Raw genomic sequence first — 264,135 nt, 5'->3', positions numbered from 1 at the left:
CTTTATAGACTAGCTCAATCCGAGGGGAAACACGTTTTTAAATCGTCCAGTAAACCAATGTGATTTGTCTTCATTTTCGAAAATTACATGTAAGAAGTAAATGGCTTTAGACTTACGGAAAATGGCCGCCGCTACGTGCTAGTGTACCGGGGACATTGTGTCAGAGTTCACGCTAGTGATTGATTCTTTTCCTGCATCACATGATGCTGTGCGCCACATGTTTGTTAATGTTTGTGATATGTCTCGCGTGTGATTGGCTGCATTTATACAGCGACCTTGACTACCAAGAAGCAGCAGAGAACGTCACTCATAACAATGGGGCAGCTCTGTACTTCTCTAGTTCTATGTTCTGATGTTATATTGCAAGATCACCCTGTAGTTTACCTAAAATGAAGTATTTGCATATGAAGGATTGATAGGCTTGGAAATTATACAATTATAGGTATTCCATCTCAGACATTTATGGCATATACACAGGATATGGCATAAATGATTGATGCGGGTGACGGGTCCCACTTCTGGAAGTTTAGAAAACCCAGCTACTTTGTAAACCAGTGTCCGGAGCCCGCGGCAGAACGGCGGTCAGGGGTCCCAGAACCGGTATATAGATATCCGAGTTAGGAATAAGTTTTTAATTATGTTTAACCTTTTAAGGACCAGGTACATTTCGGGTTTAAAGAGGCTCTGTCACCCCATTATAAGTGCCCTATCTACTACATAAGGAGATTAGCGCTATAATGTTGGTGACAGCAGTGCTTTTTATTTAGAAAAACGATCTATTTTTACCACGTTAGGAGCGATTTTAGCTTTATGCTAATTAGTTTCTTAATGCCCAACTGGGCGTGTTTTTACTTTAGACCAAGTGGGAGTTGTACAGAGGAGTGTATGACGCTGACCAATCAGTGACCAAACAGCGTCATGCCCTTCTCTCCATTCATTTACACAGCGCATAGGGATTCTGCTAGATCACTGTGCTGTCTTATACTGACACATTAACATCAGGGTATGTTCACCCGCAGTGTTTAATTCTGGTGTTTTACGCCTCGAATTATGCCTGAAAAAACGCCCCTAATACGCCTACAAACATCTGCCCATTGCTTTCAATGGGTTTTACGGTGTTCTGTTCCCACGAGCCTTAATTTTACGCGTCTCTGTCAAAATACGGTGCGTAAAAAGACGCCAGCGAAAAAGAAGTGCATGTCACTTCTTGGGACGTTTTTGGAGGCGTTTTTCATTGACTCCATTGAAAAACAGCTCCAATAACGGCCGTAAAATATGCCGCGAAAAACACGAGTTGCTACAAAAACGTCTGAAAATCAGGAGCTGTTACGCCTGAAAACACCTCCGTATTTTCAGATGTTTTTGGTCACTGCGTGTGAACATACCCTCACTGAAGTGTTTAGACAGTGAATAGACATTCCTTCCAGCCAGGACGAGAGTCTATTCACAATCCCGACACTTCGGTAACGTTTCTGTGCTACTTACAGCAGAGCAAAGCGTAATCTTGTGAGATCACGCTGTGAATGACAGGTTACAGCGAGATTACGCTTGCTCTGCTGTAAGCATGGCCGGCCTTAGCAATGTTCGACCAGTGCGGTCGCACAGGGCGCCAGCCGCCATACGGCAAGAGGGGCGCCAGCGGGTGTGTGTATCCCCGCGCCGTTGCAACTACCAGCGGGGATACACACACTAACTGCAGTCGCACCCGGGCGCTTCTTCACTTAGTGGCTACCACTGTAGCAGCCATAGCGGCTGCTAGCGGTGACACCGGGCATGAGGGCGGTGGCGCCGCTAGCAGCTGCTGTGGCTGCTATAGCGGTAGCGACGGCACTATAGCAGAGCAGGGAGATATCTCCCTGCTCTGCTGTCTTCTAGCGCCACTGTAGCTCCCTTCAGCTACAGCGGCGCTAGTAGACAGCAGAGAAGGGAGATACAATTGAGTACAATTTTTGTTTGGGGGCACTGTCTACAAGGGGGAGGTGCGGGGACTGTATGGCACGATCTACAAGGGGGATGTGGGGGGGCTGTATGGCACTGTCTACAAGGGAAGGTGTGGGGGGCTGTATGGCACGATCTACAAAAAGGAGGTGGGGGATTATGGCACTGTCTACAGGGAGGCTATATGGCAAAATCTACAGGGGGGCATTATACTGTGTGGGGGCCACTAAGCGGACATTATACTGTGTAAGGGCCACTAAGCGGACATTATACTGTGTAGGGGTACTACAGGGGGCATAATACTGTGGGCACAATTAGAGGACAAAATACTGTGTCCTTGAAGGGGTTATAATATATTATATTATTAAATATTATTATTATACTGTATGGGGGCACTAAAGGGGCATTCTAATTTTTTTATGGGGCATTTTTTTTTAATGATGGGGTGGGGCGCCAAAAGATTATTTCGCACAGGGCGCCATCTATCCTAGGGCCGGCCCTGGCTGTAAGTACCACACAAACGTTACCGAAGTGTCGGGATTGTGAATAGACATCCCGTCCTGGCTGGAAGGAATGTCTATTCACTGTTTAAACACTTCAGTAACGTTAATGTGTCAGTATAAGACAGCCCATACTGATCTAGCAGGATCTCTATGCGCGGATTAATGAATGGAGAGAAGTCTATGACGCTGATTGGTCATACACTTCTCTGTACAATGCCCACTTGGTCTAAAGTAAAAACACGCCCACTTGGGCATTAAGAAACAAATAAGCATAAAGCTAAAATCGCTCCAAATGTGGTAAAAATAGATCGTTTTTCTAAATAAAAAGCACTGCTGTCACCTACATTATAGCGCCAATCTCCTTATGTAGGAGATAGGGCACTTATAATGTGGTGACAGTCTCTTTAAGCTTTAGTAGAAATAGTGCTGGCTTAATTTTTGTATTCTTGTACAAATAGGACTAGACACACTTTTTGTTTTTTTCATTTTGTTATTCCAGATTGTATAACTTTCTTATTTTTGAATTGACACGGCTGAACGAAGCTTTGTTTTTTCCAACATGTGCTTTCTTTTCACACTACTTTGGAATATGTATACGTTAGGGTTTAATTTTTATTTTCATTTTGTGGGTACAAGCAAAAAAAAAAATCCTACATTTCCTCCATGTATTTTTTTTTACCGTGTTCATCGCTAGCCTACACAATGTGTATTTTTAACCCCTTCCCATGGTTGGGCGTGACTGTACGTCCCGAATCAAAATGATTTCCCACAATAGGGTGTACAGTTACGCCCAAGCTTTAACCCCTTCCCGGCATTTTTTCCATATGGATAGGTCATGGAAAGCTAGTGCTTTCCGCATTTTGCCGTATCCATACGACAAATGCATTGCACCGGCTCAGAAGATGAGTCTGTGTCATCATCTCCGGATGTCAGCGGTGTATTACAGCTGAAATCTGGCTGTAATGGCGGGGATAGGAATTAGCTTAGATCCCCGCCATTAACCCCTTAAATGCAGCGGTCAAACGCGATCGTTGTATTTAAGTTGCTTACAGCTCATCGGAACCCCAGCAATGAAATTGCCAGGGTTCCAGTGACTGCAATGGCAACCGGAGGCCTAACACTGGCCTCCCGGTATGTCTAGCACAAAAGTTTTCCAGGCCCCACCCGGAAGCGGATCCTAAAAGGCTTCTGTAGCTGACGGCAAAATGGTGTCGGCTCAGGAGCTGAGTGGCGTCATCAGTGGTGAATGTCAGCTGTATGTTACAGCTGACACCCACCTGTAACGGCAGGAACCGGAGCTAGCTCCCATTCCTGCCAGTAACCCCTTAGATACAGTGATCGGAAACGATCGCTGCATCTTAGAGGTTGCTAGCAGATCGCCAGCACTGCCATGCAATAAGGGCTACCGATGCTGCTATGACAGCAGGAAGCCTAACAATGGCCTCCTGCTCTGCCATTATGGAAGCTGATTAGGCCCCGCCGGGATGCGAAGCCTAATCGGCTTGCTGTCCGGCCCCATGCACACGATCGTATTTTTCCCTCCCGTAAATACTGGCCGTAAATACGGGTCCTTTGTCACACGTTTTTAACCCGTATTTACGGACCCGTGCCCGTAAATACGGGTCTGTTGTCGTCCATATTCCACCCGTATTTACAGACCCGTAAAAAAAGGGGGGCTGGAAATGATGTCACAATCATGTCCCAACCCCTTAAAAGGGTCAAATGATCCCTCAGACTCCATTTTCTCTGTTTCTCTTTATTCAACAATTTAAATCCCCTGATGTCGCCTAGCAACGCTCCCGTAATTACAGGTGCACACACGTAGCTACCCGTAATTATGGGAGCCCCATAGACTTCTATGGGCCTGCCCGTGCCGTAATTATGGCCTGAAATAGGACATGTTCTGTATTTTTCAACGGCCCAGGCACCTTCCCGTACGCAAACGGGAAGGTACCAATAGAAGTCTATTTGCCCGTAATCACGGGCATTTTTACGGTCGTGTGCATGGGGCCTCAGTGAATGACTGACAAATCTAATACATTGCACAACATAGGTAGTGCAATGTATTAGAAAAAAAAAAAGGTCTGACAGTTGGACCTTCAAGTCCCCTAATGGGACTTGAAAAAAAAGTGTAAAAAAGTGTAAAAAACAAAGTTCTAAAACATATAATAAAAGTTTCAAGTAATAAAATAAAACACAATTGCCCTTTTCCCTTATCAAGTCAATTACTATTGAAAAAATAAAAATAAACCATACATATTTGGTATCGCCACGTCCATAACGGCCTAAACTATAAAAATATTATGTTATTTATTCCACGCGGTGAACGGCGTAAAAAAACCCATAAAAAACTATACCAACATTTCTGTTTTTTGGTCACTTTGCCCTACAAATATTGGAATAAAAAGTAATCAAAAAGTCGCACGTATCCAAAAATGGTACCTATATAAACTATAGCTTGTCTCGCAAAAAACAAGCCCTCATACAGCTCAGTCGACGAAAAAATTAAAACGTTATGGTTCTCACAACTTGGTGACAGAAAAAATACATTCTTTTTACAAAAGTAATTTTATTGTGCAAAAAGTTGTAAAACATAAAAAAAAGTGCTATAAATTAGGTATCGCCGGAATCGGACTGACCTGCAGAATAAAGGTAACACGTGATTTATAACGCACAGTGAACGCTGTATAAAAAAAAAACTATGCCAGAATTGCAGTTTTTTGGTCACCTTGCCTCCCAAAAAATAGGATAAAAAGTGATCAAAAAGTCGCATGTACCACTAAATGGTACCAATAAAAACTACAGCTCGTCCCACAAAAAACCTCATACACCTGTGTATATGAAAAAATAAAATTAGTTAAAGCTCCAATAAGCCAGGGGAACATTTCTTGTTTCAAGAGTCGAATTATCAAGGCCCTAAAAATTAGGGAACCAGGAAGGGTAGGGCCCAAACATGTCTGCTGGAAGTGAGGGCGCCCGCATTATACCAGGACAACGCTTCCCAGCAAAATTCCCCAAACTGCAAAGGTGCGGAGTATGGACCAAAAAGGGGATAAGGAAAGACATGTATCAGTGCGACACTGGCCTGTGCAGAAAGTATTGTGTCACAATGTAACACACATCTATGGATTATTTTACTGTTTTTTTAACCCAATTATTAGACCACCTGACTATGCCCCTGATGTAGTCTGCCCGGCTTACAAGTGCCCACACATTATAAACAGAAACACCAGCAATACTCAAACAAAATTACTACCAAGCAAGTCCATGCTCCAAAAGCCTAATTGTGCTCCCTCCCCTCTGAAGCCTACAGCGTGCCCAAACAGCTGTTTACTTCCACATATATGGCATTGCCATACCCGGGAGAACCCTTTTAACAATTTTTGGGGTGTGTGTCTCCAGTGGCATAAGCTAGGAATGACATATTTGACACTGAATTGGCATATCTAGGGAAAAAAAAATAATTTTTATTTTGCACCATCCGAAGCACAATCATTTATGGAAAAAGACATGTAGGGTGAAAATTCTCACTACGCCCCTTAATAAATGCCTTAACGGGTGGTATTTCCAAAATGAGGTCACTTCTCAGGGGTTTCTATTATTATTTCACATCAGAACCTCTGCAATTGTGAACCAATTGTCATGACGGGGGTGGGGAGACAGACAAGTGAGCCCTAATCTACCCACCACTCAGTCCCTGCCTACTTGCAACGACCCGCCCTAGGCGACGGGGTACAACTGGGCGACGCTCAATAAGTGCAAGACAGACAAACAGACAAGGGTACACAGAGCTAGGGGGAGAAAGGGGCAGTTGCCCACGGCAACACCGTGAGCAACAAGAGAAGTGAACAAGCCGAGTCAAACCAGGAGAGTACGAGGTGCCAAACGCAGAGCAGAAGAGTAGTAAACAAGCCGAGTCAAACCAGGAGTGTACGAGGTACCAAACGCAGAGCAGGAGAGTACTCAGCAAGCCGAGGTCAATATGAAGCAAGGACAATGGTACAAGAAGCTGCAGCAGGGCCAGGAAACCAAACGAGAAGAATCACAAGCAAAGGAGGAACAGGAAAGGCAGGTATAAATAGACAGAGGGCGGGAGCTAGCTCCGTCTGGCCAGGCTGTGATAGGTTCTCCCACTCCTAAGCCTGCCACCCTGAGTGGTGGAAGATGGAGTCAGTCTCACAGACATAGAAGCAGGTGCAGACTGATTATCTATGGGCGTTAACCCCAAAGCTGTGCCTGGCAGATCCTTTACACCAATACTTTGTAAATCACCAAATTAGGCCTCAATTTTACATGGTACTTTTTCACTCCTGAGCCCTGTCAAATGTCCAGGCAAAAGATTTGGGCCACATGTAGGGTGTTTCTAAAACCGAGAAACACTGTATAATAATTAGAGAGCTGTCTTGTTATGGTGGCACAAGCTGGGCACCACATATTGGCATATCTATAGAAAAATTCCCATTTTCACTCTGCAACATCAAGTGCACACTAATTTCTGCAAAACACCTGCAGGGTTAACATGCTCACTACACCCCTAGGTGAATACCTTTAGGGGTGTAGTTTCCAAAATGAGGTCACTTCTGGGGGGTTTCCACTGTTCTGGTCCCACAGGGGCTTTGCAAATGCGACATAGAGCCCAGAAACCAATCCAGCAAAATCTGCAGCCCAAATGCCGCTCCATCCCTTCTGAGCTCTGCCGTGTGGCCAAACAGCAGTTTATGACCACATAATGCGGTATTGCCGTACTTGGGAGAAGTTGCTTTACAAATATTGGGGTTATTTTTTTCCTTTATTTGTTGAGAAAATGAAAAATTTGGAGCTAAAGCTATGTCTTATTGAAGGAAAGGGATTGTTTTTATTTTCACTGCCCAATTCTAATACATTTTATAAAAAACATGGGGTCAAAATGCTCACTACACCCTAGATCAATTCCTCAAGGGGTGTAGTTTCCTAAATGGAGTCACTTTTTGGGCGTTTTCATTGTTTTGTCCCCTTAGGAGGTTTGCAAATGCGACATGGCCTCCACAAACCGTTAATGTTAAAGAGGCTCTGTCACCACATTATAAGTGCCCTATCTCCTACATAAGAAGATCGGCGCTATAATGTAGGTGACAGCAGTGGTTTTTATTTAGAAAAACTATCTATTTTAAACCACTTTATTAGCGATTTTTAGCTTTATGCTAATGAGTTTCTTAATGCCCATGTGGGCGTGTTTTTACTTTCGACCAAGTGGGCGTTGTACAGAGGAGTGTATGACGCTGACCAATCAGTGACCAGTCAGCGTCATACACACCTCCCCATTCATTTACACAGCAACATCGCGTTCTTACTAGAACACGATGTGCAGCCACATACACAGACATTAACGTTAATCAAGTGTCCTGATAATGAATATACATTACCTCCAGCCTGGACGTCATGTGTATTCAGAATCCTGACACTTCTGAATCTTTTCTGTGAGATTCCAGCAAGCCACGCGTAATCTCGCCAGATTACGATGTAAATGAGATTTCGTTTCCCTTGCTGGAAATCTAACAGAAAAGATTCAGAAGTGTCAGGATTCTGAATACTCATGACGTCCAGGCTGGAGGTAATGTATATTCATTATCAGGACACTTGATTAACGTTAATGTCTGTGTATGTGGCTGCACATCGTGTTCTAGTAAGAACGCGATGCTGCTGTGTAAATTAATGGAGAGGAGTGCATGACGCTGATTGGTCAGCGTCATACACTACTCTGTACAATGTCCACTTGGTCGAAAGTAAAAACACGCCCACTTGGGCATTAAGAAACTCATTAGCATAAACCAAAATCGATAATAAAGTGGCAAAAAAAGATCGTTGTTTTTAATTAAAAGCACTGCTGTCACCTACATTATAGCGCCCATCTCCTTATATAGGAGCTAGGGCACTTATAATGTGGTGACAGAGCCTCTTTAAATGTGATCTCCAATGACCAAATAGCACTCTTTCCCTTCGAAGCCCTGCTGTGTGTCCAAACAGCCGGTTATTACCACATGTGGGGTATTGTTTTACTCGGGAGAAATTGCTTTACAAATTTTGTGGTCGTTTTTCTCCTTTCGTGCTTGTGGAAATGAGAATTTTTTTTTAATTTTCACGTCCTAAATCCAATAATTTCTGAAAAAAACCTGTGCTGTCAAAACGCTCACTATACCTCTAGATAATTTCCTCAATGGGTGTAGTTTCCAAAATGGGGTCACCTGTGGGGGGTTTCCACTGTTTTGTCCCCTCAGGGGCTTTGCAAATGTGACATAGGCAGAGTTACTAAATGGGTTCTTCCGCTCTGTATATACAACAGAAGAAGGAGCAGCTGATGTAGCCGCTGCCAGTGCTGTTAATATATCAGTTGATATACTGAATTGGATGAATGTAGATATGGTGCAAGCTAAATTAAATAAAATAAATGTACACAAGGCCCCGGGACCAGATGGGTTACACCCTAGAGTTCTTAAGGAGCTTAGTTCAGTTATTTCTGTCCCCCTCTTCATAATATTTAGAGAGTCTCTCATGACTGGTATAGTGCCAAGGGACTGGCGCAGGGCAAATGTGGTGCCTATTTTAAAAAAGGGCTCCAGGTCTTCGCCGGGTAATTATAGACCAGCAAGCTTAACATCAATTGTGGGGAAAATGTTTGAGGGGCTATTGAGGGACTATATACAGAATTATGTGACAATAAATAGTATTATAAGTGACAGCCAGCACGGTTTTACAAAGGACAGACGCTGTCAAACCAACCTGATTTGTTTTTATGAAGAGGTAAGCAGAAGCCTAGACAGAGGGGCCGCTGTGGATATAGTGTTTGTGGACTTTGCAAAGGCATTTGACACTGTCCCCCATAGACGTCTAATGGGTAAATTAAGGACTATAGGTTTAGAAAGTATAGTTTGTAATTGGATTGAGAATTGGCTCAAGAACCATATCCAGAGAGTTGTGGTCAATGATTCCTACTCTGAATGGTCCCCAGTTATAAGTGGTGTACCCAGGGTTCAGTGCTGGGACCACTATTATTCAACTTATTTATTAATGATATAGAGGATGGGATTAATAGCACTATTTCTATTTTTGCAGATGACACCAAGCTATGCAATATAGTTCAGACTATGGAAGATGTTTGTGAATTGCAGGCAGATTTAAACAAACTAAGTGTTTGGGCGTCCACTTGGCAGATGAAGTTTAATGTAGATAAATGTAAAGTTATGCACCTGGGTACGAACAACCTGCATGCATCATATGTCCTAGGGGGAGCTACACTTGGGGAGTCACTTGTTGAGAAGGATCTGGGTGTACTTGTAAATCATAAACTAAATAACAGCATGCAGTGTCAATCAGCTGCTTCAAAGGCCAGCAAAATATTGTCGTGTATCAAAAGAGGCATGGACTCACGGGACAGGTATGTAATATTACCACTTTACAAAGCATTAGTGAGGCCTCATCTAGAATATGCAGTCCAGTTCTGGGCTCCAGTTCATAGAAAGGATGCCCTGGAGTTGGAAAAAATACAAAGAAGAGCAACGAAGCTAATAAGGGGCATGGAGAATCTAAGTTATGAGGAAAGATTAAAAGAACTAAACCTATTTAGCCTTGAGAAAAGACGACTAAGGGGGGACATGATTAACTTATATAAATATATGAATGGCACATACAAAAAATATGGTGAAATCCTGTTCCATGTAAAACCCCCTCAAAAAACAAGGGGGCACTCCCTCCGTCTGGAAAAAGAAAGGTTCAACCTGCAGAGGCGACAAGCCTTCTTTACTGTGAGAACAATGAATTTATGGAATAGCCTACCGCAGGAGCTGGTCACAGCAGGGACAGTAGATGGCTTTAAAAAAAAGGCTTAGATAATTTCCTAGAACAAAATTATTAGCAATATTAGCTCCTATGTGTAGAAATTTTTTACTTCCCCTTTCCCATCCCACTTCCCCTTTCCCATCCCTTGGTTGAACTTGATGCATATGTGTCTTTTTTCAACCCTACAAACTATGTAACTATGTAACATGGCTTCCACAAACCATTCCTGCTAAATATGTGCTCCAAAAGCCAAATGGTTCTCTTTCCCTTCTAAGCCCTGCCGTGTGTCCAAACAGCCGTTTATGACCACATGTGGTATATTGTTTTACGCGGGAGAAATTGCTTTACAAATTTTGTGGGGGGTTTTCTCCTTTAGTCCTTGTGGAAATGAGAAAAAATTAGCTAAACTTACATTTTCTTTGAAAAAAGTTAGATTTTAATTTTTACAGCCTACTTCCAATAATTTCTGCAATAAACCTGTTGGGTCAAAATGCTCACTATACCCCTAGATAGTTTCCTTGAGGTGTGTAGTTTCCCAAATGGGGTCAGTTTTGGGGGATTTCCACTGTTTTGGCACCGCAAGAGCCCTTCAAACCTGACATGGTGCCTAAAATATTTTCTAATCAAAAGAAGGCCCAAAAATCCTCTAGGTGCTCCTTTGCTTCTGAGGCTGGTGCTTCAGTCCAGTAGCACGCTAGGGCCACATCTGCAGCACCTGGGCAATAAATATTGAGTTGCATTTCTCTGGTAAAACTTTCTGTGTTACAAAAAAAATAGATTAAAAATGAATTTCTGCAAAAATTTCACCTCTACTTTAATTCCTGTGAAACGTCTAAAGGGTGAAGAAATGTTCTTAAATGCTGTTTTGAATACTTCGAGGGGTGAAGGTTTTAACATGGGGTGACTTATTGGGGGTTTCTAATATATAAGGCCCTCAAAGCCACTTCACAACTAAACTGGTCCCTGAATAAATAGCCTTTTGAAATTTTCTTGAAAATGGGAGAAATTGCTGCTAAAGTTCTAAGCCTTGTAATGTTCTAGAAAAAGAAAAGTATATTCAAAAAACGATGTAAATCTAAAGTAGACACATGGGGGATGTTAATTAGCAACAATTTTGTGCTGTATAACTGCCTGTCTTACAAGCAGATAAATTTAAGTTGAGAAAAATGCTAATTTTCGAAATTTTTAGCTAAATTTTGGTGTTTTTCACAATTAAATACTGAATGAATCGAGCAAATTTTGGCAGTAACAAAAATCCCAATGAGTCACGAGAAAAAAAATCTCAGAATCGCTTGGATAGGTAAAAGAATTGAGAAGGTATTACCACATAAAGTGAAACATGTCAGATTTGAAAAATGAGGCTCTGTCAGGAAGGTCAAAAGTGGCCAAAGAGGGAAGGAATTAAACTGTCACCTTGTCAATAGACACGATGACAGCGTCCTGATCACAACTGTCATAGACAGTGGCCAAGCAGGACTCACGGCACAGGACCAATCAGAATGGTCCCGTGCCGGGAAGCGCTGTGATTGGCCAGTCAGTACTGACTGACAAATCACAGCGCAGGATGCTTGTTTTGCCGTTATCTCCGGCTCTGACAAGCTCATTTCTGTCAGAGAGCTTGTCAGAGTCGGAAGCCAGTGGAAAAGTGTTATAAATGGTTATCAAATATATAATTTTAGTCACCCACAGTGTCCTTCTGCCGTGCTGTGATCTGTGCCCAGCGATCACCTGTCGCCATCACCCTGCTGTGTCCCTAGATTGCCCACTGCCCAAGTTCCCTGTTAGGTAGCAATGCCAAATCTCATTTAGTTTTTCGCCTGGTAGGTAGTGTAGCCTTACTCATTGAATACAGCAGGGTCGCTGGTCGTCGGTCTCGTCTTACTCCCCAGTTGGGAGTAGCGCTGTTTATTTTTTGTTAAAAAAAGTTTTAAAAAAAATTGTTAGTAGCTGAACTAAATTATTCAATATGGCCAAAAGAGTCTTCTCAGCCGAGGAAGCATATCAAATGATGTGTTCCAATACGGACAGCGCAACTGAAGGTGAAGCGCAGTTCATGCTTTCATCCGTATCGTGACTCTGAGTCTGCACCCCCACCGTCAGCGCAGAAGAGCCGTAGGTCCTGCTCTGCCTGAGCTGACATGGGTAGCTGTGGACAATTATACCCCCGAGGTGCCTGATTTACAGCCCCCTCAGGCATTCAAATTGACACTACGGGTTTCAGCCGCATTGATTATTTTAAAGGTTTTTTTTCGGACGCCCTTTTAGATTTAATGGTCCAGCAGACCAACATTTATGCGGAACAGTTTATCCCCCAGAACCCCGACTCTTTTTATGGGAGAAGCCAAAATTGGACCCCCACAAGCGCAGTGGAATTGCGGAAGTTTTGGAGATTATTTTTAAGCTTTGATCTCGTAAAAAAGCCCAGTATTAGAGACTATTGGTCCCCTGATATTTTATACAACTGAACAGTAATGACAAGGATGCGATTCGAAGCCATCCTAAAGTTCCTGCATTACAATGACAATAGTCACTGCCCACTCTCTATAAAATAAGACCATTAATTGCCCACTACTCCCAAAGTTTTTCCCAAGTTTATACCCCCCCAACAAAACATTTCGGTGGATACGTCATTGGTAAGCTTCAAGGGTAGACTACACTTCAGGCAGCATCTACCCAATAAAAAAGCCCGGTACGGCATAAAACTGTACAAATTATGTGAAAATGCCACCGGTTACACCTACTCTTTCAACCTCTTCCCGCGCTGCGCCGCAACTATACGTCCTGGAGAGGGTTTGCTTTCCGCACCAGGACGTACAGTTGCGGAGCGCTTCCCGGCGCACACTGTCTTAACGGACAGTGTCCGGGAACCGGGAGGTCAACTGTCCCCGACAGCTGACATTCCAGTCTTGCCAGTCAGCGGACCATCGCCGCTGATTTAGGCAATTAACCCCATAAATGCGGCGACCGATTGCGATCGCCGCATTTAAGGGGTTTGAAGCACATCGGCAGCCCCCACGAAGATGCTTGACGTGACAATCGGAGGCCAGACAATGGCCTCCGTGTTGCCATGTACAGATGCCTCGGCGGAGCAGCCTCTGGCCGGTCGTCCTAGGCTTCCTGTCAGTGTGACTGTCACGTCACAATGACAGTTAGAATACATTACACTACGTACACTACCGTTCAAAAGTTTAGGGTCACTTAGAAATTTCCTTATTTTTGAAAGAAAAGCACAGTTTTTTTCAATGAAGATAACATAAATTAATGAGAAATACACTCTATACATTGTTAATGTGCTAAATTTACTATTCTAGCTGCAAACGTCTGGTTTTTAATGCAATATCTACATAGGTGTATAGAGGCCCATTTCCAGCAACCATCACTCCAGTGTTCTAATGATACATTGTGTTTGCTAACTGTGTTAGAAGGCTAATGGATGATTAGAAAACACTTGAAAACCCTTGTGCAATTATGTTAGCACCGCTGTAAACAGTTTTGCTGTTTAGAGGAGCTATAAAACTGACCTTCCTTTGAGCTAGTTGAGAATATGGAGCATTACATTTGTGGGTTCAATTAAACTCTCAAAATGGCTAGAAAAAAGAGCTTTCATGTGAAACTCGACAGTCTATGCTTGTTCTTAGAAATGAAGGCTATTCCATGCGAGAAATTGCCAAGAAACTGAAGATTTCCTACAACGGTGTGTACTACTCCCTTCAGAGGACAGCACACACAGGCTCTAACCAGAGTAGAAAAAGAAGTGGGAGGCCCCGCTGCACAACTGAGCAACAAGACAAGTACATTAAAGTCTCTAGTTTGAGAAATAGACGCCTCACAGGTCCTCAACTAGCAGCTTCATTAAATAGTACCCGCAAAACGCCAGTGTCAACGTCTACAGTGAAGAGGCGACTCCGGGATGCTGGCCTTCAGGGCAGAGTGGCAAAGAAAAAGCCATATCTGAGACTAGCTAATAAAAGGAAAAGATTAATATGGGCAAAAGCACACAGACATTGGACAGAGGAAGATTGGAAAAAAGTGTTATGGACAGACGAATCGAAGTTTGAGGTGTTTGGATAACACAGAAGAACATTTGTGAGACTCAGAACAACTGAAAAGATGCTGGAAGAGTGCCGGACGCTATCTGTCAAGCATGGTGTAGGTAATGTGATGGTCTGGGGTTGCTTTGGTGCTGGTAAAGTGGGAGATTTGTACAAGGTAAAAGGGATTTTGAATAAGGAAGGCTATCACTCCATTTTGCAACGCCATGCCATACCCTGTGGACAGCGCTTGATTGGAGCCAATTTCATCCTACAACAGGACAATGACCCAAAGCACACCTCCAAATTATGCAAGAACTATTTAGGGAAGAAGCAGGCAGCTGGTATTCTATCTGTAATGGAGTGGCCAGCGCAGTCACCAGATCTCAACCCCATAGAGCTGTTGTGGGAGCAGCTTGACCGTATGGTACGCAAGAAGTGCCCATTAAGCCAATCCAACTTGTGGGAGGGGCTTCTGGAAGCATGGGGTGAAATTTCTCCCGATTACTTCAGCAAATTAACAGCTAGAATGCCAAAGGTCTGCAATGCTGTAATTGCTGCAAATGGAGCATTCTTTGACGAAAGCAAAGTTTGAAGGAGAAAATTATTATTTCAAATAAAAATCATTATTTCTAACCTTGTCAATGTCTTGACTATATTTTCTAGTCATTTTGCAACACATTTGATAAATATAAGTGTGAGTTTTCATGGAAAACACAAAATTGTCTGGGTGACCCCAAACTTTTGAACGGTAGTGTAGGTAGTGTAATGTACTCTAGCAGCGATCAAAGCTGCAAGTCTAAATGTCCCCTAGTGGGCCAAGTAAAAAAAGGTAATAAAAATGTTTTTAAAAAAGTGTAAAAATAAACTACATCAGAATCGCTATTTTTTGGTCGCCACCCTTCCCAAAATAGAGAAGAAAAAGTGATCAAAAAGTCGCATGTACCCGAAAATAGTACCGATAAAAACTACAACCCGTCCCGCAAAAAAACAAGCCCGTACACAGCTTTTTTGACTAAAAAATAAAAAAGTTATGGCTTTTATTTTATAACAAAGTGATTTTATTGCGCAAACGCTGCAAAACATAAAGAAACCTACATACATATGGTATCGCCGTAATCGTATCGACCTGCAAATAAAGTAAAATTGTCATTTATAACGCACGGTGAACGCCGCAAAAAAATAAACTAAAAAACAGTGTCAGAATTGCTTGTTTTTGGTCACCCGGCTTGAAAAAAAATTGAATAAAAAGTGATCAAAAAATCGCATATACCCCAAAATGGTACCAATGAAAACTACAGATTGTTCCGCAACAAATAATCCCTCACACAGCTCCGGTGGTGAAAAAATAAAGAAGTTCTGGCTCTCAGAATATGGCGATGCAAAATGTGCAGTGTTCAAAAAGCGGATAAGACAGCAGTTTGCGCCCACATATATGGCATCGCCATACCCGGGAGAACCCGCTTAATGTTTTATGAGGTATTTGTCTTCAGTGGCACAAATTGGGCACATCATATTATGCACTAAAATGGCATATCAGTGGAAAATTGCAATATTCACTTTGAACCATCCGCTGTGCATTAACCCCTTTGCGCACTATGACTTAATTGCACGTCATACACTGCGTACACTCCATACACTGCCGGTGTCAGCTGTGTATTACAGCTGACACCCGGGACTAACGGACAGGAACAGCAATCGTGCTGTTATGCAAAATTCACTCGAACATGTGCGTTTTGCGTGTTGCATTTCCGTGTGTCATAAGTGTTTGGTGCGTGCTGCGTGATTTTCGCGCATATGGCATCATGACACTCTGTTTTTATGTTTAGAAACATAAATGAAGGTGGTGCTTTTATTTTTGCCTTCATTTCTTGAACAACTGTTGCGCGAATCACGCGCAGCACACGGAAGTGCGTCCGCGTGCAGCGCGTGATTTTAAAGTAATGTAAAAAAATAAACAAAATTGGTATTGCTACGTCCGTAAAAGGCCGAACTATTACAATATACAATTATTTAACTCGCACGGTGAACACTGTAAAAAATTAAATAACTGAAACCGCCAAAATCGTTGTTTTTTTTGTCACCTCAGTTCTAAAAAAAAAATATAATACAACTTTTTGATCACTTTTTATGTACCAAAAAATGGTACCAATAAAAACTACAGCTCGTCCCGCAAAAAATAAGACCTCCCACCGCTCAATCAACCGAAAAAAATAAAATAATTTACGGCTCTCAGAATGTGGTGAAACAAAACAATTTTTAGTTTAACAATTTGATTTTTCTTTGTAAAAGTAGTATAATATAAAACCGACGAAACCTGTAAAAACAAAACCCCCAAAAAATGGAATCAGATTTTTTCCAATTTCAGCCCGCAAATAATTTTTTTTCAGTTTCCCAGTACATTTTATGGTACTTTAAATGGTGTCAATAGAAACTACAACTCCTCCCGCAAGAAATAAGCCCTCACAACACTCTACTGACGGAGAAAGAAAAAAGTTATGGCTCTCGGAACGCGGAGAGTGACAAACTAAAATAAGAAAGCAAAAAATGGATCAGTCCTGAAAGGGTTAATTAATTTTCTAATGGAAAAATGCATGACCACATGTGGGGTATTTCCGTACTCGGGAAAAATTGCTTTACAAAAATTGTTTGTTTCTTTTCTCCTTTATCCCTTGTGAAAATGAGAAAATGCAACATTTTAGTGTAAAAAATTGTGATATTCATTTTCGCAGCCTAATTCTAATAAATTCTGCAAAAAACCTGTGGGGTCTAAATGCTAACTATACCCCTAGAAAAATTCCTTGAGGTGTGTTTCCAAAGTGGGGTCACTTTTGGGGTGTTTCCACTGTTTTGGTCCCTCCTGGGCGTTGCAAACGCGACATGGCACCGAAAACCATTCCAGCAAAATATGTGCTCCAAAATCCAAATTGCGCTCCTTCACTTCTGAGCCCAGCTGTGGGTCCAATCAGCCGTTTATTACCACATGTGGGGTATCACCGTAATCGGGAGACATTGCTTTAGAAATGTTGGGGTGAATTTTCTTCGTTATTCCTTGTAAATATTAAAAATTTCTATGTTTTTTCTGAAAAAAAAGTAGATTTTCATTTTTAAAGACTAATTCCAATATATTTCGCGAAAAACCTGTGTGGTCAAAGTGCTAACTATTCCCTTAGATAGGTTGCAAATCTGGGTGAGAGGAATAAATCCAGATGAGATTGGTTTTTGGGCTGGATTTTATTGAATGGTGGGTAGGTTAGCAGTGGGACCTGCCATTCCCTCTCCCTCCATTGCGGGTTTTCCAGGTTGTCCTCTTTACTAAAATGAAAGTATTTCTTATTATACCCCTAGATGAATACCTAGAGGGTTGTCACTTCACAATTTAAATATTCTCACTATACCCCTAGATGAATACCTTGAAAGGTGTTATCTTACAATCTAAATCTTCTCACTATACCGCTAGATGAATTCTTTGAGGGGTTTAGTTTCCTAAATGGGGTCACTTTTCTGGGTTACTAATATTTTGACACCCCAAAGCCTCCGTTTTCATGACACAGGGCAGTATTGCCATCGTAGTAGGCCTCAGATGTTGCATGGTGCTCTTTACCTTCTGAGCCCCGCCACATGCTCAAACAGCAGTTTATCTCCACAAATGGGGTATTGCCGTATTCAGGAGAAATTGCGTAACAAACTGTGGGTGCTTTTTCTCCTTTAACCTCTTGTGAAAATGATGAATTTGGAGCTAAAGCAACATTTTCTTTGAAAAAAAATGAAAATTTTCTTTTTTTACTGCCCAGTGTATCAAACACCTATGGGGTTAAAATGCTCGCTATACCACTTGAAAAATTCCTTGAGGGGTGCAGTTTCCCAAATGGAGTCACTTTTGGGGGGTTTCCACTGTACTGGTACCTTAGGAGCTTTACAAATGCGACATGGTGCAGAGAAATCAATCCAGCAAACGTGTGCTCCAAAAGCTAAATGGCGTGCCTTCCCTTCCGAGTCCTGCCGCTTGCCCAAACAACAGTTTATGACCACATGTTTGGTATTTCCGTACTCTGGAAAAGTTGCTTTACAAATGTTGGGGTGCTTTTCCTCATTTATGTAATGGTGGTTTAAAATGAAGAAAAATCGGACCGACGGCGCTGCTTGGATAGATGTTTAGAGTAATAGGAGAGTTTGGACGACCATCGAGAATAAAGGACTTTTATTGTCAAATAGGCTACGCGTTTCGACACCGAACCGGCGTCTTCCTCAGGCCAATACAGACTTTGCGGTTTCCGGCCCATTTATAATAAAGGGGACAGGAAAAAAGACCGCCAGAATGGACAGGTTAAAGGTCACAGAAAATAAAACATTACAATAACAATAAAAGCATACATGAATAGTAGTTATACATATAAGTGAAAGACAAAAATGATGATGATGATACAAACATACTTCGCGTATTATGAGCGCATATCAATTTCAGCCAGATTCACTATGCCGTAATAATAAGAATTTCTGAACAGGAATGTTCTTATATATACATATTGTGACTAATCGTACAGTCGATTCCATTGATTATATATATGTGTTTAATCTAAAATAATAAAGTAATAAGATATACCAGACTGATGAGTCAAGCGTCGCTTGTTGTCAAAACGACGGCCGAAACTACGGAAGCCGAGGAGGGACGCAAAACATCGTTGGAACGCATATTGAAACGCACACGACCGCGGAGCTTTAGCAGTGGAGGACCGGAATGGAAATAGGATGTAAAGAACGGTGAGTACTAGCAGATCCAAAGCAAATTAGGTGCTAATGGATTGATAGTTCACCCACAGTTAATATGCGGTGTGATACCAAAAAAGAACTTCCATATTTTAGATGCTTCCATATTTGGACATAAGAACTGGCATAATTGCATTAATACAACATGAATCAAAACTGTAACAGTCCTAAAATATATACATAAGAGGATAAAATAAACCCAATACGATTTTTAAAAAAACGGTTATATATAAAAAGCGGATCAGGTTCCTGTTACAACAGAACGGACCCTGGTTGGTAATAAGCTGGAATAAATACATGGGAATCTAAAAGGATATATATAAAAAGAGAATAAAAAGGAAAATAAAACCGAATGAGCAGTTTTTATTCTAAAGAAGATTCTGTAAGGTCATTTAGACCATTTGGATGTAAGGTTTCTAGTTTGTAAATCCAGAAGTTCTCCCTCTGCTTGAGCCTAATAAATCTATCTGTTATATCTGGTGATATTTGTTCAATTGGAGTTACCATAATGTCTGAAAATATGCAATTGTGTTTATGAGTACAGTGACGCGATACACTTTGTTTTAAAAATCCCTTATTGACATTGAACCTGTGTTTGTTAATACGGTTCCTTAACCCGTTAGTGACCGGCCCATCGTGTTTCTACGTCGGTCACTAACGGGCCTTATTCCGATGCCATAGACTTTTTACGTCGCGACATCGGAATAAGTAAACAGAGCAGGGAACTGTCAGATCTCCCTGCTCTCAGCTGCTAGAGGCAGCTGAGGGCTGGGAGCATCCCTGCTCTGCCGTGTGAGATCGATATTAGTATCGATCTCACAATAGCGAGCACCGCATCTGAGTGGTTTTGGAGAGTGGGAGGGAGCTCCCTCTCTCCCCCACCGACACCCGGCGATACGATCGCCGAGTGTCTGTGTCTCTAATTGCAGCCGGGTGTCTAATAAAGGCCCCCAGGCTGCCTAGAGTGAATGCCTGCTAGATCATGCCGCAGGCATGACCTAGCAGATGCCTGTCCGTGTTAAACGGCCAGGCAGTAATACACTGCAATACAAAAGTATTGCAGTGTATTATAAATGCGATCGCAGAATCGCATATTATAGTCCCCTAATGGGACTAGTAAAAAAGTGAAAAAAAAGTTTAATAAAGTTAATTTTAAAAAAAATGTGAAAAAAAATGAAAAACCCAGCTTTTCACCTTACAAACTGCTTTACTATTAAAAAAACAAAATAAAGTTAAAAAGTTACACATATTTGGTATCGCCGCGTCCGTAACGACCCCGACTATAAATCTATTACATTATTTAACCCGCACGGTGAACGCCGTAAAAAAAATAATAAAAAACTATGGAAAAATTGCTGTTTTCTGTGAATACTGACTTTAAAAAAATGTAATAAAAAGTGATCAAAAAGTCGCATCTACTCCAAAATGGTACCAATAAAAACTACAAGTCGCCCTGCAAAAAAAAAGCCCTCATACAACCGCATCGGCAAAAAAATAAAAACGTTATGGCTCTTCAAATATGGAGACACAAAACCAAATAATTTTGAAAAAAAAGCGTTTTTACTGTGTAAAAGTAGTAAAACATACAAAAACTATACAAATTTGGTATCGTTGCAATCGTAACAACCCGCTGAATAAAGTTATTGTGTTATTTATACCACAAGGTAAACGGCGTAGATTTAGGACGCAAAAAAGAGTGGCGAAATTTCAGATTTTTTTCTATTCCGCCCCAAAAAAAAGTTAATAAAAGTTAATCAATAAATAATATGTACCTAAAAATGGTGCTATTAAAAAATACAACTTGTCCCGCAAAAAACAAGACCTTATACAGCTATGTCGACGCAAAAATAAGAAGGTTATAGCTCTTGGAATGCGGCGATTGAAAAACGTAAAAAATAGCTTGGTCATTAAGGTCCAAAATAGGCTGGTCATTAAGGGGTTAACGTTTGTGTAGTGCGACCTACATATTGGAGCTTACATGTGCACTGAAGTAGATAGATGACAAAGGAGCTCCCGCAGTTTAGGAAATCCTTAATCGGGAATTTTTCACCTGTTGTTGTAGAGTGATATTCCATACATTTGTTGGTGATACTCTTGCAGCAAAGGCACCTATTTTGACCACAACGAAACGAACCTTTTAGATCCGTTAATAAGCTATGACTTTTCATTTTTATATTGCGCATTTTGCTGGGGGCTATTATATTTTTAATTGTTTTGGCCCGTCTAAATGTAATATTGGGTTTATCGGGTATCAGAGATTTTAAAAAAGGGTCATTTGTCAGGATGTGCCAGTGTTTTCTAAGGATGGAAGTGATCAGGTTACTTCCTTTATTAAACGAGGTTATAAAGTTGGTTCTACATGCTTCATGATTCGATTTTTTATTCGTACCCGGAGGCTTCAAATGGATGCATTCGTTTTGTGTAAGAGCCCTAGCTTTTGACTCTGCACCCCTAATAAGGCTTTTCGGAAAGCCTTTTTCTAAAAATCTTTGATTGAGAATCCCACACTCTTGGTCAAAGATGGATTCATCGGAGCAATTTTTCCTAATTCTTCGGTATTGACCGAAAGGAACATTTTTTAGCCACGGGGAGTAATGTGCACTTTTGAAATCGAGATAGCTATTCACATCAACCGTTTTGAAATGAGTCCTCGTTGTGAAAAGGCCACTATTCTTTCCGATTGTTAGATCTAGGAAATCAATACTCGTATCTGAAAAACTATGAGTGAAAGTAAGGCCAAAAATATTACTGTTCAAATATTCTATAAAATCATTAGCTGTATTACTGTATTACTCCTTTGTCATCTATCTACTTCAGTGCACATGTAAGCTCCAATATGTAGGTCGCACTACACAAACGTTAAGGAACCGTATTAACAAACACAGGTTCAATGTCAATAAGGGATTTTTAAAACAAAGTGTATCGCGTCACTGTACTCATAAACACAATTGCATATTTTCAGACATTATGGTAACTCCAATTGAACAAATATCACCAGATATACCAGATAGATTTATTAGGCTCAAGCAGAGGGAGAACTTCTGGATTTACAAACTAGAAACCTTACATCCAAATGGTCTAAATGACCTTACAGAATCTTCTTTAGAATAAAAACTGCTCATTCGGTTTTACTTTCCTTTTTATTCTCTTTTTATATATATCCTTTTAGATTCCCATGTATTTATTCCAGCTTATTACCAACCAGGGTCCGTTCTGTTGTAACAGGAACCTGATCCGCTTTGTATATATAACCGTTTTTTTAAAAATCGTATTGGGTTTATTTTATCCTCTTATGTATATATTTTAGGACTGTTACAGTTTTGATTCATGTTGTATTAATGCAATTATGCCAGTTCTTATGTCCAAATATGGAAGCATCTAAAATATGGAAGTTCTTTTTTGGTATCACACCGCATATTAACTGTGGGTGAACTATCAATCCATTAGCACCTAATTTGCTTTGGATCTGCTAGTACTCACCGTTCTTTACATCCTATTTCCATTCCGGTCCTCCACTGCTAAAGCTCCGCGGTCGTGTGCGTTTCAATATGCGTTCCAACTATGTTTTGTGTCCCTCCTCGGCTTCCGTAGTTTCGGCCGTCGTTTTGACAACAAGCGACGCTTGACTCATCAGTCTGGTATATCTTATTACTTTATTATTTTAGATTAAACACATATATATAATCAATGGAATCGACTGTACGATTAGTCACAATATGCATATATAAGAACATTCCTGTTCAGAAATTCTTATTATTACGGCATAGTGAATCTGGCTGAAATTGATATGCGCTCATAATACGCGAAGTATGTTTTTTGTATCATCATCATCATTTTTGTCTTTCACTTATATGTATAACTACTATTCATGTATGCTTTTATTGTTATTGTAATCTTTTATTTTCTGTGACCTTTAACCTGTCCATTCTGGCGGTCTTTTTTCCTGTCCCCTTTATTATAAATGGGCCGGAAACCGCAGAGTCTGTATTGGCCTGAGGAAAACGCCGGTTCGGTGTCGAAACGCGTAGCCTATTTGACAATAAAAGTCCTTTATTCTCGATGGTCGTCCAAACTCGCCTATTACTCTAAACATCTATCCAAGCAGCGCCGTAGGTCAGATTTTTCTTCATTTTAAACCACCCTCCAACTGACATCAAGCTATCAGGATTCTGTTGTACTGCAAAATTACCACTAGTGGCCGCTGTTTTACACTTTGAAGAATTGTGCTGCACTTTTACTCCTTACCACTGGAGGCTGCTGTTTTGCCCTTAAACTTGCCCTTAACCAAGATGGCAAATGTTGCATCGTGTGGAACCACCTTGTTTCCTGTTTGGGCCTACTTCAGACCACATGGAATACCAAACAGTGCTTGAGTATTGTGACTTGTTCCAGTCTCCTGCTCCTGAGAACTGTCTTTGCCAGACTGTTGCTACTTCCTTGCTATCTACTTCTACTCGTGTTCCACCCTCCAAGCACTGTTCCTGGGGACATCTCACCGGGTTCTGCACTGTGCTCCGCTCGCTACTTCTGACCATAGGATTCCAGCAGTGTTCGCCAGTATCGTAACACAAGCTTTGCTTGCTGTGTTCGGACCTGGCTGCAGCTTTCCATGCCTTTCTGACACCCAAGGTGTCCACCATCCGAGGTGAGCGTAATTGTTTCATCCTTCGTACCCTCTAGCCTATCCGGTTTTCATTTGGCATTTTGTGGCGCCGTGTCTTTTTTCTAATTTACTTAGTATCATTTATGTAATGTCAGGGTAGGGAGACAGACAGGTGAGCCCTAATCAACCCGCCACTCAGTCCCTGCCTACTTGCACGGCCCGTCCTAGGCGACGGCGTACAACTGGGCGACGGTCCCTACGCTCAATAAGTGCACCACAGACCAACAGACAAGGGTACACAGAAGCTAAGGGAAATGGGGCAGTTGCCCATAGCAACACCGTGAGCAACAAGAGTAGTGAACGAGTCGAGTCAAACCAGGAGTGTACGAGGTACCAAACGCAGAGCAGGAGAGTAGTCAGTAAAACCAGGGTCAAATTGAAGCAGAGGTCAATAGTACTAGCAGGAACAGCAGAGCCTGGAAACCAGACAGAATCACAGTCAAAGGAAAATCCGGAAATGAAGGTATAAATAGACCGAGGGCGGGAGCTAGCTCCGTCTGGCCAGGCTGTGATAGGTTCTCCCACTCCTCAGCCTGAGTGGTAGCAGATCGAGTCACTCTATCAGACCTAGGAGCAGATGCAGACTGATTAATCACGGGCGTCGACACAGAAGCTGTGTCTGGTAAATCCTTTACAATTTATTTGTTGAAAAAATTAAAAATTTTGAGGTAAAGCTATGCCTTATTGGAAAATAATGTAATTTTTCATTTTCACTGCCCATTTCTAATTAAATCTATGAAACACCTGGGGGTCAAAATGCTTACTACACCCCTAGATGAATTCCTCAAGGGGTGTAGTTTCCAAAATGGGGTCTTTTTTGGGGTGTTTCCTTTGTTTCGGCACCACAAGACCTCTATTAACCTGAGATGGTGCCTGAAATTGTTAGGGATCTGCCAGGTACTTCATCTAGGTATACTCCTGGGATTAATCAATCCACACCTGAGGCCAGACCTGTTCGACTGACACCATCTCCCACCAACCAGGGTGGCAGGCTCAGGAGTGGGAGAGCCTATCGCGGCCTGGTCTGTCGGAGTTAGCTCCGCCCCCTGTCCTTTATTACCTGCCCTGTTCTCTCTCTCAGTGCTTGTAATTCTTTTGGATTCCTGGCCCCACTGCTGCTTGCTCCAGCCTGCTTCTGCCGTGCTTCTGCCTTGCTGCAGTTCTGCTTGACCTGCTTTGCTTTGCCCCTGGCTTGCTTCTGTCTCCGTGCCCGCTTGGGTGTACTCACTTCGTCCTGGTCCTGACTGTTCGTTCGCCGCTCCGTTTCCTCGTGGCGTTCCGTGGCTACTGCCCCTTCCCTTGCGTGTTCCCTGTTTGTTTTCCTGTGCACTTAGACAGCGTAGGGACCGCCGCCCAGTTGTACCTCGTCGCCTAGGGCGGGTCGTTGCAAGTAGGCAGGGACAGGGCGGTGGGTAGATTAGGGCTCACTTTCCCTTCACCTCCTTCCTGCCATTACAGAAATATAATCTAAGAAAAGGAAGGCCCTAAAATCCACTAGGCCCTCCTTTGCTACTGGGGCCTTTGTTTCAGTCCATTAGCACACTAGGCCACATGCGGGATGTTTTTAAAAACTGCCGGATCAGGGCAATAAATATTCAGTTATATTTCTCTGGTAAAACCTTCAGTATTACAGGAAAAAATGATTAAAATGGAATTTCTGCAAAAAACAAATGAAATGTGAAAATTTTCCTTACACTTTGCTTTAATTCCTGTGAAACGCCTAAAGGGTTAAGAAACTTTCTAAATGCTGTTTAATACTTTAAGTGGTTCCGTTTTTAAAATGGGGTGATTTGTGGGGGTTCCTAATATATAAGGCCCTCAAAGCCACTTTACAACTGAACTGTTCCCTAAAAAAATGTGGTTTTGAAATTTTCTTGGAAATGTGAGAAATTGCTGCTAAACTTATAAGCCTTGTAACGTCCTAGAAAAATAAAAGGATGTTCAAAAAAATAATGCAAACATAACGTAGACATATGGGAAATGTTAACTAGTAACTATTTTGTGTGGTATAACTATCTGTCTTAGGGCTTATTCAGACGAACGGGATATACGTCCGTGAAAATCACGCGCGTCGCACGGACCTATATTAGTCTATGGGGCCGTGCAGACATGTGCGTGATTTTTACTTAGCGTGAGTCCGCTGAAAAAAGTCACGACATGTCCGTTCTTTGGGCGTTTTTCGCGCATCACGCACCCATTGAAGTCAATGGGTGCGTGAAAACCACGCATGCCACACCGAGGCACTTCCGTGCGACCAGCGTGATTCGCGCAACAGCTGTGAAAAGGATGAATGAAAACAGAAAAGCACCATGTGCTTTTCTGTTGACAAACATCCAAACGGAGTGTCATAATGATGGCGGCTGCGCGAAAAGCACGCAGCCGCGCATCATATGGGGCTGACACACGGAGCTGTCAAGTGCCTTTTGCGCATGCAAAACGCCGCGTTTTTTGCGCGTGCAAAACGCACACGCTCGTGTGAATCCAGCCTTACAAGCAGATACATTTGAATTTAGAAAAATGCTAATTTTTGCACATTTTCTCTAGATCGACCACATTTTTTCACTAACATAAAGTACAATATGTCACAAGAAAATCCCAGAATCGCTTGGATAGGTAAAAGCATTCCCAAGTTATTACCACATATAGTAACACACGTCAGATTTAAAAAATGAGGCTCTGTCATTTGGTCCAAAAGTGGCTGCGGCGGGAAGGGGTTAAAGTATAGCTTGTTATGCACATGGGGATACCAAATATTTGGTGTTTAGTTTATGGTATATGTATTTGATCATACAAAATATATTTTATAAAAAAAAAAAATTGCATTTATTTTTGTTCTATTATTTATCTTTGCTCTTGCTTATTTATCTTTACAAAAAATTATTATTATTTTTTACATTTTTGTCCCATGTAGGGATCTTAACTTATTTTTTATTAAAGTATGTGCATAAAAATATGCACAGGCACCTATTAACCCTTTAATGACCAGGCCTGAAAAGGCCTAAGGCCTCATGCACACTTCCAAGTGCCGTTGAACGGCCGCTAATGACGGTTCCGTGAATCCCATTGTTTCACGGACGATATCAATGCAAAGGCCGAGGCTGTTCGGTCAAAAACGGGCAGGAGTAGGACCTGCACTACTTTTGACGGAACGGCCGCACGTTTAAGTTAAAACAACGGAAGTGTGCATGGCCCCATTGAAATGAATGTGTCAGGGTGCTATCAGTTAAAAAAACGGATAGCACCCTGACGGAAAAAACTGAAGTGGGCATGAGGCCTTATTGACCAGCAACATTTTTCCTTTTTTGACTCTCTGCCTTTCAGCAGCTATAACTTTTAATTTTTTTCATTTACGTGGCTGTATGGGGCCTTGTTTTATGCGGGAGAAATTGTATTTTGTTTTTGCGCGGTTTGTGGGGGTAGAAAAAATTCACTGTGTAAGACCCCATCCATAATTGTGGACCGCAATTATGGATGCATTCACTTCTATTGTCCACGGACACCTTCCCGTTTATTTACGGGAAGGTGTCCAGGCCGTAGAAGTGTACCGCAAAAGACAGGACATGTCCTATCTTTTGCTTTTTATGGTCCGTGCTCCCATACCTTGTATGGGAGCACGGGCCGAAAATGCGGGTGGCCGTCGGCGACCAGCCATTCCCGCAATCGTGGCCCGTGATTACTAGTGCAGCCGTGTGCATGGGGCCTAAGGCCCTATGCACACGATCGTAAAAAAACGCCCGTAATTACGGGCCGATTCATCCCTATGGCCGATGGACACCTTCCCATATGTCTACGGGAGGGTGTTCGTTCCGCAGAAACCTGCTGAAAAAAATAGGACATGTCCTATTTTTTTATTTTACAGATCGTGCTCCTGTACTTTATAATGTAAAAATGGCCGGCTCGTAATTACGGACACGGTCGTGTGCATGAAGCCTTAGGCCCCATGCATACGACTGTATTTTCATCTATCCCGAAATACTGTCAGTAAATACGGTCCGTATTGCATTCATATTCTATCCGTATATACGGATCCGTAAAAAAAAGAGGGAGAATGCAAATGAGGTCATCGGCATGTTGCATAACAACGCTTCCGTAAATACAGATGCACATCCGTATACCGTCCGTATTTACGGAAGCTCCCATAGACTTCTATGGGAGAGTCCTTGCCGTAATTACTGACAAGAATACGGCCTGTTCTATAATTTTTTCAGCACGGACACACATAAGTAAAAATCCTGAAAGGTGTACTGAAAGGCCAATAGAAATGAATGGGTCTGTGTAAGGGGAAGTGTCCATATATATATATATATATATATATATATATACATATATATAGTGTGTATGTATATGTGTGTATATATACAGTGTATAGTTATCCCCTGTCTCCATTTCAAGTCTCCCGCGCGTACGGATCGTCTCGTGCGGGCGCTCATGAGTCGGCTGGTGATAGATTATCACAATGCCGACGCATGCTAGCCGGGGGCGAGCGCCACATCCCCCGCTGCGAGCGTACCGATAGGGTTAAATAGCCCTGCGTCGGTACGCTCAGGAGCCGAAGCTAGCTGGAGCTAGCAGAACCTCACCACCAGCTGAGAGCTGCCTGCCTGCCTCCCACACCACCACCACCCCGGCTCACCTCTCTCTCCTCCAAAGACCTGGGCTCCTGCTTCTGCCTCTGCTTCTGCTCCACCAAAGTCATGCTAAGTATCAAGTGTAGCAGCAGCTACACTTAACCCTGTCTCTCCCTGTCTCCTCCTGCTGTAATCTTTGAGTCCCTGAGTTAACCCCCTGCTCTCCCTGAGTACTGTCCCTACTGTCCCTGAGTTAACCCCTTGCTCTCTCTGAGTACTGTCCCAGAGTTAACCCTTGCTTCCCTGAGTCCCTGAGTTAATCCCTTGCTCTCCCTGAGTGCTGTCCCTACTCCCCCTGAGTTAATCCCTTGCTCTCCCTGAGTACTGTCCCTACTGTCCCAGAGTTAACCCTTGCTTCCCTGAGTTAACCCCTTGCTCTCGCTGAGTACTGTCCCAGAGTTAACCCTTGCTTCCCTGAGTCCCTGAGTTAACCCCGCGAACCCCTTGCTCTCCCTAAGTTAACCCTTGCTTCCCTGAGTCCCTAAGTTCACCCTTGCTGCCCTAAGTACCCTGCAGTGACCCTTGACCTGCACATCCCCAGGTACAAAGAAACCCATTCCCCTTGTTCCTCCTTATCCCGTATTAACCCTTAGAGTATAGGGAAAGTTATATTAGGAGGGAGTGGGATCGAGATAGTGAGCGCGTGAGAATCACAAGTAACTTATGTGTATTGTGTTGTGTTGTAACGTAACTGTATTCATATGTATGTTTAGGTAAGTGGGCAGCAGTATAATTAGGATTGTGATACCGTGTTTATACTATACTGTGATTAGTTACTGTATTATATATATGAGAGGGATTACTGTATGTTAATAAATATTACCTTTATTTACTATACGGTCTTATTCCCTTGAGTAGCCGCTAAAGCAATTAGATCGACGTTAGTATAAGGAAAAGGTAGGGGAACTAGGCATAACCCTAGTGACCCTGTTTATAAAGGAGGTAGTAATAGTGGGTGACACTAACAAGTGAATCCCGCTATTACTTCACCCCCTTTAACAGTCTGTAATTACTGTCCATAATTACTGATGAAGAATACAGACGTGTGCATGGAGCCTAAGTTATAGAATTTGTTTTTATAGCGTGAATAAAGGAAAAAGCGATTTTCGACATTTGTTCTTTTTTTTTTTTTTCATCCCATGTACTTTTCATGCTTAATAACCCGTTAAATTAATTTTTCAGGTTATTATTGTCATGTAGATACCTAATATGCGTAGGTTTGTTTTTATGTAATGTAGGGGCAGTAAAATTTGTTTTATTCAAAATAATGACTTTTGGGGTACTTTGTTTATTTTTTGTTATATATATTTTTTTAATTCCCATTAACCCCTTTAGGACCCAGCCTGTTTTGGCCTTGTGGACAAACATGATTTTTTCAAATCTGACGTGTCACTTTATGTGGTAATAACTCAGGAATGCTTTTACCTATCCAAGCGATTCTGAGATTGTTTTCTCGTGACATATTGTACTTTTTGTTAGTGAAAAAATGTGGTCGATAAATTCAATATTTATTTGTGAAAAACTTCACATTTTAGCAAAAATTTGCATTTTTCTAAATTTAAATGTATCTGCTTGTAAAACAGATAGTAATACCACACAAAATAGTTACTAGTTAACATCCCCCATATGTCTACTTTATGTTTGCATCGTTTCTTTTCACGTCCTTTTATTTTTCTAGGACGTTACAAGGCTTAGAACTTTAGCAGCAATTTCTCATATTTTCAAGAAAGTTTAAAAAGGCTATTTTTTCAGGGACCAGTTCAGTTCTGAAGTGGCTTTGAGAGCCTTATATATTAGAAAGTCCGCATAAATCACCGCATTTTGAAAACTGCACCCCTCAAAGTATTCAAAACCACATTCAGAAAGTAGTTTAACCCTTTAGGCGTTTCACAGGAATTAAGGCAAAGTAGAGGTGAAATTTACAAATTAATTTTTTTTTGCCGAAATTCATTTGTAATGAAAAAAAATTCTGTAACACAGAAGGTTTTACCAGAGAAACACAACTCAATATTTATTGCCAAGATTCTGCAGTTTTTAGAAATATCCAACATGTGGCCCTTGTGTCATAATGGACTGAAGCACCGGCCTCAGAAGCAAAGGAGCACCTAGTGGATTTTGGGGCCTCCTTTTTTTAGCAATATATCTTAGGCACCATGTTAGGTTTGAAGAGGTCTTGTGGTGCCAAAACAGTCGAATCCCTCCAAAAGTGACCCCATTTTGGAAACTACACCCCTCAAGGCATTTTTCTAGGGGTATAGTAAGCATTTTGACCCCACCGTTTTTTTTGCAGAGTTTAGTGGAATTAGTCTGTGAAGATGAAAATCACCTTTTTTCCTGTGGAAACATAGAATTTTTTACTGATTATGGCAATACCCCATATGTGGTAATAAACTGCTGTTTGGTCCCACTGCAGGGCTCAGAAGGGAAGGAGTGCCTTTTGGATTTTGGAGCGCAGATTTTGCTGGATTGGTTTTCAGTGCCATGTCGGGTTTGCAACGCCCCGGAGGGACCAAAACAGTGGAAACCCCCCAAAAGTGACCCTATTTTGGAAACTACACCCCTCAATGAATTTTTCTAGGGGTATAGTGAGCATTTTGACCCCACAGGTTTTTTGTAGAATTTTGTGGAATTAGTCTGTGAAAATGAATATCAACATTTTTGTCCACTAATTTTCACAAGAGATAAAAGAGGAAAAGAACCCCAGCATTTGTAAAGCAATTTCACCCGATTATGACAGTTTTTTGCTTTTTCATTTTCGTTTTTCACTCCCCGCCTTCCAAGAGCCATAATTTTTTTATTTTTCCGTCAATAGAGCGGTGTGAGGGCTTTTTTTTTTGTGGGAAGAGTTGTAGTTTCTATTAGCACCATTTAAAGTACCATAAAATGTACTGGGAAACTGAAAAAAAAAAAATTTGCAGGCTGAAATTGGAAAAAAACTGTGATTCCTCCATTGTTTTTGGGGTTTTGTTTTTAAAGAGGCTCTGTCACCAGATTTTGCAGCCCCTATCTCCTATTGCAGCAGATCGGCGCTGCAATGTAGATTACAGTAACGTTTTTATTTTTAAAAAACGAGCATTTTTGGCCAAGTTATGACCATTTTTGTATTTATGCAAATGAGGCTTGCAAAAGTCCAAGTGGGCGTGTTTAAAAGTAAAAGTCCAAGTGGGCGTGTATTATGTGCGTACATCGGGGCGTATTTACTACTTTTACTAGCTGGGCGTTCTGACGAGAAGTATCATCCACTTCTCTTCACAACGCCCAGCTTCTGGCAGATCACGCTGTGACGTCACTCTCAGGTCCTGCATCGTGTCGGACACACCGGCACCAGAGGCTACAGTTGATTCTGCAGCAGCATCGGCGTTTGCAGGTAAGTAGCTACATTGATTTACCTGCAAACGCCGATGCTGCTGCAGAATCATCTGTAGCCTCTGGTGCCGATGTGTCCTCGCTCGTCTGACACGATGCAGGACCTGTGAGTGACGTCACAGCGTGATCTCTCGAGAACACGCTGTGTCTGCACTGCCAGAAGCTGGGCGTTGTGAAGAGAAGTGGATGATACTTCTATACACAACGCCCAGCTAGTAAAAGTAGTAAACACTCCCCAATGTACGCACATAATACACGCCCAGTTGTACTTTTACTTTTCAACACGCCCAGTTGTACTTTTGCAAGCCTCATTTGCATAAATATAAAAATGGTCATAACTTGGCCAAAAATGCTCGTTTTTTAAAAATAAAAACGTTACTGTAATCTACATTGCAGCGCCGATCACATGCAATAGCAGATAGGGGTTGCAAAATCTGGTGACAGAGCCTCTTTAAGTCTTTAACCGTGCGGTAAAAATGACAACTTTACTTTTATTCTGCATCTCAATACGATTACGGTGATTTTTTTATATTTTACTACTTTTACAAAGAAAAGACTATTTGTTGAAAAAAACTTAATGTTTTGTATCATCACATTCTGACATCCAGAACTAATTTATTTTTTAGATGACTGAGCAGTCTGGGGGCTTATTTTTGGCAGGACGAGCTGTAGCTTTTATTAATACCATTTTATGGTACATGCATCTTCCTGATCACTTTTTATTACATTTTTTTTAGAGCTAAGGTGACCAAAAAACTGAGATTTTGGAGTTTTAAATTCTTTATTTCTTACAGCGTTCACCGTGCGCAATAAATTACATTTTACTTTATTCTGCGGGTCAGTACGATTACAGCGATACCATATGTATATAGTATTTTTTTACGTTTTGCAGCGTTTGCACAAAAAAAATTACGTTTCTATAAAATAATTTATTTTCTGAGACACCATATTCTGAGCCGTAACTTTTTTATTTTTTAGTCAAAAAAGCTGTGGGAGGTCTTGTTCTTTGCGGGACGGCTTGTAGTTTATATTGGTACTATTTTGGGGTAAATGCAACTTTCTGATCACTTTTTATTCTACATGTTGTGAGGGGTGGTGACCAAAAAATAGCGATGCTGACATAGTTTTCCGTTTATTTTGTTTGCGGCGTTCACCGTGCGGAAAAAATAACATTATAGTTTCATAGTTTGGATCGTTACGAACACGGTGATACCAAATATGTGTAATTTTTTTAACGGTTTCATTTTTTTCCTATAATAATTGCCTTATTATAGGAAAACAAAAACTTTTATTTTTACACTTTTATAAAACATTTTTATTAACTTTTTTTGTACTTTTTACACTTTATTTTTTATACCTGCAGCTCTGATCGCTGCTAGAATACATTACACTACCTAGGTAGTGTAACGTATTCCAACTGTCAGTGTGACGTCACAGGCTGGTCCTCATAGACTTCCATACATGGCAGAACCGGAGGCCATTGCCTGGCCTTTGGATGCCAGCAGAAGCATCAGCAACCCCCACAATTGCATGGGGGCTATTGATGTGCTACAAACCCCCTAAATGTGACGATCGCAATCGAACACCACATTTAACAGGTTAATTGCCGAAATCAGCGGCGATGAGCCGCTGATCGGCAACACTGGAGTGTCAGCGGTGGGGGACAGCTGACTTCCCAGTTCCTGATGCACACCTTGTCGCTGACAGTGTGCATCGGGAACGACACAGTGACTTCCTGTCACTCTGACAGGAAGTCTATCAGGACCAGCCGAAGGTTGGTCCTGATGGGTTTCCGTCCATGGCAGACATGGAGGCTATTGTTTGGCTTTCGTTTGCCGTGCTAACTATCGGCAAACCGGGGTCTGCCGATATGCTAGAAACCCCTAAAATTCGGCGATTGCAACCGAGGGGTTAATTCGCCAAAATCAGCGGCAAAGGACCGCTGGCCGGCAAGAGTGAAGTGTCAGCTGTCGGGGACAGCTGATGTAAAGGATCTGCCAGCCACAGCTTCTGTGTCAACGCCCATAGGTAATCAGTCTGCACCTGCTTCTATGTCTGTGAGACTGACTCCATCTTCGACCACCCAGGATGGCAGGCTTAGTAGTGGGAGAGCCTATCGCAGCCTGGCCAGACGGAGCTAGCTCCCACCCTCTGTCTATTTGTACTTGCCTTTCCTGTTCCTCCTTTGCTTGTGATTCTTCTCTGCCTTCCATCCTGAAACTAATGGCCAAACTGAGAGGACTAATCAGTCTCTAGAACAATATTTAAGGTGTTTTATCTCTAACTGTCAATATGATTGGGTCTCATTCATTCCCCTCGCCGAATTTTCCCTTAATAACCGGGTCAGTAACTCGTCAGGGGTCTCCCCCTTTTTCTGTAATTTTGGGTTTAATCCACGGTTCTCCTCCGTTTCACCTGGTAGTTCCAACAATCCCGAGGTAGAGGTCGTTCATCGGGAACTGTGCACAGTCTGGGCCCAGGTTCAGAAGAACCTAGAGGCGTCCCAGAGCATACAAAAGACTCAGGCAGATAGAAGACGTTCTGCTAACCCCTTGTTTGTGGTCGGGGATCTGGTGTGGCTATTGTCAAAAAATTTGCGCCTTAAAGTCCCATCCAAGAAGTTTGCTCCCCGGTTTATAGGGCCGTACAAGGTCATTGAAGTCCTCAACCCTGTCTCCTTCCGACTGGAGTTGCCCCCGTCTTTTCGAGTACACGACGTGTTTCATGCCTCCCTCCTTAAATGCTGCTCCCCGTCCTTGGCTCCCTCGAGGAAACCTCTGGTCCCTGTTCTCACCCCTGAGGGGGTAGAATTCGAGGTGGCCAAGATTGTGGACAGCAGGATGGTCCAAGGCTCCCTCCAGTACCTGGTCCATTGGAGAGGATACAGGCCTGAGCAGAGGACTTGGGTACCCGCCCGGGATGTTCACGCTGGGGTATTGGTCAGGAGGTTCCACCTTCGTTTCCCCAATAAACCAGGTCCACCTAGAAAGGGTCCGGTGGCCCCTCATAAAAGGGGGGGTACTGTAAAGGATCTGCCAGACGCAGCTTCTGTGTCAACGCCCATAGGTAATCAGTCTGCACCTGCTTCTATGTCTGTGAGACTGACTCCATCTTCCACCACCCAGGATGGCAGGCTTAGGAGTGGGAGAGCCTATCGCAGCCTTGCCAGACGGAGCTAGCTCCCGCCCTCTGTCTATTTGTACCTGCCTTTCCTGTTCCTCCTTTGCTTGTGATTCTCCTCTGCTAGTTTCCTGGCCCTGCTTCTTGAACTACTGACCCTCTGCTCGTTATTGACCTTGGCTTTACTGACCACTCTTCTGCTCTGCTTTTTTGTACCTCGCTCATCTCCTGGTTTGACTCGGCTCGTTTACCTCGCTTGTTGCTCACGGTGTTCCCGTGGGCAACTGCCCCATTTCCCCGGCTTCTTTGTACCCTTGTCTGTTTGTCTGTCGGGCACCTATTAAGTGTAGGGACCGTCGCCCAGTTGTACCCCGTCGCCTAGGGTGGGTCGTTGCAAGTAGGCAGGGACTGAGTGGCGGGTAGATTAGGGCTCACCTGTCTGTCTCCCTACCCCGACATTACAGCTGACCTCCCGGTTCCCGATGCACACTGTCGCCGACAGTGTGCACCGGAAACAACTCAGTAACTATACGTCCTCGTGCGGGAAGTAACCTCCCGCATCGACGTATAGTTACTTACTTGTGCGGTTAGGGGTTAAGGGATAACTTTATTTTTTTACTTATAATGTATTAGCCTACTCTTGTAAGCTAATACATTACACTGTGTCACTATGACACAGGCTGCTGTTAGGGTACACTATGCGCTGCCCTAACAGCAGGCTTACTGAACAGACGGCCCTGGGGTCCTTTCTAGGTTCCCAGGTCTGACTGCAGCGCGATTTCCCAGTCTTTGATCACTTCACCAGGTTTCCAGTGACGCGATCGAAGAGGGGAGTTCCCTTTAATCATGCCACGGTAACGGACCGCGGCTATCAAAGAGTTAATTAGCTGGGGCTGTAAAGTTTTCCCATCCTAGCTGTGTTCAATAGGCTGCTATAAGTTCAGGAGCTGTAAGTTACATGAGAGCGCTCATAACTCTTCTACAGCGACGCCAAAATACGTCTCTGTAGACGAAGCACCCGCACTGCCTGCCGTCAAAAGACGGTGAGCAATCGTTAAAAGGTTAAGGCATACACATCATGTTTGATCACAGCACTAACGAGGTTAACTGCTCTGTAATACACACCCACCACTGAGATCACAAACAAAATGTACGTCACAGAGCTACAACTGACAGCTGCCGATCATGTACATTCTTGGCTCAATTTATAAAGCCCGTCCTAAGTTTAACCCCTACCCGCACGAGGACGCAACTGTATGTCCTGGCGAGAGGTTACTTCCCGCACCAGGATGTACAGTTAATGAGCTATTCCCGATGCGCACTGTCCTATGGACAGTGTCCGGGAATCGGGAGATCAGATGTCCCAGACAGCGGACACTCCCTGGTCACCGGCAATGTACCCATAATAGCGGTCCAATGCAGGCGATCAATGGATCTGGAGAGATGCACCGATCACGCATTGTATCTACGTTTAAAACAGTTCCCGGTGCTTGTAGTAAAGTCCGGGAGTGGTAACCACAATGTCCAGTGTGATCAGCAAAGGACCAATAGCAGTGGTCCATTGCTAGCGATAGCTGTGATTGGTGGGTCTGTTTAAACCCACCAATCGCAGTGTGTTTTTCCCCAGGGTGGGTGAAAAATAATGGTCACAGGCTCTGATCTCTTAGTAGGTAAAGTGAAGTAGAAAAGATCAGAGCCTGTGCCGTTTTGTCTGCCCCTCTGGTCGGATTCACACGAGCATGTTCGCTCCGTGATTTATGGTCCGTATGTCGGCCGCATTTCCTGGACCAAACACACTGCAGGGAGCCGGGCTCCTAGCGTCAAAGTTATCTATGACGCTAGGAGTCCCTACCTCGCTGCGGAACACTGTCCCGTACTGAAAACATGATTACAGCACGGGACAGTTTCCCACAGCGAGGTAGGGACTCCTAGCATCATAGATAACTATGACGATAAGATCCCGGCTCCCTGCAGCGTGTTCGGTCCGGGAAATACTTCCGGCATACGGACCGTATATCATGGACCAAACACGTTCATGTGAATCCGGCCTCAGAGTGTGAAAAACCTCTCATTACCTCCTCCCTGTTCCCAGTGTCTGACCTCACCACCTCCCAGTGTATAAGGGAGAGTTGTTATTTTTTTAATCGTAATTGACAAAAAAGAAATAAAAAATTAGATTTAGTTCTTAGGTAGTTGTCTAGCTCGTCGCGTCAGTTACTCAGAATCAATCTGTCACGTCACTTGTCAGTGTCAATCCGTGAGTTGCGTCACTTGTCAGCATCAGTCCTTTAGCTTGTCAGTCTGTGACCTTGTCAGTAACTGTCAGTTAGTAAGTGTGACGAAGTGTTCTAAAAAATAAATAACGGTTAGTGTTAAATGTAAAGAATTTTAAAAAAACTTAGCGTGAGCTAGCGTTAGTGTTCTATGTAAAAAAAACAAAACTGTTATACAACTGTATGTTACAGTTCATAGAGCGAATGTGTGTATATACACTACGTATATATATATATATATATATATATATATACACACACGTGTATGTGTATGTATATATATATATATATATATATATATATATATATACACACACACATTTATAAAATGGCAATGAGACTTTACACTGCTGAAGAGGCATATGCCATGATCGCGTCTGATACAGACTCAGCGAGCGATGAAGAACCAGAGTTCATTCTCTCATCCTTCTTCTCCAGTGACAAACTTCCTTATAGTCACAGGGGGGTTAGTGCCCAGGTTCTGCCTGACCATGGAACTGCCAGCATTGATTGGTGACCCCCAACCAATTACACACCCCAAATCCAAGAATGTACTGCTTCGGCAGGAATTCATGTGCAGACGGAAGGGCTGCCTGTAATGGGCTTTTTTATATTGTTTTTCTCTGACAATTTGATCCAGCTTATGGTGGACCAAACAAACCTTTATTCCCACCAATTTATTTTAGAACACTCCAACTCCTTTCATACTCAGCCCAATAGGTGGCATTCCACTAATTGTGCAGAAATGCAAAAATATTGGGGCTTAGTCAACAGGGTTCTCACTAAAAAGCCTGAAGTGAGATCCTACTGGTCCACAGACATTTTATATCACTGTCCTCTGTACCGCAATACAACGACCAGACCCCGCTTTGCGGCCCTTCATAAATTTCTTCATTTCAGTGACAACTCCAATGCCCCCCAGGATGACTCCAATTTTGACAGACTTTTTAAAACTAGGCCCTTCCTTAACACTTTTATGCCAAAAATTGTGCATACAGGCATATAACAATTTCATTGGTTGGTTGATCTGAATGATTAGGTTTTATAGTGCCATGAGGAAAAGAAAAATCTGGTACAAGATATTGGCAGTGTACCTTGTCCAGATAGCACTATGCTGATATACAGAAAAAAATTGAGTCTCCAAGGCGCTGCTGCACGGGGAAGCAATAAGCAAGCGAAGTATCAAATATAAGTGATTTATTAGAAACAGGGCTACGCGTTTCAATGCCGCACCGGCATCTTCATCAGGCCATAAAAGAAATAAAACATCTGCACAGTTTAAATACACACTGACCAATTAAAAAAACCCGCCAATGTGACTGGGGTCAAAGTTCTCAGATGACGTCACGAATGAAAAGAAATGTAACAGTTCACACGAGGCAATAGATAGTAAAACAGCAGTCAGGACCATGGACAGCAGTAGTGTCAAACATACGCAACTGTATAGAAAGAAAGCACATAGCCGACAGGATAATAATGGTACATAGGGTAAAAAAATGCGAAATTGCAGAAGGGATAATCAATGATAAAATGCACATAATGTTGAAATAAAAATAATATCTGCCACATATAAAAGAAAAACGAAAAAAGATCCAAATCTACAGTAAAACTTATATAAATAAATAACTGTGCCGCAATAAGATTACTTGGAAGAGACAACATCCAAATGGATGTTTGAATGCTAACATCCAAATGGATGTTGAAAAGAGTATAAATAATTAAGAAGGACAGAATGATGTAAACAGAAAGATGTAGAAAAAATAATACCATGGAAAAGAAGTGAAATGAAAAGAAGAGACAGCGCATTTGCCGATAAAAAGACGGGCATAGAAAAACGTAATGGGCAAATGATATACATAGCGATACAATAAGATACCATTAGAAACTGATGTTATGATGAGATACTATACAATTATGAGATACAATTATGTGGTGATGTACAATTACGGAATCCAATGATATAGATGCAGTACAAAAATAAATCAACGGATAATAGACATAAAAAAACGGGGTAAAAGGGAACAGGTTGCATAAACACCAATATATAGATAGATCATCAGGGGGCTGGGTAAGGAAAAAATAAAGCCTAAATGTGAGGGAGTAATTGGAAAAATAGGGTATCACGAAAATGAAGAGCAGGAAGGGAATAACACTAATAATCTTTATTTAATTGCGAAAAAATGCCGCTACATAGAAATGACCTAAAATTATGAGGCAAACGAATTTAAAGGAGTACATGAAACTAGGAAGTGCAAAACACTCACAAATGTGAGGAAAACACGGACCCAAACGAACGGGCAGAGAAATTAATGATGAATGGATGGACAAAATGTTAATAAATGAACTGTTAATAAATGATAATTAATCTAGGGAAGATTCAGTTAGATCATTTAGACCATATGGTTGTAGAGTCCTGAGTTTAAAGATCCAATAGTTTTCGCGCTGCTTAAGTTTATTAAATCTATTTGCAGTGTTTGATGAGATTAGTTCGATGGGTGTGACCGTTATTTCATTAAACTGATTGTTATGAGTGGAGGCGAAATGACGTGAAACACTATGTTTCATAAAACCAGAGGTGACATTGAACCTGTGACTATTTATTCTGGTTCGTAGACACTGAGTAGTGCGGCCTATATATTGCAAACGACAAGGGCATTCAAGCATATAAACAATATATGAACTCCCACAATTGAGGAAATTATTAATTTTAAAAGATTCATTAGTCACTGTTGATGTATATTTAGTGGCTCTATGAGTGATCACAGTACAGCACATACAGCGTTGATGGCCACATTTAAAAGAGCCTAATAATTTAGGGAGCAATGTGGAGCTAATAGTCGGTGGATTGCTCAGTCTACTTGGGGCCAAAATATTTTTTAGAGATTTAGAACGTCTGAACGTGACTACGGGTTTGATGGGCAATTCATTCTTAAGATAGGGATCACTAGTTAAAATGTGCCAATGCCTCTCTAGGATTTCCCTAATTTTCTTATTACCACTATTGAATGTGGTGATAAAATTATTACTAAAATTTTGGGCAGTCTTATTAACTACTTTTTCCTCAATACAAGATGCTTGGGTTAGTAGGGCAGCTTTACGTCTCGCTCCTTTGATGAGGTTGGTAGGAAAATTCTTCTGTTTAAACCTTTTTTCTAGAACATTACATTCCCTATTAAAATCAATGTTGGTAGTACAATTTTTTCTAATCCTCCTAAACTGACCGAACGGGACATTCTTGATCCATGGCGGATAATGAGCACTATTAAAATTGAGGTAGCTATTGACGTCTACCGTTTTAAAATGAGTTTTCGTGTTAAATTTATTAGAGGCAATATCAAAAGAAATATTTAAGTCAAGAAAATCAATGGACGTGGCTGAAAAAGTATGTGTGAAAGAAAGCCCATATGTGTTCTGATTAAGGAATTTAATAAAGGATGTAGCTTCAGACTCATTACCCATCCAAATGAAGAGAAGATCGTCAATATAGCGTTTATACCATAAAATATTTTTTTGGAAGCGATGATCCTGGTGTATATAATGATCTTCAAAGTTACCCATATAGAGGTTGGCATAGGATGGTGCGAACCTGGAACCCATAGCACACCCCTTTATTTGGTTGTAAAATTTTTTATCGAAGCTAAACGAATTATGGTGGAGAATAAAATGAACGCATTTGGTAATAAAATCAATCTGAACAGAGGGCATGTTAGTTTTGGTGTTTAGAGCAGATTCAATGACTTCAAGGCCTTTGGAGTGAGGGATATTACTGTATAAAGCAGTGACATCTGCAGTCAGAAAATTAATGGGATGCATGAGATTAGTTACATTAATGGCAAGAAGCTCTCTAATAACTTGCGTTGAATCCTTGAGATATGAAGATAGGCCGGCCACTAGGGGTTGTAAATGCAGATCAACGAAATGGGAAAGGTTGCTGGTCAGGGACCCTATCCCAGAAATGATCGGGCGCCCAGGGGGATTAGTGATGGATTTATGTATCTTAGGAAGATGGTACATAAATGGCAGGCTAGGAAATGGCATATGGAGAAAGCCCTTTTCTTTTTTTGTAATGATGCCTTCCTGGAAGGCTGTTTCAATCAGGTTAGCATATTTTAATGAATGGTCGTGTAAGGGGTTCGCTGTTAATGGAACATAGAAATTGGTATCTCCCAAAATTCTGTAGGTCTCACCCAAATATTGGTCTCTGTTCATAACTACAATGCCTCCTCCTTTGTCAGCTGAACGAATCGCGATATTCTCATTTTTTGCCAATGCTTTAAGGGAATTTCTTTCCTGATATGTGAGATTATCAGATTTGTATGCAGGTTTGCCAAGAGTTCTGAACTCATTCCCTACAAGAGTGGAAAAAGTTTCTAAAAGGGAGCCCTGATGGTGCAGGGGATAAAAACAGGATTTAGGTTTGAGATTAGTGGTGATAACTGACGGAGCAGTATCGTATGTGGTAGATTCAGGCGTAGGGACAGATGTTACAGATGAGGGCACCATTTTGGAAAGCGAAAAGTGTCTGGTGAAAGTAAGTTTACGAATTAATCTGTTGAGGTCCATGAAGAGATCAAAATTATTGGGAGATGCGACTGGACAAAATGAAAGGCCTTTATTGAGCAAGCTAATCTCATGTGGATTCAACATGTGAGAGGACAGATTGAAAAGTTTCATTTTTAGTGGTTGGTCCGATGCTTCTTTAGAGTTGTCGAGAGGGGTAGTTTTATTGCGCTTGCGACCTCCTCTTCTTCCTCTGTATCTAATTTTCTTTTTATGGATATTTTCTGTACCAGTGGGAAAAAATGTGTGATAGTTTGGTTTTTCGGGCTTAGAAGGTAAGTCACAAGTAGGTCGTCGCTGTTGATAGTGGGTGTAACAGGTGGCATGGTTAATTGGGAGGGGAGTCCTAAAAAAGAAGTGGTGGTATCCAAAAAGGATATAGGAGCTAAGGTAGGGGGATCATAATTATCATGGGGTGCATCATTGGAGGGTGATGTTATACCAGCGCCTTCTATATTCGTAGGGAAAAAATTATCCAAAAGATTGGTGGAGGTATCATGGGTGGATAATTGTAACAGAGATGTGGATATATCATGTTCTGAGAGTACCATGGAGATATTTGTGGATGGTGAAATAATAATAGGAGTGGAAGGGTTTTCCAGGGTGGCTTGAAATTGTAATAACCGCGTTTCTAATTCAGAGGATCTAAACGCATTGACAGGAATATCCGAAAGATGGTTAATGGAAGGCATATAATCACTAACTTTGGAGCAGGTGGCAGCAGTGCTTTTAGAATTAACCTTTGCTTGAAGAAACACAGATTCAGTAGTGTGGGACATTACTGAAGAATTATCAGAGCGGGTAGGGTTAGTATGGAGCTCAACAGAATTCATATTTCTGTGGCTGTTTTTGAATGTCCTACTATGAGGTGAAAACCTGCGTGATTCAACCTCTGGAAAATCATTGCGGGGGTATCTGCGAGGTCTACCCTCAGTTAGGGGAAAAAAACTCTTTTTTCCAACTCTACCTTTGTTAGTAGTGGATCGATCAATAGCAGTATCAATCATAAGTGCAGAGCCTACAGTATTATCCTCAATAACATTAATTTGATGATGCTCACAGCGATCTCTCTTGAATTTGTTTGATTTACGGAGAATCAGATCTTTCTCGTAGGTACTGAGCCTATTATTAATGGATGATTCTATTTTTGAGAAATCAGGGTGGTCTGAGAAATTCAACAATTTATCCTTAAGCAAGGAGATCTCGGTTTTCAAAGAGTCACTGACAATAGTCCTCTTAGAGAGGAGCAATTTGAGGGCACCTGATTGACAATTGTCTAGCAGTGCCTGCCAATCCGAGCTGAATTCTATGTCGGAGGGATAAGGATTAGTTAACGTAATCATCAGTCCCCTGGGAGTGATGCTTTCGGCGATGTATGTTTAAACATACATCGCCGAAAGCATCACTCCCAGGGGACTGATGATTACGTTAACTAATCCTTATCCCTCCGACATAGAATTCAGCTCGGATTGGCAGGCACTGCTAGACAATTGTCAATCAGGTGCCCTCAAATTGCTCCTCTCTAAGAGGACTATTGTCAGTGACTCTTTGAAAACCGAGATCTCCTTGCTTAAGGATAAATTGTTGAATTTCTCAGACCACCCTGATTTCTCAAAAATAGAATCATCCATTAATAATAGGCTCAGTACCTACGAGAAAGATCTGATTCTCCGTAAATCAAACAAATTCAAGAGAGATCGCTGTGAGCATCATCAAATTAATGTTATTGAGGATAATACTGTAGGCTCTGCACTTATGATTGATACTGCTATTGATCGATCCACTACTAACAAAGGTAGAGTTGGAAAAAAGAGTTTTTTTCCCCTAACTGAGGGTAGACCTCGCAGATACCCCCGCAATGATTTTCCAGAGGTTGAATCACGCAGGTTTTCACCTCATAGTAGGACATTCAAAAACAGCCACAGAAATATGAATTCTGTTGAGCTCCATACTAACCCTACCCGCTCTGATAATTCTTCAGTAATGTCCCACACTACTGAATCTGTGTTTCTTCAAGCAAAGGTTAATTCTAAAAGCACTGCTGCCACCTGCTCCAAAGTTAGTGATTATATGCCTTCCATTAACCATCTTTCGGATATTCCTGTCAATGCGTTTAGATCCTCTGAATTAGAAACGCGGTTATTACAATTTCAAGCCACCCTGGAAAACCCTTCCACTCCTATTATTATTTCACCATCCACAAATATCTCCATGGTACTCTCAGAACATGATATATCCACATCTCTGTTACAATTATCCACCCATGATACCTCCACCAATCTTTTGGATAATTTTTTCCCTACGAATATAGAAGGCGCTGGTATAACATCACCCTCCAATGATGCACCCCATGATAATTATGATCCCCCTACCTTAGCTCCTATATCCTTTTTGGATACCACCACTTCTTTTTTAGGACTCCCCTCCCAATTAACCATGCCACCTGTTACACCCACTATCAACAGCGACGACCTACTTGTGACTTACCTTCTAAGCCCGAAAAACCAAACTATCACACATTTTTTCCCACTGGTACAGAAAATATCCATAAAAAGAAAATTAGATACAGAGGAAGAAGAGGAGGTCGCAAGCGCAATAAAACTACCCCTCTCGACAACTCTAAAGAAGCATCGGACCAACCACTAAAAATGAAACTTTTCAATCTGTCCTCTCACATGTTGAATCCACATGAGATTAGCTTGCTCAATAAAGGCCTTTCATTTTGTCCAGTCGCATCTCCCAATAATTTTGATCTCTTCATGGACCTCAACAGATTCATTCGTAAACTTACTCTCACCAGACACTTTTCGCTTTCCAAAATGGTGCCCTCATCTGTAACATCTGTCCCTACGCCTGAATCTACCACATACGATACTGCTCCGTCAGTTATCACCACTAATCTCAAACCTAAATCCTGTTTTTATCCCCTGCACCATCAGGGCTCCCTTTTAGAAACTTTTTCCACTCTTGTAGGGAATGAGTTCAGAACTCTTGGCAAACCTGCATACAAATCTGATAATCTCACATATCAGGAAAGAAATTCCCTTAAAGCATTGGCAAAAAATGAGAATATCGCGATTCGTTCAGCTGACAAAGGAGGAGGCATTGTAGTTATGAACAGAGACCAATATTTGGGTGAGACCTACAGAATTTTGGGAGATACCAATTTCTATGTTCCATTAACAGCGAACCCCTTACACGACCATTCATTAAAATATGCTAACCTGATTGAAACAGCCTTCCAGGAAGGCATCATTACAAAAAAAGAAAAGGGCTTTCTCCATATGCCATTTCCTAGCCTGCCATTTATGTACCATCTTCCTAAGATACATAAATCCATCACTAATCCCCCTGGGCGCCCGATCATTTCTGGGATAGGGTCCCTGACCAGCAACCTTTCCCATTTCGTTGATCTGCATTTACAACCCCTAGTGGCCGGCCTATCTTCATATCTCAAGGATTCAACGCAAGTTATTAGAGAGCTTCTTGCCATTAATGTAACTAATCTCATGCATCCCATTAATTTTCTGACTGCAGATGTCACTGCTTTATACAGTAATATCCCTCACTCCAAAGGCCTTGAAGTCATTGAATCTGCTCTAAACACCAAAACTAACATGCCCTCTGTTCAGATTGATTTTATTACCAAATGCGTTCATTTTATTCTCCACCATAATTCGTTTAGCTTCGATAAAAATTTTTACAACCAAATAAAGGGGTGTGCTATGGGTTCCAGGTTCGCACCATCCTATGCCAACCTCTATATGGGTAACTTTGAAGATCATTATATACACCAGGATCATCGCTTCCAAAAAAATATTTTATGGTATAAACGCTATATTGACGATCTTCTCTTCATTTGGATGGGTAATGAGTCTGAAGCTACATCCTTTATTAAATTCCTTAATCAGAACACATATGGGCTTTCTTTCACACATACTTTTTCAGCCACGTCCATTGATTTTCTTGACTTAAATATTTCTTTTGATATTGCCTCTAATAAATTTAACACGAAAACTCATTTTAAAACGGTAGACATCAATAGCTACCTCAATTTTAATAGTGCTCATTATCCGCCATGGATCAAGAATGTCCCGTTCGGTCAGTTTAGGAGGATTAGAAAAAATTGTACTACCAACATTGATTTTAATAGGGAATGTAATGTTCTAGAAAAAAGGTTTAAACAGAAGAATTTTCCTACCAACCTCATCAAAGGAGCGAGACGTAAAGCTGCCCTACTAACCCAAGCATCTTGTATTGAGGAAAAAGTAGTTAATAAGACTGCCCAAAATTTTAGTAATAATTTTATCACCACATTCAATAGTGGTAATAAGAAAATTAGGGAAATCCTAGAGAGGCATTGGCACATTTTAACTAGTGATCCCAATCTTAAGAATGAATTGCCCATCAAACCCGTAGTCACGTTCAGACGTTCTAAATCTCTAAAAAATATTTTGGCCCCAAGTAGACTGAGCAATCCACCGACTATTAGCTCCACATTGCTCCCTAAATTATTAGGCTCTTTTAAATGTGGCCATCAACGCTGTATGTGCTGTACTGTGATCACTCATAGAGCCACTAAATATACATCAACAGTGACTAATGAATCTTTTAAAATTAATAATTTCCTCAATTGTGGGAGTTCATATATTGTTTATATGCTTGAATGCCCTTGTCGTTTGCAATATATAGGCCGCACTACTCAGTGCCTACGAACCAGAATAAATAGTCACAGGTTCAATGTCACCTCTGGTTTTATGAAACATAGTGTTTCACGTCATTTCGCCTCCACTCATAACAATCAGTTTAATGAAATAACGGTCACACCCATCGAACTAATCTCATCAAACACTGCAAATAGATTTAATAAACTTAAGCAGCGCGAAAACTATTGGATCTTTAAACTCAGGACTCTACAACCATATGGTCTAAATGATCTAACTGAATCTTCCCTAGATTAATTATCATTTATTAACAGTTCATTTATTAACATTTTGTCCATCCATTCATCATTAATTTCTCTGCCCGTTCGTTTGGGTCCGTGTTTTCCTCACATTTGTGAGTGTTTTGCACTTCCTAGTTTCATGTACTCCTTTAAATTCGTTTGCCTCATAATTTTAGGTCATTTCTATGTAGCGGCATTTTTTCGCAATTAAATAAAGATGATTATTAGTGTTATTCCCTTCCTGCTCTTCATTTTCGTGATACCCTATTTTTCCAATTACTCCCTCACATTTAGGCTTTATTTTTTCCTTACCCAGCCCCCTGATGATCTATCTATATATTGGTGTTTATGCAACCTGTTCCCTTTTACCCCGTTTTTTTATGTCTATTATCCGTTGATTTATTTTTGTACTGCATCTATATCATTGGATTCCGTAATTGTACATCACCACATAATTGTATCTCATAATTGTATAGTATCTCATCATAACATCAGTTTCTAATGGTATCTTATTGTATCGCTATGTATATCATTTGCCCATTACGTTTTTCTATGCCCGTCTTTTTATCGGCAAATGCGCTGTCTCTTCTTTTCATTTCACTTCTTTTCCATGGTATTATTTTTTCTACATCTTTCTGTTTACATCATTCTGTCCTTCTTAATTATTTATACTCTTTTCAACATCCATTTGGATGTTAGCATTCAAACATCCATTTGGATGTTGTCTCTTCCAAGTAATCTTATTGCGGCACAGTTATTTATTTATATAAGTTTTACTGTAGATTTGGATCTTTTTTCGTTTTTCTTTTATATGTGGCAGATATTATTTTTATTTCAACATTATGTGCATTTTATCATTGATTATCCCTTCTGCAATTTCGCATTTTTTTACCCTATGTACCATTATTATCCTGTCGGCTATGTGCTTTCTTTCTATACAGTTGCGTATGTTTGACACTACTGCTGTCCATGGTCCTGACTGCTGTTTTACTATCTATTGCCTCGTGTGAACTGTTACATTTCTTTTCATTCGTGACGTCATCTGAGAACTTTGACCCCAGTCACATTGGCGGGTTTTTTTAATTGGTCAGTGTGTATTTAAACTGTGCAGATGTTTTATTTCTTTTATGGCCTGATGAAGATGCCGGTGCGGCATTGAAACGCGTAGCCCTGTTTCTAATAAATCACTTATATTTGATACTTCGCTTGCTTATTGCTTCCCCGTGCAGCAGCGCCTTGGAGACTCAATTTTTTTCTGTATATCAGCATTACTTTTGCGGTCTTCCGTGGAACACCGGCACCGAGTCCTGGCAGCAGCAGCAACCTTTCTCTCCATCGTTCGTTGTCCTTTGATTCTAGGTGAGCACCTAATTGGACTTTGGGATTTTGCATCCTCTTACCTCTGGTAATCTACACTATGTGGCGCCGTGTTTTGTGTCTCTTTTCAGATAGCACTATATAATTTATTTTCTTTTACAGCTGGCCACCCGTGTATATACTTGGAGTACCACAAAAAAATTATTAAAATTCTTTTGCATGGAGACGACGTGGGGGAAACCTCTGCTGCTCCAAGTAATGCTTCCAGAATTGTTCCTGAGCAGCACTTTCCAAGTGAAGCACCTGCCAAAGCAAAAAAACGTAGGGCACAAAAAAGGTGCCGTGTCTGCACAAGGGATATCCGAAAGGATACCATATATCAGTGCGACACTTGTCCATCCAAGTCCGGACTCTGCATGAAGGACTGCTTCCGCATCTACCACACCTCCCTGGATTAAAAATGTTATACTTTTAAAACACTGACCCCTCCCTTTATCATTCTGGTCTTTTACCCATTTTTTAAATTTGACACTGAAAAAAAACCCTATAACAAAATTAAAAATTCTCATTATACCCCTAGATAAATACCTAATACTCTAACAAATGTGTATGATCTGCACAATTCTTTTAGGCCTATGCTTGTGGCCAAAGATCATCCAAGTAAAAATAAAGCCTCAAAATCCTTGTGCTCCTTCAGTTCACTATGTATTCAGACATCATATTTAGACCACTTTGGGGGTATTTCTGAACTGAAGAAATAGCCCAATAAATGTTGAGGTGCTTTACTTCACTTACATGCTCTGTGTATGAAAAATCTGTCCTATAAACGACGCATGTGAAAAATATAAGATTTTATTTTTCATGCCAGATTTCCACTAAATTCAGCAAAAAAAACTATGGGGTCATAAAAATGATCACACCCCTAGATAAATAATTTGAATGGTGCAGCTTCCAAAATGGGGTCACATACACTAGGGTTGCATTATGCATCAAAATATTGATACTATTTCGATGCCGTGCACCCAGAAACGGTTCAATACAGTGAATTCATGTATTTCGATACTAAGCTGTGCGGCCGCACAGCTTAGTATTGTAACACATGACGTGCGGTCTGCATGACATGATGCGGCCGGCGCTGCACTAATGAACAGGTGCAAAACACCCCCATCTTTTGTCTTCAGTGCTGGCCGCATCACCTCATGCTGACCGCGCGCGCACACTTGCTGTCAGGAGTGGGGCAATGGCTGTAATACACAGCTGCAGCACCGCTCAAACGGCGGAGATGAAAGAAACCTCTGATCTTCGCCGCTCTCCCCTTGTATGCTGAGGTCAAACCCTCCATTGAAGGACCCCAGGGCTGACTGACCATATTTCCTGTTAGGGCATACTTAGGTATGTCCTATCAGTACACAGGCTAATGTATAGATATAGATATATGCCAGTACATTAAATTAAAAAAAAAAAATACAAATTTTTTACAATAAACTTTAAAATAAAAGTTTCAATACATAAAATATACACATATTCGATATCGTCACGACCGTAATAACCTGCACAGCAAATTTATATAATTTATGATGTGTACGCTGCAAAACAAAAAAAAAAAGACCATAAAAACTGCTTTCTACCACTTATTAATGTAAGGGGAAGAAAGTGTAGTGTGACTCACATTAATAGTAATTAACCCCATCATGTACCTCACACATTAAGCCAATGTTGTCTATTATGACTGAGGAACATGATGGGCTTAATTACTATTAATCTTCGGCACATGGAGGTTAAAAATTCATCACACCGCGTGCTTCACATCAGAAAATGGAAGGACGTTGTTTTTATTATTGTTGGTAAAGTATCGTTTTGGTATTGAGAATCGCAATACTACATGAAGTATCGGTATCGAAGTCCAAATTCTGGTATTGTGACAACCCTGGTACTGGTACCTCAGGAGCTCTGCAAACATGACCTGGCCCCCGAAACCCATTCCAGCAAAATCGGTTCTCCAAATGGCGTTTCTTCTCTTATGAGCCCTGCCGTGGGTCCAAACAGCAGTTTATTACCACATATGGGGTATTGCCTTAATCAGGAGAAATTGCTTAAATGTTCGGGTGCTTTTTCTCCTTTATTTCACAGACTAATTCCAGTTAATTCAGCAAAAAAATACAGGTGGGGTCAAAATGCTAACTATACCCTTAAATTCCTTGAGGGGTGTAGTTTCCAAAATGGGGTCACTTTTGGGGGGTTTCCACTGTTTTGGTCCCTCCAGGGCGTTGCAAATGCGACATGGGCCCTGAAAATCATTCCAGCAAAATCTGCGCTCCAAAATCCAAATGCCGCTCCTTCCCTCCTGAGCCCTGACGTGGGTCAAAACAGCAGTTTATTACCACATATGGGGTATTGCCGTAATAGGGAGAAATTTTTTTACAATTGTTGGGGTGCTTTTTCTCCTTTATTTCTTGTAAAAATGTCTGTTTTTTCAGAAAAAAAATAGATTTTAATTTTCACAGACGAATTCCAATGAACTCAGCAAAAAACCTGTAGGGTCAAAATGCTAACTATATCCCTAGATAAATTCATTGAGGGGTGTAGTTTCCAAAATGGGGTCACTTTTGGGGAGTTTCCACTGCTTTGTCTCCACAAAACCTCTTCAAACCTGACATGGTGCCTAAAATATATTGCAATAAAAAAAAAGGCCCCAAAATTCAGTAGGTGCTCCTTTGCTTCTGAGGCCGGTGCTTCAGTCCACACTAGGGCCACATGTGGGATATTTATAGAAACGTTAGAATCTGGGCAATAAATATAGAGTTGCATTTCTCAAATAAAGCCTTCTGTGGTACAAAAAAAAAATGATTACAAATGAATTTCGCCCAAAAAAATGACATTTGTAAATTTCACCTTCACTTTGCATTAATTCCTGTGAAACGCCTAAAGGGTTAAGAAACTTTCTAAATGTTGTTTTGAATACTTTGAGGGGTGCAGTTTTCAAAATGGGGTGATTTATGGGGATTTTCTCACATATAAGGCCCTGACAGCCACTTCAGGGTATGTTCACACGATTAACAAAACACATCTGAAAATACGGAGCTGTTTTCAAGGGAAAACAGCTCCTGATTTTCAGACGTTTTTTGAGCAACTCACATTTTTTACTGCATTTTCTATGGCCGTTTTTGGAGCTGTTTTCAATAGTCTATGAAAAAACGGCTCCAAAAACGTCCCAAGAAGTGCCCTGCACGTCTTTTGACGAGCCGTCATTTTACGCGCCGTATTTTGACAGCGACATGTAAAATAAAGGCTCATGGGAACAGAAAATCTTAAAGGATGGGTGTCGCGAAAAAAAAATGTTTTAGATCAATTTGCTTTTAGTGTTTTATTTAAAAAAAAATTATTTATTTGTGTGTTTGTGTTTTACTTTTTTTATTTTCTAACTTTTTCTTCTCTATGGGGGCTGCCATATTTTTTTTCATCTCTGTATGTGTCGATTAACGACACATACAGAGATGGAATACGACACATACATCCCCATAGAGAATGCAAACGGGAGCCATTCGCATTCACTATGGTGTACGCCGTCTGTGTGGGAACGGCGCATGCCAGGAAATTGATCAGACCCCTATACAAGTTAATTAGAAGCAGTCACATGCCCCCAATTGTGGGCTGGGGGAAAATCAGTGCTCCTGAGTGAGGGAGAGAATCATAGCAGCTAGTGCCCACCAATTCAAAAGTTGACAAATTAGGCCATGTTTACAAGTCCAGGATTCAGGTGCGGATTCCGTAGTACAACACATCCAATGGGTTGATAACACACCCCATTGACTTTAACCCCTTAATGACCGCCAATACGCCTTTTCACGGCGGCCGTTAAGTGTACTTATGCCAGAGAGCCGCCTTTTCGTAGCACTGTGACATAAGCCAGGCACGGGTGTCCTGTGCCGGCTAAAGCAGGTGTCGAGCGGTCTAAAGACAGCCGGGCACCTGCTCTAACGGGCGGGATCGATTTCAACATCGATCTCACCCGTTTCCCCTTGGATGCTCACCCATTTCCCCTTAGATGCGGCACTCAAAAGCGAGCACCGCATGGAAGTGGTTTTTGGGGGAGGGAGCTCCCTCTCTCACCCCACCGGCACCCTGAAATTGCAATCGCAGGTTGTCGATGGCTTCTATGGCAGCCAGGGGCCTAACAAAGGCCCCCAGGTCTGCCTGTAGTGGATGCCTGCTAGGCCATGCCTGAGGCATGACCTAGCAGGTGCCTGTCAGTTTTACACTGACAGGCAATAATACGCTGCAATACAGAAGTATTGCAGTGTATTATAAAAGCGATCAGAAGATCATATAGTGAAGTCCTCTAGTGGGACTAAAAATAGTCATCAAAATGTTTAATAAAGTTAATAATCTATAAATTAAAAAAAAAACAAAAAACACTTTTTCCCTTATAAAACCGCTGCGATTATGCCGAAAAAGACGCAACACTTGGCTTTCTGTTGCAGGTTTTGCATCCCCATTGAATTCAATGGGGAAAACCCGCAACAGAAAAGCAAAGAAAAAGCAGCTTAAATTGACACATTGCAGGTTTCAACTCCGCACCGCAGGTCAGTTAACGTTTCCACAGCGTGGGCATGAGATTCTCTACATCTCATCCACTTTGTTGCTACTGTAAATACTGCGGAATTTCCGCATCGAATTCTCAAGGGCGGATTTACACGAACGTGTAATACGTCCGTGCAACGCTCGTGTTTTTCACGCGCATCGCACGGACCTATGCTAGTCCATGGGGCAGTGCAGACTGTCAGTGATTTTTGCGCAGCGTGAGTCCGCTGCGTAAAACTCACGACATGTCCTATATTTCTGCATTTTTCGCGCATCACGCACCCATTGAAGTCAATCGGTATGTGAAAATCACACGCACCACACGGAAGCACTTCCGTGGGACGCGTGTGAGTCGCGCAACAGCAGTCAAAAGTAGAGTAGCAGTCCAAACAGAGTGTCATAATGATGGCGGCTGCACGAAAATCACGCAGCCGCGCATCCTATGTGATGACTCACGGAGCTGTTAAGTGCCTTTTGCGCACGCAAAACGCCACGTTTTTTGCGTGCACAAAACGCACACGCTCGTGTGAATCCGGCCTAAGTGTGCAGTCACACGCGGCAGATTTTGTTGGAGAATTTTTCTGTGACTGAAAATCAGTTCTATTCATTTGAATGGAACTTGCTGAAGTCCGTGTGCTTGCTGCAGAAACAACCACATTCAGGGTATGTTCACACGGCCGAAAAATCTGAAGAAGAACGGAGCGTTTTTTGCAGCGTTTTTTTTACGCGTAAGAAAACAGCCGCGAAAAAGTGCAGGACACTTCTTGGGACGTTTTTGGAGCAGTCTTCCATAGACTCTATTGAAAAAAGCTCCAAAAACGGCCGTAAAAAACGGCGCGAAAAACGCTGCGAAAATCACAAAACACTTCAATCAGCTGTTTTCTCTTGAAAACAGCTCCGTATTTTGAGCCGTTTTTGACTCTGCGTGTGAATATACCCTCAGACGACGTCATAAAGACATGGTGTGACAAGCTATCAAAAGATCGCATAGTGAAGTTCCCTAGTAGGACTAAAAATAAAGTTATCAAAAAGTTTAATTAAGTTAATAATATATAAATAAAAAGCCAAATAAAAAAAGAATGAAAAACCCACTTTTTCCCTTATAAAATATGTGAATATGAAAAAACGAAAAAAAGACAAAATTAAAAGATTACACATATTTGGTATTTCCGCGTCCGTAATGACCCCACCTATAAATCTATTACTTATTTAACCCGCACGGTGAATCGGGTAAAAAATATAATAAAAAAACAATGCCAGAATTGCTATTTTCTATTCATCCTGCCTTCAAAAAAATTTGATAAAAAGTGACCAAAAAGTCGCATGTTCTACAAAAAACAAGCCCTCATACAGCTGCATCGGCGTAAAAATAAAACAATTATGGCTCTCAAAACATGGCGACACAAAAACAAATCATTTTGAAAAAAAAAAAGGGTTTTTACTGTGTAAAACTAGTAAAACATACAAAATCTATATACATTTTGTATCGCCACAATCGTAATGACCCACTGAATAAAGTTATTATGTTATTTATACCACACAGTAAACGGTGTAAGGCCTGATTTACACGAGCGTGTGCATTTTGCACGCGCAAAAAACGCTGCGTTTTGCGTGCGCAAAAGGCACTTAACAGCTGCGTGTGTCATCAGTGTATGTCATCAGTGTGATTTTCGCGCAGCCGCCATCATTATGACTCTCCGTTTGGATGTTTGTAAACAGAAAAGCACATGGTGCTTTTCTGTTTACATTCAGAGTTTGACAGTTGTTGCGCGAATCACGCAGTTCGCACGGAAGTGCTTCCGTGCGGCATGCGTGGTTTTCACGCACCCATTTACTTCAATGGGTGCGTGATGCGCGAACAGCGCACAAAGAAAGGACATGTCGTGAGTTTTACGCAATGCACTTGCGCTGCGCAAAATTCACGCACTGTCTGCACTGCCCCATAGACTAATATAGGTGCGTACGACACGCGTGAAAAGCACACGCGTATATTACGCTCGTGTAAATGATGCCTAAATCTAAGACGCAAAAAAGAGTGGCAAAATTTATGGTTTTTTTTCCACTGCCCCCCAAAAAAGTTAATAAAAGTTAATAAATAAATTATATGTATCCCAAAATGGTGCTAATAAAAAATACAACTTCTCCCGCAAAAAACAAGACCTTATACAACTATGTCGATGCAAAATAGCTTGGTCATTAAAGGGTTATTCCCAAGTTGATAAATGTAGCTAGGAAGCTTCCCCATGAAAAGTTAATAAGTTTTCTAATTACCTGTCCGTCGCCCAGCGATGTAGTTTTATTGGGATTCTTGATTGAAGTTCACGTCGGTCCCTCTTTGTATCCTGCTCGTTGCCTAGGTTCCCGGCCACCGCTATTTACCTTTAGCGGTGGCCGCGCATGCGTAATGACATCCTCTGCGTCCTGAGCAGAGGATGTAATTTACTCGTGAACGCGCATCTTGGCGCATACGCAGGAGATGCCGAGGAAGACACCCGTCGCGTGGAGAAGTCTGCGCTCCAGTAAAGGTAAGCATATATATATATATATATATATATATATATATATATATATATATATATGTGTGTGTGTGTGTTTGTTTGTGTATGTGTGTGTTTGTGTATATCTGTGTGTTTGTGTGTATCTGTGTTTGTGTATATGTGTGTGTGTTTGTGTATATATGGGTGTGTTTGTGTATATGTGTTTGTGTATATGTTTGTGTGTGTATTTGTGTATATGTGTGTGTGTGTTTATGTGTGTGTATATATATATATATATATATATATATATATGGGTGTATTTGTGTGTATGTGTATGTGTGTGTTGGTGTATATCTGTGTGTTTGTGTATATGTGTGTGTTTATGTGTGTGGGTTTGTGTATATATGGGTGTGTTTGTGCATATGTATATATGTTTGTGTGTATATGTTTGTGTGTGTTTTTGTATATGTGTGTGTGTTTGTGTATATATGGGTGTGTTTGTGTTTGTGTATATGTTTGTGTGTTTATGTGTGTTTGTGTATATGTGTTTGTGTATATGTTTGTGTGTATGTGTGTGTGTATATATGGGTGTGTTTGTGTATATGTTTGTGTGTATATGTGTGTGTGTGTGTGTGTGTGTGTGTTTGGGTATATATGGGTGTGTTTGTGTACATGTGTTTGTGTATATGTGTGTGTTTGTGTGTATATGTGTGTGTGTTTATGTGTGTGTGTTTGTGTATATATGGGTGTGTTTCTGCATATGTGTATATGTTTGTGTGTGTTTTTGTATATGTGTGTTTGTGTATATGTGGGTGTGTTTGTGTATATATGGGTGTGTTTGTGTATATATGGGTGTGTTTGTGTATATGTTTGTGTGTATATGTTTGTGTGTGTTTTTGCATATGTGTGTGTTTGTGTATATGGGTGTGTGTTTGTGTATATATGGGTGTGTTTGTGTACATGTGTTTGTGTGTATATGTGTGTGTGTTTGTGTATAGATGGGTGTGTTTGTGCATATGTGTATATGTTTGTGTGTATATGTTTGTGTGTTTTTGTATATGTTTGTGTGTTTTTGTATGTTTGTGTGTTTTTGTATATGTTTGTGTGTGTTAGTGTAGATGTTTGTGTGTATATGTTTGTGTGTGTGTTTTTGCATATGTGTGTGTTTGTGTATATATGGGTGTGTTTGTGTACATGTGTTTGTGTATATGTTTGTGTGTATATGTGTGTGTGTTTGTGTATATATGGGTGTGTTTGTGCATATGTGTATATGTTTGTGTGTATATGTTTGTGTGTTTTTGTATATGTGGGTGTTTGTGTATATGTGGGTGTGTTTGTGTATATGTGGGTGTGTTTGTGTATATATGGGTGTGTTTGTGTATATATGGGTGTGTTTGTGTATATATGGGTGTGTTTGTGTATATGTTTGTGTGTATATGTTTGTGTGTGTGTGTTTTAGTATATGTGTGTGTTTTAGTATATGTGTGTGTTTGTGTATATATGGGTGTGTTTGTGTTTGTTTGTGTGTGTGTTTGTGTAATATATAGGTGTGTGTGTATATGTTTGTGTGTGGTTGTTTGTGTGTGTGTAGGGGAGTATAAGTATTGTTCACAATGCTAACTTTTTTTTTATGTTGTTGCAGATTTTGATGTACCGATTGGACTACGTCTTCGATTCTTTGGACTACTGCGTAGATCTACGGTTTTTTCAAATTTTAATAAAATGGTTAACGAGGGTTTTGTTGGGGATTTCTTATTTCAATAAAATAAAAATTGTATTTGTGTTTTTTTTTCAAGCTTTATTAGTGCCTAGATAATGGCAGTTGGCTGATTGACAGTGTCCATTATTAAGGCGGTACTTAGTGTTAGCCGGTGCAGAGGCTAGCACTAACCACCCATTATTACCCCGGTACCCACCACCACCAGGGGTGCCGGGAAGAGCTTGGTACGATCCAGTACCCGACCATCTGTTGTGATGGTCGGGCACTGGGGCGGCCGCAGGCTGGTATTATGAGGCTGGGAAGGGCCAAAAATAGTGGACCTTCCCACCCTTGTAATGCTAGGCTGCTGCTGCTGTGTTGTATCGGGCTGGTTATAAAAAAGGGGGACCCCCACGTCGTTTTTTTTAAAATTTAACAATAGACGTTGGGTCCCCCACATTTTTAATAACCAGCCATATACAAGGCCGCATCAGCCTGGCATTACACGGGTGGGAGGGGCCACTGGTTTAGTACATTCCCAGGCTAATAACACTGTGTTGTTTGTGGCTGGTTATGATAAATTGGGTGGAACCCCATGTCTTTTTAATAAAAATAATACTTAAATAAATAATAAAAAAAAATTACGTGGGGTCCCCCCCACTTTTATAACCAGCCAGATACAACACAGCAGCCTAGCATTACAAGGGTGGGAAGGTCCACTATTTTTGGCCCTTCCCAGCCTCATAATACCAGCCTGCGGCCGCCCCAGAGCCCGACCATCACAACAGATGGTCGGGTACTGGATCATACCTGGCTCTTCCCGGCACCCCTGGTGGTGGTGGGTACCGGGGTAATAATGGTGGTTAGTGTTAGCCTCTGCACCGGCTAACACTAAGCCTCGCCTTAGTAATGGACGTAGTCACTCAGACCGTGGCCATTACTAAAGTGGTAGTAATAAAACTTGAAAAGAAAAGACAAAGATATAGATAAAATATTTTATTGAAATAAAGCACCCCCAACACAACCCTCATTAACCATTTTATTGTAGAAAAAAACACGTCATCTACGTAGTCCTCGAAACCGACGTAGTCCAAACACCAAACCTGTAAAAAAAAATATATAAAAAAAAAAAGAAATAAAACAAGTCGTAGGCTTAGTTTCAGTTTCATGTGTGATACTGACTGTTATACCATGTATAGAAGCCTGCCGCCAAGTTGACTTAGATACAGGGCGCCAGCAGACAGTATCATACATGGCCATACAGACATATATACAAACAAACATACATACAAACATACATACATACAAGCATGCATGCAAAAATACATACTAACATGCACATATATACATACATGACATCATACATACATGACAACATACATACATGCAAACATACATACTAACATGCACATATATACATGACAACATACATACATGACAACATACATACATGACAACATACATACATGACAACATACATACATGACAACATACATACATGACAACATACATACTAACATGCACATATATACATACATGACAACATACATACATACATGACAACATACATACATACATGCAAACATACATACTAACATGCACATATATACTAACATGCACATATATACTAACATGCAAACATACACACATACATGCACATATATACATAACAACATACATTACAACATACATACATACATCCAACCATACATACATGCAAACATACATACAAGCAACCATACATACAAGCAACCATACATAAAAACATAAATGCGCCAATATACATACATGCCAACATGCATGCAAGCATACATACATGCACATATACACATACATACATGACTACATACATACATACATGCACATATACACATACATAACAACATACATGCAAACATACATACTAACATGCACATATATACATACATGCAAACATACATACATGCAAACATACATACAAGCAACCATACATACAAATATACATGCACACATACATACATGCCAACATACATGCAAGCATACATACATACAAACATACATGCACATATACACATACATACATGACAACATACATACATACATACATGCACATATACACATACATGACAACACACATACATGACAACATACATACATGCACACATACATACATGACAACATACACACACATATACACATACATAAATGACAACATACATGCAAACATACATACATGTAAACATACATACTAACATGCACATATATACTAACATGCACATATATACATACATGCCAACATACATGCATACATACACATATACACATACATGACAACATACATACATGACAACATACATTCATGCAAACATACATACATGCACATACATACTAACATGCACATACATACATGACAACATACATACATGACAACATACATACATGCAAACATACATACATGCCAACATACATACATGCAAACATACATACATACATGCAAACATACATACTAACATACACATATATACCAACATGCACATATATACTAACATGCACATATATACATACATGCCAACATACATACATACATGCCAACATACATACATATACACATACGGCAACATGCATACATACATACATATACATGGCAACATACATACATGCAAACATACATACATGCAAACATACATACATGCAAACATACATACATGCAAACATACATACATACATGCAAACATACATACATGCAAGCACATATACACATACATACAAAAATAAACTCACCTAAGACGTTCCCACGAAGATCTGAACGGTCCCGTCACTTTTCTTCTTACTGGTCCCATTCACAATAACAGAGCGGTGGGCGCAGATGACGTAATCACGTGTGCCTGATATGATTACGTCATCTACGCCACAACGCATTGTTACTATGAATGCGAGCGGCGCCAAGAAGAAGGAAGATGGCAAGTGACGGGACCGTTCAGAGCTCCGTAGGGACGTCTTAGGTAAGTTTATTTTTTTAATATATTTTTTGTTGTTCGCCGGGTGCTGATGCAGCACGGGTGCGGCGGATACAAACATTACATGTAGTGACAGGGTGGGGGAGGGAAAAGTTGGTTGCCAAAACGGGGTGAATGTACAGGGTGGGCCATTTATATGGATACACCTAAATAAAATGGGAATGGTTGGTGATATTAACTTACTGTTTGTGGCACATTAGTATATGGGAGGGGGGAAACTTTTCAAGCTGGGTGTTGACCATGGCGGCCATTTTGAAGTCGCCCATTTTGTATCCAATTTTAGTTTTTTCAATGGGAAGAGGGTCATGTGACACATCAAACTTATCGAGAATTTCACAAGAAAAACAATGGTGTGCTTGGTTTTAACGTTACTTTATTCTTTCATGAGTTATTTACAAGCTTCTCTTTGTTTACAGCCATTGACATGTCGCAGAGGTTAACACGTGAGGAGCGGATAGAAATTGTGTTGATGTCTGGTGAACGCAGTACCCGGGTCATTGCAGCAGACTTCAATGCAAGACACCCTACGAGACCACCCATCTCCCATGCTACAGTTTGCAAACTGCTTGCGAAGTTTCGTGAAACTGGTTCAGTGTTGGATTTGCCCAAATGTGGACGCATGAAAACTGTCACTAATGAAGAAACATCAGTGGCTGTCCTAGCTTCATTCAGCAAGAGCCCACAGCGTAGCACTCGCCGCATGTCACTGGAGAGTGGCATCAGTCGAACATCCCTTCGGCGGATATTAGCTACTCACAAATTGCACCCTTACAAACTCCAGCTGCAGCAGCATCTCAACGAGGATGACCCAGATCGGCGCACTGAATTTGCAGAATGGGCAAAACAAAAATTGGAACAGGACCCTCAGTTTACACAGAACATTTTGTTCAGTGATGAGGCAAACTTTTATGTGAATGGTGAAGTTAACAAACAAAACCACCGCTATTGGTCTGACACTAACCCACATTGGATAGATCCCTCCAAGACTGTTGGAACACAAAAATTGATGGTAAGGTGTGGTATATGGGGTACAAAGATAGTGGGGCCATTCTTCATCAATGGAAACCTCAAGGCCACGGGATATCTGAAATTGCTACATGATGATGTGTTTCCCTCTTTATGCACTGAAGCTGGCACGTTCCCTGAGTTTTTCCAGCAAGATGGTGCACCACCACATTATGGGTGTCAGGTCCGAGCATTCCTAGATGAACAGTTTCCTGGAAAGTGGATTGGTCGTCGTGGGCCAGTTGAATGGCTCCCTAGGTCTCCCGATCTGACTCCCTTAGACTTTTATCTTTGGGGTCATCTGAAGGCAATTGTCTATGCTGTGAAGATACGAGATGTGCAGCAACTGAAACCACGGATACTGGAAGCCTGTGCTAGCATTTCTTCTGCGGTGTTGCTATCAGTGTGTGAAGAGTGGGAGAAGAGGGTTGCATTGACAATCCAACACAATGGGCAGCACTTTGAACACATTTTATAAGTGGTCAGAAACTTGTAAATAACTCATGAAAGAATAAAGTAACGTTAAAACCAAGCACACCATTGTTTTTCTTCTGAAATTCTCGATAAGTTTGATGTGTCACATGACCCTCTTCCCATTGAAAAAACGAAAGTTGGATACAAAATGGCCGACTTCAAAATGGCCGCCATGGTCAACACCCAGCTTGAAAAGTTTCCCCCCTCCCATATACTAATGTGCCACAAACAGGAAGTTAATATCACCAACCATTCCCATTTTATTTAGGTGTATCCATATAAATGGCCCACCCTGTAGTGTAGTGTAGTGTAGTGTAGTGAAGTGTAGTTGACATTCACGGTAAGTCCGTCTCAATCGGGCTTACCATGCCCGCTTGAGACGAACATTCTCCCGATGTTGCTAGAACTACAGTATCTAGCAACGTCGGGAGCACGCACACTGCAGAGCGGAGCGGCTTGATTGACATCGAGCCGCTCATGCCCCTTTTTTGAAAAGATAACCAGCACTTGCTGAGTTATCAAGTGTAAAGAAAAAGGTACTTAGGGAATGAATTTTTAATTTTTTTTAAAAGCAAATGTTTTAAAATTCATTTCCTGCTTAGAATGTCTAAAAAAAATAAAGTTGAGTCAACTTGGGAATAACCCTTTAAGGTCTAAAATAGGCTGTCCATTAAGGGGTTAAAAGGTGCTCCTATCTCATAAAGCGATGGCATATTGCTAGGATATGCCATCAGTTCATGATCGGTGGGGGTCTGAGGACGAAGAATGAATTTAGCACTGTCTCTCCTTCATGGTTTCTCCCTGCACAGCGGCGTCCTGGCCACCGACTGCAGCACGGCCCCATTCAGGTACATGCAGTTCTGTAATAAAGTGTCATTTTTCATAACAGTTGTGTTTAATAGTTTGACCCAGGCAAGCTTCACTCGACACCTCCTAAAAATAAAGGTCCAGCATCGAAGTGTATAGTTCATACATGTCACTCTATATTTACATTCACACATCTTCACTGATGACACCGTTGACTTATAACGGGGGTCTGCCTGGGTTCCATTGGGGTCTTCATCATTGTGACGGCATAATCAGCACTGAATGCTGTGTCAAATCTGACAAAAACTTGCACTGGAGGCTCCGAACGACTGTGGACAGAGCACACATGCCCTTAAAAAAATAAACATTATTTCTGTTTTCCAAATGGTGGTGGGTGTGTCGTGGTCCATATTAGTATAGAGTTGCCACCTGTCCCACCCAAAAATACACATTGTAGTTAGCGACTCACACAGTGCCATCTGTAGATAACACACCACACAGTGCCCCCTGTGACTCCAGACCCCTGATCAGACCTCAGACCAGGCTAAAAAAAAAGTTATAAAGAAAATAAAAAGATTACTCACCTTTTAGGGTCAATGGACATGATGCGTATTACGTGCGGTTTTGCTGCGTGTATTTGCTTGCGCAAAACTGCAGAGTAATACAGTACCAGCATAGACAATGAGATCCCAGGAAATCTCATGTACACGCTGCAGTATTTTCCCGCACGTAAATTGACCTGCGGTGCGGATTTTAAAATCTGCAGCATCTCAATTTACCTCGCGTTTCTGCTTGCGAATGCTATCTGCAGAGGAAAATCACACCAAAACACTATGAAAATGTCGCCGTTTACGCATCTAAGTGTAACAACCGCACCGAAAACCGCATAAAAAAACGAGCTTTTTTCCTGCGAACTTTATGCAGATTTACTTTTTGTTTTCCGCAGCAAAATTTGCAAAGTGTGCATGTAGCCTTATAGGGACACTGTCTGCAGTTTTGAGGCCAGTTGCATGACGGAGTAACTGATTTTTTGATTCCCCCAGCGCGGTGGTTGCAAGTGCCACTCTTTGCTCTGAATGACGCTCTAGTGGCCAATCCGTAGACAGCTGGTGCTGTCACTAAGAGCAGAGGGGCGGGGCTTGAAGCATGCAGTCAGCAGCACCTGCACATCAAATCCTGCCTAAGTAGCTCTTGTGATTGGTGTGCCAGGAAATTACACATTGAAAAGGTAAGTTTATAATTCCCCTCCCCTACATCGTTCTGTCATCAGTTTTCAGGCCTTAAAACTGCTGGCAGGTTCTCTTTAAAGAGGCTCTGTCACCAGATTTTGCAACCCCTATCTGCTATTGCAGCAGATCGGCGCTGCAATGTAGATTACAGTAACGTTTTTATTTTTAAAAAACGAGCATTTTTGGCCAAGTTATGACCATTTTTGTAGTTATGCAAATGAGGCTTGCAAAAGTCCAACTGGGCGTGTTTAAAAGTAAAAGTCCAAGTGGGCGTGTATTATGTGCGTACATCGGGGCGTTTTTAATACTTTTACTAGCTGGGCGTTCTGATGAGAAGTAACATCCTCTTCTCTTCAGAACGCCCAGCTTCTGCCAGATCACGCTGTGACGTCACTCACAGGTCCTGCATCGTGTCAGACGAGCGAGGACACATCGGCACCAGAGGCTTCAGTTGATTCTGCAGCAGCATCGGCGTTAGCAGGTAAGTCGATCTACTTACCTGCAAACGCTGATGCTGCTGCAGAATCAACTGTAGCTTCTGGTGCCGATGTGTCCTCGCTCGTCTGACAGGATGCAGGAACTGTGAGTGACGTCACAGCGTGATCTGGCAGAAGCTGGGCTTTCTGAAGAGAAGTGGATGATGCTTCTCATCAGAGCGCCCAGCTAGTAAAAGAAGTAAAAACGCCACGATGTACGCACATAATACACGCCCACTTGGACTTTTAAACACGCCCAGTTGTATTTTTGCAAGCCTCATTTGCATAACTACAAAAATGGTCATAACTTGGCCAAAAATGCTCGTTTTTTAAAAATAAAAACGTTACTGTAATCTACATTGCAGCGCCTATCTGCTGCAATAGCAGATAGGGGTTGCAAAATCTGGTGACAGAGCCTCTTTAAATTCCCCTGCCATTCCAATGATCCCGTGGTCCTGCAGTGATGACATCACGTAAATCATTCACGTGACTGCAGCTTTTACGTAAGGCTGGATTCACACGAACGTGGCGTTTTGCGCGCGCAAAAAACACTTGACAGCTCCGTGTGTCATCAGTGTATGATGCGCGGCTGAATGATTTTCGCGCAGCCGCCATCATAGAGATGAGGCTAGTCGACGTCAGTCACTGTCCAGGGTGCTGAAAGAGTTAACTGATCGGCAGTAACTCTTTCAGCACCCTCGACAGTGAATTCCGATCACAATATCGAACAACCTGTTAAAAAAAAAAAAAGACATTCGTACTTACCGAGAACTTCCCTCCCGGCCGTTGCCTTGGTGACGCTCCTCTCTTGACATCTGGCCCCACCTCCCTGGATGACGCGGCAGTCCATGTGACCGCTGCAGCCTGTGCTTGGCCTGTGATTGGCTACAGCTCTCACTTGGACTGAATTGTCATCCCGGGAGGTCAGACTGGAGGAAGAATCCGGGAGTTATCGGTAAGTCAGAACTTCTTTTTTTTTACACGTTCATGTATATTGGGATCGGAAGTCACTGTCGAGGGTGCTGAAACAGTTTAACTCTTTCTGCACCCTGGACAGTGACTATCTCCTGACGTCGCGTACCGGAAATTTTTTTGCCGGGTTCGGTCAAAACGAGTTTGGCCGAACCCGGTGAAGTTCGGTTGTCCGGGTTCGCTCATCTCAAAGACACTCCGTTTGGATGTTTGTAAACAGAAAAGCACGTGGTGCTTTTCTGTTTTCATTCATCCTTTTGACAGCTCTTGCGCGAATCACGCAGTTCGCACGGAAGTGCTTCCGTGCGGCATGCGTGGTTTTCACGCACCCATTGACTTCAATGGGTGCGTGATGCGCGAAAAACGCAGAAAGAACGGACATGTCGTGACTTTTTTTCAGAAGTTTCCGTTGTCATCACCATTGATTTCAATGGTGACTGATCTGGTGCCAATAGTTTCCGTTTGTCTCAGTTGTGCAAGGGTTCCGTCATTTTGACAGAATCAATACCGTAATCGACAGAACCCCTGCACAACTGAGACAAACGGAAACCATTGGCAGCCGATCAGTCACCATTGAAATCTTCTGGTTTCCGTTTGTGTCAGTCAGGGCTCCGTTCTGACGGAAAGTTGGAACGGAGTCCGGACGCAGATGTGAACAAAGTCTAAGTTACACTTGAAGTACCAGAGACATCAAATGACGAACACGAAGGGCCTGTTCACATCAGCGTTGGCTTTCCGTTCAGGGGTTCCGTCTGAGGTTTCAGTCGAGTGAACCCCGCAACGGAATGTCAAACTGAAACCACAGCTTCCTGAATCAATAGCGCAGTCGACTGCGCTATTGATTCCGTTGGAAAAACGGAAACCTGTCGGAACAGTGACAAACGGAAACCATTAGCAATGTTTCCGTCACAATTGATATCAATGGTGATGCAAACGGAAGCTGTGGTTTCCGTTTGACTTTCCGTTGCAGGGTTCCACGACGGAAACCTCCGACGGAACCCATGAACGGAAAGCGAACGGTGATGTGAACAGGCCCTAACCGCACCCGACGGATCGCATTGACTTGAATGGGTTCCGTCATATTTTCTGGACAAAGTAGCAATGAATGTTTCGCTATTTTGTCCAGCAAATATGAAGAAGTCTTCGACGCAGATGTGAATAGAGTCTAACATCCAAAAAAGAAACAAATGCCAGCAAAGGGAGAACCTACATCAAAAAATCCACTACGGGTTTGAAAGAAAGGAAAAAAACAGCACATCTTCCCCGAGCTCGTTTCGGTGCCTGTTCCCGCTTGTGTTCTAGAACAGCCGCCACACAACACGTGTCGCTTTCCCTAGCAGTAGCGGACTATTCCCGCTAGGCGTGCTGGGAGGCCGCTCATACACAGCCGCCGCACGTGGATCAGGAGCCTCACCCCAGTGTACACGTTCTCGGTCAAGGCTACGTTTTCTCCGCCCTCTCCAGGCACAGACCCAATTACCTCACTGCAGAGCAGGCGCCTGCGCAGCGTCCACATGGCTATCTATATAAACATGGCTGCAGCACTAGCATGCTGCTGAGGCGATGGGTCTAGGGAAGGGATAAATGGTAGAGTCGTGGCCGTGTATGAATGAACGTGTGCGTGCTCTGTAACACATTACACTACACTGTGAAGCACACAACTATCAGACAGCCGTGCCCTGTATGCAATGCATGCCAGCAAAGTCCCCTCTACCACAGCTGTGGTGAGCCGTGCAGTGCCTGCTAGCTATGGGGTGACTTCATCAGTACTTACCGGCTGCTACACAGGAGTGTCCAATTCCCACCTCGCAGTCACAGCTTCACAAGCGCCCGCTGTCCCCTCTGAGAATACCGGACTAGTGGCAGCCTCACCGGCAGCTGTGCGCGCTCTGCTGACAAAAGTTCCCCATTCTAACCAGACGGCCGAAGTGACTGCGGGTCCCAAAATGACCGCACCGCAGCAAGGTGCTCCCCTCAAAGCGGCTCCGGCAGCAATCCAGCTACCGGCAAACTTCCAGATCCCCCCCGGTGAGTAGTACCAGAAGTGCCAGTATAATATGGAGATTCACTATGTGGCTCTATTTACAGGATCCTTCATCTGTACCACTAGGATCACAGTACCCAAAGCAATGTCACTCCTTACCCCTGTCAGTCCCATTTAGCAGGTAACCCAAAGCAATGTCACTCCTTACCCCTGTCAGTCCCATGTAGCAGGTAACCCACAGCAATGTCACTCCTTAACCCTGTCAGTCCCATGTAGCAGGTAACCCAAAGCAATGTCACTCCTTAACCCTGTCAGTCCCATGTAGCAGGTAACCCAAAGCAATGTCACTCCTTAACCCTGTCAGTCCCATGTAGCAGGTAACCCAAAGCAATGTCACTCCTTAACCCTGTCAGTCCCATGTAGCAGGTAACCCAAAGCAATGTCACTCCTTAACCCTGTCAGTCCCATGTAGCAGGTAACCCAAAGCAATGTCACTCTTTAACCCTGTCAGTCCCATGTATCAGGTAACCCAAAGTAATGTCACTCCTTAACCCTGTCAGTCCCATGTAGCAGGTAATGGGAGATTATCCGATATGCTGGTATCAGAACCGTAAGGAAATCTTGAAATCTGTTTTACATACACTACCGTTCAAAAGTTTAGGGTCACTTAGAAATTTCCTTATTTTTGCAAGAAAAGCACAGTTTTTTTTCAATGAAGATAACATTAAATTAATCAGAAATACACTCTATACATTGTTAATGTGCTAAATGACTATTCTAACTGCAAACGTCTTGTTTTTAATGCAATATCTACATAGGTGTATAGAGGCCCATTTCCAGCAACCATCACTCCAGTGTTCTAATGGTACATTGTGTTTGCTAACTGTGTTAGAAGGCTAATGGATGATTAGAAAACACTTGAAAACCCTTGTGCAATTATGTTAGCACCGCTGTAAACCGTTTTGCTGTTTAGAGGAGCTATAAAACTGACCTTCCTTTGAGCTAGTTGAGAATCTGGAGCATTACATTTGTGGGTTCGATTTAAACTCTCAAAATGGCTAGAAAAAGAGAGCTTTCATGTGAAACTCGACAGTCTATTCTTGTTCTTAGAAATTAAGGCTATTCCATGTGAGAAATTGCCAAGAAACTGAAGATTTCCTACAATGGTGTGTACTACTCCCTTCAGAGGACAGCACAAACAGGCTCTAACCAGAGTAGAAAGAGAAGTGGGAGGCCCCGCTGCACAACTGAGCAACAAGACAAGTACATTAGAGTCTCTAGTTTGAGAAATAGACGCCTCAACTGGCAGCTTCATTAAATAGTACCCGCAAAACACCAGTGTCAACGTCTACAGTGAAGAGGCGACTCCGGGATGCTGTCCTTCAGGACAGAGTGACAAAGAAAAAGCCATATCTGAGACTGGCTAATAAAAGGAAAAGATCAATATGGGCAAAAGCACACAGACATTGGACAGAGGAAGATTGGAAAAAAGTGTTATGGACAGACGAATCGAAGTTTGAGGTGTTTGGATCACACAGAAGAACATTTGTGAGACGCAGAACAGCTGAAAAGATGCTGGAAGAGTGCCTGACGCCATCTGTCAAGCATGGTGGAGGTAATGTGATGGTCTGGGGTTGCTTTGGTGCTGGTAAAGTGGGAGATTTGTACAAGGTAAAAGGGATTTTGAATAAGGAAGGCTATCACTCCATTTTGCAACGCCATGTCATACCCTGTGGACAGCGCTTCATTGGAGCCAATTTCATCCTACAACAGGACAATGACCCAAAGCACACCTCCAAATTATGCAAGAACTATTTAGGGAAGAAGCAGGCAGCTGGTATTCTATCTGTAATGGAGTGGCCAGTGCAGTCACCAGATCTCAACCCCATAGAGCTGTTGTGGGAGCAGCTTGACCGTATGGTACGCAAGAAGTGCCCATCAAGCCAATCCAACTTGTGGGAGGGGCTTCTGGAAGCATGGGGTGGAATTTCTCCCGATTACCTCAGCAAATTAACAGCTAGAATGCCAAAGGTCTGCAATGCTGTAATTGCTGCAAATGGAGCATTCTTTGACGAAAGCAAAGTTTGAAGGAGAAAATTATTATTTCAAATAAAAATCATTATTTCTAACCTTGTCAATGTCTTGACTATATTTTCTAGTCATTTTGCAACTCATTTGATAAATATAAGTGTGAGTTTTCATGGAAAAACAAAATTGTCTGGGTGACCCCAAACTTATGAACGGTAGTGTAAGTTGTCTATCCACTATAATATTACAGTGGTCTGTAGCCTTTTTAGCTATTGCTGGATTTCACAGCTGGGAGTTGTAGTTTTGCATCCGCTGTAGAGCTACAGGTTGGAGACCACTACATATCGTCAATGGATGAAGTATTGTACAAAGTTATTTTTACTTGGGGTACGACTGGATAGGTATTTTGTCTACAATTTCTCCATGTTCATTATACCTTCGAGTTAGAGGTTTTCAGGAACTAAAACATTCCAAGCCTATTCTTAGGAAAGGCCACGGGTAGGTGTCTGACCCCAAGGACCACCGCTGATCAGCAGAATGGGGCTGCAGTACCATGCATAGTCCCTTTGTTCTGATGATTGGCAGGGGTCGGATCCCTACCTATCAAACATTGATGGCCTATACTATTTTTCAAGCACCTAAAGAGTGGGTGCTGCATGAAATTACAGCGCCCTCCCCTGGCTGTATTCGCAAGCGAGACCTTTTGACCGCATCTGTTTATGGTGCTTGTCCCTATACTGCTCCTTCAGTTAGATCCTATAGATTCCTTATACATGTCGAAGAGGGGGTGTGGTTTGTATATATCCGGCAGATCTTCCACATAGAGCCTGTAAGCATATATGATTATGGTTGTCACGATACCAGAATTTGGACTTCGATACCGATACTTTGTGTAGTATTGCGATTCTCAATACCATAACGATATTTTGCCAACAATAATAAAAATAAAAAGGTCTTCCATTTTCTGATGTGAAGCACGCGGTGTGATGAATTTTGAACCTCCATGTGCCTCACATTAATAGTAATTAACCCCATCATGTACCTCAGTCATAATGGACAACATTGGGTTAATGTGTGAGGTACATGATGGGGTTAATTATGATTAATGTGGCACATGGAGGTTCAAAATTCATGTGCCAATATCATGTGCCTCACATTAATAAGTGAAAAAAGTTTTTTCTTTTCTTAGCATAAATTATGCTATACATTCGGTGTGCAGGTTATTACTGTCGTGACTATTGAATATGTGTATATTTTATGTATTAAGACTTTTATTTTAATGTTTATTGTAAAAAAAGTGTATTTTTTTTAAATCTGATATTACTTTTTTTTTTTTTTTTTAAACTTCAGTGTACTGGCATATATCTATATGCCAGTACATTAGCCTGTGTATGTATAGTACACAGGCAGTTGTTAGGACATACCTCAGTATGCCCTAACAACATGAAATATGGTATGTCCCGCGATCGCGTCACATGGATTCCCTATGATGCGATCCAAGGAGCATCCCACCCCTTCTCATTTTTCCCTTTAATGCTGCACTCAGCTTTGATCGCGGCATTAAAGAGCATAGCGGTGGAGATCAGAGGTTTCTCTGATTTCCGCCGTTAGAGTGCGGCTGTGGATGTTGCCCTGCTCCTGACAAGTGTGCGTGCGCTCGGTCAGTATGAGGTGTTGCGACCTGCGCTTCACTAATGAAGACAGAACATGGTGGTGTTTTGCCGTGCGCCCACCATGTTCTGTTTTCAGTGCCGGCGCTCATTAGTGCAGTGCCGGCCGCATTACATCATGCTGACCACGCGCATGCACACGCTTTTAGTCAGGAGCGGGGCAATGGCTGTATCACACAGCTGTAGCCCCGCTCTAACTACATTCATGTGTTACAATACTAAGCTGTGCGGTCGCACAGCTTAGTATCAAAATACATGAATTAACTGTATTGAACCGTTTGACGGTGCACGGCATCGAAATAGTATCGAAATTTGGATGCATCGGGCAAACCCTATATATAATGGCTTTCCTCTGTCACCTCAGAGCCATTCAGCAGCACACAGTGGGATGACGCCTCACTGCATTATTTGCAGGATTTGTATACATTCAGCTTTATCTGTGCTGTATTAAATGTGTTTTCTTTTTCGGCAGGTACTGTTCTTATTAAAAGTAGCAATGGGCAACTTATTCTGGTCTCCCAACAAGCTTTGGCACGAGCTCAGGCTCAAGTTCAAAATTCAAGTTCAAGACCGCCTATATCTGCCAGTGCCCCCACCATACAGATCTGCAACATTCAGGTAGCAATGTAGACTTTATGGTGTAATGTATGACCGGCACATTTACAGTGAATGCCGCCCCTGCTATGTAGGAATTGTATTTGTCATATTCTGGATTTTCATTGTAACTTGGTATAGATTTAAATCGATCACCTCCTCTGTAGTCTATAGAAACTATTTAGAGCAGGCTTGACATTTTTTAGTTGCTCAGATATGGATGATTGTTACAGCCTTTGCATGTTGCTATAATATCCATAGTTTCCATGACCACCTTGTGGATGTGACGATCACCAGTAAAACAAAGCATCAGGTTTAATGTTACAGAGAGCAGGGCAACAAAATCAAACCGTCACTAAAACAATCGCTGGTAGTAAAGCGGTTGTCCGGTTTCAGCAAATTTTGTGTTTTTAAAAAAAAAAAATTAAGTTATACAATTTTACAATATATTTTCTGTATTATTTCCTCACGGTTTTCAACGTCTCTGCTTGTTGAAATTCAGTATGAACATTCATTGTTTACATCCAGTGGATAATATTCTGTCCTGGTCATGTGATGGACACACAGGTGCACGGCTCGTTACAGTAAAGTATGTTTATCAGAGCTGTGTCTTCTAAAGATCCCAGCACCTGTGTCCATCACATGACTATGAACAGAATTTTATCCACTGGAAGTAAACAATGAATGTTCCTACTGAATAACAACAAGCAGAGATCTTGAAAACAGTGAAGAATTAATACTCAAGGAATGTTAAAAATGTATGACTTTTATTGATACAAATAATAATATTAATTCACTTAAACCGGACAACCTCTTTAACCCCTTCCCGACATTTCTCGTATGGATCCGTCATGGAAAGCTAGTGCTGCCAGAAGCTGAGTTGGTGCCATCATCGCCGGATGTCAGCGGTGTATTACAGCTGACATCCGGCTGTAATGGCAGGGACCGAAATTAGCGTCGATCCCCGCCGTTAATCCCTTAAATGCAGCGGTCAAAAGCGATCGCTGCATTTAAGGTGTTTGCAGCTCATCGGCACCCTAGCAATGAAATTTCCGGGGTTCCAGTGGCTGTATTGGCAACCGGAGGCCTAATACTGGCCTCCCGATCTGCCTAGTGCGGAAGACTTTCAGGCCCCGACTGGAGGTGGGGCCTGAAAGGCTTCCGTAGCAGACGGCAAGATGGCGCCGGCGTCATCAGCGGTGGATGTCAGCTGTATGTTACAGCTGACATCCATCTGTAACGACTGGAACCGGAGCTAGCTCCGATCTCTGCCATTAACCCCTTAAATGAAGCGATCGCTGCATCTTAGAGGTTGCTAGCAGATCGGCAGCACTGATTGCATGGCACTGCTGCTATGTCAACAGGAGGCCTAACAATGGCTTCCTGCTCTGCCATTACGGAAGCCGATTAGGCAAAGCCTAATCAGCTTGCTGTCAGTGAATGACTGGCCGATCTAATGCATTGCACTACGTAGGTAGTGCAATGTATTAGAAAATAAATAAAATCAGACAGTTGGACCTTCAAGTCCCGAGGGGGGCTTAGAAAAAAAAGTGTAAAATAAGTTTTAAAACGTATAATAAAAGTTTCAAGTAATAAAATAAAATCCAATCACCCTTTTCCCTTTAAGTCCTTTATTATTGAGAAAAATAAACCATACGTATTTGCTATCGCCGCGACTGTAACGGCCTGAACTATAAAAATGTTATGTTATTTATTTCACACAGTGAACAGTGTAAAAAAACATACTAAAATTTCAGTTTTTTTGGTCACTTTGCCCTACAAATATTGGAATAAAAAGTGATCAAAAAGTCTCATGTATCCAAAAATGGTACCTATAAAAACGATAGCTTGTCTCGCAAAAAACAACCCCTCATACAGCTCCATTGACGAAAAAATTAAACCGTTATGGTTCTCACAACTTTGCGACAGAAAAAATATATTCTTTGTACAAAAGTAATTTTATTGTGCAAAAAGTTGTAAAACCTAAAAAAGTGCTATAAGTTTGGTATGGCCGGAATCGGGCTGACCCGCAGAATAAAGTTAATATGTAATTTATAATGCATGGTGACCGCTGTATAAAAAACCCCCCAAAAAAAACTATGCCAGAATTGCAGTTTTTTGGTCACCTGTCCTCCCAAGAAATAAGATAAAAAGTCGCATGTACCCCAAAATGGTACCAATAAAAACTATACCTCGTCCCGCAAAAATACTGTCCTCATCCCACCAAGTCTATGAAAATATAAAGTTATTTAACCCCTTAACGCACCAGGACGCACCGGTACGTCCTGCATTAAAGTGCTTTAAGGCACCAAGGCGTACCGATGCGTCCTGGCTAAAAACTGTCACCCTGTTAAAGGACAAGGTGACAGAACTGTGCCGTCAACTGTTTGACAGTTGATCGGCACAGTAAGACGGCAGGGGACCATTCACAGCTGTCTCCTGCTGGCGATCGCTGTGATTGGTCAGTCTGCTTTGACTGACCAATTACCGCTCCATGACGTGGTGTATGTGATGGCGCTGGCTCAGCTTGAGCTAGCGCTATCATCGCCGGTAATCAGCTGTCCGGCACCCCTCTGCAACGGCCAGGACCGGAGCTAGGCTCCGATCCGGCCGATTAACTCCTTCGATGCATCGATCAACGCGATCGATGCATCGAAGTGTCTTGTAGCCTGTCGGCAACCACGATGGTTGCCACGGGCGTGGGTGTCAGCTGTTTGTCACAGCTGACATCGTGCTCTAACAGCCAGGACCGGAGCTAGGCGCCGATCCGGCCGATTAACCCCTTAGATCGCACCCTATGGTTGCTAATGACAACCATCAAAACCCGCGGGTGTTCCGATGGTTGCTATGACAACCTTAGTCTAACAAACGCTTCCTAGTACGGAAGCCTATTAGGCCTCGCCGGGAGGCAAAGCCTAATAGGCTTGCTGTCAGTGAATAGCTGACAGCTCTAATACACTGCACTATGTATGTAGTGCAGTGTATTAGAATAGCGATCAGGGCTTCATGTCTTCAAGTTACCTAGTGGGACACAAAACAAGTTAATAAAAATGTTGTAAAAAAACCATTTTACCCCTACGGTGAACAAGGTAATAAAAAACTATCCCAGAATCGCTGTTTGTTAGTCACTACCCCTCGCAAAACAGAATTAAAAAAGGGATCTAAAAGTCACATGTACCCCAAAATTATACCATTAAAAACTGCAGCCCGTCCCGCAAAAAACAAGCCCTCCCGCAGCTTTTTTGACGGAAAAATAAAAAAGTTATGGCTCTCAGAATATGGTGACACCAAAAAATAAATTATTTGAAACAAAAGTGATTTTATTGTGCAGACGCTGCAAAGCATAAGAGAAACTATATACATCTGGTATCACCGTAATCGTACCGACCCGCAGAATAAAGTAAAATTCTCATTCATAGCGCATGGCGAACGCCGTAATTTTTTTAAAATAAAAAACATCAGAATTGCAGGATTTTGGTCACCTTGCTTGCCAAAAAAAATTAAATACAAAGTGATCAAAAATATCGCATGTACCCCAAAATGGTACCAATGAAATCTACAGATTGTCCCGCAACAAATAAGCCCTCACCCAGCTCCGGTGGAAAAAAAAAAAAGTTCTGGCTCTCAGTATATGGTGATGCAAAATGTGCAGAGTGTTCCAAAAGCGGATAAGATCTGGCACCATTTATCAGTGCGACACCGGCCACATATCTATGAATTATTATTTATTTACCCCATTATTATACCCTCTTATGCCCTGATATACTCCGCACAGCTTACATACACCCCCACATCATAAACTGAAATACCAGCAAAACCCCAAACAAAACTACCACTAAGCAAAATCTGCGCTCCAAAAGCCAAATGGCGCTCCCTCCCTTCTGAGCCCGGCAGCGTGCCCAACGGGCAGTTTGCGTCCACATATATGGCATCGCCATACCCGGGAGAACCCGCTTAACCGTTTGAGGTATTTGTCTTCAGTGGCATGAACTGGGCACAAAATATTGTGCACTAAAATTGCACATACCTGTGGAAATTTGCAATTTTCACTTTGCGCCATCCACTGAGCATTCATTTATTATAGAAAAAAAAAAACCTGTGTGGTCAAAATGCTCACTACACCCGTTAATAAAATGCCTTCAGGGGTGCAGTTTCCAAAATGGGGGTCACTACTTGGGGATTTCTTTTACTATTTGACCCCAGAGCTCTGCCATTGTGGGCTAATTCTGCGAAAATCACCAAAATAGGTTTCACATGCACCTTTCACTCCTAAGCCCTGTCATATGTCCAGGCAAATGATAAATGCCTTGAGGGGTGTAGTTTACAAAATGGGGTCACTACTCGGGGTTTTACACTCTACTCTGGTACCTAAGGGAGCTCTGCAAATGCGACATGGCGCCCATACACCAGTCCAGCAAAATCTGTGCTCTAAAAGCCACATGGCACTCCTTCCATTTTGCGCTCTGCCATGTTCCCTAAACAGCAGTTTAGAGCCACACATGGAGTATTGCCGTACTCGGGAGAAATTGGGTAACAAATTATGTGTTGTTTTTTCTCCTAGTAACTCTTGTGGAAAAAAATAATTGGGTGCAAAACTACATATTTTTGGGAAAAAAAAATAATTTTTCATTTTCACTGCCTCATTCTAATACAAACTATGAAGCACCTGTGGGATCAAAATGCTCAGGACACCCCTAGATGATTGCCCTGAGGGGTATAGTTTCCAAAATTGAGTCACTTCTCAGGGGTTTCTACTGTACGGGTACCTCAGGGGCTCTGCAAATGCGACATGGAGCCCAAAAAACAATCCACCAAAATCTACATGCCAAGCAGCACTCCTGCATTTCTGAGCCCTGCGGTGTATCCAAGCAGCAGTTTATGACCACATGTGGGTTATTACCGTACTCGGGAGAAATTGGTTTACAATTGTTGGGGCGCTTTATCTCCTTTATTCCTTGTGAAAATGAAAAAAATTCAACATTTTAGTTGAAAGAATGTAGATTTTCATTTTCACTGCATAATTCCAATAATTCAGCAAAAAAACTGTGGGGTCAAAATGCTCACTATACCGCTAGATAAATTCCACGAGGGGTATAGTTTCCCAAATGGGGTCACTTTTGCCAGGTTTTTACTATTTTGGCCCCTCAGTGGCTTTGCAAATGTGACATGGGGCCGCAAACCATTCCAGCAAAACTTGAGCTCCAAAAGTCAAATGGCGCTCCGTCCTTTCTAACTTCCGCCATGTGTCCAAACAGCAGTTTATTACCACATATGGGGGTATTGCTGTGCTCAGAAGAGTTTGCTTTACAAATATTGGGGTGTTTTTTCTCCTTTATCTATTGTAAAAGTGAAAAAATCTGAGCTGAAACTACATTTTATTAGAAGAAATTTAGATTTTCAATTTCACTGCATAATTCCCATAAATTCAGCAAAAACCGTGTAGGGTCAAAATGCACACTATACCCCTATAAAAATTCCTTGAGGGGTGTAGTTTCCAAAATGGGGTCACTTTTGGGGAGTTTCCACTGTTATGGTCCCTCCAGGGCTTTGCAAACACGACATGGCAACGAAAACCATTCCACCAAAATCTGCGCTCCAAAATCCAAATGGCCCTCGTTCCCTTCTGAGACGTGCCGTGAGTCCAAACTGCAGTTTATTACCACATATGGGGTATTGCCGTAATCGGGAGAAATTGCTTTACAAATGTTGGGGTGCTTTTTCTCCTTTATCCCTTGTAAAAACTAAAACATTCATTTTCACAGACCAGTTCCAATAAATTTAGCAAAAAATCTGTGGGCTAAAAATGCTAACTATACCTCTTGAAAAATTCCTTGAGGGGTGTAGTTTCCAAAATGGGGTCACTTTTGGGGGGTTTCCACGGTTTTGGCACCACAAGACCTCTTCAAACCTGACATGGTGCCTAAAATATATTTTAATAAAATAGAGGCCCCAAAATCCACAAGGTGCTCCTTTGCTTCGGAGGCCTGTGTTTCAGTCCATAAGCACACTAGGGCCACATGTGGGATATTTCTAAAAACTGCTGAATCTGGGCAATAAGTATTGAGCTGCGTTTCTCTCGTAAAACCTTCTGTGTTACAGGAAAAATGTATTACAAATGAATTTCATAAAAAAAAAAAATTACATTTCACCTCTACTTTGCTTTATTTCCTGTGAAATGCCTAAAGGGTTAAAATACTTTCTGAATGCTATTTTGAATACTTTGAGGTGTGCAGTTTTTAAAATTGGGTGATTTATGGGGACTTTCTAATATATAAGGCCATCAAAGCCACTTCAGAACTGAACTGGTCCCTGAAAAAATAGCCTTTTGAAATTTTCTTGAAAATCCGAGAAATTCTAGCTAAAGTTCTAAGCCTTGTGACGTCCTAGAAAAATAAAAGGACATTCAAAAAACGATGCAAACATAAAGTAGACATATAGGAAATGTTAACTAGTAAATATTTTGTGTGGTATTACAATCTGTTTTACAAGCAGATACATTACAATTTAGAAAAATTCAGATTTTTGCAAATTTTCTAAAAATGTTGGTGTTTTTTTACAAATAAATATTGAATTTAACTGAATTTTTTTTTCAGTATCATAAAGTACAACATGTCACGAGAAAACAATCTCAGAATCACTTGGATAGACGAACGCATCACTAGAGTTATTACCACATAAAGTAACACATGTCAGATTTGCAAAAATCGGCTTTGTCCACAAGGCCAAAACAGGCTTAGACACTAAGGGGTTAATAACCAGCCTATTTTAAACCTTACTGACCAAGCTATTTTTTACGTTTTTCCATCGTCGTATTCCAAGAGCTATAACTTTTTTTATTTTTGCGTCGACATCGCTGTATAAGGTCTTGTTTTCTTGCGGGACAAGTTGTATTTTTTAATAGCACCATATTGGAGTACATAGACTTTTATTAACTTTTTTTTGAGGGGGAATAGAAAAAACCCCAGAAATTTTGCCACTCTTTTTTGCGTCCTAAATCTACGCCATTTACAGTGTGGTTGAAATAACACAATGACTTTATTCAGCGGGTTGTTACGATTGCAATGATAGCAAATTTGTATAGTTTTTGTATGTTTTACTACTTTTACACAGTAAAAGCACTTTTTTTTCAAAATTATTTGTTTTTGTGTTAACATATTTGAAGAGCCATAACTTTTTTTTTTTTTTTTCCGCCGATGCAATTGTATAAGGGCTTTTTTTTTGCGGGACGACTTGTAGTTTTTATTGATACCTTTTTAGAGTAGATGCGACTTTTTGATTAATTTTTATCAAATTTTTTTTACGTTTTGCTGTTCACAGAAAACAGGATTTTTTCCATTGTTTTTTATTTTATTTTTTTACGGCGTTCAGAGTGTGGGTTAAATAACATAATAGCTTTATAGTCAGGGTTGTTTACGGACGCGGCGATACAAAATATGTGTAACTTTTTTTTACTTTATTTAGCTTTTTTAATAATAAAGCATTTTGTAAGGGGAGAAAGTGGGTTTTTCATTTGATTTTTTTATTTTGATTTTTTTAAACTTTATTAAACTTTTTTTAAACTTTTTTTACTAGTCCCACTAGGGGACTTTAATATGCGATCCTCCGATCGCATTTATAATACACTGCAATACTTTTTGTATTGCAGTGTATTGCTGCCGGGCCATTTAAAATGGACAGGCATCTGCTAGGCCGTGCCTCTGGCATGACCTAGCAGGCATTCACTACAGGCAGACCTGGGGGGCCTTTATTAGGCCCCTGGCTGCCAACGCAGACACAGTCACTTGGCGATCTTATTGCCGGTACCGGTGGGATGAGAGGGAGCTCCCTCCCTCTCTCCAAAACAACTCTGATGCGGCCCTCGCTATTGAGCGCCGCATCTGAGGGGTTAAACGGGTGAGATCGATACTGATATCGATCTCACCTGTTCGAGCAGGGATGCCCCCAGCCCTCAGCTACCTCTGGTAGCTCAGAGCAGGGAGAATTAACGGCTCCCTGCTCTATTTATTTATTCTGATGCAGCGCAGTAAAAAGGCGTATGCATCAGAATAAAGCCCATTAGTGGCCGCCGTGAAAAGACGTATTGGCGGTCACTAACGGGTTAAGGCTCCAACAAGTCAGGAAAGAAAAAATATGTAGTTGTGCAGGCCGAAGGGGAACATTTCTTCGGTTTCAAGAGGCGAATTATCAAGGCCCTAAAATGAGGGAACCAGGAAGGGGAGGGCCCAAACATATCCGCTGGAAGCGACGGTGCCCTTATTATACTTGGACAACACTTTCCCAGCAAAATTCCCTAAACTGCAAAGGTGCGGAATGTGGACCAAAAGGGGGATAAGAAAGGATATCATTTATCCTTGCGACACCGGCCTGTGCAGAAAGGATTGCTTCACAACGTAACACATATCTATGGATTATTTTATTGTTTTTTTTTTACCACATTATTAAACCCACTGACTATGCCCCTGATGTACTCTGCCCGGCTTACATATGCTTCCACATTATAAACTGAAATACCAGTAATACTCCAAACAAAACTACTACCAAGGAAAATTAATGCTCCAAAAGCCAAATGGCCCTCCCCCTTCTGAGCCCTACAGTGTGCCCAAACAGCAGTTTACTTCCACATATATGGCATTGCCAAACCAGGGAAAACCCTTTTAACAATTTTTGGGGGGGGTGTCTCCAGTGGCACAAGCTGGGCACGACATATTTTCCACTGAAATGGCATATCTAGGGAAAAATGTTAATTTTTTCTTTTCATCATCCGCAGCGCAATCATTTATGGAAAAGACCTGTAGGGTGAAAATGCTTACTACACCCCTTAAAAATGAGGGGTGCAGTTTCCAAAATGGGGTCACTTCTCAGGAGTTTCTTTTATTATTTCACCTCGGTTCCTCTGCAATTGTGAACCAATACTATGTAAATAGCCAAATTAGGCCTCCATTTCGCATGGTGCGCTTTCACTCCTGAGCCTGGTCGAATGTCCAGGCCAAAGATTAGGGTCACATGTAGGGTGTTTCTAAAACTGGGAACCACAGCATAATAACTAGAGAGGTGTCTTGTTATGGTGGCACAAGCTGGGCAACACATATTGGCATATCTATGGATAAAATCCCATTTTCACTCTGCATCATCGAGTGCACACTAATTTCTGCAAAACACCTGCAGGGTTAACATGCTCGCTACACCCTAGGTGAATACCTTGAGGGGTGTAGTTTCCAAAAATGGGGTCACTTCTGGGAGGTATTCACTGTTTTGTTCCCACAGGGGCTTTGCAAATGCGACATAGTGCCCAGAAACTAATCCAGCAAAATCTACACTCCAAAAGCCAAATGCTACTTCTTCCCTTCTGAGCTCTACTGTGTGCCCAAATAGCAGTTTATGACCACATAGGGGTATTGCCGTACTCTGCAGAAATTGCTTTACAAATGTTGTTCTTTTTTTCCTTTATTTGTTGAGAAAATGAAACATTTTGAGCTAAAACTAGGTCTAATTGAAGAAAACCTCCGCAAACAATTCCTGCTAAATTTGAGCTCCAAAAGCCAAATGACGCTCTTTCCCTTCTAAGCCCTGCTGTGTGTCCAAACAGCCGTTTATGACCACATGTGGGGTATTGTTTTACTCGGGGAAAAAATGCTTTACAAACTTAGCTTTTTCTCCTTTAGTCCTTGTGGAAATGAGAAAAAATTAGCTAAACCTAGACTTTCTTTGAAAAAATTTGGATTTTCATTTTCAAAGCCTACTTCCAATAATTTCTGCAATAAACCTGTGGGGTTAAAATGCTCACTATACCTCTAGATAATTTCCTTGAGGGGTGTAGTTTCCCAAATGGGGTCTTGGGGGATTTCCACTCTTTTGACACCGCAAGAGCCCTTCAAACCTGACATGGTGCCTAAAATATATTCTAATATATTCTAATAAAAATAAATCCTCTAGGTGCTGCTTTGCTTCTGAGGCCGGTGCTTCAGTCCATTAGCACGCTAGGGCCACATGTGCGATATTTCCTTAAACTGCAGAATTCGGGCAATAAATATTGAGTTACATTTCTCTGGTAAAACTAAAAAATGGATTAAAAATGAATTTCTGCAAAAAAATAAATATGTAATCTGTAAATTTCACCTCTATTGCTTTAATTCCTGTGAAACGTCTAAAGGGTTAAGAAACTTTCTAAATGCTGTTTTGAATACTTTGAGGGGTGAAGTTTTTAAAATGGGGTTAATTATTTGGGGTTTCTAATATATAATGCCCACGAAGCCTCTTCACAACTGAACTGGTCCCTGTAAAATTAACCTTTTGAAAATGTGAGAAATTGCTGCTAAAGTTCTAAGCCTTGTAACGTCCTAGAAAAATAAAAGGATGTTCAAAAAAAACCTATGCTAATCTAAAGTAGACATATGGGGGATGCTAATTAGCAACAATTTCGTGTGGTATAACTGCCTGTCTTACAAGCAGATACATTTAAATTTAGAAAAATGCAAATTTTAGAAATTTTTTGCTACATTTCGGTGTTTTTCACAAATACTGAATGTATCGAGCAAATTTTTCCAGTCACATAGTCGAATGTGTCTCAGAATCGCTTGGATAGGTAAAATTATTTCAGTTATTACCACAAAGTGAAACATGTCAGATTTGAAAAATGAGGCTCTGTCAGGAAGGTCAAAAGTGGTCAAAGAGGGAAAGGGTTAAGAACCTTTTCAGGGGCTGATAATCCGGTGAACTAGCACTCGTGCTCGATCCAGGACATCAACCCTTACATGTTTACATGCATGGCAGCCGTCAGCGGATGAACGAGTTAATGCTGGTTTGTCGGCTGATCGGATCTTTTAGGCTTCCATAAAAATAATTTGTCAGCAGCACATCTCCCTGTATAAGCGAGATGTGCTGCCAATAAAATATGTATGTTGACGAACGATCGTATTAATTATTGTCCGTCCCCACATAGCCATGTCATTGTGCCATGTAAATCGTTACAGGGCAGGGATATGACTGTGTAAAAGTGCCCTTATTTAGTAGTAAATGCAAATCTTGGGTTAAATATTTCTCCTAGTATCATATTTTAACCATACATTTATGACTATCAACAGTACTAATACTTTGGTGTGTTACACATTGAATCTCTGGTTACGTGAACGATCATGTGGAATCCATTGATATAATAGCAAAACGTATTCCACTTGATGTTGGGTAGCACATCAAAAAAGTCATTCCAAATTATTTATATGTGATGTACGTGTGCAGCGACCTTTCTTGTATCGGGAAAGAATTCAGGCTCAATAAGTTAAATTAAAAACACCACTATATACAAACCTGTATATGTGCAACAATGTGTTCAATGGGTATAGAAACTTCCCAGCACTGACATCTTGCTGATTCTTTATTTTTTTTACATTTTATTCTCATTTTATAAAATAATTTTCAAAAACGCATTACAAAGATAACCTAACATAAATCACTTTGTATAAAATGCAAATTACAGGAAATAACATAGATAATACAGAAGAAAAGATTGCGTTGCAACCCTGTGGGGAGAATACCTACAAGTTGTCAGACCAAGCAATAGGACAATAAAGAATGAATTAAAGAGGCTCTGTCACCAGACTCTGAAATCCCTATCTCCTATTGCATGTGATCGGCGCTGCAATGTAGATAACAGTAACGTTTTTTTTTTTTTTTTTAAAACTTTCATTTTTGGCCAAGTTATGAGCTATTTTAGTGCACAGGAATTAACTGTTTGGTTGCCGTTAATAAATGGGTGGAAATGTCTATTTTGGAAGGCAGAAATAAGATTATAATAAGATTACTGCAGGGGAGAAAGGAATATTCAGTCCGGTAAGATGGAATATACTGCTGCTTATCTCTCGCCAGTAGGGCTTAATGAGCGGGCACGCTCACCAAATATGTAGATATGAGCCTATATTTCCCATGTATCTCCAACAGTGTTTATCCGGAAGGAGGTTAATTTTGTGGAAATTCTGGAGTACGGTACTACCTGGTGGACAGCTTGAAGGAACTCTGGATCCTCACGCAACGCGAGAAACCATGGGAATAACGCAATATGGCTGATCTATCTTCCTTAGACCAAGCAACAGGCTCTCCCAGTTTTGGTTCACTCTCCCAGGCCAAAATGTATGAAGGTTTAGAAGGTGCTCCCCCACCCACTAGATCATAGTATATTTTTAAAATTAATTTAGTTGGAGGAGAAGGAAAGTTGAGGAGAGTGTCTAGCCAAGATGGAAGGGGCAGTGCGGGAAACCTCTCAAGGAATTGTTTAAGTTTGTTATGCCCTCCATTAATAGATAAAATGAACAATTCATACTAAGTATAGAATCTAATCTGGGGGGCATTGAAGGTCGAAAAGCCTTATATAAGGGTAAGTTATTCATGGTATGCCATATGCTACCTTCAATGAGAGGAAGGCCCAATGTGAGGGGGAGCAGATTAACCGGTGTGAGTGGAGAGAACAGAATAGAGGGGTCCTGATTGGCTAGATATTTATGGAAGGCGAGTATGGTTCCCTTCCAGATGGGGTTTAGTGTGGTAACTGGGATGAAGGTGGTAAAAGAGCCCCATGGTAATGGTTTTAGTTTCGAACCTAGTATAAACCTCTGTCAACATGAGGGGGAGATTCCCCTGTCTTTTGTAAAAGGACCCATCCATGATTTGCTAAATAATATTTGTAGACATCAGGTAGGTCCATACCTCCAGAGGAAGGCCTTAAGGAGAGGAGTCTGTGCGGAAATCTGGGATTTTTTTTGCCCAAATCCTGATAAAGACCTTTGGATGTTTGTGAAGGACTTGGCAGGGGGGGGGGGGGGGATTGAACTGTTTGAATGGTATATAAGAGTTTTGGGGGAACAAAGGATTTGAGAAGTTTTCCTACGTATCCATGATATAAACTGAATTTTTAAATCATTCAACTGTGTATCTATTTGATTTAAAAGATGCTTATAGTTTAGTGTAAAAAGATGTTTGGGTCCCTGGGGAGTTGTATACCTAAGTACTTTATATGTGAAACCGGACATTTGAAAGGGAACCCTGTTTTGAGTAAGGCTACATGTGTGGCAGAGGCTGAGATATTTAAAACCTCGGACTTGCAAAAGTTGATTTTAAAATGAGAGACTTCACCAAAGTTTTCAAACAACTTCATAATGTGGGGGAAGGCTTGAACCTGGTTGGTTATGAGAAGGAGCAGGTCATTGGCGAAAGCTGCAGTGTGGTGTGCAAAATTACCTACACGTACCCCTTTTAATATTGTCTGTCTCACATTTTGGATTACGGTTTCCATGGTTAAAATAAATAGGGAGGGGGAGAGGGGGCATCCCTGTCTCGTGCCGTTAAAAATATTAAAGTAAGGAGATAGTGTCCCATCGGGCCCTGGGAACCGAGTAGAGAAAAAAAAAATTATTCTATAAAGGACTCCGGAAAACCAAAGGCTCTCAACGTGGCCCTCATAAATGCCCAGCTCACTCTGTCAAATGCTATTTCCGCGTCGGTGCCCCGTAGAACCAGAGGAAGTTTGTGGCTGTTCGTATAAGAAATAAGGTGTATTAACCGCAAAGTATTGTTTTTTTCCCCTCCCTTCCCTGCACAAAGCCTGTCTGTTCGTGGCCAATAAGAGATGGAAGGAGACCCATGATTCTATTAGCTAGTAATTAGGCCCACCACTTCAAATCCATATTGAGAAGGGAGATAGGTCGATAACTACCACAATCATTAGGGTCCTTACCTTCTTTTAGAAGTAATGTATCCCCCAGGGATTGTTGGGGAAGGGCTGCTTCCAGTAGTAGGGCGTTTCATAGCCCTAAAAAATTGGGGAGAAGGATATCTTTGTATTTCTTGTAGTAAGAGATTGGTAAGCCTCCTGGTCTTTTCCTGTTGGGGATTGAGAGTAGTACCGAGGACAATTCATTCAATTGAAAGGACAAAAGAAGGCGTTCTCTCTCAGTATCAGGCAGCTTGGGCAGCTGTACGGTAGACAGAAAGCTATTAATTAAGTCATCCACTCTGGGTTTTGAGGGTAAATTATAGAGGGAATTGTAGAAAGCTAGGAATTCTGCAGTGATACCATCAATATTAGTTACCTGATGGCTGAATTTCGTGTTAACCCCTTAAGGACGCAGCCTAGTTTTGGCCTTAAGGCTCAGAGCCCATTTTTCAAATCTGACATATTTCACTTTATGTGGTAATAACGTCGGAATGCTTAAACCTACCCAAGCGATTCTGAGATTGTTTTCTCGTGACACATTGGGCTTCATGTTCGTGGTAAAATTTGGTCGATATATTCAGTGTTTATTGGTGAAAAATTGCAAAATGTAGAGAAAATTTTGAAAAAATTGCATTTTTCAGAATTTAAATGCATCTGCTTGTAAAACAGACGGTTATACCACCCAAAATAGTTACTAGTTCACATTTCCCATATGTCTACTTTAGATTGGCATCGTTTTTTGAACATTCTTTTATTTTTCTTGGACGTTACAAGGCTTAGAACATAAACAGCAATTTCTCATATTTTGAAGAAAATTTCAAAAGCCTTTTTTTTAAGGTACCTCTTGAGTTCTGAAGTGGCTTTGTGGGGCCTATGTATTAGAAACCCTGATAAAACACCCCATTTTAAAAACTAGACCCCTCAAAGTATTCAAAACAGCAGTTAGAAAGTTTTTAAAACCCTTCAGGCATTTCACAGGAATTAAAGCAAAGTGGAGGTGAAATTTGCAAATTTCATTTTTCTTGCTGAATTTCAATTTTATTCATTTTTTTTTCTGTAACACAGAAGGTTTTACCAGAGAAACACAACTAAATATGTATTGTCCAGATTCTGCAGTTTTTAGAAATGTCCCACATGTGGCCCTACTGCGCTCGTGGACTAAAACACAAGCCCTAGAAGCAAAGAAGCACCTACTGCATTTTGAGTCCTCTTTTTTATTAGAATATATTTTAGGCAGCATGCCAGGTTTGAAGAGGTGTTGAGGTGTCAAAACAGTAGGAATCCCCCAATAGTGACCCCATTTTGGAAACTACACCCCTCAAGGAATTCATTTAGGGTTGTTGTTACCATTTTGACCGCACAGTTTTTTCACAGCACGTATTTGAATTGGGCTCTGAAATGAAAAAAATGTCATTTTTTCCAATAAAATGTCATTTGTGATCAAAATTTCTTATTTTCACAGGGAACAAAATACCCCATTTTGTTGCCCAATTTGTCCTTAGTGTGGCAATACCCCATTTGTGGTGATAAACTGCCGTTTGGGCCCATGGGAGGGCTCAGAAGGAAAGGAGCGCTATATGTTTGTTGGAGTCCAGATTTTGTTGGATTGGTTTTCGGGTGCCATGTCGCATTTGCAGAGCCCCAGAGGTATCAAAGCAATGGAAACCCACCACAAATGACCCCATTTTGGAAACTACACCCCTCAAGGAATTCATTTATGGGTGTTGTGACCATTTTGACCCCATAGTTTTTTCACAGAACTTATTTGAATTGGGCTGGGAATGAAAACAAAATTATTTTTTTCAAATAATATGTAGTTTTGGCTGAAAATTTCTTATTTTCACAAGAAACAAAATACCCCATTCTGTTGCGCAATTTGTCCTTAGTGCCGCAATACCCCATTTGTTGTGATAAACTGCCGTTTGGGCCCATGGGAGGGCTCAGAAGGAAAGGACCACCATTTGGCCTACTGGGGATTTTCTAGTGCGAAGTCATGTATGCAGAAGCCCCTGAGGTACCAGTACAGTTGAAACCCGCAAGAAGTGACCCCGTTTTAAAAACTACACCCTTAAGGCATTCATCTAGAGGTGTAGTGAGCATTTTGACCGGAGACCTACACCCCATAAACTGTAATGTGGGTTCTCCCGGGTATGGCAATACCCTACATGTGGCTGTTATCAGCTGCCTGGCCACACAGCAGGGCTCAGAGGGGAAAGACGAGGGGGGATAAGCTGTGCGGAGTGCATCAGGGTAAGTAAAATTGGGGTAAATCATAAACCAAGGGATGTATGATAAATTTTAAAACACTTTCATACAGAGCTCTGGTTATTCGGGACACGTGTCACATTGATATATTGGGTCATCCATTATCGCCCTCTTATAGTAGACTTTGCACCTCTTTTGACTTTTTCCCTTCTTGCCAGTTTGGGGAACTTCTCCTGGAAAGTGTTGCCCTGGTACGATGCGTGTGGGCTCGCTACCAGAAGTACTGGGTGCCCCCCCTTCTTGGTCCCTAAAGATTAGGTTCTTGATAATCACCTCTTGAAATTCCAGGAAAGTTCCCGTCTGGCCTGCACATCGACGTAGCATGTACGCATTGTACAATGCCATCTGTATGATGTGCCCGGCCAGCTTCTTATACCACACCGCATGGCGCTGTAGGGCTTCAGGGCTTGATCTTACAAGTCCACACCTCCCATGTACCTATTGTAGTCCAGGATGCAGTCTGGTTTGGGGGTGGCCTTTCCTTCATATATCCTAAACCTGTAGGTATACCCTGATGCACTCTCGCAGCTTATACATCTTCACGCCATACCTTGCCCTCTTACCCGGCAGGTACTCGCGGAATTGAACCCTCCCTTTAAAATGTACCAGGGACTCATCAATAGAAATACACTTCTCTGGGGTGTATGCTTGGGAAAACCGGGCACTGGAACGGTCTAATAGGGGTCTCCGTTTATACAAACGGTCAAAACTGGGGTCATCTCGGGGTGGGCACGGCTTATTATCAGTATAATGTAAGAAGCGAAGTATTGCCTCATTTATTTATTTTTTTTAGGTTCCAGTTCAGTTCTGAAGTTGCTTTGAGGGGCCCATATATTAGAAACCCCTATCAAATACCCCATTTTAGAAACGAAACCCCTCAAAGTATTCACAACAGCATTTAGAAAGTTTATGAACCCTTTAGGTGTGTCACAAAAATTTAGAGCAAAGTAGAGGTGAAATGTAAATTTTTTTTTTGTCAGAAAATCCTCTTTATACCATTTTTTTTATAACACAAAAGGATTTATCAGTGAAACGCAACTCAATACGTATTGCCCAGATTCTGCAGTTTTGAGAAATATCCCACATGTGGCCCTAGTGCGGTAATGGACTGAAGCTCCGGCCTCAGAAGCAAAGGAGCACCTAGTGGATTTTGAGCCCTCCTTTTTATTAGGCACCATGTCCGGTTTGAAGAGGTCTTGTGGTGCCAAAACATTGTGAACCCCCCCAAAAGTGACCCCAATTTGGAAACTAGACCCCTTTAAAAAACAGCAATTGTACTATTGGTTTTTTTTTTCGTTTTTTTTTGCAGCGTTCACCGTGCGCCATAAATGACATATTCACTTTGTTCTGCGGGGCGATACGATTACGGCGATACCAGATGTTTATAGTTTTTTTTTATGTCTTATGGCGTTTGCACAATAAAATACGTTTTGTAAACAATCATTCACTTTTTGTGTTACCTTATTCTAAGAGCCAGAACGTTTTTATTTTTCAATCAATAAAGTCGTGCGAGGACTTATTTTTTGCGTAACGAACTGTAGTTTCGATCAGTACCATTTTTCGGTACATGCGACTTTTTGATCTCTTTTTATTCCATTTTTTGGGAGGTGAAGTGACCAAAGAATTGTGACTGTGGTTCGGTTTATTATTATTTTATTTTACGGCGTTCACCGTGCGGGATAAATAATGAAATAATTTTGTAGTTCAGGCCGTTACGGACGCGGCGATACCAATTATGTATAGTTTATTTGTTTGTTTATATATTTTTATTAATAATAAAGGACTGATAAGGGAAAAAGGGGGATTTTTTACTTTTATTACTTTTAAATCTTTTATTTTCTTATTTTTACACATCTTTTTTTAACTTTTTTTTTACTTTATTACTTTGTCCCACTAGGGGACATGAGGGCAGGAGGCCCTGATCGCTATTCTAATACACTGCACTACATGCGTAGTGCAGTGTATTAGAACTGTCAGCTACTCACTGACAGCAAGCATAGTGGGTCCTGACGTTGTCAGGACCCACTAGGCTTCCGTCTATGGTATAGCCGGACGCCATTGTTTGGTGTCCGGTTGCCATAGTCACCATCGCCGGCCGCTATCGCGTAGCAGGCCGGCGATGGCAGCTTAACCCCTAAAAAGCCGCGATCTCTATAGAACGCGGCTTTTAAGGGGTTAATCAGCGGGGACACAGCGATCGGTCCCCGCTGTAGGAGCTGTGACAGCTGCTGAACAAGACAGCAGCGTCACAGCTCCTGTATGTGTCGGGAGGACGGCCGAAATGGCCGTTACTCCCGAGACGTACTATTACGGCATGGAGCGCGAACGATACAGCTGCCATGACGTAATAGTACGTCAAGGAGCGGGAAGGGGTTAATAGAGGAAATGAAAGACTGTTCTGACCTTTTCTTAAGTAAGGCCGACATAATTTTGGAACCCCTATCGCCATGGGCGTAATATTTAAATTGGCTTTGGCGGTAAAGTTTCTTCTAGTTCAGGTTGAGCCGGCGTCATCAGCGGTGGATGTAAGCTGTATGTTACAGCTGACATCCACCTGTAATGGCAGGAACCGGAGCTAGCTCCGATCCCTGCCATTAACCCCTTCGATGCAGCAATCGAAAGTGATCGCTGCATCTTAGCGGTTGCTAGCAGATCGCCAGCCCTGCCATTCAATCAGGGCTGCCGATGCTGCTTTGGCAACAGGAGACACAATGGCCTCCTGCTCTGCCATTACGGAAGCCGATTAGGCCCCGCCAGGAGGCGAAGCCTAATCGGCTTGCTGTCTGTGAATAACTGATAGATCTAATACATTGCACTACGTAGGTAGTGCAATGTATTAGAAAAAAAATAAAAAATCAGACAGTTGGACCTTCAAGTTGGGACTTGAAAAAAAGTGTGAAAAAAGTAAAAGCTTCAAGTAATAAAATAAATCACAATCGCCATGTTCCCTTATCAAGTCCTTTATTATTGAAAAAAATTATAATAAACCATATGTATTTGGTATCGCCGCGACCGTAACGGCCTGAGCTATAAAAATATTATATTATTTATTGCATGCAGTGAACAGCGTAAAAAACTACACCAGAATTTCTGTTTTTTGGTCACTTTGCCCTACAAATATTGGAATAAAAAGTCGCACGTATCCAAAAATGGTACCTATAAAAACTATAGCTCATCTTGCAAAAAAAAAAGCCCTCATACAGCTCTGTCGACTAAAAAGTTATGCTTCTCACAACTTGGCGACAGAAAAAATATATTCTTTTTACAAAAGTAATTTTATTGTGCAAATCATAGTAAAACATAAAAAAGTGCCATAAATTGGTATCGCCGGAATCGGACTGACCCGCAGAATAAAGTTAACATGTAATTTATAACGCATGGTGAATGCTGTATAAAAAAAACTAAATAAAACTATGCCAGAATTGCGGTTTTTTGGTTACCTCGCCTCCCAAAAAATAGGATAAAAAGTCGCATGTACCCCAAAATGGTACCAATAATAACTACAGCTCGTCCCGCAAAAAAACAGCCTTCATACCACTACATCTATGAAAAAATATAATTAGTTAAGGCTCCAATAAGTCAGGAAATAAAAAATATGCAGTTGTGCAGGTCCGAGGGGAATATTTCTTCTGTTTCAAGAGGCGATTTATCAAGGCCCTAAAATTAGGCAACCAGGAAGGGTAGGGCCCAAACATATCCGCTGGAAGCGACGACATTATAAACGGAAACCCTAGCAATACTCAAACAAAACTACTACCAAGCAAAATCAGCCCTCCAAAAGCCAAATGGCGTTCCTTCCCCTCTGAACCCTACAGCGTGCCCAAACAGCAGTTTACTTCCACATATATGGCATCGCCATACCCGGGAGAACCCTTTTAACAATTTTTGGGGGAGTGTGTCTCCAGTGGCACAAGCTGGGCACAACATATTTGCCACTGAAATGGCATATATATGGAAAAATATTAATTTTTAATTTGGACCATCCGCAGAGCAATCATTTATGGAAAAGACCTGTGGGGTGAAAATACACACTACACCCCTTAATAGATGCCTTGAGGGGTGTAGTTTCCAAAATGGGGTCACTTTCTTTTTATTATTTCACATCTGAGCCTTGCAATTGTGAACCAATACTTTGTAAATCGCCAAATTAGGCCTCAATTTTACATGGCACTCTTTCACTCTTTAGCCCTGTCAAATGTCCAGGCAAAAGATTAGGGCCACATGTAAGGTGTTTCTAAAACCGGGAAAAACAGCATAATAATTAGAGAGCTGTCTTGTTATGGTGGCACAAGCTGGGCACCACATATTGGTATATGTATGGGAAACAATCCCATTTTCACTCTGCAACATCGAGTGCACACTAATTTCTGCAAAACGCCTGCAGGGTTAACATGCTCACTATACCCTTAGGTGAATGCATTGAGGGGTGTAGTTTCCAAAGTGTGGTCACCAGGGCAGGCCTTAGGCTACAGGGTGCCCTGTGCGGAATTGCCCTTTGGTGCCCCCCCACTCCAATTATCATTAAGTATTGTCGGCATTTGGTGCTATTGTTTGTGCATTTGTTACGCCGAAAAACGTGTAAAAAATGCTTGGTTTAAGCGTCCCATTGACATCAATGGTATAGCGTACCGTTAGTGCATACGACGTGTTTTGTTTAAAAATGTGTAGCGTAAAAAAAGAAGCGTCCGGTCAATTCTTTTGCACTTAAAACGCGCCGAAAATGCGCCAGAATCGCACCTAATGTCTATAGTCAATGGGAGTTCTGATTGAGCGGCAAAAAAACACGCAGAAGGCTGCAAAAAAAGCAATGAATACACGTCAAAACCGCCTGTAGTTTAAAAAGAACTTTACAAAAACACTAGTGTTTTTAAGGGATTGTGCACGCACAAAATAAAATACGTCTCAAAATACGCAGCTGTTTTCAAGGGAAAACAGCTCCTGATTTTCAGACGTTTTTTATTCAGACATGTTTTTTGCTGCGTTTTTTTTTTTTTTTTTTTTAATTCTGTATTTATTTATCAAAGGTGAATGACAGAGAAATAACACATTTCACAACTCTGTTAAACATATATATGGCATGTGAGCACTACTGCAAATTATACAGTCATAGAAGACACAAAAGAGAGAAAGGGAATCGGATAGGTGAAGGAAAGAGGGGAGGGAAAGAAGGGTATTAAGGGGGAACTTATCCTCCGGGTCCGCCCCATAATCAGACGTCTCAGAAGAGGAACACGAAAATCCAATAACGCACCATTAGGACATTAGATCAAGATACTCTGAAGAATTCTCAAAGCCTACCCACGTAGACCACACACGCATAAACTTATCATGAGTGTCCCGTAGGGAAGCCGTAAGCTCCTCCATCCGTTTCACTTCCTGGATCTTCTGAAACTAAAAGGCGCACCGAAGGGGCCTCTACCTGTTTCCACATAGCCGGGATGCAAGCACATGCCGTGTTGATCAGATGCCGTACTATTGAATTCTTGTATGTGGAGATCGGGATGTCACACAGATGAAGCAGGAAGAAGCCTGGGGATCTGGGCAGCGTATAGTCCGTAAACCGAGATGTTACAGTCCAAACCGTCTCCCAGAATGTTTTTAAGCGCTGACACCCCCAAAACATGTGTAGGAGATCCCCGACCCCCACCCCGCATCTCCAACACATATCAGACCCTTCCAGATAAAATGTATTAAGCCTGGAAGGGACCCTTTACCACTTCGTCAGAATTTTGTATCCCGCCTCCTGAATTCTTCTTGATATAGAGGACTGATGAGTCATGGTATACAGTCGAGTACGCTCATCTGCGGTAAAACTTATGCCAAGATCCGTCTCCCACTTAGCCAAGTATGAGGGGTGTGAGTCTGCCGTTGGGGAATTTATGAGACTATAGTTTACCGAAAGGGCGTGACTGACCATGCCCAACGTGCATTGCATTTCAAATGTAAGATCACGTGAGAAATCGTCCCCAGGGTCAAGAGATAACAGAAAGTGACGGAGCTGGGAGGCCTGCCAAAGTGGAAGGTGTCCCGTATCCGCCCCGTCCGCTAATTGAGATGTTGTCTTCCAACTGCCATCAGTGAAATAATGGCGGGCCTCTGTCTCCCCCTACTAAACGTTTGCGGGAGAATGGTCCGGGTTCACAACCCGGCTGAAAAGAGGGATTGTCTAATACTGGGTATAGCGGTGACGGGGAGATCCGTAAATGTTTGAACACCTGCGCCGCAACTCGCAGGATGGGACCTATAAGGGAGTGCGATCTTGCCGATGCTGGTATCTGATCCAGTAGCCACGGGGCCGCCGAGAGAGGAAGGGATATGAAGGATTGTTCCAACTTGACCCATGGTTTGAACCCGGCATGTCTACACCAATCTATAATGCGCGTCAAATGTGCCGCCTGATAATAGCGGTGAATATCAGGCAATCCCAAACCACCGTCAAATCTCGTGCGGGTCAGAATTGTTCGTGCAATGCGTGCGGGTTTGTTCAACCAGATAAACTTAAGCATTAGAGAACAGAGTGAGGTAAAGAAAAGCAATGGTATGTAGATTGGGAGTGCCTGAAAGATGTACAACAGCCGAGGCAACACATTCATCTTGAACATGGCGCAACGACCGAACCAAGTGAAGGTCCCTTTCGACCATCTTTCAAGATCTCCCTGAAGTGTTCGTAATATGTGTGGATAGTTACAGGTATAAAGGTGTGAGGGCCGACTTGTGAGCCGAATACCAAGATATTTAATGGAACTAGTCGCCCACTTAAAGGGGAAGGAATCCGCCACGGCTGCCACCTCCTGGGGTGAGAGGGAGACATTAAGAGCTTCCGATTTTTGGAAATTAATTGTGAAGTTAGACAGCACTGCAAATGACCGGATTTCGGCCATCAGGTTCGGCACCGAAATACGGGGCCGTGAGAGGAAAAATAATAAGTCATCCGCATATGCTGCGGCTTTGTGGGTTGTGGCCACCACCTGGACACCCGCAACATCTGGGTTGGCTCGGACATGACATAAGAAGGGTTCCAAACATAGCGTGAATATCAAAGGAGATAGAGGACAGCCCTGGCGGGTTCCATTAGAAATGGGAATGGAGGAGTAATGGTGACCGTTGACCTTCACCGCTGCCGAGGGGGAGGAGTACAGACTCAAAATCCAACTGAGCATACCCCGGCCCAGACCTATATAAGATAGTCTCCTGGAGGAACGACCAGTCAATCCGGTCAAACGCTTTCTCGGCATTGGTGGAGAGCAAAAACGCTGGGACCGAGGAGGCGGTAATGTGCTCAATGCTGTTGACTGCTCGAATGGTATTATCTCTAGACTCTCTCGTAGGAAGAAAGCCCGTCTGATCTCCATTAATTATTGTCGATAAAAATGGTGTAATTCTGGTAGCCAAAATGAGATGGGCCGGTAACTACTGCATTGGGAGGGCTCTTTATCCTCCTTGGGGATTACTGTGATGTGAGTGTCTGTGGGCAGTGATCTACCTTCCGTAATGGAATTAAAGGCTGCCAAAAAAGGACTGGTGTGGAGAGGAGTACGTTTTTTGTAGTAGGCCAGAGAAAGACCATCGGGCCCTGGGGCCTTACCAGAAGGGGAGGTCCTGAGAGCTGCAAGAAACTCATCTGCCGTAATCGGGGTGTCTAGGCTGGCCACCGCCTCTTGCAGAATCTTACGTAATCCCGAGGATTAAATATAAGCACTGACTCAGGGATCCCCCGTAACTTGAGATTATTGCGCCTGCCTCTGTTTTCGATATCATCCACATGAAAGGCAAAGTCCTTCAGACGCATGGCCTGATTACTCACGGTTGTGGAGAGCGTTGACACTTCAGAGGCTAGTGACCGGTTGTTGTTCTCTATACGATGGACTCGATCGTCCAGAGAGCGCACAGATTGGGAGACTTCCATCAAGCTTTGGCCTGTTTCTCCTCCAGCTGAGACATGTGCGCCTCCATGTCGGCTCGTGAGCGGAGAGCTTGTACCATCTCCCATAGGCCAGCTAGGGTACGGTCCATCTGTGTGCCCAGCTCCTGAACCCCCATGGAAGGCACTACCGGCAAGGGAGAGGCCGACCGGAGAGCTGCAGGAAAGTCCTGTGATAGCCCCGGCAGGACGCATGTGGACGGGGTAGTGGAGGACGCCATGATACCTGCAGCAGCGCAGCCGTCAGGTTTCTGCTGCTGGGCTGGCGCTGGCTGCAGGAAACTAAGGAGGGTTCACGGGAGGCTCTGGGTGTGCCGGGCTTAGATTTGCCCCCTTGGCATGACGTTAAGGTCCGGTACTGGGTGAGTATTCACTGTGAGGTAAGCTGATGTGTCCGGAGCTCCGAATCAGTGCTGCCTCACGCCACCATGCCCCCCGCTGCGTTTTTTTAACTGCTGTTTTTCTATAGTCTATGAAAAACGGCCCCAAAAAACGGCTGAAGTGACATGCACTTCTTTTTCGTGGCTGTTATTTTTCCGCGGTCTTTCAAAACAGCCGTGTAAAAAACCCCCCCGTCTGAACAGAGCGCCTTTTTCCCAATGGTCAGATGTTTGGAGGCGTTCTGCTTCCAATTTTTCCACCGCTTTTAGCACAGTGTGCACAAGGCCTATGTTTTGGTAAGGCTGTTTTCACATTACATCCTGCCTGTCCATTTATCATATGCGGTGGAAAAGCTCCTGGCGCGTACATTAAATGGACACAAAAAACATGCATTACCCTTTCATAAAACAGCGCAGTCACAAAGCCCCCCACCCGTACTGAGGCTTTTTTAACCTCCCTGTGCATACATTACACAGATGGGCAGGATGTAATGTGAAATTACCTTTTAGGCTGCGTTCACACGGGGCAGATAAGCTGCATAAAAGAACACAGCGTATTGGTCCTGTGTGCCGCGGGGAATTTGGGGCGAAAAACCACACCAAACTGTGGGGCAGTTTCTCGCCTGGAATGTCTGCTGCGAAAAACTGCAGCACTTAGCCAGCCTGATTGCAGGCCGGCCTCCTGGGATGACCTCTCATCCCAGGAGACCGCTGCAGCAGCGGTCACATGGGATGAAGCGTCATCCCAAGAGGCCGGCCATCTGACATCATCCAGGCCGGCCTCCTGGGATGACGTTTCATCCATGTGACCGCCGCTACAGCCTGTGATTGGCTGCAGCGGAGGTCGCATGAGATGAAGCGTCATCCCAGGAGGATAAAACACAGATTTCTGAGTGGCGGTTTTTGCAGCGGGATTGCTGCGAACCCGCCGCAAAAAACGCAACAACTGCTATTTGTTGCGGAATTTACCTCCCTCCCCATTTAATACAATGGGGAAAACCTGCAACAAATAAGGCGCGTTTAGGAAAATACAATTGACTTGCTGCAGAATTAAACTCTGCGCCGCAGGTCAGTTTTTTTCCGCTCAGTGTTTACATAGCATGTGGATGAGATTTGTTTTATCTCATCCACTTTGCTGTTACTGTATTTGCCGCAAATTTTCTGCAATTAATTCTGTTGCAGAAAATCTGCAGTATTTACGCAATGTGTGAACTGGCCCTTACTCCGTTTACACAGAGGCTATCTTTTGTATAACAGAAAAAAATCTTAAAACTGCTGTCCACGTGGGCAATGTTGATACTTTTTATTACTACTTATTTAACTCACACTCTGAAGGCTATAAAATAGCCAAAATCACTGTTTTTGTTCACATTAACTCTAAAAAAAAAAAAAAAAAAATGTAATAAAAAATGATCAAAAAATTGCATATACCAAAATATTGTACCAATAAAAGCTACAGCTCGTCCCGCAAAATATAAGCCCTCGCACCACTTAGACAAAAATATAAAAAAAGTTATGTCTCTCAGAATGTGGTGAAACATTTTTTTTTTTTTAACAAATAGTTTTCTTTGTAAAAGTAGTAAAATATATAAATAACCTATATAAATTTCGTACCACCATAATCGTATTGAGCCGCAGAATAAAGTTAAGTTGTCGTTTTTTACCACACGATGAAAGCCGTAAAATCGAAAACCCAAAAAACTATGGAGGAATCCCAGTTTTTCTCTCATTTCAGCCCACAAAGATTTTATTTTTTCAGTTTCCCAGTACATTATATGGTACTTTAAATGGTGCCAATAGAAACTACAACTCATGCCGCAAAAAATAACCACCACCCTATTGACGGAAATTTTTTAAAAAGTTATGGCTCTATGAAGGCGAGTAGTGAAAAACGTAAATGAAAAAGCAAAAAATGTCTCAGTCATGAAAGGGTTAAAACAAGAAAGCAGCTCATACTTGCCTCTCTCTTCCCAGATGTTCCTGCATTAAGGGTTCCCGTCACCTCTGTTCTTGGTTTGTATACAGATCGGCTGCAGTGGTGACATCACGTCGACAGTACGTCACCGCTGCAGCCGCTTTGCATACAAACCGTGAACAGAGGTGATGGGAGCCCCCAGCGCAGGAATGTTTGGGAGGAGAAAGGTAAGTATAAGTTCTTTTTTATTTTAACCTCCTCTACTGCTTCAACAGAATTTCCTTTAACCCTTTTAACGTAATGTGCACAGGGTCTAAAAAGCCAACAAATGGTAAATGTGCACTATGGAGCAACTGAACAATGTGCCCATCTGCCATTAAGTGTCGTTCAGTGCCACCTTGGTGCCCATTTTCCACTTATTTCCCCTTTAGTGTCCTTATGTTCAGTGCCCCCTTGATGCATATTTGCCATTTACTGCCCGTTTAGCACCCTCTGTCACAGAAGAACAATAAATGGGCAATAAATGGCAAATGGGCACATAACAGGATACTAAAGGGGCAATAAGTGGCAAATGGGCACAAAGGTAGCATTGAATCCTCTGCCCATTTGCCATTATTAGACCCCCATCAGTGCCCCCATACAACCAAAGCCCACAGTCTGACTGACCTGCTGGGCTTCTTACAGTGCACTGTGCCCACTGATGCTGCTGTAGCGGAGCCCTGGGGAAATAGCCAGACCAGGAATGCATGGTACGATAGTCTCCTCCCTGTCTTGCGTCCTGAGTGATGTCAAGAGGAGGAGGGCGGTAGTCGCGGTGCGGGCAAGCCAGTAGTGAGGTCAGTGAGTGACACCTGACCCGCTGGCACCCTGAGCGGTAGCCGCAGAGCGGGATAAATTCACCCGCTGGCGCCCCCCTTACAGCATGGCGGCCTGTGCGACCGCACGTGTCGCACGTAGCGAAGGCCCGCAATGGTGGTGACTTCTGGGGGGTTCCACTGTTTTGGTTCCACAGGCACCCAGAAACCAATCTAGCAAAATCTGCACTGCAAAAGCCAAGTGCCGCTCCTTCCCTTCTGAGCCCTGCCGTGTGCCCAAACAGAAGTTTATGACCACATATGGGGTATTGCCATACTCTGGAGAAATTGCTTTACAAATGTTGTGGTTCTTTTTTTCCTTTATTTGTTGAGAAATGTAAAAATTTTGACCTAAAGCTACGTCTTATTGAAGAAAAGGGATTGTTTTTATTTTCACTGCCCAATTCTAATAAAATGTATGAAACACCTGTGGGGTCAAAATGCTCACTACACCCCTAGATGAATTGCTCAAGGGGTGTAGTTTCCTAAATGGAGTCACTTTTTGGTCGTTTTCATTGTTTTGTCCCCTCAGGTGATTTGCAAATGTGACATGGCCTCCGCAAACCTTTCCTGCTAAATGTGATCTTCAAAAGCCAAATAGCGCTTTTTCCCTTCTAAGCCCTGCCGTGTTTCCAAACAGCCGTTTATGACCACATGTGGGGTACTGTTTTACTCGGGAGAAATTGCTTTACATATTTTGCGGTGCTTTTTCTCCTTCAGTCCTTGTGGAAATGAGAAAAAAATTAGCTAAACCTACATTTTCTTTGAAAAAATGTAGATTTTCATTTTCATGGCCTAACTCCAATAATTTCTGCAAAAAAAACTGTGGGGTCAAAACGCTCACTATACCCCTAGATAATTTCCTGAATGGGTGTAGTTTCCAAAATGGGGTCACTTGTGGGGGGTTTCCACTGTTTTGTCCCCTCAGGGGCTTTGTAAATGTGACATGGCCTCCGCAAACCATTCCTGCTTAATTTGAGCTCCAAAAGCCAAATGGCGCTCTATCCCTTCTAAGCCCTGCCGTGTGTCCAAACAGCAATTTATGACAACATATGGGATATTGTTTTACTCAGGAGAAATTGTTTCACAAATTTTGTGGTGCTTTTTCTCCTTTAGTCTTTGTGGAAACGAGAAAAAAAAATCGCTATACCTACATTTTCTTTGAGAAAATTTCAATTTTAACGGCCTATTCCAATAATTTCTGTAAAAAACCTGTGTAATCAAAATGCTCACTATACCCCTAGATAATTTCCTTGACGTGTGTAGTTTCCCAAATGGGATCACTTTTGGGGGATTTCCACTATTTTGGCACTACAGGAGCCCTTCAAACCTCACATGGTGCCTAAAATATATTCTAATAAAAATAAGGCCCCAAAATCCTCTAGGTGCTTTGCTTCTGAGGCCGGTGCTTCAGTCCAGTAGCACGCTAAGGCCACATGTGGGATATTTCCTAAAACTGCAGAACCTGGCCAATAAATATTGAGTTGCATTTCTCTGGTAAAACTTTGTGTTACAAAAAAAATTGATTAAAAATTAATTTCTGCAAAAATAGTTTGTAAATTTCACCTACTTTGGTTTAATTCCTGTGACACGTTGAGGGGAGACATTTTTAAAATGGGGTGACTTTTTGGGGGTTTCTAATATATAAGGTCCTTAAAGTCACTTCACAACTGAACTGGCCCCTGTAAAAAATAGCCGTTTTAAATTTTCTTGAAAATGCTGCTAAAGTTCTAAGCCTTGTAACGTCCTAGAAAAATAAAAGGATGTTCAAAAAACGATGCCGATCTAAAGTAGACCTATGGGGGATGTTAATTAGCAACAGTTTTGTGTGGTGTAACTGCCTGTCTTACAAGCAGATACATTTAAATTGAGAAAAATGCAAATTTTTGCAATTTTTCGCAAATTTTTTGTGTTTTTCACAATTAAATACTGAATGTATCGAGCAAATTTTGCCAGTAACATAAAGTCCAATGTGTCACGAGAAAACATTCTCAGAATCGCTTGGATAGGTAAAAGCATTCCGAAGTTATTACCACATAAAGTGAAACATGTCAGATTTGAAAAATGAGGCTCTGTCGGGAAGGTCAAAAGTGACCAAAGCGGGAAGGGGTTAAACAATAGGTAAGCAATAACTGTCCTAAACACAGTTTAAGGGCCTGTTTACATCACCGTTGCCCTTTGCCCACCATTGTGGTTTCTGTCTGGTTAACCCCTCAATGGAAAGGCAAACTGAAACCTCAGCTTCCGTTTCCCTCTCCTTTGAACTCAATGGTGACGGAAACCATTAGCTAGGTTTAGGTCACCATTGAGTTCAATGGCGAGTGAAACGGAAGCTGAGGTTTCAGTTTGCTTTCCGCTGAGCGGTTAACCAGACGGAAACCTCCGAAGGAAACCCCTCAACTGAACGCAGACGGCTATGTGAACACACACGCCTAAAACAGTGTTAAGGTATTTCAAGAACTAGCAAAGGATACAGAAGTCCTGGATTGGATCAGGTGCAGTCCATCTCAATCCTCTTTGGGATGAGCTTCCCAGCGGCCCTGCGGGACTTTGAATTTTTGCTGGCGCCCACTCTTTCCCAAGGTGTAGGAGGAGGAACCACTGGCAAGGTTGCCAGTTCCTGAACTTGTGCCCAGTCCGGAATGTGAAGATCTGGGAAATCCAGCGCTGTCACAGCGTCTGTGAGATCTTCATGATTGCAGATTTGGAACCTTTTGTTAACTTGAAAGGAGATGCCAAACGGTAAGAGCCATCTGTAGAGGATTCTACGTTCTCTCAGAGCATCTGTCTGTGGTTTCAACACTCTGCTTTTAGATGTGTAATTAGTGTAATCATGGAGAGGTCTTGGAAAAGTGTAAGTCGCGTTCCTTCAAAGAGGATTTTGTCTCCCCTTGCTTTCTGAAGAATATCGTCTCGAACCCTTGAACTGAAAATTCTGGAGATAATATCCCTGGGATGGATCTGGAGGTTTAGTTTTAGCTCTGAGTGCTTTGTGCGCACGTATAATTGCGATTTCCTCTGAATAATTACCTCAGAATAGGTAAATATTTGTTTGAAAATGGGCAAGATAGATTCCGGCAGGACTGATTCAGGAACGCCTTTGATCCTTATATTATTGTGTCTCCCACGGTTATCTTGGTCTTCCAACTGGTCTGCCAGGGTGTTCAAATGAGATTAGCATGATCGGAGTGAGGAAGTAGTAGCTGCTGTGAAGTTGATGAGTTGCGACCTAGTAGTTTGCAGTTGCTCCACACATTGTATTAGGTGTCTTACCTCTTGCTTTATATCCACTAGTTCCTTTACAGGTTCCCGACCGCTGGCTGTATATATATAGGGCCAGCAGTCAGGGTCTCTGAAGTCCGCCGTATAGACTAATTACGGCGGCGCTTCAGAGACTGTGCACGCGCAATCTTTTGGCCCCTGAACATGTGATCGCTGTGACAACCAATCACAGCGATCACATGCATTTGTACGTATAAAACAGTGTGCACGCGATCGCGTGCACACAGCCCTGTGCCCACGCTGTTACCGACAGCACTGGGCAGAGTATCAGGGACCAATCTCATGGTCCCTTAACATGTGGTCGCTGTGAAAACCACAGCGACCACATTTGTTTTATTTCGACTTTTCTGGCAGTAAATCTCCTGCCTCTTTTCTTCTCCTCAAACATTGTTTCAGTGTGAGGAGAAGAAGAGACTCGAGAGAATAGCTGCCAGAAGAATACTGTGAAAAAAAAGTGTTCCACTGTAAAACATTCTCTGTATAGATAGATCTCTATCTATACAATCTATCCATCTATCTTTTTTTCTATCTATCTATCTTTCTTTCTTTTATTCTATTAGAATAGGCAGGTAGGGAGTATATAATTATATATATATATATATCCACATATATATAATATATATAGCAATAGCGGTTTATTTTTTGTTAGCGGTAGTGTAGATATATATACCAGTTAGTTTGTGTGTTTTATAAAAAAAAATAAAATAATTAGTTTAATTAGTGTTAGTGACGTTATGGCGAGGAAGTTGTTTAGCGCCGAGGAGGCATACGCCATGCTTTGGTCTGAGTCGGAGACCGCATCAGAGATGGCGTCAGAGTTGGAACCTGTTTTGGGCAGTGACGATGATAGCGTCACTTCAGGTTCATCTTCAGGGGACGTTGTCCCTGATGCAGTTGAAACTGCAGGGCCAAGTAGCGCTGTAGCACGGGACAGCCTGGTCCCTCCAGTCCAGGCTCTTGTATGGGCAAGTGCCCCATCTTTTGGGCCTAGAATCCACGGATTTACTGCCACTCCTGGCATAACCGTGGACAATACAAAGTTTGTCCAAATGGATTACTTCCATTTATTTATAACGGACGACATCCTAAATCTGATTGTCCACAAAACGAATTTATATGCCACTCAATATATAAGGCAGAAACCTTCATCCACCCATGCCAGAGATTGGACGTCCACCAATTTGCAGGAATTAAAAATTTTTTTGGGGCTCACCCTAAATATGGGTATTGTCAAAAAGCCCTCCATTAGGTCTTACTGGTCAACAAGACCCGCCCAAGCCACCCCAGTATATTCTGCAGTAATGCCCAGGTCTCGTTATGAGACAATAATGAGGTTCCTCCACTTCAATGACCACGCACAGGCCCCCCCAAGTACCGATGCAAACCGGGATCGGTTGTTCAAAATTAGACCACTGATAAATTCCCTGAATAATTTTTTTCTGCAACTTTACACCCCTGAGCAGAATGTAAGCGTGGACGAATCCCTCCTCAACTTACATGGAAGACTTAGCTTTCGCCAATATCTACCTTCCAAAAGGGCAAGATATGGCGTTAAGCTTTATAAACTGTGCGAAAGCGGGTCAGGATATACCACCGCCTTCAGGATTTATGAAGGGCGGGACCGCTCAATAAATGTTCCTGGATGCCCTCCTGATCTTTCCACCAGCAGTAAGATCGTGTGGGAGATAATGTAGCCTCTGCTTCACAAGGGGTACCACCTGTACTGTGATAATTTTTATTCGAGTGTGCCCCTGTTCAGGCATTTGCATGCTGCAAGGACTGGGGCATGTGGTACCATGCGCAAAAACCGTATTGGTTTTCCACAGCAATTAGTGGAGAAGCGCATGGTAAAGGGGGACTCCTGTGCTTATGCATCTGAGGAATTGCTGGCAGTCAAGTACAGGGATCGCAAAGACGTGTATGTGCTAAGCACGATTCATACCGCAGGAACAGTGGCGGTGAGGGAAAGGGGGGCAACATCGGACAAGCACAAACCAGTGAGCGTGTCCGAATATAACAAGTACATGGGGGGGGGGTTTATTTAAGCGACCAGGTTTTACAGCCCTATTTAGTGAAGCGAAAAACAAAAACCTGGTACAAAAAAGTGGCCATCTATTTGTTACAGGTGGCCATCCACAATTCATTTGTGCTCTACAAAAAAAACAGAGGCAGAGACAGATACCAGGATTTCCAGGAGAAAATTATTGAAGGCCTCATATTTGATGTTCAGGACACCCGAGAATGCCCCCAGTCTGAGGATGTCACGCGACTGACTGAAAGACACTTCATCAGTCGGATTCCCCCAACACCAACCAGAAGCAACCCCCTGAAAAAGTGCCGCGTCTGCAGAGAAGACGGGCACCGCAAAGATTCCCGATATTTCTGTCCATCATGTCCCTCGCAACCAGGCCTGTGCATTGAGCCATGTTTTAAAAAATACCACACTGTTCTGCATTATTAGATTTTAGTTAATTAGTTGAAAATATATTTGCCCTACATTACATTTTTATTTTTCCCCTGATTTTACTCCAAGGGTGAGGGAGGGAATGGGTGGGTGGGGGGTGGATGTCATGTTTGCATGTTTTCTAAAGTTTATCTGCTCGATAGCTCCATTTGCATAAACCTGCAATTTCTTATTTTAGAAAACCCCAAAAAATAAATTCCCATTATACCCCTAGATTAATATTTTGGGATCTCTGCTTCAAGAGCAGATATTTTGGAAGTGTTATAGAAACTCTGAGTTTTGTAAAACCAGCTTTGAAAAAAGGCGATTTGTGAAATAAGCTTCTTCTATCGTCCGCCCTCCTACATCTCTATGTGATAAATAAGGCCCACATATTTGGTATCCCCATGCACAGGAGAAGTGGAAGAATGTGAAAGGAGATTAATTTTGTCCGTGGTCTATACTGTGTGTGAAAAATGCTAGCATAAACTGACGCATTTGCTAAAAAATTGCTCATTTTATTTTGATCCATCTTAATCAAGAAACTTTCAGAAGAAAACTGGACTGTCTAAAAATATGATAAACCCCTTGAAGAAAACCTTGTGGGGGTCTACTTGCGTGAATTAAGTCATTTATGGGGTGATTCTAATGTTTCAGCAGCATTACGCCCCCCAGAAAACACTATGCGGCTATAAAATCAAATGCAAAATTCCTGGACCGAAAAGGCCAAAAAGCCTCCTTTTATGCCAAGCCCTGTCACATGCCCGCACAGTGAATAAGGCACATATATTTGGTATCCCCATTCACGGGAGAAGTGGAAGAATATGAAAGGAGAGGAATTTTGTCCGTGGTCTATACCGTGTGTGAAAAATGCTAGCATAAACTGACGCAATTGCTAAATTCTTGCATTTTTTTCCAATTTTGCCCACTTTAGAGAAAAAAATAAAAATGATATATACTGACAAATGCCACTAAAACAAAGCCCTATCTGTCCTTTAAAAAGAGTGTAAAATTCAAAGATGAACTGTATTCACCTGCAGAGTTCTAGTCATCTAAAGAAGCGCATAGCAAAATTGTGAAATTTGCTCTGGTCATTTAGCTGTAAAACAGCCTAGTCCTTAATCGGTTAATTACAGGCTCCAATGCTTTCCTCAAAAGTTTGTTGATCAAGGATCTGGAGATCGGAAAGGTCCGTATTCGATACAGCATCTTCTAGGTCGCTAGCATCTGTCTCCTGATGATCTTGGGAACTTTTGGTGGGCGTGTTTTGTCCTGCTGTTTAGAAAGTGTAGTCTTTCACTGCCTGGTGAGAGGAAGGCTTATGGATAAAGCAATCTAGGTTGCCATTTTTCGACGTGTCCTGAGAATCTCTCGATATTACTAGGCCCAATCTTGACCATCTTTAGACATGCAGGCTGTAAGTAGTGAGTGGGTGGCTGCCCTGTATGGTAGGAAGAACTATTCCATGGCACTCATTGTGAGTCTGTGTATGAAGTCAGAAACAGAGAATGTCTGTTGCTCAAGGGGCCCCCTCTCCTCCATGGTATCAAGCATACATAGAAACACATCCCCAATAACAATGGGTAGAGAACAGATCTTGTAGGTAGAAAAGTGGGTCTTAGGACCGGGAGTTCAGCAATATGTACAAATGGCGCTGCTGCTCCTATCTAGGAAAAAAACACTCCTAGCATGAGAGACCCAAACACTGCAAGGGGTCCAAAGGCCAGAGGTACTGTGAAGGTAGCTTTTATCAGGTGCCTTTGCAGGGCCTATGCATATCCTATTTGGCCCAGATGGGCGTATGGAAGGTGAGGAGGCGTCTCACTTTCTCAAGCCCGCCGCACCAAGACTTTCTTTGGGAGTCGTTAGAAATTTAGGCTGCCGCTTTAAGTCGCAAACTAGGATGGAATATGAAAAAGTTCAGCCACGGACATCCAGCTGTCTGGGAGGGAGTAGGGCCTTCCCCTGGTCCTGAGCTCCAAGTTTAGGGCCTCCGGAAACAGCCGCAACGTTTGCGGGAGGTTCCTGCCACCGCCGGAAATCTAGGCCACGGCTTCGGGCTTTGTAGTAGGCCGCAGGGTCGGGAGGCTCACCTGCCTATATTTTCGTATATCCCCGAGTTCCTGGAGAGCCGCTGGTGCCTCTGGAGAGCCTCTGCAGGTGTTTCCTGGAGAGAATCCGCAGCTCCACAGAAGTGCGGCCGTTCAGGTAAGTGCGCAGGCCACGCCCCTGATTCATTATTTTGTAAGCACTGTTGTCCCTCCATCTGGATAACTCATTGTGGAGGATTCATCAAAACGAGTGCAAAGGAAATTCGGAGCAGTTGCCCATAGCAACCAATCCGCTTCCAGAATTCCTTTCTCAGATTCCCGTTTTATAATGAAAGTTGCAATCTGGTTACTATGGGCGATTGCTACATTTTTCCTTTGCAGTAGTTTTAATAAGTCTTAACTCGATATGTTTCTATGGAGATAAACGATGGGATTATATGTAAATTCTCTTATGTAGGATTCTCAAACTGTGCAGTTTAGAAATTTAAAGCGGTCATCCAATTAATTGCTATGAATAGTAGCTTTTTCTTTATCTTGTTCTCCATTGTGTTCTGGCCTGTAAATTGGTATTATCTCAGTAAGGCCGTATTCACACGAGCGTGTCCGTTTTTCAATCTGCATAAAATGAACAGTTTTTCATGCATATGACTGTCCGTGTTGCGTTAGTGTGGTTTCCGAGTGTCTGTTTTTCTTGTCCGTGTTTCTCAACTGCAAGCACTTCCTGGTCTTATTTATAGACTTTGATGGTCGAGTCTGATCTGCAAAATGGACCAGAATAGGACATGCGGTGAGTTTTATTCAATGCACACACGCTCCGTGAAAAAAACACGGCTGTGAGAATAGCCCCATTGAATTGCATTGCTCAGTTTGCTCTGTTATTGAAACCGACAGCACACGGACATGAAATACGCTCATGTATATGGCCTAAGGCTGGGTTCACAATTCATGGCCAAGCTACGCTGTTTGCTACGAATTTTGCAAAATCACATCAAAACAGTGCTGTTTTGCCGCGGTTGGGTCTAAAAAAATAAATAATATGCATTTTGTCTGGACGTGTGAAAATGTCAGGTCCGTATTTCACACCGAATAACCACCTCTGTAAATTGAAAGCTGAAGGCATGCCTGGAGAGAAGTACACCACACAAATGTCTGAGGTACAGCTTCAATGTCAGCCAGGAGCAACTGAACTTTATTCAGAACAAAGAAACACACACAGAGAAGACACATGCCCCTCCCTATAAGTTTTCCTATACATTCTTCTGCACACTCCTCTTTGCATTCCAGGGGGCGGTGTCTTCCATAGGTGTGTCCGACATGAACAAAGAACTTGTTATATATATCAGTATATTACACAAAGAACTGAAATGTATATACATATGTGTGAGGATAATATTTTTCAGACAATATACATAGTAATGATCCCTGACAGTCCCCCCTAAAAATATTATTCTATCCCTGAGTCTTACCTAGCAACCTACCACTGACCACTCGAACCAGGCGGGTAGGGGTTTTGGATTTCTTCACCAGCTTGCGACGAGCTACTCCTGATGAGTAACCCCCCTTTGTACCTGGACTTCCAAGGTGTCGGAGTGGTCCTAACTTTCCCTATTCTCCTCTGGATACAGGATGGTTGTCTTGATATAATCTACAAACCACTGCTGGTTGTAATATATATATATTAATCCAGTCTACATTTTATTAATGGTAACAACTGTCGCACTGTCACTTACTGTCCTAATGGGACTTTACCCCTGCAGATATGACAGGTCATGGGCAGCACAGTGACCTTCACCTCACACCTTCACATAAAACTCCTCAGATTGTAATTTGCAGCACCGCGGCATATTTACACACATTATAATTATAAACCTCAGACATTATAAACAATAGGGCCTCAGCTAATAACATAATGCTATCACCAATCTCATGCTATCACCCTCAGGTCTCGGGTCCCATCAGTTCATTGCCAGTCCTGTACACCATCATCTTCTTCTTCTCCTGTCTTCTGCTCTTCACTGACTGTCACCCTCAGGGTAACCCACACAATTGTGGAGTCAGACTACGTTGGTGTCCAGTGGGGGAGTTATTATTACCCCCTCCTGGTCACTTATCAAAACACTTGATCCTGCTGTCGGATTCACTCAGGTCTTTGGTCTTTACTTTGCTGATGTCATCAGGACTTGGTTTGGTCCTTCTCATCTGTCCGACACCGTCTCCTTTGGTTTACGTCATCAGGCTGTACATAGCACCTCATGTTGTGAGCCTGGGGTGAGATCCCACGTAGGCGGATTAGTGGAGTTGTATTGTGACTATCAAACCCTCCGCATCTGTACTCTTCCTCTGGCAAGTTACTTGTCTGGGTGGCCGCTTAGAATTGTGACACTGCCGTCAGTTCATGATAAACGCGTTGTACTGGCTCAGGCTGTGCCTGCCGCATCTCAGTGATGGAGTTCATCGTGTTAAAAGTCTTTTAGTTCATATTTACTGGCAATTGCTGGGGACCCCCAACTCTTGTCAATTGTTAAAATAAATACTAATCTGGTGATAACATCATCCGCATACACTATAAACGTTGTTCTAAGTACATACAATAATGTCAGGCCCCTAAATGACATCAAACACCTTTATATAAGGAAAAACTTCTCTGTTACAATGGACAGGGCACCTAGAAGATGTGTAATTATTGGGTACATTTCATTTGCACTTGGTGATACTTTTTCAGCAGGATTTGTACCTTGATCTCAGCTGATTGCCTGGAACATCTCCACCTCACAGAAAGATACACAGATTCCACATGTTTATCTGACAAGCGTCTTAAACCTATTTTTCTTACTCTAATCTGGTTCGTTCTACCTGGGAAGGCCTCTCAAGGTCGGTTCTCTTCGTAGGAGGCGGGTATGATAAGGTTGGCACCGGTCTGCCAGGACTGTTCTGTAGGCAAATCAAACAGCTCTAACAGAATTTAGCAGCGACAGCTGTAAAACCTGGGACATACCAATTAGATCTTACCCAAATAATTAATTTGAAGAAAAACATTAACAAATAGCATCTTTACATCAAACGTTCACACTGGTCAGTAACTAAAACTTACAAACTGATTCTTCTTCTTTATATACATATCTATACATACACATATACACTGCACAGAATTCTCTGCTCTAAAATTTCCCTTTCACAACAAAAATAAAAAAATAAACAAATAAAAATGTTTTCTAATGGGAATATTCCACTTCTGTACCTTTTATCTGACGCATGACTCTAATAGTCCAATGCTAAGGCTGGTCCAGAACTTTACATAAAACTTAACCTCAGTATTTAATATTCCCACAACACTTCTTAAATACAATTATTAAACAAACTAACCTTGGGACAATGTCTAGAGAACTGCTGACATCTTATCATTGTACAAACACCAGGTCAATACTTGGGATAACATTGTTCCCCCCGTCACTTACACACAAGGTCTGCAGTGGGAAAAATACAGGCCGGGCTTCAGGCCCCCCCTGAGAACAGGTCTACACACATGAGCACTTTGTCATACACTTCTACCTCGGGTAGTTGTATGTTCTGCAGTCGCTGGGACGGGTAATCTGGCCGGGCTTCACAGGTACCTTTGCTGTTTTACCTATGTCATGCCGTGCGCACAACACGCCGGCTGCTACAAACCTAGTGGTGGCATTATTGTATCCAGGGACAAGCCAATTTACTGATACCTGGCCGCACATACCCTTGTTGTCAGTTCTGTCTTCTCTCGCTCTCTCAATTGGCTTACCCGATGATCCAATAAAGTTCCTACTACCAATGGGCCCATAATTGTGGGCGATGCCAAAAGCGTACCCAGAGTCAGTGTAAATGTCGGCCGTCTTACCTTCTGCCAGGTTACAAGCCTCAGCGAGCACCTCCAGCTCCGCTCCTTGAGATGAACAAGAAGGTGAGAGTGGTTTCTGGGTAATTTACCTGGTGCCTCGTATCCCGGCTTGTACATACTGTATAATAAAATCTCTTTATTACAAATTTACATTAAAAACCCATGTCACATATAGATAGAACATCTCAAAGGGGTGGCGTCTTAATCCTCTAAAATAAAACCAAATGTTATACACTTCCCCACACTCATCTGATAATCCAGAATACTTTGAGAATCTCACTTTTATCAGATTCTGCAAATACTTGATTAATACAAAAACAAATAAAAAGAAAACATTCCTAAAAACTTTACATCAAATTAACAATGTCCAGACAAGTTTTTTATTTTTTCCTTCTCCCCCATCTAAATCTGTAAAGACTCATCTGTGAGTGACGTCACCTCTGCCTCCTGTGTAAATTTGCTGGTGGGAGATGGTCTCTTACACATTTTTAGATCTCCTGAAACCAAATTAATTAACTCAAAACAAACCAAAATTGTACCTGATCAGTCCCTTCACCCTTCCCCCCTTTGTGGACTCTGCGAAAGTAATGTAGCAGAGTTCAAAACTACATCTCAACATAACACTAATTTAACCCCCTGTAATGTGCAACAGCCTGAAACAAAAATGACTTTTTCCTGACGAAAATACATTTGATCTTTACAATGACACAACTCATGTGTGAAATCAAAAACAAAACAATTGTAGTTAGTTATTCAATAAAACAAAAAATATTATCTCTGATAACATTAATTACTGCAAACCAATAAACTGTATATATAAATAGGGAACGGTGGGGGCACATACATTTTCAAAACCCCGTGTCTCACAGTATCTGTAGTTTAATACATCTGAATTAACATCAAAACACATGAAATCTGATCACATAAATATCGGAACGTTTATAAACAACAGCGCATGCGCAAAAGAGAAGAAATTTATTTCGGTTTGTAGACATTACTGATATATATATATCAGCAGTGCATATTGAAATCCCTTTGTCTCATCAGCCCTGCAGACTGCACCCAGTCAGCCCCCCTCCTCCTCCTCCCAAACACAGCACACTACAGGGGAGAGGGAGGGGGGGTCACACACTCATTTCTCACAACTTCTCACAGCTTCTCACAATCTTAACACTTTCAATGCCGGCAAAACAACATACGTATCTGCAATCATTCATCACACCATTGTATAGGAATTATCTACGTTAATGTTTAACCATACATAGGAATTATCTACGTTAATGTTTAACCATACAATCTGTCGGCCACCATCTCTATATTATGATGACGTGTTGTTTCATCAGTGAACTAGACTGGAACTTCTGTAAATAGAAAAAAAACACTACAAATGACAAAATTAACAAGGTGATTATTTCATACTGATTTGGTTGGGCCGGGCGTGGCCACATCAGGGGTGGGTGGTGGGGGGCAGCCTCTCCCATTGGAAACACATTGCACAGCTGTGAAGGGGGGGGGGTTCCCCACCCACAATGAGGACACACTCAACATGAGGTTACAGACACCATTACCGGGCGTCGGCTGGTCCTGTGTTTTCTAATACATATAACATACAATACCTTTCTTATTACTAACTTCCATTCACTTCACCAAATCATGAATAGGATCGGGTGATCCTGATGATTTGAATATGGACCGTAAACCATCCATTCTAACAGTCTATATTATACACGTAACTTATATAACAATTTTCGGTCTACAACTCTCTTGTCTGGCCACTATATTACTTACAATTTAATACACGACTTAACAGTTGTTTTTTTTTTCAGTTTATACACCCCGCATGCCTTATCACACGACTTATCAGTGTTTTTGTCTCACGTCTTATCACACGTCTTATCAGTGCATCATTGCACCCCGCGTGCCCGCGTCTCACGTCTTATCACACATGTACTTATGCCCGCGTGCCTATCCACGACTTATCACACATGTACTTATGCCCGCGTGCCCCTGTATAAGACAGGTTATAATACTATCCACGACTTATCACACATATATATTGTGCCCGCGTATTTTCTATCTAGTCCCTAATTACCCAGAGGATGGTTAGTCGGGCGCGACTAAGGTCTCACAGGTTTTTTACCTCACAGCGGAAAATATCACCTCTGTCGCCTGAGATAGTCCAGGAAATCAACAAAAGGGTTCTACAGATCGCTACAAGACTGTCCACTAACACAGATAAGACGAAGATTTATAAAATCAATTCGCTTACCGTGTTATTGCGGAGGTGATCAAATTCCTTCAGTGGGCAACTTTGAGTTATCTGTTTCACCCTGTGATTGTCGATTGTCCGGATTTTGATATTTCCTCGAGTGAGGTCCCATCTGGGGTGCCAAATGTCAGGTCCGTATTTCACACCGAATAACCACCTCTGTAAATTGAAAGCTGAAGGCATGCCTGGAGAGAAGTACACCACACAAATGTCTGAGGTACAGCTTCAATGTCAGCCAGGAGCAACTGAACTTTATTCAGAACAAAGAAACACACACAGAGAAGACACATGCCCCTCCCTATAAGTTTTCCTATACATTCTTCTGCACACTCCTCTTTGCATTCCAGGGGGCGGTTGATCCCTGACAAACCCAGCCTATTTATTAAAAAATGGAATGATGGGGGGCGTGGCCTGGCTGTTGAGGAAGATGGACGCATAAGCAGAGAGCTCCTGCACCCTAACGGCAATACAACAGAGTAAGACCTATTACATGGTCAAACTGAGACCTGAAGTGGATCCAAACACTCCTAAGATGCCGAGGAAGAAGAGAGTGGTAACAAGACCGGTGAAATTGACTGACTTCTATCCCCGCCAGTCATTCGAAGAAAAAGAAGGGGAGGATGAGGAAACACCGCGGGATGAAATACCTCCGGATTATAATCAGAGCCGGAAACAGAGAACCCCCATACGTTCCAGACACAACTCGGAACCGACGGGAAGTCCGGGGCTGAGATTCATTGCCGGGAGTCAGCGGCACCACGAGACGGACGGGCGAACGGGGAGACCGCAGCGCTCCACACCACGTGGGACGGCTAGATCGGCGCCATCTTCACCCTTAGACGGAAGTTCAGATCGAATACCAGAACAACTGCACAGTCCAGAAGATCTCTTGGATGGGGTAAGAAATCTTACAAACAACAGTATCATACCCCTGTCGGAGACAGAGACGCCTGACTTTTTAGGTCACTTACCTCCTTCTACAGACCCAATTACAGCAGACATGATGCGAAACATGTTGCAAGCATTACATAAATCTATACACAATAGCCTGACAGGCCTTATCCAGCCATTATCTACTTCCGTACAAGAAGTGGAACAACGGGTAGTACATCTTGAAAATAAAATGGGAGAAATCACCTCTTCTCACAATGAAGTAATAGATGCTCATTATGGCCTAGTGGAAGATGTCACTCAACTTAAAATCAAAATGGCTGACATGGAAGACAGGACAAGACGCAACAACGTAAAGTTCAGAGGAATCCCGGAAGACATACTAAAGCAAGATCTAAATAAATTTGCACAGCAATTTATTAAAAGCTTGGTTCCGGAATGTTCACAAAATGATCTGATTATAGATCGGATACACCGTATACCGAAACCGAAACATCTTGCTGCAGAGATTCCGAGAGATGTGTTAGCACGAATACATTTCTTCCACGTTAAGGAAAAGTTAATGGAAGCGACTAGAAAGAAAGAAGGGAGACCGCCACAGTTCCAAAAGATTTTGGTATTTGCTGACCTCTCGGCAACAACACTACAAATGCGCAGACAACTGAACCCAATCACGTTGGCACTCAGAGAACATCAGATCCTGTATAGATGGGGATTTCCAGTTAAATTACTGGTCAAACACCAGAATAATATACATGTAATTCAAACGCTGGAAGAAGGCAAAGAGATTCTAAACAGATGGAATATTGTGATTACGCACTCAAAAACACCAATGGGGAACCCTCCACAACACCTTAGAGAAGACTGGAAGAAAATACCTAAGCATGGATCCACACAACACTGAAGATCAGGATTTTCCAATATTGAGGCGATAGAACACTTATGGGTGCTCGAGACGTCCATCTTGGTTCGACTTCAGGATGACTTTTTCCCCCCCTATCTGTATGTTATACAGGCTTTGTTACACAGTTTTTTGCCTTGCAGAACTAGTCCATGAACACAGACCACGACAAGATCACGTATCGAGACTATCACAGTTCCGGCCTTGTAGAAGACAAGACCATATCCACATCACCGGAAGACCGTATCGATCGATTAAACCTGTAAAGTATATGTTGATGCATAGTACTTATATCCCCATAAGCAAATGTGGGAAATGTGGGATGTATAGATTCATGTATTGGCATGTAGGAGGAGTATTATTGACGGACAACACTGATAGTATTTGTGACCATGACTATTAAGATTGCATCCTTAAATGTTAAGGGCCTTAATGTTCCTCAGAAACGGAGTTTTATGTGGGCAGAGGTAAAAATATTAGCATGCGACATATTTTGTGCTCAGGAGACCCATATCCTATCTAAAGATGCTCACCGCATCAAATGTCATAATTTTCCACATATCTACCAATCTCATTATAAAACCAAATCTAGGGGGGTGTTGATGGCGATTAAGAACTCACTAACGTTTCAGCAGTTAAAAGTACACATTGACCCCAATGGTCGTTATATCCTGTTGGTATGTTTGATTAACAATGTTAAATATACCTTGGTAACAGTGTATGCACCTAATACACGTCAAATACACTTCTTACATAAAGTGTTCAGGAAGATAGAGAAAATCAGAGAAGGTAAATTACTAATATGTGGGGATTTCAATATGGTAATGAACACAGCCTTAGATTCCACATCTGGTAATAGAACTAACCAAACCTCCTTGAGGAACCTGATATGGAACAAAGAATTATATGATAGTTGGAGGATACAGCATGGCACGGAAAGGGATTTTTCTTTCTTCTCTAACCCACATAACTGTTACTCCAGAATCGACATGTTTTTTACAGATAAGAATCTTTTACTCCTTATAGACAAAACCACCATAGAAACCATCAAATGGTCAGACCACGCAGCTATAACGCTTTCCTTAAAAGAACATCATATATCTAATCCCACATTTATGTGGAGATGCAACCCGTTTCTGCTAACACACTCTAAATTTCAACTAGACTTAATACGAGATTTGAAGGAATATTTTGAAATGAATGATAAAAGTGGTATACATATTAATTCACTGTGGAATGCCCACAAGGCGTTCATAAGAGGATCACTGATAAGAGTGGGTCATATTGCCAAAAAAATACGTCTAAGTAACATAACGAAGCTAACGGAACAAATTCAATCACTAGAAACACTTAATAAAACAACCCCTTCCCCTATACAAACAACTAAGTTATATAATTTGCGCCAAGAGCTCAGACTGAACATGATCTCTGAATATGAGAAAAATTTACGCAAAATAAAAACAAAATATTATTCACAAAACAACAAAGCGGGTAAATTATTGGCGGCTCGTTTAAAACAACATCATCAAAAATCTAGAATCCCATACCTTATAGACCCAAACAAACAAGCTCAAATTTTACATCCGGTGGATATTGCTAACAAATTTAAAGATTTTTATGAAGCTCTTTATAACATTAATAGAGACCCTTTCACATCTCAACCAACGGAAAATAAAATCAAAAATTTCCTAAACAACATTTCTCTACCAAAATTATCAACGTCTCAATTAAATAGTTTAAACGCTCCAATAACAGAGAAAGAAATATCTGACATTCTTAAATCCTTACCACCAGATAAAGCACCTGGGAATGATGGTCTAACCAACGCTTACTACAAAACATTCCATAAACTCCTTTCCCCGTACCTATGTAGGTTTTTCCAAGCAGCCCAATCCTCGGGGGTTTTTCCCAAAGAAAATCAGGAAGCAATTATAATTACACTACCCAAACCTGGGAAACAAAACGACCAACCACAAAATTTCAGGCCCATCTCATTGCTGAATATAGATCTGAAAATATATGCCAAAATATTAGCGAACCGCCTGGCTCCCATTTTACCACATCTAATAGCTGAAGACCAGACTGGTTTCATAAAGGGACGACAAGGTTCCGACAACACTAGAAGGGTGATAGGTTTACTACACCACATTGAAAAAAATCATATCCCAGCCGTACTATTAGCGTTAGACGCGGAGAAGGCGTTTGACCGCATATCGTGGAAATACGTCTTTTCTACATTAGAATATATGGGCTTCTCAGGGAATATAATGTCGGCCATTCAAGCTTTATATTCAAAACCCTCTGCCAAGATATACACAAATGGTGTGTTCTCTGGAGGATTTGACATTTCGAACGGTACCAGGCAAGGATGTCCATTATCACCCCTCATATTTGTATTATCCATAGAACCACTAGCTCAATTGCTCAGATCACATAAAGAAGTAAAGGGCATTCAGGTAGGGACGACAACTCATACAGTATCTTTATATGCAGATGATGTGATATTATCGTTAGCTGAACCAGAGAGTTCTTTGGAGACTGCAATGGAATGTATAACAAAATTTGGTCAGGTATCTTTATATAAATTGAACACGCAGAAATCTCAGTGCCTCCCCCTAAACCTCAATACCTCAACCCTACACTTTATCCAATCTAAATACCCTTTTCAATGGAATAACATGGAAATTACATATCTAGGCCTCACTTTGTCAGCAAAACATAAGGAGCTGTTTGGGGTAAATTACATCCCTTTAGCACAAAGCCTTCAAGAAGAAATGAATAGGTTGCTCAAAGTGGAAGTGTCATGGTTGGGCAGAATCGCCGCGTTCAAAATGCTTCTCTTACCAAAGTTATTATATTTATTCCGAACGCTTCCCATTCACATACCTAGTTCATACTTCTCTCGTCTCCAACGTACTATGTTGAATTACATTTGGGATAAAAAGAAACCGAGGATAGCATCACATATTCTTATCAAAGATAAGAGGGTGGGAGGTTTAGGTGTCCCTGACTTATTTGGATACTACGTCACGACAATAACTGCACAAGCAGGGACATGGTGGAAGGAGGGCAATACGAAACCTTGGGTGAACATGGAAACATCTTACTTAAAATCAGGCAACTTAAAATCGCTTCTCTTCCTAACATTAGGGAACATACCAGTTCCAAGTGAAATTTCACCCCTGACCAGAACTACCTTGGCTTGTTGGTCATTTTTACATACCTCTGCAACACAGAAATTGCCTATATCTAGGTCATATATACCATTAGAATTTATAGAACTAGCTATGCCATATATGACGCTCAAGGGCTGGAAAACACAAGGAATAACTTCCTGTGATCAATTGTTTCAAAATAACCAAATAATAAGTTTTGCACAGCTAAAATCTACACACGGAATTCCTCAGAAGGACCTATTCACGTACCTTAGAGTAAAACATTTCCTTCACAGTCATGCTAATCTGATATTCCAGGGGAATCTGGTAGTAATAAGTGGATTCAACAAAGAAAAAAAAGGGTTAAAATATCTTTACGATTCTATGTCTCTCCACACTGAATTCCAAAAAACCGGACCTATTAGGAGATGGGAACAAGACATGGGGAAAACATTTACAGACCACCACTGGATTACAGCATTCAAATGGATGCATATCTCATTAAGATGTGTTTCTCATGTAGAAGCAGCAACCAAGACTGTTCTGAGGTGGTATTACACACCAGACCGTATACACTATATGTTTAAAAATGTATCTCCACTATGCTGGAGGCACTGTGGTAAGGAAGGTTCGCTCATTCATATATTATGGGAATGCACGAATATCAGAAGTTACTGGATAGAGGTGATTAAATTAATATCTGATATATTTTCTATGGAGTTGAGGCCTAACCCACAACTTGTTCTACTGTTTCTAGAACTAGATATGATTCCAGTGGAACACAGAAGGCTAATGTGTAAAATATTAGTTATGGCAAAACTGGTTATAACACGCTATTGGAAACAAGTGATAATTCCTTCAATGGATGAACTGATCTCAGCCATTAACATTTCTTATTCTTACGAGAGGGCGATAGCATATGGAAACTGTACGATCGATACTTTTGGAAAACATTGGAAGGCATGGATAGAATATCCTCTCTGTCTCAAATAATAGAAGAATACAATTCACATAAGGTCAGAACAAAATACTGATAAGGCTAGTAATTTATAGCAAAAGAAGAATAAACACAGAAATAATATAAATGTTCGGGAAGTTGGTTCTGCTGGCATATGTTGTTTATATGATGTTTATATATGTTGTTTATGTCATCACACAATATCTGGAGACCCCAGAAAAGATAGAAAGACTATCTGCATGCTCATGAAAGTTGAATAAAGATAATCAAACCAAATAATCGCTGTAGGTTAGATTCATGACATATGAGACAGATATGTTTTTGTTTATACAATAAGAGATGACAAGTATGTACGTGTATTGTTTTTGTATTTACCTGAAAATCTTTAATAAAAACCATTGAAACAAAAAAATGGAATGATGGCTTAGTTATAGCTTAGGAATTTACAACATGCAGTAAATGTTATTTGTGGGATGATGAGCTCAGATGAGTCGGATCTTCACAGGCGCTAGTTGCTGGCTGCTAAAATGTTCTAATTATTGGATGAAGTAATGAGCGTTCATATTGAAAACAAAAAAGAATAGTACTTCTACAGATGAGATGAACAAATCGAATGATTTATTTTCTCACGACTTATTGTTTTATTTTAAGAATTCAGGTAACCAGCTGCTATCGAGCCTAGGAAGCCACAGTGAGAAAACCATACCTCTGTCTGCATCCTTGGCACCTATGTCTCAAACATTAACTTTCCAGAGAAGTCCTAGTGTAATGCAAGTATGTATTTACCAGTCACGTTAAAAATTAAATACATAGTAAAATAAATTTGCAACCCTCTTATCACTTTTCAAACAGATTAATTTTGCAATGTGTATGTAATTCCATAATTAATGATCAAGGTTAATTAAAGGCAAAACTTTACTTTATAGTGATTTCCAACTTTGAACACCATTTTTTTTAAATCTAAATCGGTCCAAAATTCGATTCTAATTATTAATTTCTTAATCTATCTTTAGCCTCGGTTTCCACAGGGCATTTTCATAGCATTTTTTGAGTTTTTATTGCATTTTGCGGTATGTTCACCCTGAGGAAAATCCAGTGTATTACAGTGTGGATGAAATTTTAACACCCCACTTATTTATTCAGATTGGTTATCCCCATAGAATATGGGTGCCCTTTTCGCAACCTCTGTATTGGTGTTCCAATTTCCTGTAACAATGGCTGGATGCATTATCAAAAAGTAATTGTAACCTCACATTGTTTATAACAAAAAAACATGGTGACCGATCATCTATGTAAATCTTTACGTTGTTTGTTTGTTTTGTTTTTTTTTATTGAAAATGGCAGTGTTTGGTGTAACATTCAGATTAGTTTTTATTAAAAATAATTTTTACTTTTGAAATACAGCTGCTCTCTATCCTGTATACAGAGCAGCTGTATCGTTCGCTGAATCCTGTACCCGTCAGGTTCGCGGGACTGACGAGTTCAGTGAAAGCAGGTCCTGCGTGTCTGACACGCAGGATCAACCTGTTATCCATCACATCTAAGTTCATAACTTAGAAGTGATAGATTACGTGCGGATCCTGCGTGTCAGAGACACACAGGACCCGCTGACATCAGGTCCGCGGGACTGACACATTCAGGTCTTAGCGAAAGATACAGCTGCTCTGTATACAGGATACAAAGCAGCTGTATCTCAAAAACGAATTTGAGAGTTGCACCAATAACACATTTTTAATGAAAAAAAAATGGTGGATGTTTTTTCTTAAATATCTTTTTCTTCTGTTACAGTCTACTGGTGCATCAAGTGGAATTGTCAAGGTTACCTCATCTGTAGCTTCTAAAGCAAATACCTCAGTTCCCCGTCCTACATTAGTTAGGATTTGCACTACCCCACAAACAGTAGCTAATAGCCAAGGAACCTCTACAGTAATAATTCGAGCCTCCACCCCCTCAGCCTCTCCTTTAACCGTTTCATGCACTTCACCTGCTGCCACAACAACTGCTCCATCCACAGCAGGCATTACAGGCACTTCTACCCTGGCATTAAACACCAGCACTGTCGCTGTTTTACCTGTTAGAACTTCAATACCTCCAATTACACCCATTGCAGTAAATACTTGCAATTCAGTTGTGATGCCGACCGTGACTGTATGTGCTTCTCAGGTGCCAACACCTACTGCCACCTCCGCTATTCCTGCTAAACAGCCTACGGCAAATCTTGTAAAAACTTACATCCCATCTAGTGGACTTCCAACTGTTACTAGTGGCTCTACTATCAAGATAACTGGCTGTAATATTTGCAGTGCAACTACTCCAGTTGGGGCGTCCATCATAGTATCCAGCAGATCACCGGCTTCTACGTTGGTTACCTCGTCTATGAAGGAAAATAACCGACCTGTGCAAATACAAGCAAGCGTTCCACCTGTAGCCTCCAATATGACTTTTTCCAAAGCTGAACCTCTGAATAAACCACAAGTCGCACAGCCTACAAACACCACAGTAAGCATGCATGTTCTCTTATTGTCCGTTTATGGGTTTACATTGTGTTTCATAATCTTGTGTAACATTGTTGTTCTTGTCTAGAATTCTGTTACCTTTTACACTCATGAGCACAGTAACATAGTCAATTTTTGTAGGGTTACTAGTTAAAATGTTAATGGGGTATAACGGTTTCAGCTAATGTCATAATGATAACTTATACGATTTTCCAATATACTTCATTTGTCGGTTCTGAATGGTTTTCAAGATATCTGCTTGCAGTCATTCTATAGGAACATTCATTGTTTAGTTATGGGATGGAAATTTGCCCTGGTCATGCGACGGACACACAGGTAAATGACTCGTTTACAGGACAGCGCTCTGATATCTACTGTAACGAGCCATGCACCTGTGTGTGTCCATCAGATGATTAGAACAGATTTGCATCCTCTGTAAGTAAACAATTTGATGACACCAAGCAGAGATCTTGAAAACCATAAGAAATTGATACAGAAAGTATGTTGGATATTTGTATAACTTTTTCTGATACAATGAATAAACTTTATTTTCTGACATTGTAATGTCTCTTTTCTTCTGACCGATGTCAGTAGATCTGGAGTTTTAATATGCTGCATATTTAAGTTTGGAATATGTTTCCCATTTAAATGATGATGTGGGATGGTTTGTATTGTTTGTGACGGCTAAATTTGATCCTTTTTAGAACTGCTACAGATTTATCTGTTTAAATGTAGTTACATTACCCAAATAACTCCGGTCCTGGTCGTTTAACCACTTAGATGCGGCAGTCAATAGGATCCCTTCTGTCACCCAATGCTCCTCCTTCGCGACGCGATCACGGAGTGCTGATGGTTGCCATAACAGCCTGGGGGCCTAATAAAGGGCTTAATAGGAGGACACTAAAAGCACATTACATTGCAATACAATATTGCCGTTTATTGTACCAGCGATAGAACAGTCACGTGTTCAAGTCCCCTAGTGGGACTAAAAAAGAAAAATTAGTTAAAGTTTTGTGTAATATAGGGTTCATGGCCGCTACTTCTTCAATATACTCTCCAGCTTGTCTGCTGTGTCTTGGCCGATGATCTCCCGATACCTCGGCCCACTCTGTTCGTGGCCTCCCACTCTGCCTGCGCTCTTTTCCTGGCTCTGCTGTTGGTTCTAGTGCGCGCGCACACCTGAGCAATGCCTGAGCAATTAGGTCTAGGTTGCTAGTTCTACGCTGCTGTTTATATTTTTGGATGTTCTTTTGCCAACCCTTGACCTTGTACTTTCTGCCACCTGCCCTGACATTTTCCCTGATTACCGTGATAACTGCCTGCCCTGACCTCTGGCTTTGCTAACCTTGAGTGACTGTTTGCCCTTACCTTCACTAGTAAGGAACCTGCATTGGCTACTGGTGTTTATATCTTGCCTGTCCATGTAAGCGCGGCCAACAGAGACTACTCTGGGGGTAGCGACCTGGGGAATCTAGCGGGCTACTCCAAATCTCTATATGGAGGTTAAAGGTTGAAAACCTAGCAGTCCCTTAGGCACTGCCCCACCCAGTGTAGCCCAACGTCAAATTCATTGGTATCACAGAGGTTCCAAACCATCCTCTGTTAGCACAGTGGCAGTTTTCTTAGGCCATGGACCCTGCTGGGATTCCCCTGCCTGAATTTTATGACCTGACCCATGAACTCGCCAGTCGAGTATTCGCCAGGATCAATTGTTTCAGTGATTACAAAATGTGTCTTCTCGTTTAAATGGCTTGTAGTCTCAAGCTTTACCTCTTGCCTCAGCTGTGGCGCAAACACCACCAGCTCAAGCTCCTCCTTGCAGCCCTGGTTTAAACCTATCGACTCCTTCTCGCTATAATTGTGACATTCCTGCAGAGGCTTTATTAATTCAGTGCTCAATCCATTTTGTAATGATGGAGCATCAGTTTGCTTTTGATAGGGCCAAGTCTACATCTTATCATTACTGTTTGGAGATGTGCTGGTTTGGGCATTGCCTATATGGGAACGTAACAACCAAATCATGTCTAATATACAAGCGTTCCTATCTACATTTAAAAAAGTGTTTGAATAACCAGGTCGGGCTCCGTATGCGGCTTTCTCCTTATTCAACCTCCGTTACTTAATCTGTTGGACAATATGCGGTCCAGTTCCCTACCGTGGCTACTGAGTTGCAATGGAATAAAAGAATAAATAAGCTCTTGTGGCCACTGTTTAGGAAGGTCTGACAGGCTGGATTAGCTCCTTAATGACCGCCCACCGTCTTTTGACGGCAGGCGGTGCATGTCCTTAGTCTACAGCGACGTCTTTTGGCGTCGCTGTCGAAGATGCTAATGAGCGCTCCTCCTTTAAGCAGGAGCTGTAACTTACAGCTCCTGATCTTAGAGGAGCCTGCTGAATACAGCTGGGGTCGGAAAACATTCGGACCCCAGCTGTTTAATCCTTTGATCGTCGTGATATCAAAGGGAACTCTCCGCTTTGATCTCGTCATTGTAAACCCGGTGACGTGATCACACACCGGGGAATCCCTCTGTAGTCAGCCCTGGGGATCTACAAAGGTCCCCAGGGCTGGCTGTTCAGTAAGCCTGCTGTTCAGGCACACCATGTGCTACCCAACAGCTGCCTGTGTCATACAGGAGTATGCTAATACATTACAGGTAAAAAAAATAGTTATCCCTTAATGGGATTAAAAAAAAAGTCAAAAAAATAAGACATTATGTTTCATAAAATATATTTTATTGCCCCCTATTTAGCGTGAAACGTGAACAGGATAAAAAATAAACAAGAAAAACGATGCTGAGAATCGCTTTTTCTTCACTTCACTACCTCCAAACTGTGAAAAAAAAATAGTTTCTCCAGCATAAAACAAGGCGCCATACGGCCACATCCATAAAAAAATAAAAAGGTTATGGCTGCTGAAATGCAGAGAGGTAAAACTGAAAAATGTAGCTGGTCATTAAGACCTTTTCAGGCCCGGTCATTAAGGATGAATTGGCAGGTCGGGGTTTACCTGTTTTATTAGATGATTTAATCTTTTTCACATCCGGTTCCGCGAAAGGCAAACGGACAGTGTTCGAGTACCTTAGAGTGCCTCTTTCAGAAACTTCTACTAGACCATGCTCCTGCTTATCCCGACAAACCTATTCAGGTGGAAAGGCTTAAACTCTCTGTGGAGGAACACCAAAGAAGGTGTACTAATAATCGTTGTTTGTATTGTGGAGGTAACAGCTATTTTCAAAGTGATTGCTTCATGGGGCCGTGAAACTCCAAAGCCTAGGGCAAGTAGGAGAGGTTACCCTAGGCAGAGAATCTGCCTCTAAAAAATGACATTACCAGTTTTTCTGTCCATCCCTGGAGCTCTGTGCCCTTTTCAAGCATTTCTGAATTTTGGCTCTGCAGGAAATTTTCTTTGTTTATCTCTAGCTTCCCGTTATCTGATCCCTGTGCTCTATTTGAGTCTCTTACCATTTCTTCCATGGATAGAGAATTATTGCTGGAAATCATCCACCAGGTTACGAAAACCCATCTCCATGCAAGTCGGAGCACCTTATCATGTACAAATTTATTTTTATGTTTGGAAGGCCCAGTCATCTTCTCCTGCATCTTCCCTGGTTACAGAAACACTCCAGTTATTGATTGGACTTCTGGTTTGATATCCCAATGGGGTGAAACTTGCCACCAACAATGTCTATCATCCGTCCCCCTAGGCCTCAGCCTGTGGAACAAGTTTTGGACGTTTTCCTGAGATGTTTTAAATGTCTCTGTAAACACCATGCAGAGACTCTCCCCCCCCCCCCCCCCATAGACCTTACGATTGCACCATTGAATTGGTAACCAACTCCACACCACCTTGGGGTAGGGTATATGCATTGTCTATTCCTGAGACTGAAACAATGTCATACCATATCACACTTCCTTGACTAGAGGATTTATATTCAAATCCTCATCATCTGCTGTAGCTGGCTTCTTTTTCGCTGAGAAGACAGCCCTTTATTGACTATTGATGACCGTTAATTTCTGATCTTTTGAAAGACTACTGGGAGTGAAGATCTTCCTAAGCTTGATTTACGTCACACTTGTGATTTAATTTGTATTAGTAACGGGCTAAATGGAAAAATGCATTTAATACCAGAAATGGACACTTTAGTATCTGGTCATAACCCTTGTCTCCGTAATGCTCTTGCGGTCTACCGAGAATTTAATGACATTTCCTAAGATCTCTTTTACAGTTGTGTGGTGGTGTATTTGGATGATATTCTCATTTTCTTACCAGATCTGAACACTGATCGCAAACATTGACTCACAACCATCTCTATGCCCAGCTGGAGAAGTCATTTTGAAAGATCCAGTTTACATTTCCTAGGTTATATAATTTCTGATAAAGGACTTAAAATGGATCCTGCTAAATTATCTGCAATTCTCAAGTGGATAAGTCCACACAAACTCAAAAGCCATACAGTGATTTTTAGGATTTGCCATTTATTAGCGTCAATACGTTCCTCATTTGTCTTTTTTGGTGACATCCATCTTTCTCTTACTAAAACAGTGTTAGGGCAAAATATTGGATTTCTTGGCTTTCCTCAGTTTAAAACAAACTGCCTCCTGCCTAGATTCCCTATAGACCTCTATAATTCTTTTGTTCTGGAAGTGGACGCTTCATCAGTGGGATTGGGTGCTGTTCTTTCTCAAAAAGGAGATAAAGGTAAAACCCTTTCCTTTTGGCTTTTTCTCCAAAACCTTCTCCCCAGCCGAGAAAAATGATATTGGTGATCGTGAACTCCTGGCCATCAAGTTGGCCTTCGAAGAGTGGAGGAATTTGTTTCGAGGAGCTAGTCATCCGATTATCCTTTACTCTGACCACTAGACTATCTACTTCCTTATGTGATGCATGCTGGCCTCCTGGCCAAACACCTGCAGTTCCTGCACTGTTACCAACTCTAGTGTTGCTCACGCCTGGTATTATCAGGTCTGGATCCGGAATGAGCCCATTACCTTTTCGGAGCTGTTCATAACCAAGCGAACATCATTGAGTCCATATTGAGCATGATGCCTACTCGTCCTCCCCTGAACTCTTGTTCTGGCCATCCTTACCTGGAAACTACATCCATGTCTTCTTCTCGTGGCAGTCCACGAAAGCGGACCAGCTCCGCCTGAAGGTGGTCCCACATTCTATTCTGTATGAGTGGGGGGCAGGCTTCTGCACTTCAAAGACATCTGGCTCTCACACTTCAGTTGCCTGGGTTTAGGAAGTGCTATCCTCCATGTACGAAAATCTAATTTACCAGCCTTCCGCCCCCTCCCCAGATAGTTTCTTTCCGTCCACTGTCTGAACTCTACCCTCTAGAGCAATCAACACTCATTCGGACCAGGGGGGCATCGGTCACCCTGTACCTCCACAACATTTTTATCAAGTCCCCCTATAGAGATAACAAGACGGTGCCCCAGATCACTCTGGACACCCTGAGCCGGTAGTTCCTTCCTTACACTGAATTGGCTGATCCTCTCCACGAATGTCCGTCTCAAGGGCTGGGGGGGGGGGGGCACCTTTCGCAAACTCGGGCTGTGGTCTCCACAGGAATCCTCCCTTCCCATCAACCTTCTGAAGTTGAGTGCCATATTTCTTTGCCTGCCTCACTGGACATCTCTGTCCGGACATCCGGTGTGGATTCAAACAGACAATGACACGGCTGTTGCTTATCTCAATTACCAGGGCAGCACTTGCAGCATGGCGATGATGGCCGATCCTGCTCTGATACGGTACTTATTACCGGGGTTGACAACTGGGTCGCGGACTTCCTCAGTCGCGTAGAGAACTCTACCAAATATGTGTCAGGTGGGGCCATTCGGACGTTGACCTGATGGGCCCCATTAAATGCAGTGAAATGCTGTCTGCTTATATCCACTGAGCATCGAGTAATACTGTCTGATATACCTGCTAGGTGTAGGGTGAATTCTATTTACTAAATGCGATGAAATACTTTTTGATATATCCACTGAGATCGGTAACACTGTCTGCTGATATCCACTCACTGAATGTGGTGAAATACTGCCAGCAAATATCCACTAACTATGGAAAAATGCTGCCTGCTACATCTAATGAGCGTGGTGTGATGCTACCCGCTTACTTCCACTAATCATGGTGAAATACTGTCTGCTTATTTCTCCTGAGTGAGGGGACGCCCTGCCTGCCCATATTTACTGAGTGCAGTGTAATATTGCCTGGCTATATCTACTGAACGTGGAGAAATACTGCCTGCTTATATCTACGAAGTGTGTGAGGCCTTTACAGCTTATATCTTCTGAAAGTAATGAAATACTGCCCGCTTATATTCACTGAGTGGGGTGAAATATTGTGTTTCTAACACGACTAAACGTGGTTTGTTTATATCTGCTTTATATCAGTTATAGGACTGGGAAATTTACTGTATTCCCTAATGTTAACGGCATCTCCGGGTATAAGTGAAATTGGCAGCACTAGGAGTCAAAATATGGCGGGGAAAAGTAAAGGTAACCCTACCGCTGGGGGAAAAGAAGAAAATTTGGAGGAAGTAGCTAGTAATGCAGCTGATAAGCTTATTACATTTTCCCGGAAATCCCTTACGTCGGAACACATAAAAAAATACAAAGCAATAAGATAAGGGACCCCATCCCGTCACAGTAAAGGGAGGGGATTAAAACCCCAGAAAAGCGCTTAGGCAGCAGTGAAACCTTCTCTACAACATGGAAACTCATGATGCAGAGGGACCACAGCAGGAGGACCCCATCCAAGAGATTCTTAAGACCACGAAAGCCTGCAGTGGCACCAAAAATATGTGTAACCCCACCTTGAAAGATATGGCAATGAATGAAGTTAGGGAGCCTGATGAAGGTGGTAGCCATCCTGAGGATGGATATGAGTAAAATGAGGGAGGGCATTCTGGATACCGCACAGAGAATCAAAGCCCTGGAGAAATCTGGTGGAGAAGTTTTATTAAGGATTATAATGCCGACGGCCGCTGACTGACTGCATCACCATCCTACCGACTGCCACGTTTATCGGTCTGTTGATCCTCGCAGGCGTCTCCCTTTCCAGGGATACCAACGCTTTTCCCCCTGCCTCCTCCCTTGCACTGTGCCCGTAGGGTGCGCGCGCGTGTGCTTGACCTTTCTTAAAGGGTCAGTGCGCGTACCAGTAAGTGTCCCTAGCATTTCTCTGCACACCCAGGGCCTTATAAGTTTGCCTGCCCCTGTGCCTTAGCAAAGTTGGACAAATCTAGTGTAATCCTGCAAAGATTCTGTGGCCTGAGTCCGTCACCTGTTGGTATCCGGTGGCCTGAGTCCGTCACCTGTTGGTATCCGGTGGCCTGAGTCCGTCACCTGTTGGTATCCGGTGGCCTGAGTCCTGCTACCACCAAGGTATCACATGCCTGTGTCTGCCTAGCTTCTATTTGACCAGCAGCTATTCCGCTGGGAACCTCCTCAAGACCTGGCAGTGAGGACAAGATCCCTGTAGAGGGGTTAAAGAGTGAAGACCAGGGAGGCTGCTCAGACAACTACCTTAGAGGTGGCCCTACGTCAATCCGGTGGAGTAGCCTAGTGGGTCCACAAACCTGTTAGTCATTACAAGTATATGTCACAATAAATAAAATTTCTACAATCTAAGTTGGACGATAGGGCCAGGAGGAAAAATCCTGAGATTCCTGGGATTTCCAGAAAAAGAGGAGGGCACTTCTGTAATCCCTTTTTTTTTTCAAAATGCTTTCCTGAGACTTTTGGCAGGGAGTCATTCTCAGAGATGCTACAAATAGAGCTGCCCATAGAGTTCCAATGCGAACTAAAAATATAGGGGATACTCCAAGAACCATTATTGTAAAATTCCTCTCGTTTGTGGATAAGGAAATAATTAAAGTAAAAAGACTAGGGAAATTGGGCCGTTGAAATATGATGATCGAATTTAAATTGATCCTGATTTCTCTAGAAGTACCCAGAGGAAATGCTTGCTAGTTACCATTAAAAAAAAACTACAATTGAATGGTCTACAGTACTCTATGTAGTACCAAGATGAGAATAGACTGTAAAGAGCATCCTATATTCTTTGGTAAGTCTGAGGATGTATTCCGCTTGATCGACTCTAAGGATCTAAAAGAATAATTTAATAACGATGATTTTTTTTATTTAGTTTTTTATAAAGTTGTTGTCCTTTTGCTGCTTTATGTAGGTGGAAAGGAAGTGGATAATGTCGGCTGTTGGTTTGCTAATTGTTAAAATTTAAGAAATGTATATGGATATATTGAAAAACAATACAGATATGTAAATATTGTTTATAAAACTCCACAGGCAGCCTATCAGAACCCTGAGATTTATTATTGGCCATAGATGTGACTGCCACCTGTAACTCCTCGAACTGCAAGGGCCCACTAAGGAATGCTCTATCAGATTTAGATAACGATGGTAAATTGATTCCCTGCAAATATTGAGAGATCTGGTCAGTAGTACTTCGTAACTTGGACTTGCGGAAACAGGGAGAATGCAAGCATTATCAACCTGTGTTTTCCCTGCAACATTCCTAAGAGCTGGTATATAAGAGGAGACAATCTGGGCCCTAGCTATTAATGCAAGTACATGTCAACGTTTTTTCCTCCATCAAAATAACGCTGTTGTAAAAAGATCACTTGGTCTTGGCCAATTCAAGTGTGTGTGCATTGTAAGCATCCCGAGCCGCCTTCCAAGCCAACAACTTTGGAGTCCCACCATACCCAATAAAGGCTTCCGCCATAGACCGCACCCTCTGTTGTAAGAACTCGCCAAATAGTTTGGTTTTGGATCTAGCAACGGCCTGAAACAAGACAGCCCGCAAGCAGGCCTTAAGAGCATTTCAGACAACAGCACATGAAGCAGAGCCCACATTATGATGTAGATATTCCCTCAAAGCATCAGTAACAAGTTGACCGTCAATAACTTGTAACCAAACGGGATGAAATGCCCATAAACGCTGTGGTGTTTTTCAGCAGTTTACCCCGCTGCAGGTTCTTTCTCTAATTGTCTGTTATCCCTGAACTCTGCTCCAGAGTGGGAGGAGACTAGCTGATATGTCGAACATACACTGCACACTGAGAAGGGGGAGATACCTCTCTCCTAACTCTGACCAACACATACACATATACAGAAGCAGTAGCATAGAAGACAATATACAGCATTAATGAGCAGCATTGCTGTGAATCCAGCACTGCGGTGAGACAGTGGAACACTAAGGGTGAGTTCACACAACGTGTATTTCTTGTGGAATTTAGGTTGCAGAATTCACGCTTTGTGTGAATCCGCCATTACTAAAAGTAGCAGCAGCAATCATCTTTGTATGTGTTTGCTCCCTCAACCCCCTCCCTTCTCCATTGACCTCTATTGGCTGCAGCTATAATCTGATCTCTCCGGGAAGCTGAAAATCCATTTCCTCTGCTTCATGTGGATGGATTTTGTCTAATCCGAGTGAGTGATCAGTGCATGAGGCAGGGGAGGGGGGCAGTGGAGCCTGATAACTGGTACGCTTGTACTATTGCTTTATAAAAAAAAAAATTGTAAACGATAGTTACTATTTTAGGCTATGTTCACACTCAGTATTTTGCCGAGTTTTTTGACGTGGAAACCGCGTCGCAAAACAAGGCAAAAACGGCCCTAAAATGCCCCCCATTGATTTCAATGGGAGGCGTCGGCGTCTTTTTTCCGCAAGCAGTAAAACTGCCTCGCGGGAAAAAGAAGCGACATGCCCGATCTTCGGGCGTTTACGCCTCTGATCTCCCATTGACTTCAATGGGAGGCAGAGAAAGCGTATTTTGCGGTGTTTTATGCCCGCGGCGCTCAATGGCCGCGGGCGAAAAACTCACTGAAAATCGGCGTGCAGGGAGAGGAAAATCTGCCTCAAACTTCCAAACGGAATTTTGAGGCAGATATTCCTCCTGCAAAATACTCTGTGGGCTATGTTCACACAGAGTATTTTGCAGGAGGAATATCTGCCTCAAAATTCCGTTTGGAAGTTTGAGACAGATTTTCCTCTCACTGCACGCCGATTTTCGCTGAGTTTTTTGTGGCGTTTTTCGCCCGCGGCCATTGAGCGCCGCGGGCATAAAACACCGCGAAATACGCTTTCTCTGCCTCCCATTGAAGTCAATGGGAGGTCAGAGGCGGAAGCGCCCGAAGATAGGGCATGTCGCTTCTTTTTCCCGCGAGGCAGTTTTACTGCTCGCGGGAAAAAGACGCCGACGCCTCCCATTGAAATCAATGGGAGGCATTTTCGGGCCGTTTTTGCCGAGTTTTGCGACGAGGTTTCCGCGTCAAAAAACTCTGCAAAATACTCAGTGTGAACAAAAGGGGTTTTCTTATAAACATCATTTATCCCTTATTCACGGGATAGGTGATAAATCTCTGATCAGTGGAGTTCCAATCACTGGGAGCCTGATGATCCTGAGAATGGGGGTCCCAGGGAGCCCTATGTGAATGGAGTGGTACTGCACATGCTCGACCACCGCTCCATTCACTTTTTAGAAGGCTTTTTTTTATTAACATATTAGTAGTCTATGTGCAGATCCCTGCTATATTTCAGAATGTACACCTTTATCAAATGTTCTTGTCATTTAACTAGGAAGTCCTGGATAATGTGAAGAAGTGCAAGAATTTTCTCGCAACGTTAATAAAACTGGCTTCAAGTGGACCTCAGTCACTGACCATGGGGCAAAATGTGAAAAACCTGGTGAAAAACCTGCTTGTAAGATTTAATTGTTCTGATTGAAATATGTTAATTAACTTACACTATAATACAAAACATGCAGTAAGGCCTCATGCACACGGCCATTATGCGGGCCGCATTTTCGGGCCGTGCTCCGATACAAAGTATGGAATCACGGCCCGTAAAAAAAGAAAAGTAGGACATGCTCCATAATGCACGGCACAGTTCTACGGTACGGACACCCTTCTGTAGCGATATGTAAAGGTGTCGCGGCCTATAGAACCGGGTGGGTCCGTAATTGCGGACCGTATTTTTTACAGTCGTATGCATGGGGCCTAAGACTTTTACCCCTGAAAGACACGCCCAATTTTGGCCTTAAAGGGTTTGTCCGAGATTTATTTTATTTTTTTTGTACATTTAAAACCACATTGCACATATTTACAATTGTATAATATACTTACCCGTGCAATCTTGCTTCAGTTCTCTGCTCTGGCTGCCTTTTCCTTCTGATCACATGAGCTCTGACGTCACCTTTTCAGCCTCCTCCACTGTCGTGTCGTATCCCGATCACATGGTCTCGAACCAGAGAGACCTCGGATGGTATACGACACGTCACTTGTCACGTGGTGTATATCTGCTTGTTCTGCTTCACAGCCTGTAACACGCATGCGCTGTCACTGCTGTTCTCGCAGTCCCTGCTGTTCTCGAGATAACAGCAGGGGCCGCGCATGCGCGTTACAACAGAACAAGCCGATATACAACACGTCACAAGTGACGTGTCGTATACCCGGCAAAGAATCCAAGATCAACAAAGCGGCAGAGCCAGAGCAGAGAGTGACGTCGCCAGTCAAGTTCCCCACGGCAGGATCTGGAAACGGGGCCACTTTGCAAACGTAAGTATATTACAAATGTATTTACATTTATCACTTACATGCATTAAAGGGGTTATTGAAAATATGATTGTATCTCGGACAACCCCTTTAAGGACAGAACAATTTTTTTATATTTCTCACTTTGCATCCCGGCGCTCATAACTTTTTTTTGTTCAACGCAGGTGTATGAGACTGTGTTTTTTCTGAACGAGTTGTACTTTGTGTAGGTGCCATTTTTTTGGTACATTTACATTATCGTTTAATTTATAGAAATTTTTATTTTGGCAAAAATGCAGGGGAAAAAAAAGCAGTTACGCTACAGTATTTTTTTTTTTTTTACACCATACACTGATCATGATAAATGTTATACATTTGTTACGGTCGTGGCTTTACCACATGTGTATATTTGATGTTTTGGGACTTACATTTTCTAACGTTTATTAATTGTAAAAAATGTGCATTTCTGTGTATTTTTTTCTTTTTACATATTTTTTTTCTTTAACCTTTTATTTTTTTTTTTTTTTTTTTTAATACTATAGGGGGATTTTTCATTTTGATTTTTTAATTTTAATGTACTGGCATATATCTATTTATCTATATGTCAGTACATTAGCCTTTGTACTGATTATACACAGGCAGTTGTTAGGCAATCTGAGGTATGCCCTAACAGGCAATATAGTCAGACAGCCCTGGGTTCCTTTAATGAACCCTAGGCTATCTGTTCATATATGTCATGTACCCCGATCGCGTCACAGGGGCTTCCTGTGACGCGATCAAAGAGGTGTCCAGCCTTCTCATTTTCTCTTTGAATTCCGCGGTCAGTTTTGATCGCGATATTCAAGGGGTTAATAGCGGAGGGAAGAGGTTTCTCTTTTCTCCGCCGTTAGAGTGGGGCTGCAGCTGTGTATTTCAGCCGTTGCCCTGCTCCTGATCACGCGCGCCCACTGTCACAGGACGAGAATGGAGCCATCTGCTAAAAAAGTTTATACAGTTTTACAGTGGGGTTAGAGAAATAAATAGACTGACAAATATAATAAAGAATAAACAAATCTTTCCATAAAAATTGCATTTATTGAATACAATATGAAATAAATATAAAAAAACTATATATGTTTGGTATCCCCGTAAACCGTAACGATCCACCAAATAAACGTAACACATTATTTAGACCACACGGAAAGCAATTAAAAAAAAACAAAAAACAAAATAATGCATAAAACAACGATGAAATTGTTGTTTTTTTGCCGTTTACCCCAAAAATATGTAATAAAAGTTAAGATATGTACCCCAGAATGGTGCTACTAAATAATACAACTCGTTCAGCAAGGAAGAAACCTTATAAGTAGGTAAATTGAAAAATTTAAATTTTATAGTAGTGGGAACACAGTGAGGCAAAATAAGAATCCTGCACTCTCAAAGTTAGCGGTGTCCTTAAGGGGGTTAATTGTTCAAAGGGGTTTTCTAAGATTTACAAACTCTCAATGAATACAGTGAAGGAAATAAGTATTTGATCCCTTGCTGATTTTGGAAGTTTGCCCACTGTCAAAGACATGAACAGTCTAGAATTTTTAGGCTAGGTTAATTTTACCAGTGAGAGATAGATTATATAAAATAAAAAAAAACAGAAAATCACATTGTCAAAATTATATATATGTATTTGCATTGTGCACAGAGAAATAAGTATTTGATCCCTTTGGCAAACAAGACTTAATACTTGGTGGCAAAACCCTTGTTGGCAAGCACAGCAGTCAGACGTTTTTTGTAGTTGATGATGAGGTTTGCACACATGTTAGATGGAATTTTGGCCCACTCCTCTTTGCAGATCATCTGTAAATCATTAAGATTTCGAGGCTGTCGCTTGGCAACTCGGATCTTCAGCTCCCTCCATAAGTTTTCGATGGGATTAAGGTCTGGAGACTAGCTAGGCCACTTCATGACCTTACTGTGCTTCTTTTTGAGCCACTCCTTTGTTGCCTTGGCTGTATATTTCTGCAGGATTTTAATCCATTACGGCGTAATGTGTTACCAATGGTTTTCTTGGTGACTGTGGTCCCAGCTGCCTTGAGATCATTAACAAGTTCCCCCCGTGTAGTTTTCGGCTGAGCTCTCACCTTCCTCAGGATCAAGGATACCCCACGAGGTGAGATTTTGCATGGAGCCCCAGATCGATGTCGATTGACAGTCATTTTGTATGTCTTCCATTTTCTCACTATTGCACCAACAGTTGTCTCCTTCTCACCCAGCGTCTTACTTATGGTTTTGTAGCCCATTCCAGCCTTGTGCAGGTCTATGATCTTGTCCCTGACATCCTTAGAAAGCTCTTTGGTCTTGCCCATATTGTAGAGGTTAGTCAGACTGATTAATTGAGTCTGTGGACAGGAGTCTTTTATACAGGTGACCATTTAAGACAGCTGTCTTTAATTCAGGCACCAAGTTGATTTGGAGCGTGTAACTGGTATGGAGGAGGCTGAACTTTTAATGGTTGGTAGGGGATAAAATACTTATTTCTCTGTGCACAATGCAAATAAATCTATATAATTTTGACTGTGATTTTCTTTTTTTTTTTTTATATATAATCTATCTCTCACTGGTAAAATTAACCTAGCCTAAATATTCTAGACTGTTCATGTCTTTGACAGTGGGCAAACTTACAAAATCAGCAAGGGATCAAATACTTATTTCCTTCACTGTATAGGCCATCAGTTTCTGATCGGTGGGCGTCTGACCCCTGCCAATTGGCAGCATGATGGATCCACGGCACTTACTGGTTCCTATTGTTTCAGAAAAAAAAATGATTAGCGCAAACTTGAGACTACTTAACTTCAAAGTGATCCAAAGTGATCGATCCAGATAAAACAGCAGATCTTTCAAACACACTGAAGTGTTTAAAATAAGCACACTGCAGTTCGTATTCACAGGTTGTCAATATAGATTAGTCACCGGGATGCCTAATCTTGTCTTCAAGAATTTCTATATAACAAAAACCGAGAAAAACTGGCTCCTATTGTGAAGTACTGTGAGAACTTGACTCTTGTAGCGCAAACAATTTATTCTGGCCAAAGGATTTCTAACAGAGAGAAGCGTGCAAAAAAGAAAACATTGTGATGGTCATCTAGAAAAAAAACTGCAAAATCTAATTTCACCCCCACGGCTTCTTCCGGGGCATGACCTCTGCAACATAACATTAGATATTTATACCATCATGTTTACTCTACTATATACCTAAAATTCATATATTAACATTACTCATAAAATGCTACTATTAAATATATAATCCTGTAATAATGGACATACACGGCTTTCATGAACAAAAAACGTACATAGTGTCACTATGGTTGCCGGTCGATGCATAAGACAACAGCTATACTTAGAACCTCTATACAAATAGACTGCGAATTAAGCACATTTAATATAAAAAAAAATTGAGATCTAGTAATGTCAAATATATATTCACTGTTGTATGTTACATAGTTACATAGTTAGTACTGCTGAAAAATGACACATGTCCATCATGTTCAACCAAGGGATGGGAAAAGGGAAGGTAAAATTCCTACACATAGGAGCTAATTTTGTTTTGTTCTAGGAAATTATCGAAGCCTTTTTTAAAGCCATCTACTGTCCCTGCTGTGACGGCTCCTGCGGTGACTATTCCATAGATTCACAGTTCTCACAGTAAAGAAGACTTGTCGCCTCTGCAGGTTGAACCTTTTTTTTTCCAGACGGAGGGAGTACCCCCTTGTTTTTTTAGGGGGTTTTACATGGAACAGGATTTTTACCATATTTTTTGTATGGGCCATTAATATATTTATATAAATTAATCATGTCCCCCCTTAGTCGTCTTTTTTCAAGGCTAAATAGGTTTAATTCTTGTAATCTTTCCTCATAACTTAGATTCTCCATGTCCCCTATTATCTTCGTTGCTCTTCTTTGTATTTTTTCCAACTCCAGGGCATCCTTTCTATGAACTGGAGCCCAGAACTGAACTGCATATTCTAGATGAGGCCTCACTAATGCTTTGTAAAGTGGTAATATTACGTCCCTGTCCCGCGAGTCCATGCCTCTTTTAATACACGACAATATCCTGTTGGCCTTTGAAGCAGCTGATTGACATTGCATGCTGTTATTTCGTTTATGATCTACAAATACACCTAGATCCTTCTCAACAAGTGACTCCCCCAGTGTAGCGCCCCCTAGGACATATGATGCATGCAGGTTGTTGGTACCCAGATGCATAACTTTGCATTTATCTACATAAAACTTAATTTGCCAAGTGGATGCCCAAACACTCAGTTTGTTTAAATCCGCTTGCAATTCAAGAACATCTTGCATAGACTGAACTATATTATATAGCTTGGTGTCATCTGAAAAAATAGAAATAGTGCTATTAATCCCATCCTCTATATCATTAATAAATAAGTTGAATAATAGTGGTCCCAGCACTGAACCCTGTGGTACACCACTTATAACCGGGGACCATTCAGAGTAGGAATCATTTACCACAACTCTCTGGATACGGTCCTTGAGCCAATTCTCAATCCAATTACAAATGATACTTTCTAAACCTATAGTCCTTGATTTACCCATTAGACGTCTGAGGGACAGTATCAAATGCCTTTGCAAAGTCCAAAAACACTATATCCACAGCGGTCCCTCTGTCTAGGCTTCTGCTCACCTCTTCATAAAAACAAATCAGGTTGGTTTGACAACTTCTGTCCTTAGTAAAACCGTGCTGGCTGTCACTTATAATACTACTTTTTGTCACAAAATACTGTATATAGCCCCTCAAACATTTTCCCCAAGATGGATGTTAATCTTACTGGTCTATAATTTCCCGGGGAAGACCTAGAGCCCTTTTTGAAGATAGGCACCACATTTGCCCTGCGCCAGTCCCTTGGCACTATACCAGTCACTAGAAAATCTCTGAAAATTATGAAAAGGGGGACAGAAATAACTGAACTAAGCTCTTTAAGAATTCTAGGGTGTAACCCATCTGGTCCCGGGGCCTCGTGCACGTTTATTTTATTTTATTTAGCTTGGACCAGATCTACATTCATCCAATTCAGTATATCAACTGATATATTAACAGCACTGGCACCGGCTACATCATCTGCTCTTTCTTCTGTTGTATATACAGAGCTAAAGAACCCATTTAGTAACTCTGCCTTCTCTTGATCCCCTGTGATCAACTCCCCATTACCATTATCTAGGGGTCCTACATGTTCAGACCTTGGCTTTTTTGCATTTATATACTTGAAGAATTTTTTGGGATTTGTTTTACTATCCTTGGCCACCTGCCTTTCATTTTGTATTTTTGCTAATTTTATTACATTTTTACAGATTTTATTAAGCTCTTTAAATTTTACAAAGGCTACAGCTGTACCCTCAGATTTTGTATTTTTTAAATGCCCTTTTTTTTGTCATATATTGCCCTTTTTACAGAAGGTGGGATTTAATCCATGTGGGATTTAATTTTAGTCGTTTATACTTGTTACCTATAGGAATAAATTTTGCACTATAATTACCCAAAGTAGATTTGATAATCTCCCATTTATAATTTGTCCCATTATTTAACTTTAGTTCTTCCCAGTGTATATCCTGAATTGCAGCCCTCATCCTGGGAAAATTGGCCTTCTTAAAATTAAATGTTTTTGCCCTCCCTGCCTGCGTTTGTTTTTTACAGTATAGGTAAAATGTAACTATATTGTGATCACTGTTACCGAGGTTTTCACGAACATTGACATTCCCAACAAGCTCTTCATTATTAGAAATGACCAGATCCAACAGAGCTTCACCTCTAGTCGGGTTTTCCACAAACTGGCCCATAAAATTTTCTTGCAACAGGTTGAGGAAATGTCTCCCCTTTGCAGTTGAAGCCGAACCATGACACCAATTAATACCCCGGTAATTAAAATCTCCCATTATCACTACTGTACCAGCCTGTGTAGCCCGCTCCATCTGTTTTTATAGCTGATTTTCCATCTCCTCAGTTATATTGGGGGGTCTATAGATTACTTCAAAAGTACTTTTTTTCAGGGTTTACCTCCCTTTCTAGTTCCACCCACAATGTTCCAACCTCCTCACAGTCTTCACCCACTATTGTCTCTTTCACACTCGCCTTCATATCACTTCTCATATACAGACATACACCACCGCCTTTCCTATTTGTCCTGTCTTTCCAAAAAAGTGTAAAACCTTCTAGATTTACAGCCCAGTCATGAGAAGAGTCTAGCCATGTTTCAGCAACACCAACTATATCAATATTTTCTTCCAGTATCAAGGACTCCAGCTCCCCCATTTTGCTTGCTAGACTTCTGGCATTTGTGAACATACACTTTAACTTGCCTTTCACTTTTATTATCAGAAATATGATTATTTGACATTATTTGGGCATTTTTATTTTCATTGCTGTTTTGTAACAAAAGGATCTCCTTATCCAGTTGTCTAGTCCTCTCCCCACATTCTGTTTCTCCCCCCACCAATATAGTCTCACCCCTCTCTAACCTGACTACCCCTATATTTTGTACATTGACCTCCCTCCTCAGCCCTAGTTTAAATACTCAGCCACCCCAGCTAGAATTCTCTCCCCCAGCACAGCGGACCCCTTCCATTTAGGTGCAAATTATCTGCAGAATACAGTTTGTACCCCAATGAAAAGTCAGCCCAGTGCTCTAGGAACCCAAAGTCTTCTCCTCTACACCAAGACTTAAGCCATGCATTTAACCCCCTGAGCTCCCGCTGTCTTTCCTGTGATGTGCATGGTACAGGCAGTATTCCTGAGAATACAACCTTGGAGGTCCTTCCCTTCAGCTTGTAGCCTAGTTCTTTAAAAGTATTCTTAAGGCTCCTCCACCTACCATTTATTCTGTCGTTGGTACCCACATGGATCACGACACCTGGATCATCACCAGCCCCTCCCAGTAATTTATCCACCCGTTCCACAACATGCCGAACCCTGGCACCAGGGAGACAGCAAACCTTTAGGTTGAGGCGGTCTTGGCGACAAATTATTCTATCCGTCTTCCTGATTATAGAATCCCCTACAACTACCAATTGTCTTGCCTTACCTGCATTACCATCCTGCCGACTACCAGCTGGGCTGCTCTCCCGACTGTTAGGCCTCATGCACACGACCGTAGTGTTTTTCTGGTCCGCAAATTCCAGGACCGTGTTCCGTGAAATGTCCTCCGCAGTTCATCCGTGTGTAATCCGCAAAATGCGGATAAAAAAAAAAAAGCCTAGGTACAACAGGATGTCAAAAGCTTGTCCCAACCCCTTTTAGAAGGTCACATGATCGCTCAGGAGCAATTTCCTTGTGCATTTTTGCTGGTCTTTGCTTTGTGCGAGTTCTGTCAGATTGCGCTGCTGATATAGCTGTGGTTTTTGGCAGTTCCTCACTGCGAAGATGTCTTCTGTTGATGTGGATGATGTACTCCTGTACTGGCTCCTCTCAAGACGATTTGGACAGCAACCACCAATGCTGGACGAAGAACCAAAGAGGAGGAGGAGATATTGGGTTCACCCCATTGTCTCCAAACGGCTTAGGAAGGGGCATTTCAACATGCTGTACTCAGACCTGCGGCAGCACCCGGACAAGAATAGACCGTATAATTGGGCACACCAATACGTACTCTTTTAACATACTCGCATGCATCACTACATGCCCTGACTACAATGATCAAAGTATATAAGCAATACTTACGGGCCAACCTCCATGACATTCAGCAGGAACGACAGCTGTTTCGTGTAGAGGTAGGGTCTTTTTTTCAGCCGTCCGTCTCCGCTCCTCCCCTTGTCATTTAGCTCCCGCTTAACTTGGTCACGGCACGTGTTCCAACGTGTTTTCACGTAGTCAACTATGAGATCAAATAAAAAATCACAGATCAACATATTTGAAGTGTAACGTTACTCGAACTTCTGAAATGTAAGGGCACGACCATACGTGGCAGAGTTTTTCCTCTGAAAATGTTGGTGCAGATTTGGGGCATTTACGCAACAAATCTGCACCAACATTTGCATATTTGACAGGTAATTCAGACGTTGCAGAAAAGACAGCCGACTTGCCACAGATTTCAGTTTTTGCATTGAATTTGACAGCAATTCCACCACTTCTGCCCGTGCCCTAATTGTGACATGTCACGTTTTGATTGGTGGTGGTCCGAACCATGAGACCCCCACCAATCGCACAAACTAAGCAATCTCACGTGCACTTCTGCAGCTTTGTTTCAGCGATTGGTGGGTGTCTCAGTGATCCAACCCCCACCAATCAAAACTTCAGACATGTCACTATGACATGACAGAAGTACCCTTTAAAAAATAACAAACAGCATCAAGGTGTGAAACGTACCCATGCGTTTCTTTTGCGCTTTTGTTACCTTCTCCCACTCTGCCAGATACAGTTCACCGCAGACCTCCTGCCAGGCAAGCTCTTTTAGATTCCTGTCAGCATAATCTTCCAGGTGCTTATCCCATAGACCGGGCTTGTGCTGGACCAGAATGATTAACTTCTCAACGCTGATCATAGAAGCCATGCTGCTCTCTGCTGCTTTCCAACACCCTCTCCAGCCTTCACAACGACAGAACTCATTCCCGGTCGTTGCCTAGCAACACTTCCGCAAATCCGCAAACTGCGGTTGACACACGGAGGTGTATCCACATTTTCCACGGGCCCATTGACTTCTATGGGCATGTCCGCATCGAATTTGCAGGCCGTAATAAGACATTTCCTGAGTTTATGCGTCGCAGACATGCGGGGACCCGTGAAAACACGGATAGTGTGTATGGGCCCATAGAAATGAATGGGTCCGCAATTCTCCCGTGGATTTTTGGAGGAATTGCGGACGCAAAAACATGTTCGTGTGAATGGGGCCTTAGGGAGATCAGTATCCACTAGGGCTGCCATTTCTGAGACCGATACCCTCGCATCATCACCCAACTTGGCAATTTTGCTTGTAATATTAAACAGGATAGGCCTTCCTTTTCTTGGACCCCTTTCTACTGCCCCTAACTACATTAACCCAGCTTCTTGCCTGGTCCTGCTGACCCATGTCTTCACCCTCCAGTTCTGCCCGACTAACTGCGTGCTCAGTCAGCAGCATGCTCCGCTCAAGATTGTCTATCGCCCTCAGTGTTGCATTTTGCTCCTCCAGATCTCTAATGCGAGCTTTCAGGCGAACAACATGCTAACATCTGCCACAGAGGTATTCACCCTGGAACTCCGTGCATACTTATGGCAAACTGTGCACTGAAGAAAACCGCCAATCTTGCTGTTCATTATCCCAGTTACAAAAAAACAGTGAACAGTTGTTAAAGTAAATGAAAAGAAGAGTACTTACAGGGGCTTTACCTCCTCTTTTTAACTCCGGTTTTGTAACTCCACTTGATATACAAACCACTTGTTTAGCAAGCCAAATACTATGTATTCGTTAATAAACAGCCACATGATGTGGAAGTCCCATGGGCTCTTATATCCAATCACAAGATAATATTTGGAAAGGGGAAGGAAACCCACAATTGTACCAAAAACATAGTAAGTGAAATTCCCTTTACTATACAGACAGGACCCATATTGATCAAATTGATTAGGTCCTAGATGAAAAAAAATCCGCACTAAGCTATTTAGTTTGAAAACGAATGAAAATAAATCTAGAGCAATACCAATGAAACTTTTTGTTGTCCACTGTGTCGACCTACCATATTACAGAGTGATATAGACTACGTTATTATCCTCAGTGGCAGATTAAGTAGACCATTGTCGCTGGGCTGTTAACCAAACTTAGGCAACCCTTCACCACCACCGCCCTGCCACGCTGTGTCTAATTAACACCACCTTTCTGTGCGAGCATTGACAAATGGGTTTTACGATTCCCCTTGTCAAAGGGCTGTGTCCCTACATACTGGAAGTCCCCAACCATCTCTGACAGCATCACACTGTGTAGGGACACGCCCTCCTGGCAAGGGGAATGGTAACACTCATTTGTCATTTAGTCCTGGACTACACACAGACTTTTTGTGGAATACAAGGATTTCCTATAACAGACATGTCAGGAGAGGTGACAGCTACTCTATAAATCCAGTGATTCACAGGTGACGTCTTCTCAGATTCTAGTCCTTTTTTCTCTTTTATCCATCCGGTCCAGACCTCATGACGAATTCTCCCAGCCACAACCCATTTCTGTGGAGTTTGCCACAAAGATTTCATTAGCTTCTCACCTTTCCAACATTTCCGCAACTATAAACGAAGATAAAATTCTAATGGTGCCATACACTATACCCCTAAATATCGCACCATACACTGCGTCCCTGAGTATAATAGTACCATTCAGGCAAAGTCTATTTGTAAAGCGGTTCTAAATATAGCGGTTTTCTTATGTGTCGATTGGCAACCATGGTGACTTTTTTGTACATAAAATTTATGTATGTTAATTTTTATGGGAATGTATATATGTAATACTACCATTTTATGAGTACTGTCTATTTAACATGTGAGGTTTATGTATATGATTGAGTAAACGTGATGATATAAATATCTAGTGTTATGTTTAACGGAGGTCATGAACTGAAAGAAGCTGTGAGGGCAAAACTCGAGTTGTGCGTTTTTATCTAGAATGTCACACTGTTGTTTTATTAGATGCTTTTATCTGTTGTAAATCCTGTGGGTAGAATAAGTTATTTGTGCCATAGGGCTATAAGAGCCCAATTCTTGCAATACTTCATCGTAGGAGCCCGTTTGTCTCTGTTTTTCTTGTATAGGAAGTCTTGAAGACGAGATTTGTTATTCTGGTGACGTATCTATTGACAACCTGTGGATACAAACTGCATCCTACTCATTTAATACACTTAAAGGGAACCGGTCACCAGCATTTCACCTATTGAACTTTACTTATCCCTCACTGGCCGCTGCTATCAAAAGTTCATTGCCGTTAAGTACTTTACTTTGTACCTTATTTTGTATCTTATGTGCTATGATCAAAATTGTATAGTGATGCATCTCTTTGTTCTCCGATTTTGTCTTACATGTTTTGTTAGTGTTTTAACAGAAAATCAATAAAAATAAATTTAAAAGAAAAAAAAACGTTAATTGCCGTTATCCCCTCTCCTAAACTCCTTCTCCGACTGTAAATAACGGTCTGCAAACATTTCACGACTTTTATCATAATAATCCGGTGTGCCTTTGTGCGCACGTGCCAGAAGAGGACATTAATGCACAAGCACGGGATTTTTTGTGCTGGGGGAAGGCGAGGAGCGGTCAATCAAAAGTAAGGAGGCGGGGTAAACTCGGAAAGACGTGAGGAATGAAGATATGACTCTTCAAACGAAGATGTGACGTTTTTATGCTCATTAGCATACGGCGTGAGAACACTAAAAAACTGAATACTAAAGGTACAGAGCCGGCGAAGAAGACAATTATAGGTTATATAGAAATATTTTTCACCCACTACCACCTGGTATTGCGGGTTTAATAGGTGAAATGCTGGTGACCGGTTCCCTTTAAGTGTATTTGGAAGATCTGCTTTTTTCTCTGGATCAATCGCTTGGGATCTTTTAAATTAACTGTTTTCAAGTTTGCGCTTATCACTTTTATTGAGATATGTTTTGGAAGTTTAACCTACTTTTGTGGTTTTGCTGCATTCAAGACTATCAAAGTGTTCTGCAGTGCAATTAATTATTGACTTTGTCCCCTCCATTGTTTATCTAGGAGCAGTGGCTCATCCGTACGACTGGCTGCGCCTAACACTGTTGCTTAGTCCATTTAATTGTATACCACTTGCATATTATGGAAGTGATGCAGCACATGCTAAAGTTCTTCAGCCCCTTCATTCTACTGACCGATTGGACACCCATCAATCAAACACTGATGGCCTATTCTAAGGAAAAAACCTTATAAAAGGTTCTATTTTTTCACAATTGAAAGTTTGAAATGTGGTAAATTTCCATCCCTAACTTTTAGGATTTTATATTGACACGATGCTCACTTGTACAGGAAGGTCTCTGGATGGGATATCTCCATTGCTCTCCATGGCCTCCTATTGATGTATACCCCATATAAAACCGTGACTATTGCATGTAAAAACTGTGAGAGATTGGGCATGCTGTGGTTTTGAAAGAAATGGCGTGCCATATAGTGCTACAAAAAAATTGCAAAATTCCACAGGGGCCAAACTATAAAAAAAAAAAAAAAAAGATGAAGATGATTCTTTTTATTTTATTTATTTTTTTTGTATGTTTTTCATATTCAAGGATTCAAAACTTGAACCAGAAGAATTTACTACAAAACTGTACAAGGAGCTGAAGTCCTCACCACAGCCTTATCTAGTGCCGTTTCTGAAGGTATTTTTATATTCCTTTCCTCTCCTGAGCTGTAGAAATTTGGCATAAGAAAGCCTGAGATATTGAAATAATAATATTGCTATGTTTATGTTACCTTTAACACAGGGCTGGATCAATCCTCGCCACCAGTTTGCCATTGCGACTATAAAAAATTACGACTTGTTCACATAGCCTGGTTCCCCATCGCTGGCTGCTTTTTTACGGCCAGCGGTCAGGGTCCTTAAAACCCGAGCCATAGACCTCTTACGGCTCTGGTTTTAACTTGCTGCCCGAGCGATCGGGCAGCTGAATGTTGGGTCTCCGGCTGTCAGTGACTGCCGGGGACCCTGAGGAGACCCTAAGCTTTCGCTGCTTCTGTCTTCTCCGATCTCTTTTACACAGCGCTCAATGAACGCTGTGTATATGAATAGTGGCCGCGCCGCTGTCTTTATTCCTCCCGTTGTTCATGTGACTGGTCACATGATCGCCGGGAGCCGTTACTGATAGACTGCTGCTTGGTCTTACTAGACCCAGCACAGCCCTATTAGTGACAATCGTCACTATGAAAGGTCTGATTTCCCCTGTAACTGTGGCCAGTTACAGTGGAAAAAGATTGTGTAAAAGAAAGAAAAAAAATATATAAAGTTCCCCAAAGGTCTTTTTTGACCTTTGAGGGACTGACCATAGTAATAAAAAAATAGTAAAGTAAAGTGCAAAAAAAAAATTAATAATACACAAAATACCCACCCCAAAAAAAAACGTCCCGTCCCCCCCCGCCAATGATTGTTGTAACGCTAGCGCTGACCCAATTACCCTAATATAGACATGTAATATATTAAAATTTACGGTAGACAATGACTATCACAAATAAAAGGTCTATTTTAGGGTAAAACTGTTATTACCAAAAATAAATAAATAGCTGAAACGTAAAAAAGCATATTTTTTTACTGTTATTTTCAAACTTTATGAATAAAAATTCTAAAATAGCAAAAAGGATGTGTATAAAAACGATAGAAAAAAGAAACCTGCATTATCTACGGAAAAAACATCTCAAAAATCACGCGTGCTAAAAAGGGCTAAACGGTGTCTGGTCCTGAAGGCTCAAAATAGCCCGGTCCTGAACTGGTTAAAGGACATAGACAGGAGCAATCTTCTCTGGGTTTTTCATTTGCTAGGATCGCCAACATCATGAGGATGGTGCATCTGACCAGTGTCTTGGAAGTTTACAGAACCTTTTGCCATCATCTGGTTTCACTGGCTAGAATTCTAATGCCTTCCAAAATATTGTCTTCTGTTTATCTGGAGAAAATTAATGACGTTTTGGTTGGATGGATGAAACCCTTCCCCCTCCCCTTTTTTTATTTCTTTCCTCTTTCTTTTTTTTTTCCTCCACCATCCCCTCCCCCTTTTTTGTATCTAACTACTAGGTTTTGTTTATTTTTTTTGCATATTTACTAGTGTTTAGATACGATTTTTAGTTTGGTTCTATTTATATTGATCCCATTGACTATAATGGGAGCTATAAAAATATGTATCCAGTGAGCTTCGCCTTATTATAGATGCAGGCAGCTACAATAGTATCCTATGCCTGTGGACTAGGAAGCAGGGGATTTGGAATAGGTAGCAGCTATCACAAAGCTGAACTCCATCCTCTATAAGGATTTAAGATTTAATAACAGTCTTAGGCTGGGTTCACACCAGCGTTTGCCATTCCGTTGTTCTGCTCCGTCAGTGTTTCTCTCTCCTAGATCTGGGTGGAACCCATTAATACAGAAAGCCTTTTCTCTATCTAGAAGTCTGTCTGACTGAAGTATTTGGTGCCTATATAGTGAAACCTCTGAGCCGACCACCCAAAATTGTAAAAAAAAAAAAAAAAAAGGTCTTTATTGGGGGTAGTCAGACTACATGTTAAAGTGTCTGATTCAGTCATCTAACATTTACAGAACACACATAATGACGAAAAACCCCAAAATCATGTCTTTTTTTTCATGTGTTTAATAAGTTCTCTGGTAGTACACCATGCAAGTTCTCCTACACCATTACCTGTTTACAACAAGTGTAGGTATTGACGGTTGTGATAGCAGCGGTGCTCGACATCACATCAGCATATCACACAGAACCAGGCCCAGACTATAAAACAGTCGTGGTTCTGTACACAAGTAGCTGCAGTGCACACACACAGCCATAGGTCGCCCCCTCTCTTTCTTAGTCTCCATAGTGACACCCCTCTTTCCCAGTACAAGATGACTGTGTAATTCTTGGTCCCCAGCATGGCACCCCTCATTCCTGGTCCCAGCAGCAGGGCTACACCCTAATCTCACCATGACTCCCCTTACTCTTAGACCCCAGTCAGGTTCCACTCTCCATTTTCTCCTCCTTGCTAACCTTGGCACCTCAGTGGCAGTCTACAGGCTCCCTTGCTCAGTAATTACATAGGCTATACAGTGCAGCATGACACGTGCTGCTCCCTCCCCATCTCTGAAAGCCTCCCTGCTCCTCCTCCCTCCATGGTGCTGGAAATGCTTTGCTCTCTGCTCCAGTGATGCGGAGCGATGCTGGCAGCTTCTCTCCTTCGATATGCCACGCAAGTCTCCTCCTCCTGCTCCCGCTAATCCGATGATGCAGCGTGGCGCAAACCCACGTCCAGATAATTCACAGCGCATGTAAGTCCAATTTGTTTTCTTTTCAAAGGGGTTCTCACTGAAAAATTTGCTAGAAAAAAGTGGGCTTTGGTCCTATTAAGCGGTGGTCTGCTTTTAGAGGGGCTGCTTTGAAAGAAAATAATGGTGGGAAAATGCATCACAGAAAAATTTGGTCTAAGTTATATGGGGTCTTTTCAAAGAGGTGTGTGTGTATGTGAATTATTTTATTTTTTTCCCCAATAAATCTGTATACAAATTGCTTTGTTAATGTTCACACATTGCAAGTATAATTGAAATTTTTTTTTCACTCTACACAGAAAAGTCTTCCTTCACTGCGCCGTCTCATGCCAAATTCCCAGGAATTTATCTTGCAGTGTGGACAACAAAACCCAACGAGTGCTACAAATTCGGTCTCTTTTGTCAAGATTTCACCATCCACTTCCATGCAGACAATGAAACCAGTTGGCTCTACAGGTCTTGGCCCAGTGAAAGTCCACCAAACTACCTCTGTGCCCCAGCCTCTCGGTACATTGAAACCTGTGAACGTAAAGCAGGTGGTAAGAGAATACGTTTTTTCCTTTCCTATTATCCCTTTCTTGGTTTATACTTGGACACTATGGGTAGTTGGAACTTCAGGTTTGTCCTTACTTAATACATGAGACTTACATGACTGTTTACATAATATGAGGGCTTTCACGCTTATTGAGCATGGTTTTTCCTTACAAGAATGATTAAAACACTCAGGAGAAAGGTATAGCTGAAAAGTTTAAGTTCACACATTCAAAATTTGATGAAGATTTAGGTGTGGATTCTGAACCTAAATCCTCACCAAATCTGCTGATATTCGGCACCCAATACAAGGGACTGGGGTTGTTTTAAAATATAAAACATGTTCATTATTTGCGTGGATTCCCATTGGAAAAGCCGCAGATTAGCCCCATTGAATAATACGCATGTGGATCCGCTTGCACATCTGCAGCAGGAATCTGTTTGCGTCTCGGTTTTCTGCCACAGATTCTTTAAATCCGGCATATGTGAACATAGCCTTATCCTTCTTTTTCTTAAAAAATGCATGGGAAAACAATACTACGAATGCCAAAAACACATTTATATTCTCAGAAAAGTGAGAAAATAGCCTTTTTTCATCGAAGCCTAAGAGTCTGTAATGTTTTTTAAATTTATTGATATGTTTCTAATGAGGTTGTATATTTTTATCCCGGAAACAGCGCCACACTTGTTTATAGGCTGTATCTGGTATTGCAACTCACATAAGCAGTTTCTGAGTAGTATTGAAAAAAGAAACAAAAAAACTTTTTTCTTAAATCATATGACCCCTTTCATCTAACATGTGTTTTTGTAGGCTTTTCTATTGTGTGCACATGGAATTTCATTAAAGTAGCTTCACATCCATACATTATACTTAGAAAAAAAATTTTGATAGAAAATTTCAAGTGGAAATTCCTTTTTTCTTTTGTGCTAGTGTTTTGTAAAGGTCCTCTGCTTTGACAGTTACACATTAGAATCAATCACTTTGTGCTATTTTATTTGGGTTTTACATCACGATCATCGTATATGATGTCCACATCTTTTGCATAACCATTTTTTCATAAATTCGGTCTCTGGTAAAATGTAAAAGTATTTTCTTATCTCTTTTTAAAAGCACATTCACAATACATTTGACATCTGTGATCTAATTCCAGATGAAATAAAACTGCAGAGAAAATGTTGCCGATTTTATTTCATGACATTTGAGTAAACTGCATTAATGATGAATCGTGAAGCCTACATGACTTGCGGTCTGATAGGCCTGCGTGTCTTAAGGGATTAAGGCCATCTGGACAAGTTTATGTTGCTAGATATTACTGTAAACAACTGGTGAGATTTCTTGTTGTCATATCCAGACAAAAGTACGCTTGAGGATTCATGAGCGTGATGTGTGTAAACTGAGGGCTAGACACACAAGCCTCGTAGCAGTTTTGGTTGATTGAACATGTTGATGGACTGCTTAAAATGAGGACCTGTTTGTGCCTACTAATATTGTTGTTACCATTGCAGGTAGTTCATCAGCCAACCAGTGGGATTGTGAAGCAAGTGACCACGTTGCCCCCCAATTCGACACTTAACCTTAACAAACCTGGAGAAAAACACATGTCTCTGGATACCCTAATACAAACGGGGCACCTGACACCAGGTACACTTTTCCGTTAATCAGTAATGTTTTAATAGCTCCCGGGAACAAAAACTAAAAATGACGTTTTTTTTTTTTCTACAGCTGCTTACAGATAAACATTTGATGTAAGAAGGTGTTAAATGTTCTATAGTTTCTGCACACATTTTTAAAATGTGCAGTCAGCAATAGATAGGTCACGGACATTACAGGATCGCTAAGGGCCAGTGGATTAGGAGGTTTTCACCGCTTTTGGGGATCTGCCACCGTCTCCAAACACCTGAACCGTACACACCACCAAGTATAGTTCAGCACACCATTTCTGTAGCACAGAAGTTCACATTTGTTGCGGCCTGTTTCACTGGGACCTTATCCCATGCTTGGTAGTGAGTACATTTATGAGGAATAGGCTTTCCGCAGCCATGTATCTTATGGCTCAGCATGACTCTCCGGAAGCTTCTAGTACTGTGTTCGTTTCTCTCACCCTTTTCATCCGAGAATACCCTTGTGGGACCCGTAGCGTTAACCAGAATCCACAATAAGAAACAACAGATCTTTGATTAATAAAAAGGAAAAATAACTATAGATTGAATATGTATTGCAACAAACACATACTATACATTGTATGTAAAGTATCGTTCCTCCTTCTAACCCACCTTTTGAAGTGCAGGTGATCTAGTACACTGCATAAATGAAACCTAATTCAGCTATTTCTCTTTACAAATAAAACCATTAAGGTTTTCTATTTCATGTATTTCTCCACCAACTCTGGATTAGCAGTTCCCAATGGAACATGTCAATACTAAACAAGAAAATATTATTTATAAAATGATAAGAGGCCATGTTGCAAAAATGAGTTCCTGAAAATTAAATCTGTTAACCCATCACACTCCAAATGGTGTTTGACAATTAGAAAATTCCACTGAATCACTGTCCGATTTAATTCTGGCAAAAATAGGACAACACGGGAGAGTTTTGTCTGGAGACTTGAGAAATAAAAAATGATTTGCACAAAAGAGAACAAAGGTACATGAAGATGATCAAATCACTGTTAAGTCAGAACCTAGTAGCAAAAGTAAAACAGAAGTTCAAAAAAGATGATCTTATGACAAGCTCCCTCAGGCCGCCACTATAAGCTTTTATCTGGTGACGAGCAAGTTTTGCTGAGAAAAGTGCAGAAGAATCGCTGAGCAAGGGTCTCCGTTTTCAGAAACTGTGGCAATTTTCATTGCATCCTGCATAGTAGTGTAATACATGGTTATCTTCCATGCAGGAGGCCACTGATCAAGCCAAAGCACCAGAAAGTCGTTTACCTTTTGTCAAGGCTCATACTGTGTAAGACCTTTGGAATGCCATACTCTGGTCTGATCAGACCAGTGTCAATCTTTTTGTATCTGTGACATCTTAAATGTGTGGTGAGAAGTGCATGGTCCCCACAGTGAAGTACTGCGGTGGTAAAGATCTAAAAGTATGGGGTATTTTATTTAACCAATGGCAGATGTACTGCAAAATCTTAAGAGAAGATGCTACCCTCGCTATACACACACTGGGCTATCAAACTTTTTCAACATCACAATGCCCTTAAACATTCTTTCAAGGCAGCTGCTGCACTCTTAAGAAAAAACAAGGTAAAACTTCTGCAGTGGCCAATCATGTCACCCAACCTCAATCTTCTTAAGCACCTATGGGGAATTCTGAAACAAATGTTCTTCAGCTCTCCCCGTCACACTCAAGGAGGCCATCCTTGAGGAGTTAAACAGAATATGTCGTGAACTATTACACCCCATGTCACGAAGGGTGAGCGCAGTACATAAAAGTAACAGAAGACACACTAAGTGCTAGAATATGACTTCTTTTTTCATTTAAAGTGTTATACCCATCTCCAACTTTTATTTTCCCTCAATACTGTTAGTGTTTTTAAAAGCTAATGCAAGTTTTGTTCTGTTCCGTCGGGGCTTTCCGTCGGAATGGAGCCCTGACTGACACAAACTGAAACCATAGCTTTCCGTTTCCATCACCATTGATTTCAATGGTGACTGATCCGGTGCCAATGGTTTCAGTTTGTCTCCGTTTTACAAGGGTTCCGTCGTCTTGACGGGATGAATACCGTAGTCAACTATGGTATTTATCCCATCAAAACGATGGAACCCTTACACAACGGAGACAAACTGTAACCATCGGCACCTCATCCGTCACCATTGAAATCAATGGTGATGGAAACGGAAGTTTGTGTCAGTCAGGGCTCCGTTCCGACGGAAAGCTCCGTTGGAACAGAGCCCTGATGCAGATGTGAACATAGCCTTACCTCGTGTTATATGTCTGTGGCACTCTGTCCCCGGCAATAGGCAATGAATTGCTACAGTAAAAGATTATATTGGCAAACTTGGTCTGCAAAAAAATGAATGGCAATCCCTGCTAAAATCAGCTCTGCAGGGATTGCTGAGTAAAGCAGAATAGGATGGCTCCAAGGCCACTGCGCATGCCCGAGAGCCATCTAATTCACTTCTATTACGGTGGAGAGAGGTGGCCAGGCCGGGAGCTACTTTGAATGCCTGGGAGCCATCCTATTTACTTCTATTAAAGTGGAGAGCGTTAACCAGGGGCTGCTGCGCATGCTCAGGCAATGTCTGCTCCCGACAACCCGGCCTCACACATAGGGCAATATACAGACTCATCTGCGCAAGCGATGCCACCACTGCTGGACTGCGGGGGTGTCTGTAACCATAGGAGAGACCGTGAATACAACGATACAGTCATGGGATGGACAAGAATGGACATCTCACGAACACTGCAAATTTGAAAAAAATATATTTGCAAATATGTATATTTACATTATGTAGTAATTTAACTGATTTCCAAGATGGGAATACCCCTTTACTCAAGGGATTACTCCTGTTTGCAACCCTAGATTAAAACAAAGTTGCCCATTTTCTTTATTTTACTCATTAATGACCTTTCCTTCTGAGTTAAGTATATGGTTAATAAATTACAATTTTCATATCCTTCGATGAATTTTAACGGTGATCATTTAGAAATATAGCTTTATGTTTAGAGGGGGTGTACTCATTTATGTAATGTATTGTATTTTTCTATCAAGCTTAAAGCCATTTGGGGAATAATTTATGCACAGTAAAGTACAGCTGAACAAATTCAGAATTTTTTATATTTTTCTGCCAACTAGTCCACATGCGTTCACATGTTCTGTAAACTTTTTTGTGTTTTTTATTTTATTTTATTCCATGGATGCAGCTTTGTGCTGTTGAAAAGCTCATTCATGCACCATTCTACATACTTGGTGAAGTTGCAAGTATGAGCACATAGTGGCCTATTGATAATGCATTAAATCAGGCAATTTTGAGTAGGTGAAAACGCTTATGAAAATCTTGGTCAATCTAATTTCCCAGCATGAACCATAAGCCAAGGAAGACCCCTTTTAAATTAGAGCTAGTTAAATCTATGACTGGTTTTAATCCATGTGGTAATTTCATATATCCATTTTGTTGGTCTTTTAGTTTATCGGAAAAATTCAAGTGTAACTAAACGTTTAACAAACTTCTGACATGGCATAATGACGTGCCAGAAGTTTTGTATTGGTGGGGGTCCGAGCACGGAGACCCCCACCAATCGCTAAAACGAAGCAGCTGAAGCGCTAGGTTGAAACAAAATATTTTATGCGCCCTTTCTTATACAAGTAACTTTCATGTAGAACTCATGCTTTAGGTAATGTAGCCATTTGTAAAAGTATTAGTTAATTGATTTTCTCTGTTTCTTTCCCTTTCAAGCATCAGTTGTGAAACAAATCACCATACCAGGAAATAAAGTTATATCCCTGCAAGCATCTACTCTTCCCATTAAAGAGAATAGCATGTCATGCTTCAGGTAATAAAAAAAATAATTCAAGTTTTAGGGGTTCTAAAACTCATAAGAAAGTGGGTAATTACGACTGGATAAGCAATTTTAAAGGGGTATTCCGGTTATGTTAAATAAGGTTCATTATGTCCCGTTCTAAAATTTATAAAATTCAACAACTTAATTTTATCAAGGATTTTCTATAGTTTGTGCACAAAGTCTATACCTTGTTTGGTCACATTGTCTGTTTTTTTAATTCCTGTTTCTATGGGCAATATACTATTTGCGCTTCAAAATCTTGCCGAGCATGTGCAGTAGTTCACAAAGCAACCCCATTCACTCTATAGTATGACTCGTGAACAGGCATTGCACATGCACGGCCTGCTAATTTTCCATTTCACTACATCTTCAGAAATGCGGCAAGTCCTCTGAAGCGCTGCACAGCATAAAGACGACATTTTAGAAGTTCACTAGATATATATTCTCTTTTTTTCTTATTTTATTATAAGATGTCACAGTAAAAGTTTTTTGCTTTTAATGCTATCTGATGCTGGAGAGACTTTTTATTTATTTTTCACTTGCCTACCTGATCGACGGCACTGGATTCTCTCCCGGTGCAGAGACACTTGGATATAGTGGACCTGCAAATAACTTAAATGGTGTGCTGAGCCACACACAACTAGTGTGTTTTTCTACTACAATATTGCCGTAATATGGCCTGGATGCTACAATAAAATTTGGCAATGGGGAGGTAAAAACCATGGAGAGTCCGTATTTAAAATAGACAAAAATATAAATTGAGTTTACATTTTATTACGTAATTGAAACACACCTTTAATGTGCTTGTTATGGCAGCTATTAGCAAGTGGTCCGTTTATAATGGGAGAATTATATATTTCTCGTTAAAGTATTCACTGGGGGGGACTTAGTACCGTGGATAGAGGCCGCTGTCACTAGGAGGCTGACACTAGGTAAATATAAAAAAGTGTGGCTCCACCCAGTGGGTTATACCCTCCGCTGAACACTCCGCTCCCCAGTTTTAGTTCAGTGTCCATAGTGTTATTTTTCAGGTGCAGGGTGCAAGTGCCTCGTGTGTTCCACTTGTGACTCCCCTGCAGGCACTGGGCGGAATGAATTCCCATGGTTTTAGTGGATGCCCGCTATTTCGGTGGATTCTCTTCCCTCTAATCCTCAATGGATGCCTACCTCTTAGGTGGATGCTCCTCGCCTTGGTTACCCAGTCCCGTATTATTGCACTGGCGGTGGAGGATGCCGGACAGCCACGCTACGTGTGTGCGTTTTCCGAGGTGGTGACAGACTGAGCTTGAAGACGACTGTCCGGTAAATCCCCCCCCCCCCCTTCTAAAACGGGGATAGAGGGAAAGGAGCAATTCAGACTTTGTCAGCGGGCTTTTCGGCATTGTGATATAGTTTTTTTTTTTTTTTTCTTCTTCTAAGGTGTTGTCCTTACTATGTGCTGGCAGAAACAGTTTAGGCGTTATCTTATATTTCTACAACAAGCTGCGGCGTTCTGCTGGCATTGCTGTTAATTTAGGCCCGGTTTCTGTTCTATGCTAGGTCGTAAGCTGGCCACGCTCCCGCCCACTATCGTCCCTGCCCCGCTGTTTTCCCCTGCTGTTTTTCACTTTGGTTGCCAGGCAGTACCTGAGTCACATGCCCGCCCTGTCCAACCAGCGCGGCGTGGGTTTGGCTGAAGGGGAGGGGTTTTCTGTTTTCCTCAGACGGTTTTCACTCTAATACCAGTAGTGAGCTGGTGTACAGAAGTCATACAGCGCTGGGAACGTTTCCGCTTCGTGGAGGGCACAGCACCTAGAGGGTCTGGTAGGATAGCTTGTGGCAATAGTGCTTTGTTTGTTTTTCTTTTTTTTTTTTTAAAAGGCGCATAGGTTTTCTAAGGGCAAAGCTCCTAAGACCAAACCCCCCCCGCCATTGTTTCGCACTTTGCGCCTACGCGATGAGGTGCAAAGTTTCCATGTGGGCAGGCTGACCCAGTCTGTGTAAAGTGCCCTCCGTCTAAACCGCCACAGAATTCCCCAGCTCCCATGGTTAAGCATATTATGCCCCAATGGGCGGTATCCCTAACCCAGGCAGTTGATAATCTCGCCCGCGGATGCTTAACAACGCCTCCCTCAGCAGTTAGCATCTCAATTGTCTGACAGCCCCCTGTCTATTCAGGCCCCAAGACATTCTTCCCTGGATTGCACTCGTTCTAGTCCTCCCAGTGCATCCCGCAAACGAGCCTGGAAATCAAGGAAATGTCATTCTTCCTCTGATTCCTTTTTGGACAAAAATGCTGCTGGTGTCCTTAATTATTTTCATTCAAGAGAGATATCTGAACCATCTTATTCAGGGGACAGCTCTCTCTCCGACTCAAGAGTTTAAGTGTAATAGAAGCGAATCCACTCCACTTGCTGAAAGGATCTTATTGAGGCAATGAGAGATATACTTAAGATTGCGGATGATCCTGCTGAATCCCCCCAGAATGAGTTGTTGTTCTGTTTTTCCAGGTCACAATTGGTTTGACAAATTGTTTTCTGATGCATGGAAACACCCGGACCGGTCTATTCAGGTGTCCAAGAGTGCGGACTATATGTTTCCTTTTTTTGATGAGTGTATTGCCAAATGGTCAGCTCACTCATAGTTAGATATTCCCATGGCTCGGCTTTATGAAAATACTGCCTCAACGGTAGCAGATGCTTCCGCCTTAAAGAATTTGTTTGATGCCAAAGTGGAGTCTATGGCAAAAGCCACTTTCAGTGCGGTTGCGGCTTCAGTTAGACTCTCTTTTGCAGCGTATTTGGTTAGCTTGGCTAGTATTGAACTAGCTACTCAACTATAGGAAGTTATTGATTCAGGGGAAACAAGTGGATACTTCCCTGCTAGCTACACAGCTTTTGCAGATGTCTAAATATATTTGTGACGTCTCTGTCTAAGCTGCCCAACGTTCGGCTAAGGCTATGACTAATGCGGTAGCAGGGCCATTTGGACTAGGAGCTGGGATACTGACAGTGCCTCTAGGAAGGTTTTCGCCATTCCATTCGCCCAGGAACAACTTTACGTCCCTGACCTGGCCCAACTCGTTTCTGAGGCTACAGGAGGAAGGAGCACTTCCACAACGTCGTCAAAGGCGACACCCAGTTCTTGGCTCCACGTCAGAGGCAGAACTCACGTGACTCCCTACTGAGCGCGGGAACTTTTCTTCCAGTCTAGAAACTCCTGGCAGCCCTGCAACAGACCCGCTAAACCTGCTTCGGTATAGCAGGCTTCAACACTCTGAAAATTTTCCCTTGGGTGGGGCTGCTCTCCTTCCAGGAGGCATGGCTAGACAACAGCGAAGACACCTGGGTGCGGGAGGTTGTGTCGACAGGCTTCAAAATTGTTTTCTTCTCGCCCTCCCGGGTGATTTTTTTTCCTGTCAACGCCCACTGTGTGCCTCTCCAGGGCCCAAGTTTTTCTCCAGCCATTCAAAGACTCCTATATCAAGGAGTAATTGACCTAGAACCAACTCCAGAACTGTTTAAAGGGTTTTATTCAAACCTTTTCACAGTACAAAAGAAGGATGGATCTCTTCGACCCATTTTGAGTCAAAACCGTCTCAATCGACATGTAAAGATTCAAAGGTTTCGCATGGAGTCTCTGCTATCGGTGGTCTCTTCCTTTCAGCTAGACGAGTTCTTGTCCTTGATAGACCTCAAGGTTGCTTATCTTTGTTCCCATTGCTTGAGTACATCAGCGTTTCCTGCGTTTTGCAGTAGGTTCTGAGTATTTGCAGTTTGTGGCTTCAAGGGTCTTCACCAATGTCATGGCGGCGCCCATGGCTGTCTTCCGATCCAGGGGGATAGTGGTTATTCCATACTTGGACGATCTTCTGGGGAAGGCACCTTCCAAACAGGACAACTTGGACAGTCTCAACATTACTCTGTACTGTCTTTACAGATGGGGATGGCTGATCAACAGCACCAAGTCATCTCTCACTTCTTCTCGGAGAATGGAGTTTCTAGGGATGATCCTGGATACACAGGCAGCTAGGGTATTCTTATCCAAGGACAAGATCACCACTCTCAGACAGCAGGGAGTGACGGTGCTCCTCAGGAATGCTCCTTGCTCTATCCGCTTCTGCTTGAAAGTCCTGGGGATGATCGTCTCAACCTTCGAGGCAGTCCCTTTTTCTCAATTTCACTCCTGATCACGACAGCTGGCAATTTATCTTGTTGAGACTAGTCTCCGGAGTCCTTGGATCTGATTATCCGTTTGCCCCCTTCAGTCAAAAAAGAGCTGCTCTGGTGGATCTCCTTCCCCAACATCTCTCAGGGAAAACCCTTCACAACTCTCCACTGGCAAGTCATTACAACGAACGCAAGTTTATCTGGCTGGGGGGGGGGGGGGCTATCTTCGGCTGCCTCCTGGTCCGACCCAGAAACTCTGCTCCAGATCAGCATCCTGGAATTGAGGGCCATTTTCCTGGCCCTGTCTCGCTGGACTTTTCATCCCCAGGGTCTTCCATTGCGGATATCGACAGACAACTCTACAGCAGTGGCATACCTCAATCATTAGGGAGGTACAAGAAGCAGGACTGTATGGAAGGAAACCACTAAGATTCTTCGCTGGGTGGAACAAAATGTCCCAGCAATCTCAGCAGTGCACATCCCAGGAATAGACAACTGGAAGGCAGATTACCTGAGTCGGGAACGTCTGGACCCCAGAGAATGGTCTCTTTATCCAGAGATTTTTCACCACATTTGCATTCGGTGGGGCTTCCCGGACATGGGTCACTTCACCTCTCACCTCAATCACAAGTGTCTGGCCATAAGAGCCGACACTCTGCTTCTCTCCTGGTCATCCTTCAACCTCCGTTATTTTTTACCTCCCCTTTCACTATTGCCTCGAGTGCTGAAAAGGGTCAAGGATGCAAGAATCCCAGCCATTCTGGGGACCCCAGACTGGCCTTGCAGAGCTTGGTATGCTCAGATCTCATGCTCCTGTTAGCGGACTCCCCATGGTCGCTACCTCAGCGGCACGACCTTTTCCCAAGGTCCAATGTTTGACTCTGCTTTACCTCGGCTGTGTTTGACGGTTTGGCTTTTGAAACCTTTTTTTTTTTTAAGTTAAAAGGTTTCTCTAATCCGGTCATTTAGACCATGATTAACCAATTCGCGCACCCAGACGTGCGATTACGTCCGGGTGCAGGGGGTGATGTTTGGATTTTGCGGGTGTCTGATGTATTTTACAGCGGACACTCGGCACTAATAGCCAGGAGCAGCGATCGCGCTGTTCCTGGCTGTGTAACCCCTGAGGCATTGAAAAGAGGGGGCGGCTCCCTCTGATAGCTCATCGCCCCCCTGCAACGAGATCGGGGGGGTGACAGTTGTCATGGCAGCCCAGGGGCCTAATGAAGGCCCCTAGGGCTGCCTTCAATCTGCCTCTGCTAAGCCCTGCCTCTAGCAGGGCTTAGCAGAAGCCTGTAAATACGACGATATACTGCAGTAAGTTCGTATTGCAGTGTATTGAACCAGTGATCGCTGGTTCAAGTCCCCTAGGGGGGCTAATAAAGTGTGTGAAAAAAAGTTTTTAGTAGTGAAAAAAAATAATAATATTAAGTTAAAAAAAAAACTTTTCCCATTTTTCCCTAAAGTAATGTGAAAAATAAAAAAAGTAAACAAATTGGTATCGCTGCATCCATACAAGTCTGAACTATTACAATATAGCGTTATTTAACGTGCACGATGAACGCCGTAAAAAATGTAAACCACCAAAATCGCTGCTTTTTGGTCAACTTAGCTCTCAAACAATTTAATAAAAAGTTCTACGTACCAAAAAAATGGTACCGATTAAAAACTATAGCTCGTCCCGCAAAAAATAAGCCCTCACACCGCTCAATTGGTAAAAACATAAAAAAAATTATGGCTCTCAGAATGTGGCGACACAAGACATTTTTTTTATTTTAACAGTTTTTTTCATCAATAAAAGTAGTAAAATATAAATAAAAACAATATAAATTTGGTATCACCGTAATCGTATTGAGCGGCAGAATAAAGATAAGTTGAAGTTTCTACCGCACGGTGAAAGCCGTAAAAACGAAACCCCCAAAAAAATGGAGGAATCCAACTTCAGCCCGCAAATAATTTTTTTCCATTTCCCAGTATATTATATGGAACTATAAATGGTACCAAAAGAAACTACAACTCCTCCCGCAAAAAATAAGCCCTCAACCAATCTATTGACGGAAAAATAAAAAAAATTATGGCTCTTGGAATGCGGGGAGTGAAAAACGAAAATGAAAAAACAAAAAATAGCTCAGTCCCAAAGGGGTTAAAGCCCAGAAGACTCCATCCCAAAGGATTTATTATCGTACTTGGTTGGCTTATTTTAGGTGGTGTGAATCCCATCAGATCCACCCCCTTCATTTTTTCATCCCGTGTATTCTGACCTCCAGGTGGGTTTGGAATAAGGACTCAGGTTGGCTATTCTAAAGGGGCAGGTTTCAGCTCTATCCTTTTCCAAGGCATTTTGGCTTTTCGCGTTGCACATTGTGCTTCTCCTTGTCGGTCTCCTCTACAACCTTGGGATCTCAGCCTGGTCTTTTACACTTCAGGTGTCACCCTTCAAACCATTGCAGTAAGTTTCTCTCAGGATCTTATCCTGGAAGTCGTTTTTCTTGTGGCGATCACCGCTATCCGTAGAGTTTAGGCTGCTCACATGGCTATGATTAATTTTTGTCCCTGCTTTAGGCTCTCCCGTCTTACTGTGTCCCCCAGTGAATACTTCAACGAGGAAAAAGGATTTTTGTGCTCACCAGTAAAATCCCTTTCTCGTTGAATTCACTGAGAGACGCAGGTCACGCCCTATTTCTTTATAATTACGAAATTATTTTTGTTCCGCTATCTCTGTGAGCACTAAGTTCAGGTTTACATAAACCTCATCATTTTCAATATATCCGCTTGCTGTTAGTAAATGAAAACAGAGGCCAAGAACTTGTCCTGTTTTATCATCCACTAACACAGTTGCTCATTACAAGTCCGCTCTTATACTTTTAATACACCTGTGTCAGTTGTACATGATCCTGGAGGTTTTCAGCGTCTGAAGGTAAACAAGAATTTTTCCCATTAACTGACTGCAATCAGAGATATTGTGCAATCATATTCAAAGAACAATTTATCAAAAATTGTGCAGAAGAAATGTGATGCAGTTGCCCATAGCATTCTTTCTAGACTTCTGCTGTCATATTCTAATAAAGAGCTGCAATTTGATTGGTTGCTGTGGGCAGCTCTTCCACCTTTTCTTTGCTTTATTCTTGATAATTCTCACTCCAGAGTATATTCACAAATTGAATAACTTTTCATTTTGAATTGCGTAAAATTGATGATTATTGAGGTGTTTTTTTTGCAAAAAAATTTTGAAAAAATGGACTCCTCACTTAGCCTCCTTTTTTCGGACCACCACTTCTAAGTGAAGTGGGCAGCCAAATGCTTGTGAAAGGGGTTACGTGGGAAGTAAACATTTTTTTTAGTAGGGCAAATAAATTAAATAAACCAAAAAAGCAATGCTTACTTATCCTTGCCCCCAGCGATCCAGTGCGGTCGCTCCCGCGGCACTCCCAGCGGTTACATGCTATGTACATGTATACAACCACTAGATCACCGGGGGCAAGGATAGGTAAGTATTGCTCTTTTGGTTTATTTATTTCATTTGCAGCCCCTAATAATGTCTCACTTCCTAAATAACCCCATTTACAGTGGCCATAAACAGATTGTCGGCGGATTTTGCTGGACCAGCTGAACATCTAAGAAGTGTGGGGGTGTCCCAACTCTCCCCTGACAGTGGATATTGGGGAAATGAAGGCTCTGGCATGTAGGATTTTAACGTGCCAGATTCTTTGTTCTCACAGGGGATTAGCCCCCGCTTAGGTGTTTGGCAGCGGCTTATTCCCCTCTCCCCATTGAGAACACATGAATGCTCAGCTTGGCCAAGGGTGCATGTATATGGGGGTGGGGTGGGCAAACGAGCATTCAGCTGTCCGCTCTCTTGGGTATTTGACCACCTTTTAGTTACCTTTAGTTACATAGTACAGTTAGAAATCAAAACAGACCAGTCTTTTTTTCGATTTACAAGCTTCAGCACAGTTTTAGACTACTGCTTCCCGCATATTGCCACTGGGGAGTTGCCTTTATTAAGTCGTGGATTGTGCTTGTGGCTTTTAGATGCTAATGCGATCCTGCAGGTAAAGGGTGCCCGTGCTGAATATAGCTTTTCAGTACGGACATCCTATCCATAAAACTGTATCATTTCTTTTATTTTCCTATTAATGGTGAATATTGCTTATAGGTAATATCTCTTCTTGCTTTTGTATTTTTTGTATTTGTTTTTTTCTATTGAGCCAGGGCTCTACTTGTACGTGCCCACGTTATCCTTAGCAGTAATAATTGCAAGTTTTATATGGGTGTCATGTACAAATACCCAATGTCCGTGATCATGCTCAAGAAATGATAGTGCAATGGATTCCGTATAAGTTTCTATCTAGATGGCTACAAATCTGTTTTAGATTGTAACATTTATTTATGTATTTTATAGACATAACCGGTATAAACAATTTCTTCCCGAATTGCTTACTACACGAATCAAGAATCATTAGCACTTGTCACATCTACGAATTGTTGTTCGTTTTCAACTGTTAACCGGAAGTGGGAGATCATAAATATGTAATTTTGTTTACTTCAAGCAGAAAACGATATACAAAGCTTTTTAATAGCCCTATTTTAGTTTGCCTTTTCTTATTTTTAAACAGGGACTATATTGGTTATTTGATGTAAAGATTAGTCCTTGATTCAGTTGGACACTAGGGGGTGCCAGAGGCTTATTTTATTATCCAACACATGACTGGGCAGCTCATTCATTTTTATATCCCCATCAGGGTGGCTTCAATTAGGTGTAGTACCTAATTTAAAAGAGGTTCCCGAGGGGTTTGAAGCACTGGAACATTAAAATAAGACAATAATACCTACATCTTATTAGACTCATTTAAATTCAGGCTCCACGTTTGGGGAATATGTTCTTTCTTTACTCGTAGATGGTTTATGGCACAAATATGCAATAAAGTATGATTACAGTTTTTTAGCCTTGTGAAGGAGCGTGTTTTCTTATGACATATGCCCAGCTGAATGCATGTGCCATGCAGGGTGCGGAGTTGTGTTCATGCTGAGGAATAAAAAGCATGTACTTTTATATACTCTGTTTCTTGAATAATTGTAAGTTGCCAGAAATATTTTAGAATTGCTCAAATTTATTGAAATGCAACTATACATTGCCAATCACAATCTGGATGCATCACCAAATTACATCTCTTTTAACATGAAATAGTCTTTGACATTGCTTTCAGGGTAGTAGGACTACATTTATGGACCTAGCACTCTGTATAAGGAAACATCTCAGGGTACTCTGGGATATACATTTTAGTATACGAAAATTTCCCCTTTCCGTGTTCTCCGACATAGATTTTAACACAGGGCAAACAGCCTCATGTTGTGTTCTCGGATAAGACTTCCAAATTAGAAAAACAGCCCCATGTATTTTGTGATATGTCTTCCAGTATAATTACATTTCTCCATGCTGTTATAGGATATGCCTTCCAGTATTAGGAAAGATCCTATGCTGTATTCTGGGATTAATCTTCCAGGATGAGAAATAGCCCCATGCCTATTCTTCTTGGACAGAGCTTCCAATATAGAGAAAAAAATCCCAAAACTGTTCTCGGACAACTATTGACAAGGTTTTGTATATATGCACCTGTACTCTTGTGCCTTCATGAAAACAATACGTTACAGAAAAGTCAGGGTGCGTTCACATATATCAGTTGCATCAGCATCAGTTTTTTTGTCTCAAGTGATTACAACTGATGTAAAATGTATCAGTTGCCATCAGGCTTTTTCACCATTTTTATTACAAAACCATCAGTTGTCATTAGTTGTCATCCGTCTTTGCCATCTGTATTTAACATCCGTTTTTACCACAGTGGTCCACCAAAAAGGTAGTCTAGGGTCTGAAAATGTGCCAATTTGATCAGAGTGCTGCATCGTTTGTGATTGGATCCATGATAGATTATATACATGTTGTGTACCATGTCAGGGCTCTCCTTCTCTGCTCCGGCCTTGGTGCGACACAGAAGTTTGACACACACGTTGTAATGTCACGTGTCATATTCAGTGCAGCGCCGAGAGAGAGCCCGGAAAGCAGCTGTGTCCTCACCTCAGATCAGATGTTCGAAGCCGCCACGGGAGCCTGCAAAGACTAGCCCTAACTTCAGGGAGTAGCTAGATTTGGTGCCTTTACAGCTACTCAATCCCACTCCACATCTCCTACCCACCCCACTTCACGCTGGAATTGCTGTGGTATCTACTTAAAAACAACAGGGTCCGGGTGTCGGCCATTAAAAACATCCGTCTCGGTCTGTTTTTGACGGCCGTTTTGCATCTGTTTTGTATCCATTCCATGTCTGTGTTTCCGTTTTTGACAAATTTTTTAAAACCACTCAATTTTATGTGTATATAATGAAACCGTGCTCTCTATAGATAATTCTGCAGTGCCCTCTGTAGATAGTGCCTCAGTGCCCTCTATAGATAGTGCCTCAGTGTCGTCTGTAGATAGTGCCTCAGTGCCCTCTGCAGATAGTGCCACACACCCCATGTAGATAGCGCCAACCCCACTGTACATACCGCTACCCCCTTCCGTTGTAGATAGCGCCACTGAAGCTCCCTCTAGCAATAGATTCCCCGGCCAGAGAATTGCTGACGCTGTGGCCGGGGATACCCTCCAGAAGGAGCCCCTAATGCCACAGTCCATATAAGGACTGTGACGTCAGCGGTTACCTCCTAGAAGCGGAATCTCATGCCAGAGTGTTGCCGACGCTCTGCTGGCTTGGGGTTTCCGCTCCAGGAAAAGCCCCTGACGTCTCTATCCATATATGGACTGTGACATCAGGGGCAACTCCAGAATGGGAATCCCTGGCCACAACATTGCCAATGTTGTGACCGGTAATTCCCTCGAGGAGCCCCTGACACCACTGTCCACATATGGACAGTGACGTCAAAGGTTACTCATTCAGCAGAGTCCTCGGCCCGACGCTGTGGCTTGAGATTCCCTCCAGGAGGAGCTGCTGACGCTACTGTCCATATATGGACAGTGGCGTCAGGGTCTCCTCCTGGAGGGAATCCCTGGCCACAGCTACAGTGGCACTATCTACAGGGTGTCAATAAATTCCGCTCCTGCTCAGATCCATCTTCCCGCCGCGTGCTGCCATAAGGTGGATTCGGCAGGACCCGACGTTCATCCGGCCACAGTTAATTAAGATATGATACGGTGTCGGACCCAAAAACGCTGCAGGTAACGTTTTTGAATCCGGCTCCTACACAGGTCCAGCACCGTACGGCGCCACAACTGATGTCCCCTCTGCCAGAACAGCATAGAAAGCTATGGGATCCGTTCTAGCATCTATTTCTCTCCAACTGTTCTGCAACACGCCGGAGGGAAACAAACGGACAACAATATATGTGAACGGCCCCTCCGCTTAAAATCTTAGCGGTTTTATGTAAATAAAGTGTTAACGTTGTGCAGTAAAAATCTATATTAGTTTCTTGTATACAATTTTTTTTTTTTTTTTTTTTTTTTTAAATTCACCATTTTGAAGAATTCTGCTTGCTGTTAGTGAATGGAAACAATCTTGTTTATGTCCAGAAGCTGTTCCAATGCATTTAAAATTCAAAATAAACAAAGTCTACAGCTCCTATGCAGATCTCTGTGTCTCTAACATTTGTCCCCTACTTTTGATATCCTATCAAGTTTGAGAACTTGCAGAGAGATCAAGGGGATTATCACTGCAGGATCAGACTCAGTGTTTGTGTGTAGTATGTTACCAATGATACATACACAGGTCTGCAAAGGAGCTGTAGCTGTAATACTGTGTTTTGTTTTTGTTTAAATAACGATTATTTGCATTTGCTTTAATTTTTCGTTTTTAACCGTCAAAAAATAGGACATGCTCTATTTTCGGCCGGGCGCCCGGCTCCCATAGTAGTCTATGGGGCCGGGTAATACACGGCCGTCACCGGAATGTGTCCCGAGTGATGGCCGGGTCTACCGTCGCTCGCGCACTCTCTCTACTCCTCCTCACAGTGCAGAGTGCATGTGAGGAGGAGGAGGAGGGTCTTTTATTGCTCGCTGTAGGAGTCGGAATCCCCAATCCCCGGCCGGGGATTGGGGATTCCGCTACAGGAGAAGTGCCTGACTACACTGTCCATATATGGACACAGCGAAGTCACGCACTTCTGCAGCGGAATCCCCGACTGTATGGTGGGGATTCCGCTACAGGAGAAGTGAGTGACTACACTGTCCATATATGGACACAGCGAAGTCACTCACTTCTGCAGCGGAATCCCCGACTCTATGGCCGGGGATTCCGATACAGGAGAAGTGACTACACTGTCCATATATGGACACAGCGAAGTCACGCATTTCTGCAGCGGAATCCCCGACTCTATGGCCGGGGATTCCGCTACAGGAGAAGTGAGTGACTACACTGTCCATATATGGACACAGTGACGTCACTCACTTCTGAAGTGGAATTTCCGACCTGTGGCAGGGAATTCCTCTTCAGGAGAAGTCAGTGACTACACTGTCCATATATGGACATTGAAGTCAGTGACTTCTCCTGGAAGGGGGGGGGGGGGGGGATGGATGCAACCTACAGGGGGCTGTGTGGCATCACCTACAGGGGGCTGTGTGGCATCACCTACAGGGGACTTGGTGGCATCACCTACAGGGGACTTGGTGGCATCACCTACAGGGGGCTGGGTGGCATCACCTACAGGGGGCTGGGTGGCATCACCTACAGGGGGCTGGGTGGCATCACCTACAGGGGGCAGGGTGGCATCACCTACAGGGGGCAGGGTGGCTTCACCTACAGGGGGCAGGGTGGCATCACCTACAGGGGGCAGGGTGGCATCACCTACAGGGAGCTGGGTGGCATTACCTACAGGGGACAGGGTGGTATTCCTACAGGGGGCTGGGTGGCATCGCCTACAGGGGGCAGGGTGGCATCGCCTGCAGGGGGCTGTGTGGCATCACCTACAGGGGGCTGGGTGGCATTACCTACCAGGGGGGCTGGGTGGCATTATCTACAAAGGGCTGTGTGTGGCAACAAATTTAAATGAAATTCATCCGATTTTAAAACGGACAGGGAAAAAAACGGATGCAAATCGGGTCCAAATCGGCAACTCGGAACGGAATCGGAACAGATGCAAACCGACCGGGAAAATCGGCCAAAAACTGCCGATTTTCCCGGCCGACACTCGGACCCTGTCGTGTGAATGAGGCCTTAGTCTGTCATGTAAAGCTACATGTAAAAATCTATAGACATGTTAAACAAAAAAAAAAAAAAGACTTCAAAAGCACATGAGCCGCTTTCCTGTCTTAAACATGTTTTATGGGATTTTTAAGAAGTTCTATGACCTAAAATTATAAATATGACTAAAATAAAGCAGCATACGTAGTACTCCAAATTAAGAAACTAGGCTTTGCATAAAATGTTGGTTTTCAACTGGGACAGTGTTGTACGGACACAATCTATGTATGTCAATGTAACAGTCTAGCTGGGTACTACAGTGTTTCTTCAATATGATATAGAGTGGCTGGCACATGTTTCCTTGGGTTCACATCTCATGGGGTCCATATGTAGTGTGACTGCAGATTGCAATCCCCGAGTGCAGGACGGGAATGTGGAACTTCTGAATTTTGCTGTGAAGCACCACATCTGAAGATATGAATCATTTTGCAGGATTACTACAAATAGAAAGGTCTAGACACTGGCGAGGTGGAGAGACCATTTTATTGTATGTTTTTCAAATATTTTCATTCAAATAGATAAACAATAATTGTAACATCATTTCTTATTGGATAGCAAATAACATTAAAGAGGATTTCTACTATGAACTAAAATCCTATTTGCTTTTGCAGCTGCTGCTTGACACTGAGTGCTGCCGCTTAGCTTATTTGTTACCAGAATACCCAGGTCCTTCTCTTGTTCTGTTATTCCCAGTTTTATTCCATTTAATGTATATGCATTAATATTTTGTCCTAGGTGCATCACTTTTATCAACTTTAAATTTCATCTAAAATATTACAGAAAGACCTAAATAAGATGGCAGCATGGGCAAAAACATGGCAAAGTCAAGCTGAGTATTTAGTATCCTACAAAGTTTTTTGTATCGTCAGCAAAAACTGACACCTTGCTAACAATCCCATCCACAAGGTCATTAATAAAGAGATTAAAAGTAATTGGGCCTAATACCGATCCTTGTGCTGCTGACTTCAGCCCATTTTGAGTAAGTTCCATTTATAACAACCCTTTGTTTTCTGTCCCTCAATTCTTTACCCACGTGCATATATGGTCCCTGTGTCTGTAGCTTCAGAACAAGACTGTTGCGTGGAACAGTATCAAATCACATCAGCCACTTGACCAACATCCAGATTTGCACTTACCTCTTCATAGAAACCGAGCATGTAAGTTGGGCATAACCTGTTTTACATGAATCCATGCCGGTTATCAGTTATTGGACTTTTCTCTGCTATATACTTGGTTAAAACAACAAAACACAAAAATGTCAATAACTTTGTAAGTAAATAAAACATTATAACATATTGGATATGGCTCTTCTGATTTATTATAGGGGCCAATTTTTTATTTTTTTTAATTTTTTAATTTTTCTCTTTAGTAACACTATTTGTTTTACAAAAATAAATTGCATTAGAGGTTAGGGCTTGTTTCCAGCATTGGATGCCTCCTTTTCTCTAGGACCAGTCCAATTTTTGTCAGAAAAAATGTGGACTACAATACACCTGTATACACAACAATGAAGTTGTATCAGAAAGAGGAATAATATATTTAGAAAACTATCAAGACAGCAACACTTTTACTACTTGATATTGCAATGCAATCTTCTTGTGTCATGCTCCCTTTCATCTTGCCCCTACGTTTTGCTAACCACCTGAGTAAAGGTCAGCAAGAAGTACGGGCAGATGGAAGGAAGTATTAATACAGGATCAGACTATACTTGGTTTGTTTGGAGTCTGTTTCCATGGAGACACATAGGTCTGTAAAGCACGTGTAGACCCAAAAACGGAGGTGATTTTTAATTAAGGAAAGTTGCCTAATTTTTTTTTAATTTTAGATCCATAATCGCAATAAAAATTTGGTTACAAAGGTATACATAGCCTTAGAGACTAACAGACACTAGTAGCAAGAAGAGTGGGAAAAATGCTTAGATCTGTACTGGCAAATAGAGCAAAAAATAAATAAAATCATAACTTTCTGTACTACTGTGTGATTATGACTTGAAATCGAAATCCGTTTTACCTCTTTTCCATATTATAAACGTTTCATACACTTGGCCATAGAGGTGTATTGAGCCATACTGTACTTATGTATGCGTCTACATACGGTGGCATACAGGTTTTCTTTTTTATGTTTAATTCACACGCAATCCCAACAGAAAATCGTAGTGCCAGTTTCGATTGGATGCTGTACTACGAAGATATTTTGTCTTAGAAGCATTTCTTCTAGTTGAGATGACCTCTGTAACACTATGCCATAAAGAAGCGCCATAAGTCTGCACACAGCATGCCTACAACTCTGTAGTATAGAGCCTCCATGTGCCACCATATAGGCTTTGTCCACAAGGCCTAGTACATGAACCCTTAGGCCAGGGCTATACCTAGACTTTTTGTAGTGCCACTGATTGCTTTTTTTTCTCTTGAGTGACAGCTGCAGTCTACAAGATTGCATGCAACTCAATGCATTCATTTGGACTTCAGCTGTAGCTCAAAAGTTCAATCAGTAGCACTACAAAAAGTCTAGGTGTAGCCCTGGCTTCCATCTGGCTAGAGGAAGCATTACTTAGATCAACATTGTTGATATTCTGGCCTGGCAAGGACCCAAATGTACCATAGCTATAACAATTATTATTAGTCTATATTGTATTGTTAGAAGATCGGGGTAATTTAGAACATCACTTTTTTCCATATTTGAAGTGCATAAACTGCCAATAATATACCGCAGGGGAAAAAATCCATATCAAATCATTCTCAACTTTTTATATTTATATATATATATATATATTATATATATATATTTATTTATAATTACTGCCAACAACCTCCTCCATAGATTTGGTTTTCTTATTAAGGAATTGATAACATTAAAACTGGAATAATTTAAAGGGACACTACCGATAAAAGTATATTCTACGACACGGTCACTGTACATGGGTTTCAGTGAAATAAAGCTGAACTGCTATCAGAGATGCCCCAAACTGACAAAACATAATCTAGCAGTTACTATGTATCTGTGGCAGAAAATATTAGAGCAAGCTGTGATTCAGGAAGAAAAAGTCCACTAACAGCTGTTGGCAAACCGACCTAAGTTTTTAAATAAAAATGGCCTTGTGGGGTTGCCAGCTGCGTAGGAAAGATCTTCACACTGAAGATCTGTTGCTTGACTTCAGTGCCAACAGCAAGGACCTGGTTACTGTTACTGTGACTGAAATAAAATCCTGCAGCATTGATCAGTCAGAATAGAGGGAGTTATCCGTGCAAAAGAAAAACCTTATGGAAATCGATTAGCACTCTTACACATTCCTTGTAGGCTTCTATGCCTAAAATAAAACTGCAGTACATAGAGTTTACATCTTAAGCACATCTGACGTTTTGTAGCCCGTAGTGTTCAAGAAGAAATATGTTTTCATTATCTGTCTGCTGCCGAAATTGTGGACTTTTCCTTACAGAAAAAGCATTTTTCATTTATGGGGAGGGCAATTATTTCTTGCAGCTAAATGCTTTGTTTATAACTGAGGAGCTAATGGGCAGAATTTGTCTAGATCATTGTCTTGACTTGTCCCATCACTGCAACCTCTTAGGCCTTATGCACACGACCGTAGCCATGTGCACGGCCGTGATTTTCGGGTCGGCCGGCAGCGGATTGTCAGCCGCGAGCCGTGCGCAAATCGCGGGCCATACACATGGCCGCGGCCATTATTTTCAAAGAGCCCGGACCGCAGAAGACGGCCGTAATAAGACATGTCTGTTCTTTCTGCGGTGCGGGCTCCCGGGCCATGCTCGGACCGTAAAAACTACAGTCGTGTGCATGGCCCCATAGGAATGAATGCCGTGGATTTTCGGGGGAATTGCGGCCGCAAAAGCACGTTCGTGTGCATGGGGCCTTAGTTTCCTGCTGTTTTGTCGGTTGTTATTACTGGAGGAAGCTGCTGGAAGCCACCCATATTTGCAGGTGAAAGGTGGAATTAGGTGGCACCTGTTAACCCCTTAAAGGTGTTATCCAGCCAGTAAATATTGGTGGCTGATCCTCAGGATAGGCCATTAATAGCTGATGGGTCAAAGTCTGACTCCCGGGCCCCCGCCGATCAGCTGTTTTGAAGGGGGGTGCAGTGCTCGTGAGAGCGCTGCTTCCTTTTCATTTCTACTTGCTCACAGGTATTGCATACTTTTTCTCCCATTGAAGTGAATGGGAAAAAAGGCTGCAATACCCGGGAATCTTCGTTTCTTCCTTTGTCAAGAGCCATAACTTTTAGACCAGGGCTTGTTTTTTGAAGGAGTTCTATGTTTTTATGGCACGGTTTTGGGGTACAAATGCATTGTATAAAGTTTTTTTCATTTTTCAGGGGGTGCAGGGTAGAAAAAAAAACAGATTACTCAATTGTTTGGGTTTTGTTTTTACCTTCACTGAGGTGTAAAAATGAAATGTTAAGTTTATTCTGGGACTCCGTACAATTACGTCGATGGCAAACTTATCGTTTTTTGGTTTGTTTTCTACTTTTACACAGTAAAAACACTTTAAAAAAAATAAAATATTATTTTTGTTTCGCTGGATTAAAAAAACCCATAACATTTTGTATTTTTCTGTTGATGACAAAGATTAAATTGGTACTGATTTTGGGTACATGTGACTTTTTGATATTGTGTTTTTTTTCACTGAGACATCTAAGGGGTTGTATGGCCTGGCTCCGATGTCAGCTGTATGTTACAGCTGACATCCGCTAATCCTGGGCCCACGTCATGTGGCCTGCGTTAAGGACCTCCGACTCTGCATATTTGGTAGGGGTTAAACTGTTATTACCATCTTTATCATTAGTGGGGGTCTGAACACTGGGACCCCCACCAATCCTGAGAATGAAGAATTTAGCGTTGCATTACCTTCTAAGGTTTCCCTGCACATTAGCACTCCCGGACACCTAGAACTGTCTTCCCTATTCAATGAAAAAGGGCCATGCTTCAGTTCCCTCCACAGTCGGTGGCCATAGTGCCGCTGTTCAGTAAAAAAAACGATTAAGTTCTTTAGCGTTGCAGCCCCTTTTTCAGGATTGTGTGGCCTCGCAGAGTGATGACATATCCTTGTGATATGCCATCACTTTATAAGATGGTAATACCCCTGTAATTTCCTCATAATACATAAGTCTTCCAGAGTGAGAGCCGCTTAGGTGAATTGCCTAAGGCTATGTTCACACTGAGTTTTTTGCAGGAGGAAAATTCCTCCTGCAAAAACGGCTCCAGACGGTTTTTGCACAGTGGTTTGACAAAAACTCGTCAAAACACTTGTCGAGGCGTTTTTTTCCTCTTTCTGACTGATTAAAATGGGGTTTTTGAGGCGGAAACCGCCTCAAGATGGGTCATGACGCTTCTTTTTACCGCGATGCGTTTTTTTTACTCGCGGTAAAAAAAACTCGTCCAACTCCCATTGAAATCAATGGGAGGCATTTTTGGGCGGTTTTTGACGAGTTTTGCGGCGCGGTTTCCGCGTCAAAAAACTCGTCAAAAAACTCAGTGTGAACAGGGCCTAAAAGGGAATCTGCAGTAGCTAGAAATCGACCTGTTAAACTGCTAGTCTGTCCCTCCCCATGCTCATTTACTTTATTTCACTTGGTGAAGTTACATCACTTGGTAGAACAGAGGCTTGTCCATTGGCAAAGTGAGGCCTCCTTTTACAGTTTTTTTTCCTTTTAATATTTTTGTGTTATTAATTTTGCTCCAAAATTGAGGTCTATGGGTGGAAAACGCCTCACCTAGAACTTGCTGCGTTTTAGTAAAAATGCTATAAATGAGACCGCTTTGTATGTACTTCATATTCTGTTGACTACCAACTTAGTCACCAAATTAATGCCACTAAAACACCACAAACACTGTGGGAATCTAGCCTAAATCACCTTAAAGGGGTTCTCAGAGACATTTTTTATATTGATGGCTTATCTCTAGGATAAGGATAATCAATATCAAATCGGTGGGGGTTTGACTCCTGGCAACTCCACCAATCAGTTGACTGAAGGGGAGAGCTGCGACCTCTTCAAAGTTTACCAGGCACAGCGCCGTACACTACCGTACTACTGTGCCTGGAATTGCAGTCCTCTGCAGCCCGGTCCCATTCAATTGAATGGGACCGGAACTGCTATACGAGGCACAGCCACTACGGAAGTGTACACTGCTGTACCTGGTAAACTATGAAGAGGCAACAAGGTTTGTCGCCACGGCCCCTTCCCTCAGCTGATCGGTAGGGCTACTGGGAGTGGGTCCCCCACCAATCTGATATTTGACCCATCCTAAGGATGGGTTATCAATATACAAGTCCCAGAGAACCCCTTTAAAGTCACTTGAGTATAGTTTGCCAACTTGGCAAATTTCCTCATCTGCATCTATATTAAAATAGATACTGTTTTAGAAGGTGATGTTTTTTCAATGTGATGAATGTCGAGTATTAGAAATGTCTGTATTTGCAATTTTTTTTTAACACAATAAAAGTAAAGGTGTGTATTAACTTATTATAAGTATCTCTTTTCTAGAACACTGTATATGGGCAAGGCATAAAGAAGTTGTGATTAGAAAAAGTTTTTTTGTTTTTTTTATAGTCTGTATATACTTATTCTGCTCATGGAGTCGGAATAAAGCCAACATCCACGCTGGACCTTGTCCTCATCACTGTTGATCAACTTTTAAGAACCACTTCGTGCTAGTCTCATAAATGCGTCTTTAACCAGGTGGACTCTAATAAGCTGATATCTTTTTTTCTATATACATAAGCAGTGGCCATGTGACTAGGGAATAAACCGTTTTCTGTGTTTTTCTGATGGCGGTGTTGTGAAAATAAACCTATAATCATATTTGTATTGGTGTTTTCCCATGTACATTCCTTATGCAGTATAGAAATGATGGGTTATATTGCATTGCATAATTCTTAGTCTGTACATTGCAGGAATGTGTGTGAATGGAATAATCTCAAAAAAACTTTAGCCAGTTTGTTGTTTTTTTTTGTTTTTTTTTTTGTAATCCGTATATTAGGGAAGAAGATGATATAAATGATGTTACTTCTATGGCCGGCGTTAATCTGAATGAAGAAAATGCCTGTATATTGGCAACAAACTCAGAACTAGTTGGTGCTGTGATTCGATCCTGTAAAGATGAACCATTTTTATTTACATCTCCTCTTCAAATCCGAATCTTGGACATAGGTAAGCAGTGGTAAGGTAGATTGTTAGACCAAATAAATCCATATATGCGATTGTATGCAGAATTGACATTTGCTTAAAGAGAAAGATGCAGTAGAATACCGATAATCTGCCGTGTTTTGGAGTGGCAATTTTCATACCTTACAGACTATTAGAAGTTTGGTTATTTTAAAATCAGATATGTAGGTAAAGATATGTACATAATGTATGTACTTACACCATTGCTGCTGATGGTATGTAGCTGCTGGTATCCTGTCTATGTTGGTCCCGCCATGATGTCTATATACTGGTACCGCAATGCTGCGAGGCCCTTGGAATTGTAAGCCCCAATGTGGAGTCGTTGAAATGTGTAACAATCCCCCTGAGACACCAGTGCCAGACTACCATGTAATTCAAAAATATTCGAGCTTGGGCTATTTTTGTCGCATGCAGGATTATTAGATAATTGGGTGCCAAGTTAAAGAAATTTCACGTTTTTTTTTTCTTCATGGCTAAATTTGCAGATTACTCTCCAAAGCAGCTTGGGCAGTAAAGAAGTTGAGGAAATTGATGAGAGTAAAGCTGCACTCACACTACCATAATATGGCTCTGCAGTGGAGTTAAATATTTAGCAACATAAAGGGGTTTAGATAACCTTATGTGTAGTCAGGAAAGCATTTTTCACCGCTTTTTACAGGTATTAAATTGAATTTGAATATTTCCCTGCTTCCTTGCCTGGATCCGAATACATTTTTTTACACTAATGTCATATATGGACAAAAGTATTAGGAAACACCTCGTAAACGTTGAATTCAGGTGTTTCATTCAGTCCCATTGACACCGGTTTAAAAAAATCCAGCACCTAGCTATGCAGTCTGCCTTTACAAACATTTATCAAAGAATGGGTGGTTCTAAAAAGGTCACAGAATTCGAGCGTGGTAAAGAAATAGGATGCCACCGTTGCAACAAGTCAGTTTTGTGAAGTTTCCTTCTTCCTAAATATTCAGTGATCAGCTGTGATTGGTAGTCTTGTAAGGCGGAAGCGTTTAGGAAGCACAGCAACTCCACGAAGACTATGTAATGTTACAGGTCGTGGTGGATGAGTGCTAAGGCGCATAAGCGAATAAAAGTCGCCAATGCTCTGCTGACTCATTAGCTGCAGAGTTCCAAACCTCCTTTGGCATTAACATGCGCACAAAAACTGTGCTCCGGGAGCTGCATGTCTTAGGTTTCCATGGCCAAGCCGCTGCTTGCAAGCTTTACATCATTCGACGCTTGGCATTGTGCTTGGTGGAGTTTTGTAAAGTTCTCCGCCACTGGCCTCTGGAGCAAAGAAAACGTGTTCTGTGGAGTGATGAATCGTGCTTCTCTATCTGGCTGTCTGATGGATGAGTCTGGGTTTGGTGAATGCCAGGAGAACGTTACCTGCCTGACTGCATTGTGTCGAATGTAAAGTTTGGTGGAGGAGGGATAATGCTAAGGGCGTGTTTTCAGGGCTTGGGCTAGGTCCCTGGGTTCCAGTGAAGGGAAATCTTAATACTTCAGCATACCAAGACATTATGAAAATTGTATGCTTCCAATTGTGTGGTAACAATTTGGAGAAGGCACTTTTCAGTTCCAACATGACTGTGCCCCAGTGCATAAAGCAGGTCCCATAAAGGCATGGTTGGGTGCGTTTGGTGTGGAAGGATTTTGACTGGCCCACACAGAGCCCTGACATCGAACACCTTTGGCGTGGACTAGAACGGAGATTGAATGCCAGGCCGTCTCATCCAACATCAGTGTCTGACCTCACAAATGCTCTTCTGGGTGAATGGTTAAAAATTCCCGCAGACACACGCTAAAATCTTGTTTAAAAGGCTTCCCAGTAGAGTAGAAGCTGTCTTACCGACAAAGGGCCGACCAACTCCATATTAATGCCTAAGGCTTTAGAATGGGATGTAATTAAAGCACCTGTATGTGTAATGTGAATGTGTTATAATACTTTTGTCCATGTAGTGTACAAAACCCACACAGAGCCGTATTCTGACCGTGTGAATAAATATCCATGCATTTCAACAACTATGTTGATTTTGTTCTCCATTTATACCATTATTTGGACATTTTTATTCTATTGAAAGTACAAGCAAGACTACAGATTTAAAGAAAAGTCAAGTATTTCTTTGCCATTTTATTTGTGTATATTATATCTAAAATGTTTGTATTTATGTGATTATAAGTTATTGAAATAGATAAATATATGCACTAGAATACCTCTTTTTCTAGCGTCTTTAGGCCTGACTGGCCCTTAATTATGAAACACCATTGGACAACCCTATAGTTATAATATAATATAATTATAAAAATGCATCTTTCAAGTGTTCATCTCATTAAGATAACCCCTGTCCATATACCTTATTAGGGCATGTGGACGTCATGTAGGATGCCCTCTGCTTGAGACCACCCTATATTAGCCAGAGAAGAGAGCCAGCACACAGACTTAGTGCAACCATGAATTACATAGTCACCCATTCATTCGAATGTAGTACCACAAAAAAATGTGTGACCATCTGCAGTTCCCTCGGCGATTAAATCAGATCACTTCGGGCTCCAACTGCTGTTCCTGTGGGATAACCCTTTTTAAGAGTAGAGATGTCCAGGAAGACCAAGCTCGTTGGGATTGCTCTGCAATTCAAAATAAAAACTCTTAAGAAAATCTTTTAATGTCACTTTGTTAGTTAAAGAGGCTCTGTCACCAGATTATAAGGGCGCTAGCTCCTGCATAATATGATCTGCGCTGTAATTTAGAGAACAGTGGTTTTTATTTTGAAAAACAATCCTTTTTTAGCAAGTTATGAGCAATTTTAGATTTATGCTAATTCGTTTCTTAATAGACAACTGGGCGTGTTTTTACTTTTTACCAACTGGGCGTTGTACAGAGTGTATGACGCTGACCAATCAGCATCATACACTTCTCATTGAACAATGAGACGTGTATGACGCTGATTGGTCACTGATTGGTCAGCATCATACACTTCTCTATACAACACCCAGTTGGTAAAAAGTAAAAACACGCCCAGTTGTCTATTAAGAAACGAATTAGCATAAATCTAAAATTGCTCATAACTTGCTAAAAAAGGACTATTAAGAAACTAATTAGCATAAATCTAAAATGATTTATAACTTGCTCAAAAATGATCGTTTTCCAAAATAAAAACGCCTGCTGTTATCTACATTACAGCGCCAATCAGATTATGTAGGAGATAGGGCACTTATAATCACTCATAATCTGGTGACAGAGCCTCTTTAAGTAAAAAAAAATAATTATCTTAAGGCTAGGTTCACATGGTGCGTGTTTATTTGTCTTTAGCATGCGTTTTTGTTTTGGTAGATAAATGCCCATGTCCCCCAATGGGAGTATATCAACCAAACCCAAAAAAAAACCGCAGTGTGTGAACCCTACCTTGATCTAATCATTGAAATCTGATTAATGCATGATGCATTCCTTTTCACAACCATTTACTAGTAAGAACATATAAACCAACTAAAAATGTTGAGTGGCAGTGATATTGTTTTGGTGCAAAGTCTAATTTAACAATGCAAGCAGTAGCGCCAATTGTCTGTTTTTTTTTTACCTTGCCCCAGGAGCCAATTGCCAATGATTAGTTATTTGGCCTGATGCCATTTGTCACCCCGATTGCACTGAGCTTGGTGACACTGTATCCCTACAGCTTAAAATGCGTTTGGTGTTGCACACGCTACCAGTGGATAAAATGACTGAACTTATTTGTGTGTGTGCATATAAATATATATAATACCCCTTCTATAATGTCTTTTGTCTGTTTAATATTGGTGTCCTAACACTGACCTTGCAAGCTGATATATTCTGAAGGCCATGTGAAACATTGCCTATACTTTCCAGAGCTCGAGGCGAAGTTTTATTAATGCAGTGTCTAATATCTTTGAAGTTGTGAGTGTAGCAGGAAAATCATAATCTACAAGCCTCTGTTCTTAATGGGTATGACTTCTGCAGGGAATAGAATACCTGCTGTGCTAATTATTTCAATTATCAGCTTCCACTAAAACATGTAATGGATTTTCACTGCTTCCACAGGTAAAAGGCATGACATTAAGGAACTTAACTCTGATGTTATGAACTTGGTCTCCCATGCGACACAGGAGAGATTGCGAGGGCTCATAGAAAAACTGACAGTGGCAGCACAACACAGATCCACAAACTGCAAGGTAAACTAAACCAGCGGACTGAATACTAAGCATTGCCTTTTTATTCTGTCTCAGGATAAAGTAGATTTTTTTAATTTATTTTTTTACATTTTTGCAAGTTTATTAACCCCTTAAGGACGCAGCCTAGTTTGGGCCTTAAGGCTCAGAGCCCATTTTTCAAATCTGACATATTTCACTTTATGTGGTAATAACGTCGGAATGCTTAAACCTATCCAAGCGATTCTGAGATTGTTTTCTCGTGACACTTTGGGCTTCATGTTCGTGGTAAAATTTGGTCGATATATTCAGTCTTTATTTGTGAAAAATTGCAATATTTAGAGAAAATTTACAAAAAATAGCATTTTTTAGAATTTAAATGCATCTGCTTGAAAAACAGACGGTTATACCACCCAAAATAGTTACTAGTTCACATTTCCCATATGTCTACTTTAGATTGGCATAGTTTTTTGAACATTATTTTATTTTTCTTGGACGTTACAAGGTTTAGAACATAAACAGCAATTTCTCATATTCTTAAGAAAATTTCAAAAGCCTTTTTTTGAAGGTGCCAGTTCAGTTCTGAAGTGGATTTGAGGGGCCTATGTATTAGAAACCCCCATAAAACACCCCATTTTAAAAACTAGACCCCTCAAAGTATTCAAAACAGCATATAGAAAGTTTTTTAACCCTTCAGGCATTTCACAGGAATTAAAGCAAAGTGGAAATGAAATTTGCAAATTTCATTTTTTCTGCTGAATTTCAATTTTATTCAATTTTTTTTTAGTAACAGAGAAGGTTTTACCAGAGAAACACTACTAAATATGTATTGTCCAGATTCTGCAGTTTTTAGAAATGTCCCACATGTGGCCCTACTGCGCTCGTGGACTAAAACACAAGCCCTAGAAGCAAAGAAGCACCTAGTGCATTTTGAGGCCTCTTTTTTATTAGAATATATTTTAGGCAGCATGCCAGGTTTGAAGAGGCGTTGAGGTATCAAAACAATGGAAACCCACCAGAAGTGACCCCATTTTGGAAATTACACCCCTCAAGGAATTCATTTATGGTTTTTGTTATCATTTTGACCGCACAGTTTTTTCACAGCACCTATTTGAATTGGGCTGTGAAATGAAAAAAATGATATTTTTTCCAATAAAATGTCATTTTTGATCAAATTTTCTTATTTTCACAGGGAACAACATACCCCATTTTGTTGCCCAATTTGTCCTTAGTGCGGCAATACCCCATTTGTGGTGATAAACTGCCGTTTGGGCCCATGGGAGGGCTCAGACGGAAAGGAGCGCTATGTGTTTGTTGGAGTCCAGATTTTGCTGGATTGGTTTTCGGGTGCCATGTTGCATTTGCAGAGCCCCAGAGGTATCAAAGCAATGGAAACCCACCAGAAGTGACCCCATTTTGGAAACTACACCCCTCAAGGAATTCATTTATGGTTTTTGTTATCATTTTGACCGCAAAGTTTTTTCACAGCACCTATTTGAATTGGGCTGTGAAATGAAAAAAATGATATTATTTCCAATAAGATGTCATTTTTGATCAAAATTTCTTATTTTCACAAGGAACAACATACCCCATTTTGTTGCCCAATTTGTCCTTAGTGCGGCAATACCCCATTTGTGGTGATAAACTGCCCTTTGGGCCCATGGGAGGGCTCAGAAGGAAAGGACCACCATTTGGCCTACTGGAGCTTTTCTGGTGCTAAGTCATGTGTGCAGAAGCCCCTGAGGTACCAGTACAGTTGAAACCCCCGAGAAGTGACCCCATTTTAAAAACTACACCCCTTAAGACATTCATCTAGAGGTGTAGTGAGCATTTTGACCCCACAGGTACTGTGTAAAAGATAATGCGCAGCAGATGGTGCAGTGTGAGATTTGCAATTTTATATATGTATATGCCATTTCAGTGTCCAATATAGTGTGCCCAGCATGCGCCACCGGAGATATACACCCCTTAAATTGTAATGTGGGTTCTCCTGGGTACGACAATACCCTACATGTGGCTGTTATCAGCTGCCTGGGCATACGGCAGGGCTCAGAAGGGAAAGATGAGGGGGGTAAGCTGTGCGGAGTGCATCAGGGTAAATTAAAAATCAAGGGATGTATGATACATTTTATAACAATCTTTTATACAGAGCCCTGGTTTTTCGGGACACGTGTCACATTGGTATATTGTGTTCTTCCTTATCCCCCTCTTATAGCAGACTCTGCACCTCTTTTGACTCTTTCCCTTTCCACCGGTTTGGGGACCTTCTCCTGGAAAGTGTTGCCCTGGTACGATGCGTGTGGCCTCGCTTCCAGAAGTACTGGGTGCCCCCCCTTCCTGGTCCCTAAAGATTAGATCTTGAAATTCCAGGAAAGTTCCCCTCTGGCCTGCACATCGACGTAGCACATACGCATTGTACAAAGCCATCTGTATGATGTGCCCGGCCAGCTTCTTATACCACACCGCATGGCGCTGTAGGGCTTCAGGACTTGATTTGACAAGTCCATCCCTCCCATGTACCTATTGTAGTCCAGGATGCAGTCTGGTTTGGGGGTGGCCTTTCCTTCATATATCCTAAACCTGTAGGTATACCCTGATGCACTCTCGCACAGCTTATACATCTTCACGCCATACCTTGCCCTCTTACCTGGCAGGTACTGGCGGAATTGAACCCTCCCTTTAAAATGTACCAGGGACTCATCAATAGAAAAACACTTCTCGGGGGTGTATGCTTGGGAAAACCGGGCACTGGAACGGTCTAATAGGGGTCTCCGTTTATACAAACGGTCAAAACTGGGGTCATCTCGGAGTGGGCACGGCTCATTATCAGTATAATGTAAGAAGCGAAGTATTGCCTCATTTATTTATTTTTTTAGGTTCCAGTTCATTTCTGAAGTTGCTTTGAGGGGCCCATATATTAGAAACCCCTATCAAACACCCCATTTTAGAAACTAGACCCCTCAAAGTATTCACAACAGCATTTAGAAAGTTTATGAACCCTTTAGGTGTTTCACAGAAATTTAGAGCAAAGTAGAGGTGAAATTTACTCTTTTTATACCATTTTTTTTATAACACAAAAGGATTTATCAGAGAAACGCAACTCAATACTTATTGCCCAGATTCTGCAGTTTAGAGAAATATCCCCCATGTGGCTCTCGGGCGGTAATGGACTGAAGCACCGGCCTCCGAAGCAAAGGAGCACCTAGCGGATTTTGAGCCCTCTTTTTTATTAGGCACCATGTCCGGTTTGAAGAGGTCTTGTGGTGCCAAAACATTGGAAACCCCCCAAAAGTGACCCCAATTTGGAAACTAGACCCCTTGAGGAATCCATTGTAGTTTTCTTGGGGTGCATGCGGCTTTTTGATCAGTTTTTATTCCATTTTTAGGTGGCGTGGTGACTAATAAACAGCAATTCTACTATTGTTTTTGTATACTTTTTTTTTTACAGCGTTCACCGTGCGCTATAAATGACATATTCACTTTATTCTGCGGGGCGATACGATCACGGCGATACCAGATGTTTATAGTTTTTTTTTATGTCTTATGGCGTTTGCACAATAAAATACGTTTTGTAAACAATCATTCACTTTTTGTGTTATCATATTCTAAGAGCCATAACGTTTTTATTTTTCAAGCAATAAAGCCGTGCGAGGACTTATTTTTTGCGTAACGAACTGTATTTTCCATCAGTACCATTTTTAGGTACATGCGACTTTTTGATCTCTTTTTATTCCATTTTTTGGGAGGTGAAGTGACCAAACAATTGTGATTGTGGTACGGTTTATTAATATTTTTTTTTACGGCGTTCACCGTGCGGGATAAATAACAAAATAATTTTGTAGCTCAGGCCGTTACGGACGCGGCGATACCAATTATGTATAGTTTATTTGTTTGTTTATATATTTTTATTAATAATAAAGGACTGATAAGGGAAAAAGGGGGACTTTTACTTTTATTACTTTTAAAACTTTTATTTTCTTATTTTTACACATCTTTTTTTAACTTTTTTTTTACTTTATTACTTTGTCCCACTAGGGGACATGAGGGCAGGAGGCCCTGATCGCTATTCTAATACACTGCACTACATGCGTAGTGCAGTGTATTAGAACTGTCAGCTACTCACTGACAGCAAGCATAGTGGGTCCTGACGTTGTCAGGACCCACTAGGCTTCCGTCTATGGCATAGCCGGACGCCATTGTTTGGTGTCCGGTTGCCATAGTCACCATCGCCGGCCGCTATCGCGTAGCAGGCCGGCGATGGCAGCTTAACCCCTAAAAAGCCGCGATCTCTATAGAACGCGGCTTTTAAGGGGTTAATCAGCGGGGACACAGCGATCGGTCCCCGCTGTAGGAGCTGTGACAGCTGCTGAACAAGACAGCAGTGTCACAGCTCCTGTATGTGTCGGGAGGACGGCCGAAACGGCCGTTACTCCCGAGACGTACTATTACGGCATGGAGCGCGAACGATACAGCTGCCATGACGTAATAGTACGTCAAGGAGCGGGAAGGGGTTAAAATTGCAATAATTAGGTGGGATCAGAAAAACGTCATTTAAACTAAGATACAAGGTTGGTTCTGGGGAAGCTTAGCAAATCAGAATTAAAATAGGTCACTAGTTTTATTGACTTACTCGTTGCTTGTGACTTAAGGCCCTTTTACACTGGGCGATTTTTTTGGCAGACGAGCGTTCATAGAAAGCTCGTTGCCGATAAGCAGATGAATGAGAAAACGTATCATTTTAAAAAACTGAAATCTTATTGATGTTAGCAGCACATCTCCCTGCGTCACCGGGGAGACGCGCTGCCGACATGATGATGTATGGGGTTGAGCGATCAGAGTAACGACTGCTTATCCCCATACATTGCTCCTATCACAAGAAGTTAACGAGCGCCGATCAACGAGCTGTCTCGTTGATCGACGCTCGTTGCACCTGCCAAAATTGGCTGGTGTAATAGGGCCTTTACTAAAGAACTTGTAATGGCCTTGTGCTTTTACACGATAGTTAATCTGAAAAGACAATGCTGCAGTATAATCTATTGGGAAGGGACATAGCATATTTTTTTATATATGATACATAGGATTTTAACCCCTACCCACACGAGCCGTCAGCTGACACTCCGCTCTTGCCCCCCAGCGGTCCTTTGCCGCTGATTTCGGCGAATTAACCTCTTAAATGCGGCGATCGGTTGAGATCGCCGCATTTTAGGGGTTTCTAGCATATCGGCAGACCCCTGTCTGAAATCGCAGGGTTTGCCGATAGTTAGCATGGCAAACGGAAGCCAAACAATGGCCTCTGTGTCTGCCATGGACAGAAGCCCATCACGACCAACCTCCAGCTGGTCCTGATAGGCTTCCTATCAGAGTGACAGGAAGTCACTGTGTCGTTCCCGATGCACACTGTCGGCGACGAGGTGTGCATCGGGAATCGGGAGGTCACCTGTCCCCGACAGCTGACACTCCAGTGTTGCCGATCAGCGGCTCATCGCTGCTGATTTTGGCAATTAACCCGTTAAATGCGGTGCACGATTGCGATCGCCGCATTTAGGGGGTTTGTAGTTCATCAGCAGCCCCCATGCAATTGTGGGGGTTGCTGATGCTTGTGATGGCATCCGGAGGCCACACAAGGGCTGCAGGGTTTGCCATGTACGGAAGCCTATGAGGACCAGCCTCTGGCTGGTCCTCGTAGACTTACTGTCAGAGTGACTGTGACGTGACACTGACAGTTGGCATACATTACACTACCTAGGTAGTGTAATGTATTCTAGCAGCGGTCAGAGCTGCAGGTAAAAAAATTGTGTAAAAAGTAAATAAAAATGTTTTATAAAAGTGAAAAGTGTTTTTTTTTTCCTATAATAAGTAATTTATTATAGGAAAAAAATGTAAAGGTTAAAAAAAAGTACACATATATGGTATCACCGCGTTCGTAACGTCCCAAACTATGAAACTATAATGTTATTTTTCCCGCACGGTGAAGGCCGCAAACAAAATAAACAAAAAACTATGCCAGCATCGCTATTTTTTGGTCACCACCCCTCCCAAGATAAAGAATAAAAAGTGATCAAAAAGTCGCATTTAGCCCAAAATAGTACAAATAAAAACTACAACCCATCCCGCAAAAACAAGACCTTCCACAGCTTTTTTGACTAAAAAATAAAAAAGTTACGGCTCTCAGAATATGATGTCTCAGAAAATAAATTATTTTATAGAAACGTAATTTTATTGTGCAAACGCTGCAAAACATAAAAAAAAACTATATACATATGGTATCGCATCGACCGGCAGAATAAAGTAAAATGTAATTTATTGCACATGGTGAACGTTGTACGAAATAAAGAATTTAAAATGCCAAAATTGCTGTTTTTTGGTCACCTTAGCTCTAAAAAAAAAATATGTAATAAAAAGTGATCAAGAAGTTGTATGTACCAGAAAATGATACCAAGAAAAGCTACAGCTCGTCCCACCAAAAATAAGCCCTCACACCGCTCAATTGACCAAAAAATAAAAAAGTTCTGGCTGTCAGAATATGATGATACAAAATTATATATTTTTTTTAACAAATAGTCTTTTCTTTGTAAAAGTAGTAAAATATAAAAACAAATATATAAATTTGGTATCACCGTAATCGTATTGAGACGCAGAATAAAACTAAAGTTTTTACTGCACAGTGAAAGACGTAAAAACAAAACCCCGAAAACAATGGAGGAATCACAGTTTTTTTTTTTTTACAATTTCAGCCCGCAAATTTATTTTTTCCAGTTTCCCAGTACATTTTATGGTACTTTAAATGGTGTTAATAGAAACTACAACTCTTCCCGCAAACAATAAGCCCTCACACCGCTCTATTAGAAGGCGGGTAGTGAAAAACGGAAATGAAAAAGCAAAAAAGGATCAGTCCTCAAAAGGTTAATTAATTTCTAATAAAAAAACATTTATGACCACATATGGGGGTATTGCCGTACTCTGGAGAAATTGCTTTACAAATGTTGGGGTGCTTTTTCTCTTTTATCCTTTGTGAAAATTAAAAAATTCAACATTTTAGTGGACAAAAATGTTGATATTCATTTTCACGGCCTAATTCCACTAAATTCTACAAAAAACTTGTGGGGTCAAAATACGAACTATACCCCTAGAAAAATTCCTTGAGGGTCACTTTTGGGTGTTTCCACTGTTTTGGTCCCTCCAGGGCGTTGAAATCTGCACTCTAAAATCCAAAAGGCGCTCCTTCCCTTCTGAGCACTGTTGTGAGTCCAAACATCAGTTTATGACCACATATGGGGTATTGCCATAATCGGAAGAAATTGGTTTACTAATGTTGAGGTGTTTTTTCTCCTTTATTCCTTGTAAAAATGAAAAATTCTATGTTTTCGCAGAAACAAAAGGCGATTGCCATCTTCACAGACTAATTCCACTAAATTCTGGAAAAAAAACTGTGGGGTCAAAATGCTAACTATACCCCTAGAAAAATGCCTTGGGATGTAGTTTCCAAAATGGTGTCACGTTTGGGGGGGGGGGGTTTCGACTGTTTAGGCACCACAAGACCTCTTCAAACCGGACATGGTGCCTAAAATATATTCCTAAAAAAAGGAGGCCCCAAAATCCACTGGGTTCACCTTTGCTTCTTAGGCTGGTGCTTCAGTCCTTTAGGACACTAGGGCCACATGTTGGATATTTCTAAAAATTGCAGAATCTGGGCAATAAATATTGAGTTGTGCTGCTCTAGTTAAATCTTCTGTGTTACAGAAAAAATGTATTACAAATGAATTTCAGAAAAAAAAATTTTTTTTGTAAATTTCACCTCTACATTGCCTTAACTACTGTGAAAGGGTTGAAATACTTTCTGAATGTGGTTTTGAATAGTTTGAGGGGTGCAGTTTTTAAAATTTGGTGATTTATGGGGACTTTCTAATCTATATGGCCCCCAAAGCAACTTCAGAACTGAACTGGTCCCTGTAAAAATAGCCTTTTGAAACTTTCTTGAAAATATGAGAAATTGCTGCTAAAGTTCTAAGCCTTGTAATGTCCTAGAAAATTAAAAGGACGTGAAAAAAAACGATGCAATCATAAAGTAGACATATGGGGGATGTTAACTAGTAACTATTTTGTGTGGTATTACTATCTGTTTTACAAGTAGATACATTTAAATTTAGAAAAATGCTAATTTTTGCTAAAATGTGAAGTTTTTCACAAATAAATATTGAATTTATCGACCAAATATTTTCACTAACATAAAGTACAATATATCACTAGAAAACAGTCTTGAAATCGCTTGGATAGGTAAAAGCATTCCAAAGTTATTACCATAAAGTGACACATGTCAGATTTGAAAAAAGCATCTGTGTCCACGAGGCCAAAACAAGTGTCCTGAAGGGGTTAAAATATAGCCAATTTATCTATTTATTATTGATTCTATGGTTTATGCTCCCTAGCATAAATAATTTGTAAAGCCACTTATGTCATTTTTCTACTTATTTTGTGATGTATGTATTGCAAAGCCATAAACGCAAGGACTATAAAAAAAAACAAAAAAAAAATGCTTTTTACACTGCTTTCTAGAAGCTATGTTGTGTTCACATTTTTTGTATGCAACACCTATTTTTTTTTTTACCAGTAATTAACCCATTAAAAAAATCTGTTTATTGGGGTGATTGCATAATGCAGAGCTGAGCCGATCCCCCTGAAAATTATCTCCGTGCTAGCACAGTGAATTCTGTCATTCCATTGCTCTGTGTTTTGATCTGAAAACTTGTGAAGTGTTGTACATGCCTCTATAGAAACACTTTTATTTCCCATTTCGCAACTCTCAGCTTGAAGACTTTACTTCATCAACAAAACAGCCTTCACGCTCGAGGTCCCCTTATTACTCCTTGCCATTCACAAGTGTATAGACTATTTATTTGAGCTCATTTCTGCCTCCTTCGAATCTATGAAAGTTCTTGATAATATACAATGTATTGGGACGCCTATTCATTACAGGCGAGAGGCCTTGGCTCGCAATCTCCATTCTAGTTCCTTCCAAAGGTGATCGATGGGTTTCCAGAGTCCAGTGGCGGCGTTCTTTACACCACTCAATCCATCTGACGCTTGGCATTGTGCTTGGTGATGTAAGGCTTGTAACTTTACATGGTCTGCCACTTCTTGACTGGCTGAGTTTCTGTGGATCCATGTGGAATAATTATAAGGGAAGAAATTTCACGAGCTGACTTGTTGCAACAGTGGCAACCTATTACTGTACCACACTCAAATTCAGTGAGCTCCTCAGAACGACCCATTCTTTCCCAAATGTTAGTGAAGGCAGACTTCATGGCTAGGTGCTTGATTTTATACACCTGTGGTAATAAGACTTAAACACCTGAATTTCATTTTTAAGAGGTGTTCCAATAAGTTTGTTTTATATAGTGTAGCTCTTGATAATATATCTCCTCAATCCAGTCAACCATAAACTCCTTAGCACCTTCTAATTCTGTCTCTAGAACCAATGTGATTGACCTTTTTAGATGCTTTTGAAGACTTCAATTACCTCTCAGTATTTGATCTTCACATCCTGCTCCAGTAATTCCTCAGAGATTTACTGACTAATTTGTGATTTTAACTTTTTAATCAACAATGAAGTTTATTAACCCGTTAGTGACCGCCAATACGTCTTTTTCACGGTGGCCACTAATGGGCTTTATTCTGATGCATACGCCTTTTTACGGCGCTGCATCAGGATAAATAGAGCAGAAAGCCGTTAAATCTCTCTGTTCTCAGCTACCAGAGGTAGCTGAGGGCTGGGGGCATCCCTGCTCGAACGGGTGAGATTGATAGAATTATCGATCTCACCCGTTTAACCCCTCAGATGCGGCGCTCAATAGCGAGCGCCGCATCTGAGTTGTATTGGAGAGAGGGAGGGAGCTCCCTCTCTCTCTCAACAACACCCGGCGATAAGATTGCCGAGTGTTTGTGTCTCCGATGGCAGCCGGGGGCCTAATAAAGGCCTCCAGGTCTGCCTGTAGTAAATGCCTGCTATGTCATGCCAGAGGCATGGCCTAGCAGATGCCTGTCCGTTTTAAACAAAGTACAAAAGTATTGCAGTGTATTCTAAAAGCGATCGGATGATCGCATATTAAAATCCCCTAGTAGGACTATTAAAAAAGTAAAAAAAAATAAGTTTAATAAAGTTCATTTAAAAAAATGTGAAAAAAAATGAAAAACCCACTTTTTCCCCTTACAAAATGCTTTACTATTAAAAAAACAAAATAAAGTTAAAAAGTTACACACATTTGGTATCGCCGCATCCGTAACGACCTCGACTATACAGCTATTACATTATTTAACCCGCACGGCGAATGCCTTAAAAAAAAAAAAATGTGCTAAAAAGTTATCAAAAAGTCGCATCTGCTCAAATGGTACCAATAAAAACTACAAGTCGTCCCACAAAAAAAAAAAGCCCTCATACAACTGCATCGGCGGAAAAATAAAAAAGTTATGGCTCTTCACATATGGAGACACAAAAACAAATAATTTTGAAAAAAGTACATGCAAAATCGATACAAATTTGGTGTCGTTGCAATCGTAACAACCCGCTGAATGAAGTTATTGTGTTATTTATACCACACGGTAAACGGCGTAGATTTAGGATGCAAAAAATCGTGCCAAAAGTTCAGGGTTTTTTTCTATTCCCCCCCCCCCCCAAAAAAAAAAAGTTAATATAAGTTAATCAATAAATTATATCTACCCCAAAATGGTGCTACTAAAAAACATAACTTGTCCCGCAAAAAACAAGACCTTATACGGCTATGTCGACACAAAAATAAAAAAGTTATAGCTCTTGGAATGCGACGATGGAAAAACTTCAAAAATAGCTTGGTCATTAAGGTTTAAATTAGGCTGGTCATTAAGGGGTTAAATAAACTGCAGGTACATAACACAATGCTCTTTATAGGCAAAGGGTGGTCATACCAAATATTGATTTGATTCAGATTTCTCTTCTGTTCACTTTGCATTTTGTTAAATGACTAAAAAAAAACTCACGCTTCTATTTTTGAAAGCTTTCTTACTTTGCAGCATTTTTCCCTCAACTGCCTAAAACTTTTGCACAGTACTGTATATTCATCCGGTTATCTATATTCCACATTGTAGGAGTCAGGAGTTGAAATAGTATACAACCGTATTGAAACAATACAGTGTTCGCAGTAGGCGTTCTGCCCCAAACGAGTTTGGAGTAAACGCCTGATGCAAAAATACAAAAACAAGAAAAAAAAAATTGAAAACCTATCTAACCGATTGCGGTGTGTTGCAGTTTGTCTCTTAGCATTCTAAGAAAAAAGGCTATATAAATTATATGATCACTGAAAGTGAGTGGAAAGGGGGATGACTCAAATGACAAACACTTAAAGTATAGCAGATTTAGTGGTTGCTCAAATACAATAAGTTGGAAACACAAAGGCCACAGATTTTAAGAGTCTTTAAAGGATGGATAACGGGAGCAGATAGTTGCTGGGCACTCGAGTTTATCCAATTGTCCCAAACCTTACTGTACTCGGTCTCCTTGTTTCTGTGCTTTTATATATCTTGTTTTTAAGGGTTAAAGTTAAATTAACGCAATATATACTATCTGTAAGGATAGGGGGAGTAGAGGCTATCCAGAAGTTAGACAACGGTTTTCTTGCGTGGTATAGAGTCTCCCGGACGATAAGTTCCACTGGGGTGGGGAATTTCTTTGGGTTGATAAATAAGAAACGTCTTCGGGTAGTCTGGTATTTCAACCCCAATGATGTCAAGCTAGAACTTTTTGATTTTTTTTTCCAGTAGGCCCTCAGAATTGGCCTTGACCAGAGTAGGTGTTAAAAGGTTCTGGGAGACTCCCTACACTTCACACATCTGGGAAGTTTGGCTTAAATATACTAAGTTTACCAGTAGTGATGTAACGTCCACTGGGGGATGTGGACCCACTGGGCTACTCCGCCATAACGGAATAGTTGCTGGCCAGACAGGTATAGGACAGTCACTGGTAGATGGTACATTGATGGCAGGCTTGTGCCGGATTACTGGAAGCGGGCTGGTGCCGGACAGCTGGAAGCGGGCTGGTGCCGGACAGCTGGAAGCGGGCTGGTGCCGGACAGCTGGAAGCGGGCTGGTGCCGGACAGCTGGAAGCGGGCTGGTGCCGGACAGCTGGAAGCGGGCTGGTGCCGGACAGCTGGAAGCGGCTGGTGCCGGACAGCTGGAAGCGGTTAGCAACAACATTTCTCAGGCACTGGGAAGGTGGGCAGAGTTCTTTATATAGTCCAGGGTATGCAGGGATAGGCTGTGAGCAATTTTCCTGGTGCGCCTACATGTGGCAGACTCCCCAAACACTAAAATTGAGCTTTTTAGCCATCATGGACATGTGGAATCTTTTTGTGGTGCAAACCAAACACTTCCCATCACCCCAAGAGTACCATTCCCACATTGAAGCATTGACCGCATCTTGCTGTGGGGATGCTTTTCATCTTTAGGGACTGGACAACTGGTAAGGATTGAAGGAAAGATGGATGTAAATACAGTGCATTCTTTAGGAAAACCTGTTTTACTGCCAGAGATTTGAGACTGGGACGGAGGTTACACTTTCCAGCAGGACAATGACCATAAGCATACTGCTAAAGCTACACCAACGCAACCCAACTAACTTGAAGTAGTTGGAGCAGTTTTGCCTGCAAGAATGGGCAAAAATCCCAATATCTGCATGTGCTAAGCTAGCAGAGACCTACTTCGAGACTTGCATCTATAATTGCAGCAAAAGATGGGTCCACAAAGTACTGACTTTTCTATGGGACTTTCAACATTAAAGCTCTCTGTATTTTGTCTTAATTAATTTTTGTGTCACATGGAAAAATATTTTGCACCTTCAAAGTGGTAGGAATGTTATATAAATCAAAAGTTACAACCCCCCCCTCCCCAAAAAAAAAAAAACAGTCTATTTTAAATCCAGATTGTAATGCAACGAACTAGAAAAAACACAAAGGGGTTGAATACTTTCGTAAGGCACTATAGTCTAATTCGGCATGCAAGGTCCCGTTTTATTTTTCCGGGTGTCCTTTCTGGATGCTAAACCCCTTTTCAGGTCATGTGTTTCTTGAGAAAGGATACCTCTAGGGAACACCTTGTAGGCATCTCAGCATAGCAACACAGAGCTGTCTATTTCTTGGTCCTATAAGAAAGTAGGCCACTAATAAATGAAATGCAGTGGAGGAGAAAATGATGAGCTAACAGAGATTGTTTCCATGTTAGGCAAATCTCCCAGGAGGCTGTCACTGTCAATGGGGAGTGATCAGAGAGAGAAACAGAGAGCGTGAGAGGATGCAGAGGAGATGCGCTATTTAACAAAAGTATGTCGATATGGGACATGGAGTCATGAGAGGAGAAAAGAGTATATCCTAGATTTTGGGTGGAGACATGCATCATCCAGTCCCAGACCTTCTGCAAAAACACTAAAAGGTGGTGGGCTAGGAGGAGATGGGTATGTCCATGGCAGTGGACATCTGGTCGAGGAATCTATCCCAAGTGGTGGTAAAGTACCTTAGCCATATAACAGCAGAACCTTAGTGTGCCAACATGAAATAAAAAATCAACTACTGGTCGTAGAAGACCTCATTGGGAAGGCAGAGACATTTGAATACTAGCTATAAATAAAGAGGCACCAAAAATAAGTGCATGTACAATAATGTAGCGTTTTTCCTCTGTCAGTCAGTATCTCTAGGAGTTCAAAGACTACAGACTTACATATAAAGAGGGAAATTACTCTAGCATTGGAGATAAAAGTGGAGTGATAGACCCAATCCAAGGTCTTCGCAACTACCTATTCTTCCCTTCTTCCAGGTGTCTCCTGATTACAAATGATATCAAAAGACCAATGAGTGCTTTAAACACCAGTGAGGTATCATCAAATGAGACCTAGATAAGGCAAGTACTTGTATGTACAGCAGGTTGGGCACACTACTAAAATAAAATCCAGCCCCTCTGAATCTGAGGAGACCTAGGACCCAAACAGAAAACGAAAGAATAAAAGTTATTAGTCAACATAGAAAGTTATTTACACTCTATTACCACCTGGAGTTCCTTGAAAAGAGGGTTTCAAAATTGATTAAAGTTAATGAGCAAATATCCAACTAGGAAAGTTTAGAATGAGGGGGATACGAGGGTTGCCTCCTCAAAGTCCACTATGGGCACAGGAGGACATAGAAACATCCCATCATACAGTACTGTGCAAAAGTTTTAGGCCGTTGTGGGAAAAATGCTGCAAAGTAAGAATGCTGTAAAAAAAAAAGTATTTAATTTTTATTTTTTAACAATTAACAAAATATAAGGTGAATGAACAAAAGAGATCTAAATAAAATAAATATTTAGTGTGATCACCCTTTGCCTTCAAAACCACATCAATTCTTCTAAGTACACTTGCACACAGTTTTTGAAGGAACTCGGCAGGGAGGTTGTTCCAAAAATCTTGGAGAATTAACCCCATATTTTCTGTGGATGTAGGCTTCCTCAAATACTTCTGTCTCCATGTAATCCCAGAGAGACACGATGATTTTAAGATCAGGGCTCTGTTTGGGCCGCATCATCACTTCCAGGGCTCCTTGTTCTTCTTTACGCTGAAGATCATTCTTAATGACATTGGCTATATGTTTGGGGTCGTTGTCCTGCTGCAGAATAAATTTGGAGCCAATCAGACGCCTCCCTGATAGTATTGCAAAATGGATATGTGTTTGCCTGTGTTTCCCAGCATTAATCCTGAAACTTGCAAAGGAAGCTCCACCATGCTTCATTGTTGCCTGCAGACACATTATTGAACCGGTCTCCAGCCCTTTTGCAAACAAACTGCCTTCTATTACAGCCAAATATTTCAAATATTGTCTCATCAGTCCAGTGCACCTGCTGCCATTTTTCTGCACCCCAGTTCCTATGTTTTCTTGCATAGTTGAGTCGCTTGGCTTGGTTTCCACGTCGATTGGCCACGATTCTTCCACGAAGACCACTTTTGGCCAGACTTTTCCAAACAGGAGATGGGTGTACCTGGGTCCCACTGGTCCCCACAAATTGGGATCTTTTTGATTGTACTTCAGTGAAGAAATCCAGAAAGACTAGGATCCTAGCAAGTGTAAGGGGACTTGCTCACCAGCAAGGCACAGGACACTATCTCTATAATGAATGAATTTTGTGATAAATTGGCTTGGACTCCTGGCAGTGGGTGGTAAATAGGTAGAATGAGATGAGTGTATCTTCTTCATAATGCTTTTAATAGCCCCTCTCACAAATGCAAACCCCTTTGTGCCCCACGTAAATTAATAGGCTAATGGTATGATTTCTGTGCTAGATGCCCATTCATTTACATGTTGACTTCGATGCGGTCGGTGTTAAAACCCTGCACACAGGGCTTATAATTGAGCCTTGTGTTCATGGATATAGAAGTGCTGCTTCTGCATTTGGCTGGTTGTAGGGAACCCCATGACATCATTATTGATTTTACGGATTTCTTGTGCAGAGGGGACTAAATGCGATATGCGTTTAATGGGGTATTACCATTAGATAACTGTTGTCCGTGATCAGTATATGAGGACAGCAGGGAACACACAGATCATGTGTTTCCTGCTAAACTGAGCCCCAGTAGTAAAAAATAAATGGGTAAATTTAAAAATTAACTAATAAATAAGAGAAATAAAATAATTAAAAAAATGAATTGAACATATTCTCTTCAAAAAAAGCGTGAAAAAAAATAAGGAAACAATTTTTTTTCCCGGTTTAGGACCATTTTTTTCCCAAGTAAGATCAACAAAATTTAAATATGTACACTAAAACTTAAAATAATAAGAAAACTCAATGTGTCCCGCAAAAAAATAATAATTGGGGGTATACCAAGAAATGTAATAACAGATTAAATAAATTGCCTTTAGAATGCAGCATTTTGAAAGTGAAAAATGTTACACTGGAAATCAAGGCCCAAAACACCCCCTGTTATGAAAGGGTTAAGGTTTCTTTGATGACCTATGTTTTGACACTTATGTTTTGTTTTCTCTACATACTTTGAGTGTAAGTAAAACATTTTAGTTTTATTATAAATCACTGAGATTCTCTAACACATAATGTCAAGGGATTTAATAGTACAATGCATTGAGGTCCGTATTTGCCAATTACTTTGATAGGCTTCATAGAGATTATAGTATGGTACAGGACATACGAGTCACCACTCTTGTTTTACTTACATTTTTTCCCCAGTGTTCTGTAGAACAAAGCCAGAGGCTTTACTATTCTTCTTGTAAATTTATCATACACACTTAGGGTGAATTTACATGCTGTGGATTTGCAGTGTGGAAATGCAAATCCACAGCAATTTACAGTACATTGCCTGTGGATGGGATTTCCACATGTAGCGGGAAAAAATCGACATGGAAAAACGAGCATGCTTCAAATTCGGCAGGATGCTTATTTGTTACGGAAATGCAGCAGATTTTCACCAAGGATTTTACCCACTCAATGTTTGGTGAATCCACTGCCCAATCCGCTGCAAAATCCAAATATCAGAATCCCTACGGGTATGAAGCAAGATCTGCGGTGGGGGTATTCCTAGAATCGATAATTTTCACCTATCCACACGATAGGTGATAATTGTCTGATCGTTGGGGCTCTACCGCTGTAACCCCCACAGTTTGCGTGAGTGGAGGGTCCCGAGCCCCCTATTCCTCCTCACTGCTCGATTGCATGGAGCAGCGGAGCTTGAATGGAGCAGCGGTCGAGCAGGCGCCTGCCACTCCATTTAACGTCTATGCCGCACAGTAAAGCAGTGAGAAGAAACAGAGGTTCGGGACCCCCAATCTCACGATCCGTCCCAGCGGTGGAGCCCCCAGTGATCAGACAATTCTCACCTATACTGTGGATAAGTGATAATAGCTGGTTCTGGAAATACCCCTTTAAAGTGAAATTTTTATGGCTCACATTTTTTACTGATTAATTTCTTGATATGGTTTGGATACCCTGTTTTTCTGCTACAGAGATTTAGATCCAATGTTAAGACATAGCGTTACATTATAAAGTTCTTACTACCTTTTATCTGCCACTCGTGAAGCTTACTGCATACTTTATTATTGAGCTTAGTGTTTAAACCGTATGCAGTAAACTCCTAAACATATTTTAGTAGTGATTGCAGGCAGTGTGCAAAAATTACTTTTTACGTGTCCTTAATTCTTGATTGTTGGTGTTAAATGTTTCAGCAAAATGATCGCTATGTCCAGTCTAGTGATGTTCGAGCACAGCTTAAATTTCTTGAACAACTCGAGCACCTGGAAAAACAACGCAAAACTGAAGAAGAGCGAGAAATGCTTCTTCGTGCAGCTAAGGTGAGCTACGCATTTCACATATTACAGGAATGATATTGCTAAGTAAAACAGAACGGCAACTCCGGACTCTGAGAGACAAATATTCTCTAACTGTTTGAATGTTAAATTCATTGCAATTAATTATTCTCATGTAATCTTGTACACAAAACTGATTTACTTTTCCATATGTATGGTTTCTGTTTTTTAAATGAGCAGAAAAGAAAAAAAATAAGCTGGCCACCGCCAATCCGATGTGTATTGGGAGTTATTAGAACTGTCTCTTGAAAATAAGCTGATCACAAAGTGTCCCCTTCTGAGATCCCCAGCAATCAGCTGTAATCTGTGGGGAAACCTGTCAGTAAGAATCCTATTACACTAAGAGAGCCCTATTACCTAAATGAGCGCCAATCAATAAAACGTTTTCACAAGGAGCTATTATCAGGAATGTATGGGGACGAGTGCTCTCTTACGCCAAACGCTTGTCCCCATACGTTTCTATCATGTCGGCAGCGCATCTCCCTGTTTACACAAGAAGATGTGCTGCCGACAGCGATAATATTTTAGGCTGTGTAAACTATACAATGAGCCGATAAACGAGCACTTGCTCGTTCATCGGCTGATTGTTGCCCTATTTACACAGGGCAATGATCGGGAACGAGCGTTTTGTGAACGCTCATTTGGCCGATGTAAAAGGACCGTAAGCGTTCAGTTTTGCTTCAGCGCCACCACAGGGGAAATTAAGTATTAGATTCTGCCAAATTAAAGCAATAGGTTGTTTGTTAATGCAGTACAGGACAGGTCCTCCAAAGTGAGAGATCCTTAGTGTAACAGTTCTCCACTCTGGCCAGGAGATGAGGATACTGAGAAAGGGGGAGAGTAGTGAGATGTGTGATGTCCCACACTACGGGGAGGGGGAGATGGTAGATAACTACATGTTCAGTGTTTAGGATGAGGAGAATGTGATTACTAAGTCCATATACCTTATTATGGCATATGAACGTCAGAGGGAAGGTTCCTCGGTTAGGACCCCCTCTTTGAGCCAGACTGGGGAGCCGCTAGCAAGCAGCAGCTCTCTCTCAGGAGGTACATGTATAACCGTAATACTACATCTCCCCTGCAGTGTCTGACTGGTTTGCGGATCATTTTAGCAAAACTAGCTGTTTGCCGGGGGTCTCTGGAGCTGTGATGAAACAACCCCTTTAAATATCTCCTCCTCTTTAAGAGCCTTGAAAAGAAGGTTTTCTTCATTTTAGTTCTGTGAGAAAATAGAAGTAAACCACGTGTGCAAAAACTTTATGCAGTAATTGACCTTGTAATATTTCACTATACACAACATGATTCTCCGTTTGTGATGACTCGAGATTCTACATAATCAAATTGTGCTGATGAATTGTACAATGTGAACCAGCATTATGGACTTTCATTGCATCCGCCTTATAATCCAGCATTCTTTAGTTAGTATTGGTGATCAGTAGTCCTTATTAATGCTGAATAGTAGCAAACTGGTCAAGTTTACTATAAAATGCTCGTCCTATTTGGATAGTACATCCACCAGTATATATAGAATCCAGCTTACTCAAAACATTTTGATAAATTGAAATGCAAAAGTGTAGACTCAAACTAGTGATATCCATGAGATGAGAATCAGATGTTGATGGCTGTATACAGAAGGCTGAAAGGTAATTGCCTTTCACAATTTTAATAAAATGCAACATTTTAACAATTTTTGCTATGCTGTATATTTTACAGGTCTTAATGTTACTTATTTATCATTGCCAACTTTGATGACTCAATTACGATGTATCACACAAAATTAAATAGCAAGAAGGTCATGATTGACTTGGCCTAAGTAGCAGCACTGGCACTCTGGGTTCCCCCAGGCTAGTACTCGGGCATTCAACCTTTATGGAAAATGAGAATGAAAATGCATGAGGGGAAGTCGTACAAATCCTGGACCGAGGCATTATTCCCTGCAGCAAAGCTTTTTAATCACAAGAGAATATTGTTATGCATTAAATATTTAATGTCTGCTTCATGCTTAAGAATGTGGCCATTTTGAGTAACCCTTTATGTGCAAGGTTAAGCAATGCATTAAACTTCTAGGCAACTGGCTAAAGCAAGAGTTAACATATGTAGGGTATCAAGTAATCTTTTTTTTTTGTTGCTTTTGACAGAGCCGAGCCAATAAAGAAGATCCAGAGCAATTGAGATTAAAGCAAAAAGCCAAAGAGGTAGGAGCTGTAACCTGGATGGACTTGCTCTTTGTTTAAATGACTAATTCATTGATCCCCATCTCTGCCATGGTAGGTCCCTGCTGGAGCAGAGAAGCTCTGGAAAAGTTGGAAGCTTTCTCTTGGCAATTAGGTCAGAGTGTATTTTGCTGCCGCTGCTGCATACCATTTATATAGGCCTACAGGAAGGACAGAAGCCGCTTGAGGCAAGGAGAACATTTCAAACGAGACGCCGTCGAGGGAAGCACGACACGGTCTCTCTCTTTGCCGCATTGATTTAAGTTCTCCTCAGACCACATGTGCATATTATATTTGGGTTGATCAGGTCTGTTAGTGGTATTTCTAAAGAATAGCAATATTAAAATAAGAGGGGAAGCACTTTTTACATGCAGCATCTGGGACTGTACAATAGGCTACATTTTTCTAGGGTAATTGTTCGTTTTGTAAATCTGATACTGCTTATAATTCTTTGGCTGGGAGGTGGTACTGGGATTTCGTTTTAAATGGAAAATGCCTCGGGCTTTTAATTTTCTGAGCCCAGCAGTTTTCAGCTCTGAGATGGAGCCCTTGTTTTCACTCAGTTCATGTTTAGCTGCAGGGGTTTTAGTTTATAGCTTAGGCTGGTTAAGCTTTTGCTCCCAGAGGCCTCTGCATAGCAACTGTACAAATCAACAAATACGTTCATTTATGTCTGTAGCCTTTCACTCGGTAGCTATTTTTTTTTTAACATTTCCCAATATCCATTTCCTGACTTTTCTAGCCTGAGAGAAAAAGAGCTGCGCTAATTAGAGCTTATTTTAATTGAGCCTTAATATTGGCGCTCGCTGCAATTGGCCCAGAGGTACTGGGAACAGAATGAAATGAAAGCACCTTGGGCTTCGGAGAGTTAGGTGTGTGTGCGATATACATTTTTTTTTTTTCACTTGACCTACAGTTTCATTTTCCTGCTGAATAAATAATCAAGCCTGTTCACATTTCTGATTAAGGATCTGACAGTAGACGATAATAAAGACAATTGAGGTGTGAGACGTGTGATATGGAGCTGAAGGAATTGGTTTCTATAGTTACAAGACTGATTTCATGCAATTTGAGGATCTTTGTTCCAAATGACTCAGATACTAAGAACATTTTTTTTCTCCCCCTCCTCCTAACTGCGCTTCCTGAACGATGAAATTTGTTGCTGCTGAACACTTCTATGCTTTGCTCCAAGGTGTCAGCAGCAGGTTGTTTATGAATGTTTTAAAGAACTTTATTATTGCTATTAATGTAGAAGTTAAGGCAGAACAAGCAGAAATCCCAGCGAGAACCTATCCCTGGCTAGATCAGTTTTTTCTTCCTGAGTTTTCATCTTTTGTGTGATGTGACCTTATAGGCACTGGTTATTAAAACCAGATATGTAGAAGAAAGGTTATTGCAACCCTAACATCGCTAACACATACTGTGCATATTCCACCACAAGAAGGTCAGATGTTTTGTAACTACTATATGCTCAAGTCAAGACTTCGGATTTTGATTCATGCCAGTGTTTCTCCAACTTTGAACATAATTTTGTTTTTAAATCCATTTTGTTGATTTATTTCATTTTTCGGGTTTGTAGGAAGTTGAAGCTACTCAACTTTCCTTCACACAATCCTAGAGGTGAATGATAAAAAAAGAATATGAATGAGAGAAATGAAAATGCGGCACTCACCCGTTTGCAAATCTTCTTAACTTTATTGTGTCACCTTGGCGAGGGTAAAAGCATTACAGGGAGGACAGCTAGTTGTAGGTTACAGCCTGTTTCGCGCCGGCGATCTCCATGCATCTATCTGCCTGTTCCATGCTGTGAGGATTGAGAGTGGTGCCGACTTCCCTCTACTGTGCCTAAAAAAATAATAATTCTGGCTACCTGCACCTTTCATTATGAGGAGCTTACGGCATACACATTTTTTTTATTTTTTAGAACAAATAAATAATCGCCACCTAGCGACAGCTGCATACAGGCAGAATTGCATCATTCAACTTACCGGCTGTGTGACGGGAAGCAGGGGCATTTGTAGCTCTGACCAGATCAGAACTTCAAGCCTTATAAAGATAAACCGTATTATTAAAATAATGTACACACACCTCCTATCTACGGGAGACTATACTCAATTAACAGCCAACGAGGAGGTGTTTCAACTATGGTCAGCCCCATCAAGTACTCCAGTCCGCCTTAGACCTATTTACTCACTCATGGGTTCAAAGTCCTTATTTCTTAAAACGTCTCCATTCCTGGCATGGGAAAAGGAATTGAAACAGGTCTTTGAAACATCCCAGTGGAAATTCTCTTTGAAATTCATCACTACTACTTTTACATGCGTCTCGCATTACGAGTCTGCTATCAAGACGGTACTGCGTTGGTATTATACGCCTGATAGGTTGAGCCATATATATCCTAATTCTTCCAATCTATGTTGGAGAGGATGTGGACATAGGGGCACACTGCTTCATATATTGTGGGCATGTCCTTATCTTCAGTCCTTGTGGGCCTCGATATTCAGAACTATTTCCCGAATATGTAAAACTAATTTGCACACATCACCGTCTCTGGCACTCCTTTTACTGGGTCTTGAGGAGATACCAAGAGAGTTTAGGGTGCTGGTTGCTCATTTTTTATTAGCTACCAAATTAGCAATAACCAGATACTGGAGGAGTACAACCATTCCGTCCATTGATGAGATTCATACTATGCTGAATGTTACGTGTGCTTATGAAAAAATGATAGCATATAAAACTCACAGATTCACAAGATTCACAGAGGAATGGAGGGGGTGGTTGCTTCTTCCTCAGAACTGTATATTTCCATGATGCTTAGGGGTTGCCTGGGAAGCTATAGGCCCAAGAGTTAAATATGTAATTACTCTATCTTAAGCATAATTTTTTGATGCAGTTGTTTGTTTTGATAAACTTTATGTGATGATGAGTATGTTATTCTTGTCCTTGCAATGCATAATTTGTACTGAAAAATTTTTCAATAAAAAACAGTGTTGATTAAAATAATGTACACAGATATTTTGGTCCTAACAACTAAATACTGTAGAAAGTTGGATATAGACTTTAAAAGAATGAACCTCCGTTAAAATTTCTAGGATTCCCTTTAAAAAATAATTGGAGCTTTACTAGTGGATGTTCTTCCGAGTCTCCGGGGGCCTTCTTAGATAGGTATGTGCCAGTTGCAGTTAGGGACTTTGAGATTTTCCTCCAGTTCACCTGAAGATTCCATATTACACTTCCCTATTACGCTTTCCCACCATCGTTATCATCTTCTTTTTATTTGCTTACATTTTATTGGCCTAATTCATGGAATAGCGAAGGATCTATAACATGGGCCAGGCAACCTTATCGACGTGGAGAATCTACGGTTTGAAACTTGGGAGCGTCTTGAGATCTACTTGGCACCCAGTTGTGATAGGACCATGGAGGAAATAATGTGTATCAGGGGCGTTGCTAGGGTCTTAAACAAACTGTCCATAGATGGATATTTTTAAATTACATTAAGCACTACAGAATATACAGGAGAATACAGCACTGATCAGATACAGTCACAGGCAAAATACACAATAATTACATCCAGTGACTCTCAATCTTCTCCGATAGTAGTTTTTGTCTTTCTTCATCTTCTCCATTTGGCCCAGACCACTATGAACGCTTCTTGCAGCCAAGACTCGTATCTGCAGAGTTTGCGTTCCCGATATCTTTGATTGCTAACACTCCTCCCCACCTTCTCACCACACTCCCCATCCTGCTGCTACCCCTATTGCTGTACCTGATGTGCTGCCCAGTGCCCCCAAATACTGTACTTCAGAGATAATAGTGACATATCTATAGTCACACCCCAAAACAAGCATTGCCATACAGATAGTGCCCCAAAAATAATAGTGCAACAGACATTTCCCCCAAAATTAATTGTGAACACTGTTCCTCTGACAGTAATTAATGCCACACACAGTCCACCTAACAATGGTGCCAAAATGGTTTTAGCACCCCAACAATAACCCTCCCAACTGTAATAGTGCCACACAGTACCAACCAAAAATAAATGTGCTCAGCAGATATATTCCTCAATCAGTAAGTGTCTCCAACAGTAAGTGCCCCTATAGTGTTCCCAAAAATAGTTGTGCCAACCAGAGTGCACCCAACAGTAATAGTGCCAACAGTCTCCACCAAAATAACTATCAAATATAGTGCTCCCAATATTTATAGTGCCCACCAAAATTATTGTGCCAAAACAGAGGTCCCCCCATAGTTCCCTCAAAAGCCTAACCCTGCTCATACTCCTTCTCCTGCTTCCTGACTAGCTCCTGCAGTTTCTTTACCTCCAGCTCTGCGTTCACCACCATCCTGTCCGTTGCAGCGGGAGTGCCCACTTTGGTTCTGCACTTGACCTCTGCATTTGACCTCCGCCATGGCACAGCCCGCCAACTCCCAAACTTAGACCAGCGACACAGTGTGGGATGTCCAGCTCCAAGTTCAGTAAGTGAGGAACGCCGATGCTGCGGCATTTGTGTTCAGGCTACAACCTCCTCTGCTCAGAGCAGATGCAGCCTGAGTGGTGTGGAGCTACGCTGCCGTTTTCAACTTAACTTCGTCCTGAGGACGCAGATAAAGTTGACAGTGGTGTTTGGGGGACCGGTTGGTGATTGACCTGACATCTATATGATGTGATTTTTATATAATCTCTTACAACAATTACCTCTTCAGGATATAGCTTGTGTTCTTCGCAATATGATTACCTTTTTTATACTAGTGTAAACAACACTTAGTTTTTCTTCATAATATCAGCCTGCTTCAAATATGTGATTTCTTGAGCTGTACTATTTAGCTATTAATATAATAAAACTCTGATTTGCCTAAAAAAATTAAAATGGAAGCTTACATATTTATTCTTGCCTTATTAGCTATGTTATTTCTAGTAACAAAACAAGGGATAGCTGAATCCTGTCAAATATCCTATGTAGACCACTCTGTCAGTTTTTCATAGCCCATATATAAAGAAAGTACCACAGTTATCCTGAACAAAAACTGGTCAAAACTCTTTAAAATTTGTTCACCCATGACATCTTATGCACATGGCATCGCCCCATCCCAATTTATCATCACTTATCTCTCCATGATCCATGTGGAATAGCAATAAGCCATTTGTCTGAATACTTCAATGGCCCCTATCATCTCCAAATCACAAAGTCCTGTGTTAGTTGGCCCCAAACTCCTTTCTTCTTTCTTTTGCTGACACAGTCCACCATCTTCCCACATTCTTTACTTTCCATCATGTTTCTCTTTTTCTACTTACGGTCTTCCCTTCTAGTGTTTGCGCATAATCAAATATATTCAGAATTATTAAACTACTAACCTTCTCTAATAACCAAATTGTTCAATCCCTATTAAATGTAACTGTGAAGGCAGTACTGTTAGAATTTTGATTTAATTTCCAAGGTTTAATCATGTTCTTATAATATACAGTATATCGATCAACACACTAATCTGCCCGGTTTAAGGGCAGCATAGTATGGAGAGCGCTCCGCTGCACTATTGGCCCAAACGGCACAAAAAAAATATTCTGCCGTTTGGCTAATAGCAGCTAAAAAATGAATACAGCGGACTCATAGTTATTCATGAGGGGAGAGCTCATCCCGACTCCCCCCCCAACCCACTCCACAGTGCCTTATGGACTGTCATGTATCTGGCTGTATACACGGCAGCCATTAATCATTGCTGACAGTGATGGGAGGAAGTGTAGGGAGCTTATGAATAAGGCGGATATAACTATGAGCCCACTGTATTCTTTGCTTGCTGCTATTCGCCAAACTGCACAATGTTTTGTTGTGCCATTTGGGCTAATAGTGCAACGGACAGTTCTCCATTCTTTGCAGCCCATAAACTACTTCTTCTATTTTGTGGTTTATAATGTTATCAAGAATACCACATACTTGTTTGAAAATAACTGAAAACAATACATGAAGAGTCAAATCTATGAACTTTTCTGGTCATATATGAGACCGCATAATTTCACTGTACCTAAACCATAGTTCACACTTCTAGTAAAAGCAATGTGGGATGAGCATTCATTTCCATTTTATGCACTGAATTATGATTTAGGTTGTTGAAATGAATGGCTACAATCCAGTATATAAATTACACATCATTGACCTGGTAAATATCTGCTGATTTTTACAAATAAAGTAACAAAGAGCAGAAAATCATAATTGCCATCTGTGTAATAATGTTAAATATCTTGTTTCTCAGATGCAGCAGCTGGAACTGGAGCAAATACAATACCGAGAGGCAAATCTTACAGCACTGGCTGCAATTGGGCCAAGAAGAAAAAGACCCCTGGATGCAAGCATACAAAATGTAATGGAGGTATCAATAGATAATGATGCTAGCGTTGTTGGAATAGGATTACTTTCTCTTTTCATGCCTTGTGTTATTATTCGAAATATAGCATCAGGGATGAAAAATAGATTTATCGAAACACATGTAGGCATACTTGTAGGCCACAAAAGCCAAATTACTGCATCCGCTTTCTTTGGACATATGGACCGGTTCACATTCCCTAGTGGTTATACATAGCTTTTTGTATGGTTGAGGGAAAAAAAGGAGTTTAGAAACAGAAAATATTTTTAAATGTCTCTGTTCTAGGCTTGTTTTTTAGTAGTTTCAGCCAGATGGAAGCAATTACTATGTCATAATCAATGTCAGCAATGTAGCTTGGGTATAATTTTGAGCCTTATGTATACCAGGAGAGCCCTGGTATACAACCATGTGCAACAAGGTTTTCGGAGTCAAACCAATGTGCTTTAAGAGATATGGGGATAGTAATGATCCATAGAGCCTACTATTCAGTTCTTTGGGACTTACGGAAACCGCGTAGATCAGCGAGCCTATGCTGTTCTCTTCTTCATGGTCGGAAATCAGCCGGAACACAGAGGTAGAACGGGGTTTAGAGGGCCACGTTCTAGAGATAGGTGCGGGTCCCAGTGGTGAGACCTGCATCTATCGGACATTTATGACCTGTCCTGTGGAAATATCATTTATGTCCTTGATGAAAAAATTTTTTTTAGTCACCTGACTTCACTTCATGCTTTTAGGACAGGTCCTATCCTATGTCTACAGTACAGCTAAATTTCTACATTTAGGCCTCAGGTAAGTTTCTAAATTTTAAGTCCGGAGCAGGAGGGGGGAAGATGGAGCCAAGTATTGAGTATGCGGCGGTCTGAGTGAGGAGGTTAGTGTGTGCCGACTCGGAAGTGGACCAGTTCAGTCACCTGTCCTCACGTCAGGTGACTGGACTAGTCCACTACCGGGCCGCCACACACCGGCCTCACTCAGACTGCCGCCATACTTGACCTGAAGGGTCATCGGCAGGGAGAGATTCAGGGTAATAATTGGGGCATAAGGAAAATAAAGCTTTATTTTAGACCACTTTACCCTTAAACCCAAAAATGAACGAAATTTCTCCATCAGGTTGTGAAGTAGCAAAGCCATCTGCATATAAGGAGACCTTTTTGATTAGAATACCTCTAGTGAGTCCACTGATTGTTTGCGATTGGTGAATTGCCAACGCTGTGTTCAAACGCGAGGGTGAACTGAAGTGGAAAAAGAGGGCAACTCTGCCATGTACCTCTCCCCATAGTAAAGGGCTCATTTGTTCCACTTTTTTGTTCCCCTCTAGGGGAATCATACAGAAGGCAAAGCCATTTCCTATAGGAGTGGCAAAAGTTGATACAAGATAGAAGCTCCCATATGTATTGCCATTTGACAAAGGCCTTAATGTGTGTCAAGGGAGAGTACAAACCCACGAGGAGGCTTACCCAGAGCTACAGCTATATTCAAGTGGAGACACTGATAATATCAGTCGCCTTCCCTGGCATTAGGCTAATCTGATCCTGGGGGACAGGAGAGAGAATAACCTTCAGCTAATCTCCTACATTTTTAGCTCAGACAATAAGGACAGCCTACATAAAATTGGGTAATAAACCGCTGTCCAAAGCAGCCTCAAAAAGTTCCCGTACACAAAGGACTAAAGGAACACAGCCTTATACCAGTCACCTCTATCTCTTCATCCGTGAGTGGGGCATTTAGGGATAAGTCCTAAAATCTATCATCTCCACTGTTGTGGGGCAAAAAAATAAATAAATAAGAGTTGGGTGCTAGATGTGATGCAGTACATGCAGAGTTTTATACACCGATCAGCCATAACATTAAAACCACCTGCCTAATATTGGTTGACCCTAAGGGTATGTTCACACGCTGAGTCAAAAACGTCTGAAAATACGGAGCTGTTTTCAAGGGAAAACCGCTTCTGATTTTCAGACGTTTTTGAAGCCAATCGCGATTTTCGCTGCGTCTTTACGCCCGTTTTTGGAGCTGTTTTCAACAGTCTATGAAAAACGGCTCCAAAAACATCTCAAGAAGTGACCTGCACTTCTTTTTCGCGGCCGTTTTTCAAAACGTCCGCATAAAAAAATGGCCTGTCGGAACAGAACGCCGTTTTTCTCATTGAAATCAATGGGCAAATGTTTGGAGGCGTTCTGCTTCCGATTTTTCAGCTGTTTTTGGGGCGTTTACGGCATGAACATATCCTAACACTTCTCCATCAAGGTATGTATTCCACAAGACCTCTGAAGGTGTCCTGTGGTATCTGGCACCAATACTTTAGCAGCAGATCCTTTAAGTCTTCTAACTTCTTGGCACATAATCACGTACATGCAGGGCGTGGAAAGGCAGCTATTCGCACATTCTGCAGTGCCTGTACGTAATTAGCCTGTCTTGTAAACGCTGTACACAAAAACACACAAATTCAACGACAAGAATACTTTTTTTTTTCCCCATTCCCCCCACCAACAAATAAAATAAAGTTAATCAATAAGTCCCATATAATCCAAAATGGTATCAATGAAAACTTCATCTCGTCCCGCAAAAAAACAAGCTCACATATGGCTACATTGACGAAAAAATAAAGTTACGTCTCTTGGAATGCGGCGATGCAAAATCAAACTTTTGTTTGTGTTTTAATTGTGCAAAAGTAGCAAAACATAAAAAACCTATACACGTTTGGTATCGCCATAATCGTACTGACACATAGATTAAAGTTAACATGTTGTTTATACCACGTAGTCAACTGCGTCAATTTGAAATCCAAAAAACAATGCTGGAATAGCGGAATGCTTTTCAATTCCTTCCCAAATTTTTTTTTATAAAAGTTATTCAATATAATATATACACCCAAAAATAGTGCAATTGAAAAATACAACTTGTCCTGCAAAAAACAAGCCCTCATACGGCTATGTCGACATAAAAAAGTTATGACTCCTGGAAGGCGGTGAGAAAAGGACAAGGACTATTTTGGCCTTAATGACCAAGCATTTGTTTTTGTTTTTACGGGGTTAAGTTGTGAGATGGGGCATTCATGGATCAGACTTGTTTTTCCAGCACATCCCACAGATGCTCAATCTAATTGAGATCTGGGGAATTTGGAGGCCAAGACAACACCTTAAATTTTTGTTATGTTTCTCAAACCATTCCTGAACAATTTTTGCAGTGTGGCAGAGCGCATTATCCTGCTGAAAGCGGCCACTGCCATCAGGCAATGCTGCTGGTTGTTCTTTCTTGGACCACTTTTAGTAGGTATGAACCAATGCATAACGGGAACATCCCACACCACCAGCTGTTTTGGAGATGCTCTGACCCAGTCATCACAATTTGGCCCTTGTCAAAGTTGCTCAGCCCAGTTTTCCTGCTATAACACATTAACATTAAGAACTGATTGTTTAATTGCTGCCTTATATATTCCACACATTTACGGGTGCCATCGTAACGAGATAATCAATGTTATTCACTTCACCTGTCAGTGGTACTAATGTTAAAGGAGTATTCCCAAGATCACATTGGTGGCTCAGCTTGTATTCTGCCTAAAAGCATTTGTTTTTGCAAATAAACACATTTTTTTAAAAATCCACCATTCCTAACTTCTATCCCCTAAATATGCTATCCCAATTCTTTGCTTACCTTCCATTGCTACTGGACACGACCTCCAGTTCTTTGCTTGGCGGTGGAGCATGTGCTTTTCCTTTCCTTTTTTTCTTCTATTCACTCGTCGTCTCTCTCTGACCACAGGCGGGTTCCCTGCACAGTTTCCCTATCTTCAGTACAGGGCAAGAATATGCAGAAGACCTCTGTTCCCTCCTCGCTTTGTATGTATCTCTAGCTCAGTTTCCGCCGCTCAGTAAGTGCTACTCTGCAAGCACCGCTGTACAGAAGACGACCCACTTGAACCACCAATGAAACTTTTAGTGGAATCACAAGGTCGGCAGCATACAGTCTTGGATTTGGAGAGGTGCCTGCAGCCCGGTAGAGGCGCAGGGCACTTCTGGGAAATGTAGTTCCCATTTAGAGAAGGACAGCTTTGTGAAAAGAGATGCAAAAATGGGAGATCAGGGATCAAAATACATAGAAGGAAAGCTCAAAGTAAGTTGAATTGTGTTTGGTCCCGGAAATGTGGCCGGCATACGGTCCGTATATCACGGACCAAACACGGTCCTGTGCATGAGGCCTTTGTAAATACATTATATTACTAAGTTAATTTGGTGTAAACCGTTTAATAGAGTTCAAATGTCAATATTTATGCAGATATGTTTCATCAACACCAAAAAGAGAAACCAGAGTAATACAGATACATAAAAATCTTTATTCAATATCAACATTTAAACAAATAATGGAGACATAAATATGGGAATACACAACCACAGAATGGTGCTCAACGGTCAGTATACATTGCAGTCATTTACAGTATATAATGCTATATACATTTTAGACAAAAATACTATTGCCAAATGTAACTTGGTACTAATGCAAAGCACAACCTCACAAATATATAAAGTAAGTTATTTGACATTGCTAAAATAATAAGCAAAGAATAAAGATCAGGGCAATAAGTAGTGGCAAGTTGCCAACCAGTAGACACCACATCCCAAATAAATATATAGATATATACGTTTCTAGAATGTTTAGAGTTGTTGTAGTTTTCGCATGTTAGGTCCTTTAAACTCTGGTATCCTGGCTTCCATTTTTAAAGGATCAATGACGGATATGATCTGTTTGACTAATCTGTTTCTTTCCCTCATTGACTTTAGCATGTTTTTCTGGATAGAACACCACACTGTGCTCTGTTAGGGTATGTTCACATGGTTTATTTTCAGCTGTATTTGGGCCGTAAACGCTTTGAGAAACGGCTGAAAAAACGGAGGCTGAACGCCTCCAAACATCTGCCCATTGATTTCATTGGGAAAAAACATTTTTCATTGTGTCAATAGAAAAACGGCTCCAAAAACGTCCGAAAAACGGCTGAAAATCAGAGGCTGTTTTCCCTTGAAAACAGCTCCGTATTTTACATCCGTTTTGCGTGTAAACATACCCTAATTGGGACTATTAAAGGGAATGGGGAGTATACTATTATACAACATCTTTCATATATGTCCGGCTATGTTCACATTGTTTAAAGAGTGTGAGCAGAACCTTACTTGTTAGGTTACGTGATGGTGAAATTTCTTCATGACTAATTATTCTTGGCTTTTAAAAAATTAAAAAAAAAAAAAATGCGGTTTCCATTTAAGAAAAAGCAATGTGGATAGTCTTTCCTTGATTGATTTCTTATGTATCCGTCATTATGAAATCTACATAAAGGCAAACGTTCACTATAAAAGGAATAGCAAATGATTAAAATTGAACAAAAATTTAGTATTTTACCGTTCTTCCTGACGCCCTGTTCTCTCGAGAAATAAAAAGTAGTTTTTCAGTAGAGTGTTATGTTGGATAAAATACTGTCTGCTCTCTGAAATGTCAAGCAGAAGTATTTGATTATACTTTCACCTTTCTATAATTCTAAAGTTTGAAGGACATCACTCCTTGGTTGCTGCAACTCCCTTGGGGGTTGTTTCATTTATAATGTTGCCTCTGGCTTTCTGCTGCTTCCTGCGGATTTGACCTGGTTTTCAACCCTTCGCTGGCAGCTGTGCTGCATTACTATAATTTCCCTCAGATCACACAAGGTTGTCATATAAAAGGTCCGACCTTGTGGCATTGTGTCTGAAGGGACAAGGAAGCTCTCTTATTCTATGACCTGTAGTTGGTAGTCATTTTAAGTACAATACACTGGATTTACAGCATGAAGAAATAGAACTTAAAAAACATGAAATCTTCACGTATTCTATACGAAATGTGAAATATTTCCTCTTACTCCAAATTCCTACTGCAGCATCGTTTAGAAGTGAATTACTAAAAAGCTGAAATTCCTTTATGTACCCTCTGTAAATGACAAAGCCAGAAATCTGAGCAGAATTTTTTATTTGTTACCAAATAACTTGTCTGTTAAATAGATTTAAAATGTATTTTCATTGACACTCTTCTGGTAAGGAAGGGCAGAGGAATCATGCTTTTTTTATATTAAAATATAGAAATAATAACAGCAGTATGAATGACAGAAGTAATAAGATTAAATAAAACGTGGCAGCTTTCTTCCCGACATATTGTTACTCTTGTCCGCCACCTCTGTCTGGTATTGCTGCTCAGCTACTGTACATCCACGTGAATGGGGGTGAGCTGCAATAACACATACAGCCTATGAACAGTGGCACCGTTTCTGGATAAAAAAAAGCAGCCCCATTTTTCTAATCATTACAAAGTCTGTTAATTATTGCATTCCTTTATGACCAAATCTGGTCCAAGAGGTCTTTAGCCCCATAAAGACCGACCACCATCATTTGACGACGGGTGGTGTCCTTAGTCTACAGCGATGTCTTTTGGCATCCATGTAGAAAAAGATTATGGGCACTCCAGTGGGCGCTCATTCTCTAAGCAGGTTCTATATATAACTCCTTTACTTAGAGACGCTTGCTGAGTACAGCTGGGATTGAAGGAAACTCAGACTCTAGCTGTTTAACCCTTTGATTGCCGCAGTCCGCGACCACTGCATGATCAAACAGGACTCTACTTTTTAATCGCGTTACTGGAAACAGTGACGCGATTGTAGACTGGCGGAACCTTCTGCAGTCAGTCCTATAAGGAGGGACCTAGAAAGGACCCCAGGGCTGTCTGTTCAGTATGCCTGCTGTGTTGCCCTAATAGCAGCCTGTGTCAAAACGACGTAGTGTAAAGTATTAGCATTCAAGAGTATGCTAATACATTTATAAGTTTAAAAAAAAGAGTCGTTTAAAAAGTTATCTCTTCATGGGATTAAATTTTTTTTTAACAAAACAAAATATACAAAAATGTCCAAAATACATTACATAAAAACCTACACATATTCGGTATCTACACGACCATAATAATCTGAAGAATTTAACGTGAAACTTGAGCGGGACAAAAAAAAAAAAAGACAAAAATAGATTTTTCCTATTTTCACACTGCAAAAATAAATGACATAATTTGCAAAGTAAATTTTATGTACCCTCCCAATTTGTGCAGGGAAAAAATAAAGGTTCTCCTACATAAAACAAGGCCTCATATATGGAAGCCACGTCAATGAAAAATTGGATCTGGGCATTAAAGGGAATGTGTTGCCAGCAAAACATGTTTTTTTTTTTAGTTAAACAATTAGTGTGTAGGTGATTAAACATTGTTCTAATTTTTTTTTTTTTTTTTTTTTTTCACGAGTCAGAAAATATTATAAATTGGATTCTAATTTATAATATTTTCCATTGCTGGTCACTAGATGGAGCCATTCCCAAAATTGCAGCATTGCATGTGGTAAAGCAACCACATTGCTTTATGCTGCAAAATTGGGTAAAAATCCCTCGCTCTAGTGAGCTCTCAGAATCCCCCCTCCTTTATCCTGGCTAGTGCCGGGAGAAACGAGGGGTTTGAACGGTCTAACCTCCTACACTGTGTGTCGCCATTTTTTGCGCTAACACACAGTGTAGTAGGTTTACATACAGTAGTAAACACACACTGAAACACAAACATACATAGAAATCCCTTACCTGCTCCAGTCGCCGCCGCTCCCTCCGGTCCATCCGCTCTGTCTGCTGCCGCTGCTCCATGTGCACAAGTCCAGAAGCCGCGACCGGAAGTAGTAATATTACTGTCCGGCCGCGACTTCCTGTCCACAGGAAAATGGCGCCGGACGGCGCGCATTTCAAATTGAACTGTGTGGGAGCGGCGCATGCGCCGTTCCCACACAGCGGCGTACATGATAGTGGATGGAACGGGCCCCGTTCGCAGTCCCTATGGGACTGGAGCTGCCGTATTCCATGTCTGTATGTGTCGTTAATCGACACATACAGAAATGGAAAAAGAAATGGCAGCCCCCATAGGGAAGAAAAAGTGTAAAAATAAAAAAAAGTAACACACAAACACACAAATTAATCCAAACGTTTTTAATAAAGCAATAACATCTTTAAAATATTTTAAAAAAAATTGTGGTGACACTGTTCCTTTAAGGGGTTAAAAAAGAATCATCTGTTCGTTTTGTCATGTGTAAATAGTCTTGCACTTACATTGCACTCCATGCTGTAAACTTAGGGCATTTCACATCCAACACAAACCACACACCCCAGATTCACCAAATGCTGCAACCACATTCAATAGGTAGCCAAACACCTGATACAGGTTTTAAACCTTCAACACACTAGCAATGCATAGGCGAAATTCACATTTAGCCATAGAGGTGCCACACAAAACTTCAAAAAAAACACAGCATGTTTGTTTTTTTTTTTTGAACATTAATACCGCACCTTTGTAAATGTACATAGCAAATACAAAGCCCCTGCAATCAGGAAAGAAGACGGAAGTAGATTAACGCTTCTGTTTCCTATTTTACATAATACACAGCGCTGTAAATGCCGGGTGCCCTCTACATGGTAAAGCTGCTGGGTTTTAGATGATCCAGAATAATAGTTTTGCCTGTGAATGTCACCACAGGGTCTGTTTTGCTCCTGTAAGTGGGGCGTACACGGTACCGGTTACTGTGGTAATCAGAGCTGTAAAAAAAAATAGTCTAAATATCCCCAGAAATCTGTTCTTTTTCTTTTTTTGTTTTTAGCAAAATACAAACGGAGGAAACACCGATTCTAGGCATTTAAAAGCCTACGTAAATGAGAAAGATACCACATCCAAGGTTGCCAGTTGGCAGTCACTGTTCAAAATCTTTCCTTGCCTCGTGGTTGAAGGCCTCATTTACAAATTGCAGATTTGCATCAGTATTTTGAAGCCAAAATCAGGAGTGGATCCAAAGAAGCGAATAAGTATTCGGCTCTGTTTACAAGTCAACCTAATATGTAATGTGTATTCCTGCGGCAGAAATCCGAGGCTGGCCCTCTGATTTCTGCTGCGGATGTGATGCTGTGTGTGCAACAGGTCCGCACGAGGATTAGCCCCATTGTTATTCAATGAGGCTAAACTTCGCCATTTCCACTGCAACCAAAACTATGCGCAGAAATTTTTAGTTGCGCAAACCCCATTTGCATGCATTGAATGTCAATTTACACGGAATCCAAGTAAAAATCCATGTCGAGTCCAAAACGTTAACGTGGCCAGAAATCTTTCCATTATATTTCCCCTGTGTATAGGATCCCGTCCTGGTTTTGCCTTCAAATACTGATGCAGAATACTGACCAAGTCTGCAATGTGTCAATACGGCCTAATAGGGAATTTTTCATTAGTGTCATAAAGTTGGGTGTATTTTACAGTAGTAGTGAAGACCAATTTGTGTGGATATTGGCTTTCCTTCAATATACATATATAGTCAGGAACCACTATGCTCATCTAGTTGTATACCTGCGCTCCGTATCCTGCTACATGTGTATATAAAGTTGTCCCCTAAACAACTCAAAATAAACTGCCACGTTTTTGTTTTTTTAAGTTTTATCCCAGACATATTAGATTCAACATTAATTCAGTCACAATATTACATTCTTACAAAATTCTATATTCCTCCCCTCCTTTTTTTTGTCCCACAGGTGAGAAGGAAAAAAAACCTAAACAAAATGCACCACTTTTCATGGTAGAAGAAACAAGTTATGGCAGTCACACCAAACTCAATAATTCATCCGAATTATATTTAATCAAAATAGTTTTTCACTCTTTCAGGGATAGACCTTTTGTTTTTGGCAAAAATAAATGAATTCTCAAAACTAATTGTATCTAAATAGTAGAAGTTCTAGATATAGTTTGGTCCTGAGTTATTTGGACAGTGACACAATCTTCATGACTTGGGTTCTGCATGCCACCACATTGGATTTGAAATCAAACAACTGAGATACAATTAAAGTGTAGACTTTTTCAAGTTTATTTCAAGGGGTTGAACAAAAATATCCTACGAAACGTTTAGGAATTGCAACGATTTTTCTACACAGCCTCCTCATTTCAGGGGCTCAAACATAATTGGACATATTAACATTACCATAAATAAAATGCTTTTTAATACTTTGTAGAGAATCCTTTGCAGGCAATGACTGCCTGAATTCTGGAACCCATGGACATCACCAAACGCTGGGTTTCCACCCTTGTGATGCTTTGTCAGAACTTTACAGCCGCTGCCTTCAGTTGTTGCTTGTTTGTGGGTCTTTCTGCCTTAAGTTTTGTCTTAAGCAAGTGAAATGCATGCACGATCGGGTTGAGATCTGGTGATTGACTTGGCCATTGCAAAATATTCAACTTCTTTGCCTTAAAAAAAACTCGTGGGTTGCTTTCGCAGTATATTTTGGGTCATTGTCCATCTGTACTGTGAAGCGACGTCCAATCAACTTTACTGCATTTCTGCTGAATCTGAGCAGCAAGTATATCCCTGAACACTTCAGAATTCATCCGGCTGCTTCTGTCTACAGTCACATCATCAATAAACACTGGTGACCCAGCACCTTTGGCAGCCATGCACGCCCATGCCATCACACTGCCTCCACCATGTTTTACAGAGGATGTGGTGTGCTTTGGATCATGAGTCGTTCCAAGCCTTCTCCATACTTCCACCCATCATTCTGGTACAGGTTGATCTTCGTTTCATCTGTCCAAAGAATGAGGTTCCAAAACTGGGCTGGCTTCTTTAGATGATGATGATTGGCAAAGTCTAATCTGGCCTTTCTATTTTTGAGGCTGATTAATGGTTTGCACCTTGTAGTGAACCCTCTGTATTTGCTCTCATGAAATCTTCTCTTTATGGTAGACTTAGATACTAATACACCTACTTCCAGGAGAGTGTTCTTCAGTTGGGTAGCTGTTGTGAAGGGTTTTTTCTTCACCATGGAAAGGATTCTGCGATCATCCACCACTGTTGTCTTACATGGACGTCCAGGCCTTTTGGAGTTAACGAGATCACCAGTGCGCTCTTTTTTTCCAAACGTACCAAACTTTTTTGATTTGGCCACTCCTAACATTTGTGCTATGTCTCTGATGGATTTCTTAATTTTTTTCAGCCTAACGATAGTCTGTTTCACTAGCATTGAGAGCTCCTTTGACCTCATGTTGTGGGTTCACTGCAAAACACCCCCATGTTCTGTCTGCAGTGCCGGCGCCACCGCTCATTAGTGCAGCGCCAGCCGCATCACCTAATGCTGACCCCGTGCACACACTGATTGTCAGGAGCGGGGCAATGGTTGTATTACACAGCCGCAGCCCCGCGGCGATCAGAGAAATCTCTAATCTCCGTCGTTATCCCCCTGAATGCTGCGATCAAAGCTGACCGCAGCATTCAAGGGGTAAATGAGAAGCGGGAGATGCCCTTTGCATCACGACACAGGGAATCCCTGTGACGCGATCGAGGGACACACCATATATGGGCAGACAGAGGCCAGGGTCCATTGAAGGACCCCAGGACTGTCTGACCATATTCTCTGTTAGGACATACTTAGGTATGTCCTAACAACTGCCTGTGTACTACCAGTGTGTGTGTATGTATGTATGTGTGTATATATATATATATATATATATATATATATATATATATATATATATATATATAATATAAATATATGCCAGTATATTCAAGTTTAAAGGTAAAAAGTAAAAAAAAAAAATGTATGTTAAATTAAAAAACAAAATATTTTTTTACAATAAACATTAAAATAAGTCTCAATACAGAAGATCTACACATATTTGGTATCGTTGCGACCGTAATAAATTTATAGCTTATTAATGTGAGGCACGAGGTATTATGAATTTTGAATCTCTGTGCCTCACATTAATAGTCATTTACCCCATGATGTACCTCACACATTAACCCAATGTTGTCCATTATGACTGAGAACATGATGGGGTTAATTACTATTAATGTGAGACACATGGAGATTCAAAATGCATAATACCACGTGCCTCACATCAGAAAATAGAAGAACTTTTTTTTTTATTGTTGGCAAAAGTATCTATTTGGTATCGAGTATCGCAATACTACACGAAGTATCGGTATCGAAGTCCAGATTCTGGTATTGTGACAACCCTAGTATGTATATATATATATATATATATATATATATATATGTGTATGTATATATATATATATATATATATATATATATATATATATATATATATATATAAAATAGTAACCCCTTATTTATACTAAAGGATTTATCATGCAAAATTAGCAAATCGGGTCAATTCCCATCTCCCTAGATAGGAGTTGTTCTAAGAGACCCTTCAAAATTTGTGTATTTTTTAAGCTCACGCCAGACCTTTTGATAAAAATTACACATTGTGAATCAGAATCTTAACTCCCTAAATAAATGTAAAAAAAACATTCTAAAACCATTTGCTATATTATACACATTTCCAAGACCACTCACATTGCCTATTCGCAATACATTTATCCTATTCCACGATATTTTTTAACCGAGCAGCCAAATAGTAGTTTTACATAAGTTGCAGTAAACGCGCCTTTCCTAAGTCACACTGCAGTATGGATTGTTTAATGCAAGGTATTTTTCAGCTGACCTTTACTATTGACCATAGTTAGTACCTTTACTTAGTGATAGCTGATCTATACTATTGACTACAGTTAGCACTTTTACTCAGTGCTTATGATTTGCATTGGGTTATTCTTATCTCTTTTATGGCATAGGAACTTTGATACAAGTGTTTGCGCGTTCATCTGCTGATCATTCCCGTTTACACAGGGCAATTCTATGAACGCTCGTCTGCCCATGATCGCTCGTCTGCCCATGATCGCTCGTCTGCCCATGATCGCTAGTCTGCCCGATAATCGTCCAGTGTAAAACCCCCTTTACTCCGTCAGCACTGATTAAACATTGTAAATCGGTGTAGGGCCAGACACTCCCCCACCAACTCATAACACCCTGTTGTCTATTTATTAATTTCTAGAAGGAATAACAGAGCAATGGCCCAATGTCAAGTTTTAACCCGTTAGTGACCGGCCCATCGTGTTTCTACGTCGGTCACTAACGGGCCTTATTCTGATGCCATAGACTTTTTACGTCGCGGCATTGGAATAAGTTAATAGCTGTCAAATCTCCCTGCTCTCGGCTGCTAGAGGCAGCTGAGGGCTGGGAGCGTCCCTGCTCTGCCGGGTGAGATCGATATTAGTATCGATCTCACCTGTTTAACCCCTCAGATGCGGTGCTCAATATGAGCACCGCATCTGAGTGGTTTTGGAGAGAGGGAGGGAGCTCCCTCTCTCCCCCACCAATACCCGGCGATACGATCGCCGAGTGTCTGTGTCTCCAATGGCAGCCGGGGGTCTAATAAAGGCCCCCAGGTCTGCCTGGAGTGAATGCCTGCTAGATCATGCCGCAGGCATGACCTAGCAGATGCCTGTCCGTGTTAAACGGACAGGCAGTAATACACTGCAGTGTATTATTGCAGTGTATTATAAATGCAATCGGAGAATCGCATATTATAGTCCCCTAGTGGGACTAGTAAAAAAGTTTAATAAAGTTAATTTAAAAAAAATGTGAAAAAAATGAAAAACCCAGCTTTTCCCCTTACAAAATGCTTTACTATTAAAAAACCAAAATAAAGTTAAAAAGTTACACATATTTGGTATCGCCGCGCCGACTATAAATCTATTACATTATTTAACTCGCACGGTGAACGGCGTAAAAAATGTAATAAAAAAACTATGGAAAAATTGCTGTTTTCTGTGAATCCTGACTTTAAAAAAAATGTGATAAAAAGTGATCAAAAAGTCGCATCTACTCTAAAATGGTACCAATAAAAACGACAAGTCTTCCCGCAAAAAAAAAATCCCTCACACAACTGCATCGACGAAAAAATAAAAACGTTACGGCTCTTCAAATATGGAGACACAAAAACAAATAATTTTGAAAAAAAAGCGTTTTTACTGTGTAAAAGTAGTAAAACATACAAAAACTATACAAATTTGGTATAGTTACAATCGTAACAACCCGCTGAATAAAGTTATTGTGTTATTTCTATCACACGGTAAACGGCGTAGATTTAAGATGCGAAAAAGAGTGGCGAAATTTCAGGTTTTTTTCTATTTCCCCCCAAATAAAAGTTAATAAAAGTTAATCAATAAATATGTCCCCCAAAATGGTGCTATTAAAAAATACAACTTGTACCGCAAAAAAACAAGACCTTATACAGCTATGTCGACGCAAAAATAAAAAGGTTATAGCTCTTGGAATGAGACGATGGAAAAACTTAAAAAATGGCCTGGTCATTAAAGAGGCTCTGTCACCAGATTTTGCAACCCCTATCTGCTATTGCAGCAGATCGGCGCTGCAATGTAGATTACAGTAATGTTTTTATTTTTAAAAAACGAGCATTTTTGGCCAAGTTATGACCATTTTCGTATTTATGCAAATGAGGCTTGCAAAAGTACAACTGGGCGTGTTGAAAAGTAAAAGTACAACTGGGCGTGTATTATGTGCGTACATCGGGGCGTGTTTACTACATTGCTTTAAAAAAGTTTTTGCCCCCTTCCCAATATTTGAATTTTTGTCATACTTGAATGTTTCAGATAATCAAACTGCTATTAATATTAGACCAAGATAACTAAAACATCATTTAATAACAGCATTTTGTGTTTACTTCAATTTATTGAAGGAAAATTTCTGTCCAGCCTTACCTGGTCCAATGTGAAAAAGTAATTGACCCCTTCGCTACTAACTCAACCAGTTAATCAAATTCAATTGACACTTATGTTTCACCAGGCACACCCAGACATGATTACTGCCAGACCTGTTGAATTTAGACATCACTTAAATAGAACCTGTCTGGCAATGTGAAGCCGGCTAGGTGGTCTCAAAAAGCAGCACGTGATGCAATGTTCTACAGAGATACAAATACAGATGCCAAATAAAGTAATTGATATCTACCGGTCTGGAAAGGGTTACAGATCTATTGTTGAGGCTCTGGGACTCCATTGAACCACAGTGAGAGCCATTATCCACAAATGGAGAAAATTTGGAACGGTGATGAACCTGTCGAAGTGGCTGGCCTGCCAAAATTTCACTAAGGGCGTATCGACGACGACTCATACCAACAGTCAAACATGGTGCTTTCAATCTGAAAATCGTGAAGACAAATGTCAGTTCGTGAACTCAAGCTCAAGCGCAGTTGGGTTATTCAGCAGGACAATAATCACATGCACACAAGCAAGTCCATGTCCCAATGGCTCAAAAAAATGAATAAAATCAAGGTTTTGGAGTGGCCTAGTCAAAGTTCTGACTTGAATGCCAATGAGATGTTGTGGCTTTAAACTGGCAGTTCATGCTCGCAATGTAGCTGAATTAAAACAATTCTGCAATGAAGAGTGTGATGAGTTTTTGACATCGCTGTGGAGTAATTTTGTCCCAAACGTTTGATTGCAGTTGTTACTGCCAAGGATGGCACAACCAGTTATTAGGATTAGCGGGGCAATTACATTTTCACATGGGAGATTATAGGTTTTGAAAAAATGTTTTTCCGCTATAAATGGAATTAACATTTAAAAGCTGCATTTTATGTTTACTTATGTTGTCTTTATCTGATATTAAAATTAGTAGGGTGATCTAAAACCTTGTGGCAAATTAGCAAAAATAAAAGAAATCTGGGGAGGGGCACTGTATCCCTGAAACAACCATGAGCTTAGTTTAACTTTAGTCATCCGGGAGTAGCATTTACATATAATTGTATAAGTTAGATATACTACTGCTCAGTATTTTCAATACACACCCAGATTTGCAGATTTCTCTGTATAGGAGGAATGTGATTCGTGTGTTTTTCACAGAAATGAGCCTATCTCCTGTTTTTTGATTGGAGAAATGCAGAACATAGTCTGCGATAAAAAAAAATTGCTCGCCTGGAGAAGGTTTTTTTCTTGGTGACGTGACACTAAAAACAGGAGTGTATGTAATAGACCACAACCTGGACAACCTCAAATGACCGTAAAACAGGAGGACATATTTGTCAGAATGTGTTCCAAATGAGACAGATTCAAAACAGCTCATCAGATCTGTGCTGCTCTGATGGAAACGAGGAAGAAAGAAAGAGTGTTAATCGCGACTGTCAAACACAGACTTGTAGCCAGAGGTTTGAAGCGATGTGTTGCAGCCTGAAAACCGTTGCTTATAACCGATTCAGTTCCTGGCTATTTTGAGCCTTCAGGACCAGACGCCGTTTAGCCATTTTTAGCATGCATTAGTTAAACGGCTATAACTTTTTTTATTTGTTGGGCTAGCGACGTGATTTTTTCTGTGTTTTTTCCGTAGACAATGCAGGTTTCTTTTTTTATATCAGTTTTATACACATCCTTTTTGCTATTTTAGAATTTTTAGGCTTATAGTTTGAAAATAATAGTAAAAAAAATAAGTTTTTTTTACTGTTTAGCTATTTTTTTCTGGTAACATAGTTTTACCCTACAATAGACCTGTTATTTGTGATCCTCCTTGTCTACCGTAAATTTGAATATATTACATGTCTAGGCTAATTGGGTCAGGGCTAGCTTCACGACCATGATTGGCGGGGGAAACATATTTTTTTGGGGTGGGTATTTTATGTGTATTATTACTTTTTTTTTGCACTTTATTTTACTTTTATTTTTTTATTACTATGGTCTGTCCCTCAAAGGTCAGAAAAGACCCTTGGGGGGGGGGGGGACTATTTTTTTTTACTTCTTTTACACCATGTTTTTCCACAGTAACTGGGCCTGCAGTTACAGGGGAAATCAGCCCTCTTAGGCTGGGTTCACACGACCATGTTACGTCCGTAATGTACGGAACGTATTTCGGCCGGAAGACCCGGACCGAACACAGTGCAGTGAGGCGGGCTCCTAGCATCATAGTGATGTACGATGCTAGGATGCGTCGTACATCACTATGATGCTAGGAGCCCGGCTCCCTGCACTGTGTTCGGTCCGGGTCTTTCGGCCAAAATACGTTACGTACATTACGGAGGTAACCTGGTCGTGTGAACCCAGCCTTATAGTGACTATTGTCACTAATAGGGCTGTGCTGTGTCTAGTTAGACCCAGCAGCAGCCTGCCACTAACTGCACCCGGCGATCATGTGACCAGTCACATGATCACCGGGACCAATGGAGGCAGCGGCGCTTCCCCTACCTCTATTCATATACACAGCGCTCATTGAGCACTGTGTAGAAGAAATCATAGAAGATGGAAGCGGAGAAAGCTGCTTCTATCTTCTCCTCAGGGTTCCCAGCAGTCACTGACTGCTGGAGACCCAACATTCAGATGCCCAATCGCTCGTGCAGCAACCTAAAATCCGTGCCATAAATAGTCTATGGCGCAGGTTTTAAGGCCACCAACCGCCGGCTGTATATATACACCCCCAGGGGAACCGGTTAATAAAAATAAGAGGCTATTGTGGGCTAAAAAGCACAGGAGCTGGACCACTAGTAAGCAAAATAAGGTTCTTTTCACAGATGAATCGTTCAGGCCCAAGGGGCGAAAGTTAGTTTGTAGTGCGTCAGGATAGTGCATGATTAATGCTTGCATTCAGCCGACAGTCAAGCATGAAGGAGGTTCCATTATGGTCTGGGGATGTTTCAGAGGTGGTGCGGGTTGGTGCCTTACCAAAAATCGAAGAGGCCATGGATGCTACCACAACATCCTGGTGCACTATGCCATCCCTTCTGGCACCCATCTTATTGGCTGTGGTTTCACACTACAGCCAGGTAATGACCCAAAACATATCTCCTGTCTTTGCAAAAAGTATCTTCAGTCAAGAACAACAACCAGCCACCCCAAAACTCTGATTGCAATCAAATTGAACTCCTTTGGGCTCATCTGAACAGGTGTGTTTGAGATGTTCAAGTTACAAGCCAAAATAAAGGATTTGGGTGGTGTATTGAAATGATTGAGCAGTGGTGTGTGTATTAGCAGAATTGCTCATTAACCCCTTAAGGACTGAGCCTGTTTTGGCCTTAAAGAGTAAGCCAGATGGTGTGTAGTGTCCTTCCTAATTCCATTCTTGCAGCATACACAACACTTTTTTTGTGGCCTCCTCCTCGTCTGCCGAGGGAACCTCTCCAGGGAAATGCTGCCCTGGAATTATTCTACCCTCTCGTTCTGAGGCCCTAATCCCCTCCTTCCTGTTCCCCAAATATAAAAGCCTTTATTTATTTTTTTTCCTGAAATTGCAGGAATCTCCCCCTGTTTTCTACACTTTTATGTAGAGCACAAAGCTCTTTTGGCCAGGCGCAGTGCCAGTTATTTATCCCACACCCGAGTTTTGCGAAGGGTGCTGTATAGCACCTGGTCTGACGGTCACCCCTTCCATAAACGTAATATAGTCCTGCATACACACAGGTTTGGGGACAGGCTCTCTGTTTCCACGGACTGGGACAGGGCTGTATCTGTCAGACTATGGTGGTCAGTACAAGGGCGTTACACTTGTACTTGACAAGCATCATGTTGTCAGTGCACACCGCCCTACATTCCCCCACTCTCAACCTTTGCCCTATGAAACTATTAGGCAAAGCTTTTTGGTTTCGCCTGATAGTTCCGCAAGCAACAGTACCTCTGAAAAACAGGCATTTCAGTAGCGGGAGACTTGTATAGACGTTATATAGATACAAATTGTACCCTTGATCTAGCAGGGGGTGAAGCAGATCCTGTACTATTTTGCCAGTTATTTTAAGGACGGGGGCAGACTGGGGGTCTATTTTGGAGTCCTTCCCCCTCGTAGACTTTGAACATGTGTGTAACCAGATTTGCTCTCACATAATTTGTACATTTTTACGCCATACCTGGCCCATTTGTTGGGCAGGTATTTGCGAAAATGTTATCTCCCATTGAAGTACAGTAGGGATTAATCTATGGCTACATGTTTCTGTGGTTTGTATGTCTGGGAAAATGTAAGATTATAGTGTAATGGGCCAATTAAAATAAGCAATCAAATGCAGGCTGATGAGGGAGTGGGCAATGTGCATTGTTATAATTATATAAGTTACACTTGAAATCTAGCCCTGGGCATGACCTTACTGTACAGTGGTGTGTGACATAAAAGGTCAGTACTCCAATATGACCTTATGAAGGGATTTTTTTTTATTATTCGAGTTGTGGTTGGCAGCTAAAAACTGCTGGGCATAAATATTAGTTTGCTCCACTATCATTTCTATTAATTCTTCTAAAAAAAAAGTGAAAGAATTCCTTGAGCCCCGCAGTGTTCAAACGAATTCCCGCAGAGGTTGTAAAGTCTGGCACTTGGGGTACAAAATTACTAGCGGATGTGCAGCTGGAGTCACTTGGGGTAACTGACTGGTGACCCAAGTGCTTCTATGGGACAATTCATCACTTGATATAAAGGTAGTTGAAACGTAATTTGTAACGTAAATTATTTTTGTACTGTTTTTTTGTTTTTAACCTACCTTAGTCTAACTAACCTACACTAAAACTTGAGCCCTAGCCCTGACAAATTCCTAGCCCTGGACGTAAACTGAAAACTCTACCCAATTAATCACTATTTGGTGTTGTTTTTTTTTTTTTTGTTTTTTTTTTAAATAAAAGAACAGAAAATGTTCCTAAAACAGTGGAGCTGGATATCTGAACGTAACCTCAAACTTGAACGAGTACTTGAACTTGACTGTCACTGCTTATACAAATCAGTAGCATGGATTGGTCTAAGATGGAGGATGGTGGTATTGGGGTAAGAGGGGTGGCGACAGGGGCACTTGAGGGGGATTGATACGGTCACTGATCAGGGACAGAACTTGACTGTCACTGCTGACACAGATCAGTGACAGATCAAGAATGGAGGTGGCGATGGGGCACTTGTGGGCTTAAATTTTTATTTTTCAGTGTCCTGCATTTCTTTTTACATACAGCTCCAACCTCTTCTCTCACACAAATGAGAGGATTAGAGACAGCCTCCACTGACTGTCCTCAGTGTGATTGGTCCGCTCGTAGAAACAGACCAATCACAATGATTGCCAACCAGGACAACAGCTGATTCGTCCGTGGCCGGCAAGAGGCTTTTATTACAGTCGGCTTTTAGCAGTTTATGTTAAACTGCACCCACACGATTTAGTGTGGGGGCACTTTAATTAAATCACGTGCATGTACGGCGGAATGCGCCACAGCATTGTCCGCTGCGCATGTGGCATTATGCGCCACAGTGTTAAGAAATTGATTTGTATGAGTAGAGAAATTGGCGCCTTGTAGTTTATCAGCAGACACTGAATACAGACTCTGTGGGTTTGGTTCTCTCTCACATTTATGGTCAGTTATCATTTCAAACAGCTGATGATTTCATCTGTGTGGATGACTTTCAACATGCACTATCCTTTGTTCCCACAGGAGATGAAACACTTCCAGAGGGGTCCGACAGTGACCCATTTAGCTCTCCCCATTGACTTAAGTATGCATGCTTAACCGACTTTGCATGTTTATGGTGGTGTCAGCCGAAATAGTTTGGCTTTCGTCAATCTCGTGTGTATAGCCAACTTCACTTTCCCACAGCATTGTAGGAACTCAGATAAGCTGTTTGGGGTGTGTCTGATGACAAACTTGTCGATTGGCCCCATGACAACCAGCAAAAGTGTCATCGCTAGATAAGTAATGCAATGAATTTATAAAGTTTCTCAACTGTCTATGTAGATCAGTAGTCTGCAACCTGAGGCTGTCCAACTGTTGCGATCACCGATCCTGAGAATGAAATGTGCCTTTTCCAACCGGGTGGCCGGCAGCGATGCTGTGCAGGGAAAACTTAAAGGGAACACGCTGCAGTACCTTTTATTCTCAGGATCGGTGGGGATCCCAGAGGTCTGATGACCACCAATCCTAAAGTGATGGCATATCCGAGCTATATACCATCGCTTTGTTAGTTGACAATAACACACTTTTTTTTTTTTCCAGGGATTTCATACATCTGGTTCTTCCGTTTTCAGCGTACCCAAATCAATATTTGTTCCAAGAATAACTCGGGTTAGTCTCAGGGATTTAATATTCTGTATGGAACAAGAACGGACAACTAAACATTCCTTGTCGCTATACCGTGCCCTTCTGAAGTGAACTTCAGTGATTCATTGCAAAAGAAATTCTGCTCCTTGTTTGTGCACTTTTTTTCATGTTTCGGAAAGCATATCTCCAGAACGTCCTTTTACGTTACAGGATATTTTTATATCGATTAAACAAAGTAGAACAAATTCGGATTGTAATTGTTTTCTTCTATCGGTGGTGCCGCAGCTTTAAGAATCGAGGAGGTGGATCTTACTTGTCTGTTTTCTTTTATATTTTTCTGCAGTTTTCATGCAATAGTGCCTTCTTTTTTTAGGATTTTTTGGGGAGTTTAGAAGAAGTATAAGCTTCAAGCATAAATCTCCTTAAGACCGTCATGAACCAAAACTGTGCAATCTTCAAGTCACATATACAGAGTATAAGTTGAAGATTTATATACTGGTTATACTGGTAAAAACTGTTAGACTTTCGGGTGATGCCAGAATATTTCTATAGAAAAAAAAATAAACTGGCGTACCTTCTAACAAATATTGCAGATTTTATTATCTAGACATCTAGATATGTATTTGTTGTTTAATATGGTTGATATTATTATTTAGGTACTATGTTACCATTTAAGGTTTATTTTTTTTACATGTTTTACTACTGCCAACACTAGACTTTCTATATTGGACAACATTTTTATTTTTTTCATTTTTTAGTTTTATTTTCACCTTCTGACGTTTTCATACCTAAAAAGAGCCATAACTTCACTGTATAACAATAATAGACTCCGACATATTGTATGGCACTTTTATGGTTGTTTAGAGCCTCTATTGCATTTTTAGCTTTCCAATTTGCTAATTTAATGAGGACATCTACCTAATTTATTTTTATACTTGATATGGGTAATGGCATGACTTGAAGGTTGCCAGTTTGTGTTTTGCTTTTTCTGATGTCCGCATAGTAGTAATCTGGATTTGAGCTGAACAGTAAAATCATGTCTGGCACCTATGGAAACACCGCCTAACAACTCTAATCTTTTCAACAATGTTGCGATGCAACTCATCCATAGCTACCCATCCGTCTCCGTCCCAAAGCAATTTTTCCTGGAAACATAAGTGATTAAGAGCAGAGATGGGGCAAAAAGGTTTGACTAGGACTATGCCTTTCTATCTCTTGTTGCTGTATTAACCATACCATCTAAAAATACATATAGGTGGGGAACCTGTTTACAGAAATTCTCACGCAGTTGCAAGAAATTGTATCTTTGAACAAAAGGAATTTATACTTGGGGGAAGCAGGACCTACTGAGTGATGGAGAAGTTTCTCTATTGGAGAAGTTGCTCTATTGCATCAGCCTGTATTACCACGACAGATTCTCTTGACGAAGATTAGAGCTATTCTATCAAGATCATCATGTATGTTATTCAGTGCACTATATATATATATATATATATATATATATGTGTATGTGTGTGTGTGTGTGTATATATATATAGAATTTGTGTGTATATACTCATGATAGTAGTATTGTACATGGTGATTCAAATGAAAGCCAAAAAGCTCATTAACTTAAGTATTTGGACAACCAAAATATATATCTAACTATTTTGCGTTCAATGTTTCCTCACATTTTGCCAAATGTTTTTGATATGGAAAAAATAAATGTAAAATGAAGAATGTTATTTTTAAGTACTGTAGTTTGCACTGCCATTTGTTTATTTTATGTTTTCCATTAAAAAGATAAACACTTGTGTCAACATGTCTTCTTACTAGAAATCTGTGAATAAGGATTACTTTATGCATTCAGATAGAAGTTATTCACAATATTGTACCTAGGGTAAAGGCGTTCTACGGGATTAGAAAAAAAGGTTCTGCTTTTTCCCCCCCAAGAAACAGGAGTCACTCTATTCCGTAGTCAGGTATTACATCATTCACTTCAATGGGACTGAGCTGCAATATCATGCAAAGCCCATGGACAAGAGTGGCGTTGTTTCTGGGGAAAAATACTAGAACCTTTTTTTTCTAATCCCAAACAACCCGTTGCCGCGAGGGTGGGGGTGTGCCGCCGACGGGCAAATATTGTGATCATTGTGACAGGATGTCACAATGATCACATGCCTATACACCATGCTGATTGCTGTCTGGGCAGAGCTCCGTGATGTCAGCTGTCTAGAGAGCGGCAAACAGTGTATATCTGTCCGACATTCTGGAACGTCCTTGCAGAGTTAATTGCAGACTGCCCGGACGTTTATAGTCTATGGGCGGTCTGCGAGTGGTTAACATATCTTGTGTTGATGATTTTAGAAGTGTCACAATAATCCTGAAGTGATGGGCATTCTTTGATGCAAATAGTATGGTGATTCAAAGGGGATCTACTGTGTGGTTTTTTTGTTGTTTTTTTTCCCCTCCAACACAGACCCACTCTTGTCCATGGGCTGTGTCTGGCATTGCAGCTAAGTCCAAGTCACTTGATAAAGATACTCTTTCTGGGAAAAAGACTGATGATCTGATATAACCCTTTATTGTATGTGAAAAGCGTACCTAACTTTTCAGAATAAGCTGTCGTGTGCACACATGATAAAATACTACAATTTCAGGCTATTATATGACTTGTAACCTACATTCTTTATCAGTTTTCTCCTCTGCAGGCTCTAGCTCTAATTCTCAGTTTTTTCTGAGCTAGTAGGCAGAGCCGAAACTGCTATCATGTCTTCTATACACCACACATAGTGGAGAATTCTGCTGCCCTGTTTCTATCTCTCACATGTATTTAAAGAAATAGCAGCAACATGGACAACATTATATAGCCGTAATGAGCAGTGAAGCTGAGACTCCAGCACTGGGGTAAGATACAACATCTACTAGAAGCAGCCGCATGGAGGACATTATCCAGCAGTGATGAGTGGTATAGCTAAGAATCCAGCACTCGGAGGTACATAAGGCTTAACAGAAGCTGCAGAAGTTTTGTGTATGTGTGTATCTCTCTCCCCCTGCTCATTCTCCATCTATTAGCAGTGTATCTGCACTCTCTCTCTCTGCTTCCCCCCCCCCCCCCTCTTCTCTCCATAGACTTGTATAAGCATTGTCTCTCTGCTCCTCCCCTCAACTCTGGATAGACTTGTATTGGCAGGCAATGGACAGACACACCCCACCTTCTGCAGTCCCTCTCTAGGGATGGGCTTTGCTTGACAACAGGGGGTGGACACTTTTTGGCAGTAAACACACAGAATTTGCATGGATAAAACAACAACATTTTAGCAGTAAGTAAATTACAATGTTGTTATAGATTAGGTATACTATTAGATTAGCAGTTTTTTGAAAAGTTAAACATTTAAGTGCATGTGCTTGGCAATTTATTAAAGGACAGAAAGTTAAACGTCCCTTGCATTTGTAAAAAAAAAAAAAATGCTACTGACATTCGTGCGTACTATAGATACAAGAAAAGCTAGTTTGTTGATTTGCCAGCATTGGACTCCCATTGCACTGCATCTAGCACAATGTTTATACACTCTTCTGCCATTACTTGCTGACCATCATGTACATGCTGCAGCCACCTTCTTGTGTTATTTTGGCATGCAGCATTTTTCTGTCCACCGCATGGAGACGTTCGGCATTATAACTGATGCGTCAGAGGAAAACTAAATTTGATCGCCAAACATAGGCCCCTTACACATGACATATGCACCTATGTCTCACATTTCAAAACCACTGATGTATAACATATAAATTAACTGTTTACAAACACACATACAATGGATTAAAGCAATATAAGTGCATTTTGGTGGCCTAAAAGGATCAAGCTTTGATTTTTTTTTTGTAGTTTTGTATATAAAAAAAATGTTGATAATAACCGTTACCCAGGAGTTTCATGTAAATATACTAACACTAGCAATGTATATGGCTAGCAGTGCAGACAAAAAGTAGTGGTAGTGTTACACAGGTTAGAAAAAGAAGGTAGGAAAGCCCCAAGCCACCTCGTAATGCTGAAACGGTCTATGAACTTTTATGCCTTTTGTAAATGAACATTGATGGGCTTGTCTTATATCAGACGCTGATAGCATATAGTAATAAAGTGCCAAAAATGTCCAATTGGTGGAAGTCCAACTGCAGTGACCTGCAAAAAATTTGCAAACTTGATCCTTTTAGGAAATATTTCTGTTCATAAGTTGCCGGGTTATGAATGTAAAGCTTCTATGTCATAATACAAATCATATTACAGATGGCCTTTATCACTAGCTGTATACAAAGCCAGAATGGAGTAGCTCAGCATTTGGTTTGCAGTAAACGTCCTCTTGTTTTTTTTATGCTATGTTATTCTATGTAGCCAAGGATGAATAACATTTCATGTTAAATTGTTTGTGAGGTAGGCAGATTTCACCCTGTGTTCTGGCACAAGATTAGAGCAGGATTTAGACACTCTTAATTGTAGCTATTACTGCAGTGGGCTGAGAGGCTGGTATGAGGCAACGGAGAGCATTTCTTCCTCGGGCAACATTAAAGAAGCCAATTAAAATCCGGAACACATACAATTAGCTCTGGTGGAGGCCGAATAGTGCCATATGAACAGCAATGTAAATAATCTCAAGAAACTCGAGTGACAAGAGGCCAGCATTAATTCAGTCAAGTGGCATTTTGTCCTTGGGTAACTGCCAGTAAAACTGGTTAATTCATGTTCCACATGGATCTGCTGGAACAAACCAGTGTATTTCTGTTATAATGAGATTTCTTACATCATACCACGCGATACAGGATATTTTTATACTAATTAAACACACGTCATACAAATCCACTCCACTTTAACATTTGGAAAAGAAAATCTAAACCTAAAAAAAAACACGTCCTCAATGTCACTGAAAAACATCACCAAAAACGCATTTAAAAATCATTAAAAAAGCTTGAAACGCATGGGGTTTTTCCATGTTTTTTAAAATGCTGAAATAAGGGTGTGTAAGAAAGCACACACTGCAGAATTTGGTGAAGATTTTGTGCTTGCTGCAGAAACGACCCTATTCAGATTAATGAAACTGATTTTCAGTCGCATAAATTTCTACAGCAAAGTCTAATTCCCTCATCAATTAGTGGCTCTCTGACTTTTCCAGTCTTAGGCTATGTTCACATGGTTAACAAAATACGGATGAAAATATGGAGCTGTTTTTCAATGGAAAACAGCTCCTGATTTTCAGCCGTTTTTTAATCAAACTAGCGTTTTCTATTGAGTCAATGAAAAACGGCTCAAGAAGTGGCATGTACTTCTTTTTACGGGGCATCTTTTTACGCGCCATTATTTAAAAATGAGGCGTAAAATAATGGACATAACCGCAGTAAATAGTATGAGTGCAACTAAGCACTGATATGGATAACCAGTACACTGTGCCAATGACAGTTCACTGAACGATTTCAGTACAATTGCTAGCCTAACAATGAAATATTAAAAGCACTGAAGCCCCCCCGACATGTACAATTACCCCTGAGGACGCTATGTATGTATGTAGCGAAACATGTCGGGAGTGCTTAAAGAGGCTCTGTCACCAGATTTTGCAACCCCTATCTGCTATTGCAGCAGATAGGCGCTGCAATGTAGATTACAGTAACGTTTTTATTTTTCTTTAAAAAACAAGCATTTTTGGCCAAGTTATGACCATTTTCGTATTTATGCAAATGAGGCTTGCAAAAGTACAACTGGGCGTGTTGAAAAGTAAAAGTACAACTGGGCGTGTATTATGTGCGTACATCGGGGCGTGTTTACTACTTTTACTAGCTGGGCGTTGTGTATAGAAGTATCATCCACTTCTCTTCAGAACGCCCAGCTTCTGGCAGTGCAGACACAGCCGTGTTCTCCAGAGATCACGCTGTGACGTCACTCACAGGTCCTGCATCGTGTCAGACGAGCGAGGACACCGGCACCAGAGGCTACAGATGATTCTGCAGCAGCATCGGCGTTTGCAGGTAAGTCGATGTAGCTACTTACCTGCAAATGCTGATGCTGCTGCAGAATCAACTGTAGCCTCTGGTGCCGACACGATGCAGGACCTGTGAGTGACGTCACAGATCTGCACTGCCAGAAGCTGGGCGTTGTGAAGAGAAGTGGATGATACTTCTATACACAACGCCCAGCTAGTAAAAGTAGTAAACACGCCCCGATGTACGCACATAATACACGCCCAGTTGTACTTTTACTTTTCAACACGCCCACTTGGACTTTTGCAAGCCTCATTTGCATAAATACGAAAATGGTCATAACTTGGCCAAAAATGCTCGTTTTTTTAAAAATAAAAACGTTACTGTAATCTACATTGCAGCGCCTATCTGCTGCAATAGCAGATAGGGGTTGCAAAATCTGGTGACAGAGCCTCTTTAAGTTATTTTAATACTTTGTTAGGCTAGCAATTGTACTCAAATCGTTCAGTGAACTGTCATTGGCACAGCGTACCACTGCCGCTGTTTGCCATATGAGTGCTTCGTTCACCGAACTACGGCTGAAAACACTCCGTGTGAACATACCCTGGGTGTTCTAATTTTGTATTAGGAACACTATGTTAAGATCAGTAAAGATCGTATTGAAGGGGTAGTGTAGCTTAACAATCATGGAGAAGGTAGTAGGGGATGTGGTGGAGCCAGTCTCTAATGATTCTAAATTGTGTTGTCAGGTTTAACGCGCAACTGTTTGGAAAGGTTAGACCAATGTGTATTCTAGCCTATTGGAGTATGCTAAATGAGAGCTTTGATTTTTTTTGCACCCCAAATAAAATTTTGCAAAAAAAAATTGATTTAGACCGGGAGCATCTGCAAAATGTATAGCAGCCGGCGAATCTCAATCATTTTCAAGAAGACTTGCTCTGTCCATTAAAGTAAGAGGGAAACTTCCATCAAGGGGACAGAGTTTTGCAGGTGATCTGAAGATCTTTACGCCCAAGTATTGGATGGAATTGTGAGGTCACCCAGGTTGGACAGGTGCATCTTTTGAGCATGAGTTTAAGGTGTAACCACATATAGGGTTCTCATCTTTCACAAATCCTGGAGGGATGGAAGGAGAGTCAGTCTATTGGAGGATAGCATTAGCAGTATGTCATCGGCAAATGCTGCCACTTTATTCTTTGTGTTTCCATTCCATATCCCTGTATATAATGGTGACGGAGAATGAGATATATAGACAAATTAAAAACAAGGGGAGATAAGGGTCAGTCCTGTCTAGTGCCTCTAAATAGATGAATAGGCGGAGTGGTTCTGGCATTAACTATCTGCAAAGTACTAGCCCTCATTAATGTGCTAAATGTGATATGTGACACGAGTTTGGGCCAAAGTTACATTGAGATAAGGCAGTGTATAGAAAGGTCCAGGAGACCATTCCGAAGGCCCTTTTGGCATCAAGATGAGCATCGCCGGGGGCATGGAATGTTCAAGTGCATAGATCGTGGTTGCTCTTGCTTTAGGAGTGTTTTTAATTGACAGTTTGTGAGGAAGCCCTGTTTGGTGTCAGTCAGGATGATAGGTAGGACTACTTATAGTCTGGTAGCTAGGATATTTGAAAATAGCTTATAGTCCTGGTTCATTAGTGCAATTGGTCGGTAAAACTGGGAGAAAGAAGGGTTCTTACTAGGTTTAAGAAGTATTTTTCTAGCCTCAGTGAATTATTCTATCATTGTTAAGTTTAAAAGGCAGGTTAAAAAGTCGGGTTAGGTGAGCAACGACCTCTTTTGGAGTTTATAGTATTCACCCGAAAAGCAATCCGATGTAGCATTTTATTTTTGGGAGCCGAATGGATGGTTTGTTTTGCCTCCTCCGATATGTCTTGTTCGAGGAAGGCTTTTTAGTTGTCAGACAAATGATGCAGTATGAAAGAGTCTAGGAAGGAGGGTACGGATATTGAGTCAATCGTGACACTCTGTATAGGTCTTCATAATAATCATGTAGAATCTCGGTTATTTTATCCTCGTCCAGGTGCAGGACACCAATTGTGGGGTCTTTCAATTGGAGTATGGGTCGCCTGTCATTTGGCCAAGTGAAGAAAGCTCGGCCATAGTATTTCTTCTGGGTGGCAGAGTGATTCTACTGAGCCTGTCCCTAGAAGTCAGTGATGAGAGGATTGGGGGCGCCGTTGCAATGTCCCATGCTTTCAAGGTTGGGGTTGGAAGTATGCAGTTTGGGCATAGATGAATTCTGAATGTAAGTTTTCAGAAAATCTTCTGTAAATTGACATAGCTGAGGACACGACCTCGCAGCACTTCCTTGGATATGACTGAAAGGAGAGAGATGTCCTCCAGGTGGATGTTGTCATCGCTAAAGTTTGCCCACTTCATCTTTAGGACTGAAAAACAGGGGAAGCTGACATTTGTCAGAGACCTCCAAATCCTAGTCTGCCAAATTGGGGAGAGGCAGGTGGGCAAGTCCAAGAATATCAACACTGGGTGGTGATCAGATATTGCATTGGGGTGAATTTCTAGGACACGGAATAAGTTAATAAAAATAAATCAATGAGGGTGTATGAGCCATGTACATTAGAATATTAGGAGTAGTCCCATGAATTGGGGTGGAGGATCATGAGTTACAAAGGGTGAATTGGGATAGTATACTGGCCAGGGACTGCAAGAAGGCAAGAGTATGCGTGCGAGCTGACGATTTATCTAGTGTGGGTTGCAATGGCACATTGAAGGAACCTGCTATCAGGTGTGCTATAACTGTGCACAATTCTTAGGCAGTGAGTATTTTGACCATATTTTCCATCTCCAAGCTGTATAAACTTGACTGCTTATTGGATGAAGCATATCAGGTGATGTGTATTTGTGTAATGAGGGTGTGGCATAAGGAGATCAAGACCCTGTATCAAGGTGTGCAGAATTATTAGGCAGCTTGTTTTCCGCTGGCAAAATGGTCCAAAAAGGAGATTTAACTGACTTTGAAAGACTTAACAATTTTTTACTTTTCCGAGATGCCACACTCTTGAAATTGTTAAGATATTAGGGCGTGATCACAAAACCATCAAACGTTTGGTTACAAATAATCAACAGGGTCGCAAAAAACGTGTTGAGAAAACAAACCACAAATTAACTGCCGCAGATTTGAGAAGAATCAAACGTGAAGCGACCAGGAACCCATTATCCTCCAGTGCTGTCATATTTCAGAACATATTTCACAACTGCAACCTTCCTGGAGTGGCCAGAAGTACAAGGTGTTCATTGCTCAGAGATATGGCCAAGGTAAGGAAGCCTGAAACCCGACCACCACTTAACACTGGGCCAAGAAATATCTGAAGACAGATTTTTCAAAGGTTTTATGGACTGATGTGATGAGTGAATGTTGACAGACCAGATGGATGGGCCCGTGGCTGGATCAGTAACGGGCACAGAGCTCCACTTCGACCCGGCAGTAAGGTGGTGGTGGGGTACTGCTATGGGCTGGTATTCTTTTTATTGAACACTTTTTCCAAACAATTAAGTTTGTGGGGAAAAAAGAAGGGAGGGGGAACAATGTAATAAAATCAGCAGTCCAGAGGATCAGTTATATTTCCAGTAAAAACAAATTACACATCATCAAGAGATTGACTTAACTGGACATGCAGGATAAGTAGACGGGGGGGGGGGGGGCGGGGAAGGGAGAGAATTATATTTTTATCTCGCTGTGTTTATGATGGAAACAATGCAGATGAAACACTCACATTTGTTTTAAATTTTAAGCAATTCCCCACCCATTGAATTTTAAAAATAAAAACATAAATCAGGGATGGAGGCGTCCGCGGGAACCAGCCCACCGCACACAGCCACCCCAACAGAACCCTTCGTATCTATGTGGGGACAGGGGAGCAATAGTAAGGACATGAAGAAGAAGCATGGCTCACGCCCACACCAGAAAACCACCAGGATCCTGACCATACCTTACACGGGTGCATTCCCCAGGAGCACCTGTTCGTGGAACCAGACCGTTGGTTCAAAGCATTTCCATATTTGTATTTGAATGTTGTGTGGAAGTAATGCAATGAATGTTTCCCATGTTTCAAAAAATTGTTGGACCTGTAATTCTTTATGGAGAGAGGCCTCCACCCAGTCCATTTTCAATAGATAGGACAATTTATCCAAGAATAATTTGAAAGGTGGGGGCTGATTAGCAAGCCAGGTTTGTAATATGGCTTTCGTCCCCGCCGCCGCCACATAATGCAACAATTTGTGTGCCCCGGGGGAATGCCCGTGAACTACGGGGTCCATGTACCCAAACAACGCCCAGATTATCGTATCAGGGACAAAATTGGTGAGGTGAGTGGTAGAGAATGTGCGTATGCGAGACCAAAATACACGAATGTGCGGGCACGACCACAAACAATGGTAGAGATTGGCTGCGGGTGCTTGACATTTGAAGCAACATGACGATTCATAGATACCAATCTTATACCCCACACTTGGAGTCAACTATGACCTATGGGCAATCTTAAGTCGTATTTCCAGAAAATGGGCAGAGGGAAGAAATGTATGTGCCTGCTCTAGAGCCGCCAGTATCGTGGTAGGAGTTAGAGTCTGATCGTCACCCTGCCATTTAGTTAAAGGAGTCTGGGATTGTGAGTAATCAAGGGGAACATGAAGGAATTGGTAGTTTCTGGATATTTGGCCCTTCGGGGAGTTGGGACTGGAAAATTTTAGGAACAAATAAGGATTCCATTCCAGGTCTGGCAGATGCAGTAAAACCTTTTTTATATACACTACCGTTCAAAAGTTTAGGGTCACAGTTTTTTTCAATGAAGATAACATTAAATTAATCAGAAATACACTCTATACATTGTTAGGGTATGTGCACACACACTAATTACGTCCGTAATTGACGAACGTATTTCGGCCGCAAGTCCCGGACCGAACACAGTGCAGGGAGCCGGGCTCCTAGCATCATACTTATGTAAGATGCTAGGAGTCCCTGCCTCGCTGCAGGACAACTGTCCCGTACTGAAAACATGATTACAGTACGGGACAGTTGTCCTGCAGCGAGGCAGGGACTCCTAGCATCGTACATAAGTATGATGCTAGGAGCCCGGCTCCCTGCACTGTGTTCGGTCCGGGACTTGCGGCCGAAATAAGTCCGTCAATTACGGACGTAATTAGTGTGTGTGCACATACCCTTAATGTGCTAAATGACTATTCTAGCTGCAAACGTCTGGTTCTTAATGCAATATCTACATAGGTGTATAGAGGCCCATTTCCAGCAACCATCACTCCAGTGTTCTAATGGTACATTGTGTTTGCTATCTGTGTTAGAAGGCTAATGGATGATTAGAAAACACTTGAAAACCCTTGTGCAATTATGTTAGCACCACTGTAAACAGTTTTGCTGTTTAGAGGAGCTATAAAACTGACCTTCCTTTGAGCTAGTTGAGAATCTGGAGCATTACATTTTTGTGTTCGATTAAACTCTCAAAATGGCTAGAAAAAGAGAGCTTTCATGTGAAACTCGACAGTCTATTCTTGTTCTTAGAAATGAAGGCTATTCCATGCGAGAAATTGCCAAGAAACTGAAGATTTCCTACAACGGTGTGTACTACTCCCTTCAGAGGACAGTACACACAGGCTGTAACCAGAGTAGAAAGAGAAGAGGGAGGCCCCGCTGCACAACTGAGCAACAAGACAAGTACATTAGAGTCTCTAGTTTGAGAAATAGACACCTCACAGGTTCTCAACTGGCCGCTTCATTAAATAGTACCCGCAAAACGCCAGTGTCAACGTCTACAGTGAAGTGGCGACTCCGGGATGCTGGCCTTCAGGGCAGAGTGGCAAAGAAAAAGCCATATCTGAGACTGGCTAATAAAAGGAAAAGATTAATATGGGCAAAAGCACACAGACATTGGACAGAGGAAGATTGGAAAAAAGTGTTATGGACGGACGAATCGAAGTTTGAGGTGTTTGGATCACACAGAAGAACATTTCTGAGACGCAGAACAACTGAAAAGATGCTGGAAGAGTGCCTGATTCCATCTGTCAAGCATGGTGGAGGTAATGTGATGGTCTGGGGTTTCCTTGGTGCTGGTAAAGTGGGAGATTTGTACAAGGTAAAAGGGATTTTGAATAAGGAAGGCTATCACTCCATTTTGCAACGCCATGCCATACCCTGTGGACAGCGCTTGATTGGAGCCACTTTCATCCTACAACAGGACAATGACCCAAAGCACACCTCCAAATTATGCAAGAACTATTTAGGGAAGAAGCAGGCAGCTGGTATTCTATCTGTAATGGAGTGGCCAGCGCAGTCACCAGATCTCAACCACATAGAGCTGTTGTGGGAGCAGCTTGACCGTATGGTACGCAAGAAGTGCCCATCAAGCCAATCCAACTTGTGGGAGGGGCTTCTGGAAGCATGGGGTGAAATTTCTCCCGATTACCTCAGCAAATTAACAGCTAGAATGCCACCAAAGGTCTGCAATGCTGTAATTGCTGCAAATGGAGCATTCTTTGACGAAAGCAAAGTTTGAAGGAGAAAATTATTATTTCAAATAAAAATCATTATTTCTAACCTTGTCAATGTCTTGACTATATTTTCTAGTCATTTTGCAACTCATTTGATAAATATAAGTGTGAGTTTTCATGGAAAACACAAAATTGTCTGGGTGACCCCAAACTTTTGAACGGTAGTGTAACTGTCGACTTGAAGAAAACTAAAGTGATCGATGGGTAACTCGGGATATTTAGAGCGGAGTTCTGAAAGTGTAAGAATCCTACGTTCGTCCTTATGTACAAGCTGTTTTAGGGAGGTGATTCCTAACGTGTGCCATCTGTGGAAAATTGCCCGTGGATTACCATCCTGAAAATTATTTTTACAGATTAGTGGTAAGTGGAGTGATAACAGAGGAGAAAGCTGGTGATGTCGGCTGATTTTCTGCCAGGCTTTCCAAGTGGCAAAAAGTAACGGATTAGCTCTAGTCTCTACAGATAATCCCTCATATGGAAGGTGCAGAAGTCCCGACAAAGCCTGTCCAGAAAATATCTGTAATCCAGAGTGTACGAGGTATAATGAGAGGTGTTCCCAAGCCAGTCCGAGACATAACGGAACAAGGCCTGCCAGGTTATACTGCCTAGTGTCGGGGAAATTAATGCCCCCATTGGCTCTTGGTTGTTGTAAAATCTGGTAGGCAATGCGGGATCCCCCCCCCCCCCACATACACAAATGTCCTGTATAAGTAGTTAATGCTTTTCTCATCTTTAGGGGTGAGATATATTGGGAGGGTAGGAAAATATATATAGGAGACGAGGGAACTCTGTCATCTTAAGAAGATTGTCCCTCCCTAGGTATGAAAGGGTGAAGTGTTTCCAATTTGAGAGAGTCTTTTCTAATACCTCTATATAACGTGTGATATTAAGTCTGTAGAGTTTAGCAGGGTGTCTGGAGATTTGGACTCCTAAATATTTGATCGCCTGAGTGTTCCATCTAAATGGGAAGGCGGCCGCCCAAAGGGGTTTAGAAGGCACTCTTAACAATAATGTCTTTGTCTTGTCCCTATTAAGATAGTATCCCGAGAATCGTCCCACCCGGTCTAGTTCTTCAAGAAGGGGGTTTAGTGTCCGCTTGGGGTCTGTAAGTACCAACAGCATATCATCCGCAAAAGCGGCTACTTTTAGTTCTAGGTCTTGTACAGTAAGGCCCTGAAAAGTTGAGGTCTTAGAAAGGTGACGCGGTAAGGGATCTATGGAAAGATTAAACAGAAGGGGGCACAGGGGGCATCCCTGCTTGATGCCTCTAAAAATATATAGGGCTAGAGTTATGCCCATTGACCACCACACAGGTCAAATCCCCCACACGAAGGCACTGGATGAATTCGGTAAAAATAGAACCACCCCCGTACAGATCGGGACCATCCAAAAAGGGACATGCCACCATATCAAGCGCTTTCTCAGCGTCGAGACTCATTAAAATAGTCACCGGCTGCGCGGGTTCCTGTGCCGCGACCGTAGCGGCTATTGCAGATCTGATATTTTTTATACAAGTCCTACCTCGTGTAAAACCTGTTTGAGCATTAGACAAAAGATCAGGAAGGAAGCATTGCAACCTATCCGCCAGTATTTTGGCCAGCAGCTCGTAATCGTGGTTAAGTAACGAGATAGGACGGTATGATTGAGTCAGGGAAAGATCTTTATGTGGTTTGGGTAAAAGCACTGTGCACGATTCTGTGAAACGGTCAATGGGCATGGAGTGCAAAAACGCGTCATTATATAAATTAGTCAAAACGGATCAGCTGTGGCATCAACATTTTATAGTATTCCCATTACAGGCTGTCGAAATAGCTTTCCTCACCTCATCCTCCTGTATCTCTGCATTCAATAAAGCTTGTTGCTCTACAGAGAGGGAGAGCAATTCAACCGTGTCCAGAAAGGAGTTAAAGTCTGGGGGAGAGGCCGGGGCCGCTCTATAAAGATCTTCATAGTAAGCGGTAAAAAGGTTTGCTATTTCTGTTGAGTCAGTAGAGACAATTCCTGTAAGGGGATTACGTAGGGACAAAATCGGTTTGTAGGGCTGCTTTTGTTTTGTGAGGGTCGCGAGTGGCTTACCGGTTTTATTCCCCCATCTATAAAACCTGTTATCCGTGGATTTAACCTGCCAATGTGATTCAGTATGGATAAAAGTGTCTAACAAATGTTTTGCAGTTTGATAAATCTGTTGCTTGAGTGGGGTAGCATCATCTATGTAAGTTATTTGGGCCACTAGTAGATCCTTGTATAGGGCATCAAAACGGGCTTTCCGTATTCTCCGCTTACGAGACAGATATCCTATAATATGCCCTCTCATCACTGCCTTGGACGTCGCCCACAAGAGCGGTACATTGTCCACATGGGGGAGTTATCATTCAGATAGTTGCCCCAGTGCAGGCAGAGATATTGTTTGAATTCCTCAGATTCTGCCAAGTAAGCTGGAAATCGCCATATTCTAGTTTTTGGTGAGAAGTGCGAGATCGACAGTGTCATAGTGATCGGAGCATGATCCGATATGGTGATGGGGTCAATCCGGGAGGAAGAGTGGGAGTCGAACATGGACGTTGATATTGAAAAATAATCTATGCGCGAGAATGAATTGCGGGCAACCGAGTGGCATGTGTATTCACGCGCTCCCTCGTCCAGCACCCTCCAGGGATCGCATACATTGAGCGAATCCATAAAGAGAGCAAGAGAGGAAGCGGCAGCCTGAGACTGAGGGGTAGGAGAGGACCTATCCATGGCGGGACATTGCACCAGGTTAAAATTGCCCCCGATAATTAGGCTATGTCTAGGGAGACCCAATATTAGTTGAAGAATTTCTGGATAAAATTCCTGCTGGTCATGATTTGGAGCATAGATATTGACCAACAAATAAGGGACATCAGCTATCTTTACATGTAAAATGAGGTATCTACCCTGTGTGTCACTGATAGAACTTTCCAGTATGTATCGCAGGCTCTTTCTAAAAAGGATCGCCACCCCCCCTGAAGAGGAAGAATGCGAAGCTGAGTAGCAATCAGATAATCAAGGGGCCATCAATCTGCTCTGTGTGCCCGATCTCCAATGAGTCTCCTGTAAAAAGAGAATATCGGGCGAGAGCCGTTTAAGGTGATTAAGCACCTTCTTCCTCTTCAAGGGTGTATTCAAGCCATCCACATTGCAGGAGAGGAATCGGATATGGGGAGAAGTGTGATATGTGTCAGGAGGGTGCGTATGTTGGGTACTCATCCCGTGTCACGAAGCTGGATCCAAGTCAGATTATGAAACATCCAGCTGCACCCCGCGGTCCCAGCAATCCGCGTGCCCAGCCTAATCCCAGTGGTGTGTGTAGCGGCGAGAACCATGCCCCCTGTCATCTGCAAGAGAAAGGAGTTTAGCACAAGTGAGAATAGTAAATACAAAATAAACATGTAAACAACATCGATGGCGAACCCGGGTTTGGGTAACAACATATTTGCCATCAAAGAGGTAGAACAGCTATAAGTAACAATTTTTTGACTAGAACAATAATAAGCACATATCCATATGCCAAGTGTGCGATCATTCCCCTTTCAAAGATGTGAGTCACCCTGCACGATTTTCCTCCAAGCGAAGTCGTCTTCTGGTCTGTACAGGATCCTCAAAGATGAGTGTGTGGTCACCATTCTGCACCTTCAATTTGGCTGGGAACAAGAGTTGGAACCGAGTGTTCCTGTCATACAGTATACGGCAGATTGGGGCAAAGGCTGCGTTTCTGAGCGACCACTGCCGAGTAGTCCTGGAAGATTAGGATCTTCGAGTTGTGGATGAGTAGTTCCCTCTGTTGTCTGTAGGCCCTTAGGACTTTCTCCTTTATCGCCCAGTGAAAATATTTGGCGATCACCGGACGAGGTCTGCCATCCCCCGCATTTCGCCCAGCTCAGGGAGGGCCAAGTCTGTGTGCTCAATGGTTAGAGCAGTAGGGAGGTCTTTACAAAGATAATCCAGTAGTTGTTCACCAGTCACCTTTTCCGGGATGCCCACAAAACGCAAGTTGTTATGTCTATCCCGGTTCTCCAGGTTGTCCAGCTTGTCTCTTAGTTCTTGATTAGAGGCTTGGATCTGCCGAATATTTTCCTCCATTGCCGACATCGAGGTATCTGTCGTTACAACCCTCGTTTCCAAGTCCGCAATCTTTTGGGAGTGCAATACCTCCAGTCTTTTGTCAAAAAGGGGCAACAACATTTTAGAGACCTCTTGAGCCACCAGGGTGGCTTGGTGGCTGTCCATCTCACTGCTGTGCTGCGGACTGTATTGTGGAGACAACCTTGGTGGCATAATGTCCCCTCCCATTGACAACTCCGGTGAAAACTGCGGCCGTGATGAAGAAGCTTTGGCAGACGAGGATTTGAGAGCCTGTTTGTCCCCTTTGGAGCTGCTTTTGGACTTTTGCATGTTGAGAGGACGGGAGGAGTCAGATGACTGAGAAAGCTGGGATAGAGTGTGTCTCCCTTCGGTATGTTTCATTAGGAATTTGTCCATGACACAATCCCCAAACCGCGGGGAGAAGCGAGTGCGCCTAAGGAGCGCTAAAGATGCAATCAGAGGGCTATGATGGGGAAGCAATTCAGTGATGCGTCACATATTCATTATGGCATTAGGAACATAGTGCTGCGATCCTAAGCATGTGAAATCCGCCCTGAACCCGCCCTGAACCCCCAGCGAGTTATAGTAAGAAAAATAAACATACGTGCAGTAACGCCCCACGTTTTTAGATAGTAACAGGCCTGTCCAGCCTCCGTGCGTGTGTCGCTTTAAATCAAGAGCCTAGAATATCTTGGCACGAGTATAGTATAGACCATGAGAAGCAGGCAGAGGTGTAACTATCCGCAGTACAATGCTGACACGGGTGTAATGGCGGGACCCCGCTTCCACTATATGTGGCCCGAAATGTCCAGGACTCAGAGCGGACCCTCGTGTGACGCAGTTCCCTCTGAGCTCCCTGTGGTGGAGCAGAGGATCTGATTCTGCGGCCTGCAGGCCTGAGGAGAATATACCCCAGGAGGAGGACGTGAGTGTCACGCCGGGAGCGCAGGCCCAGGCAGCTTCCGTGACTATGGCCTCGTCTGTGGCCGTCTGGTGGGCAGCAACAAGGTTGTAATGGGGAGCAGGACAGAGGACCTCCACTAGCCGGTAATCATGCGTGGCCCGGGGAGTAGGGTGAAGGCTTCTCCTTACCTCTGCGTCGCAGGCCCCGGCTTTCTTGTCAGCCCGCGTGCGTCACCCAAGATGGCGGCGGCGGCAGCAGCAGCGGCTGGGTCCGTGTCGGCATTACAACGCCCAGGGCTCCGGGGAGGAGAAATGGTAAGCTCCCGTGATGCACCCGACTCTCTGTAGTCCAGAGAGGTGCCGATGCCCGGGTGTGAAGCAGGATGGCGGCGACACAATGCGGTTTCCGCTAGCCATGAGGGAGCTGCGTCTAAAAGCGTCCATCCATGATGCCCCGCCCCCAAAAGTCCAAGGCTGGTATTCTTAAAGATGAGCTAGTTGGACCTTTTCATGTTGAAGATGGACTAAAAATCAACTCCCAAACCTGCCAGTTTTTAGAAGACACTTTCATCAAGCAGTAGTACAGGAAATGTCTGCATCTTTCAAGAAAATCATGAGGCTGGGTTCACACGACCATGTTACATCCGTAATGTACGGAACGTATTTCGGCCGGAAGACCCGGACCGAACACACTGCAGGGGGCCGGGCTCCTAGCATCATAGTGATGTACGACGCTAGGAGTCCCTGCCTCTGCGTGGAACTACTGTCCTGTATTGTAATCATGAATACAGTACGGGACAGTAGTTCCACGCAGAGGCAGGGACTGCTAGCGTCGTACATCACTATGATGCTAGGAGCCCGGCCCCCTGCAGTGTGTTCGGTCCGGTACTTGCGGCCGAAATACGTCCGTCAATTACGGACGTAATTAGTGTGTGTGCACATACCCTGATTGTTATGCAGGACAATGCTCCATCGCATGCATCGAACTACTCCACTGCGTGGCTAGCCAGTAAAGACCTTAAAGATGAAAGAATAATGACATGGCCCCCTTCCTCATCTGACCTAAACCCTATTGAGAACTTGTGGGCCCTTCTTAAACAGTAGATTTACGGTGGAGGAAAACAGTACACCTCTCTGAACAGTGTCTGGGAGGTTGTGGTTGCTGCTGCACAAAAAGTTAATAGTCAACAGATTAAGAAACTGACAGACTCCATGGATGGAAGGCTAGTGACTGTTATTGAAAAGAAGGGTGGCTATATTGGTCACTGATTTTTTATTTTTTTTGAAAAGTCAGAAATATTTATTTGTATATTTTAAGTTAAGTTGTTTGTTTAATATTCTCACTTTAACAGAGGAAACTAAACAAGGGGTGGGAAAATTTTCCTTTTTCATTTGGTTACATAATAATTCTGCACACTAATAGTTGCCCAATAACTATGCACACATAGATATTCTCATAAGAAAGCCAAAACTTCTTAAATATTCAGGTCCGAGGTTTATTAACATTTTTGATAGACCGACAGCACTTCAAAAATACAACTTGCCTAACAATTGTGCACACAGTAGTTGTCTGCCAGTGGAGAAGGAAAATAGAGAAAAGTAAAATTCATGATCAAGGAATATATGTTTAGAAAAGTGTATGGTGTGCCAGCTAGTGTAATCTTCCGGGTCAGCATATGAGTACGATATGAAAAATTACAGGTTTTTCTGAGAGGATGGCCACCACTCCTCTGCTTTTTGCATATTAGGAGGCTTCAAATCAACAGTCCAACTAGGAAGCCATTGGGGTTGGGTGTTCATCTTTCCTAGAGTGTTTCTCCTAAATGAACACTACATCTAGATTTAGCCTCTTAATGTGGGTTAACATTAGGGGTGTATTCAAACCTACCACATTCCAGGAAATCATGTGTATTCCTGAGGGTGTGTTCGTGCCAAGTGTGGTTTGAGTACTCATTCTTTTTCCAGAGGAGACAGCAGCGGAGACCGGATGAGTTAGTTCAATGGTGGTTTCCATCTCAGTGAGCAGGAGGAACCGCTGGAGGCTGCAAGCAACTTAAAGGCAGGACCCATGGGCAGGGGAGAGGAGAGCATAACTAGGGGAGGAGAAAAATACAAAAAGATAATTAACAATAAGGTCGTGAGACAAAATCAGTAAAACAGTAGTAAAACAGTAATAAAACTCTCTGCGGGACAACTGTCCCGTACTGTAATCATGTTTTCAGTACGGGACAGTAGTTCCACGGAGAGGCGGGGACACCTAGCATCATAGATAACTATGATGCTAGGAGCCCGACTTCAGGCAGTGTGTTCGGTCCGGAAAATGCGGCCGAAATACGTTCCGTATTTTTCGGACCGAAAATGCTCGTGTGAATCCAGCCTAAGAGTGATGTAGAACCCAGGGGTATAAAGGAGTCGTCACGTAGAGGTGTTTAGCAGACCTGGCCTGTACCTCCTCAGAAGCACAAACCCCACACTAAAGTGGTGAGGGCTGCTGGCTATCACTACTTTTGGCAGTTCTTTATATGATCAACTCAGCAGCTGTTTGCAGTAGGAGGCTGTTAAATGGAGTAAGATGCAGACAGAATTCATGGGAGGGTAGGCATGAAAAAAGGGGGTATAGGGGAGAAAGTTAGATGTTTCCCAGGCACAGCTGTTGAGAATGGCAGAGTCACACAGTCTAGCCCAGGTGGGCACTATTTTTGGTAGGTAATTTGGTATTTTTTTGGTAGGTCATTTGTACAGTAGCTTCCCATTAGTTAGCATAGTACTCTGGGGAAGAAACTGGGGGAGCATCAGCCAGCAAAATAGATTGAGGATCAGGAGTTGTGATAAGTGGGCTATAGCTCCTAAAAGGCCGACAATGAGGCTCTGTCTGAGGATGGGTCCTGGTTTGGAGAAGAGGTGAGTCTTGTACTGTTCTTGTCTTGTACTTATCTCTGCTGGCCCCATGTGGAGACTGGCTTGGCAGGTTTACAAGATGGTATCAGCTCCACACAGCCGTACAAATGCTGTCGGTCAGGAAGCAAATGTCTGCTGCTGAAGGTCGGCAGGTTAAGGGGTGGTCTTTTGAGTGTCTGTTGCAAAGGGCAGGTCAGCAGAAGTTGTGGATGCCCAGGAGTAGCGGCTGCTATGGCATTGGATCCAGCTGGAGGGCGGGGATTTCACATAAACCTGGGTGCCAGAGCAGCAATATTGGACTCTCCCCTCAGATGGCCACAGTGAGAATGGTTGTCTGATGGATGAGGCAGGATTTGTGGTTGAATTCATCTGATTAGGCATGGATAGTGGGAGCTGTTCTAAAACTCACAAATATTTATTTATTTATTTATTTGTAAGTACTGAAATAATGAAGGAATTTTCCCTTAAGGACCAAGAAGAGTGATGTCACACACCACACCAGGTCCTGATCCTGCGGCTTGAGCCACACTAACAGGTAAAGGAGAACTGTGGTGTCTTGTTGCCATGGTGATGCCACAGCGTCACCACGCCACAGGCCGAGTAAATGTTGCAGTAGCTTGTGTCAGCCCATGACTGACATAAATATCTTTCAGCGTCCAGGATACGCAGTCTCTTCAAGCTGCAGCCATCTCGTTCTGATGCTGATATCTAATTGTGAAAGATGACAAGACTTTGCTTCGATTGCATTGTTTGAGAGTAGTCATATGTACACATAAATTAGTCCTTTAGGCCCCATGCACACAATGGTAGATTTTTACCGTAATTGCGTACCGTAATTATGGTCCAATTCATTTCTATTGACCACGGACACCTTCCCATATATTTGTGGGAAGGTGTCCAGGCTGCAGGAAGCCTCCGCAAAAGATAGGACATGTCCTATCTTTTGCTTTTGACGTTGTATGGGAGCACAGGCCGAAAACGTGGGTGGCTGTCCACGGCCGGCCGTGCTTGTAATCGCGGACGGTGATTATGGGCATGGCCGTGTGCATGAGGCCTGAAGGATGTGGCCTACTTGAGAATTCTTACATCACATTTAATCATATCCTAGTTTAAGAATTTCCAAGCTGCTAACATAATGAAAATAAAGTTTTACAGTGTATACTGGGATACCGCTTATCTAGACTTAATTCCCTTTAGTATACAGTGCATTCAGAAAGTATTTCAATTATTGAAATAGAAAGTATGTAGACCCCCTTCAGTTGTTCAGTCATTCTGATAAAGACCATTGTGAAAATGGGAGAAGACCTTGGTGAAGAGCTCCTTGGACTTCAGACCGGGGGGGGGGGGGGGGACGACCACTTTCCAACAGGACAAAAGCCACGAGAACACAGCCAAGACAAGAAAGGTGTGTCTTTTGAACAAGTCTGTGAATGTACCTGAGTGACCCCATCTGAATCTGGGCCTAAACCTGATCAAACATCTCTGTATGTACATGAGAATAGCTGCACATTGACACTCTCGTCCAAACCCGACAGAGCTTGAGAGGATCTGCAGAGAAAAATGGAAGAAAATCCCCACATACAAATGTCCCAAGCTTGTATTGTCATATCCAAGAAAACTTGAGGCTGTAATTGCTGCAAAGGCTGCCTCACCAAAGTACAGGGAAAAGGGTCTGAATAGTTATGTAAATATATTTTATTTTTAACAGATTTGCAAATTTCTACAAATTTGATTTTACTTTGTCATTTTGATGAATTGTGTGTAGATAATTTTTTTTATATGAATCAATATTCACACTAGAATAAGGCTGTAAAGTAACAAATGTGGAGAAAGTTTTTAATTTTATTACCCATTCAATGAGAAAAACATATAAGGGCTGAATCCGTAAAATAAGGGCCATTGAACACCACATTCTGGAGATCCATACCTAAGGTAGACATCCATAGAGATCCCTACTTTTGATATAAAAAAGACATTCGGGAGAATGGTCCTCCCAAATGTGTTACTTATCATGACAGAGCTGATGTGCTCTAAAATTAAAAGGGTCCATAAATAGATCCTTCATGAGTCACTCTCTTTTTACACAAAACCATATCAGAAAAAACATTCAGGAGCCATATATTTAGACCCAAAAATGGACCCTGTAGTATGAAATTAGAAAAGGTTTAGCTGATCTTACATGGTCGCACTAATGGCTGTGTAATTGCAGCCAGACATAACCCATGTGCCCCTTAACGGCTCACCATTTCTCTTTATGCTCTTGTTTCTTAGTTGCCATACACCAATATGTGATTTATGATTTCAATTACTAGTTTTGAAAAACCTGGTAACCCAAGTAAACACCTTTTATTTGTGGCTTCACACGCAGTGTTTCTGAAAAAGCCACAGTTTGTTTTTTTTAGCAGTTTTCCTGGCGTAAATACTGTGGCTAGAAGTTTGTTGTGCGTTTTATATTTCCCTATTAACTTCAAACTAACAATGTTTTTTCGGCTGACTTTAGCATTTCTTACAGCATTTAGTGGTGTTTTTCCCCATACCACTCCATAAGTATCAGTGTGGTGCATTTTTTTAATTGTGTTTTTTTGTGGCGTTTCTCAGAATAAATCATGTTGTGAAGATTCTTCTTTGCATCACATGATCTTTTAATCACATGATTAGCAGTGTAAAAAAATACCACCTAAAAAAAACCGCGAATAATAAGGGTATATTCACACGAGCATGTTCGGTCCGTAAAGGATGGAACGTATTTCGGCCGCATGTCCCGGACCGAACACACTGCAGGGAGCCGGGCTCCTAGCATCATAGTTATGTACGACGCTAGGAGTCCCTGCCTCGCTGCGGGACAAATGTCCCGTACTGTAATCATGATTTCAGTACGGGACAGTAGTTCCACGGAGACACAGGGACTCCTAGCGTCATACAAAACTATTATGCTAGAAGTCCGGCTCCCTGCAGTGTTTGGTCCGGGACTTGCGGCCGAAATACATTCCGTCCATTACGGACGTAATGTGCTCGTGTGAATCCAGCCTAAGGCCTCATGCACACGACCGTAGCCGTGTGCACGGCCGTGATTTTCGGGTCGGGCGGCTGCGGACTGTCAGCAGACTGTCAGCTGCGGGCCGCCCGCAAATCGTACGACATGCACATGGCCGCCGTCATTGTTTTCAATGAGCCCGGACCGCAGAAGATGTCCGTAATAGGACATGCCCGTTCTTTCTGCGGTGCGGGTTCCCGGGCCGTGCAAAGACCGCAAAAACTACGGTCGTGTGCATGGCCCCATAGAAAAGAATGGGGCCGCAATTCTCCCGTGGATTTTCGGGGGAATTGCGGCTGCAAAAACACGTTCGTGTGCATGGGGCCTAAGACTATTACCCAAAAAAACACCACAAAAATGTGCAATTTAAAAAAACCTGAGTTTTTGGGGAAAAAAAAAAAGTGTCACACAAAGGGTAAGATCACACGGGGCGGATACACAAAAGGTAAAGGTACACAACGTATCCGCCCCAGTGAATTCCGAGCGAACAACCGCACCAAATAATGGTGCAGTTTTTTGATCGGAACGTCCGCTGCGGACAACTGCAAGATTTAGACGGAGACCACTGCAGCGCCGGTCACATGGGATGAGACGTCATCCCAGGGGGCCGGCCCTCTGACATCATCCAGGCCAGCCCCCTGGGATGACGTTTCATCCATGTGACCGCCGATACAGTCTGCGATTGGCTGCAGCGATCACATGGGAAGAAACGTCATCCCTGGAAGCCGGCCTGCAGAACGTCAGAGGTAAGTATAAGATTTTGTTTTTTTTAAAGTTGTGATTTTTGCAGTGTAATCTCTGCCATTCCGCCGCAAAAGTCGCAATACCGGACTGTTTGTTGCGCGTTTTAGATACCCATTGAATTCAATGAGGAAAAACCCACAACAAACTACCAGCGATTCCGCAACCACACCACAGGTAAATATGTGTCAGGAATCTCCGCATATCAGGTACGCAGTGCGTGGATGAGATTTCTTGAAATTTCATCCACTTCTCTGCTACTGTATTAGGCTGCGGATTTTCCATAACAAAATACGTTCCGGAAATACTGTGCCTTGCAACCAGCTGAAAAGGACATTTGGGAGAAGCATTGCCAGCTGCTGTCAGTCAGCTGTTCTTTGCCTGTCAGCTTCTCTCATCCTAACTGCATTGCTGAGAACATTCCTGGTGATTTTTATTGGTGGCGTTCTCTTTGCAACGCTCCTGCCAATATCCTTTTCAACTAAATGCTAGCTACAGTAAACATGCTCTCAAAAGTTTGGTTCTGGGAGCTGGGTAGTGGGGCGTTATATGGATTTTGCAGACTGCTGACACATAACCACATGATCCATTTGATCTAGTACTAATGTAAACCGCGTTATAGCGTTATAGCCAAAGGACACTGTGGTGACGTGAATGCAGTATGTGACGTCACAGTAGATGGCATGTGACCCATGGACACTTTTACTATATAAAATACATTTTATGAAATCACCGTGATAGAATTCTTTACTTTATAGTGTAGCTAAACGTTTTAAAAAACTTTTGATGTCATAGTGACATGTCTGAACGATTAGTGGAGGTCTCAGTGCTTAGACCCCCACCGATCAAAACTTCTAAAGAAGCTGAAGAATCGATGTGCGCTTTCGGTTCTGATCAGCTTTCCTCGGCGCAGTGTTCAGGCGCGATAGAAAGTCTATGAGCCCGTACATACCTTGCTCGGCTTTCGGAGGAAAGCCGATCAGAAAGGAAGCGGCACAGCTTCGTTTGAGCGATTGGTGGGTGTCTCCACACTCGTACCCCAACCAATCAAAACTTCTGACATGTCACTATGTAACGTCAAAAGTTTTTTAAAACTATAGTTACACTTTAAATGGATAGTTCCATAAGGACAACCTCGATTAGCCAGAGCAAAGAACTGCTGCAAAGAGCAGCTCCTGCTTTTGAGCACTCAACACAACCATATATTACAGTCATCCATTCAAATTAATCAGTGCTATGTATGACATCTACCTAAAGCAAAATAGGTCTTCCTCCGGCGAGATCAACTGATCGCTGGTGGTCTTAGTAAATGGACCAGTAGGGATCAGATGATCACCAATAGAGACATCGCCTCTATTGCTGGGGAGCAGCTAAATGTTTGGAATTAGCTTGAAAGGGCAAGGCTTCACTTAGGGCATGACCAGACGTGGGGTATTTCTTCCGCCACTGTCCGCATCAATGCCGCACATAATCTGCATTGCAGATTCTGTTGCGGCTCTGCCTAAAATGGGCATTAAATTGATGCGGACTAGCCGTTGCGTATTTAGGTGAAGAGGGCTTCCCTTCTCTCTCTCAGTGCAGGATAGAGAGAAGGGACAGCCCTTTCCCTAGTAAAAGAAATTCATACTTACCCTGCCGGCCTCTTTCAACATCCAGCCCGACCTCCCTGGATGACGCGGCAGTCCATGTGACCGCTGCAGCCGTCACTTGGACTGAAACGTCATCCCGGGAGGCCGGACTGGAGCTGAAGCAGGGAGTTCTCGGTAAGTAGGAACTTCTATTTTTTTTTTACAGGTTGATGTATGTTGTGATCGGAAGTCACTGTCCAGGGTGCTGAAAGTTACTGCCAATCGTTTAACTCTTTCAGAACCCTGGACAGTGACTATCTCCTGACATCGCCTAGCAACGCTCCAGTAATTACGGGTGACACACGTAGTCACCCGTAATTACGGGAGCCCCATTGACTATGGGCCTGCCCGTGCCGTAATAACGGCCCGTGATTACGGGCGTTTTTACGTTAGTGTGCATGGGGCTTCAGTCTGGCTGTAGACCTAGAAATACATAGGTCCAGCCAGAATAAAATATCATGTTTGTAAAACAAATACGCTACGCAACACACACATCTGCGTACTTCATTGTGGAATTTTGACTCTCCATTGAAGTCAATGGAGAAATTCCGCAACGAGTCCGCTACACGTCTGCAACAGCCAGTGTATGCTGCGGACACCAAATTCCGCACCGCAGCCTATGGTCCGCAGCAAAGTTTTCCGCAATGTGTTAACAAACCTAACTAAAAAGCTGTGGAAAGCAACGGAGAAACGTGTACGCTGCGGATTTTCGCAGCGGAATTCCTGAGCAATTCCACCACATCTGGTCATGCCCTTACTTGATCTTCATTTCAGAGGAACAGAAAGCAGACTAAAGACTAATAAAAATTGCATTGGATGTTACCTCTAGAAGGGAAATCAGTGTAATATGCGGCACCCAGTGCAAAACAGTACGGACTGCAATATTGTTCAAAATACAGCTATGTATTGTGCACCATATGATGGACCGAAATGCATATAAGCCATATGCATGAGGCCTGAGGCTTAATGCTAATTGCGGTATTACGGTTGCATGTTGTACCGATCAGTAATACCGCATCTATGCTATACTGCCATGTGCCTCTAATAATATATAGAGGCGCTTAAAGTTTTTTCTCACGGATTCAAGTAGAAAGTGTGGGAAAAAAAATGTTTTGCCATGTTCCACTGGGTGTCATATTAGGGTATGTGCACACGACCTCTTTTCAGCCGGAATGGAGACGTTTTACGCCTCGAATTACGCCTGAAAAAACGCCCCTAATACGCCTACAAACATCTGCCCATTGCTTTCAATGGGAATTACGATGTTCTGTTCCCACGAGCCTTTATTTTACGCTTCGCTGTAAAAAAAACGGCGCGTAAAAAGACGCTCCGTAAAAAGAAGTAGCATGTCACTTCGTGAGGCGTTTTTTGGAGCTGATTTTCCATTGAACACTATGAAAAGCGCCTCAAAAAACGCCTCAAAAGAAGCTCCAAATTTCATTCTCAGCTTCAAAAACGCCTGAAAATCAGAGGCTGTTTTCTCTGAAATCGGCTCCGTATTTTTCAGACGTTTTTTGTTAAGCGTGTGAACATACCCTTATGGATCTATTCTTCTAGGAGAGAACAAGGTGTCTCAAAACAGCAGAACAGTGCCTACACCTGCAAAAACGAGCAGACATTAACAATTCTGTATAAACCACGCTGATCTGCGGTAAATCCATGTCGGTTTGGTGCTTAGCCGCATGGCAATTATACCTTGGCCACTATGACCCTACCCTGAGGCCCAGTTCATATTAGTTCACACTATATATTTTGATGCAGATTTTGTGAACTCTTCCTTTTTCCCCAAACGGCCAGAACCACACGCACTAGTTCTGGACTGCAATATCGGACCGAAGCGGCTCAATAAAAAGGAGGTAATGCTGCCAGTAGTTGTGTGGATGTGTCTATGTTAAGATAATTTGTCACTGTTGTTGATATATTACTTACATAGCCCCCGTTGATACAGAAATGGGCACCGCACAATGCTCATTTGTCTCTGAAGTGGCTTCTCTGGGACCTCATGTCAGTGCTGGCTTGACTATGTTGAATAAATATATTTCCCAATAATAAGACAGTTTCAGAAATATTTTTTTGAAAACAAATAGATTTACAATAAAAAAAAATGTACAAGGAAGAAATACATTTACATTAAAAAATCTAAACCATGCTCCACCCATTGACAGACAGGTATGGTCATTGTGTTTGGTAGTGTGCAGACAGACAGATGTTTTTAACAAATTGCTTGAGCAGGAATTTATTTGCCTATTATTCACAAATAACAGAAGAGAAATATTCTTTATTGTAGAAATATGCAAATCACAAGATTCTGGTGGAGGCAGTACCCAGGGTTCTGGCGTACTTTTATCTTTGGGTCCTTTAAAAGGTTAGGTGGCTTATTGGGTTGTAAATTCTACATGATTTTCTACGTTTGCTGTACAGAGAAGGGCTTAAAGGGTAGGATCACACCATTTTACAGTTTTAGTCCTCAGTTACAGTCAGTAATATACTCCAGAGCTGCATTCACATTTCTTCTGATTGTTTTTGGGAACAATAATGTGCCAGACAACAAGCTTTTCAACAGCTTAGCTAAGCTTCATTAATGCAGTGGGACGGTAAGTTTCTCCTTAAGTAGATTACCTTTTCGTGGCTGGTGTAAAGAAGATATTTCCCAAAGTGCATATCACCAGAGAAAGGTATGTACAGACATTGAAGCAGCAAGCAATATTGGAAGATTTCAGCTCTGAAGCCAGCAAAATTGTGAATGCAGCTCTCAACTATAATACATGGTGTAACAAATTAAGTATTTTCAAAACGTAATAATTTTTTTATATGGATTTAATTTAAATGTTTTGACTAAAAAGCGTGTAAACCTCTTTCTAAAGTGAAAACTCATTAATTAGTACCTGAGAATTTGTGCCTGCTCCAGTTTATCAAGGTATTTACTTCATGAGTCCATTGTAGAAGAGCATTTTATCTATTTTTTTTTATATCAAAATGAGAGCATCTTACAAGAGAACCGGCTACCCCTTTTGTATTGTTCAGGTCCCCCACACCAGTGTTTCCTAAACTGTGGGTCGCGACCCTCTGGGGGGGATCATAAGCCAAGATGCCGGCCGTAAGCAACTTGGCTCAGACAGGCAAAATATTGTGATTTCATCGCGCCAGTCTGTGCTGAGTCACACACTGGAGGAGCAAAGGGTCCCCTCCACTCGTCGTGGAAACGAGAATAGGTCATTTTTTTTATTAGGCGCTATGGGGACATTATACTGGGTATGGGGGGCTGCTATGGGGGCAATATACTGTATGGGGCAGCTGGGGGCATTATTGTATGGGGGCAGCTTTATGGCCATTATACTGTGTGGGGAGGCACTATAGGGGCATTACACTGTGTGAGGGCATCTATAGGGGGATTATCCTGTGTGGTGGCAGCTATGGGGGCATTATACTGTGTGGGGGGCACTAAGGGGTAATTATACTGTGTAGGGGGGCCCACTCAGATAGGGTCACATGACCCATAGTCAGGCCTCAGCAATGCACAGCAGCAGGAGACCTTGAGCCCGCCCCCGCCGAAACAATTATCGTTGTTTTCGATGTTGCAGGGACTTATTCTTCAAATAAAGCTAAGTACCGGCATCTAGCTACGAATGACATCAATGAAACGGGACCAAAGTATGATAGTGGGGTCCCAAACAAAGGTCTCGTACAAAAGTGGGTCTCTGCCTCGGAAAGCTTGGGAACTACTGCCCTAGACCATGCTTTGGTTACCTATTTTATAAATGGCTCTATAGGTGAGATCTGATTCCAAAATGTTCCAGGCAAACAACAGAAATTATAACTGCAGGAGTCGCAGGCTGAGAGGGGCTCCACTTAAAGAGGCTCTGTCACCAGATTTTGCATCCCCTATCTCCTATTGCAGCAGATCGGCGCTGCAATGTAGATAAGAGTAACGTTTTATTTTTTTTAAAACGAGCATTTTTGGGCAAGTTATGACCATTTTTATATTTATGCAAATGAGGCTTTCTAAAGTACAACTGGGCGTGTTTAAAGTAAAAGTACAACTGGGCGTGTATTATGTGCGTACATCTGGGCGTTTTTACTTCTTTTACTAGCTGGGCGTTGTGAATGGGAGTGTATGATGCTGACGAATCGGCATCATCCACTTCTCTTCGTTAACACCCAGCTTCTGGCAGTGCACAGATACAGCGTGTTCTCGAGATCACGCTGTGACGTCACTCACTTCCTGCCCCAGGTCCTGCATCGTGTACATGTGCATCGATGTAGCTACTTACCTACAAACGCTGATGCTGCTGCAGAATCAACTGTAGCCTCTGGTGCCGATGTGTCCTCGCTCGTCCAACACGATGCAGGACCTGGGGCAGGAAGTGAGTGACGTCACAGCGTGATCTCTCGAGAACACGCTCTGTGTCTGCACTGCCAGAAGCTGGGTGTTAACGAAGAGAAGTGGATGATACTTCTTTTACTAGCTGGGCGTTCTGACGAGAAGTAAAAACGCCCAGATGTAACACACACATAATACACGCCCAGTTGTACTTTTACTTTAAACACGCCCAGTTGAACTTTAGAAAGCCTCATTTGCAGAAATATAAAAATGGTCATAACTTGGCCAAAAATGCTCGTTTTAAAAAAAAACAAAAAAATATTACTCTTATCTCCATTGCAGCGCCTATCTGCAAAATCTGGTGACAGAGCCTCTTTAAAAGGTCATGTGTAACCTTTTAAGCGTTCAGGGGAAAAGCAGGGCTGCTTCTTTTTATTTGATTGGCTAAAAAGCTGTACATATGGCGACAGGTTCTCTTTAATGCTAAACCTAAAGTATATGTATATTTTTGCATGTTTTGCTGTGTATTTACAATGAATATGCAGTTAGGAACAGGCAATCATTCTGCATATAGTGTGATTCAAAGAGACTGCTAACAAGAAGTTTTCTGTGTCCTCTAATTGAAAGGGATGTTCCATTAGGACAACCCCTGTTCCTATGCACTATGAATGGCTGATCGCTGGGAATTTCAGCTGCCACTCCGGCTGTGATCTGCTGATTGCCAGCTTAATGACATGGTTGTCCAGATATGACACCCCATTGTAATGCCTAAAATGTATGCATAGACAGTAACTTTTTTTTATAACACCAGGATAGAAAACAAATTAGAAAACAAATGAGAAATATTGTATCAGTAACATTATAAAAAGAGGGCAATTAATGAAGTTCAGTGCATTTGTTTCTGGACATTGTACCAGGCTGTATATGAGGCATGGCGCTATAAGGTTGGGTATCATAAAGGCATTTGCCAATGTGTTTCAATTATGCTAAATTTAGGTGCTTCTTAAAATAATCTTTTCTAGGTGACCTTTATAACTAACCATAAATTACAATTCACTAGGCAAACCCCTGCCATGAGTCATTAAAAAGTAATGAAATGAGTCAATGACTCATCAAGCGCTAAATAAAAGCATCACAATATTGATGGTGAACAACTTAAAAGACCCATTAATAATACAGATGAGGAACGATTGCCAACTCAACATCAGATACTTGTAAGCAAGGGAAGAAAAGACGATCAATATTTAATCACCATGTTTACTAAAAATTATGTATTCCAAATATGATCCCATTAAAAATTCCAAAAGGCGTAACTTATAACCAAACTACAAATGGCAGTAGTGTAAAAACAACAGAGGTCTGGAAAATGAGAAATAGTTTAACATTAGATAAACAACCATAGACTAGTTTACAGCGGTAGGAATCTATAAAATAGGTTTATACCTTTATCTCCTAAACCCCAACCCAAGTTTCTTGCACAAGCACATTTAATACGTGAATTAGAGATATGAGTACACACAGACAAAATAACCGGGCAACTGTCTCCATATACAATAAGAACGTGGCCAACGCTTGTAGCAGCACGAGTGCTACTTTGTGCCCACAGTGGATAACTCTTTGGGTATGTTCACACGCCTTATTTTGCAGCGTAAAAAGCTCGTATTATGCTCCAAAATACAAGTGAAATAAACCTGCAAACAGTTTCCCATTGATTTCAATGGGAAATACACGGTGCTGTTCACGAGGCATATTGTTCCGCTGCTGAATTGAAAAAAAAAAACACCTTGTAAAAAGAGCCGATTTTCCATTGACACTACTATATGCCTCAAAAAACACTTGCAAACACAAAAATTTGCTCTAAAAACGCCTGGATTGAGAGGCTGTTTTCTCTTGAAATCAGCCTCGTATTTTTCAATACAGGTGAACATAGCCTAAATGTCAAAGCAACACTGGTATTAGGTTTTTCTAAATTGGGGACAGAAGTATAAGTTGATAGAACAAGTAGTGAATTATCCAATTATAATTTTGGACAATTAGCAGCTCAGTATCCACATCCCAAACAGTCCCTTTTTTTTCGTGGTACTGCCCAAAAAAATTAGACCACAAGAACTTTTGAGGAATTGGGGTGGGGTCTACATGTATTGTGATTTGGGAATCAATTGTTTGAAGGTATGCATTTTTTTTTATTCAAGGTTTCCATTATAATGATGACCCGATGCAACATTCACAATCTGGGATCAAATCTGCATATTGTTCTCGAGTTGCCACTACAATGCAAAAAAAATAAAATTATTCAATCAATGTCTTGTTTTAGGGTATTCGCACCTTTGTCACGATTGTTTTCTTATATATGACTGTGCAGTTATGATCAAGACCAGCTTTCTCCAACATACCCTCATGTAAAGCTTCACGCTCTGAGTTTAGTGGATGTTTCCGGTGAAGCATGCTCTAGCCAGTGTGCATGCTTCTCCCCCCTTTCTAACAATGACATAACTGTATAAGCTGTTATTTATGTAAGAGAATGCCGCAAAGATATCTCCTTAGAGATATACAGTATATCGTTCTGTGTGTAAATAACACCAACCTGCTCTGACCACAGATGTCTCCACAGTGCTCAGGTGGTTAGGCAACAAGCAGGGTTTGTTTGTAGTCTGTAACCATAGGCAACAGCACATATGTCTGCATAAGAACTGTAGACACCAAACAGTACGTTTTTAATCAACTATTTTGGAAGTTGCTTAATTTTTTATTTTCATTGGAGCAAAAAGCAATGGTTGTGAAAGTGGAGATAGCCTATACTGCAGGTGTTCAGATTCAGAACGCAAGTGGCTGTAATCTTCCATATGGTGAATGCAAAAATCACTGCTGTACACATCGGGTCAGGTTAATTTATGCCTTTTATCAGAGTTTCTTCTTTATTTTAGGAAAAAAAAAAGAGAGAATATAACCTAGAGGTGAAAGAAAAAAACCTCCCAAAGAAAAGCTTTATCCTAATCCTTTAGACCCCTTACAGCTTTTTTTATTTTTTAAAAGAAATCTGCATTTAAAATACAAAAATAAAAAATATGTAGTGTTAGTGAAGTAGCTACAGATGTGCAACAGTAATAGTCAAAGCTAAATACTTAAATTTACTTATACGAAGATTTACATATCCCGATTTGAGGAGAGGCGATGCATCCTATCTTTATATAGGTGGACTGTAGTTCCAAGCAGCACTCCTTAAAGTGGTATCCCCATCTTGGACATTCATGGCATATCCTGTGGATATCCCATATATATCCGAGGTGGGAATACCAAAATTAATATCTAATGTTAGTTGAGCCCATTATTTGTCTGTGTGACCATTCTCTAACACTCCTATTACCATGAACCTGTTACAAATACCAGTGAAGACTTTTACTTTATGTTCAGACTTGTCATTCCATTCACTACAAGCCAGTTAAGTGATAAAGGTCTGCGAGTCAGTCATTTTCAATGGATTTATAAAATACATTGTCATATTGACTGCACGGTGTAGAAGGTGCCTCCGTGATGTCACTTGTTGCTATACTAATTTCTTAAGTCATGCAATAAAATGTCTGTCTTCACCGTATGTAGGTAACAGGTGTACTCCAAATTCTGCAATGCCCATATTTATATAATATCTAATTGGAAATAAAGAGATTAATGTGCACACTTGTTAAAACATCCCAAATGCATCTATGACAAGCTAACACTTGCTTAATAACTAAATCAATTTAAAAAAAAGTGCCAAAATACAAGCAGGGAATGCACATTGGCTATGGAGGGGGTACCAATGGCAGCTCTCCTTCCATCTAAAATAAAACGGCTCTAAGTGCACAAGAAAAACTGTAAAAACTGGGCTGAATTTACTAGTCAAAGAAAAGTTTTTAGTCAAGGTTCCTCGTAATGCCAACGTGTAGATCGGGTATGGTAATATAGTAACACCCTTGTACCAACATTATTAATTTGGCTCCAACTTTTATTCAGGGCATTAGTTTCCCAGAAGCAAAACCTCAGTGGTTTATCAAATAAAAGTTTTTTTCTTTTAGAAAAAGAGGTTTCACAAACCCATTATAAATTAAGATCAGATACAGATCATAAACTTGTTCCAAGTAAACTAAAAGAGTGGGCAAAAATCAATGTATGAAATGGCTTAATGCATTAAGCTGATGTAGATGACCGAGCAGCAGCCCGGTGTGACTCATGGCACCCAGAGTCCACGGTACAGTCCCTGGTACTGAGGAAGTTGAAGCAAATACCAGAACAGTGGTGATGCCCGTGACAGCCAATCAGCTGTGATTTTCCTAAAGCAAATCGGAAATTAATAGATAACAGTGACCAAATTGGTTACTACAGGGAACACCTTCACAATGTTTTTATAAATAACCCAAATACAACTGTACTGCGGGACCCTTCGCTCCAGAGATTACAGAAGTGGCCGTTTTGTGTTTCCAGCCCCTTACACTTTTGAAGGAATATTTTGATTGGTGAAAACTCAATAATGAACAGAATACAAAGTATGAACATAAATCATCTTATGGTATATTTTCCTGTTTATGGTGTCTCAGGTGGGAATAAAGTGTAGTATTACAGTACCCTTTCATATTTTAGAGTTTATTATTTGAGCATCCTGCAGTTGCCGTGCTGACGTGTATTCCAGATACCGCTGTGTAACAGCTCTTAATGTCTTCTGAGGTGACGAAAATGTCTTTAAATCAGTGTTGATGGTGGAACAGTGTCCCAACTGCACAGAAATTGTCCCATTTTGCATAAGAAAAGTGTCTGTTCAATCTAATGGCTCCTGCTTTATTCGAATGACAGAGGGTGCGCGAGATGTCCGTTTCAGTTCTCGCCTCAGTACATATTCACTAAACTGAGAAGAATCAACCCCTCCTCCACATGATCCCACAATTTCAAAGCCACGCTGCTGCAACCTCTCCAGCACCTAAAAAAAAAAATGGCAATGCTTTATACAGTGACAAGCCAAGAGGTGCAACATTGTGAAACGACATTGTGCCTGGCCTGTGAGTATAAATCAGGGGCTATCGAAAGTTTGGTTGCTGCTAAAGGATATGAGAAGCCACAATCCACATTAGGCATTAAGGGTTGTGATGCTTTGTGGCACAACAAGATGAAGTAGTATGTTGTATTTCCATCTAGCACTGGTGAAGGGACACCCAAGAACAGAATAGGGTTGTTCTGACGCGTTTTGTCATGTAGCCCAAATTTTCAAAAATTTTACTTGTGTACAAAAACCTTTCTTTCATAGAAAAAAATAGTGCTCAAATTTGAGAATGTACATACAAAGAGAGGACAATAGTTGCATGTTCTATGAGAGGACTTATTTAATCTAGGAGAGGATAAGATATGTATTGAAAGCATTAGGGTTTATCTCACCACAACAATTTATGGTAGAGAATAAATGGAGCGGCAGCACACATGCGTGACCTGCCGTTCCGTTCATAAAGGGACCTTGGGACCTCCATTCTCTTGACCAAGCAATCAATCATTTTCCTGTGCAGTCAGACACTTCTCTATTGTGTGGAAAGGATAAGTTGTTGTGGTTGGTCAACCCCTTTAAAGGTGAAACGCAAGCAACTTTGCAATAGGTCTTTATCAAAAATCACTGTCTAAGGCTCCTCTGCAGACCTATGTGTCTCCAATGGTAAACGCTGTAGTCTGATCATGCGATCATATTTCCTTCCAACTGTTCCCTACTTCTTGCAAACTCACACAGGGCTTGTTTGTATTCTGTGGAGATGCATAGGTCTGCATAGTAGTTGTTGGAAACAAAAAAAAAAAAAAAAGGGAAATTTTTAAGCAAGACCGACTGCAAACTTTCTTCATTTATCATTTTTGAGTAATTGAGACAATCAAGAAAATGGCTTGCAAAGGTGGACATCGCCTTGAACTGTACAAAGCGCAGCATATGCTGTAAACCGTACACTGGTCAGGAGTAGTGCAACAATTATTGGGGAGGTCTCATCAGAAGCCACCACATTGTTCAGAATATTTTAGACAGTTAATTTTTACCAGGGAAGAAGCTGTGACCACTAATTTCCCATGCAGCGACTGCTGCAGGGGAAAATGCAGTACTACATGGCAGCCATTCAAAAAGTATTAGAGGGTGGCTCTCCGTTCCGGCTCGTAAAGTAAAGTCCTGAGCGGGGGACCTCCCTCTAGGAGGTCCATATGCCCTAATAGAGAATATGTACTGGGTTTGTTTTAAAAAGACACCCACTTTGATTTGGGAACCAGATAGGCAGCATACAATTCACTAAGGGATCAGAAATTATACTTGACAATCCTACATTCCTCAAATTGGCAAATTATTAACACACAAATGATCAAATAATTTCTCCATTTTTTGTTTGATTTTTTTTTACCTGAACGGAGTTGAGGTGACAGTATCCATTGAGCGGAAATCTTATAACGTGTGTAGAGTCGTGGTTCCAGCCCGCATTAACCGAATTACACATCACATCTCCAATTTCCGGAAAAACTTCCTCTATTAGAGACTTGTCTCCGCTCAACGTAATCCTTTCACCAAGATCTGGGGCAACTCTGACAACTAAGCACTCGCAGGGCCTGGAAAAACGCCCAATTTCCTTGTCCTGCTTCCACCTCTCCAGTTCCAGGAGCATGGGCTGAAGCTGAAAGTACTTGGCCTCTTCATACAGCAATATGTAATCCTGGAATAGTTCAATGAATATAAAAATACAGAATGAGAAGATTCCATCACTGCTTCCATAAGACAGAAATAGACAGTTAGGGTATGTTCAAACTTATCGTATGTGCTGCAGATTTCCAGATTTATAAATCCATGCTGTAATGTTGCAGAACATGCTGTGATTAAGCCTATATACATCTCTCGCGGCTCTGCCATTGTAACTCATTCCTGCCCGTGCGGCTGCCCCCTGTGATGACGTTTCACCATATGTGACCCCCTGTAAACGTTTACAGGCTGCATCGGTCAAGCGATGAAACGTCTGAAGCCATAAGATCAGGGAACTGTTGCTATGGCGACGCCTGGAGAGGTAAGTATAGGCCTTTTTTATATGTCTGTAGTGCAAAATCCGCCCGCATATACACACACCATTTGGGGCGAATATTCGGTCGGATTTCCCTGCATGTTCTGGGTCATATACACTGTAAAAAAGTCCCTATACGCCCTGTGTGATAATACCCTGGTATCACAGCATATTATTGCAGAAATTCAGCCTGCGTTTAAAGAGCACAGTATGGTCCTTCTTCAACATTGTGTCACCGCCGCAATCACTGAAACACCGGTGCGGAACTCTAGCAAGTGATGTGCACCTTTGCTCTGATAATTCTATGAATAGTGGGGTATTACAGTCCCATTGATTTAAACAGGAGTGCCATCTAGTGATTGGTGGAGGTCTGGGCTCGAGGAAGTCCAGTGATAACACCTAATGTGTAATAGGATATGCCATCAATGACTGATCGGCAGGGGTGTGACCGGCACCGTGCCACTTTGTTTCCTATTGGTTCTGCTAGGCTTCCTCTGGAGGCTTCATGGTTGGCCCATTATAGTCAATAGTCTGTCCTGAGACAACCCTTTTAAATAAAGTGCTGATAAAGCTAGATCACGTTTTTAAAAAATTGCCAATAATAGCACTTATAAAATTTTGCTTGTTTATCCAACTATATGGCTATATCAGGTATGCTGTGTTTTTGCTATAAAAAACTGGCAGAAAGCTTGGACGACCCTCAATGTTAACTGTAATATTTAAATCAGTGACCAATCAAAAGGAAAACTAGCAACATGTGGACAGTCATTAAAGGGAACTTGTTCGCTCTTATTTGCCTAACAAATTGATCCCAGCTTTAGGTGGTTGCCTGGTTTGTCCAGATAAACTACTTATTTCCATATACAAATGACTCTGCAAATACCCCTCGGGCCGTCCGTTTTCCCCGCAAGTGCTCCCGTTCTCGCCGTTTTAGCCAGCTCAACTCAGCCCCCATGTTTAGAATTGACATCTGTACGCTATGGCCTATTCTATGGATAAAATGCGAGCGGCACATGCACTGCAATTCAGTGAGGATGAGAGTGACAGCAAACCTAAGGAAAGATCGCAGAATTAAGTAGGCTAAAATGGCGAGAACAGAAGCACTTGCGGAGAAACGGACCACCCGAGTGGCACTTGCAGAATGATTTGCATATGGCAATAAAGTTGTTCATCAGGACAAACAAGGTTATACAAAGCAAGCAAAAGGCATGTGGGCACATAGATTTACAAGCTGGGTCCTATTAGATAGGCAAATAGGAGCGGATAGGTTTCCTTTAAGGCGGACGTTATGAATACCTGTGGTTGTTTGTCCACTGGATTGAGTGAAAACCTACATTTTATCTGCTGCTATTTTAAATTCAAATGGTGAAACACTTGAGGAATGTGGAAATCACTTAAAACTACGGCAAAAATAACTATTGTTCGTGTACTGCGGATTGTAATGTGAGCCTGCTAGATACTCCAATACTCCTACAAACAAGGGATCTCCATCATGTTATATATAGAGATATACACTACCGTTCAAAAGTTTGGGGTCACCCAGACAATTTTGTGTTTTCCATGAAAACTCACACTTATATTTATCAAATGAGTTGCAAAATGACTAGAAAATATAGTCAAGACATTGACAAGGTTAGAAATAATGATTTTTATTTGAAATAATAATTTTCTCCTTCAAACTTTGCTTTCGTCAAAGAATGCTCCATTTGCAGCAATTACAGCATTGCAGACCTTTGGCATTCTAGCTGTTAATTTGCTGAGGTAATCGGGAGAAATTTCACCCCATGCTTACAGAAGCCCCTCCCACAAGTTGGATTGGCTTGATGGGCACTTCTTGCGTACCATACGGTCAAGCTGCTCCCACAACAGCTCTATGGGTTTGAGATCTGGTGACTGCGCTGGCCACTCCATTACAGATAGAATACCAGCTGCCTGCTTCTTCCCTAAATAGTTCTTGCATAATTTGGAGGTGTGCTTTGGGTCATTGTCCTGTTGTAGGATGAAATTGGCTCCAATCAAGCGCTGTCCACAGGGTATGGCATGGCGTTGCAAAATGGAGTGATAGCCTTCCTTATTCAAAATCCCTTTTACCTTGTACAAATCTCACACTTTACCAGCACCAAAGCAACCCCAGACCATCACATTACCTCCACCATGCTTGACAGATGGCGTCAGGCACTCTTCCAGCATCTTTTCAGTTGTTCTACGTCTCACATATGTTCTTCTGTGTGATCCAAACACCTCAAACTTCGATTCGTCTGTCCATAACACTTTTTTCCAATCTTGCTCTGTCCAATGTCTGTGTGCTTTTGCCCATACTAATCTTTTCCTTTTATTAGCCAGTCTCAGATATGGCTTTTTCTTTGCCACTCTGCCCTGAAGGCCAGCATCCCGGAGTCGCCTCTTCACTGTAGACGTTGACACTGGCGTTTTGCGGGCACTATTTAATGAAGCTGCCAGTTCAGGACCTGTGAGGCGTCTGTTTCTCAAACTAGAGACTCTAATGTACTTGTCTTGTTGCTCAGTTGTGCAGCGGGGCCTCCCACTTCTCTTTCTACTCTGGTTA

General features: G+C 41.7%; 2 protein-coding genes across 5 annotated transcripts in view; one reads left to right on the top strand and one right to left on the bottom strand.

Moving 5' to 3' along the window:
- The first annotated feature begins 66,165 nt into the window (after positions 1-66,165).
- On the top strand, positions 66,166-225,065 carry TAF4B (TATA-box binding protein associated factor 4b). 3 transcript variants are annotated; one of them, XM_075826320.1, is made up of 15 exons: positions 66,166-66,667; positions 70,794-70,939; positions 118,422-118,544; positions 119,559-120,269; positions 130,875-130,997; positions 144,068-144,157; positions 147,096-147,335; positions 148,834-148,969; positions 152,728-152,824; positions 173,201-173,370; positions 177,440-177,570; positions 194,767-194,892; positions 197,046-197,102; positions 203,367-203,474; positions 224,386-225,065. In XM_075826320.1, the coding sequence occupies exons 1-15, from the start codon at positions 66,328-66,330 to the stop codon at positions 224,539-224,541; spliced, it is 2,754 nt and encodes a 917-aa protein (XP_075682435.1). In that variant the 5' UTR covers positions 66,166-66,327; the 3' UTR covers positions 224,542-225,065. The 3 variants fall into 3 exon arrangements, with proteins under 3 accessions (XP_075682435.1, XP_075682434.1, XP_075682437.1); XM_075826319.1 differs by having other exon boundaries at positions 203,367-203,483; XM_075826322.1 differs by lacking the exon at positions 224,386-225,065 and adding an exon at positions 218,243-218,734.
- A 30,709-nt stretch (positions 225,066-255,774) lies between these two features.
- KCTD1 (potassium channel tetramerization domain containing 1) overlaps positions 255,775-264,135 on the bottom strand; it is a 110,967-nt gene continuing 102,606 nt past the window's right edge. For both annotated transcript variants that reach the window (XM_075826318.1, XM_075826317.1), the window contains exons 4-5: positions 260,925-261,230; positions 255,775-259,483 (exon numbers count right to left, since the gene is read on the bottom strand). In XM_075826318.1, the coding sequence (XP_075682433.1) occupies positions 259,325-259,483; positions 260,925-261,230 (465 nt within the window). In that variant the 3' untranslated portion in view covers positions 255,775-259,324. The remainder of the gene's footprint in view (positions 259,484-260,924; positions 261,231-264,135) is intronic.

The sequence above is a fragment of the Rhinoderma darwinii genome, chromosome 5, assembly GCF_050947455.1.
Source record: "Rhinoderma darwinii isolate aRhiDar2 chromosome 5, aRhiDar2.hap1, whole genome shotgun sequence".
Classification (NCBI taxonomy): Eukaryota; Metazoa; Chordata; class Amphibia; order Anura; family Rhinodermatidae; genus Rhinoderma; species Rhinoderma darwinii.
The sequence above is the reverse complement of the archived record's forward strand: the minus strand, read 5'-3'. Positions and strand labels throughout refer to the sequence as shown.

Coding starts and splice junctions, on each gene's coding strand:
- TAF4B (XM_075826319.1), top strand. CDS start 66,328: ATGCATGCCAGCAAAGTCCCCTCTACCACAGCTGTGGTGAGCCGTGCA. Junction 147,336..148,833: donor CTGTGAACGTAAAGCAGGTG/GTAAGAGAATAC, acceptor TTACCATTGCAG/GTAGTTCATCAGCCAACCAG. Junction 152,825..173,200: donor AATAGCATGTCATGCTTCAG/GTAATAAAAAAA, acceptor TCCGTATATTAG/GGAAGAAGATGATATAAATG.